The 288,358-nt window shown below is 39.1% G+C and overlaps 5 protein-coding genes across 5 annotated transcripts; 1 reads left to right on the plus strand and 4 right to left on the minus strand.

Annotated features, from left to right (window-relative positions):
* Positions 1–1,713: 1,713 nt before the first annotated feature.
* Positions 1,714–12,372, minus strand: PPIL6 (peptidylprolyl isomerase like 6). The gene is made up of 8 exons (XM_081314292.1): positions 12,218–12,372; positions 10,089–10,184; positions 9,311–9,499; positions 7,014–7,076; positions 5,479–5,626; positions 4,494–4,550; positions 3,155–3,290; positions 1,714–1,942 (listed from the first exon to the last, which is right to left on the minus strand). The coding sequence occupies exons 1-8, from the start codon at positions 12,320–12,322 to the stop codon at positions 1,831–1,833; spliced, it is 906 nt and encodes a 301-aa protein (XP_081170418.1). The 5' UTR covers positions 12,323–12,372; the 3' UTR covers positions 1,714–1,830.
* A 4,530-nt stretch (positions 12,373–16,902) lies between these two features.
* Positions 16,903–26,375, minus strand: LOC308660571 (uncharacterized protein). The gene is made up of 6 exons (XM_081314991.1): positions 26,297–26,375; positions 23,641–23,808; positions 22,172–22,255; positions 21,200–21,283; positions 20,294–20,375; positions 16,903–19,278 (listed from the first exon to the last, which is right to left on the minus strand). The coding sequence occupies exons 2-6, from the start codon at positions 23,732–23,734 to the stop codon at positions 18,465–18,467; spliced, it is 1,158 nt and encodes a 385-aa protein (XP_081171117.1). The 5' UTR covers positions 23,735–23,808; positions 26,297–26,375; the 3' UTR covers positions 16,903–18,464.
* A 436-nt stretch (positions 26,376–26,811) lies between these two features.
* Positions 26,812–31,161, minus strand: LOC308660572 (zinc finger and BTB domain-containing protein 24-like; the record flags this gene model as incomplete). Its single annotated transcript, XM_081314992.1, has 2 exons — positions 31,098–31,161; positions 26,812–27,788 (listed from the first exon to the last, which is right to left on the minus strand). Exon 2 carries the CDS (start codon positions 27,781–27,783, stop codon positions 26,812–26,814), a length of 972 nt encoding a protein of 323 aa, XP_081171118.1. The 5' UTR covers positions 27,784–27,788; positions 31,098–31,161.
* A 4,794-nt stretch (positions 31,162–35,955) lies between these two features.
* Positions 35,956–109,622, minus strand: AK9 (adenylate kinase 9; the record flags this gene model as incomplete). Its single annotated transcript, XM_081346618.1, has 38 exons — positions 35,956–36,177; positions 37,557–37,671; positions 38,922–39,024; positions 39,107–39,205; positions 40,640–40,809; positions 42,414–42,610; positions 44,333–44,553; positions 46,002–46,148; positions 46,677–46,878; positions 47,757–47,970; positions 48,743–48,961; positions 52,091–52,294; positions 53,778–53,840; positions 54,260–54,479; positions 55,776–55,897; positions 57,196–57,471; positions 62,047–62,259; positions 63,332–63,468; positions 65,926–66,132; positions 66,617–66,694; positions 67,175–67,249; positions 68,034–68,129; positions 68,724–68,775; positions 70,119–70,237; positions 71,060–71,216; positions 81,013–81,167; positions 85,824–85,968; positions 88,454–88,634; positions 88,714–88,853; positions 90,153–90,251; positions 90,624–90,698; positions 93,378–93,497; positions 94,484–94,675; positions 94,982–95,094; positions 97,123–97,219; positions 97,671–97,723; positions 103,194–103,257; positions 109,503–109,622. 38 exons carry the CDS (start codon positions 109,620–109,622, stop codon positions 35,975–35,977), a joined length of 5,463 nt encoding a protein of 1,820 aa, XP_081202744.1. The 3' UTR covers positions 35,956–35,974.
* A 2,335-nt stretch (positions 109,623–111,957) lies between these two features.
* Positions 111,958–216,751, plus strand: FIG4 (FIG4 phosphoinositide 5-phosphatase). Its single transcript, XM_081343590.1, has 23 exons — positions 111,958–112,345; positions 125,982–126,080; positions 128,384–128,507; positions 140,304–140,460; positions 143,034–143,084; positions 144,492–144,640; positions 150,281–150,409; positions 155,106–155,206; positions 156,464–156,626; positions 159,319–159,416; positions 172,026–172,159; positions 173,847–173,963; positions 179,339–179,384; positions 180,068–180,216; positions 181,234–181,400; positions 188,063–188,201; positions 191,361–191,419; positions 193,649–193,796; positions 194,542–194,625; positions 199,243–199,441; positions 209,201–209,283; positions 210,467–210,553; positions 212,704–216,751. Exons 1-23 carry the CDS (start codon positions 112,283–112,285, stop codon positions 212,879–212,881), a joined length of 2,724 nt encoding a protein of 907 aa, XP_081199716.1. The 5' UTR covers positions 111,958–112,282; the 3' UTR covers positions 212,882–216,751.
* The last annotated feature ends 71,607 nt before the right edge of the window (positions 216,752–288,358 follow it).

Here is a 288,358-nt window from a genome sequence, read left to right on the forward strand (position 1 = left end):
TTGCTTTTAACACATTACTATAAAAATCACGTGCCTGAGCCACAGTAACCAATCGATGTCTTTTACCTTCGTACGTCGCCACCAACCCAACTGGAATCTCCCATCTGAACTTAATATCATGTTTCTTAAGTTCCTGTACTAGAAATGCAAAATCTTTCCTTCTCCTTAGGATCTTCGGAGGGATCTCTTTTAAAACCAAAACTTCTTGCTCAGCCACTACCAAATTAGTATCATAAGCAGCTTGAATGACTTCATCTCTAATTACTCTCTTTGTAAAATAGACCACCACATCTCTGGGTAACTTCCTCTGTCTTGCAATCCATGAATTTACACGAAAAACTTTGTCCATATTTCCCTCAATTTCAGATGCTGACTGGCCCAGTACCCCTTCCAGAGCCTCAGAAATCAGCTGCTTTAAATCTTCTTTACCATTCTCCTTTAAACCCCTAATTCTAATAGCATACTGCATCTGATTATACTGAACAAAGCTCAATTCTTCGTCCACTTTATCCCTTATATTTTCATTTTCTAATACCTTTGCTTCTAATATAGAGTTCTTTTGACTGAGATCCTCCACTTTTATATCCAGCTGTAGCACACATTCAGCTACGGATTCAACCGTAGACAAGATGTCCACCCTCATTGCTCTCAGCTTCTCTTCCATCTTCTTCTCCAATTTCTCCATTTTCTCCTCCAATTTCTCCTCCAGTTTTTTCAACTTTTCATCCATCATATCAGACATCAGTTGTGCATGCTTTCCAAGAGCGTCTTGTAAATCCTTAAGCGTCAATACCGGGGGAGATGCAGGAGGAAGCAAAGCTTGCAGTGAGGTCTCTTGCACCAGGGAAGACCCCGCATTCCGAAGAGTTTTAGCCGCCATCTTCCCCCACTTTCACTTATTACGCAGTTTCACTTTAAAGCTATAAAATCCATTGAGCTAGAGAGTAAAAATAAAGAGTCCACTTCACCTTGACCTCCTGTACCGCTCTGCCTGCATCTTGATAATCAAAAGTATTTCCTTTTGGCAGGGGTGGTTGCTAACGCCTGGCTCTGCTCCAAGAATCCCAGAGCAGAGGCGCTGCGCAGCTCGGAGCAACCCAGGCTTCGGGGGGGCTCATCCTTCAGCCGCCCAAGCTCTCAGCTCAGGCAGCCCCGGAGAGCTCAACCCCTACCTGGGGCCTCACCCCCTCCTCTTCTCCCGAGGAGGGGGCTTCAAATCCATCTAAACAGCTGATCGGCGCTGTTTACGATGGAAAAACACAGATGCGGAGTGGGCAGCCCGAAAACGGCTGTCTTTCGACGTCGCGTCGCCACCCCAGGCACTCACTCTGTTACGCGGCACTCGGGATTCGACCTGCCAAACTGCCGACCATCTGATCGACAAGCTATCAGTCCTTGCTTAGTGGCCCTAATTGCAGTTCCATCATTAATTACACCAGTCATTAAGCAAAACATCACATGATTGTCCCACACATGGCTTCTCCATTTTGGCTTTCTTTTTGTAAAATAAAGGATGACGTGGTGTAATACGTCATGTGCTGTTGTTCATCTGAGGCTGTATTTATCTACTTTGAAGAACTGCTAAGGACCCGATGATTTTTACTCTGTCCTGATGCATAAAACCATAGAATTCAAATAGGGTGTCCTTTCATTTTCACATGACCGTATTTTGCTTTGGAAAGGAAAAGAACAATAAGTGCTTTTATTCTTTTGTTAAAAATTAAAAAATAATTTTTATTTGTCAACTTTTTTTAGCTGCCACACGTCATGCGATCAGAAAAAAGCTACGCTCTACAATAAAACTAAATTAACATCTACAGTGTACAGTAATCATGGCTGAAAAATATTACAGTTATTAATTCTACATTGTAGCACTGGCCTCTCATTGGATGTCTCCGTTAGTTCCAGTTCCCGTAGAACCTCCGAGCCCTCGATCACCTGTCTAAAGTAATAATTGAAAAAGAAACCCAAGTAAATCCTTGGAGTTTATGTCAGTTGCATTTTTTTTCCAATTGGTATTAAGCCATTGTTTAGAGTACTCTTTGTTTATTATTTATTTATTTATTTATTTGATATCTAAATAAATAAATAATAAATAAATAAACCTTTATTGTCAAAGTACAACATGTGTACATTGAGATTAGCTGAGCCTCCCCCCGTGCTCTCTCCCCCCAACACACAGTGACAACAAACCCTCCATCCTACCACACCATGTGAACCAACTACACCACACACCGGCCTCCCAAGTCAATTCTGCATAAGATGATGTCCCATTTAAAAGCCTAACAGCCCACGGATAAAAGCTATTTTTCAGCCTGTTGGTACGGCTGGCTATATTCCTATATCTCCTACCGGATGGTAGGAGAGTAAAGAGATACCGTCCAGGGTGTGAGTCATCCCTGAGAATCTTCCTCACTCTTCCAAGGCAACGAGCCCTGGCGATGTCATCCAGTGGTGTCAGGGAACAGCCCACAATGTCTTGTGCTGTGCTCACTACCCTCTGTAATACTTTCCTATCCACGGCTGTCAGACTGGCATACCAAACCACAATACCATACGAGAGGACGCTCTCTATGGTAGACCGGTAAAAGAGGGTCATTAGCTGTTGTTCTACCCTGTTCTTCCGCAAGATCCTAAGAAAGTGAAGCCTCTGTTGGGCCTTTCTAGCCACCTGGGTTGTGTTAACTTTCCAGGTCAGATCTTCACAGAGGTAGACTCCCAGAAATTTAAAGGAGGATGGCTATCCATCTTAAAATAGAACTTTGGGTTGTTCTTAGCAGGAATAAAACTATAAATCATATAATCAGGAAAGCAAAATTAAAATGAATTTAAAAACCTGGCACCTCAGCCATCTTCTAGGATTCCCCAACAGTCACCCACCAGCTCTTATTGATCTATCCCGGTGCCTGAGAAAACAGCCAGGTCTTGAAGCCCTTCCAGGAGGCTAAAAAAATGGTTGCCTGCTGGATTGTTGGGAGGGTGGTGCTCTCTACAACACAGGATAATGCACTTCAGTGAATCTTCCCACTAATATGGCTTCAAGTTCCATCATAGAAGAAAGGCAGGACAGAAACATCAAAATAGAAAATATTGTTCCCATGTTTCGGTTACAACGTTTATACTTGGGATACCCAGAGTGACTTCTTACACATACCCAAAAGCCACATATTTGGTATTCAGATATGGGGCAGGCTGTAATGTGATGTAGAACTGGGATCCGTTGGTGTGACGTCCTTTGTTGACCATTCCAAGAACTCCTCTTTTATCATGGGGAACTGCAAAACTTTCATCTAAAATAGTACAGTAAGCAGTATATAGATGTGCATGTGTGGATATACTTACATATATTTATACAAATATCGAGGCTGATTGAACCGTCTTTATCCCCAGTGAATTAATTTGCCTCTGTGGGTTATTGCACCAATTAAGAAGTCTTGGTTAGTCAATCCAAAGGTCATTTTCTAAATCTTTCCAGCTCTTGCAAAACAGGCGGGGAGGGAGGCTGTTGCTTCCCTTTTAATCACCTTCTTTCCCTGGTCCATGATACAGTCAGCACCATACTACATAGTCCCACTTGTTTCTGCCTATTGTTTTATTTATTTATTTATTTATTTTATTGGATTTATATACCGCCCTTTCCCGAAGGACTCAGGGCAGTTTTACTCCCCCATTGGAGTTGGAGTGCATGTAAAGATAACTTGTTTTTGCAGATCATCTCTGGGATTTCTTGATTATGGACAGCAGAAGGAGCAGTTTACCTCTCAGGTGACATGGATTGAATCATCTGATTTATGGGGAGTTGGTTTGGCCCTAAACAGACCTGCTTGGGGCTGAACCCAGTTTCTCTTTATTCTCTCCCTGTCTCCTTGCAAATAAGGCTATAGTGTAAGCACAGTTCTCTATGGCCCGCTAATTTACTTTTTCCAGTGTTATATTGGCTTGTCTACTTGCTTTAGTTCATTGTAATATCTATCATGCAACCAGAAACAATATTGATCATTCCCAGTTTTAGACAGAAAGCTGAGGAATACCTATTAGGTACAATTCACAAATCCACCTCAAAATGGAGCTGCCCACTATTCCATACCATGACAATGTGTTGCTCTGCAGTTCCTAGGAATAGTCTATTGGTCTCCATGCTTATCAATCTCTTTTATAGCTTCACTTCTCCTGCTGATGATGGCCCAAAATCAAACACTTTGTGAACAATCGAGAATTTAGAATGTATGACTTCTACACTGTTTTTGGATCGCTTCAGCTCCAGTCTGACCCTTTTTATAAGGAAGTGAAAGTGGAAGGTGGTACTTGTCATATAAATGGTTGGCATTTGCACTACACTGATTAAAGTAAGAGCTTCAATGTCTCCTTCACATTATTTTTACACTATTTCTTTCAATTCTGTTTCTCTTAGAAGATTATTTTTTACATTTGTGATATAATCATTGCCTATAATATTTCTGAAGCCTGCTATTTATGTAAGAAAATACTTTCACCTTCAAAGACGGGTCCATATATTGATTCACCTCCATTTCCTCTTCCACCATTTATATCTATGTACATTATGAAAAAAAATGATACATTATCTTTTTGTATCAGATAACAGCATAGAATTTTAAATGACATATATAATTTTATGATTTATAATTTTTATCTCTAAGCAAAAGAAGGAAAATTGTTAGAAAAAGACAAAGGAGAAAGCAAAACCACAAAATTATATATAAATGAATATTTTACAGATTATCTATGGGTGATTATAATGGTTCTTTTTTTAACTAAAACTGTTCTCTAGAACTTTTCATACATATTTATGCTTGAGAAACCCTTATATATTTCATGACATTGTGAAGAGTGCTATATTAGTTTAATGGTTATTATTATTAATAGATCTTGGAAACTAATAATATTACAGTTATTGCTGAAATACGGTACATCTCTCAACATCCAGGATTGGTCATGTTTGCTTTGGTTCCTGGGAAACATAATTCAGCAGCAGTCAGAGGACCACAGGTTCCCATATTTTGTTGTAACAGAAAGCGTAATTCTTTATGTCAAATACAAAATGACTATTCTAGGTTTAGGCTTGGTTCCATCTGAATAAAAGGCTTCCATCCAACTAAATTTATATAAATTTTAAATTTTGTGTAAAAATTCCTCCATGTTCTATTTTTCCTCCATGCTTTTTTATTTACAGACATATGATCAGTGGTGGGATTCAGCCGGTTTGCACCAGGTCGGCAGAACTGGTAGCTAATTTTTTGTTGCCCAGGCCCAGAATGGACTTCCGGAAGCGGCATCCATACAGACAACCGGTTGTTCACAAATTTGAATCCCACCACTGCCTATGATTATCTAAAAGTATCATTCTTATCTAAAGGTTTGGTTTTATTCTGGTGATGGGGAGGAAGAACAGTCTCACATGCTGGGGAGTATACCAATCATGAGCCATCCTTCACTCTATGAGCAGATTTCAGTACATACCTCCTCCTTGTATCCAGCCATTTTTTACAATTCGATGAAAAATTGAATCCTTGTAAGTGAGTGCCAATCCAGACTCAGAGTCTCCTTTCTCTCCTGTACATAAACACTTGAAATTATGGCATGTTTTGGGGCAGATATCAGAATAGAGCTGGACAATAGAAGAAGAATATGGAACATTTCAGAAGCTCAGTTCCTGAGGTCAGTGGGAAAAGAAACGTTACATTAATTTATGAGATGAAGGAATCACAATTAATTTCTGTATATTCCAGGGATTTTATCAATCTAAAGATTATGTCATCTTTTAAAAATAGGCATTTTATTCTCACAAAAAAAGACAATGCATTTTAAAATGGGAACAAAGAATCATGACTCATAGATTGAGGTCCTGAGCATGCCCTCCTACTGCTCTATTATTTTATGGTGACTTGGAAATTACTGTTCTGTCTCAATCCAACTGCTCACTATCATTTCACCCATCTCAGCTGATCAATAAAGCAACAAAACTAACAGCCCTTGTCAATGGTGTTGCCTCTCTTTTGGAACATCTGTCCCTCGCCAAGGGGTTCTCCTGGCAATGTTTCAGCTATGTTTCAGGAGGCAATTAAACTTTTCTGCTAAAGAGCTTTTAGTTTAGGTTTTAAGAGAGGGAATGGACAGATTTATTTTCCATGGTGTTATATGATAACATACTAATTTTAATGTTTGCATGTTGTATAATAGCATATCACTTGGGATATTCACAAGGACACCATGCAGAAATAGACATACACACACACACACACACACACAGAGAGAGAGAGAGAGAGAGAGAGAGAGAGAGAGAGAGAGAGAGAGAGAGAGAGAGAGAGGAGAACTGCTTGATTGGAAAACACTTGGTACAATGTTAAAACATGTTTAGAGAGAAGCAAAAAACGTTTGAGGAGAGTTGGCAGCAAGGGTCTATTGGCTTGCAGCTTTAATAAATCCTTTAAGTTTTAAACATTTAATTCATCAAACAAGCAGAAGCTTGCATTTGAAAAAAATCTAAATCAAAATATATTTGATTTTGTGTTCTGAGGAGGCATTGCATCAACTTTAAAAGTCATTCCTTTCTCCTTGTTACACATATGCCTATGCATACATATATATATACAAGGGACTTTACCTTCTAAGGTGACACTTTCCATATGAATTTTTTAAGTACTTATATAAAAATTGACTTCATAAAATTTACGTTACTTTACAGCCATTAATGGTCGTACGAAAATATTTTAAAATAAAACTGACTGATCAAACCACTATTCGAAAAGGTGAACCCTTATATTTAGGCTCAAGAGAGCCTAAAACAAAAGAGTCCAAACTATTGCATTGTCACTCAAATAATTCTGAGGAGCAGTCATTCTCCAACTTCCATCCATGTTCCAATGCGTAGTTAATCTCACATCAGGAATTGGACCTTAACTGTTTTAAGTAACAGTTTTAAACATAAGTGTATTTGCTTCCATGTACATGATAAAAAACAAGGATTGGTTGTCTTTTCCTCTTGGGCAACTTACCTCAAAGAGCAATTTTCCAATCGAAACATTCTGAATTGATATTTCCATGAAAACAAACATATGCTGCCAAGATAAAGAAACCAAACCCTATGGTTAAAGTAAACCCAAGTGAGTGAATCACTGGATACAGATTGCTCCCTTCTGACTCTGAGTCACACTTCAGAAGGTAAAGGGTCAAATTCCAGTAAGTAGTAAATTTAATCAGCATTTCCCTGAAGCTATGGCTTGTCAATATTTTACTGTTAGGAGACTTGATCAGTAATCATCAACTAGTCTTTCAAAGAACTCAGACATCATGTGGATGAATCTGGAAGTGTTCCAGGGTACGTGTTAATAGCAGAGGCTCAGGGTCTTAAATCAAATGTGAACTGAGAATATACAGAACGGTCCAATGTATCTGTGAAATTTAAGCAAGGAGTAGACATTTACATTGGGTAGGCAAACTCTGTTTTAAGGGTTGAATTAATTCCTGATCGTCCCCACGTTTTCCACTTCTTCACTGTTACTGAACCTCTGCTGGGAAGGGTGTGTCAAAGCTTCATAAGGGTTTTATGAAGGTCTACATGGAACTCAGTGAAGTAAATGGATAGCTTTGGATAGTTAGGTAGGTGACGTATAAATTTCGTAATAAATAAATAAACATAAAAATGAATGGAATGAAAGTCACCACATAAACCAGGATATTGAAAGCACATCTGTGAAGGGACAACTTAGTCTGCAGTTGCCACAGTTGAAACTATCTGAAGGCAAAAGCAGTGGTGTTTTTTTAAAGTATGTATTAATGGAAATTAGGGAAATATGGGTGTGTGTTTTTTTTTAAAAAAACACCTCTCCTCCTTTTTGAATGATTAGAATGAAATTATTTCCAGCTTCATTATACCACTTCTATTTTAGCAGGCATCAAGCCCGAGATCAAAACATTTTTACAAGACAATCTGTGATCTTTCACAGTGAGTGATCTCCTGTGTTCTGCAATGCATTCTTGACATGGTAGGAGCACAGGTTTTTTGTGAGCTTTCTGTCTGAGCTTTTGGGATCATTTGGTCCCCAAAATGGACTGAGAATGTAGTCCATTCAACAAGCCTCTTATTGTAAAAGGACCAAGCATTTATTTTCCATCCCAGAGCTGAGCTGCACCAAAACTACCATAGCATATACATATTGTCAGTTTTTGCATCAGACTCAGCAGAAACTCACAGCATTCCAGACATTTCACCTTACTAAGCACTTGGCTTGAGTTGGCAGAAAACTCTCAGATGTGACATGGCTATATTAGAAGCTTTATGGCAGTTAAGAGTGAAGCTCTAAACTAAATTGTTTGTTAACTCATAGCCATGCAAAGAATTCACAGCCTTCAGATACAGCTATGCTACAACTTGTAGGCTTTTTCTTCCTGCTCTTCTGAACTCATGATATTGACCAGACTTATGATGGCCTTGAGAGACAGCTGAAAGATGTTCATGGGAAGGTTGATATTTGCCTTGGAATTGCTGGTTCCTGCCAAGCTCAGCCCTTACAAGCATTCAGACCATGCTCTGGACATCGGCTGCCTGCTTTTAATCACTTACTCTCTCACTGACAATCCCCACTTTTTTCAGCTGGCATGTTGCATATTTTCTAAAAAATATAATGGAAAACTAAGTAACAAGTAAGTGATATTGCCTTGAGCAGGACTTTTCAAATTCCTGAGCCAGGCACACTGGCTGAGGAATTCAGGGAGTTGAAGTCCACAAGTCATAAAAGGGCCAAGTTTGAAAACCCACGGCCTTGAGTCATGCAGCCAGTGATGGCCCTGGAGTTACAAGCTGGCTTATCATGGCTCCAGCATCACTGACAATGATATATAGTACGACCTCCCACATAGAAGAGTTCAATATTTCAATTTAAAAAGGATGCTGCTATGTCCTTGCTTGGTTTGGAAATGTCAGTAGCAATCTATTTTAGTCTATTAGTGAGGATTGTTTGCACTTTCCTGGAGGGTGGGATTTTGGACAGTCATAAATCTGTCAGAAACTGTTATTGGTGTTTACCTATAAAGCATGATACAAAGAAGAGGATTTAAACCTATGATTTTAAGGTTAGTGTTTAGCAAGGTTTATGTGACTTAAATACCACAGAAATGATGACTACAGCCACCCCAAAAAATGGGAGAAAATTTACGTGTTGGTCATTCTTAATTTTCTAAAGCCTTTTCTGAGCCAACTTTATAAAATTAAACAAATGAATTACATCGGATTTTATGTAAACTCCAAATATCGTATACTCATCAGTGAGACTTCTAAAAACCCAAATATCACCTTTTTGGCTTTTAAGTATTTTGTGAGGAAATCTGATGTAATTGCTTCATAAAGTGCTGTGGGCTTAAAGTCTTTATAATCCCAGACATCATAAGCCCACTTCAGCAGCATTTTTTCATCTCCAAGAAGCTGGTCATCAACAAAACACATCACATTGGATGGATATTCCCATGTTTCACCCCTCAGTTCCTGTGATCAGAAAACAAAATAGCAGTGTTAAAGATTAAAACACATATTATAGAAGATCACTAAACATTTTACATTGGTGATAAAATTAAGAATAGATCTGAAAAGGTAATGAGTTTTTGCTAAAAGACTCAAGTTTGGAAGCATTACATAAGTTGATCAGGATTTCCTATTTATTACTGATTTCTAACCTGTCTTTCTGCTTCTTCAATTGTAGATTCACTGGTTGTATTGCATCATATTATTAGGCCCATTGTGGCTCATTTTATTGTGGAATTCCAGCTTACAACTAAGCACAGAATAAGGCCTTTGTCAATCGTGGTTTATTCAACAAACCATAATTTAGTATAATATACTATACAGTCAGACCTCAAACAAACCATTTCTCCTTAATTTAGACTAATTTGTCCTGAAAGTCACACAATCAGAAATTAGCCACCTACGCTTAAGTCTACCAGGTTGTACAAACTAACCAGTATAATTATTTTGCAGTTCAGTGTGCTGTGCAAACTTGGAAAATTGGAATATTAAAACTATTTAGTTAACTATAGATAAGCATACTGTATAAATATAGCCAGAAATTAAAATATACCTTCTTTTTTTCTTGTAGATATTCATCCCATGCAAACTGCAATAAAGGAAGTACTTTAGGCTCAGCTATCTTGGTAGGGAAATTTCTCCTAAGGGTCTAAATATGCAAGACAAAAGTTTTAAACAGTGAGCCATGCTTAATATTTTATAATGTTGCTCCTAAAGCATTCATAACCATTATAACCAGTGGTGGGATTCAAATATGTGAACAACTGGTTCTCTATGTGGATGCTGCTTCCGAAAGTCTGTTCTGGGCCTGGGCAACAAAAAATTAGCTACCAGTTCTGCCAAAGTGGTACGAACCGGCTGAATCCCACCACTGATTATAACCATATAGCAGATCATATAGGTTACTTAACTAAAATGTTTTTGGATCACTTATAAGAGAGAAATTTATACAATTCTATTTCCTGGCATATCTCATGCAAGAGTTTTATTATGATAATGGTAAGATGTCAATTTTGTCCGCATTTATTATACAAGAATAAAATGGCTAAAACAGCTTAATCAATGGAGAGGTAGCAGTGAGATTTGCAAGTCAAGAAATTTATCTTTATCCATCAAATATCAGTTCAACCGAATGGTCCTAGCATTCCTTAATTAGCTTCCACCCCTCCCTACAATATATTTCATTGTACCTCATAATCTCATAATCTAGGAGGTATGTGCAATGGACTGACAGATTGTGATGTAGCATCAGAACTATGTATCCAAATGAAGGTCAATATCCTTTTACAAAAAAATCTACTCTTGAGAGATATTGATAAATGTCAAATTTTATTTACTTCCCTTTGGATTAGCCATTTTGTTTAGAGTAGCTCTTCCCCTCCCTACTTCCTTTTCTTTGTAGCCCTCCCAACTCTTTAAAGCAGATGAGAGGCTACAGGATGGATGCCTCCTCCACATTCATGAACAAGGGATTACTTCATTGGGCTTAATTGGTTAACACCCTTTTAGTCTACCCATCTGATTAATTCATAGTTGATCATAATAATGTGTGAGTTGACATGAAGTGGCCTTGGAGAAGCAGCCTTCATGTAGATAGCTGCTTGATCTCAGTAGATATTCTTAGTAGAGTACTTTTTTGCAGACATAATTCCCTCCTAGAGTGACATTCTCCATATTTATTTTATTTTTTATTTTAATCCCATTTATATCCCTCCCTTCTCCGAAGACTCAGGGCAGCGTACAATTTAAGCACAAACCAATGTGCTTAGCAATAGCTACCGGTACATGGCTACATCTGCAGAGATTTTCAGCAACTGAACTAAACATTTGAAAAAACTCAAACGGGGGGCAGTTTTTTCTCCAGCGTGAAGGAAATGACAGTTTTATTTCTACCTAACAGAAGGAAATTTATTTTATTTTATTTTATAAGTTCATTAGCTGCTACAGAAGGCAAGAGGAACATAGGAATAGACAATTTGCCATGGGAATTATTTTTTTAAGGTTACAGAAGCCTACCTTATAACTGCATACTGAGAGCATAGAACACAGAATTGTAGGGCTGGAAGGGACCTCAGAGATCTTCTAGTCCAACCTCCTGTTCAAGGCAGGAGACCTTACTTATACCATCCCGGTCAAAGAGGTTGTCCAGTCTATTTTGGAACATCTCTAGTGATGGAGCACCCACAACTCTGGGAGTCAAGCTATTCCATTGATTCCTGACAGTGAGGACAATTAACCAGTGGAACAGCTTGCCTCCAGAAATCGTGGGCGCTCCATCACTGGAGATTTTTAAGAAGAGGGTAGACAGACATTTGTCTGAGATGGTATAGGTCCTCCTGCTTGAGCAGGGAGCTGGACTAGAAGACCTCCAAGGTTCCTTCCAGCTTCTATTCTATTCATTAATTGTTCTCACTGTCAGAAAATTTCTCCTTACTTCTAAGTTGGATCCCTCTTTAACAAGCTTCCACTCATTACTTCTTATAACACGTTTAAATCTTGAGCTCAACCGACAATTCTGTTCTGGAAGAATCTACCGTTCATTGAGCCTTTGCAATACCATGTTTGCAGTTTGAAGAGCTCAGGGGCAGCATTATCAACATAAAGAGCAACAAGGAAAAGAGAGGCAGTTCACAAAGAAGTGAGCAGTGAATCTGCAACAAGGACCTGGGTCCTGGGAATTACCTCCACTGCGTGCACCGCCATGTGAAAGGAAGGCTCTGTGAGCAGGCCCACCACCTCCACTTCTTGGAGCTTTATGGACTGAATACATGGGTTCTTCGGCCACATTGCCCACAAAGTTTTCTCTCTTCTCTTTGCTTTTCAGCTGCCCTACTTCCTCTCAGGCAACAGCAGGAGAAAAATCAACAAGTTCCCTCACCATAGCAACTCCAATCAGATGCTACCGTTCTCTCCAGCTGGGAGTTCTGCCAGCCAGTGATTGATTCTCAGCAGACTTTCCCTTTGTTGAATGCAACAGGAAACCCAACCGGTCAATTTGGAGGTACGTTTAAATCTGATTACTAGCTGATATAATCAACCCAGAATGTTGATTTTTTTCCAATGAAATATTGTAATGAGGCAGTGGTGTGTTTGCTCACTGAACATGCTGAGCTGTGATACCCACTGAGAAGAAACCAGGATACTTCTTATACTTTTCTTGGGTATAGATTCATGTTTTTGAGGCAATTATTTAGATAGTACATATTGATTAGCGGTGCCCTGTAGAATTAATTTTCACAGATGATAATGACATCTGATTAAAATCTCGATAATAACATAAAGTGCTTTTGGCTTGGTGGTGGGCTTTGCCACCAATTTCTTTGTTCTCCATTTAGTACAGTTAAAACAGATTGATTCTTGCCATATTTAAGCTCCACTGATAGAAACAGCACATAAGGTAATGTCACACGCATAAGAACAGAGCTTAACGTTAATAATTGAGAAAACATGATAACTGTAATATAAGTAATGACGTTGCATGTCCTAATTTGATCAGTCATTGACTGCATGTGATAACAAAATGACGCATTTCTTTATGAGTTTATTTTGACCTGACAAACAGTCTGGGATCATGAAATACTAGAATACAGGCACTTTTTCATAGCTCCAGCAGCGACTGTTACATTTAAGTAAGGAACTAGTATTAGGAAAGACTCAGGGGCCTCACTTTGCCCACCTCTCCAGTGTAGCATAAACAAGAAGAAACAAAATACCATATATACTCACAGATAAGATGAATCACATTTTTCATGATGTTTTTGGAGGTCTGTTTATCTGCAGATGTTTATCGGTGGGTGTATATGGGGAATATGGGTTAATTTTTAATTTTAAATACTTGTTGCTGGAATTGGGTATGTGTAGTTTAACGAAGAGAAGGGTGAGGGGTGACATGATAGCAGTGTTCCAATATCTCAGGGGCTGCCACAAAGAAGAGGAAGTCAAGCTATTCTCCAAAGCACCTGAAAGCAGGACAAGAAGCAACGGATGGAAACTAGTCAAGGAGAGAAGCAACCTAGAACTTCCTGACAGAACAATTAACCAGTGGAACAACCTGCCTCCAGAAGTGTTGAATGCTCCAAAACTGGAAGTTTTTAAGAGGAGACTGGACAGCCATTTGCCTGAAATGGTATAGGGTTTCCTGCCTGAGCAGGGGGTTGGACTAGATGACCTCCAAGGTCCCTTCCAACTTATTATTATTACTTGCAGGTGAGCCAAACCCGATTTTTAAGGTGCATTTTGGCACAAGTTCTCAGTTTATCTGCAAGTACATACAGGTAATTCTCAACTTACAACAACTGAGCCCAAAATTTCTGTTGCTGTGTGATACATTTGTTAAGTGAGTTTTGCCCCATTTTACAACCTTTCTTGCCACAGTTGTTCAGTGAATCACTGCAGTTGTTAAATTAATAACATGGTTGATAAGTGAAACCGGCTTCCCTATTGATCTCGCTTGTCAGTTCGCAGTGATCACATGACCCCAGGATGCCGCAACCATGAAGTCAGTTGCCAAGTGTCTGAATTTTGATCACATGACCATGGGGAAGCTGCAACAGTTGTGTGAAAAACAGTCACTTTTTTCACTGCCATTGTAACTTTAGTCACTAAATGAATTGTGGTAAACCAAGGACTACCTGCACAGTAATGAAATTGGAAGATTTTCCAGTGTGGACTGACAACTGTTTGCCATTTATACTCACTTCTATTGCAGCTTCTCAGATACTATCACCCTGCGATCTTGAAATATGGTTGGCCCACAGACAGTTATTCTGCAATCTGTTTCAAGATTTGCCCTCTTTTTTTCTTGTTGTTATTCTCATTCACTTTATTATTTATTTATTTATTTAATAATATTTCTATACCACCCTTCTCCCGAAGGACTCAGGGCGGTGAACAGGGCAAGAATAAAAATACAGGATTACAAAAGTTAAAAAATAATTAAATATATGCCCATATACTAAAAATACATCTTAAAACCCCAATAAAATAACAATAACAACCCCCCCCAGTCCCCCATCAGGCCAGGCCAGCTTGTTCAAAAAAGTATGTTTTTAGCTCGCGGCGAAAGGAGCGAAGATCGGGCGCCGTCCGGAGCTCAACTGGTAGCTGATTCCATAGCTCCGGGGCGCCCACAGAGAAGGATCTCCCCCTGGGGGCCACTAATCGACATTCTCTGACCTCTGTGGGAACGCACAGGGCGGAGGGAAGTTGATGCCGGCAGCAGGTGTTCCCTAAGGTACTCCGGACCCCTGCCATGTAGGGCTTTAAACACCATTACTAGTACCTTGAATCTCACCCGGAAGACAACTGGTAACCAATGCAGCTCACGGAGCAGAGGTGTAACATGGGAGTATCGGGAGACTCCCAACACAACTCTCGCGGCTGCATTCTGTACCAGTTGGAGCCTCCGGGTGGTCCTCAAGGGCAGCCCCATGTAGAGCGTTGCAGTAGTCTAGTCGAGAGGTCACGAGCGCGTGAGTGACCGTGCATAGATCATCCCGGCTTAGATAGGGCCGCAACTGGCACACCAGGCGAACCTGGGCGAAAGCCCCCCTAGTCACAGCCCCTATGTGATCTTCCAAGGTGAGCCATGAATCTAGGAGGACTCCCAAGTTGCGAGCCCTATCTACGGGGGGTAATAGTTCACCCCCCATAGAGAGAGGTGGAATATCCGAATAAACCCGGGATGAAGGTATGCAAAGCCACTCAGTCTTGTCGGGGTTGAGTTTAAGTCTGTTCCTCCCCATCCAGACCCGAACCGCCTCCAGGCAACGGGACATCACGTTGAGGGCATCACTGGGGTGGTTTGGGGTCGAAAGGAAAAGCTGGGTATCATCAGCGTACCGATGATACCCAACTCCAAAACCACGAATGATCTCACCCAGCGGTTTCATATAGATGTTGAACAGGAGAGGCGAGAGGACCGACCCCTGAGGAACTCCACAAACGAGAGACCTCGCGGTCGACCTCTGCCCTCCTGTCAACACCGACTGCGAACGTCCCTGGAGATAGGAGGAGAACCACTGTAAGACCGTGCCTCCCACTCCCAATCCCCTGAGACGCTGCAGCAAGATACCATGGTCGATGGTATCGAAAGCCGCTGAGAGGTCTAATAGGACTAGAACAGAGGAATGTCCCCTGTCCCGAGCCCTCCAGAGATCATTCACCAGCGCGACCAATGCCGTCTCCGTGCTGTACCCGGGCCTGAAACCCGATTGGTATGGGTCTAGATAATCCGCTGTATATATATATACTGTATATAAAATCTTATCACCAGTTAAGGAATATCTATCATGTGCGTCTTAATGAAATTGTGTAGAAGCTTTTCTATTTTGTCATGTTGTTTTTACCTAATAATTTTCAATTCCTTAAGGATCCTAATGAGAGCCTTTTCATTCCTATGAAATTTGCAGACACCTTGGTGTTGACAGCCGGACAAATTCTAAGGGAGAAATTGGTAACATGGGACCCAGAGGTAAACACTTGAGCAGTTGTGCTACACTGAAAAGATACACCAAAGTACTGTATTCCCAAGTAAAACAGGATATTCTGCATACAATGTTTACAATTCAAGACATCGATTTTGCTTTTATTTAGAGCCGTAGGTAACTCCAAAAAAGCCAACCTGGTTCCTGCTGTAAGGAATGGGAAGGCAAACTCCTACCGGTAGTTTATATTTACTGACAGGTGCTTAGCTATTGCTCAGTTGTGGTTGGCGTTCAGGTTAATGGAGGCATGGCTTCGGAACACATAGGCACGGTAATTATTCAAGCTCTCTTTTTCTGCTAGTTAATGTTATCCTTTAAAAAATAAACAAAGATAGAAGCTGGAAACTGAGCTGAGAATAGAAATATGGTTCATTCTCTCCAGCAGCCTCAATAATTGACTGAAATGCAAAGGGATCTGAAAATGAAATGCAGGAATAATTGAGATAGAATCATGTCTCAGGAAGTCATCTTGTGGTATGGTGAGAGCCTGAGATTTAAATGTGCCTCCCTTTCCGGAACAGAAGAAAAATAAGGGTGCTGGGAATTATTTGGGAAGGCTGCAGGAGGTCCTAGAAGGCATCCTGAAAAAATTGTCTTTGTTAATAGGGTATTTGTGACTGGCTGCCATTTTGTGAGAGCATCTAAACAGAATCTCAAATTATCATTTGGGCATATGGGGAAATAGTTGAAATATATTTTTATATTTGCACACATGATTACTGCAATTATATTGTAACTTTATAAATTTTTCTTAAAACAATTTCTTAGAATATGTTCATATTTATACTGCAGAAGCCTAAGTTTGACCTGTAAAGAACACATTTCTGGAAAAAAAAAATGTAACACAGATAAATCATGGAGGAAAAATATTTTCCAGAAGAATTAATATATGCATTGTGTTTATTTTAAAAGCACTTTAGCTTTATCTTACACAAAGAAGCATTATAGTTTAGATGTTTAACCGAGGCCACAATTTTATCATTTAGAGCAGAATTATTTCCCCGTTATGCATCTTTTGCCATTTCCCCCTCCTGATATTTTTTTTCTTATACAAACCTTTGTAATTATCTTCACAAGATCATTCAGTTGGTCTTAAGACACTCAACTCTTTAAAATAACAGATTTGTAAAAATCTCAATCAGCTTAACTGAGGGAAGAATGGGTACTGTCTCTCCCATGTACAAACTCCTAGCACCTTCATTTCATCTTGTTCTGCATTACCCCAAAGGTTACCACTAGGATGCTGAAGTAATCTGTAAGTTTTCATTGCCAACCAATGTTCAACCAGTGACGCTTTCCTATATTCAGCAGAATCCATATTGTACAGTTTAGGCAGTACAAGAAAGAATGGAATGCAATTCCTTAAAGAGGAAGTATGCTCAGAGGGTACATTCCTTCCTATTTCTAGACTACTTCAGGCCTAATAATTTTGGTCAATGGTTTATCGGCCCAAACATAGAGCATTTATACTCTGTCCTCCAGTTTGATTCTAGCTTAAAAACTAGAGCTACTGTCAACATATAAAGCAAATGTTCTTGTAGTTATAATGGGAAACAATCATTTTATTTTAGTACAGCAACATGTATACTGCTTATTCACCAGAATATAAAAAGTACAAGAGAAAGGAGAAATCACAATGCCTGTGTTTGCTCTGATAAGCCAATACCAGGACTGATTTGTGCCAGTTAAGTCTAGGGAAGTCGAGCATTGAACTGACGTGTATATATTAAAACAAGCTAATGAAAACATAACCAAAACAAGGCAATGGTTTGGTAAGCCTGTTATCATTACTTAGGAGAGCCTATACCCATCTGTTGGGAAATGCAGCTTTATTTTTTTCTGTCTTTTGAAATTATACATTTAGTTTCGCAAAAGGTTGCAAAAATTCCTCTTATTTTACACATGCATGTTAAAATCTTCTCATAAAACTGATTCTCACAGTCTTAATTGACACAAACAGACTGATCCATTTTTTATAAAAATCCAAACATGGGTTTGCTTTAGCCCAAACTAATGAGCACATAGGAGGAAAAAATACTATATATATGATAGGCTTGTTAAATATATACAATATAAGTCTATTCAAAGGCAATTTTACATCCCATCATTGTCAGTGGAAAAATTAAGCATGCATTGTTCTTTCTCACTGAAATAACTGAGATGACAAAATGCATAAGTAGGCTTGTACCATGTTCTTTTAATATTTTATTGCAGTTCAGGCAAAATGCATAGAACACTGGTTAAAAAGCCATTCTTTCAGCATGTATCTAAATTGATAAATCTGCAAAATAAAAATGCATAAACCCATTGCTGTTAAGTCAACAGCCAACATTACCAGCATGTGAAATTAAATAGAGAATACTGTATATATAATGCATTTCACATGAAGGATCTTATTTCATCTTGATAAATAAATATATCTAAGAAGGAAATCAGCTTGTATTTTAAAAAGTCTGCCCTTCAGTGTGACGATCTCCAGATGGCTGGTTTACAGTTAGAGGTTGCTGAGGTGAATTGGAGATATGTACAGTTTGAGTCTGTCCCTTGCTAATCTGAGGAGGTAGAATTGTATCTTGGCTAATGCGAAACTGTTGGCTGGGTTCTTGGACCATCTGCAGATGCGGGGTTGGATGCGGGGTTCCTGTAGCTATTTGAAGCACGTCTGCTTGACTCCGATTGGCATGGAGATGTTCCAGAGCTTCTTTGGACAATGTGATGACATGCATTTGTTCAGTCTGGGGAGAATCCATTGGGTCATTCACAATGCTGATATTCTGAATCTGGTCTGTGGGTTCTGTTTGGCCTGAAAGAAGCAGATTCTGCAGTTGCTGTGAGGGCTGAGTGAGAAGAGTAAGGCTGCCTGTGTGCTCTGCCATCACATTTTGGGAATCATCTGAAGTGACAACGCTAATGCCTTGATTATGGCTGGGCACAAAGTTTATGTTGTGCACTGAATCTGTCACCAACAGCTGGATCTCTTCCGGTCCAGAGGTAGAAAGTTGATACTGCTGCAGCTGAAGAATGTTCCTGACGTCCTCTGTACTGCTACTGTTGGATGCAGTGTTGGCTTCCTGTAACTGTTTCTCTTTGACATGAATTTTCAAATGAGATTTCAAGTTGTCTAAACGGGCAAACTGCACACAACACTCTGAACAAGAGAAAGGTTTTTTGCCAGTGTGCAAGATACAGTGTCTCCTTTTGGCGCTGGAATCAGAAAAGGATTTTCCACAAATACTACACGAATAGGGCTTCTCTCCTCTGAAAGAGAAGACATTTGGTTTGATCACATAGGCTAATATTTTCGAAGCATGGATGTTTTATTAAAACCCCTAAAACATTACTCAAATATCACTGCATTAAAACTGAATGCCAGATGGATTCTCTTTCTCCTTTCCTATGAAGTCCATCAACTTCTCAAGTAAGTGATATGTAAGTCAATGGAAGCCACCTCTTATCAGACAGCACAAATCATCATTGTATGACAGAATGAAACTCTCTGAAATCCTGTTGCTGCTCATGATGCCTCAGCATGGTTGGTGTCTAGTTTACCAATCTCAAAAACTATTGGGCAGGAGCGCAGATATATGGCGAGTCATTTTATCCATCTGGGCATATCTAAACCCATTGCACCCTTGCCATTTATACTGTAGTAGCTATGTTTGTTTCTAATCATGTTCCAATAGGTTATTCCAAAGAATAACAGTAAACATTAGAAGGATCCTCAACCATATGTTGAGGCAGTAGGTGAATACGCCTGTCATTAAGATGACATAGCAATACTATTCTTTTGTATCCATTTTGGGGTATGTAGTTGATTTACATTGGTGCAGCTAAGGTAGTAAGTGAAAAGATAGAGAAAAATTCCACAAAGTCATAATATTTCTCCAACTCTCTCTTTACTATTGAGCTTTTGAAAACTTACAGCAGGGGTCTTCAAACTTGGCCCTTTTATGACTTGTGGACTTCAGCTCCCAGAATTCCTCAGCCAGGCAAGGTGGCTGAGGAATTCTGGGAGTTGAAGTCCACAAGTCATAAAAGGGCCATGTTTGAAGACCCCTGATTTACAGGATTGTCAGCTTTCTCTACTTTTAAAACAGTTGATGATCTGTAGGTGCCCCATAAAAAACAATTTGCCAGCATACAACGTAACGTGAACTGAATTTACAAACCATGATCTGTAATTGCAGCAGATAATAAACTTGTATTAATAGTCTCACTCAAAATATTTCCTACAAACTGATTTCCAAATGATTTCCAAAGAAAAAGGAGATACCTGTGAATTCTGATGTGCGTCTGAAGAGAGCTTTTTGCTGTAAATGACTTGCCACAGATTTCACAAGTGAACGGCTTTTCACCTATAAAAACCTGCTTGGTTAGTATGTATGTAATTATCTCTTGAAGAACAATTAAGAGAGTTTGACTTATAAATACACTCTAAGGAATGTAACACCCAAATCTCATGCTCGTTCATAGCTATTAGGATAAATAAATAAATAATAGAGAGATGAGCATATAGGAAAATACTGAGAAAAGTTTGGAGAAAAATGCTTTTCTCTTCAGTCTTCTTTAAATGCCCCCACCGTAAAAAAAAAAGTAGGGGGAAAAGATTATAAAATATTTTCTCATATTATTTGTAAAAGTAGACACAGAATGGATAACACGGATTTTATTTCCTTTTAATAATCTGCTCATGGTTTTCAGCCACAATCATTTGCCCTCTGTCATAAAAAGCAAGAGTTCTAGTTCCTACGGAAAAAATTACATAGCCAAAAATTCTCTAACAGTAGTAGCAGTTTGACAGTTGAAACCAATTATTCAAATGTGATGAGTTGGCCTTCTCTGATGGTGCTGAATCATCTATTAGGGAAGCTTCAGTTTAGATTCCTGCGCTGAATGGTGGACTGAAATCAGCATTAGGACTCCTATACTGGGCTACGAAACTCCAGAGGACTGCCTGATATAGCAGCTACAGTCAATGACCTTAATAGCTCCGTACCAATTTTGTTACTGTAAACTTAGCATAGTCTAGATTCAGCACCACACAGATTCACTGTTAAAGACTAAAATCCATTATAAGCTCATTTATTCTCTATGGATGCATGCTACTTACTTGAATGTTCCTACCTAAACTATATATGCTGACAGCTTTTTTTCAGAAAAGAATAGAAAGCAGCGTTACCTGTATGTGTTCTTAAATGTTTCTTTAACTGAGCTGTATCCATGAATTTACGGTGACAGAGGACGCATTCTGGCAATGAATGGCCTGATTATGGTAAAATGAAAAATAAATTATTATATTTCCCAAGTGTGCCTATTTCATTCATAATTGCTATCCTAACATATAAGTAGTTAATAATAATAATAAAAGCATGACGTTTACAATTCTAATACAACTGAAACCAGTAATGCCACAAGTGAGAGATGCATTTTAAAGAACATTTAGAAAATTAAAACATGGATAATGACTCCATCAAATGTTAGGTGAACTGACTTCTGCTTACATGGTGGATTTCTCTACTTTACTTCCACATGTGCTCCAATTACTCCCAGATTTGGGAGGTGTGTGAGGGATGGAGGGTGAGGGATGGAGGAATCTCATATGGTAACAGATAGTGTTTTATCAGCAGATGATACTATGTGTCCCTATGTTCTTCTAGTTGTTGCTCATCAGTATATTTGCAGTTATAGTTACTTTTTCCAATATAATCTTAGTAGCTAAACTATTACATTATTGAAACAAGCTTGTACACAGTAATGCCAAAGTTAAGACAACTGGTGGTCCAATTCACCACAACTGTTCTACAAGCAACTCTATTTCTCTTGCTTCTTTATATACAGGAATTATCCCATTACTATCTCTATCTTCAATCACAGTATCTTCATAACTTTTAGCTTGTTATGAGTCACTTCCTTTCAACTGTGCATTTTCAGCAGAAGATATCCCCAAATCCTTAAGCACAGAATATTTTAATTTTCTGTATTATCACGTTACTCATATTTCTGCAAAATGATCAAATGGGACTAACAATGCGCAGAAACATTTATGGAATGCACAGTAAATATACATACACCTATTGGTTATGAATCAATAAAGGCGCAAGGAAACCTCAACACTTCCCAACAACTTGTAGTATTCTTTGATTCGTTATACCTGTGTGAACTCTATAGTGACTTTTCAGTTGCCTTCTCTGGCTGAAGTATTTTCCACACTGGTCACAGGTAAAAGCCTTCTGACCTGAAAAGAAAGAGGGGGAAAGAGAGAAACTATAGTTATTTATTTGTATGTATGGTAATCTGAGCAGCCATCTGTGAATTCACACCTAGTTATTCTGCTCTTGCACAGCAACTCATCTGAAGTGTTCCGGAGTGCAGGGAATTCTGACAACCACCATCATCCAAAAATCCTGTTCTCAGAACTGGCACAGAAAGTTGAATCCAAGGTGATTATTCTCAGTCCCAGGCCAGATGAACGGATGGGTTGTATAAATTCTCAGATGCCACTCAAAGAACCATAGTAGCAAGTAGCAGCATCAGCATCCCAGGGTTGTCATTTGCAACCTTCTTCACCTGCTTCCTACAAAGTTAAATGGGAAAGCTGGCAGGAAGTTGCAAATTGCCTTCGTTTAACCGCCCAAGATGGTTCATTTAATGATGGCAGTTGGGAAGTGCTAGAACTGCTGTTGTTAAATGATGCGGTCACATAACATTGCGCTTCATGACCATGTTGCTTAGCGATGGAAATTCCAGTCCCAATTGCCATCGTTAACCTGTAGAATAGCTGAGACTAGTGGTCTGCCTGGCAAATGTCTGCAAAAGAAATTCCTCAGAAATGCCACTGATGAAGCCATGCAGTGACTTCATACGTTTATGAGATGAAGTATTTTAGTCAAGTCATATTAACAAAACAAGAGGATACCAAAGTTATAGGGTATGAAGCAGGCAGAGAAGTTATATATGTAAATCAGAGGGACCCTGAAGAACATAGGATTTCATAAATCATTTTACTGAATCATAGCAGATATTGGAAAATGAAACATTTTCTCAGTACTACTTGACAGTAGTTCACATTTTGTACCTGGACTTTCATTAACAGAACATTACATAAGCAGATTTCTATTTAGCTCATCTCTGCAGTCACTATCACATTCTCAAAATTAACTTGCCTCTGATAATAGATTTTGAGAGCATGTAGTAGTCAGGAGGAGGAATTTCTCATCTCATCCTCGGAATAGAAACAGCAGTAAGCCCTTGAATACCAGTAGAATATGGGTGCTATATCCAATGTACCTTATTCAAAGGAAAAGACACCGGGGACTTCTACCATAAAAGTGAAATTGATTATTCCACAGGGAGAAAATCATGAGCTATAAAAAGCTTTCTATAACTGAATGGAAAGACCTAGTAGCCCCTATGAACTACAGAAGTTACCTTATATTAAAAAAAACCCAGACACTAAGGGCAAAATATTGGGGTCAGCTAGAATTTTCAATTCTTAAAGTAAGTTCTCAGAAGTGTCAAACATTTGGTTACTGAAGTAATGCAGGTAGAATCATTCTAACCCAGCCAGGGATTATTTTTTCCCTTTAAAATTTTAGCCAAGCGGACAGCTTTTCATCTTACCTGTGTGAAGACTCATGTGTTCCAGGAGAGAATGTTTTGTGGTTAAAGCCTTATTGCAAACTGTGCAAGTATATGGCCGTTCCCCAGTGTGCATCCGCTCATGAACTTGAAGGGAGTGCTTCTGGGAAAAGCCTTTGCCACATTCCCCGCATTTGAACGGGCGCTCTCCTGAAAACAAAAGGCATGTCACTGTGAATGGGAAACAGACACTCCAAGCAGAGGGAGCAGTGCTTGAAATTTATTTATTATTTATTTATTATTGGGACTTATATGCCGCCCTGAAGTGATTTTTCAATACTACTGCCGTTTGAAAATGCTACCAAGCCAGCAGTGTTGATGGTAAAATAAATGTTTTATACAAAAGTGCAATTTTAATCATTTTAATTCTGATAACACCAAGTTTATTTATATCCTGCTGTAATTATTTATATAAATAACTCGAGTCCATGAAGATACCTAATCTTCTTTCCTTCTCCCATTTTTGCCACAACAATCCTATAAGCTGGGTTGGTCTGGGAGAGATTCATTTGCCCAAGTCACCCACTAGAACTCCTGGTCTCCTGGTTTCTATGCTATCTCCTGGTTTCTATGCTATGTCCCAAAGGGAGATAGACAAACCAAGAAAACGAAAGTGTTCCTTTTTTGAGGCTGTATCGAAATACAGAACTACAGACATTCCTAATTTACAGAGCAGAACGACTTAAGCTAATTATTCATGTGAATCTGTAAGTAGATGCACAGAGATAAAGTCTCCCATTAATGAAGCATAACACCTGAGGACTTTAGGAGAAATCCACCTTATTTTATATAACAAAAACTTTCCTGTCTGGTCTATGGTCCAGGAATTTCCTAGTGATCTCACATTTAAATAGTAAGCAGGACCGGCATCATTTTTTCAGGCTTATACAAGGTTCACAAAGTGCAACCAATTACTATGACTCAACATGTAGGCAAGCTCTTAAATTTTGTAACACTATGAAAATATACCAGTTTATCATAAAGCAGGGGATGGGAATAGCTAAAGATAGGGGTGGTAGGTGGATAGGTAGGGTAGTTTTTCAACCTTAAAAGACCTTTTTTAGTCAAGCACAACAGGAGAGAACAGGCATTGTGGCCCAGTGGATCTGCATCCATCTGTTGCTTTTGATGCAAGAAAAAAGATAAGAAAATCCCAGAGAAACTACTCTCCTCAGAATTTTTCACCACAGACTGAAAATCCAGCATTTTATATATACAAACACCTAAAAATCTAATGATTTCACATCATGTGTTTTATGAGACTTGGTATAATTTCCACTGCATATGTGTACAAAGCTCCTGAATCTGATAAATGGATTATTAAAAACAATATTTTAAGAGAGCCAGTTTGGTCTAGGCCAGGGGTAGGCAACCTCGGCTCTTTTATGACTCATGGACTTCAACTCCCAGAATTCCTGAGTCAGCATGCTGACTCAGGAATTCTGGGAGTTGAAGTCCATGAGTCATAAAAGAGCCGAGGTTGCCTACCCCTGGCCTAGAAATTAAGGCACCAGGCAAGAAAGTGGGAGTCCTGCCTTAGTCCTGAGTCAGCTTGGCAACCTTGGAACAGTCACTCACTCTCAACTCCCAATTCACCTCATGGGGCTTTTGTGGGGAAAATAGGAGTAGGAGGAAGATGTGTTGGATATGTTTGCCGCCTTGAGTTATTTATTTATTTATTTATTTTTATTTTAATTCCATTTATATCCTGCCCTTCTCCGAAGACTCAGGGCGGCTTACAAGCTTAGCAGTAAAATAATATAATTTGTAAAAATTATAAAAGGCAGTGTACAAATAAATAAATATTACGAGAAATTAAGCTACATTATTGTGACTATTTGCTCCATTTTGTATGGTAACTTAAACAAATATAGCCACTGAAGATTAGGCAGCTAAAAAGGTAGTAAATGCATTTTCTTCCAAGAGTTCAGCTGTTTGGAAGGTGAGAAATGTATGCTGATCATTGTGAGAAGGATTTTCAACAATCGTATTGTAGATTGCTAAGGAGATTCCAATATCTATCGCTGCAATTTTAATTTTTAATTATAAATGTAAAAGCCATTATTGTTTAAACTAATAAATATTTATATATGAGTTTTTAAAAACATAATTGTATTATCAGCAAACCATGAGGCACGAAGTTTTGGGAGGCTCATATTTTTTTTTTAAAAAATCCCATTTATATCCCGCCCTTCTCCGACGACTCAGGGCGGCTTACAATCTAAAGCACAAATCAATGTGCTTAGCAATTTACCTGTGTTACACCACTGCTGCACAAGCTGTACTGATTTCCAGTTTCCCTTGGGGTACAATTCAAGGTGCTGCTTATCACCTTTAAAGCCCTGTATGACACAGGGCCAGGTTACACAGGTGACCTCTTTCCCTTAGAGCAGGGCTCTTCAAAGTTGGCCCTTTTATGACTTGTGGACTTCAACTCCCAGAATCCCTCAGCCAGCTTGCCTTGCTGAGGAACTCTGGGAGTTGACGCCCACAAGTCATAAAAGGGCCAACTTTGAAGACCACTGCCTTAACAGGACATCTACTTGTCCCATTAGATTGGACAGGGTGGGCTTACTCCAATTCTCTTCTAGCCATCTGCCGGGATCTAGGAACAAGCCTTTTTCATAGCTGTATTTACCCTATGAAGGGCCGTTCTTCTCTTTGCCTTCTGGAAGGCTGTTAAGATCAAACCTTCAGATGTTGCACCAGGATGGGAAGTGAGCTCAGAATCTGTGATGTTGAGAAGATAATGTTATGGTATTTGGTGGTGTGTAATATTTTTAACCTGATATATTTTATTACTTATATATCTAACAGTAAGCCACCTGGGTTATTTTATATAATACGAGTGGCTGCATACTTTTTAAAATTAATAATAAATAAGTTTGGATTAATTCATTTCCCCATATATAGTCGATCATTTATACCAGGGGTCTTCCAACTTGGCCCTTTTATGACTTGTGGACTTCCAACTCTCAGAATTCCTCCACTAGGCATGCTGGCTGAGGAATTCTGGGAATTGAAGTCCACAAGTCATAAAAGGGTCAAGTTTGAAGACCCCTGATTCATACATTATATTAATCTTTCCATCAAAGTTTAATAACAGAATGTAGATTGCTTGTAATATTTTGCCCTAAGATTGAAAAAAGAGAACTAACCTGTATGACTTCTTCGGTGTATAGCTAAAAAATGATTGTATTTAAAGACTTTCCCACAGTCTTTGCACTCAACTTCAGAACCAGAACGTTTCCTTCTGCCATTGGCCCTTTTTGTCAGTCCATTGTCCTCTTCGTCACCAATAAGTTTATAATCTTTTAACTTGATTGACCGCCGTATCCTACGTTTGCTGTAACGACTCTGAGAGATCTGTGTATTTTGGCACTTAGGATCATAGTTCTCATCTTTTCCTGTTGAGACACTGACCACCGCTTCTGTCCTACATATTTCTCTTCCCTCTCCACTTACAGGAATTAGTTCATTGGTATTTCTATCTTCTACCACCACAGCCTCCCGCTTTAGGAAATTTTGTTTATTATGAACTGAGTTGTTCTCTTTTAATTGAACATCTTCAGTAGAAAGGGAGTCCAGTTTTTCTTCCTGAATGTTCTTCACTTTTCTTGGTCTTCCACGCTTCCGCTTTGGTGGGTCTTCACTTTTCTTGTTCTTGGCTAAGACAGCTATTGGGGATTCACCATTAGAAATTCCAGATAATGTGTTAGTTAAGCTGCAGTTTTTCTGTTGCTCTGTATAAGCTCTGACTAGATCATTCACTTTAAGGAGATGAGCAGTCGCTAAAATCTGTTCTATACTTTTTTCACTAGCTTGTAGGCAGCCTGTGTAAATAAATTCTAATAGCACACCAAAAGCATCAGCCACCATCCCTTCCAGCATATAGATCGACTGGCCAATCTCGCCTTCTTCAACGAACATCATGGAAAAATATTCACTGCTGGCAGCAAGTAATGCTTTATGTGCTCTAAAGTGAACATTTTCTACAATTAAAGTGATATCACACAAAAAATCTTTTTTTCTCTGTTCCTCAAATTTAATCAGGATAGTATCTCTGTGAACCTTGGAGTGGATTGCTATAAGTTTCTCTGAAGAATTAGATACGACTTCATCCATTATTGCTAAAGACAAGGGAAAAAAAGAAAGTAAGATTCAAAGTGCTCCAGGACAAATGGAAAAATATTTAAGTACAAGCCACATTTATTTGCTGGCCTATTCGAATGGCAATACCTAATGCCCTGAAATGCCCAACTTTCAGAGTTACAGGCTAGGGCTAGGCAATATAATTTTGAATGAAGCATCCTAAATATGGGCCTCATTTAGTTAATAATTAAATAGCTTTAAAAATAGAATAATTGTTGATACCAAAGTAGCAAAAAGTAGAACTCTTATGACAAGATCCCCCAAAGTTTGAAAGGGGAAGGCAATTGTCGTGAATTTGCCACCTACTTTTTGTAATGCCTTACCTCTGTTTTGGAAAGGTGGGGGGACTCTCCAGAGAAACATGGAAACTGGCAGTGGGGGAAAGCAGCAACAGTGGACTCAGCTATAGAATAAATCCTTTTGTTTAGGGATGAGTATTAATTAATTAAACTTATTGGTCACCCATCTTACCATAAGATAACTCTGGGTGGCTTAGGGCAGACATGTCAAACACAAGGCCCGGGGGCCAGATCCGGCCTGCGAAGTGGTTTCATGCGGCCCGCGAAGCCATCCTGGAAACAGTGAGGGAATGCCCCCCACTGCCTTGGCCCTGGCCCAGAGACCCTCCTCCTGCCAGAGACCCTCAGATCTGTCCCATTCCTGCCCAGGCCCCCATAGGCACCCTTGATGCGAATGATGTAGAGCTGGCCATGCCCACCCAGTAGGACATACACACTTTAGCCACGCCCACCCAGTAGGCCACACCCACCCAGGCCACACCCACCCAGCCCCCTGAGGGCAACTGCAATGCTGATGTGGCCCTCAATGAAATTGAGTTTGACACCCCTGGCTTAGGGTCACAAAACTGTATCTACATTAAAACATAAATAAATTAAAACTCAAGATTAAAATCTATGGACACATGGGGTGGGCAGGGGCAGAATCTGGGGAGGTGGGATCTGTTGTTACTCCATCAATCACCTCCACTGTGCTCTTTCCCCATTGGGGCCCCAGGCCAACTAACATTACCAGGTCTTTAGGCCCTTATGAAAGGAGGGTTGTGGCCAGCCTCACATGGGGGAGGGACAAGATGTTGTAGAGGGCAGGAGCAACAAAAGAGAAGGTCCTCGTCCTGGACCCCTGAGTAAACTGGGATGCAAATCCTTTGGCTGAAACTTTAGCTCCATACATTCAAACAAGTATTTCTACATGGGCACACAAGAGGGTTTGCACTGGAGCTACTGAGGACAGAATACCATTCAAATTAGACAGCTCGAATGTAATACAGTACATACTACACAGTTTGACTTTTGATCAAGTGTCAATTATAAGTAGACTTCAGAACTTATTCCTAAGTATATATCTGTGAATACCAAGAAAGGTTCTTTCAAATCAATAAAGGCAGAATTCAGATAGGAATCTTAAGTTTTCTAAGGATTATTGGAGATAAGGTAAATAAAAATCTGATCTAGTGAGAAACTATACACATTCAATCTCAACATTTTTTTAAAAAATATAGAAATCTCAAATTTAGCAGTGATGCAAATGACACATGAAGACAAATATTGTCCAGATCTATTTTTGTTCTTTTTAACACATGGGAATGATAATACTAAAGTTCTGGTCAATAGGAAACTAGCCAGTGTTGTCACAATGTACAAGGAGCATCTCTCTCTGATTCAGTATTGCAGCTGTACCTTTTCCCATGCTCACATGATTTCTCTTTATGCTGCTGTTGGCTTTTTCCACATTATATGGGAAAAGGTGTGGCTGCTTTATTGTTTTGAAGAAAAGTACTTTATTCAGATTCCTGTCTGAATATTGCACAATGGCTTATTGCACAATGACTCTTTCAAAGGATTTGCATAGCCTGACAGAAGCAGCACTTATGATAATCTAGTGTCAATTGAGCCTCAGACAGAAATCTATAATTTTTTTCAAATAAATGCTGATATAGCCACTTTTTCTAAAACCACTTAAGAAATCCTTTACTGGGCCGGTCACGGAAGTAAGTTTGTTTTCCAATATTTTTGAAAGTTTAAACTAAACAGGATATTTATAGGCTATTCGTTCCATTAAGAAAGGGCTTTTCTCTTAAATAATGTTACATATAGTTTTGTGCCACATCCAACTTTGCCATAGAATCATATTTCTAACTGAGCAGTAATTTTCAATACTGATTTAATGCATTATTGTTTATACTTCTGTGATTTGCACTACTTTAGCTTAACATGTTCAGTTGGGATACTTTTTTTCTTGTAAGTTTTTACATTTTTTTTATTTACATTTTTATATAATTTTTTTAAAGAATGACTTTTCTTTCCTCCCATGTTAAAACCCCTAAGAACATTAAAACCATTTATCATGCTGTATTCAATCATCGACTCTGTACCATTCTTTCCCTTTCCGGTTAGATTCCATATTATGTGACTTCCCTGATAAGTGAATAATACAAATAAAATTTCTTTTCTATAATGTGATATTTCTCGTGATTTTTACAAAACTTTTGCAGAAGCAAAAAGACGACCAATTAGAGAAATAAGGGCAAAAAGTGGCTGGTCTTTAAAAGCCATCCGCCTGTTTATACACACTTCCCGTTGCTCTCATCTTTAAAACAAAAGAGGAGTCAGGACTGTAAAACAAGACAAAGCAGAGAGATAATGAAATAAAGGGCAAAAGATGAAAAGACAGAAAACCGCGATGCCTATTTTTTTTTGCCCCCCTCCTGCCAGAACTTTGCTGCCTCCACCAGCTGCAAGCGAAATTCAACAGGTGACGCTTTTTTTTTTCATCTCATCCAACTGGAAAATAGGAGGTTTCGGGTAGTGAATTTCCCCCTCTCGAACACCCCTTGGAAAGTTCTCTCCTTCCAATGATTATTTACCAAACATATTTTCCAAACCAACCTATTTAACAAAAATAAGCGTGCGTAGCGGGCTGAATGCAGCCGCAATCGCGGCCATCCCGTACTTCCAACAAAGATCAGACAAGAACCAGAGGAAGAGTTGGGACTCCCCAATCCCTCTTATCAGGCCATTCGTCTAATACAGGGGTAGGCAACCTCGGCTCTTTTATGACTCATGGACTTCAACTCCCAGAATTCCTGAGTCAGCTATGCTGACTCAGGAATTCTGGGAGTTGAAGTCCATGAGTCATAAAAGAGCCGAGGTTGCCTATCCCTGGTCTAACAGCTGCCAACGGAAGAGCAGAACCTTTCCCTTAGATAATCTATTAGCCGTTGGGGGTGGGTGGGTGGGGGAGAGAGGCAGCGAGGAAGCCGGACTCACCCAAGGCTGGGAAAGCTGCAAATACGGAGCCCCGCGACAGGCGGTTGAAGCCACAGCAAAGGCACGCGCCGGAAGCGGCAGGCGCGTATCCCGGAAGTGAAGTCACAAGACGAGGGAGTGGATTACTTGGGGAGAGGACGACAGCGGGTGGGGGTGAGGTCGGGCGTAGGAGAAAGGTAGGACGGCTCCGTTTCCCTTAAGCGACAGGCGGGGATGCTTGCCGTCCAAGCGTTCTAGGATTGGAGGATCCAGTGTGCGATTCAGTTTCCCAGCGGGTGAAGATAGCGCTAGCAAGATAGCACTTCGACTTATAGACCGCTTCGCAGCCCTCTCTAAGCGGTTTACAGATTCAGCGTATTTCCCCCTCCCCCCCCCAAAAAAAAAACAAAAAACCAGTCTGGGTCCTCATTTTACCGGCCTCGGAAGACTGGAAGGCTGTCAAACTTGAGCTGGTCAGGATTGAACCCCCGGCAGTCAGCAGAGTTAGTCTGCAATACTGCAATGGTCTTCCCAGTTGCAGTGTATGACAGTGAAAGCTGGACCATAAAAAAGGCTGAGCGCCAAAGAATTGAAGCTTTTGAACTCTGGTGCTGGAGAAGACTCCTGCGAGTTCCTTGGACTGAAAGGCGATCAAACCGGTCAGTCCTAGAGGAGATCAACCCTGACTGCTCTTTAGAAGGCCAGATCCTGAAGCGGAAACTCAAATACTTTGGCCACCTAATGAGAAGGAAGGACTCACTGGAGAAGAGCCTAATGCTGGGAAAGATTGAGGGCAACAGAAGAAAGGGACGACGGAGAATGAGGTGGATGGATGGAGTCACTGAAGCAGTAGGCTTGAGCTTAAATGGACTCCAGAAGATGGTAGAGGACAGGAAGGCCTAGAGGAACGTTGTCCATAGGGTCGCGATGGGTCGGACACAACTTCGCAACTAACAACAACAACTGCATTCTAACAATATCTACAGAGATTCTCAGTCATCCAGATCGTGGTTGTCCCAAAGGTGCTTTTTGTGAAGATGCTCCTTAGCTAAGAAGCAAAAAACGTATTCAAGAGAAAAAACACAAAAAGTTCAGTTGCCTTTTGAAAAAGCACCTTTGGGACATGAGATGGAAATCTCTTGGGACTCTTCAAGCTGCCACCTTTACTTACAGCAGTGCCCCCCCAAATCTTTTGGGTACAAGGTATTGGTTCTGTGGAGTTGGTTTTTTTCCCCCGGACTGGAGGGTACATGGTTTCGTGTGCTGCATGCATCCTGTGGATGGGGCTTTGCTTGTTTGCACGGCCCACTTTCTGGCATGCTGCAGCTCAGTACTGGTCCATGGACGGGGGATTGAGGAGCCCTGACTTAGGGTGTCCAATAAAATTCCAACAACAGGCTGCTGGGTGGGTATTGGGATGTCAGGTGTGGAAGTACAAAGATATTCTTGCCACTAGGAATGGCAGACACGAGTCAGGTGATGCGCCCTGCAGCATTTGTAGCTGAAATGATAGCAGTTAAGGACACTTCAAATTTTCCTGTTTTAGGGGGAGGGTTTCATCCCCTTAAAGGGTTCCCAGACTTTCATGGTGGTGAGACCATGCCCATTCAGGGCATTTTAGTGTTTTACTAAGGAAAACAAATACAAAGAATAAATGTACAACATGATTGAAAAGTACCTCCTGACTGTTGACATGGAAAAATTCTTAGTCTGGTATCTTGGTGGGGGCTCCCCAATTGTTATGCCCCTGTCATGGACCGATCATCATCTCCTGCGGCTGGTCTTCCGTTTTGCTACCCCCCGCCGTGGGTGTGTGGAACCAATTAGATGGTACCGCCCCAGACACCTAATGGATCCCGAGAGGTTCCAGGCAGCGCTGGGGTCCCCACCTGCCTCCTTTGCTCACAGCTCGGCAGATGCCTTAGTGGAAGCCTGGGAAAGGGCAGCCACTGAGGCTCTTGACCGAGTTGTACCCTTGCGGCCCCTGACCCGGTGCAGATCCCGTCGAGCTCCATGGTTTTCCGCAGAGCTCCGGGAGATGAAGCGTCGGAGACGGGGCCTAGAGAGCGGTTGGAGATCCAGCCGATCCGAATCCGACCGATTGCGACTAAGAACCCATAATATTAGGTCTTATCTCGCTGCGATAAGGGTGGCGAGGTCTAATCACTTCGCTACCCTTATCGCGTCCGCAGATAATTGCCCGGCCGCCTTGTTTAGGGTGACTCGCTCCCTCCTTAATCAGGAGGTGAGGGAGGAACCCTTGCAGGGTCGTGTTGAGGAGTTTAACCAACATCTGTCGGACAAAATCGCTCGGATTCGGACCGGTTTGGACTCTGACTGGGCAGAGTCTGACGATCAGGCCACGGGTGGTCTTGTCGATATTACCTGGGAGGAGTTTGATTCTGTGACTCCGGAGGAAGTGGACAGGATTATGGGGAGGTTGAGCTCCACCACATGTTTATTGGACCCTTCCTGGCTGGTTTATGCAGCCCGGGAGAGGACACGCAGCTGGTTCCAGGCAGTTATATACGCTTCTTTGAGTGAGGGTAGCTTCCCTGCAGTCTTGAAAGAGGCGGTGGTGAGGCCTCTCCTCAAGAAGCCTGCCCTGGACCTAGCTGTATTGAACAACTTTCGTCCGGTCTCCAACCTTCGCTTTCTTGCGAAGGTTGTTGAGAGTGTGGTGGCGCATCAGCTCCCTCTGGTCCTGGATGAAGCGGATTATCTAGACCCGTACCAATCGGGTTTCAGGCCCGGGCACAGCACGGAGACGGCATTGGTCGCGCTGGTGAATGATCTCTGGAGGGCTCGGGACAGGGGACATTCCTCTGTTCTAGTCCTATTAGACCTCTCAGCGGCTTTCGATACCATCGACCATGGTATCCTGCTGCGGCGTCTCGGGATTGGGAGTGGGAGGCACGGTCTTACAGTGGTTCTCCTCCTATCTCCAGGGACGTTCGCAGTCGGTGTTGACAGGAGGGCAGAGGTCGACCGCGAGGTCTCTCGTTTGCGGAGTTCCTCAGGGGTCGGTCCTCTCGCCTCTCCTGTTCAACATCTACATGAAACCGCTGGGTGAGATCATTCGTGGCTTTGGAGTTGGGTATCATCAGTACGCTGATGATACCCAGCTTTTCCTTTCGACCCCAAACCACCCCAGTGATGCCCTCAACGTGATGTCCCGTTGCCTGGAGGCGGTTCGGGTCTGGATGGGGAGGAACAGACTTCAACTCAACCCCGACAAGACTGAGTGGCTTTGCATACCTTCATCCCGGGTTTATTCGGATATTCCATCTCTTTCTATGGGGGGTGAATTATTGCCCCCCGTAGATAGGGCTCGCAACTTGGGAGTCCTCCTAGATTCACGGCTCACTTTGGAAGATCACATGGTGGCTGTGACTAGGGGGGCTTTCACCCAGGTTCGCCTGGTGCGCCAGTTGCAGCGCTATCTAAGCCGGGATGATTTATGCACGGTCACTCACGCACTCGTGACCTCTCGTCTAGACTACTGCAACGCTCTCTACATGGGGCTTCCCTTGAGGACCACCCGGAGGCTCCAACTGGTACAGAATGCAGCCGCGAGAGTTGTGTTGGGAGTTTCCCGATACTCTCATGTCACACCTCTGCTCCGTGAGCTGCATTGGTTACCAGTTGTCTTCCGGGTGAGATTCAAGGTACTAGTAATGGTGTTTAAAGCCCTACATGGCAGGGGTCCGGAGTACCTTAGGGAACACCTGCTGCCGGCGTCAACTTCCCTCCGCCCTGTGCGTTCCCACAGAGAGGGACTCCTCAGGGTGCCACCGGTCAGAGAATGTAGATTGGTGGCCCCCAGGGGGAGATCTTTCTCTGTGGGCGCCCCGGAGCTATGGAACCAGTTACCGGTTGAGCTCCGGACAGCGCCCGATCTTCGCTTCTTTCGCCGCGATCTGAAAACATACCTGTTCGAACAAGCCGGCCTGGCCTGAGGGGGGATTGGTGGGGTTTTTACTATCATTTTATTGGGGTTTTTATTAATGTATCAACTGTTTTTATGGGCATGTATTTAATTACCTTTTAATTTTTGTAACTGTGTTTTATTCTTGCCCTGTACACCGCCCTGAGTCCTTCGGGAGAAGGGCGGTATAGAAATATTAATAAATTAAATTAAATTAAAAATTAAATTAAAAATATGCAATGGACTGTATTGTTCCATTGTGCTCAGTACTATAAAGTTGCTTAAAGGATACATACAGTAGAATGAGATTATTCTCAAACTTCAGTAGTGTAAAATGAAGCAATTACACATAGTTGTTTAGAACTGGACTGGGGAAGAAACAATAGCAATAATTTGAATGTGGATTCTTTCAAATAACTACATATAGAAGTTAATATTTCACTAGTTAACAAAAGTAACAAATTAAAACCACTACAGTAACAACTGAAAGCCAAGATGTCTTAAATTTATGAAATATAGTATCTCAAATTATCTCAGATCTTTATATTTAAATACACACTAAATATTTAAGAGTACAGTAATGGCAAACAATAATGATTTAACAAATAGCTTACAGCAGTTAAAGTTCTATATTTAATCAGTGAAGAATATTAATATAACCACAATTGATAAACATATTTTCTTAGAAGTGGACTTAATTAAAAACAATCTTTACTAAGTTCCTAGCAAAATTATGACTGTAGGGCAATTTACAAATATGTTTGTATACTATCAGTTTTACAAACTGCATTTTGAAAGGCATCCTATAGGAAACTACAGTATTATTTTATTTAGGCTTGTAACAAGCCAATGACATGAGCTTATCTTGACCTGTTGTCTAGTTAGGCAGGATCTAAAAGTAACCATATAAACAACCATATTCATATAATTTAACAAACATGAATACTGTATATAACTTTGCAGTATTTCACTAGTAGGAAATTGGGTTCACATCTTTGAGAGATAAGAAAGTCTGTAACTTGTGATCAAAATCAATAGGCCGATTTTGAGGCTCCTTGTACTTCTTTGTCATTTTGATGCCTAGGTATGGGATAAGTTCACAATGGTCTATGAACCGTTCCAACTTCATTTTATATTTCTTTCGTATATGGTCAGGGCTGTTAGGGTTATATGCTGCAAGAAATTAAATACCATTAATACCACTATATTTCAGAATTCACATTACTGTTATTCCGATATCCAAAGTCACATAGAATGCATGCACGTACTATATTTCAGTGATTCCCAATATCCCCCTAGTTATTTACTTAACTACTTTTTAAACTTGCATCCATGTACTTCTAGGAAACCAGCTCCTGGCAATTTACAACATTAGCTAAAATCCATGTTTAAAGGCATGAGACTGCTGGTCTTATTTTTAATTTTTAGTTGCAGACTATAATAAAAAAAATACAATTACAAACCAAAACCATAAAACAAAAAGCAATTGTTATGCATGTACAATAAATCCAATCAAATTATACTGGGTTTAATTCTTGGAATGGAAGAAAAAACTACTGAAAAATCAAGAAGAAATCTTTTTCTTTTTAATTTTCTGTTCAGTATTGAAACAATCATTTTTTTTACAAATTCAGATAAAGTACCTAAAAGTTTTACTTTTTATCAGTTTCATGTGCAACCATATTTTTTTTATTGAAGTCACATGTGAAAGCACTAGACCACCTTCTGCATTATTTTTTTCCCCCTTAATGATCTGCTTCCTAGCATTCATACTACGGAGTCAGTATTGGCTAAATGTTCCTTTGCTTCCATTACTCCTGTATGAATATGATGCTTTCATTATGCGTCAACTCTATCTAGAAGTCAGTATTTATACTGACGTAACTAATTTATTTATTATTTATTAATTTAATTTGTATACCGCCCTTCTCCCGAAGGACTCAGGGCAGTGAACAGGGCAATAAATACTAAAATACAAAGTACAAAAATTAAGAAGAGATTAAACCATAATGCCCAATAAAACAGATAAATACATAAAAACATAATAAAATCCCAAAACCCATCAGACCAGGTCGGCTTGTTCAAATAAATAGGTCTTTAGATCACGTCGGAAGGAGCGAAGGTCGGGGGCCATCCGGAGCTCTACCGGTAAACGGTTCCACAGATCAGGCGCACCCACAGAGAATGCCCTCCCCCTGGGGGCCACCAATTTGTTTCCCATATATAAGTTCATTAATTCTTTCCTGCTCCCCTCCCTTCATATATATAGTAAAATACACTAAAATTAAAATAACTTCTGGAAAAGGAACATAAGTAACCTGCTCCCCTCCCTTCATATAGTAAAATATACTAAAATTAAAAATAACTTCTGGAAAAGGAACTTAAGCACATGAAAAGTATGTTCTTTTTTTTAACCTATCAGCAAAATTATTAATAGTTTTTTCCTTTAGTTAACTCTTGATGTCAGTGCTGAGTCCGAATGTTTTTACGATTAATTATATAGAAATACCCATTATTATTTTTTTTACTAATGCTCTTTTTCTTTCTTTTACCTTTTAAATGATAGGCTATGAATAGCAATGCAGTCCTTTTCACACTCAGGAATGGAAATTTTGGCTTTAAGCAGCCAACTGCATTCATTGCTTTTATTAATGCTGTAGCCACACCCTTTGGGATAAAATATTGTTAACGTTAATTGTTTAGTATCATGATGTCATTTCATAGTTATGCTTTATAATGTACATGGCTTGGTATTGAGCTTCACTGAGGGGTTGAATACAGTTTCTGAAGCACCTTGAAATTGGATTTTTTTTTAAAAAAAATAATTTTAGATGTATGTTAAATATACAGTATATTTACTTTGGCCACGTCATGTGGGGGAATTCACTGCGGAAAGCAACTACATTTGGAAGAGTTAGTGGTAAAAGGAAATCAGGCCATCGAAGAATACAATGGTGGGCATCATTAAAGCTGACACCAGCCAGAGCATAGAAAAACTCAAAGAAGTAGTCTAAGATCAGAAGATGTGGAGAGACCTGGCTTACAGAGTAACCAAGAGTTGGGACACGACTGAGTGGATAACATCATCATCATCATCATCATCATCATCATTATATGTTAAAGAGCTGAATGTGTATTCACTGAGAGCACAGAAATTTGGATACAGATTTCACAGGCTTGACTAATTTGAGTGGAAGTTCAAATAGGATTGCCAACCAGGGGTAACCCTAGTATATGCCAATTTAGGTCCTAGGTGAGTTAGGAGATAATTGTGTATAATTAACTTATTTGGCATTATAAATATGCAGATTTGATTTGATCAAATCTTCTGAGACATACGTGGTACATTTCCGTGCATCACAAATCAAATCTAGTCTCAAAATCAAAATGATAAAAAAGAAAGATTTATCAATAAACAGGAAGCATTTTTAATGAAAATGATCCACTGTGTTTTCTAGAGTATTGCAATGTGTATAAGTATAAGGTAAAGGTAAAGGTTCCCCCGCACATGCGTGCTAGTCGTTTCCAACTCTAGGGGCCGGTGCTCATCTCCGTTTCAAAGCCGAAGAGCCAGCGCTTGTCCGAGGACGTCTCCGTGGTCATGTGGCCGGCATGACTAGACGCCAAAGGCGCACAGAACGCTGTTACCTTCCCACCATAGTGGTCCCTATTTTTCTACTTGCATTTTTACGTGCTTTTGAACTGCTAGGTTGGCAGAAGCTGGGACGAGTAACAGGCGCTCACTCTGTTACGCGGCACTCGGGATTCGGCCCGCCAAACTGCCGACCTTCTGATCGACAAGCTCAGCATCCTAACCCACTGAGCCACCACGTCCTTCAGTGTATAAGTATAGCTAACACTAATTAAAATCCAAATATTTTTTTAAAATTGACTATATATAACAAGAAGAAAAAAACCTGCTCAAGGTATCCAGTCAGAGGAAGAGCTGTCAACAGTATAGGTTCCTTTAAGGGGGGAAGCTTATGTGGAAGTGTCAGTTTCCAATATTTTTCTGGTTTTCTAAGAATACAGAAATGAGAGGTCATCAGAATGTAAATCTAGCTCAATATATAGATATGAAGATACTTAATGCATTCCATACCTCATAAACTTCTGACGTTTTTCTTCATTTTCAAAAATATATAGCTTTTTGCGATAAAGTACAGCATATTCAATGTTCCCAGGTACCAGAGCTTCATACCTCAAAAGAAGAGCAATACACACACAAACATATATATATTAATTTGCACACTGCCTTTCTGTTTCAAATTATGTCAGGGAAATTATCCTTAAAATATGAAGCCCTTAAAATTATTTTAGGGCTTTAAAGATAATGATTAGCCTTTGAATTGAGTATAGAAATGCACTGGAAACCAGTGAGCTAAGATAAAAGAAAGCTCACGTGTTTCAAGTAATTGGTTCTGATCAAAACTACACCCAGCAAAGGGTTTAATCTTTTCAACCAGCACTGTTTTTCAAACCCCTTTCAAAAGTTGTCCCAATTAAGTGTACTGCAATTATTCAACTTTTCTGTACAAGATTTTGCTGTCCTATATCTGTCAGCTCTGAAATCAGTCCTTGGCTATATGTAATTTCATCTTTTTGGGGAACAAAGAACCAGCACGAACAGAATAAAAGCATTCTTCAAGGCAGCAGCCATATGGGAATCCAGAAGCATGTTAAAATCTCACATCCTTAACCCTAAAACTATCCAGGAAAAATTATATTGAGTGTATTACCATACTGTACATAACAGATATCATACAATGTAATGTACAGTATGGTATATATTCTAGATACCAGGCATTAGTTTGATCATATTTGGGTTATGTGTTTGGCCAAAATGTTTATAATATTTAGTGAAATATAAAAACAAAGTTAATGGAAGATACTTTGAAGTATACAGAAACAGTTTAGAACGCAACAGTTTAAAAGGCATCTCAAAGCAAACACGGAATTTTGGATCTTTTATGAAGCAAGCAGATACACCTGCATAATATATTTTGTGAGATATACTAATACTTAACATTTCTTTAAAAACAAATCCTTCAGTGCAAGATTAAGAAAATGTCTCATATAAATTGCAAAAAAATAAAGGCTTCAGTTGCTTCATAAAGCGCTTTTTATTTATTTATTTATTTATTTTATTTTAATTCCATTTATATCCCGCCCTTCTCCGAAGACTCAGGGCGGCTTACAAGCTTAGCAGTAGCCTTCATTCTATGTATATGCCTGCTTATTAGGGCTTTCACACACACCCCCAAGCGGCATTATTACAAAGTCAGCTTAATTGCCCCCAACAATCTGGGTCCTCATTTTACCTACCTCGGAAGGATGGAAGGCTGAGTCAACCTTGAGCCTGGTGGGACGCGAACCTGCACTAATTGCAGGCAGCTGGTGTTACTTAAGGAGGCATTAGCCCACTGCTCCACCATCGTTTAACTTTTTAAGATATTTACAATGTTATAGTTTTGGATGTTTTAGTTCTGGTTATTTTTGCTTCAGTTGATTCTCTTCACTATTGTAAAATACTGACAGTCCGGTTAATGGCATTGGGCATAAATTTGATAAAAAAATAATTTAAAGCATTGTTTTTTGACATTACATTTAATGGAAATGAACATGTGAGTATTACCTTCGCTTTCCATCAAGATAAGTGACTGGGCAGAAGCCCTGCAGTTCAGCTTGCAAGGGAAATAAAGCTTTCACATCTGCTATAGTCAGCCTTTTGGGTAAATTACTTAGTAAAGGAAGAGGATAAGGTGCTAATGGGGGAACATATAATTCTGGAGTTTTCAGGAATTTCTGCATTGAAAGAAATAATAATTCACAAGAAGAAACATACTTTAAGATAAAGAGACACATGAAAAAAATGGATGTTTCTTTTTTTAACTACTGCCTATGTAGTTCTACTGGATATTTATCACCAGTCCTTTGACAAGTGCTCTATAGAACAACAATGTAATGCAGTAATAATTTAAGAGGATAAGATCAAATTATTAAGAGGGAGGGAAGGATCCAGGGATTACTAAAATATACAATAAGGATAGTATAATAATTCTGAAAGTAAGCTTTGAGGACAGGGAGATGGCGTTGATTGAAGGCTACAGGTAGTCCTTGACTTACGACCGCAATTGGGCCCATAAATTATGTTGCTAAGTGAGACAATTGTTAAGTGAGTTTTGGCCCATTTTATGATCTTTCTTGCCACAGTAGTTAGGTAAATCGCTGCAAGTATTAAGTTAGTAACATGATAGTTAATTGAATCTGGCTTCCTCATGGACTTTGCTTGTGAAAAGGTCGCAAAGGGTGATCACATGACTCCAGGATACTGTAACCATCATAAATATGAGTCAGTTGTCAAGCATCCGAATTTTGATCACGTGACCATGGGGAGGCTGCCAAGGTCATAGGTGTGAAAAACAGTCAAAAGACACTTTTTCAGTGCCATTGTAATTTTGGTCACTAAACAGAAGGTTGTAAGTCAAGGACTGCCTGTATTTGATGCAAAGGGAAGTACTTCATTATCACCGTCCCAGAAATTATTTCATTTACTGTGAAAATGCATCTTGAAGTGCAACTGCTACTACATTTCAGTTAATGGCATTTTGTTCTTAAAGCTCAGGAAAACAAAAAAGAACATCACGGTACAATTCAGTGAATAAGCATTATGTATATAGCCACTGTGTGTATTACTCCTAAGCATTCAAACAATATTTCAATATATTAATTGTAATATCTCAGGAAGAATTGAATGCTGGGATTAAGACTGTAATTTGCCTACGATAACCCAGAACACTGGGCGGGTGCTGGGATCTCATGGGGCTTCCCCGCTATTTTATTGTGTATGCCATGCATGGTGAGAAAAACACCAGTTTTGATATAAGCCACAGCAGCAAACTCTGCTATTGTGGCTTATACAAAAAGAGTCTTGTTTTTGCTTCCAAACCGCTCCCTAAATAGTCAAGAAGTTGGGAAGAATAATCTTTAGAAGATTCTCGACATCTCCGAAGAGTCCAATGGTTGCTCTTACTTGCTAGTCAGCTCCCCACCTCTACAAGGGTCTCTGCCATACCATAATGCAAGCAATTTTCAATTTGTATATGCCTATCAAGCACTGCAATAGCAATAGCAATAGCACTTACTTATATACCACTTCACAGTGCTTTACAGCTCTCTCTAAGTGCTTAACAAAGTCAGCCTATTGCCCCCCCCAAAAAAATCTGGGTCCTCATTTTACCGACCTTGGAAGGATGAAAGGCTGAGAATCGAACTGCTGGCAGTTGCAGTCAGCAGAATTAGCCAGCAATACTGCAGTACTGCATTCGAACCACTACGCCACCATGACACAAACTCTCACAATTCCTTGCACCAGCATCTGTTTTTCTGATTAATAATAAAATACTTACGTCTAACTCCTTCTGTCCAGCCATCTTGTAGTAATGTCCTCGAAATTCTGCAGCAAACTTCAGAGAAGGAGAATCAGAACAATCAATAAGTTCTTCTCTTTCTGCTAGGCTCACTGGACAATATTGCCCAAAATCTCCCAGCCGAGAGAGCAATTCACTTGGCGTGATGCACATATCAGCAATACTGGCGGCTTTTCCTATTAACCACAGAAACACAGTACAATCTTATTTTATTTATTAAATTTATAAGATACCCATCTCACCATCAAGTGACTTTTACAGCATTATAAATAATAATTGTGACCATTAAAAAGTTAGAAACAGTAAATCATTAAACATTACAATTAAAACATCAACATTAATACAACAAATTAATTTAAATGTCCAATGCCTAAACAGGGTGGAGATGGAATGTAACCTACAAGCCACCTCCAGTAGGGACACCCCCTAGAAGGTCCCCAAGCCAGTTGACAAGAGGCAGGTTTTCAGGCTCTTTCAGAAGACAAGAGGGTGGAGGCGGATCTCATCTCAAGGGGCACATTGCTCCAGAGGGCAGGAGCCATGGCAGAAAAGGTTCTTCTCCTGACCTCACAGTCAGAATTCCTTGACTGATGGGGTAAATAAATAGGCCAATCCCATAGGGGCGAGATGGTTCTTCAGGTAGCCTGGACCTGTGCCATAAAGGCTTTAATGTTGAATTGCATCCAGAAGCAGATGGGGTCCCAAAACTGTTTGCACTGCTGCCTTTTGTACCAGCTTTAGTTTCCAAACGCTCAAGGGTAGCCTCATGTAGAGTAGACTGCATTGCAGTAGTCCAAGGACGAGATGACTAAGGCATGAGTGACTTGAGTGCAGGGCCTCAGGATCCAGGAAAGTTTAGTTGGCCAACATTTGCTTTTAACAAAGATTCCCCACTAACTTATTGTGCTGTGACCCTGTGACATTGCTTCCATCTCATCCTCTGGACATGAATGAAACAAACTTAAGCTGTCCTTACAGTGATAAAGTACTTTCCCACTCCCATACCACCCACCAGCAATCTCAAGGTATGCAAAACCTGTTAGGCTTACAAATCCATTACCTTGCAAAGAAGATGGTGACTTGCAGCGAGTAGGAACAGAGAAGAAAGAGGTGGAATAGGGATTGGCAATGGGTACAGCAAGTCACATGCTGTTTAATTTTGGGTCAATTTAAGAGTGGGTGGAGACTACTTCAACTGTGCAGTAGGCAAAGAACTAGTATGTTTTTTAAACATTCTGTATCGTTTTTTTAGAAATGTTTAAATGTCTGTTATGTATATGTACACTTTGACAGCAAGCAACTAAATTTCATTTTTAATGTGTGCCATTGTGCCCACAGTAAAAAATGACAATAAAGATTCTCTCTCTCTCTCTCTCTTCAAATTAACATAGCATTAATAACCATTAGTAATTAATCAGATTTAATTCAAATAATAAGAAGCTTGAGCTTTTAATTACATGTTCCTGCCTACAGGGTAGAAAATAAAGACCCGTTTAATGTTAATAGTATTTGACCTCCTATTGCTACATGAATTGCATACATCATATAGGGCTGAAGGAAGAACATCTAAATACCTATATGTTAGATAGATGATAGATAGATATAGATACAGATAGACAGATTCTTATACCATAAATGTACCACCTATAAATCCATCTAATATTCATAATTGCTTTTGTAGTTCTAAAACCAATTATGAATACTAGATGGATTTGGATTTTTTGGGGCAAATAGCATCCAGATAGATTATGAGTTTCCTCAAAATAATTCTCTTTTTAAAATTCAGATATTTTGATTTTTATTTCAAGGTGAATTCAATTTCAAGTATAACATTGTAGATTTAAATACTAATTTGCTTGACAAAGAAGTATTCATTTAAAACAAGACTTTCAGCTTACCTTGCCGTATTCTTTCCAGGTATAACTGGATTTGTTTAGTAACTGCTTGAGTTTCCTGTAGGATTTTGTTCCAGATCCACCATTTGCTGTGAGAGCCATCAAGTACATACCAGTTCTGGTGCTGTTCCTCATAGAATGGCCTGATTTCCTCAGTTTGTGCCCGATAACAGGAGTTCTTGAGGGAAATGATATGAGAGCTGTCATGCAGTGGGTAGGAAGGTCTGAGAAAACAATTTGAAGACATATTAATGCAACATTTTAATGTTTTGCCTCATAAAAATTGTTCTATTTTAGGTTATATTGATAAGGATTGTCGACTGTGGCAGTAACATGACATGATTTCCTCTTTTACTTAGTGTTCTCATCACTATGCTTCCTCCCTGCAACTCCTCCTCCCATTTTTTCTGGAAAGCTCTCCAGAGGTCCAGGATTATTTTGGGGTGGTGGTGGTGGTGGTTAATAACAGAATCTCTTCCATCATGGCAGACATGATGCAAGGACTATACAGTATGTAGCTCCCAAGCCTAATAACTCCTTGAGATTCTGCTGCCAGAATTCAGTAACCAATTTCAATGGCTCAATTTCTAACTGATTTTTGAAGGCAAAAAACATACAACAACATCATAGTTTGTTATTTTTTAAGAAATGCTTTCAGTTAAAAAAAAAGTAATTACCATGCCCCCCTCGCCCCCGATAAAAATAATAAACCTTGGATGAAAAACCCCATAAATCCCATATCAAAATCCTTTGGTTATGTCACTGTTTCACATCTCAGCTCATAGTTTTAGTGTGATTACCAAAAAGTTGCCCAATGTGTTATTAGCAATTGAATTAGTTTTAAATAGGTAAAAAGGTAAAGGTTCCCCCACACATGTGTGCTAGTTGTTTCCGACTCTAGGGGCCGGTGCTCATCTCCGTTTCAAAGCCGAAGAGCCAGCGCTTGTCCGAGGACGTCTCCGTGGTCATGTGGCCGGCATGACTAGACGCCAAAGGCGGACGGAACGCTGTTACCTTCCCATCATAGTGGTCCCTATTTTTCTACTTGCATTTTTACGTACTTTCGAACTGCTAGGTTGGCAGAAGCTGGGACGAGTAACAGGCGCTCACTCTGTTACGCGGCACTCAGGATTCGACCCACCAAACTGCCGTCCTTCTGATCGACAAGCTCAGCGTCCTAACCCACTGAGCCACCGCATCCCTTAGTTTTAAATACCATTCATTATATAAAAAAATCTTTACCCTATGACCTGTTTATAATCCTCTTTCATGGAACATAAATACTTTTAAATCAGGGTATTAAAGATTTCTAGCTATAAAAGTTTATACCACAATACATTTGTCCTGAAAGGACTTTTTGTTCTTTTGGTTGTTATATATATTATTGTACAGACAAATACTAAAGATATGCATGTATCCTGTAATATATCATGAGGCACAAAGAAAGACAATTGAAATAACATTTAAGGAGCACATTTAATTAGTTATTGACCATTCTATGTTCTGTACACAATAATGGAACTGAAAATGACAGCTTTGATATGGCTTCTTTACGTGTTATTTTATTATTTTTACAAAAAACCTGTAATGTGAAATCTAAAAAAACCTTTTACTTTTACTAATAGAATCAGTCTGTACGGGTTATTCCTTCCCATGTTCCTGGCACTGCTACCTGTTAGGACTTTGTTTATCCAGAAGCGCTCTTCTTAAAACCTCCTTTATATCAATGTCTAACTCAAAGATTTTTATTGGAATGATTTTCATTTCTTCCAAGAGGTCTACCTGTTTTCTTGTAACTGGGTATCCATCAATAACAACTCTATGGGAGAGAAAATGAATAGAATTCAGAACTGAGTTCAGATTTATTTCACAACAGTAACAGTTCCTGTAATTCCTGAATACTGCTAACACAGTAGAGAACACAAACCAGAAGGAAACCACAAAAATATATATTTACACACACACACACACACACACACATGTTCAGAGAGAGGGAGTGAGAGACTTAAAAGAATTCTGAAATTTATAATCAGACTGTGTGTGTGTGTGTGTGTGTGTGTGTGTGTGTACGTTTTAGAATCCATGAACAAATAAATCCACTTAATCGGATAAAATGAAAATAAAAAAGTATTATGGTTATAGCAAAGAAGCTATATCACTCTTTTTGTTTTGGTTTATTTTTTTAAAATACAGAGATGTGACTTCCCAGTAGTTAAATGCTATGGGAATTATCAGAATTATGTGGCAGACAACCCACAATAGTCTGTGGCATAGACTGGAAATAGCTTCTTATTGGTTTGTTAAACCCTACAGTAATAATGCAGTACCTGAAATAGAAATTGCTCACCCTGAAGTGTTACAGACCGTCTCCATCAAGGCAATATCTAAGGCCCTTAGGGCAAGCTCATCAGGTGCAGTCAGTCCTTTGTGAAGATGCCACTTTAGCACAAGGGCCAATTCCGTTTCTGGCTGATAGTTTAATATTGAACGGATGGCATCTCCCATGGAAAGGCGCATTAATCCATATGTTTCTGCAAATTTTTTGGCAACTGCAAAACATGTTGGCAATTATTAATACCTTTTTCACTGTATCAATGAAATGTACAGTACTGATAGTTTCTAAAGAATAAGTAATTAAGATCAATAGAGACAGTTAAAATAAAAACTAGTATGGTGACTAACATTGATGGGAAGAAATATATATATATAGTCCAAGATATTTTTAAGGTTTAATTACCATCACTTGACTAAACAAGAATAGCAGTTATTAATAGAAAAACAGCTTTGCCCTTGGTTCCCTGAGGGACCAATTACCAGGAAACATTCACATTGGGAACCTATGTGTGCATCTCTCCCTTGGTCATATTACAGTTATTTTGCATTATGTCTTACAGCCAGTAGAAGAGATATAAACTTTAAAATATATTATGCCTTCATTACTTAAATGAACTATACCTCAGATGAAAAAAATATTTTTAATTTAAATTGAAATGAATTTATTAATTTAGTTTAATTTAAATTTAAATTTTTAAAAAATTTAAAATTTAAAAAGTACAACACCCCACCTCCCCAATTCCATAGCTTATATAATGGGGCTGTGTAACTTTTCAGGGTTGCGGGTTTGAAACTGCAGCTAAATAAAAGGCTGCAGATGACAATATTAATATTACTGGGAAGAGACAGGCCTGATCCTGGTTTTTTTAAGAGTGGGCAGGGGAAAAATCTTTCTCACTTCCACCCTTAAAAATCCTCCAACCTTCAAAAAATGGCTTGCAGTTCTACCACCAAAATTTAATGATACAATGGCTGAATTTTACTTGCATGGTTCTGAACCATGGGGAGGTGGATTGTATTTTGTTTTGCTTCCCCACAATAAAAAACAAGCAAACACAAATACCAATATTCTCACAGGGAGGTAGAAACCGACCTGTTGTCTTTCCAGATTCCGGAGGCCCAACAATTGCAATTTTAACTGGTACAGTTGGTTTAGGTTTAGGCTGGCGGAGATATTTGAGGGGATTTTTCATAAATTTTTCTCTATTTTCTTTACTTGTAAAAAAATAAATACAGTTTCGATGAATAACTGGAAAACTTGGCGTGTCATCATTTCGAAAGGGCTTGATTGCATCTCCTTCACTTAGCTGCAATAAACACAGAATTGTTCATATCCAAACTTGTATAAATTATAGAGTATTGTATTAGAGTTCTTCAATCAGTTGCAAGATGTGACATGAGTGTCTCCTCTGCGTGTTTTATTAGGCATTCTGTGGTGGCAAGTGGAACACAGAACCGGCTTCCTAGACATCTTACTATAGTAAAGAAGGTAACTAAAGGTCAGTAGCAGGAGGCACTTTTTTTTAAAAAAAAATCCCATTTATATCCCGCCCTTCTCCAAAGACTCAGGGCGGCTTACAATCTAAGCACAAATCAAATGTGCTTAGCAATAGCCTTCATTCTATGTATATGCCTGCTTATTAGGGCTTTCGCCCTCCCCCAAGCGGCATTATTACAAAGTCAGCTAAATTGCCCCCAACAATCTGGGTCCTCATTTTACCTACCTCGGAAGGATGGAAGGCTGAGTCAACCTTAAGCCTGGTGGGATGTGAACCTGCACTAATTGCAGGCAGCTGGTGTTACTTAAGGAGGCATTAGCCCACTGCTCCACCAAGGCTCTTATATCTGTTAATAAGTAGATGGAAAAGCAAGGAAAAAGGGATGATGCATTTCTATACATCCAAAATGGACTTGAAGCCCCATTTGTTGACTTATTATTATAATAAACTTTTGTCTTAGTAATTAACATTTTATGAATCTAGCCCATCATATTTATTTATAATTATAAATAGTCAAAAGTATATTGAATTGAGCTTGAGTAATAGTTTTAGAAAAAAAGCAGCCTGGCAGTTTGATTACCTTGATAGGATCCCATTGGCCAAAATTGCTTGGATGTTTATAAGAGAGAACAATCATTTTCCGTGCAAGTGAAAAACTTAGCGGATAACATTTCTCAAATATGCTCTCACGATTTTCTACAACGTCTTTTATCTTTTTAAATAATTGGTAGCGCACAATGCGAGGCTTTCGTTTGCAAGTGAGAGTTATTAGGGGTATGACTAATTTTTCAAATTCTTCCTGGGAACAAAAATGAAAAAGAAAGAAATAAAATGGTTAAGAGGTATTTTAAACAAATATCTTTTATAGAGCCTCAACAACTAAATCACCCCTGCAGGCGTATCACAGGTTAATTAGAGTTATGGAATAGGAAACTACTTATCAAAAGAGTAGCAGATGGTAAAGCTAATAAAAGGATACCACTGCAAAATCTATCAGCACCTGATAGATAGAATTAATAAGTTATTGACAACCCACATTTTCAATTGGTTTAATATTGTCATTCATCTTAAGTATGAACAGTTATATTGTTTTTCAAATTCATTAAAATGTTTATGCAAGAGCTGGACATTAAAGAATAGGAATAAATTGCACCTTCTGATGGTTTCTGTAATAACTACATGATTGAAAATCAATTTGCAAGACAAGATAGAAAAAAGTACATGTATGGTGCACTTGGATATTTGGTTTACACACTATACTAATCCATTGTTTGCTTAACTATGATTTACTGAATTATCCATAATTGGCTGGGAGTATACCACTAATCATGGTTTATAAAGCACAAACCACAATGGTTGGTTAAACAGTGTGCAAAGACAAAATCATGCAAAGGAAATTATGATTTTAATCTATTTTTAATAGGAATCAAACCACAATTTAACAACTAGGCAAAAATTTGGTGTTTTGCAAGAAGAAAATGTGGAAAATTGCAACCAAAATCAATGTCAATCAAATCAAATGCCCATATCCAACCATAGATGTACATTAAGGTATGGAGTGGATGGTGGGTGATGACATGTACATCATGCTATCATTATATAATCCAACTTGTATACTTGTGTCAGGATGTCATGTTACAAAGATAATGTACACACCATCATTTTGACCAGGGTTCTCTGCTTGGTATTACTAGAATCTTTCAAATGAAGGGAATTCAAATAAGAGATCAGGATTACAGACTGAGGGCGTTTGCAGATGATCTGGTTGTTACGGTGACCCAGCCAGAAAATTCCGTTGTAGAATTGATGGAGATAATAATGCAATATGGGAAAGTTTCGGGATTCAAGGTTAACATACAAAAAACCAAAATGCTGTCTAAGAATCTGACAGTAACACAAAAGGCTGCTTTAGAAGGGATAACGGGATTTGAAATAGTCAAAAGGGTTAAATATTTGGGGGTATATTTGTCACCCTCAAATGCAAAGTTATATAAAAATAATTATGAAAAGCTATGGGGAAAAGTTCAAAAAGAATTGGATAGTTGGAAAAAACTACAATTGTCTTTATTGGGAAGAATTGCAGCAGTGAAAATGAATGTTTTGCCGAAATTTCTATTTTTATTTCAAATGATATCTATTCTTAAACAGGATTCAAACTTGGAGGAATGGCAAAAGGGTATTAATAAATTTGTTTGGGCAGGGAAAAAGCCATGAGTTAAATTTAAGATTATGCAGGACACGCGTGAGAGAGGTGGTCTTAAAATGCCTAATTTTAAACTATATTATGAAGCTGCTGCTTTGTCAGTGATAAGTGATTGGATTAATCTAACACAAGCGAGATTATTAAATCTTGAAGGTCATGACCTGCTATACGGTTGGCATGCATACATACTGTATGACAAGAAGATGGATAATGTGTTCAAGGTGCATATTTTAAGACATGCTCTGTTGCGAGTTTGGAAAAAGTATAGACACAAGCTAAATTATAAGATACCTTTATGGGCAATACCGAAACATGCAATAGAAAATATAAGTGTTGGGTTTAAACATGATGTGACTACATATAAGGAAATTTTAAGTTTGGAAAGGAATGTATGGCATTTGAAGCCGTATAATTTTTTAGGAGAAGAAAAGATTGTTCAAACTTGGTTTCAGTATGGGCAATTACAGGCCAGGTGGAAAGAAGATCAGAAAATTGGTTTTTCAATGACTGATGAAAATTTGGTAAAGCAAATTAGAAATCAAGGTCAAGCACATATCAAACGGATATATCTTGCACTGATAGAAATTGATTCAGAGACAGAACTTGTCAAAGATTGTATGATAAAGTGGGCTCAGAATTTTCAGGAAGTCATTACAATGGATACTTGGGAAAAGATTTGGGTGAGAAATGTAAAATTTACGCAAGCTCAAAATTTAAGAGAGAACTTTTATAAAATGTTTTATAGGTGGCATTTAGAGCCTAAAAAACTAGCAAGTATGTATCCGAACTGCCAGCCTAAATGTTGGGAGGTGTGGTGGTGAAGATGCAACGTATTTTCATATATGGTGGACCTGTAAAAAGGTTAAAGCATTTTGGATTAAAATTTGGTGGAATATGCAGAAGATATTTAAGAAAAGGATAAAGTTTTGTCCGCAATTGTTTCTACTGGGTATTATTACTGATACTACTGTTGTGGACACTAAGTTGATGTTGAATTTAATTACGGCAGCAAGACTTTTAGTAGGGCAAGTCCCACCCCTTTTCTATGCAAATTGCCAGGAATGAAAATGCCAGCTAAAGCAATAATAAAAATTATGTGAATACTTGGACTTGGGTACTTAGATGTTACATTAATTAACAAAGAAATTCCTGGAATTCTGGTGCGATAATATTCATTTGGCAGAGAGGTAGAAAAAGTAACAGTGATTCCACCAGGACAGCCATGACTATGGCTGTGGTTTATTACTACTGCAAGATATATTGCAATTTCAGTAATTGGAACTGCACTAGCTACAATTCGTATGAGATAAAAAATAGGAGCGACTCATCATAGATACAATGTTAGGAGAAGATTCCAAGGGAATGTCACATAGTGGAAACAGCAGCTTGCCCACTTCAGAGAAATAGTAGTGGATTGTAGACAACACAGAGAGCAGAGCTGATAATTATGGTGGAAAGAGTAGCTGATGAGTGGACTGACTCCCTGGATTCCTCTCTGGATCAAGGAGAGGCGTAAGATTGTTCATAAGTGCTCCTAAGAGAAGCTCCTTGTGAGAAAACCCAAATTTTAATTAATTTCCTTTACTCTGCTGGACAACCATATTGATGTTACAAAGGAACGTACTGCTGACCAATTCTTCTGAGGCATCTGAGTTACTCAAATTGCTAAACTGTTTAGGCAAATGTTAAAATAGAATAGAGATAAGTTAGATATGCTGAAAATACCTGCACAGTTTGCACATTTGCAGTATCTGCTTCATATCTCTCTGCAATCTCAGTCTTTATGCGCTCAGTAGCTTCACTCTCCTGCTCTTCCTCCTCTTCTTCCTCTTCTTCTTTTGGAAACTCATCTTCCAGAATAGCTTCAATATCTTCTTCTTCATCCTCATCCTCATCGTCACCTTCAGCTTCAAGCTTCCTCGCCTCATTCTAAAATTAAGCGTGTTACTATGGAATGATTATTGAAGACTTCCATGAAATAAGTGTTATCAAATCAATAGCAGCAACCAATAGCTTGCTGAAATGCTGCAATATTGATAGACATGGAAGCCAAGAGCAAGTGAAATTTAATTCCCATATGATTGAACTCATTTTGAGTTTATGTACAGATGTTGATGCCACACTATGTGTTTAGGAACAGCATAGGACAGGGATACTCAACTTTTTTATGGACAGAATCCACATTTGCCCTTTTGGGCACGATAGGCACTATAGTACAATATAGTACAATAAGTAGTGTATGTGACCAGGGCAAAAATGTATATTTCTTTTCATTTCCTATTATTTTTAATTAAAATTAAATATAGCATTGTTAATATAGTTATCCTATAGTTCAATATTTAACAATCCCCCTTCTGTATTATTAAATATTATAGTTTAATAATAGTTTTGGGAGTCCACTGGAGCTGCTCCCAAGATTTTCAAGAAACTGAAGTCTCAGGTGAGACTTCTCTATTATAATATGGTGGTGGGTTGAACTAGAAAGGATAATCCCTAAAAAGCATGAGAAATTACTTCTAAACAGTATATAATTTGGGGAGGGAGAGGGAATCAAAGGTACTCTGTAGCAATAGATTGCCTGGAGAAGGAAGAAGAGAATTGTGCTTCAATGCAAATTTTTGAAATTTGGGACTAGACCAACCAACTGATCATCTGATTTTTCTCCTCTGGACAAAAATAATTTTGGAACAATGTCATACTCATTCTTGCTTGCTTATTATTGCTACACGGAGCCAGAGTAAGTTGATTCTTTTCCACATACAGTTTATTTTATTTTATTTTATTTATTACTTTAACAAACTTGTACAGGAAAAGGAACTAGGGCTCTCAGTTTTCACATAAAAGCTATGTTCATTCACACATTTTTTTTCAGTTGTTTCAAAGTAAAATCTGAGAGGAGATCTGCTAGCATTTCCTCTTCATTTAGGGTTGGAATCCACCCCAAATCCATAAAATTCCTTTCTTAAATCTTGTGATTAACTTTAAGATATGTGGAAAATGCTAGTGGTGAGGAGAAGAGAGTTTAAGAACATTCCTTTTTAAACTACAACAATATTGCATTTGAAGCATATTGATATTAAGATAGTGGTGATGCTAGATGGCATCTTCAATGTATTTAATGAAAAAATGTCAATGGATGGAGGACAGGGATCAAGAGACAGCTGATGCCCAATGAACACAAAGGCTTCTTAGTGATTACTGTATTTCCTCAAAGCAAAACATTTAAGGGCTTTATTCCATTCCAGCCAATTTAGAGAAAAATATCTGTTTTCATTTAGCAATTTCTTTTCTGTTCAATTCCAGCACAGTGTCCAAATACTAGTCATTTTATAAATTCCTATAAAATTAATTCAAAGCAGTGTTTTAAAAAAGGATTTATGAAATTTAATTTTGCCTTAGGTGTCTTTCTTACCTCTGATTTCCTTCTTGCTTGTTCAGTTAGAAGCTCTGCTCGTCTTCTAACAATTTGATCTTCCTGTTAATAAAAGATTTTAATATACATATTTACAATATTACTAACCAACCTACCAATATTAAATCTCATTTTTTTCAATTAACCCCTGATGAAATAAAGCTAACCACAATTTATTAAGACTTCCTCAATTCATAAAAAACACTGAGCCAAAAATAATGTAGTAAATCCAGCATGATATATAAAGACATGATAGGTTAATCTTAAATCATAGATTGGAAAGTGAACTCCGAATCACTTAGCTCAACCAAATCAATCCTCAGTGCTAGATCTGCTAAAATCTAAAATCATTCTAATTTTAGTCCACTCGGCTCTAAACAGCCAGATTCCTGTAACTCTTGGCTAGTTTTAAAAAAAATAGTCTCTATCATTGAAAAAGTTACCTGTCCTTGAATTATATAATTAACACTAGTAATACTTACTCTCACTTTTGCTTTCATTTCTTTAATCTGCTGCTTCTTTTCTGTCTTCTTAGTTTGTTTCTCTTTCCATTTCATTATTTGTTTCGTAAAAAGTCTGTCAGAAATGTCATCTTCCTCAGCTTCAAGACAAACTACAATATCTGGAAAAAGTGAACGCTCTGCTAAATACTGGACTTCGTCTCCTGTTCTTGGAAAACCATCAAGTATAAACCCAGTAGATCTAAATGGAAACAGTATTTGGAGGGGGAAAAAAGTTGTCACTATGCCTTGGGAGTTCAGTTTGCTTGTTTTTATTTAAATCAAAAATCAGAAAAAAAATACCATACTGTTTTGTGGGTAAAGCTAATTAGAGAACACATTTAGGATGTGGGGGATAGATTTATTGAATTTGATGAATTTGTGTCCCATTTGGAAAAGCGAAAATTCAACTAAAAATTCTGTTAGTAATAAAGCCAGAAATTAATATGTTTAGTGCTTTGGAATAGGTTAGAAAGTTTAAGAGACCTGCCAAACAATGGCAACTTATAATGCATGAGAGAACATGCATTATCATAGCCTGGTTTAGAGTCTCAGAACTGGTAACAATTTTAGTTGCATAAATAAAGTTTTGTTTCCAAATCACTTCATAAACTCTGTCCAGTTTGGGGCATTACACTGTACAAAAGATTCTGAGGCTCAGAGAAAGACAAGGATGATAGGGGGTGAAAGGCGTCTGAGGGAAATGGATATGATTAGCTTTGGAAAGAACCACTTAGGGGTGGTATAATAGCTCTCCTCAAATGTGTTAAAGGTTTTTCTCAAAAGAGGAGGCTGTGACTGATTTTTCTTTTTCTCTAGAATTTTTCTATTGTCAAGTATCAGAGGGCTGAGAAATGCCATACCACTGGATAGAAATGAAAGTGCTTGGGCAAAAATCATCTTCAGTATACTGCAATCAATATAAAAGTAATTTATTTTTGTTTTAAGATGATATCTGTAACCTGAACCTAGCACAAGAAAAACACAATGGGTTATTTTTTAGCAATAAAGCAGAAATGTTGACGTTAATTTATGTATTCCTTCTTATTTCATTCATAGCTTGTGCAATCTCTTAGACAGAATCAAGGCTTAGTGGGTTTTAAAAAAAATACTTCTTTAAAAATTACTGCATTGGAAGACGAAAGCAAGGTATAAGCCATGAATTGGCTACACAAGCTCTGATGACCTTGCTGATCTTCAGGACACCTCAGGGTTGTTTAAAAAAAAAGTCAGAGTTAAAACAAATCTGGGTTTTTGCCCTGGTCTTACAGGGCTTATTAACTTTTATTTAATTGTGAAAGTAGCTAGTTGCTTCCTTATAAAAATAAGACTTGTAGGATTAAATATGAAGAAGTACTCCATGTGAAATATTGGACAAATAATATGATTGATTATCTACTATTTAGAAGTAATTATCATGTGAGACTTATTTTCAGCTGGAATTTACATGCTATATAGAGGAAAACAGTGAGATTACTTTAAAAAAAACAATGGTTACCGAAATGGCTCCTTCATCCACCAGTCACGAACAATATTATCAAGCACTTCCATGGGAATTGGGTCATTTTCTAATATATTGGCCTTGATTGCCTCTTCCTCATCTGTTAATTGCATTTCTTTCTGTTAAAATGATCAAAATACATGAAAAAAATTATCTAATAGGTGGCAATGTAATTAAGAAGTTAGATTAATAATTTTGCATAATTGAAGGTTTCACTTAAGTTCTTTTCATAATTACATAGTTACAGTATATAGTCATAGAGCATAATATTTTACATACTATAAAAGTATGGAAAATATTAATTTCATTTCCTGGAAATTGCATTCATTAATGATATAACTATCTATAAAAAATAGATAGTCCTCGACTGATGACCACAATTGAGCTCAAAATTTCTATTGCTAGGCAAGACAGTTGTAAATTAGTTGTGCCCCATTTTACAACTTTTCTTCCACAGTTGTTAAGTGAATCACTGTAGTTGTTAAGTTAGTAGCATGGTTGTTAAATGAATCTGGCTTCCTCATTGACTTTGCTTGTCAGAAGGTCATGAAAGATGATCACATGACCCCAGGACGCTGCAACTGTCAGAAATATGAGTCAGTTGCCAAGGATCTGAATTTTGATCACGTCATCATGGGGATGCTGCAATGGTCATAAGTGTAAACTACATTTGGGGTACTCAGCAACTGGCCTGCATTTATGGCTATTTGTAGCATTCCATCGTCATGTGGCCATGGTTTACAACATTTTTGCCGGAAACCAGAATTTGCTTCCAATTTCTGCCAAAAAATGCCCCATAGTGGACAGTGGGTTCACTTAATGACCACTATTTTTGCTTTTAAAATGCCATGCTCACTTAATGATTTCTGTGTTTGCTTAATAACCCAAGCAAAAAAGGTCATAAAATCAGATGCAATTACATGATCACCCAATTAATCATTGTAGTTACAGACTCAATTATGTATAAGTTGAGGACTATCAGTACTGTACAGTGGACATTATATCAGCATAATTCCTACGCTGTTGTGGACATTCAACCAAAATAGCATGCACTTCATACATTGGGTTTGGTGGACTGTTAGGCTAATGAGACTTAATTCTTTTAGACTGATGTTATTGCATCATCTCTATTCCAAACCTGCTTAGCCTGCTGTAATATGGAGTCAATTTATATATAAAGTTGAGTGAATAGATGCTAATTTAACATTTTTTAAATAAGAATCAGAGACGAGTAATGTCTTCCTGTAACTGAATTGGCACAATAGGGTGAAGATCAGCTAAAAAGAAGGAATTACAATTATAGCTTGTCTTCTTTCCAATAATAATACTGGCATCTCCCATCATAGCTTTCTTTGATGGAAATTCATCTTCCACTTCGGAAGAAACTAACAAGGAATATATACAGTAGTTCGATTACCTCATGAACTTCCTTTCTTTCCTCTTCACTCTCAAATTCAAATTCTGGTGTATTTTCAGGAATAGTGGATTCTCCCAATTCTTGTGTTCCCTCACCTTCTTCTTCCTCCTCTTCTTCTTCAATACCAACTCTTTTTCCTGTTTTGAGCATGATCAATTCTTGCAAGCGTTCTTCGAATTGAATATGAAAAATATTTAGCTTATCTGCTAACCACCGGGCACAGCCTGTTTTTCCCACGCCATGTGGCCCCAACAGACATATTCTTATAGGAGGAGCCTAAAAACGAAATGTGTGAATATAATTATATAGCTTTTTAAAAGAGAAGGTTTTGATCAATAAGGTTATTGAATAAATATTTCTAGGGAAATCCTTTATGACAAATTTGAGAAACGTCAGGTAGAAGATCCATATTTTCAAAGATATTATTTACTAATAGTAAATACCTCAGCATGAATAACTGAATTATATATAGAAAGTATGTTGTATGACAGCTGTTCTACACAGATGCTGCTTTCATACTTCTGCACATTCCAAAGCATCTCTTTAGAATCAAAGTTGTAGAATTGCATAGCCTTAGCAGTTAAAGAAACAACAAATAAGTAAGCAACACAGCTATATTATGTGGAAATACCTAGCTAACTTTGGATGATCTCAAAAAGCTAAGCAGGGGCTGATGAAGTTAGTCATTAGATGAGAGACCATCCGAAATTTGCAGAGCTGGAGTCAAAACTGTGAAATTGAAAACAGATCCCAGAAGATGGTAATGGTAAACAATTTTGTAAGAAAACTACATGGCTGTGTCCCAAAGAAGACTTTTCCTAACTTACAAAATGAAAATATGATCTGTATTAAAAAGGAAGGATGGAACCAGTAATCTATCAAATATTGTGAGATTATAATCCCTGGCATTACCAATCATGCTAGCAAGGAGTGCTTGGAATTGGAATTCAACACTGATTTTATTGATATACTGAATTGTTATTCATTTAAGTCAGGGGTGTCAAACTGCCGGCCCACGGGCCAGACGCGTCATGCGGAAGCCACGCCCACCCAATTGCCAGCAATGGCAAAACAGCCCCGATATGTTGTGTGATGTCATGTGACATCATGTCTGATTTAAGTAATATAGAAGTGGAAATATAGTATAGTGAGCCTCAGAGCCATCTTCAAAGAAAGAAGACAATGAAGCCTCCATTTAACTAAGCTTGATTTGCAACTTATCTCTAGAAGTTGTGAATGCTCCAACGCTGGAAGTTTTTAAGAAGAGATTGGACAACCATTTGTCTGAAATAGTATAGGGTTTCCTGCCTGAACAGAGGGTTGGACTAAAAGACCTCCAAGGTCACTTCCAACTATTATTCTGATATTAGTACATGGACTGACATCTTTTCCTTCTCTAGTCATCAGAGCCAACAGTGTCGTAACTGTTGCACTTCAGTATTGAGTTCTCAACCTTCTGTTGCTCAGAAATAACCTCTAATTCAACACATACTTATTTATTTCTAATGAGATTTATATGCCGCCCTATCTCCCGAAGGACTCAGGGCGGCTAACAACAATAAAATACAAATAAATACAAATATTAAAAAAGAATTAAATTGTGTCAAAGTCCCACTAAAACCAATAAAAACATTTAAAATCATAGTTAAAAACCCCATTATCATCAGTCCAGGTTGGCCTGTTGGAAAAGATATGTCTTAAGGTCACGGCGAAAGGACCGAAGGTCTGGGGCCATCCGGAGCTCCTGGGGGAGTTGATTCCACCAAGCAGGTGCCCCATCAGAGAAGGCCCTCCCCCTAGGGGTCACCAGCCAACATTGTCTGGCCGACGGCACCCTGACGGGGCCCTCCCTGTGTGAGCGCACAGGGCGATGGGAAAACGTTCCTGGCAGCAGACGGTCCTGCAAATATCCCGGGCCTAAGCCATGTAGGGCTTTATAGGTAAGAACCAGCACCTTGAATCTCACCCAGAGGGCAACCGGTAGCCAATGCAGCTCACGCAGAAGGGGTGTAATATGGGAGTATCGGGATGCTCCCATCACAACCCGCGCGGCCGCATTCTGCACTAGCTGAAGCCTCTGGGTGGTCTTCAAGGGCAGCCCCATGTAGAGAGCATTGCAGTAATTTACCCGGGAGGTGACGAGCGCATGAGTGACCGTACGTAAAGCATCTTGGTCCAGATAGGGTAGCAACTGATGCACCAGGCGAACCTGTGCAAATGTCCCCCTGGCCACGACTCCAACATGATCTTCTAAACTGAGTTGTGCATCCAGGAGGACACCTAAGTTGCGCGCCCTATCAACGGGAGGCAACACCTCTCCCCCCATAACCAAAGATGGAAGATCTTGGACTACACAAGATGCCGATATGTAAAGCCACTCGGTCTTGGCCGGGTTGAGCTGGAGCCTGTTCTTCCCCATCCAGATTCGTACCGCTTCCAGGCACCGGGACATCACGTCGAGGGCATCACTGGATGATCTCGCCCAGTGGCTTCATATAGATGTTGAACAGGAGGGGAGAGAGGACCGACCCCTGAGGCACCCCACAATCAAGGGGCCTCGAGGTTGACCTCTGTCCTCCTGCCAACACCATCTGTGAACGGCCCGAGAGGTAGGAGAACCACCGTAAAACAGTGCCTCCCACTCCCAAACCCCCAGAGACGTCGCAGCAGGATACCATGGTCGATGGTATCAAAAGCCGCTGAGAGATCTAATAGGACTAGGACAGAGGAATAACCCCTATCCCGAGCCTGCCAGAGATCATCCACCAGCGAGACCAATGCTGTCTCCGTGCTGTACCCGGGCCTGAAACCCGATTGGTATGGATCCAGATACTCAGTTTCCTCCAGGACCAATGGGAGTTGCTGTGCCACCACACTCTCAACAACCTTCGCAAGAAAGCAAAGGTTGGAGACAGGATGAAAGTTATTCAAAATGGCCGGGTCCAGGGCAGGTTTCTTGAGGACGGGCCTCACCACCGCCTCCTTCAAGGCGGCAGGGAAGCACCCCTCACTCAGAGAAGCATTAATCACTACCTGGAGCCAGCCTGGTGTGACCTCCTGAGCCGCATAAACCAGTCAGGAGGGACACGGGTCCAACAAACACGTGGCGGCACTCAATCTACCCATGATCCTGTCCACTTCATCCGGAGTCACAGGGTCAAACTCCTCCCAAATAATATCGGCCAGACCCATCGTTTCCCCCTCGTCAGATACTGCCCAGTCAGAGTCCAGACCGGTCTGAATCTGAGCGACTTTGTCCAGCAGATGCTGACTAAACTCCTTGGCCCATCCCCACAAGGGATCTTCCCCTGTCCCCTGATTTAAAAGGGAACGGGTCACCCTAAACAGGGCGGCCGGGCGATTATCTGCGGATGCAATGAGGGTGGCAAAGTAAGCATGCTTCGCCACCTCCATTGCCACAAGGTAAGATCTGGTAAAAGATCTTAACTGTGTTCGGTCAGATTCGGACCGACTGGATCTCCAAATGCTCTCTAGGCCCCTCCTCCGGCGCTTCATCTCCCGTAGGTCCACGGAAAACCGAGGGGCTAACTGCGACCTGCACCGGGTAAGAGGCTGCAAAGGCACAACGCGGTCAAGAGCCTCAAAAGCAGCCCATTGCCAGGCGTCAACCAAGGTCTCGACCAGGCTGTGGGAAAGGGAGGCAGGAATCAGTCCAAACGCCGTCTGAAACCCTTCCGGGTCCATCAGGCGTCTGGGGCGGAACCACGTGGTCGGTTCTGCCTCCCAGCAGCGGGAGGTGGCATGACGGAGGCCCAGCCGCAGGAGATAATGATCTGTCCATGAGAGGGGTTGAGTAGATGGAGAAACCCCACCCAGACCATTAAGCCACTGCCCAGAGATAAAAATAAGGTCGGGCATGTTTCCCCCTCGTGGGTCGGACCCTGAATAATCTGGGTCAGGTCCATGGCCATCATGGAAGCCATGAACTTTCGGGCCACTCCCGACGTCTCCCCCAAGGAAGGCAAGTTGAAATCCCCCAGAACCATAAGTCTGGGAAACTCAACCGCCAACCCCGAGAGAGCGTCGAGCAGCCCGGGCAGGGCTGTTGCCATGCAGCTGGGAGAAAGGTACGCAGGCAACAGGCTCAACTGACCTCCAGGGCCCCACCTCAGGAGGAGGGACTCACATCCGCCTATCTGTGGGGCTGTGGCCTCCCGCGGACAAAGGGCCTCCTTGATGACAACTGCCACCCCTCCGCCCCTACCTTGAGCCCAAGGCTGATGCAGCACACGGAAACCTGGTGGGCATAATTCAATCAGAGGGACTCCTCCCTCCAGGCCCAACCAAGTTTCCGTAATGCATACATACATACTGTACATTAATATTCAGACCCAAGTGCAACTTATCAGTTGGGCTACTGAAGAGGAAAGGAGCATAGGTCTCAGAATGTTTTGCCGGAAAGACTATGAATAGTTTCTAGAGGACAGTAAGTCTGATATATCCTCTTCGCTCCAAGATTTTGCTTTGCACTAGAGCAGCTGTCCTTTATTAAGACAAATTTAATTCAGCAGCAATTCATAAATGATATTGCAATATTTCCAAGATGCTCTGAATGGAAGCGGCTTTTGCACATAACAAATCAGTCCAGAAAAATCTTGTGCTGAACCAATTTTTGCTATATGCCAACTTTGGATTCATAGTGGAGGAATCCAATATTTCATGCGGAGACCTGAATATCATTACCTATTGTCATCACCATTGCCATTCTATTAAAATATCACACGTAAGCATAGGTAAACACAGATGCCCACATAGAGGTACATATTTGAAAAATATTGGAACCTCAATCAGTGTTAATTTATATAGCTCATACATGTAAGATCTGCATACTTTTAATGGCTCATTGTGAGAAACAAACTCCTCAGGATTTTCTAGAAATTTATCTCTGTTTTCTGGAGTTGAAAAATAATAGTATTTTTCTCGATATTTAGCTGCATTTTCAGAAATCCCTGGGTAAAGGATAAAGTTTTCCTTCAGAATCACTGGACAGAAATGCTTTGTATCTCCCATGTGTCTCTTCCTCTCAGCAATTTTTTCTTCATCCTTAAAACAGCAAAATATTTCTGATAAGATTATTCACATTAACACTTTAAAGAATCTGGATTTACTGTAACACATTGGCACAGATCTTGGTCAGAGGGTAGGAAGCAGCTGCAGATCCATTCTTTACTCAGTAAAGGTGTTGAACAAGAATCCAGCTTCAATTCTACCCACAGCCATGACAACCATCACTCTGTTGTTCAGCCCCACCTCTCTCATAGGGTGTTTGTTGGGGGATAAAATAAAGGGAAATTCACATATAAGCTGCCTGGATCTAAGGTTAGATTTAAATCTAATGAACAAATAATTTTAAGAAAACCTCCGTTGCTTAGGACATAACCAGTCTGATCGTGTAGATAGGGGATGAGGTGGGGGAAAGAGGTCACCAGCAGGAGCCATGTGTTCAGAAAGACTCCCATGTGTCTAGAATGGGGGTCCCCAACTCTGGGTCCATGGACCAGCACTGGGTTGCGGCATGCCAGAAACCAGTCCCCGTGAACAAGGGAAGCTCCATCCACGGGATGCAGGCAGCACACCAAACCACGTCCCCTCCGGTCCGCAGGAAAACCTCTCTCCACGGAACTGTTCCTTGGTGCCCAAAAGGTTGGGAGTCCCTGGTATAGAAAGATTCCAAAAGGTTTGTTTGTGGCAGTTCCACCCCATGCAGCTAAGTTCCCAGAAGTCCCCAAACCCAAGCCTGCTCAGTCTTGCTAGGTTGAGCTGAAGCTGTTGTTCCCCATCCAAACTCCCACAGCTTCCAGATACCAAGACAAGACATCAGCAGCCTTAGGGGGAAGATATCCATTGCCATGTTTAACATCTGTGTTAAACAGGAACAGAGTACTGTGCTGAGCCATGCAGGACTCCAAAAAGTAGGGGTTGTGGATAGACTTCTTTAGCCACCATGTTTGCATATATGCAAAAATATAACTGTTTTTTGTTCATATGCAAACATTGCAGCTTCTTTTATACTCTTTCTATAAAGATGAAGTTATATAAATTGTTCTCTTGCATATCATGTCATTCAGTAAATTACAATTTAAAATAATCTATGGAGTTGAGAGCTAGGGATTACTTCTTCCTCTTCTTCCTCTTCTTCTTCATCACCCTCTTCTTCTTCTTCTGCCTGAGCCTCTGCTTCAGCCTGCAAATCTTCTTGTTCTTCATCTTCATCTTCAGGAGACAATTCCCAACCATGATATTTAAAAGGTTCTGTCAGAGATAGCCAATTTTTAGATTTTATTTTTTTTCCCAAAAAATACTGTACATGCAGGATCAGAGATAAAATATGAATATGCATGGAATTCTATATGATACCGAAATTCTTCAAGCCACAGATTCAGTAGATGATATTCTGGTATTCCAGAAATTAATTAGGATTCTAATTCACAAATTCCTAACCGTCATGAAAAGTTGGTGGAGCATGCTAAAAACTAGAGTTCTAACATATAAGATTAGTGTGTTAAGTGTACAAATACAGGATTGCTGAAATCAGTGAGTCATAAGGAATATCTTTATGCACATAGCTATGTGCTCCTAACCACAGTGATGCTATAATGAAAAAAATATATTGTGATATCATGACATGTTCCACCCTTTTACAGGTATGTAACAGACAATCTTCTATCAATTGCCAGCACCACCCATTGTAGTTCCATATTCTTGTACATTAGGTGTCAGCCTTTATAGGAAATGAATCCTTAGAATTAAAATAAAAAGCTCACAGAAATATATATTCAGGAAATGAAGGTTCATGATACTATTCATCTAATACAGGGGTCTTCAAACTTGGCCTTTTTATGACTTGTGGACTTCAACTCCCAGAATTCCTCAGCCAGGCACACAGTTTATTATGAATCCATATTGTGCAGAATAAAAGCAGTGCTGATAGTTTATATTTATCATCACTATAAATCATGAAATATCTAAACCAGAACCTCCTGTTAAAAAACTACCACCCCCAATTCAATGTGTTTAGCTATGAACTGATTCACTCTGCCCTTCTAATATATCCCACATTTCCTGTATACACCAACTTCTTTATGTCAAAATATGTAAGCCATTGCCATAAAGTATAGCAATATTATAACTACTAATTCTGATAATTTTAAACATTCAGAAGAATGGATCTATCGATAACTATGATCTCTGACATTTAAACAGATAATAATTATTATTAATGGTTGGTTGCACAGTCAGCCAGATGTTTAGATTGGATTTGGCATTTTTATCAACCTATCGAGTCCTTCCTAAAGACCTGGGATAGGCAGATGTTGTTTGATGATGTTATTACTATTAAAGTTGTATGCAGCCTAAATCTCATGAGTCTGGGTGGCTCAAAACATTCAAAGAAAGAAATTACAATAATATCAATAAAACATAAAAATAAAGATAAGCTAGGGCAAATGTGATGAAGTGAGGAGTCTCACTCTCCCTTACCAGCGTCCTGTGTAATGAGTTAAGGTCTTCAGAGTTTTTCTAAATAACAACAGAGTGGGATCAATTGGATATTGGGGGTAACCTCATTCCAGAGGCCACCACTGCTATAAAGAAGGTGCACTTCCAGAGCCCTTAGAGAGGACATTGTTTAATCAGAGCACATCAACCCAGCGAGATCAAATTGACTGGACCAATGTTATGTGAGACAGGTTAACCAGGCTCTATGCCGTGTAGGACCTTATAGGTAACAAACAGGATCCTGAATTACACCTGGAACTAAATCAGCAATCAATACAACTTGTGAAGCAGGGTTCTTACATGGGCATAATGAGGCATGCCCATCGCTGCTCTCTCCATCACATTCTGGACCAGTTGAAGCTTCTGAGTTGTCTTTAAGGCAGCTCCATGTAGAGAGCATTGCAACTATCAAGCCAAGAAATAACTAACTGTCTGAAGGCCCCTTGATTCAGGAAGAATGCATCTGGTGCATCAGATGGAGTTGTGCAAAGTTCTAGCTATAGTGGACACCTACACTTTAAGCAGAAGCTGTGAGCCCCTATTCATATTCACAAGTAGTACCTGATCCTAAGAGACAATTCAGCAGGAAAAGCCATCATATTTGAAAAGTCGATCCCCTTCCCTTCATTTGTTCTCTTCAGATAGACTATTAATGGAATCCTCTGATTTTCCAGAAGAAAAATTAAGTCCTGTTTTGTTCATTTAGCTCTAGATGAAGCCACCCAACTTGTGATGTCAACACTGCCTTCAATTTCAGAATAAAATGGCAAGAGCGTTTCCTTCTATTGTCCTGCTGGCAGTCCATTTTTTTTAAAAAAAAAAGTTTTAAAAATGTTCCATTTTAATATATGAATGCTTTTCCAAATATGAGTAAAAGAAGTCATTTTGATTATTCAGGATACTGCATTCATATTAAAACAGCCTTTATATTAAACCAATTAAATGTTTATAGAATTTTAAATATTAACTTTCTCTTGCCGTTATTGTTTATTTTCCAAGTAGCAGCACATGGACATACAGTACAATACTAAGTTGGCCACAATTATAAGGTGTTATTTGCCTGTTCAGAAGTAGCTCATAATTTGTACAAGCTTGCTTTAGCCAACTTTATTTATAATTTGAAGAAATTGTTAATAAAACAAAGCCAAAAACCAGCCCAAATCTCCCGAGGAAGAAATCGTTTTGAAACAACAGTGAATGTGAATTACTTACGTTGCATAGCTTGTATACTCTTATTAAGCAGCATTTCTGGAGTCTGGCCATCAATCTCCAATTCAGTAATCTGGACCAAAGGTGTTTCTGCAACATGTGACTCTAATTTTTGCCAGTTATTCTGGAACTGGCTGACCTTGTTTCTAAATGGCTCAATTTCTATTACATCTGGAAAACCATCTTCAGGATACTCAGGCATTGTGACCCCTAAACAAATCAAGTTGCATTTTAGGAAACAATTATGTATTAACAACTAGTTGGTCTCCTATGTTGTCTGGCAGGAATTTCTTCTTGATACTTGCTCCAGTACTTATGGAGCTCCAACGGAAGACTTCACAAGAAAGAGAACCAACAAACTAAACAGACCCGGAGGACTTCTGCAGAAGTTCAGAAATCTGAAAGCGGGAGGGAGAAATACTTAACGAGGGAAATTCCTCTAACAGCTCAATGAAGAATAGGTGTGCTCATGAAACTGCTGAGGGAAAAAAATGAAAAATTGGATGGAGGGGGAATGAAGTATTCTAAGGAGGACATAACAGCAACGTTAAATTGCGACAGAGCACACAACAAAAGCTTGTTTCAACTGTAAATTTTTGAGAAAGAACTGGAATGATTATACAAAGCCAATCATTGTGGGTTATTCAATGCAGACCACCCCTTGGCAGGATGAGCGACCCGGACAACCTCTAACCTAGTTCAGATGCAATACTTTTCAGGTGTTCATATTGTGATACAGATTTTTCTTCACTTTCAAGGGGTTCTGTTGATTCTGTGAAGATTAAGAGATTAAGAGAGAATCACTAATATTTAATTTCGTATAGTTCATTTTAAACATTAAGAACTTTCAAAATATTTAGGAAAGTAGTAGTTTTGAACTGCTAATGAAAAATTAGCATAATTTTCACTTTGTACCCTTTGCTTCTGAAAGTTTATCAGATTAAGCTACCGTAGTAACAAGGTTTTCTATAAAGAAAAACTAACAAATATATTAATTAGATGGGGACAAAAAAATGAAATGTAAATGATAATATTTAATAAAGGATACATTAATGATGATGATGTTGATAGATTTATAAGGCCATCAAATCACAGGTGTTCATTCTATTTTTATATTAAAAATACAGTGAAACAATAAAAACTGTAACAGTGACATAGGATTAAAGGAGTAAAAGTAGTTGTCTCATATAATGAACTACTACTGATATATATATTTACACACACACACACACACACATATAAAAAATCTAACCTGTCTTAGATTCATGTTCTTTGGAGTCTGTAGAAACCTGTGCTTCATCACTCTTATCTACAAACTGCACTGTTTCTGTACACAGATATATAAAAACATTGAGGTTTCTTATTGATTTCATGTAACCCATATAATCACAGTAAAGCTAAAAAAGATGCTAAGAAACCATAAAGTTATAGAGAACTGAAGATTATTAAAATAAACTTATTCAATAAAAGTTAATGTAAACTGTACAAATAAGGGAGATGGGCTAATTATGTAATTATTTATGATGTATAATTTCTGTGATGCAAATTCGATTTGAACTTCAATAGCTGGTTATAGAAGGGGTAAACCAATTTTCAAGGTCTGTCTTTCCATTAAGTAATAAAAATATTTATACATCATTATAGGAAAATCTTTAATACATCATCGGAGAGTAGTTATGTCAATATTATAATATTTGTAATATATCATTTCTGTGAAATTTTAATTTCTTTGTCATCATTCTACCCAATACATACTTAAGTTATGTCCTTGGGATGTTTACAGGCCAGATATGGCTTTCAGCAGGAATAACTTGCATATTTGTGTTTTAGATGTTAGTCTGCTCATATGATTCAAATCCTATCTTAGTTCAGTCAGTGCAGAAATGGGTGTTTCCACATGAGAATTATACTGAAAAAGATCTCTTAGCAGACAGAATGATACTATTTGTAGCAAAAACATTCTCAAAGAAAGTGGAAAAAGAAGACATGGTAAGAAAAATACTTTGCTGCCCTCAGCTTTTCTATAGCAACATTACAGACACAGTAATGTAATAAAACAATGATGTTTGTCAGAAGAAAAAAGATAATTAAAATATCACAGATATCCTAACCTCCAGATGTTTCTTTCTGTTTAGATTCAGAAGAATAAGCTTGTCCTGGTTGACCTCTTTCAACTCCAAAGCTATCTTCCAGAAACTCTGTAGATCCTATAAACACAAGAAAAACATTTCTTTGGAAACATTTATAAAGCAATTTTGGAACTCTAGGTGGGAGTTTACTGTACTATAAACAATACAAACAGTTTAGAAAGTCATCAGACAACCCAAAATTGGATTCCAATTTAAGCTTTCAAATAGCATATAATACAATCAGACAAGAATACTAAAATTACAAATAAAGCTAGCATGCTAGATTCCATGGTTTAGAGTTATAAGGAGTACTTGAATATCAACCAAAAGTCATCCATTTTCAGAACTTGGAATAATTGCTTGGGATAACCACTAGAAATCAATGGCTTCATATCTATGAAATTTATTTCCTGATATTGCCCAAGCCATTCATTTGCTTAATTTCTCCTAATACCCTTATGATATGCAACAGCTGCCTTCCAGTTCCGTTTTTATGTTTTGGTACATCCTATTTATATACTGTATAAATATGATGAATGGTAGGAACAGAGTCATGCCCCAGATTTAAATTCTTCCTTGTAAATAGTACTTTTGAGTTTAACAATATGATTAACATGGACAAAATTAACTTCATTGCTATAATAATTCTAAAAACACAACTGTATTTCTTACCTCTTTCTTCAGCAGATTCCTGAGCTTGCAGTTTTAACATTTCTTGCAGTTCTCTTCTGCAATTAGAAGTTCAAGCAATTTATTTATTTAGTATGAGAACATGAAAGAAGAGAAACACACACACACACACACACACACACACACACACACACACTTATAAGTAAATCTTCTATGGGGATATGGCAGTGGCTTCATAACTGGATGCCCATCCAGGCAATTGCCTCTGATGTTGCTTCATTTGGATCTTCTAGGGAACAGAGAACACACATAGTGGACAATCTTGAACAATATGTTCAATAGTTTGCATATCAGGACCACAATCGCAACAAGGAGACTCTAACCATTCCCCACTGATCCAGGGCAGAGGCAATTCTTCCAATACTACACCCAATTCTGTTCAATTTTGACCAGACAAAGCAAGTCAAGTCAAAAGCAGGTGGTTTGGTAGAAGGATCACTATTGGTAAGGCCACAAGAAGGTACCTTGGTCCATTCCTCTCCAGATGTTAATTGAATAGCTGTTTTCCAAGCTGATCTATGGGATTTCAATCTTGTGACAAGCTATGAATAGCCCTGGTGAATAGGGAGGGACTTGTAGTTCAGCATCCTTGACCATAGCTGAATGAAAGCTTAATGTCTTCTAATGTGGGGTGGTATAATATTGCTAAGTATTGATAACCAGTGCAAAGGAGTGGGAGGCAATGTGCCAGAGATGAAATACATTGTCTGAGTTGACATTGACTATTTAGGTGTGGGCGCTCTTAAGCCACACTCTGGTACAACATTCAGCTGTGGAATAAACCAATGCCAAGGCTATTATTCATAGGGTATTAGCACCAGCATCCAGGATGTACCAGCCAGTCTGTTCAGTACATTGTTGTGGCTTTTCAATTTTGCAGCTGTTTTTTCCAGGTGTTGCTGGAAGGTCAATGATCTGCCCAGTGTCCCCTCCAGGTATTTTGGAAAGTTATTACATTGTAAAATATAGTTCTGGAACTTCACTGAAGGCTGGTATTTTGCTTACTTATTGCTGAGGTGGAATGTGGCTATTTCTATTTTTGTTAGGCTTGGCTGGAGACACCATTTTTTTGAGTAGAATTCAGACAATTCAAATGATAATATAACATGAATGAAAATGAACTGCAATCTTACTGAATATCAATTATTCTAAAAAATTCCATATTGGTCTGCCCATAGTCAGTCTAACAGGTTATACACATTTCAGTAAAAAAAAAAAGCTAAATCTTTACTGGGCTACTTAGCAATCAGTTTATTCTCTGTAAAGGAAAGCCATGGCACAAAAGAATACCAGGGTTTGGAGTTTTCTTTTTACATAGACTAACCTTCTTTGCAGTCCATTTTAATTAAATCTTTCTCTCCCTCCTCCCTTAAATACTTGCTTTGCTTCTTCTTCCTCTTGTTTCTTCTTCAAAGCTTCATCTACTAGCCTTTGTATAATATTAGCATCAATTTCTTCTTTATGTGCATGGTACAGTTTATGCAGTACCAACTGTCCTGCAATATAATAGAAAACAATACAACAGAAAAGGGCTGTGTACCACATCTCAGAAAATATATAATTTTTAAAAAGAGCTATTGTTGATTCCAGTAATAATGCTTAATTGCATAATGCTCCCAATAATAACAATTAACTGTATTAGACAGCATTCTTTAGGCAATTGCTTTAAATATCTTGAGACAGGGGTTCCCAACCAGGGGCGCGAGATGATATTCCAGGGGGTGCGAAAACTTGGGTTTTCAAAATTATAGCGCATATGCATAATTCGTTGCCATTATTTTGAACTTTTGTAAGGGGTGCAAGAATATATCAGAAGCGTTCTAGGGGTGCGGGGTATAGAAAAGGTTGGGAACCATTGTCTTAAGAAATCAAATGTCTTTCAATAGCTAAATAAATTTAGTTGAGCAGTTGAAGGAAATAAATAGTATATACTGTAACTATTTATGCCGCATTTTAATGAATGTATGCATTAATCAAGGAATTAAACTTGTGGTAAAGTAGGATACAATAATGGTAAGATTAATGTGTCAATTCTCTGTGTGCAGTTCTTTTCTATGTTATTTCCAAGCTAAAATTGAAAAATCTCTAAAGCAGGGATTGAATCTCCAGCTATGGTTAGGCTTCAGGTTTCCTAACTTTTGATTGATGATACTGGATGAGGCTGATGGGAATTGGAATCCAGCAACAGCATTCACATTTTTAGAGTTCGAATTCTACAGCTGGGAAAAAGAACATGTTGAAAACTTACTACTTTAGTTATGATGATTATTCCTTAAGTGATATTCATTTTATATATTCATGTCTAAATATTCACTAACCATTTTGTTCAACATTCTTCAAACAAATTACAATATCAGGTAGGACTCCTTTTTCTACCAAAGCACTCCAGTGTTCTGTCAATGGAGGAAAATTATCCACTATCCATCCTCCTTTATGTGCAGCTCCTGGATATCTGCTTGCATTTGTCTTCTGTAGCTGAAATAAGAGTGCAATTAGCATATTAAATGGTTGAACATACAGAATGACAAGTGCATTGTTTAGAATAAAGACACATTTTTGAGTTCAGTTAACTGGCTTGCATGAATTTTTCCTCAGCAATAGAATTTTCATCAAATATTCCAACAAGCTAATTCATTAAAAAGTATATTGCATATCAGAGAGAGACAGATACAAAGTTATGACAATCTGCACTTGCTAGATCAAATCTTTTTCTTGAAAGACTTGTTTTCTGTTCAGTTGTTACATATATTTCAGATAACAGAATAATGGAATTGGAAGAGATCTTATAGGTTTGCTAGTCCAACCCCCTGCTCAGGCAGGAAACTCTATATCATTTCAGACAAATGGTTAAAAACTTTCAGACAAATGGTTAAAAAGTGTTGGATCAGAAGCTGCGAATGCTCCAACACTGCAAGTTTTTTTAAAAAAAGATTGGACAACCATTTGTCTGAACTGGTATAGGATTTCCTGCCTGAGCAGGGGATTGGACTAGAACAGCAGTCCCTAACCTTTGTCGCTTTGTTCAATCTTGTCTGATTCTTGGAGACTGCCTGGGGAAGTCTCCACAGTTTCCTTGGCAAGGTTTTTCAAAAAATGGTTTGCCACTGCCTCTTTCCTGGGACCAAGAGAAATTAATTGGACTAAGGTTATCCAGCTGTCTTTATTCCTATGGCATGATTATACAACACAGTTTCCAGGTTCTAGCCTAATGGTTTAGCTACTATACTAAACTAGTTCTCTTTAGCAGTCCTTGTTGTTGTTAGCTGCGAAGTCGTGTCCGACCCATCGCGATCCTATGGACAACGTTCCTCCAGGCCTTCCTATCCTCTACCATCTTCTGGAGTCCATTTAAGCTCACGCCTACTGCTTCAGTGACTCCCTCCAGCCACCTCATTCTCTGTCGTCCCCTTCTTCTATTGCCCTCAATCTTTCCCAGCATAAGTGTAGTGTATGCAGCATAGCATACACGTGTGACAGCTACTGAAGGAGGCACGGAGCTGGACAGCTCCAGGCAGGAACAGTGTTCGGCGGGAAAGCAGGATTTAAAGGGACAGCGTTCGGCGGGAGAGCTGGATTTAAAGGGATTGGCTGACCCGCCGGCGGGAAGCAGGGGTTTAACTCTATTGGCCAGGTATTCACCTGGCCAGGTATAAAGGTGGACTGGTACCCTTTGTTCCCCCATTCTGGACCACGTTTTCCTCCTAATAAAGTCATGGCACGCTTGAAGTCTGAGTCTCTTTGATCCTTGAACCTGACACAACAATTGGCGACAAAGGTGGGATGCTGTTCCGAAGGGCGGTAGGACACCCCGTCTGGCAGGGAATCATCACCTGAAGTGGAACAGGATTGATCGGATCGCTCGAGATGTCTCAGGACGGTCAGGCTCCCATGGCTCAGGTCGGTCAAGCTCCCTTGGCACCGGTCGTTTAGCTCCCTTTTCAATAGCGCCCAGCCCGAAGAATGGGAAGTGTTCGTGGGGTAGCTAGAGTTTTATTTCATAGTAAACCGCATCACTGAGGACAGGATAAAGGTGGCCGCCCTACTCAGCACATGTGGAAAGGACATTTATAAACTGGCAGTGGGTCTGTGTTCACCCACAGCCATTGGGGAGGTGAAGTACGACGACCTCATGGACAAACTGAATCAGTATTTTAACCCGCATATGTTGGAAATGGCATGGACGTTCGAGTTTGTAAAGAGGAACCAGCTGCCGGGTGAATCAGGGTCAGCATTCATGGCTGCAGTCTGACAGGCGGCTCGCCTTTGCAACTTTGACAATTTAGAAAGGAGGTTGCGGGACAGAATTGTCTTTGGCCTCAGGGACCGAAAACTGAGGCAGAAGCTGTTGGCCAGACCAGGTCTGACTCTCAAGCAAGTACAGGAGGAAGTACTGGCCCGGGAGTTAGCTGAGAAGCCAGAGCCGACTGAGACCATCTGAGGCAATCAGAGTATCACCATCCATCAGACGCACAGGGCCAGAGGGAGCAGCACGGATGATCTGGAGACGGAGGTGAATGTGCTACAGCTCAGAGCCCCCCACCCGACGGGACAGCGCGATAGCTCGAGGGGTCAACGGTCCACAGCTGCGGCCAACAGCCAGGACAGGAAATGCTCCAGTTGTAAGTGTGGCTCGACCAAGCAGAAATGTGCTGGCTGTGAGGGGAACCATCATTGTTCCACCTGCAAGTTCAGAACGGCCAAATGCCGAGCGTGTGGCAAGACGGGACACATTGCGTCTGTTTGCTGGAGCAGGAACCGTGACACACTGCACGAGGTGGATGCTGAAGCTCACCTGGCGTCAGGTACTGGGGCTCCGAAACACATCGTGTCCATCAGCCACAGGGGCAGTGTGTAAAATGGGGGCTCGACAACTACTCACCCCCAAAATAAGCTAGTGGTGCATCTCCAAGGGGTTCCCTGTAAAATGGAGCTGGACTCCGGATCCGCTGTCTCAGTCATTTTGTATGAGACCTATAAGTTAATTTGCCGCCGGAGTGGCCAGCGGGTTCCCTTGAGACCATCTAGCATCACCCTCACCGATTTTCAGAATTCCCCAATACAAGTCCGGGGGGAGGCTACCTTTCCTGTGAGGTACAGGGAGTTCCAGGGGCCTTTGGACATCCTAATGGTCAAGGGGCAAAGGACTAACTTGCTGGGGCTGAGCTGGTTCAAAGCGCTGGGAATTCGCATTATTGGAATTCACCAGACACAGTCCCAAGTGCAAAGCATCGAATCCGTGTGTAAGGCTTTTGCAGACGTGTTCGATGGAACGCTGGGAAAATACACAGGTCCACCAATCACATTATACAGTCAGTAAAAACAAGACCAGGAGCTGACTGTGGCTCAGACCATGAGCTTCTTGTTGCAAAGTTTAGGCTTAAATTAAAGAAAGTAGGGAAAAGCACTAGGCCAGTCAGGTATAAATTAAATCATATCCCTGTTGAATATACAGTAGAGGTGACAAATAGATTTAAGGAATTAGATCTGATAGACAGGGTGCCTGAAGAACTATGGACAGAGGTTCGCAACATTGTACAAGAGGTAGCAACCAAAACCATCCCAAAGAAAAAGAAATGCAAGAAAGCAAAATGGTTGTCTGAGGAAGCTTTGCAAATAGCTGAGGAAAGGAGGGAAGCAAAAGGCAAGGGAGAAAAAGAAAGATATGCCCAATTGAATGCAGAATTCCAGAGAATAGCTAGAAGAGATAAGAATGCCTTCTTAAATGAACAGTGCAAAGAAATAGAAGAAAACAATAGAATAGGGAGGACCAGAGATCTTTTCAAGAAAATTGGAGAGATGAAGGGAACGTTCAATGCAAAAATGGGCATGATAAAGGACCAAAATGGCAGGGACCTAACAGAAGCAGAAGAGATTAAGAAGAGATGGCAAAATTACACAGAAGAACTATACAAGAATGAGCTTAACGTCCCTGATAATCACAATGAGGTGGTCACTGACCTCGAGCCAGACATCCTAGAATGTGAAGTGGGCCTTAGAAAAGCTGAGCAACAACAAAGCTAGTGGAGGTGACAGTATTCCAGCTGAGCTATTCAAAATCTTAAAAGACGATGCAGTAAAAGTGCTACACTCAATTTGCCAGCAAATTTGGAAAACTCAACAGTGGCCACAGGATTGGAAAAGATCAGTTTACATTCCAATTCCAAAGAAAGGCAGTGCCAAAGAATGTTCAAACTATCGCACCATTGCACTCATGCTAGTAAAGTTATGCTTAAAATCCTACAAGCTAGACTTCAGCAGTATGTGGATCGAGAACTACCAGAAGTACAGGCAGGATTTCGAAGAGGCAGAGGAACTAGAGATCAAATTGCCAACATACGCTGGATCATGGAGAAAGCTAGAGAGTTCCAGAAAAAACATCTACTTCTGCTTCATTGACTATGCTAAAGCCTTTGATTGTGTGGATCATAACAAACTGTGGCAAGTTCTTAAAGAGATGGGTGTACCAGACCATCTTATTTGTCTCTTGAGAAACCTATATGTGGGCCAAGAAGCAACAGTGAGAACTGGACACGGAACCACTGATTGGTTCAAAATTGGGAAAGGAGTCCGGCAAGGCTGTATACTGTCACCTTGCCTATTTAACTTATATGCAGAGCACATCATGAGAAAGGCAGGGCTAGATCAAAAGTTGGAATTAAGATTTCTGGAAGAAATATCAACAACCTAAGATATGCAGATGATACCACTCTAATGGCAGAAAGTGAAGAGGAACTGAAGAGTCTCTTGTTGCGAGTGAAGAAGGAGAGTGCAAAAGTTGGGTTGAAACTAAACATTAAGAAAACCAAGATCATGGCATCCGGCCCTCTCAATTCCTGGCAAATACATGGGGAAGAAATGGAGGTAGTGACAGATTTTATTTTCCTGGGCTCCAAGATCACTGCAGATGGGGACTGTAGCCAAGAAATTAAAAGACGCTTGCTCCTGGGGAGGAAAGCCATGGCAAATCTAGACAGCACACTAAAAAGCAGAGACATCACCCTGTCAACAAAAGTGCGTATAGTCAAGGCTATGGTCTTCCCAGTTGCAATGTATGGCAGTGAAAGTTGGACCATAAAAAAGGCTGAGCGCCAAAGAATTGAGGCCTTTGAACTAAGGTGCTAGAGAAGACTCCTGCGAGTCCCTTGGACTGCAAGGCGATCAAACCGGTCAGTCCTAGAGGAGATCAACCCTGACTGCTCTTTAGAAGGCCAGATCCTGAAGCTAAAACTCAAATACTTTGGCCACCTAATGAGAAGGACTCACTGGAGAAGAGCCTAATGCTGGGAAAGATTGAGGGCAATAGAAGAAGGGGACGAGAGAGAATGAGGTGGCTGGATGGAGTTACTAAAGCAGTAGGTGTGAGCTTAAATGAACTCCAGAAGATGGTAGAGGACAGGAAAGCCTGGAGGAACATTGTCCATAGGGTCGTGATGGGTCGGACACGACTTCGCAAATAACAACAACAACAACCAATCACATTCAAATTGAACCCCAACATACAACCCATTAAAATAAAGCCACGGAGGGTACTGTTCACATTAAAACACAAAATTGAGCGGGAACTCGACAAGCTCGTGGCGCAAGGGGTGCTGCATCCAGTCGAAGGAGCAGAGTGGGAAACCCCCATTGTCATGCCTCTCAAGGCAAACGGTGACGTCAGAATTTGCGCTGATTATAAATGCTCAATCAATAAAGCATTAAACCCACATGCATACCCTGTGCCCATGGTCAGCAGCATCCTTGCATCACTCCAGGGAGAAGCGATCTTTGCCAAGCTGGATCTTGCTCAGGCTTACTTACAGCTCCCGGTCAGCTCAGAGACCCCTGCTGCACAAACAATAGTCACCCACAAGGGGGCGTTTCGGGTAGACCGGTTGCAGTTCGGAGTTAGCGTAGCTCCAGGCATCTTTCAAGAGGTGAGGGAATACCGGGAGTCTGCCCATACTTTGACGATGTCCTTATAGCTGGGGACTCAGAGGAGGTTCTGGCAGAACGTCTGCGGGCAGTTTTGGAAAGATTCCGTGCTGCTGGCCTTAAGCTCAAGAGGGATAAGTGCAGCATTGGGGTGCCAGAGACAGAATTTTGGGGGTTCAGAATTGATGCTCAGGGAGTTCACCTCGCAGTATCTAAGGTGAAAGCAATCAAAGAGGCACCCACGCCAAAAAATAAGGCGGAGCTGCAAGCTTTCCTGGGGTTACTTAACTTTTATCATTTTTTTTACCCCACAAGGCATCTATTGCTGAACCTTTGCACAGGTTATTGGACAAACACTCCACATGGAACTGGACCAAAACACATGATTCCAGCTTCCTGGCACTAAAAAACCTCCTGGCAAGCAATGCCACCGTTACCCACTTTATAGAAACCAAACCAATTTGCATTGCTTGTGATGCATCCCCCTATGGAGTGGGGGCTGTATTGAGCCACCTGGAAGAGGATGGCAGACAAGTCCCTATTGCTTATTACTCTAGGACATTGTCAGTGGCTGAGAAGAATTATGCACAAATAGATAAGGAAGCCTGGCAATAGTTGCTGGAGTAAAGAAATTCCACGACTATTTGTATGGTAGGGATTTCACTATTTTTACAGATCATAAACTGTAACTTGGTCTGTTCATCACAGACAAGCAAACCCCACAGATCATATCACCCAGAATGCTCCGGTGGTCCATTTTCCTTTCCGCTTACTCCTGTAAATTAGTACACAAGCCAGGCAAGGAAATGGGCCATGCTGACGGCCTAAGCAGACTGCCCTTAAACAATATGGAACCAGACCCAGCTCCTGCAGCTCAAATACTGAACATTCAGGATCTGCCAGAGTGTCCTTTCAGTGCCACTGACATCGCAGCTGAAACGGAGACAGATAAAATATTAAGTAGGGTCCAAACGTGGGTGAGCACGGGGTGGCAAGACAAATATCCTGGGTCAGAATTCACAGCATATTTCACCAGGCGGCACAAGTTGTCGTCACACAGGGACTGCCTATTGTGGGGTTGCCAGGTCATCATACCTCACACATTGAGAGACAAGGTGTTACACTCATTACACGAGGGTCACCCTAGGGTAGTGCGGACGAAGGCGTTGGGAAGAAGTTATCTGTGGTGGCCGGGCCTGGACAAGGATATTGAGAACCAGGTAGCAGGCTGCTACACCTGCCAAAGATCGCGGCCACCACATCCCCACGCCCCAGTCCACAAATGGGAAGAAACACACACCCTGGTCCAGGATTCACATTGACTATGCTGGGCCTTTGCACAATCAATCATTCTTGGTAGTGGTTGACAGTCACTCCAAATGGTTGGAGGTGGTACCTGTCAGTAGCATGACCACAACAGGGACAGTCCAGGTGCTCTTGGGGCTCTTTGCCACTCATGGCCTTCCTGATGTATTGGTCTCTGATAACGGTCCACAATTTACCTCCTCGGAATTCCAGGCCTTTCTGAAGACCTATGGGATTAGACACATCACCTCTGCTCCCTTTCACCCTTCGACTAATGGCTTGGCTGAACGCATAGTGCGCACCACAAAAGACGTATTGAAGCGCATCATCCAAGGGAACTGGAAACAATGCTTGGCCAAATTTTTACTACATCAACACACCACTCCCTGCACTGCTACCGGGAAGAGCCCAGCAGAACTCCATTGGGGACTGCGCCTCACAACCGCCTTGAACAGACTACACCCTGACAGAGTAGCAGCAGTCACATACCACCCAAAAGTCACCAGGGAATTTTCAAAGGGGGACTCTGTGTGGGCAAGGAACTACAGCTCTTGGAATGCATGGGTGCAGGGGGAATTTGTGGAGCGAACGGGGCCACTGTCTTATATCGTGGGGGTGGAGGGGGGCCCCCAGTGGAGGAGACACATTGATCAACTCAGGCATCAAGCACCTGAAAAAGGACCTGACAGCAACATTCAGGGGGGCCTACCTGACCCTGAGTCCACTCAGAGGGTCCAGAGGGACACAATAATCAGGGAAGTACTTCCCAATCCTGGGGGGTTGGAACAATCCCGACCCCACCAACATCTGGACCTGAGTGATGGAACTACCTCAGCTGGTGGAAGCCCTGGGAGTCCACAGAACTACAGGACCCAGGTGGACCGGCAGTTCCCCTCACCGGGAACATCACCACCTGAATTGGGGAAAATCCCCAGCCCCAGGCCAGAGGCCTTCAAAAACATCACCGGGCCTCAGGGGAAAGAACCCCTGAGGCGTTCTGGCAGGACCCACAAGACTCCTGCCTACCTCTCAGAATATGTACTAACGTAAGGGGGCAGGGGAAGATTGTAGGAAATCAATGTGTATATAGAATGTTTAGGGGGGGGAAGAAGTTGGAAATGGAAATAGGGTATTGTTCTGGCTTATGGGGGAAGGGGTGTAGTGTATGCAGCATAGCATACACCTGTGACAGCTACTGAAGGAGGTGCAGAGCTGGACAGCTACGGGCAGGAATAGCGTTCGGCGGGAAAGCAGGATTTAAACGGACAGCGTTCGGTGGGAGAGCCGGATTTAAAGGGATTGTCTGACCCGCCAGCGGGAAGCAGGGGTTTAACTCTATTGGCCAGGTATTCACCTGGCCAGGTATAAAGGTGGACTGGTACCCTTTGTTCCCCCATTCTGGACCATGTTTTCCTCCTAATAAAGTCATGGCATGCTTGAAGTCTGAGTCTCTTTGATCCTCGAACCTGACACAACAATTAGGCTCTTCTCCAGTGAGTCCTTCCTTCTCATTAGGTGGCCAAAGTATTTGAGTTTTAGCTTCAGGATCTGGCCTTCTAAAGAGCAGTCAGGGCTGATTGCCTCTAGGACTGACCAGTTTGATCGCCTTGCAGTCCAAGGGATTTGCAGGAGTCTTCTCCAACACCATAGTTCAAAGGCCTCAATTCTTTGGCGCTCAGCCTTTCTTATGGTCCAACTTTCACTGCCATACATTGTAACTGGGAAGACCATAGCCTTGACTATACGCACTTTTGTTGGCAGGGTGATGTCTCTGCTTTTTAGTGTGCTGTCTAGATTTGCCATGGCTTTCCTCCCGAGGAGCAAACGTCTTTTAATTTCTTGGCTACAGTCTCCATCTGCAGTGATCTTGGAGCCCAGGAAAATAAAATCTGTCACTACCTCCATTTCTTCCCCATGTATTTGCCAGGAATTGAGAGGGCCGGATGCCATGATCTTGGTTTTTTTTAATGTTAAGTTTCAAGCCAAGTTTTGCACTCTCCTTCTTCACCCGCAACAAGAGGCTCTTTAGTTCTTCTTCAGTTTCTCCCATTAGAGTGGTATCATCTGCATATCTTAGGTGGTGGATATTTCTCCCGGCAATCTTAATTCCAACTTTTGATTCATCTAGCCCTGCCTTTCTCATAATGTGCTCTGCTTATAAGTTAAATAGGCAGGATGACAGTATACAGCCTTGCCGGACTCCTTTCCCAATTTTGAACCAATCAGTGGTTCCGTGTCCAGTTCTCACTGTTGCTTCTTGGCCCACATATAGGTTTCTCAAGAGACAAATAAGATGGTCTGGTACGCCCATCTCTTTAAGAACTTGCCACAGTTTGTTATGATCCACACAATCAAAGGCTTTAGCATAGTCAATGAAGCAGAAGTAGATGTTTTTCTGGAACTCTCTAGCTTTCTCCATGATCCAGCGTATGTTGGCAATTGATCAAATTGATCTCTAGTTCCTCTGCCTCTTCTAAATCCTGCCTGTACTTCTGGTAGTTCTCGATCCACATACTGCTGGAGTCTAGCTTGTAGGATTTTAAGCATAACTTTACTAGCATGAGAAATGAGTGCAATGGTGTGATAGTTTGAACATTCTTCTGTATTAGCCAAAAAAAAAAAAAACCACCAACCCAACAGCCCCTCCCTTGTAAGAAAAGAACATTACAAAATGTCTTTGGGAGATAAAATATATAATACATAAAATGAAAGGAGCATTCTAAAAACGACTAATGGGGAACAAATAAATAAAGAATTTTTAAAGGATATTCTCACACTCTGAGAAAGCATTAGCTCGGGGCATGTTAACAGCTCTATTTTTTTTAATGGCATATCCCAGATTGATAGTTTTTATGCCCTAGTGAAAATTATTCTCTGTATGCAAACACTAGTAATTAGGTTTAAACTAATCTGTAATCCTCCTTATGACGTTCCAAATTGTAATATTCTAATTGGTAATGGTTTACATAATTTCAAATACATTAAATAACATCTCAGTTATAGAAAAATCTTTCTGTTGTCGATGCCTTTCATTTGATACTGGCTCTTTTACCTCTTCAATAGTTTCTTCTAATACTTCCACATATGTTTCTGGCAACAGAGTTATTGGAGACAGCATTGCAGCTTCTATAGCGGTCTGGACCGCTTCTTGGATATCTGGATGGTCAAGAGGGATCTCCGACTCTGTTTGTGCTGTTGAGATGTCGGCTTATTATATAGGAAAAAAAAATCCATGCATAAGTATCCCAAAATGTAGTGAACTCTATAAAAAATCCGGTTAATATTACTCTGCGGAATGGAAGCTTCCATTAGTGCAGGGGTAGGCAACCTCGGCTCTTTTATGACTCATGGACTTCAAGAATTCCTGAGTCAGCTGACTGAGGAATTCTGGGAGTTGAAGTCCATGAGTCATAAAAGAGCCGAGGTTGCCTACCACTGCATTAGTGGAATAGAAGGTCCCTCCTTTCCAAGTCTGAACCGAAGGATTGTATGAACTTCTGAATAAATTTGGTGGGAGCAAGGAGAAGAGAACAAGGGAAAACACCATTGCTTGAGAAAAATTCTACTCATACAATGTCGGACGCTATCCTATGTGTTCTTTTGGACTGGTTTTTTTTTTAAAATACAGCACTGGGTATTTTATGGGTTGAAAAAAACGTATCACACAATATAGATTTCACATTTAAGAAAGCATAGAAACCTAGCTTGTTAGTGAAAAAGAGCCTGGTCCAAAACAAGAACATTTCTGCCTTCTCTTATTACTCATGATACCAAAAGTTGAAGAGAAATATTTAGGAAAGAAAGCATGGGGGGGAAAATTCATAGTGGATTGCATACTAGTAGCAAATGGAGCTGGTATTACTTGCCATCCTATTTTTCCAGCCTGGGAGGATAATAAAAATTCTGATCCAGAAAGAAACAAAGAGTCTCCTTATGTTGAGGGAAGGAGAAAGTTTGACTCTTCCATTAATTATACAATGAAAAAGCAGAAAATGCTGGGCTAGTGGTATTTCCTGGGCAAGCACTACATCAAATCAGGCCCAAATCACATAATTAGGTAACTGATAGTGAAAGATGCCCATCTCCATTGCTCTCAACATCACATAAATATTTGGATTAAGTGAGCAAACACCCTGTAAACCATTAATAATTAATATTCTTTAATTACAGCAAATAGTACTTTTTACTACAAATATTTATTATTAATGCTGCTTACTTTGGCCTTTGAAGGTAGGCCAAGTCAGAAAATAGACTCCACAAACCTGAACTCTATTTTGTTATAGGAGACCGAGGGAGAGGGAGAGAGAAAGCCAGGAGCTTGAAAGTCCAATTGAATTGTTCCCTCCTGCCCTCTTATATTCTAGTGAATTAGGGCAGAGTCAATCTGAGCTTATTTCTTACATTTTACATTGCTTTGTGGCTTAATGTATGCTTTTGTTCACATAGCCATCATTATCTCTGCCTAATTTCCACATGCTATCTGTAATACCTATTTGTTCTGTTGATTGGGATGAAGACATTTCTTCAGTCTCATCTTCTTCTTTTATTGTACTACTTTGCTTTATGATACTGTCCTCTAGATCATATGAAGAGAAATAAAATACACTGAGTTATGCAGACAATGTCTTTCTGTGTAATCACATGGCTGGTTCACATAGTATTCTAAATCAGAACATGGTTCCTTTGATTTTGCTTAGACTGTTGAGCACATCCTGCCATTGGAAAGAATTTATTTGGATTGATACCAACACAATACGGAATGCTTATGCCAAGAATCTGCATGGTGTAAAAACAGGCTACAGCTCTATTCAATTATTCTGTTGTAATTAAAAACCACACTGATGGATCTTTAAAATTTGGTCCGCAGGAGCAAAGCTTAATAATTGTTATTGCAGGACATAGAAAGTAGAACTTCAAGTTTTCCCTTTCTGATTATGATATCACCATCTTTTTTAGCTTTTTTTAGTTTAAGGAATGTTGACTTACAGTACACCACAATCCAATATGTAATTACCCAGAAGTCAGTATCATTGAGTTCAGTGGAATTTAATCCTAGAGAATTGGAATAGGATTGCAGACTTAAACTTATGTCTGGTTGCTTGAACCAGTTGGGCATAATCACGAATCATAAAATACACTATAGCATATATAATTGTGTCCTCAAAATGGACTTGCATGAATATCAGATCTGCTTTCAAATTCCAGATAAAATAAAAATAATTTGTTATCTATTGTGTTCTATTTACTGTTACTTCATAATTTTTCATAATTATGACTATCCTCCTTTGATATAAGCTAAAATATTTTAAGATTAAGAAATAAAGCATAGCACATATTTTCCCCTTCTTCCTTCATATACTAGAGCAGACATGTCAAACTCGCAACGTCACGTGACGTCGCATGACGTATCGGAACTTTTTCCCCACTGCTGACAATGGGGTGGGTGTGGTTTCCTCATGATGTGTTCGGCCCATGGGCTGGCAGTTTGACACCTCTGTACTAGAGGAAAAGACTGAACAAGTGAAAAAACACTTTATCTGTAGTTTATTTAAATTTCAATTAAATGAGTCCAAACCAACAATAAATCATAGTTTCAGGACTTGGATGATCTTAATAAATAACTCCCTATCCTCTAGCATCACAGAGAATTGTGGCAGGAGTAAAAGTGGAAACAAAAGCTTCCATTCTTCACATTATTTTCAAAAAGGAAGGATGATTTTGAAAAGTCTGAACTTTGTTGCTGTTACTTCATATAGCTGTAAATTATGGTCTCCTATTATTTTTTAATTAGATAATGAATTATTCAGTACAAGACTGTAAAATCTCAACTTCAAGATTGGGACCATATGGATTTACAAAATTCCATTTACAAAAACAAAATGCACAAATAATTGCTTCTGTATCAGAAAAAAAGATTCTGTCCTGTTTGTTTGATCAGTTCATTTTGAATATGCAGGCAGATTGTTCTACAAATGAAAATGTTCACACGCACCCATCCACCCCCCAATCCATCACGTTATAGCAATGGAGAAATAATGCCAAGTTTATATCCATATCAAAACAAAATGTATCACAAGTTTTCTGACAATCTAAATAACTGGATTCCAAGGATGGGGTTTACTTTACTATGTAGCGAGCGCTCTGGTGGTATATCCTATTCTCCTATAGAATGTATAAAAACCCGAATCCTTAGATTACCTTTTGGGCTACTAACTGGTGACACACTAGGCAGCACTGAACTTTTTTCCTCTGTGGGAATGCCCTCTTCATTTTCCAGTTCCTTTTCACCAAACTCTTGGGCAAACAGTTCAGCTATTAAAAAATAACAGAATTAACACAAAGTACTTCTATTAAGAAAAGATTTCAGACAATTTCAAAAGGTCTTAATAAACATGATGGGCACTTAACAAATTACATTTGTTAATTGATATGGTATTGGTACTGCATCTGCATCTGCATAAGAAACTTGCCTTCCACGCCTCCATTTCACCCAATTTAAATCTAGCCGCTCTATGAATCTGATGACTTGAACTGCAGCTTGTGAAATCTTATACCTTTTAATAACATTTGTCAGCTGGAAAATGTGCTGACACTTTTAATTTTTTTGCTAGTTGAGATTGCAGTTGTTTTAGTTGCTGAACACAAACAATGGAAAGGAAATATCCATGATTTGGAAATGATACAAACCCTATGTGGAAATGTTCCTAGTTTAATCAATTTATGAAGTTTATGAACCTGCCATCCTAGCCTTACAAGATCGCTGCTCAATCACTCCTCTAAAGGAAGATTAGTGAAGATTATTTTTGGTTCCAACAGAAGAGAATATATGTAGAGCAGGGGTCCCCAACTGTCAGGCTGTGGCCCACTACCGGACTTTGGCCAGTTCACAACCGGGCCGCAGAAGCAGTGGGTGAGCGTGCATGTGCATGCAGCTCCATTTGCATGTGCACTGGGTATGTGTGTGCAGCTCCATCTTTGCAAGTGGCAGGTATACAAGCCGGCCATTTGCACAATGGAACTGTGTGTGCGCTCACCCTCTGCTTCTGCGAAACCATCTTCTCTTCCCCTTCCCCTTCCCCCCCCCCCCGTCGGTTTGCAAAGCTGGAAAGGTTGGAGGTCATTGATGTAGAGAAGAATATATATACAGTGGGATTGTTTGGGGAGTTTAGTTAGCATTCATCTGTCCCTGGGTTCAATCATGTTCCAGCAGAGTAAAAACTGTTGGCAGAAAAACTAAGCTAAAAATTATTTGGCAATAAAAAACATGTTGATGGATGGATAGATTTTTATACAGCCAAGCTCCAGAGAAACTCCTGGTGATCTGTATATAAAAACAGTAAACAAGATTAAAACATAAAACCATAATAACCAGCTCGAATATATATTTTTCTCAAAAATATATAAATATTTTGTATTGAAACAACATACTGTATTAATACTGAGAAGATAGAGGAACAGATGGTCTCTGTGGCTGGTAATAATAATATATTGAAGGACTTAGCTAGTTTTATATTAGTATTTTATGGATATATTTCTTTCTTCAAATAACAATAAGTACAGTATTTTGCATATTTGCTTTGATAATTTTAGAAAATGTTATAGTTTGGATTGTGCTTCATATCTCCTCATTGTTTTACTTTACCAAGAAAGTATTTAAATGCTAAAAAAACAATATCCCAATGGAAAAGAGAAAAAATGACCCCCTTCTTCTCATAGAGTTTTAAATAGCAGTTCACTGCTTGCAGTCAACCACTGCAATGCTCATTCAGCAAGTCCTTGCAGAAGCATTCTACATAATGTCTGAATCAAAACCAGTATATCTAAACAATTAAGCCTCTTAGCTTTGACATGGAACCATCTCACCTTGTTCCTTCAGTTGCTGCTCTATTTCCATTTTCTCTTTCACTCTGGCAATGCCTACCAGGATTGCTTCAGCTCGGGTCTGCTCAATGAGTTCTAGTCTTGCTTGTTCATAATGCATTTTCAGAAGAACTTCCATGTCAAGAACCTACAGAAAACCATTGAACATGGTGTCCTAGGGGTAGAGGGGCAGATACCTTCCAGTTTGTCCAGTTTCTTTCCCCAAAAACAAAGTAGGAGCATCAACAGTGACTCCTGAAGAAGTGGACAAGATCATGGGGAAGCTGAGCTCCACCACATGTTTGTTGGACCCGTGTCCCTCCTGGCTGATTTATGCGGCTCGGGATGGGACACGAGGCTGGTTCCAGGCAGTGATTACTATTTCTTTGAGCGAGGGTAGCTTTCCCGCCGCCTTGAAGGAGGCGGTGGTGAGACCCCTCCTCAAGAAGCCTGCCTTGGACCCAGCAATATTAAACAACTTTCATCCAGTCTCCAACCTTCGCTTCCTGGCGAAGGTTGTTGAGAGCGTGGTGGCGCAACAGCTCCCTTTGTTCTTGGATGAAGCTGATTATCTAGACCCGTACCAATTGGGTTTCAGGCCCGGGCACAGCACGGAGACGGCATTGGTCGCGCTGGTGAATGATCTCTGGCGGGCTCGGGACAGGGGCTGCTCCTCTGTCCTAGTCCTTTTAGACCTCTCAGCGGCTTTTGATACCATCGACCATGGTATCCTGCTGCGACGTCTCAGGGGGTTAGGAGTGGGAGGCACAGTTCTCCAGTGGTTCTCCTCCTACCTCCTGGGACGCTCGCAGTCGGTGTTGGCAGGGGGGCAGAGATCGACCTTGAGACCTGTCACTTGTGGAGTTCCTCAGGGATCGGTTCTCTCGCCTCTCCTGTTCAACATCTACATGAAGCCGCTGGGTGAGATCATTCGTGGTTTTGGAGTTGGGTATCATCAATATGCTGATGATACCCAGCTTTTTATTTCGACCCCAAACCACCCCAGTGATGCCCTCGACGTGATGTCCCGTTGCCTGGAGGCGGTCCGGGTCTGGATGGGGAGGAACAGGCTTCGACTCAACCCTGACAAGACTGAGTGGCTGTTCGTGCCGGCATCCCGGGAAATTCCCATTATTCTATCTCTGGCCATGGGGGGTGAGCTATTACCCCCCGTAGATAGGGCTCGCAACTTGGGGGTCCTTCTAGATTCACAGCTCTCTTTGGAAGAGCATATTGGAGCTGTGACTAGGGGGGCCTTTGCCCAGGTTCGCCTGGTGCGCCAGTTGCGACCCTATCTAGACCGGGATGCCTTGCGTACAGTCACTCATGCGCTCGTGACCTCTCGTCTAGACTACTGTAATGCTCTCTACATGGGGCTGCCCTTGAGGTCCACCCGGAGACTTCAACTGGTGCAGAATGCAGCCGCGAGTGTTGTCTTGGGGGTTTCCCGATACTCCCATGTTACACCTTTGCTCCGCGAGCTGCATTGGTTACCGGTTGCTCTACAGGTGAAGTTCAAGGTGTTAGTGATGACTTACAAAGCCCTTCATGGCATGGGTCCGGATTACCTACGGCAACACCTGCGGCCGGCGTCAACTTCCCTCCGTCCAGTGCGCTCCCACAGAGAGGGCCTCCTTAGGGTGCCGCCGATCAAAGAATGCCGATTGGTGGCCCCCAGGGGGAGAGCGTTCTGTGGGCACGCCAGACCTTTGGAACCGCTTACCGGTTGAGCTCCGGATGGCCCCCGACCTTCGCTCCTTCCGGCGCGATCTCAAAACCTTCTTTTTCGAACAAGCTGGCCTGGTCTGACGGGATGGGGTTGGGTTTTTATAAATAGTTTTAATTTTAATATGTATTAATTTTATGGGCATAATGGTTTAATGGCTTTTTAATTTTTGTATTCTGTTTTTTATTATGTATTGCCCTGTTCACTGCCCTGAGTCCTTCGGAAGAAGGGCGGTATACAAATTAAATTATTAAATTAAATTAAAACAGCCCTAGCCCTAATACTGTCACACACACACACCCTTATGTTTCATTTACCAAATTTTATAGTGAAAATGAGTATTTCATTTTTTAAAAAATAACCTTGTTATATTTGAATATAAAAAAATTATAGAATGTCATTTTTCCTCTATGCCTAATTTTGTGTGCGCACATGTCCAGAGTCCCCTTGTAGGGGTGATGGGTGGCATAAAAAATTAATAAATAAATAGTACGAAAGCAGATTCCCATGTAAACTTCGTTGACCGCTAGAGAAAAGTTGATACAGAAACCTAATGAATAGATAAATAAATGAAAGGTTTTCTAAAAAAATTTCCAACGAAGGGCTAACTATTGCTTTTGTCTGGTGCCACCTTTTAAGCAAGAAACTTTGAACTGCCATTTATAGGGCTCAACAGAATCAGGTGACAAAGAAATCCAAGCAAAATTTACCTGACCTTTAATAATTGGTCTCCCAGAATAAGTGATTAGGAATACAACTCCTGATTTCAGTGATATACATATTCTTTGTTGTTCTGTACCAAGCTCTTGGTTGTCAAAGTCACTGTGCTTAAGAGTCTTCTATTTAAATAAGATAGTCTATAAGCAGGCACTTTGAGATTTTGATACTAAAATGAATTTATACTCACCTTTCCCTGATAATGGTTTGCAAGCAACGCACACAGAGTTGTTTTCCCAGATAATGGAGGGCCCATTATCAGTACTTTACAAGGTGGAAGTGGCATAGGAGGCAGCAGGTACGAACGGGGATTCAGCATGAATTGTTTCAATGCTTCTTCCGTAGAAAGCAGGTACATCTTACCTAAGAAGCTACAAAGAAAGCAAAAATACAGAACTGCAGCCTTAGAAAAGTGTATTTTGTATAAAGGGGTAACAAAGTTCTATTTACCTAACAGCATTGTCTGCAGTTCCCATGATAATGTCACCATCTTTTAAAGCCACAGGACACGCTCGGCCCCATTTGCTGCGATGCCATCGATGTCTAGGGCCTACAAGTTTATAGGATGCAAGCACCCGAAAAAGTTCACCCTGAGTGCCAAAATAAGGAAAACAACTGAAGCCCTTGAAAAACATATTGTACTGAAAAGTGACAGGTTATTTTACCATCACATATTTTTCAAACATTATGTCACTAATTTTAACCACACTGCTGAAGGTTAAAATAATTATTTGATATATGAGTGCCACTGAGGGATGATACGAAAGGTTTAAACATAAACTTTTTATCAGAAGCTATCGTTACATTTTTAAGATTTTTCTTAGAAATGAAATGTAGGAATATTTTATTTATACAGCCAGTTTTGGTCTAAGTGGTTAAGGCTGTTGTGATTCCGTGTCAGCCTGTGATCCTGGCAGCTGAGTCCCGGGAATCAGAGGAGGAGGAGGAGGGGCCTGGGGAGTCATCAGAGTTGGAGGAAGGCTCTGATGAGTTACAAGACTTACAAAGTGAGGAAGAACCTGGCCTCTACACTCATGATCAAGCTGAAAGCCAGCTGTGCTGGGAGGCTGAGTCAGACTCAGAGGAAGCACAGCTGGAAGACCTCAGAGACACACGTAAACGTAGACAGGTCATATGAGTAAATCAGAGGGAGGCAATGGGGCGACTCCAGGGGAGAAGGAGAAAGCAATGAGAAGCCACGCCTTGGGGGCTGTGTAACAAAAAGGGAATGTGTGGGCAGAGCTGGTTGCTGGAGGCAACCATTTGCAAAGAACTTCTGTGTCAAGAGATGATGGTCTGTTTATTTTACCAGTGAGTTATTTCCTGTTTTGGCTCGTGCTACGTTTTGTTTGTGGACAAGGTCTATAACTCAAATAAAAAACGGTTTATTTTTCCAGTCTACTGTTACAAGAGGGGTTGCCTTGTGAAGTAACAAGGACGTATGTAGGTTGGGACACAACAGAGGCACTGGGCTAGAAATCAGGAGACCATGAGTTCTAGTCCTGCCTTAGAAATAAAAGCCAGCTGGGTAACTGGGCCAGTCCCTCTCTCTCAGCCCGACCTATCTCATAGGATTACTCTTGTGGGAAAAATATGAGGAGAGAGTATTAGATATGTTCACTGCCTTATTTTAAAAAATAATAAAAGCAGGATAAAATAATATAAAAACAAATAGCACACAATAAACAATAACAATGGAGGAATGAGAAATCACAATAAACTGCTTGTCATCTGTATCTAGGACATTCTTTGAAGTTGTGTCACTTGCTTTAAACTGCTACGAGTAAGAAAAATCTATTAACAGCATTTAACAGCAACTCTATTTTTAATATGAGAGTGCGCTATTTCTACTGGCAACCAATAAGCGTACATACAAATATCACACTTACATTTTCCAGGCCATCTAACATTTCTTCATCTGCACTCTGAAGCTTGGTTATAAGAGCTCCATAGCGTTGGCCCATGGATTCAAGGCGGGTTATTACTGACTGAACAAAACCACATAACAGTTTGTGCATGAATTGCCAACAAATATCTTTAATTTTGGATATTTGGTTTTGAAATATAAAGCCAGTTTGAAAGAGTACTTCAGTGCTGTTTTTTTTTTACAAACAACTTGATCAATAAAAGATAGCAGGTGGGAATTGTACTTCTCTGCAATTTCTAAAAGATTATTAATATTATAATAATACTAGTATTATCAATATATTGAATTCTCTTGTAGATATGGGATAGAGACAAAGAGCTCATTGCCAAGTTGTAGAAACTCTGTTGCCTTAAAGGAGGCAGGATTGAAACTGGAATAGGGTTGTAGAATTGGCATTGAAAATAAGTGTTCATTCCTTGAAAAACACACTTACTTTAAAAAGTTCATCTGCATTCTTGTTTCCATCCAGTTCAAAAAGATACTGAGAGTCCTGTTCAGCCATTAATTCCTGAAATTTTAAAACAGAAATATGACTGAATACATAGATTGGATTGGATTTGGATCCCATGGCCTCAAATGATTGCACTGACATGTCTGGGGAAAAATCTATGGTTCTATTTTTTTGCCATACCTTTCTGATACTTTTTTATTAGTATTTAATATTATTGTAACTGTAATATTTATTTGGCAAAGAATGTGAGGACAAACACTTCACTCATTAGTGCAATTGAACTGTTGTTCCAGGAAGCTTTTTTTAGAAAGGAAATGGTGGTGAAGCCAGACTGGTGGACTTCTGGTCAAATAATATATTTTAACTTTGGTAATCCTATTCTTAAATCTAAGGAGGAGTTAGAATCAGAAGGATGTGTCTGCCTTTGGTTTGCATGTTTACAATTGAAAGAAAGATTTAAAGCAATCAAAAAGAGTTATGGGTTTGATTTTGTGAAAAACATATTGGAAATCCTACTGTGTGATAGTCATGAGCATATTATTGCTAAAGTTTACAAATTGTTATTGAATTTGAATTTGGAGAATGAATATTAAAGCCCAGCATGATACAGTGGGCAAGGAATTTTGAATATAATGTCATGCTTGAACAATGGGAGAATATGTGGGCAAAAGGTTTAAAATTTACATTAAATTATAACTGAAAATAATTTTTTATAAGATAATGTGTCATTGGTATTTAACACCAGATAAGTTGTCAAGAATGTGTAAAGGTATTTTAAATGAATGTTGGAAATGTAAAAGTAAAGAAGGGACCTTTTATCACTTTTGGTGGACATACGACAAAGCAAAGAAATATTGGAGTAGGATTAATACCTTATTACAGAAGATTCTCAAAGTGAATCTAAAGATAAAACCAGAAACATTTCTTTTGGATTTAATGGAAGAAGACTTGGAAATTTTTTCTGGAACTTTGGTGCTATATATGTTGACAGCAGAAAGCAGAAATAAATACGTATAAAAATAGAAGGACACTTTGATTCCCAGAATGGATGAATGGCTGCAGAGGTTGATGGAGTTAGCAGAGATGCTAAACTGACTGCTTTGACTACAGACAAAATACAACTACTTTTGTTTCTGCTTGGAAGCAGCTTCTGGACTCTGTGCTTGAAGTGGGGAAAAATGAAACTTTGATTTGGGGTTTTACCGATTAGTTAGGTTTGTTGTTATAGAAATGGCTAGTTTATACTATTATGTAAAAGTAAAAAGTTGAGGTTTGATGTTATGTTATTCTATGGCACCAAAGGAAGTTGGAAGTCTGCATCTTTTCTTTCTTTCCCCACTTTCCCCCCTCCCCCCGCACTTTCCTTTCCCTTTTCTCTCCCCTATCTTTCCTACTATTTTCTTTTGTATTGAGAATAAGTACAATTGAACTTACGCAATTCACAGGCCAGAATTGTGTAAGTTCAAATGTACTGATGAGTAAACACAGTTTAGAATTTGACAAAGGAGAGATGTCGGGCTGGCAGAGTAGCCATATTCTACCGTATCCACCTTATCCATATTATATTCCTTGACTGAGGTCAATACTGAATTTACATATCCATGCAACAACCAGTCCATGTGACAAGCAAGACCCCTCTAGAATCAAATGCAATGGCTACAGTATGTCTCCAAACACAAGCCTCCAATACAGAACCTGCCTCCCTATTTTTTGATAAATGCACATGGACATATGAAGAGAAAAGGATTTATAAAAGAGGTAAAAGGCATTTTAGAATATAATTAATTTTTTCAGTATTTGATATTTTGGTTTGCATAGTACTAATTCTGCAGATTAGATGAAACAATGATTACTTTTGTTCCCCTTTTTGTTTCTAAAGCAGATGCCTAAATAAGGAGTTCTGTCCCTTACATAGCAGTACCAGAGGAAAAAAAGCTCTTTTTTAAATACAGTAGTAATATTATTGAAAATTGAGATTACAAAGTTAAAAACCTAATACAAAATAAAAAAATATATAAAAGAATAAGAAAAAGTGGCAAGCGTAGAGGAGAAAATACAATATTTGGACCAAGCTAGTTCAGCTGTATGTCACATTTTATGGTTTAGTATAGTCCTCTACCCATGCCCAACTTTGCAATTTCAAACCCTTCTCTAATCTAGATTGGAGGGGAAACTGTAGTGTTTTCTGCTACTTTGAGGAAACCATTCTTTAATCTTCCTAAAAGAGTTAATATTGTTTTAATTTTTTTTTAAAAAAATGGCATTCTTTCCCAAATCCACATACATAATACAGTCCTATCCACTCTGCAGTACTATCTCACTCAGTTTGCTCTTAACTTTTCCAAAAATATTAAGTTTGGCCACAATCACCAAGAGTCACTTTGGAGAGTGAGGTGGCTAGTATATAAATTTAATAAATAAATAAACACCATGCTTAAAGTACCTTATAAATCCAGCCAACTGTGATTTATTCAACACACTATTATTAATCAAACCATGCCTTGCTATATCTAAATTAGGTCTTAAAAGTTCATGGATCATAATACGTTTAGTACAATGTGCTAAAGATGAGCATTTGTGCTATCAGTATAATATACCAGCTTCCGGATTCATGAGATATCTAAGCTTACCAACAATAATAGTTACAACATTGATATCTGGTATTTTTTCTTTCCTTCTTTTCTTACTTCTAGGCGTTATGGCTAAGAAGTGCAAAAGGTTTTATCCTGATCTTACCTCTACAGGACGCAGCATAATATCTTTATAAAGATCAATTCTCTTTTGTGCATTTTCCATAAAATCTTCCGGCCTTTGCACTAAAGTTGGCAAAATTTCTGTCAACATAATTTGATCAGCCTACGGGGAAGGGAAAAAAACATTTTTTAAATAAAGTGAATATATACAGAAAGCTTTCTACCTCCCTATCTGAAAGTATAAAATCAACAATGATAAACATTAATTTGTGTGCTCAGCTGAACAAAATTAATTAGCTGAAAACCATTTTTAACTGTCTAAAATGAAATTGTGGCTGGCTTAGTTATGGACTGAAATTAACCTTTAATAAAACTTTATTCCTGAACAAATATGCAATTCCACTTACTAAAATTGAAATGATTTTGTTTTTTAAAAAATATTTTTTTCTGCTGGTGTCCTGTTATGGAATTCTGAGACATATGGATGGATGGATGGATGGATAGAAAGACAGACAGATAGATAGATAAGACAGAGATGTGTCATAAAACCTGCCCTGCATCACCAAAACACGGTTGCTATTTCTGAAGGATGCTGTTCCCAATGCTAAAATTGCATTCTGCTAATCCAGCCAATTTTAACTTGGAATGGGAGGAGACACCAGGCAGTTCTTTGCTTTAGCAGGCCAGCCTTAGGTCAACACTGGTCTGGGCCTTCAAAGAAAGGATTACAAATTGTTTTACTAAATTAATAGATATAAAGGATTAGTAGTACTGTTAGTTAATTATATAGCTTTAATATGGTTACAAATGACAATGGATTTTTTCCTAAAAATTCAACATGTAGAATTAGGGTATTACATATAACCAGGGGTTTTGTTGTCATAAAATGCTCAGATCGGAGTTCCGGCACCTTTTTTTGGATGGAACCTTGTAGGGTAGGCAAGGCGGGTTGTATGACATGTGTGAGTTCCGGCACCTTTTTCTTTTACAAAAAAAGCACTGCATGTAACTGTTATATAACCTAATTTGATTCACTTTATTAAAGAAGAACGTTGCATTGTTTAAAAATATTAAACAATGTGTTTCTGAATGATCCAAGCTTTTATTTGGAACAAATAATTGCCTTTTTAGAAAATATGGGAAAGCTACCTCATTTGACTCTTCTTCCTCTTCTTCTTCTTCTGCTTCCTCATCCTCTTCTTCACTTTTGCGTAATTCTTTCTTCTTTTTCCTACGCTTTTCAATAATATCAGGATCCCAATCTTGTCTTTTAAATATATGTCCTGTGTCAGGCTGCTGTCTTTGACCAGTGATTCTTTGGCACAAGTCATTGTTAGGACACTAGTTAAAACAGATCATTATGAGATGGAAGTTGTTTCAAATCCAATAAGATAACTTTGTAACTCTTCTTTCTAAGAGTTTAGAACAAGAGCTTTTATTGCTAATGTCCTGGTAGAGTTTCTTTTAAAACTAATAAAAGGCAGTTGGCAACTTCTACCATTATGACAATGGGTTTAAAGGAGACAAGGATAGCATTATGAAGTATAATTTGTAAGGATATGAAGTGCAGTTATAAAATAAATGCAAGATTTACTAAGAACATTCAAAATATTAATAAAATAAAATAAATAAATAAATGCTGATTACCTTAATATTAATCAGGAAATCTGGTTTTAATTTTAAATTTTTAATTACTTCTATTTGTTCTGGTGTAGACATGAAATCCTCAGAAAGAGAAGGGAAATCACAGAGAACATAACCTGTAAGAGGGGAAATGCAAATATTTTTATACTTGAAAAAATCACACTTATCAATTTTGCGGTAAATATGGGATGACTATGGGTCTTTCCTTGTTTGTATCTAACCATAGTACAACCAATCCTTGGAAACATTTTATACTGCTGTGTCATCATCTTTTCTTCAACCCACAAACAGTTTTAAGTTGTCTTTACCAGTATGAAAATGATATTTTCCTCTTAGATCAGGATAAGACAGTTGGAAGGGCTTCTAGTCCAACCAGTAGCAGTTTCAAAGTGTGTCAAATCTGATGTATTTCAATGCCTAAGCTATTGGGAGTCCATCTGGCAAGCTGGGGCAGTAGAATCAGCCTGCACCTACCAGCCCCTTGAAATAGGAATAGAAATAGAATAACAGACTTGGAAGGGACCGCTCTTTGATTAGTTTCCATCCACTACTTCTTGTCCTGCCTTCAGGTGCTTTGGAAAATAGCTTGATTCCCTCTTCTTTGTGGCAGCTCCTGAGATGTTAGGTAAAGGTAAAGGTTCCCCCGCACATGCGTGCTAGTCGTTTCCAACTCTAGGGGCCGGTGCTCATCTCCATTTCAAAGCTGAAGAGCCAGCGCTTGTCCGAGGATGTCTCCGTAGTCATGTGGCTGGCATGACTAGACGCCAAAGGCGCACGGAACACTGTTACCTTCCCACCATAGTGGTCCCTATTTTTCTACTTGCATTTTTTACGTGCTTTTGAACTGCTAGGTTGGCAGAAGTTGGGACAAGTAACAGGCGCTCACTCTGTTACGCGGCACTCAGGATTCTACCCGCTAAACTGCCGACCTTCTGATTGACAAGCTCAGCGTCCTAACCCACCTGAGATGTTAGAACACTGCTAGTCCTTCTTTTCATTAAACTAGACATACCCAATTCCAGCAACCCAATTCCTAATCATCTTTGCTGCTCTTCTCTGCTCTCTTACTAGAGTCTCAACATCTTTTTTTACATCGTGGTGACCAAAACTGGATGCAGTATTCCCAGTGTGGTCTTACCAAGGCACTATAAAGTGGTATTAACATTTCATGTGATCTTGATTCTATCCCTCTGTTAATGCAGCCTAGAACTGTGTTGGTTTTTTTGGCAGCTGCAGCACACTGGAATGAATGCACACTCTCTCCTCTGGTCTCCATATATGCTTTACTACTACTACAGGAGAGGTCTGGAGGGGTGCCCAATTTTGAAAGAGAAAGAATCTCCAGTAAACCAGAGATCCTACACTTTTCCTCTACAACTGTAAAAACTTCCACTTTCTCCTCTAATCTCCTGGCACTCATTTTTATCAGGGTGTTTTTTTGGGGGTAATACTTAGGCTCAAAGTTCGCAAATAGCTAACACAGAAATACAACCCCACTGCCTTACAGAGCCTCCAAGAATTGCCTAGGAATTGGGCAGCCTCTAAATTCCCCCCCTCCCCCGCTCCCCCCCCACCCGGTTCAATCATTTGGCATTCTCGGAGACTGCCTAGACAAGTTCCTGCTATTTACTTGGAAAAGTTTTTCAGAAATGGTTTGCAGTTTCCTCCTTGCTAGAGTTGAGAGAAAGTGACTGGCCCAAAGTCACCCAGCAGGCTTTATGCCTAAGGCGGCACTAGAACTTAAGGTCTCCTGGATTCTAGCCTGATGCCTTAACTATTACACGATACTGGTTCTTTTTATTTCTTCTGTTAAAATGTGTCTAATTCTGGGAGACTGCCTGGATAAATCCCTGAAGTTGTCTTGGCAAGTTTTTTCAAGAAATAGCTAGCAATTAATTGCCTCCTTCCTAGGGCTGATAGAAAGTAACTGGCCCAAGGTCATCCAGATGACTTTGTGTCCAAGCCAGGGTCAGAACTCACAGTCTGCTGGTTTCTAGCCTAGCCTCTACACTAAACTGGCTTTCTAAATCCCATACAATCCACAAAACAGACAGACAAATAAATAAATCACAGGTATATATTTCTAGGATTATGATGAGCTTACTTAATAGATAGTGGGGGGAAAAAGATGCAGTAATCCATACCAAAGTGATTAATCTCTGGAGAGTCCATCTTAATCATAAGCATCTTTATCACCAACTCTTCAGGAACATTTTGACCTTGGTAAAGCAGGTCCTTACACTAAGGGAGAACAATGTAAAATATTGAATTGTACTGAGAATAAATAATAGGGGATAGATAAATAATAGGCAAACCTGCTTTATACTATATCAAAAAAAGTTATCCAGATGTTCTCAGTATTGCTTCTTTTATATTTTGGACTACAACTCCTACAAATCTTTGCTTCTCTCTCTCTCTCTCCCACTTTCTATTTTCTTTTATAGCACCTCCTCAAGGACACCAGATAAATTCTTTTACAGTCTTTACTGAATATTATCTGCTGCATTATTTTTTTACACTGGAGATGCCAAAAATGAACTTGTGTACAAAACATGTGGTCTGCCACTGAGCTTGGTACATTGCCCATAGTTCAAATCCAGACAAATTGCAATAATTCAAAGTTGTGAGCTGAACTGGTTTACTTTAACTAATAGTGCCAATTGAAAGAATTATAAATAAGTCCAGGCTTTACCTTCAGTCCATATTCTGTTTCAGCTGTTATGTTTTCATTTATAAGTTCAAAAGCTAAAAGGATATATCACATAGAAAAAAAATAAAACATTGGTTTGATGGTGCTATGTCCATGTATATATTCAGTACTGTATAATGCAAAACAGATTTTTTTAAATATTGAAGGACATGCATTCCTTTTCCATAATCACCCATCTGCAGTGATGTATTTCTCTCCCTACAAAGAGGTAATGGATTCTGCAAATATATAATGATCAAGAGGTGAGGAGAGTAATGTTACTCTCCTTTCATACACTGATAATACATGATATCCAATGGAGGGAAGTTAAAAGGGAAAGGACAGGCAATGTTACTCGGGGCCTTTCATTTGGTTTCTTCTTTTACATGCTAACCTTTCTGATTCCTATTAAGTAAATTTTGGAGATATGCTTTAAATGCACATTAATTGGCCAAGAATCAAAATGGGTTCCCAAATGATTAAAAGACTTACCATTGTTGTTTATAATGACCGCATGTATAGTACGGGTAGTCCCGGACGTATGACCACAACTGAGCCCAAAATTTCTCTCACTTAGCAAGACATTTTGCCCCATTTTATGACCTTTCTTGCCACAGTTAAGTGAATCATGACAGTTGTTAAGTTAGTAACACGGCTGTTAAGCAAATCTTGCCTCCCCATTGACTTTGCTTCTAAAGAAGTTTGTCAAAGGGGATCACATGACCTTGGGACATTGCAACTGTCATAAATATGAGTCAGTTGCCAAACATCTGAATTTTTATCAGGTCAGCAGAGGGATGCTGCAACAGTCTTAAGTGTGAAAAAAAGTCGTAAGTCACTTTTTTCAGTGCCATTGTAACTTCAAAGGGTCATTAAATGAACTGTTGTAACTCGAGAACTACCTGTACAATAGCTGTATTGTATCTTCCTATTATAATTTGACCAGAGTCCAACTATTACTGAAGTATTCTAAAACAATATTAAATATTTTCATTTCTTTATTCTTCAATTATTACAGCTTTGGAGAAGAAGGAATCAATATCTTTTTCTCTAAAGGCAATTCTAGATCTCCAGAGAACCCATCATGGACTGAAAATTATCACTGTCGTTAAAACTCCCATTTAAATAGAAAAGTCTAATTATGGTTCTGTGTGCTTCATAATCTAATAGTTGACTATGATTTCCACAAAATAAAAGACACTTTTAGCCACCAGAGGGCTCCCACGTTGTTCTAATTGTTGCCTACTCTAATTTTAAAGTAGGAGTTAACGAGCAGGCTCATATAAATTTCAGAACTTCAATAAAATTATATTGCAATTTTAAAAATTTGGAAATTTTAGCCTTGCTGCAGGGTTCTTGGGAAATCATTGTTATTATGTATTAATGATAGTACTTCAAAGAAATGAGGCTTCTAGGAACAAACTGGTAAATCAGGTACAACATACTGCTTCATAGTTTTAGGTTTTTACTCAGAAACCTGCTGATGCCAAATTAGTCCTAAAGAAATGAGCCAGAATCCAAACACTAGCCTGCTGTGCTATATTCTTTATACACTCTTGCAAATTTAATGTAAGAACTACTGCTCCCAAAGGTAGTCTCTCTGTGGGCCAGAATAACCCTGAGGGAGAACTTAATTTAAAAACCAAAAATACATTTCTAAAAGTTGTACTTGATGGAGAATATATATTTCCCTCTAATCACTTTAGTTATTCCATACTCCCTATGTGAATTTGTAGGACAACAACCTCACCCCCCCCAGAGAAAGAAATATTTTGGGGAATATTAAAAAAAGCAGAATATATTTCCCTAAGAAATAATAGGAAATCTTAGGCAGAAACTGGAGACTTCCAGGTCAGATGTTGTGGCGTAATGGGCGCAGGAAAATGGGGCTCCATTTTCCACATCCGATTTTGCTCTGCTGGGGACCTTAAAAGGGGTCTAAAGTCGCCCTGGAGAGGCAAAAAAGAAGAAGAGGACCTTTGTCAATTGCGGAGGGGCAGTGGCCCCTCCATTTGATCTGAGAAGCCCTTCAAACTGGCAGAAGAAAAACTGGCCACATTTATGTGGCCAGCCAGAAGCCACCGATAACCCAAGAAAAGCACTAACTAGCAACTTCTGAACAACGCGGATGAAACTGGGTGAGAACATAACTTCTCTTTATAATTTTAAAACTTCTTCCTGGAAAAAAAATTCTCTACCATCCCCCAGATGATAGAGACAAGGAAATAAGTTCACATGGTGTAATAAGATGGTGGGTTTGTTGTCACTGTGAGTTGTGGGGGGTGCACGAAGAGAGGCTCAGCCAATTTCATTGTACACATGTTGTACTTTGACAATAAAGGTTGATTTGATTTGATTTGATTTGAATTTCCGCCCCGTTCTCTCTGGAAAAGGGAAGCGGCAAATAACGTTATGTGGGGGAAAATTAGAGAAAACTACAAGATTAATTTGGATTTAATATAGAGACATAGCTTTGACAAATTTGGGGACTAAAAGTATTTTTAAGAGTTTCTTTTTGAAAAAATATTTGGAAAGTTGGTGAAATAAGTTTGGACTTAAAGGCTGGAAGATGTATGTTAGCGACATCTAGTGGTGAACCTTGGCATTACAATTTATTATGATTAAAGAAAATTTGGCACGAAGCCCGGACATAGTTAAGGCACTTTGTTGTTCCTGGAAACTTTCACTTTTGCAGACTGCAGCTGGGAAAAGGGGGGAAAAAATCCTTGGGCTGTTTTATCTGTATGAAAGAGACAATAAACCATTCTGAATTGGCCGGCTTGGATTACAAATATTGACTGACTTTTAGTTTCAAGAATTATTAAGAAATATTAAGAAATAGTGGAAAAGTTGCTTTTGGACTATTTCTCTTTGGAAGAAACATGGATAATCAACAAGGAAATGTAAATGGACTTCAGAAAGAAATTTTTTCCGTGTTGAAATCAATTCAAGAGACAATTGTTTTAAATCATGAGGAGACCAAAAATAATTTAAATAACATAAATTAGCAACTCTCTAACTTAAACCTACAAGCAAAAAATGCTCAGAAAATGACCATAAAGAATGAACTAGCAACTCAGAAACCAAAAGAAAAAATAGAGGAAACTGATATAAAGATAGAGGATTCAAAAGAAGAAACTAACAGACAGGCACAGATAAATAAAAGTTTGGAAGACCAGTATAACACCGGAAATTACTTTCAAGTTACTTTTCAAGATTGCAGAACATACTTGAGGACAAGGAAGAATTATTGATAGAATGGATGACATAGCTGTTAGGAGAAATGCTGAAAACTGGGGAACAAGAAACTTAAAGAGAAACTGAAGGAGAAAGAAAAAGGAGACTGTTTAACGAATGTAAATGGATTAAGCATTTTTACAAAAACACTGTGATTAAATTGTCTTTTGTATTCCAAATAATATATACAGAAACAGAGGAAGAAAAACTTGGTGACCTAAATGCACTGACTTGCAAAGTTAGTTGGCAAAGGAAAAAAGTTAGAGTAAGACTGAAAAAAATAGAGGTCCTGACTAATTAGATGAAATATTATACCATCTAATGGATGCTTGAATATGATTAAAAGAATAAACAACTGTTAGAAATAAAAGGATGGGAAATTAAAATTGAAAGACCCCTAAAATCTTTATACCCCACCCAAACTCTAAAAGACATGATCTTTGGGAGATAATAGGATTAACCCACCACCATCAGAATACCAAAAGAACATGCTCAGAACCTCAGGTCAAAATTCATGACACAGCAACAGGAAACAACCTCAAAAGCCCAAGAAGGTATAAAAACCCACCACTCCCAGCTACATGTGGTCAGCTTTCCCAGAGCCATCTTTCTGTCTGGCTCTCCTCTTCAATTAACTACAACCTTCTTTCTAAAGTAGTCTCCATTTTGTTTATCCCCGGCTTGGACTGGACCCTGATGAAGATTTTTCATTCAACAAATTAATCATGGCAAGAGCAGTTTAAGTGGAATGGGAAAGGCTGGACTCAAGAATGTTTTAGTCATAAATTGTTGGTAAAATATCTTGAAGAAAATCTGCAGATTATTGTTCTGTACCAGCCTGCTACCGGCCCTGCAGAAAAGGCAACCCCTTTACAAACGGCAAGAGGCTGGAATAACGTCTGCCAAATTTATTACTACAAAAACAAACAAGACACGAACCAAGATACAGGAGCTTTGAAACACTATCTGAACGGTTGCTTTCAGCAAACCAGCCCTCCCCACACATTCCCTTTATAAAGAGTTCAGGGCGTGGCTTCTCTCTGCCTCCTTACGAGAAGCCCCATTGCCTTCCTCTGTTTACTCCTACTTGACTGCCTCCTGCGTCGGGCGTCCTTGAACAGGGCCAGCTGTGGGTCATCTTCATCCACACTGTCAGGCTCACACAGCTGGGTCTCCATGGTGACCAAGTGGGAGGGGCCTGCCTGAGGGCTATCATCAGCAAGATCTTCAACCCCCTCAGCAAGGTCTTCAACACCCCCCTCCTCCTCGTCCGACCCAACTGCCGAACCCACAGGCTGACCCTGAATCACAACAATTATTACTGAAATTGATGCAGCTAAAGAGAAATTTTCTATAAGATTTAAGGGGGTATCTTCCATAAGACTAAAGGAATCCTTACATTGGACAAATATACAGAGGGGTGAGGCTTCAATAGCATGGCCATGCCCGCCATATGGATTTATTTTTTAACCTCTGAGCAGACTCTTTCATTCTTCATACAATGAAGATTTATGACTAGTCCAGGGATTAGCAGAAGCAATATATTAACCCCTTAATAAAAAAACCCATTGCCATTATAATATTTTTTCCTTTCCTATTCTCATCAAAGTCACTATTACTGACTTTGTTAGGGTTCATTTAAAAAATGTATATTGCAACTGGTGGTGTTATATTTTTATCTTATATTTGTTATATTTGTATGACCATAATGAAATGGGAGACAACGTTGGAATATGAAAAGTAGGATACAAGTTAAATCACACAGAAATCATAGAATATTATGATTTTTTTAATTTTGAGATTGATGGTACAAATATTAACTTAATAGAGTGGGCTACTTTTTTCTTGTTTTAAGTAATTCTCTAACTATATTACACTATTACACTTTGTGTGTAATATGGATATTGTCTGTGTTGCCATTGATAATACCTATAAATGAGCAGAAAAGAGTTAGCTTTACTATCAATATCTTTAAAACAGGTTTTTTTGAAGAGGGGTGGGCAGAGAATATCTTATTTCACAATCAGAAATCAAGTTCCAAAACATTAGATTTCCTATTTTTCTACACCTCATTTTTGTAGAAATATGGTAATACTCCCAGTGGTATCTGTTAAAAATTTAAAATCTCTTCAACAGAAGAATGTGCATTGTCAAACCCTTCTGAATTTATATGTTAAGTTCATGAAAATATTGCAGCCTTTTTTATGAAATGGGCCTCTGGAATGTTAGAAATTATATAAACATGCATAGAACGAAATACAGTAAAATGAATATAGTTTTTATATTTACCATCTACAAGAGTGCATTTCCAAAACTGGGCTAATTTTTTAGCTAACGTTTTCTTCCCAACACCCTTAAAATGAGAAAAAGAAAAAGATTATTAAAACTAGAATAAATTGAAGTACTTCAAATGTAACAAATTAGAATAGAACAATGAAAACTGAAATATTTATTACAATAAGGAGTGACTAGAAATTCCATCCACATTATTAAATCTCAGAAATCCTGTATATGGCTCTAATTATGCATGCAATATATTCTGTTTTTCCAATTTTCTATTGAAAAATGGTGTCCTTCTTGTTCTTGCTACTTTTCAAAGCAAAGATATATTTGACACTTCTAACTCATTAGCTCTGGTAGTTAAATCAATGTGATTCTATGTTATGTGCTACGTATCTGCTTGAAAAGTTTTGTGTTAGGGATAAAAAGAAACAAAGAAAACTAGGGCTATAATAATTGTTTCTAGTAAATATATAATATGCTTAGCAAACAATTTCATTTTACAAAGCAAAATTGATAGAGCTACATTAGGGAGCCTGGCCTTATTGCTGATTAATCAATGATATTCATAAAATGCTAAATTCTGAGGATTCAGAGCAGCTTATTACATAACATACACAAGGAACAACATACAATAAACAATAAGTAGAAAAGAAAGTTCCACAAACCAATGAAAATATGAAATAAAATTAAATAAATGGTAATTAAAACAAGGTGGAATCAAGGCCTAAATACCTTCCAGAAGAGCTCTGTTTAAAAGAAAGGTGCTTTTCCAAAAGGCAACTGGCCTTATTTGGTTTTCTTTCCCTTGAAAATGTTTTGCTTCTCATCCAAGAATCTTCTTCAGTTCTGAGATCCAAAACATTTTCAAGGAAAAAACCAAGTCCAGTTGCCTTTTGGAAAAGCACCTTTGGGACAACCATGACCCGTAAGATTGAGACTCTCCATAGACATCTATTTAGAACAGCTTCCAGAAGGCAGGCAGCATGGGAACCAACCAGAAGTCTATTAAGAGGCTGCATTTAAGGACCAATCCTGCCAATGAAAAGCAGCATGTCCAACCTTTGCCCTCCTCACCCCTGAAGTTTTTCCTGGGTAGACTGCACTGGCTAGGCTGTCAATTCCAAATGAAGAATGCAGTTATGCAATTAACCATGTGCCAAGCCATGTAGGACTTTTAGATTAGCACCAGCATTTTAAATTGCACCTAGAAGCCTGCACTTTCCAAGTGATCTTCAAGGGCAACCCCATATAGAATCTGTTGCAATGGTCTAAACATCATGCTGATGATGACGTGAGTTGCTGCAGGAAGATCTTCCCAGTCCAACTTGTACAACAGCCAAAGCTAGGAACATCCATGGCTGTAACATCCCCCTTTCTCTTCTAGTAGATCTGAGAGCCTAGAACAGACATGTCAAACACAAGGCCCGGGGGCTGGATCCGGCCCGTGAAGTGGTTTCATGTGGCCCGCGAAGCCATCCTGGAAACAGTGAGGGAACGGCCCCCACTGCCTTGGCCCTGGCCCAGAGACCCTCCTCCTGCCAGAGACCCTCAGATCTGTCCCACTCCTGCCCGGGCCCCCATAGGCACCCTTGATGCCAATGATGTAGAGCTGGCCATGCCCACCCAGTAGGCCATACGCACTCTAGCCACGCCCACCCAGTAGGCCACACCCACCCAGGCCACACCCACCCGGCCCCCTGAGGGCAACCGCAATGCTGATGCGGCCCTCAATGAAATTGAGTTTGACACCCCTGGCCTAGAAGAACCCCCAGGTCATGGACACGCTCTTTCAGGGATAGTACTATCCTATTAATACAGAACACTAAAACCTACAGCAAAACCAATGGTAAAACAGTAATTCCTTCTTTCTAGGACAGTTTAAGCCTTTTCTGCTCCTTCTAGACTCTTAAGGCACCTCGGTGATGAACTCTCCCAGCAGCAAATAAATGTTAGAGGAAAGTTAAATGCAAATATTAAATAGCAATAGCAATAACACCTAGACTCATATACCCCTTCATAGTAGTTTACAGGCCTCTCTAAGCAGTTTACAGAGTCAGCATCTTGCTCCCAACAATCATTTTACCGACCTTGGAAGGAGGGAAGGCTGAGTCAACCTTGAGCAGGTCAGGAGGGAGGATAAATAGGATTTAAAATTGGAGAGAGATAAAACTTATTCCGGCATCACTCCCTAATTATTTTCTTAATTCGGTATTTAAGGAACAGTTTAATGTTTACTTAACAGTGAGACATGTTGAAACATGACTTTCATCATCCCCAGCCACCATAGAAATACTGATCATAGCTGAAAGAATTCCAATACATCTGGAAGATTAAATTAATGCTTCAGATGCTAAACTAATGTAAGTATATGAAAGATATGAACTGTTTTATCCTGGGAATGGCCCCTCAGTTTTATTGGGACCAGTATAAAGTAGAACAGATTTGTACAGATGCAACTGCTGCTTAAATTCTCCTTCCATCGTGGCAAGCTACTTTTAAACATTCAAATGAGAATTTCAAGAAAAGTCTAATCAAATACTGTAAATTCAGAAACATTAGCGGTGTATATAAATTTTGGCTTGCTGAATTAAGATCCATACAATTATCAGCCAGAGAAACAAAAAGTCCCACAATGACATCACTATAATTTCTTTCAGTAACATTAATTAAGTCACTGCTAAAGACACCCAGAGTATTGGAATACTCCATGCAGCATCATCTCAAATGCATGACAGAAATAAATCCCACAGAAATCAATGTAATTTTTTTTCTAGTGCAAAGTCCAAGAGGGTGCATGGTCAGGCACATGAGTATAGTTAGACAGAAGCCAACCCATAAGATATATTGCAAAATAAGATTGTGACACTCAGCATTGTGGAATCAAAAGGACAGATTTTATGAACCTCTATATAATGACTCCCTATAGCCACCATACTTTGTGATATAGCACAACAGTCATTTATCTGCTTGCCTGCAACAGACAGTAATAAAATAGAATAAATACGATACAATACAGTACAATGCAACTGAGGCTCTGAGCAAAATTCTCCCATGATGCATCATGAAGAATACCTACTGGTCTTGGCTAACACTGTAGCCTCAGTGTCTGAGGGAAATGGTTTTCAGAGCCTTTTAAGAGACTTTCAAATTCAGGGCCATCTGAATGTTAGGGGAAGAGGAAGGCCAGGCACTCTGACAGAAAAGGTATGCTTTCCTGGTCCAACTAATTGACAATGCTTAACAAGAAACTCAGAGCAGGCCCATTTTGTCTGAATTGTTGAGAAGAAACAATGAGAAACAACCAGTCCCATAATAACCTGACCTTATGCCATACATGGGTGATAACCAGCCCTCGGAAGCAATTGAAAACAATGTAGCTCATCAAACACTGATACCTTAATATGCCATGTGATATGCCCAAAGCTACATATTCTGCTGCATTCTGGATTAGTTGCAACCTCTGACTGCTTTTCAAAGGAAGCTCCAAGAATAACAAATTGCAATAATCCAAATGGAAGCTGATTAAAATATGAGTAAGTATGGAAGAGTTTCCTGATCCAGGAATGAACACAACAGATGCAACTCTGATTTTTACAACTCAGCAGCACTCTGCTTCACTGAAACCTGACTAAATGAGTCAATTGATGATAGCAGCTTGCATATCCCAGGGCTTCAGATACACACAGCAGACAGAATTGCAGAAAAATCTGGTAAAAAGAAGGGAGGAGTGGTCTCTGCTTTTATATCAACAACCAATGGTGCGAAAATGTAATTACACTAAAGAAATTCTGTGAGGTGGACTTAGAGACATTAATTATCAATTGCAAACTGTTTTATTCTCCATGAGAGTTTTCCTCATTCCTTCTATCTGTAGCATACTTTCCTCCACAAGTTTGCATAAACAATGCATTAACCTCTAGCTGACCAGATTAAAGAAGAAAAATACCCAGATTGTCTCCTCATTGTGTTAGGAGATTTCAACAGTGCTAACTTAAGCCAAGATCTACCAAAATAATTTCAGCATGTCATATGTCTTACTAGAGACAAGAAAACTTTTAGACTACTGCTACACAATATTTAAAAAATGCTTATTGGTCTTTACCACGAGCAGCTGTGGGACACTCTGATCATTGTATGATTCGCCTTGTACCTGTTTATAGACAAAGGCTTAAAATCATAGAACCAACAATTAAACCAGGGAAGTCTTTGACTGAGGAGGCAAAGCTAAAACTACAGCCTTGCCTTGACTGCACATATTAGAATGTTTTCGAAGATACCTCTGCAGACTTGGATGAATTCACAGATACTGTAACATCATATATTAGTTTTTGTGAAGACCTGTGTGTGCCAATCAGAAACCTGTGAATATACAGTAACAACAAGCCTTGGTTCACAGCTAAACTCAAGCAGCTACGTCGTGCGAAAGAGGAAGCCTACAGGAAAGGAGATAGAATGCTGTGCAATCAGGCCAGAAATGTATTAACAAGGGAGATCAGAGCAGCAAAAAGAAACTACTCTGAAAAGCTAAGGAATCAGCTCTGAAAAAATGAACCAGCAAATATGTGGAAAACTCTTAAAAAATATCACTGGTTACAGCAAACCTTTCAACAACCGGCAGATGACATGAATGTGTTTTACTGTAGGTATGAGAGGAATCCACTGTCACCTATCACCACCATCTCCATCTCAGATACACCAACAACAGCCAAGCCTCCTACAACTGACCCCATCCCTTTGGGCCCCCACCTCTGGTGATCACAGCAAATGATGTGCAAGGTCTATTTCACAGACAAAAGCCTGGAAAAGCACCAGGGCCAGACAACCCCTTCATGCTTGAAAGCTTGTGCTGACCAACTGGCCCCCATCTCCACCCGCATCTTTAATAAATTACTAGAGACGTATTATGTTCTTTCTTGCTTCAAATGCTCTACTATCATCCCAGTGCCGAAGGAACCCTCCATCAACATGGATCCACTGTTAGACTCCTTGCAATTTGCCTATCAAGCAAACAGATCGGCAGATGATGCTGTTAATATGGCTCTGCACTACATCCTACAATATCTTGAATCTCCAAAGACCTTTGCAAAGGTCCTTTTTGTAGACTTCAGTTTGGCATTCCAGAATTCTTCTAACTAAACTAATTCAGCTAGTTGTGCCTGACCATAAATGGATCATAAGATTTCTAACAGACAGGAAGCAACAGGTGAAGCTAGGCAAAATCACACCCGATATCTGTACAATTAGCACAGCCCACCCCAAGGGCTGTGTGCTCTCTTTCCACTTCTCTTGTCTCTCTACACCAACAACTGCGTCTCAAAGGATCCCTCTGTTAAAGTACTGAAGTTTGCAGATGATACAACAATGATTGGTCTGAGACAACGACAAATTTGCATACATACAGGAGGTTGAACAACTAGTCTTGTGGTGCTGCCGGAACAATCTTGAACTGAACACACTCAAAACTGTAGAAATGATAGTAGATTTTAGGAGAAACCCTCCTATTCTACCACCTCTTACAATGCTAGACAACACAGTATCAACAGTTGAGATCTTCAGGTTTCTAGGTTCTATAATATCTCAAGACTTAAAATGGACACCTAACATCAAAAACGTCATCAAAAAAGCATAACAAAGAATGTTCTTCCTGTGCCAACTCAGAAAATTATTTGTCTCATCTTTCTTATCTATCTCCTTATTTTTTGACTATAACTTTGTTGTTTGTATCTTACAATTTATATTGTTTAATTTAGTATCCTAGTATGATTTATGTTGTTTGCTTATTTAGTATTCTATGACTATCATTAAGTGTTATCTCTTATGATTTATGATGAATGTATTTTTATGATTGTGATCATGATTTATCATTTGCTGCTTGTATGTACACTGAGAGCTTATGCACCAGAGACAAATTCCTTTTGTGTTTAATCCCACTTAGCCAATAAAGAATTCTATTCTTATGCATTAACTCTGGCTGGGGGAGTGTTACCCCATCCAGAGTAAGAGTCAGAGACAGAACATCTACAGATTGGGGATGCATTCTAGTAGCGATCTAGAAAAGTTGTCTTGGCAAGGAAAAGTTTGCTATATTGACAGCACCATTCTATGAATTTTATTCAGGAATTCATGTGTTCAATAAATTTTATTACTTTATTACTTACAAGTAATAAAACTTCTAGTAATAAAACTTATGGAATTTCATTGGATACACACACACATATATGTATGTATGTATGTATGTACGTGTATGTATATGTATATATTTATGAATCAAGTCTATTTAAAATGTCAATTTAATCATGTTGGACTTTCTCTTACTGGTTTTCCAAGGATGATGAAGCAAGTAGGCTTGGACAAAAGGAAGGCTCTGTCAGCTTCATCTTCATCATATATATCTACAAAAGGGTAAGGTTGTTCATCTTCTGGAGATGCCATCATTCAATCTATATTTAAAAGATAAGATTATTTATTAGGATCACCACTACTTTTTACACCTGCAGCTAAGAGCAAGTAGCTAATCTTGGCTGATCCAGAAAAAGAGGGTTGTACCTAGACTTTGAATGGGAGACAATTAGAAAATCCTATGGCTATATAGACTATACTAGGGAAAGGTAAAGGTTCCCCTGCACACGCGTGCTAGTCGTTTCCGACTCTAGGGACTGGTGCTCATCTCCGTTTCAAAGCCAGCGCTTGTCCGAGGACGTCTCCGTGGTCACGTGGCTGGTATGACTAGACGCCAAAGGCGCACGGAACGCTGTTACCTTCCCACCGTAGTGGTCCCTATTTTTCTACTTGCATTTTTTTTTACGTGCTTTCGAACTGCTAGGTTGGCAGAAGCTGGGACGAGTAACGCGCTCACTGTTACGCGGCACTCGGGATTCGACCCGCCAAACTGCCAATCTTCTGATCGACAAGCTCAGCGTCCTAACCCACTGAGCCACCACGTCCCTTTATAGACTATACTAAGAACCCCCAAATAATAGTAAAACAAAAATAATAATCCCGAAAGAAGGTAACAGCACACTACTTCTGCAATAAAAGCTCCCTTTTCCCAACCCTGTAGTTTGTACAGTGCTGACAAGAAAACCTATGGATGTGTCCAAGCAGACAACAGGCATCAGTTCAACTGACAGGCGCCTACCTATAATCTGTGAGCCTCATAAATTTATTGCTGCCATATGAATTGCAGCAAAAAAACACTTTGGTAAAGTTTTCCTGTGCAGCCAGATTTCCCAACAGCCTCTTCCTAGAATTATTTATCAGTCCCATGGAGTATGATGACTAATAGTAAATTTGGGCTGTTTTTCCCCCCCCAAGTAAAAGCCCTTCTTGAGTGCACTGACCAAAAAGCCAGGTAAAAATATGGTAAATGAATGACACCTCCTCCCCCAACAATCATCACAGCGTGGTACTTCATCCCCTCTTGACAATCTTGACTAAGACGCGAGGGGCGGCACAAATGAGCTTGATGAAATCATTTTCACGGGTATTGCCAGCGCAGAAGACGGACAGAGGGCCGCCCAGGGAAGAAGACTTACTGCAGGATGAGGCCAAGCGGGGTTTCGCCGCTTCACTTTGGCAACGGGACGAGATGCAAGCTCGGCTGTGATTTGTGTTCCCCCGTAACCGTGGAGATAATGCCCCGCCTCTTCTCTCCCAGGGAATCACCCCCCGCTCGCTTCAACCAATCAACGGTCCCTGCGAGACCCCACCCACAAAAGAGCCGGTTAACAGCCGAGCGCCAGGGATCCTCCCACCCATAGAATGCTTAGGCTGCTGAGTTAACGGTTTTAAGCGTTTTACGTTTAACCGACTTTTAGGGGAATTCTCAGCTTCTTTAAGGAGCTGGTCCTTGGCGGCAGTTACGTGTGGGTTAAACGGGCGCAGCTGGCTTGAGGCTTGTAATGTTGCAAACGACGGAATCCCTCATTTGCTCAGTGCAGGGGTAGGCAACCTCGGCTCTTTTATGACTCATGGACTTCAACTCCCAGAATTCCTGAGTCAGCATAGCTGACTCAGGAATTCTGGGAGTTGAAGTCCATGAGTCATAAAAGAGCCGAGGTTGCCTACCCCTGGCTCAGTGGCTTCAGTAATGATCGAAGGGCAACGTCATGCATACCACGCGGAGGAGTCTCGCGGATTTCACGGAGTCCGATTTCTTGGTGCGAATATTTAAAACTCCTTTCCTAAAGAAAGAAAAAAAAAGAAAGGGGTGGTGGTGGTGGAAGCTGAAACGTCAGTAGTGCTTGCTACATAGCTTCAGTGCCTGTGATTTGAATTCTGCCTCAAACAGAGTATTAGTCTCAGTGGGGCAGGAATCTTATTCACCCGCGTCGGGTGCTCCTAGGAACAGAGGGATGAAACTTCATGCAAACGATGACGTGGATTTTCATCCACGAAAGCTGAAGTCCTTTAGGACAGGGAAATTCAAACTTGGCCCTTTTATGACTTGCGGACTTCAACTCCCAGAATTCCTCAGCCAGTATGCCTGGATAAGGAATTCTGGGAGTTGAAGTCCACAAATCATAAAAGGGCCAAGTTTGAAGACCGCTGCTTTAGGAAAAGAAATTAAAAGAGTAAAACTTCTGTCCTACAAGTTACCACCACCAAGGTAGATGTCCTAGATTCCACTCGCCCATAGCGCGAGTAGAGGATGGGGGAAAAAAAAACACGGGGCGTTTTGCTCTTTGGCTTATAATCCCCGCTTCAAAATTTCCCCTGTTCGGTCCGGGAAAGAAGCGGTATCATTCCCAAATCCAAAATGGCCGCGGCGCCGACAAATTCAATCACGTGGGTTTTGCGCTTTCCTTAGTTAGTCTGTCACTCTCGCGATCTTGCTCGGTGTTGGCGGAACAGCCGCCTACTCTCGATGGGGAGATGGGGGGAAAATCATCTGTTTCTTCGGATCCCAATCTACCCTTCCTCGTAGGGTCCCTCGCCGATCGAGTAAAACAGAGAAGAAAAGGAGTTCACGCAGCCCGCATTTATCTCGAGCTGTAGCTTAGCCAAGGCCAAGCCTGTCCTCAAAAGGAGGGGCGTTATAAGACAGGTGTGAGCTTTCGCGGGTGGCTGAGCGTAATCCCCTCGGCTGTATTACCATGCCTGTGGCGGCTCCGATCATCAGCTCTGTGCAAAAACTGGTGCTGTACGAAACTAGAGCTGTAAGTAACCCCTCACAGCGCCCTCTGCTACCCTACTGTTTTGCCATTGATTGGGGGTCCCTATAGGTTTTGGACTGAGGAAAGTGGAAGAATCCTGGTTATTCCCATTAAACAGAAGTCCCCTAAGTGCAGGTTTTAGTCTGACTGGTGGATTTCTACAGTGTCCAGTCTAGAAGTGTTGTTTTCTGCCTTACAAGGAGCGCAGCCCATTTACACCATGGCTGCAGTAATAGGAACGGTTATGTGCTCATCTCTCGTTTTCCAATGAACACCTATTAATTACCATACCATACTATGGAAAGCTACGTGGAGCCACTTTTGCAACTGTAGAAGAGTAACTAGGAAAGAATACTGGGATGAGTTGCATTGGCTTGAAGTTGTATTGGATTTTGAGGCCTAGTAAACTGGACAGATAGCTAACTGCAACCTATATATTTAGAGCTAGCAGGTACTAGTGGAAGGACCTTGGCTGTTGTCATACCTAGGTGCGGCTTTGTCAGACGCACAACTTTTTGCAGTTGTGTTTCCACATGTTAAGCCAACATGCTTGGTTAATGAGCATAGGAGATCAAGCAGCTTTCCTCTTCCTAGAGCTTGTTTACTATATTTTAACCAAGATAAATCTATCATCAGAAAATGGGAGCCATTTCAAGTTTAGATAATATGCTAAGTCTTAAACCTTTGTTGAAATGCAATCTCAGTGAAGGCAGGGAATAAGATGCTGATGCATGCCATTCACTGGAACATTTTTTTAGCGAGTCATGCAAAGAGAACCTCAGAAATCCCTGACTAAATTAAATCCTTGGTCTGATGTAGATAGGCTTTTGTTTAAACCTTCTTTTTTTCTCACTGTAGAAGAAATGATGGAAGTCTGCACCAGCTGTTTTTCTCCAGAACAGCTGGCTAGTATGCAACACATTCCAGGTGGAGATATTGATCAGTACTATACATTGGGACATCAGTTGTAAGAAAAGTGAACTTTAGAGTGAATGTTTCAGTATTCATTGAGAATATATCTGCAAACTGTGAAGTCTCCTATCTATTCCATCCTCTTAGATAGCACCTTTCTTGAATGCAGAACTGTTCTGGTATCTGAGCATTCATGACCCACTGCCCAGAATTGGCTGAGCTACTGTACTTGTATTTAGGGAATTAATGCATAAATGGGGCAAGAAAATGAAGGTATTTTATTATGCTTAAGGTTGATGTTAGTAATATTGATATTAGTAGTGATACTTTGTAATCATCTTTGTTTATGTGCAAGCAGCTGTGTAGATGCTTTATATTGGGAAATTAGTTATATAAAAGCAAATGTTTCATGATTTAGGTACAGGGGATTGCTTACATGAAAAGAACATGGTAAGGGGAGGGGGAAAAGGAGTTATAGTGGAACCTGGGTTGTTGTGTATGAGTGAGTCATCATCTAGGAATTATTTTTCTGTACCTTTTGGTTCCTAGTACCAAGACCAGATCTCTTTGTTCTGGAAAGGTATAAAAGGTGGAAGACATCTTTCCTGGTTATTGCCTTCATCTCTCTACCAGCCATGAAGAGAGATGTGGCCACCCGACTCTATTTTGATCAAAATAAAAGTTGTTTGCTTGCTGAAACCTCGGCTCAGGAGTTTCTTTTGGCTCTTTTAAATTCCTGAGTAATGCTGGAGCAATTGTGAGGCTAAGTGTGAAACCTTACAAAAAGATTTTATGGGAACAAAGAAAAAGTGTGATATTAAATTAACAAATATATATTGGGTAACTTGAGTTAATATTTCTAATCCTATGCAGTATTTTGAATAATGGAAGCACACAGTTCCTGAAATCTGCTTGGATTTATGTTTTGGTAATGATTGGTGTAATTTTAATTTTATTTAATTTATTAATATTTCTATACCGCCCTTCTCCCGAAGGACTCAGGGCGGTGAACAGGGCAAGAATAAAAAACACAGAATTACAAAAGTTAAAAAATGATTAAATACATGCCCACTAAAAAACAATTAATACATAGTAAAACCCCAATAAAATACAATAAAAACCCCACCAATCCCCCATCAGGCCAGGCCGGCTTGTTCAAACAAGTATGTTTTTAGATCGTGGCGAAAGGAGCGAAGATCGGGCGCCGTCCGGAGCTTAACCGGTAACTGATTCCATAGTTCCGGGGCGCCCACAGAGAAGGATCTCCCCCTGGGGGCCACCAATCTACATTCTCTGACCGGTGGCACCTTGAGGAGGCCCTCTCTGTGGGAACGCACAGGGCGGAGGGAAGTTGATGCCGGCAGCAGGTGTTCCCTAAGGTACTCCGGACCCCTGCCATGTAGGGCTTTAAACACCATTACTAGTACCTTGAATCTCACCCGGAAGACAACTGGCAACCAATGCAGCTCACGGAGCAGAGGTGTAACATGGGAGTATCGGGAGACTCCCAACACAACTCTCGCGGCTGCATTCTGTACCAGTTGGAGCCTCCGGGTGGTCCTCAAGGGAAGCCCCATGTAGAGAGCATTGCAGTAGTCTAGACGAGAGGTCACGAGCGCGTGAGTGACCGTGCATAAATCATCCCGGCTTAGGAACTTCCGGTGGCGCTGCGGCGCCGAAGACAGCCGTCTCCGGGCTGTCCGCTCCGCAGCTGTGTTTATCCATCTAAAACAGCGCCGATCAGCTTTTTAGGTGGATTTGAAGCCCCCTCCTCGGGAGAAGAGGAGGGGGTGAGGCCCCAGGTAGGGGTTGAGCTCTCCGGGGCCGCCTGAGCTGAAAGTTTGGGCGGCTGAAGGATTGAGCCCCCCCGAAGCCTGGGTTAGCTCCGAGCTGCGCAGCGTCTCTGCTCCGTGATTTTTGTAGCAGAGCCAGGCGTTAGCAACCACCCCTGCCAGAAGGAAAGACTCTCGAGTATTAAGGTGCAGGCAGAGCGGTACAGGAGGTCAAGGTGAAGTGGACTTTTATCTTTACTCCCTAGCTCAATGGATTTTATAGCTTTAAAGTGAAAGTACGCAACAAGTGAAAGTGGGGAAAGATGGCGGCTAAATCTTCTAAAGTTCTTCGGAGTGCGGGAACTTCCCCGGTGCAACAGACTTCGTTGCAAGCTTTGCTTCCTCCTGCACCTCCTCTGGCATTGACGCTTAAGGACTTACAAGATGCCTTTGCAAAGCAATCGCAAGTAATGTCAGATATGATGGATGATAAGATGGCAAAGCTGGAGGAGAAATTGGAGAAATTGGAGGAGAAGATGGAAGAGAAGTTTAGTGCAATGAGGGTAGACATTTTGTCTACAATTGAAAGTGTGGCTGAATGTGTGCAACGTTTGGATGAAAAAGTGGAGGATCTTAGTCAAAAGAACTCTATATTAGAAGTAAAGGTGCTAGAGAATGAAAATATAAGGGACAAAATGGACGGAGAATTGAGCCTTGTCCAGTACCATCAGATGCAGTATGCTATTAGAATCAGGGGCTTAAAAGAGAATCCTAAAGAAGACTTAAAGCAGCTGATCTCTGAGGCTTTGGAAGCAGTACTGGGCCAGCCAGCATCTGAAATAGAGGGAAGTATGGATAAAATCTTTCGTGTAAATTCATGGATTGCAAGGCAGAGGAAGTTACCTAGAGATGTGGTGGTCTATTTTACAAAGAGAGCAACTAGAGATGAAGTTATTCAAGCTGCTTATGATACTAAATTTGTGGTTGCTGAGCAAGAAGTCCTGGTTCTAAAAGAGATTCCTCCAAAGATTTTAAGGAGAAGGAAAGATTTTGCATTCCTTGCACAGGAACTTAAGAAATGTGATATCAAGTTTAGATGGGAGATTCCAGTCGGAATGGTGGTGATGCATGAAGGTAAAAGACATCGTCTGGTTACCGTGACTCAGGCACGTGATTTTTACAGCAATGTGTTAAAAGCAACCCCTCTATCACTTCTGGAAGCTGCAAAGGGATTCGGAGAGGGAAAGCCTCAAGATGCTGAAGGTAGACAGATAGAGGAGAATGGTGCTGGAGGGGATCAAGTTACAGTTTCATCAGCTGCTGCTGGAGAGCAGAGGATGACGCGTGCCGCCTTAAGACGAGCGAGACAAGAAGAGCAAGACCAGCAGAAAGTTATGGAACTTCCAAAGCGTACTTACAGTGAAGCTGTGGGAGGGGCGCGGCCCAAGGAAACTACAGGGGCCATTGCAGACGTGCTCCAAAAGCTTCGGGACTCCAAGCATGGCGACTAAATTTCTAACTTGGAATGTTAATGGATTAAACTCACCACAGAAGAGAAAGAAAGTTTTTCAATATTTAAAACAATTTAAGACTGATGTTACCTGTTTGCAAGAAACGCATATTAGGGTTATGGACCAAAAGTACTTATCGAACTCAAGGTTGGGTACGCAATTTGTTGCTTCTGCGATCAACAAGAAAAATGGAGTGGTTGTCTACGTTAAAAGTACTCTAACAGCGGAACTAATTGAAGTAGATAAGCAAGGAAGATATGTCATGATAGATTTGCTGTTAGAAGGTAAAAAGACGCTTCTAGTTGGACTGTATGCTCCTAATCAACAACAAGCTGACTTTAACTTACTTCACACAAAGGTTACCCAATTGGATTATAAATCTTTTATTTTTATGGGAGACTGGAATGGTGTCTTAGACGTACAGATGGACAAAGCTGGTTCTTTTAAGCGTGTTCCGAGCCATGCTAGATTGCCTAAATCTTTTTTTGAAATGAAGGACGATTTGGAACTGCGAGATACTTTTTTTCTAGGATTAAGAAGGTAAAGATTTGTGCAAGAACTATTTCTGACCATAGCCCAGTTTGGTTAGAGATCAATAGGGACAATAGGGATAGGCGCTCGTGGCGCGTAAATGAGAATTTGTTTAGAAATCAGAGAAATGTGGAAGAATGTAAACAGCGGATGAAGGATTTTTTTGAAATTAATATGAATAAGGGTACCTCTATGGACATGGTTTGGGATGCTAGCAAGGCCTACATGAGAGGGGTGTTGATATATATGAATAATAAATACAGACGTACCTTGGAAGTTAGAAGGAAAGAACTGGAGAATGAAATTAGGGAAAAAGAAAAGGCCCTAATTTTGAACCCATTGGATGTGAAGATTAAGGAGGTTATTAACCTATTAAGAGGACAATTTGATAAGTTGATGGCTGATCAAGTGGCAACCAATTTACGGTTTGCTAGGCATAATACTTTTTGCAATGCTAATAAGCCAGGTAGATGGCTAGCTTACAGGTTAAGGAAAAAGCAAAGGGCTTCTAATATAGATAAAATTGAATATAAGGGAAAGGTTGTGTTTCAACAGGATCTTATTAAGGAAGCTTTTGTGGATTTTTATTCTAAATTATATGCTAAGGAGAAGATTAATGAAAAAGATATTGATGTATATTTGAAGAGTGCTAGCATCCCGGTTCTTACGCAAGCACAAAAGGAGGAGATTAATCAATTAATAACAGAAGAAGAAATTCTTATAGCAATTAAGGAACTGAAGGTGGATAAAGCGCCAGGCATGGATGGCTTGACTGCGGCTTACTACAAAAATTTACAATTGGAGCTGATAAAGCCGTTAAAGGAACTGTTCCAGACAATTCAGAGAGGGGGAAAGGTGCCTCCGTCTTGGAGAACTGCTTTTATTTCTTTGATTCCGAAGGAAGATCAAGATGCTACTCAAGTAAAAAACTATAGACCGATATCACTTTTAAATACAGATTACAAGATATTTGCCAAGGTGTTAGCTAACAGATTGATGAGGGTTCTGCAACAGGTGATTCATGGGGATCAAACTGGGTTTATAAGTGGTAGACAAATGAAAAATAATGTGAGGCATATAGTTGATGTGGTGGAGTTTTTGGAAAGGAACAACCAGATCCCTGCGGCGCTAATCTTTCTAGATGCTGAAAAAGCTTTTGATCAATTGAATTGGCAATTTTTCATGAAAGTTTTAGATAAAATGAATTTCGGGGATAAATTTTTGCAACCAATTAGGGCATTATATCAAAAACAAACTGCTACTTCCGGTGGCTCCGCGGCGACGAAGGGAGCCTTCCCGGGCTGCCCGCGGCTCAGCTGTTGTTTTTTCGCCCGAAACAGCGCCGATCAGCTGTTCGGGCGAATCCGAAGCCCCCTCCTCGGGAGAAGAGGAGGGGGCGAGCTCCCAGGTAGGGGTAGAGTTCTCCAGGGCCGCCTGAGCTTATGGCTTGGGCGGCTGAAGGATTGAACTCCCCCGTAGCCTGGGCTGCTCCCAGCTGGCCGTCGCCTCTGCTCCTGACTTCTTGGAGCAGAGCCAGCCGTCTGCGACCACCCCTGCCTGAAGGAATGACTATGATTTAAAGGAGCAGGCAGAGCGATACAAGAGGAAATGGTAAAGAGGATTACTATGTTTTACTCTCCAGCTTGATGGACTTTTTTGGATTACAAATCTGAAGTGAAAGTGCGTCATATTTGGTAAAAGATGGCGGCTAAACCACCCCCTAAAACTCTTCGGAGTGCTGGAACTTCTCCCGTGCAACAATCATTATTGCAGGCGCTGCATCCTCCTGATGTATTGACATCAAAGGACTTACAAGATGCTCTTGAAAAACATACCCAGGTAATTTTGGAATCAATTAATATTAGATTTGCACAGATGGAGGAGAAATTGGAGAAATTGGAGGAGAGAATGGAGGAGAGGATGGAACAGAAGCTCAAAGCAATGAGGGTAGACATCTTGACTTCAGTGTGTAAAGTGGCTCGGTGTGTGGAAGAATTGGAGGAAAAGCTAGAAGACTTGACTCAAAAGAATGCTATATTAGAAGCAAAAGTATTGGAGAATGAAAATAAAATGGAAAAGGAACTGTGTCTTGCTCAATATTTCCAGATGCAGTTTGCCATTAGAATTAGAGGCTTAAAGGAGAATACTAAGGAAGATCTAAAGCAGCTGGTTTCTGAGGCTTTTGAAATAGTGTTGAAACAGCCAGCATCTGAAATAAAAGGAGGCATGGACAAAGTGTTTCGTGTGAATTCATGGATTGCCAGACAGAGGAAGTTGCCTAGAGATGTGGTGGTATATTTTGCAAAAAGGGAAACTAGAGATGAAGTTATACAAGCTGCTTATGATACTAAAGTTATGATTGCTAATCAAGAAGTTTTGGTCTTAAAAGAAATTCCTCCAAAGATTCTAAGGAGAAGGAAGGATTTTACATTTCTTGTGCAAGAGCTCAAGCAGCGAGATATAAGGTTCAGATGGGAGATCCCAGTGGGGTTGATGGTGACGCACGAAGGTAAAAAGTACCGTTTGGTTACTGTGATGCAAGCGCGTGATTTCTACAATAATGTTTTAAATGCAACGCCATTAACACTTTTGGAAGCTGGAAAGGGATCTGGAGAAGGAGTGCATCAAGAGGCCGAAGATGGTCAGATAGAAGACAACGGTGTTGGAGGAGATCAAGATATAACCTCGTCGGATGAATCTATAAAACAGAGGGTGACGCGTGCTGCTGCAAAACGATCTAAGAAGAGAAAGTAGCAGGAATCGCAGAAGTCTTTGGAACTTTTACGATATAGTCAAGTAGTCAAGTAGGGGAGGGGGGAAAAGATTTGGGTGTAGACGCAATATATTTTTATATTTGGTGGTTTTGTGGAAAGGCTGAGCTTTTTTGGATTAAAGTTCAAGTTTTGTTTGCAATCTTTTTTTTTTTTCTTTTTTCTTTTTGTTGTGTTTGGAATAATTATAGATGTGGTACTGGAAGAGGAACGGTCGATTACAGAAGAGTTGACTTTAAAGTTTTTTGATTTGGGATCCTTGGTTAATTTGGAAAATTATTTGTAAGAATGTTATATCATGGAATGGATAAAATGGATGGAGTTTATTTAGGATAAGTATAGGGTTGAGAAGGGTTTTTTTTTTCTTTTTCCTTTTTTTTTGTCTTTAATATATGTTTAATACTATTAAGGTTTGTTCCATTCTATATAAGCTAGAGAGTGTCCTTTTCTTATTCTAGTTTTTTTTTATATATATATTTAATATTGTTAAGGTTTGTTTTATCCTATATAAGCTAGAGAGTGATGGATTTTAGAATTTATAGTTGTTAGTATATGGTTGCTTAGGTTTGCTTTTTTTTATATATATATACCTTGTATTCAGCTCTGGGAAGTAGGGGGGGGGAGGGGGGGAGGTAGGGGGGGGAGGAGGGAGGGGGGAGGAAGGGAGGTAGGGGGGGAGGAGGGAGGGGGAAGGGGGGTTTTTTAAAGGAAAATTGTATTTTAAAACTTTTCAATAAAAAAAAAAAAAAGAAAAAAATGAAAAAATAAAATAAAAAAAAAAGAAATAAAAAAGAAAAAAAAACAACAAACTGCCCGAATAATAGTTAACAATAGCTTGACTGAAGTATGTAATATTGAGAAGGGCACAAGACAAGGGTGTCCGTTATCACCTTTATTATTTGTTTTAACATTGGAGATATTATTGGTAAAAATACGGAATTCGGAAAGAATTAAGGGTATACAAATTAGAGATCAGGATTATAGACTGAGAGCGTTCGCAGATGATCTGGTTGTTACGGTGACCCAGCCAGAAAACTCTGTTGTGGACCTGATGGAGATAATAATGCAATATGGGAAGGTTTCTGGATTTAAAGTTAATGCACAAAAAACTAAAATTTTGGCCAAAAATATGACAGTATCGCAAAAGGCCCTTTTAGAAGGATTAACTGGATTTGAGATTGTTAAAAGGGTCAAATATTTGGGGGTGTTTTTGTCACCCTCTAATACAAAGTTATATAAAAATAACTGTGAAAAGTTATGGGGAAAAATTCAAAAAGAATTGGAGAGTTGGGAAAAATTGCAATTGTCTTTGCTGGGAAGAATTGCAGCAGTGAAAATGAATGTCCTGCCTAAATTTTTATTTTTATTTCAAATGATTCCGGTCCTTAAAAAAGATTCTAATTTGGAAGAATGGCAACGGGGTATCAACAAATTTGTTTGGGCAGGGAAAAGGCCACGAGTTAAACTTAAGATTATGCAGGATACTCGTGAAAGAGGTGGTCTTAAAATGCCTAATCTTAAATTATATTATGAAGCTGCTGCGTTATCAGGAATAAGTGATTGGATTAATTTGACACAAGAGAGATTATTAAATCTTGAGGGCCATGACTTGTTATTTGGCTGGCATGCATATTTGTTGTATGATAAGAAGGTAGATAATGTGTTTAAAGTGCATATTTTAAGACAGGCATTGTTGAGAGTTTGGAAGAAGTACAGACATAAGCTAGATTATAAGATGCCGTTGTGGGCAATTCCAAAACACGCAATAGAAAACATAAATGTTGGCTTCAAACATGATGTGACTACGTATAAGGAGATTTTAAGCTTGGAAAGAAATGTCTGGTGTTTAAAGCCGTACAACCTCTTGCGAGATGAGAAGATTGTTCAAACTTGGTTTCAATATACTCAGTTACGGGCCAGGTGGAAAGAAGATCAGAAAATTGGTTTTGCAATGACTGACGAAAATTTGATAAAGCAAATTAGAAATCAGGGTCCAGCACATATTAAACAGATATATCTTGCATTGATAGAAATTGACTCAGAAACAGAACTTGTTAAAGATTGTATGATAAAATGGGCCCAGAATATCCAAGAAGTTATTACAATGGACACGTGGGAAAAGATATGGGTGAGGAACGTAAAATTCACACAAGCCCAAAACCTAAGAGAGAACTTTTATAAAATGTTTTATAGATGGCATTTAGATCCTAAAAAGCTTGCAAGTATGTATCCGAACTATCAGCCAAAATGTTGGAGGTGTGGTGGCGAAGATGCAACATATTTTCATATATGGTGGACCTGCAAAAAGGTTAAGGCTTTTTGGATAAAAATTTGGTGGAATATGCAGAAGATCTTCAAGCAAAGGATAAAGTTTTGTCCGCAATTGTTTTTGTTGGGCATAATTACAGATGCTACTGTTGTGGACACTAAGTTGATGTTGAATTTAATTACAGCAGCAACACTTTTAATAGGTCAATATTGGAAGAAGGAGGAAGTGCCGACTATAGAAGAATGGACTCTAAAGGTTTCTGACCTGGCGGAAATGGCAAAGATCTCGGCTTACTTGAAAGATCATTCGCAAGAACGTTATATTATGGAGTGGAAAAAATGGATTGATTATATCCAGAACAAATATGGGACTAAAAAGTTTCATTTAGCATTTGAATAAGTCTTCCTTTCTTTTTTCTTTTCTTTTTCTTTTTATATGTAATATTAATATTGCTTGTAGTTATCTTATATGAGCTAGAGAGCGATAGATTTAATAGTTTATTGTTGTTAGCATATGGATGTTTATGATTGTTTTTTGTTTTTATACCTTGTACTTAGCTCTGGGAAGTCGGGGGGGAGGGGGAAATGGGGGGGAGGGACAGGGTGGGTTAGGTAGGGGTGGGGGGAGGGGGGGATTGTTAAAGATAAAATGTACTGTAAAACTTTTCAATTAAAAAAAAAATCATCCCGGCTTAGATAGGGCCACAACTGGCGCACCAGGCGAACCTGGGCGAAAGCCCCCCTAGTCACAGCCACAGTATGGATACAGTAATCCGCTTTTTCAGTATCAGGAAATTATTTAAATGTCTTGAAGTCTGCTAGCAGATTATATGTTGGATACTACCTGAGTAACAAACTCCAAATCCATTATTTGGCAAAGTTAATGTATGGTAGTTAAAAATATTTGTAGGTTTTATACTGAATATCATATTTCTGGTTTGCCCTTTGAAATAACATCCCCCGCACTTTGCAAAATTCTAACCCGGCAAAGGTTCCGCAAGTCTTTAAAATACACCTTTGCTCCCAGGTGATTTTGGTGAAGTATTTTAGGTAATATATATATATATATATATATATATATATATATATATATATATATATATATATATATATATATATATATATATATATATATATATATATATATATATATATATATATATATATATATATATATATATATATATATATATATATATATATATATATATATATATATTGCTAATTCTGTAACCAAAAACATCTGAAGAAAATACAGCAGTAATAAGCATCTATATACAATTTTGTACTTTGTTGATTTTTCGTACATTTTTTAAAGTTCCCTGTTTAGCAAAGGCTAGCCTGATAATATTGGAACCCACTTTAAAATGTTTTCTGTTATCCTTTTTAAAAAAGGTTAAGATGATCTTGCGTTACACATCTGTTCAATTAGTATAAAATGTTTTCATTTAGAAATTATTATAAGCAATGGTCAGTTGTTTGGCTTTAGCTTTATTTTCTAAATTATTGCTAAATTAGTGCTGATTGAAGGATGTAATAAATATATTTAGAAATGGATCATACTAGAAACAGCGGAAAAGGGAGCCACAGTTTATTTGGGATTATTGTATCATCTGTTGATTTGATACAAATGATTGTATTGTTAAAGTTAAAAATTATACTTAACCCAGGGATTCTCGTACTGTGGGTCATGACTGCAATAAGTAAGCGGGGGAGAGGACTAGGCAAAATTGGATGCTGTCAAAACTCATTTGTACTTTGCCTGGTAAGCCTGCAGAAAGGTTCTGCACAATAAATGGGGAGCAAAAGCCAAAGAGTTTTGAGAGAGGATTGTTAACATACTGCTAATGTGCACTTTCCATGCGGAGAGTCAAACAATTGTTTATTTAAGGAATGGCAATATTGCAATGTTGATAACCTCTAGTTTAAACTATAAAGATTCGTACCAAAGGTGCTTTTTTGAAGGTAACTGGACTTTCTTTTTTCCTTGAAGATGTTTTGCTTGTCATCCAAGAAGCAAAATTCTTCACTTCTGACTAAATGGTGGAGACTGGTTTATATACCTTGCAAAGAAAAAGCACCTTAGGGGCAACCAAGACCTGGATGACTGAGAATCATATTATCTAGTCAGTATGGCATAAAATGCTGTTTTACAATGTGGGGATTGGTCCTTCTGCATTCACAATACTGCAAGATTCTTACCAGTCAAGATAGTTAGATAATATTTAACTTCTCTTCAGACATGGGCTTTAGTATAGTATGCTCAGCTCCTGTCAAATCTTCCTGTCCTAGGATATTTTATTTATTTATTTTTAAAAAAAGTTTTAATAAATAAATGGAAATACTGTATTTCAGACATGTCAAGCTGGTGCCGGCAATGGGGTGGGCGCGGTTTCCTTGCAACGCGTCTGGCCTGCGGGCTGGCAGTTTGACACCCCTGTTGTATCTCAAGAAGTTAAATAAGTCCAAGGACAAAGAAGCAGAAGATTTTGCTTTTAAATTTGGGGAGTGTGGCTTACAGGAGTAATGTAATATAATTACTTCAGTTAGCCATTGCATTACAGATAGTCCTTAGTTTAGTGGCCATTTTAAATTACAACGGCACTGAAAAAAGTGATTTATGACAGATTTTCAAACTTAAAATTGTTGCAGCATCCCCATAGTCACATGATCAAAATCCAGGTGCTTGGCAACTGGCATGAACTTATGCACTGTCCTGGGGTAATGTGATCACCATTTGTAATCTTCCTAGCCAGTTTCTGATAAGCAGAGTAAATGGAGGAAGCAATTCCATCCAGTGGCCTTCCAAGTTTTATTTTGTTGTATCTCCTGTGATATTGAGTTATCTAAAAAAAATATTCTTCTCATTATGCCTTTTTGCTACAAGCAATAGCACTAGACTTATATACAGCTTCACAGTGCTTTACAACCCTCTCTAAGCCATTTACAGAGTCAGCATATTTCCTCCAACAATCTGGGTCCTCATTTTACCAACTTCGGAGGGATGGAAGGCTGAGTCAACCCTGAGCCGGTGAGAATCAAACTGCCAAACTGCTGCAGTACTGCATTCTAACCATGGGTTCTTCAGCGCCACCATGGCTCTTCAAGGCAACTAAGTTGCATCATAGAAATTATTTCTTTTCTTTTTTATCTTTCATTTGCCAGAAGGAAATTAATCTATTGCATAGACAGGGATTAGGGAGAGAAGACCAAATGACTCACCCCTTGGAAGATAGGTGAATGTTGTAGTAATTTTAAGCAGCTACATTGGGATATTATCCCCAAATTGGGATATTTAATAGTTACATGCTTTGAGGCTTTACAGGTTTTTTTCCTGAAAGCTAATGGTCCACTCCTAAATATTTTGCGGATAAGATCCATGAAATTCAATGGGATTCATTTTTGAAGCAAGTTAATATATGCTTCATTAGTATGATGAAAACACTTTGTTAAGACAATCATTCCTGATTCTTTAGTGTTCCTTGTATAAACACAATTTACTTTCTTCCAATATTTTTGTCAAATCATACGTCTAGTTACAATTGGTAGGATGTCATTTTTTACCTCAAAATTTTTAGAATTATTAGAATCACAAGTGGTGTTAACTGATTGCTATTAATGTAAGAAGGTTGAAGTCAGTAATTAAAATAGAATGTGGTAGGACAGTTTATTAAAAACGTAAAATGTATATTTTTTAAAAATCAGGATGATAAATTATATTTGAAGAGTATTGTTAATAGAAGAATTGATTGAACTACTGTAAATGGGATGAACTTCATTCTTGTAAATGAAAGATCATGTCAATATAATCGCATGACTTGCAGTAATTTAACTATTGTTTTACTGTTAATTCTTTTCTTTTTTATATCCCTAGCGATATTTTCTTGTTGGAAGCAACCATGCAGAAACCAAATATCGTGTTTTAAAAATCGATCGTACAGAACCCAAGGATTTAGTTGTTATTGATGACAGGGTAAGTACTTCAACATTTGAGATGTTACTATTCAAAAGAAAATATAAGAATTCAATATGATATTGCATTGGATTTAAGCTGCATTTAAGTGCTCTACCTTTTTCCTCTTTATTACTTATTTTCATAACATTAATTTATCTTGTTTTACATGGGTTCCTAATAAATGAATTAAGCAACAGTAAATAAATTGTGTGGAGAGAAAGCTTGGTTGTAAGGAGGAACAATTTCTGAATAAAAAGAATTATGGCATTGCCTTCCCTGATAGTTTTCATTCCTTTGAAAGAGTTCCTTCAGGTGAAGAAAGGTCATCTTTGGGTAAAGCTCAATTGGAAACCATGTCTTAGGTTCAATTTTTTTGCTCTAAAAGGGAAATTAATGAATTTCATCTCCCGTGCAATAGTAATAAGCCAGGAGGGATTCTTATTTTTCCTAGATTGTGTTTCTGAGTTAATTTTACCTGAGTCATATTATTCAAAATAAATTGCCAGTTTTTCTTAATAATCTCCCACAAAAAATATTACAAAGATGTTTGGAGGGGGGTATTTGGAACTTTGGGAGAAAATATAAAACATTTTGAATTTTAGGCAGCATTTTTCTTTTACCTTAGTGTAAAGATAAAATTCTGGATTTCCTTTCCAATATTTACAGGACATATGTGCTAAAAAGGAATGCTTCTTCCTTTTGCTAATTTTCACCCCTCCCCCCTTTATTCCATCTATTTGTATGTGGGAATATATATATATATATATATATATATATATATATATATATATATATATATATATATATATATATATATATATATATATATATATATATATATATATATATATATATATATATATATATATATATATATATATATATATATATATATATATATATATATATATATATATATATATATATATATATATATATATATATATATATATATATATATATATATATATATATATATATATATATATATATATATATATATATATATATATATATATATATATATATATATATATATATATATATATATATCTTTGGTCATTCGGGTTTTTCCCCACATAGAAGTGGAGAGGTATCAGGGCAACGTTTCGATGAAATCTCATCCGTCATCCTCAGGCTGGTGACTTCAGCTTCGTTCTTCTGGGAGAAGTGTGTGGTAGTGGCTGTTTCTTCTTCTTTTTAAACACACACACACACACACACACACACACACGTTTTGAGTGTTTTGAGCACCCTGTCGACCCAAATATGGGCGAAATCAGAAGGGTGTGGCTGACTGATGAGAACAAATAAGTTTGAAATAGCTATATCAGTCTCCCTTTAATTCTTTGTTAGCAATCCCAAAAAAAATATTCCCTGCCGCTTGCACTAACTAGCCTACTTCTCAGGATGTTGTATGGCATCACTGCATCCCATTATCTCTCCTCTGGCAAATCACCCTTAAAATGTCCCTTGCATTTTTATTTCTTTAACAATGCTTATCAGTCTCCCTTGGGGTCAGAGGGATTCTTTGAAAAAAAAAAGATAATGATATAAATTAGTACATTTGATTTGAGTATAGTAGCATCCCAATAAAAATACTACTTTAAAAAATAATAAATATGTAAAAATGATGTGAGGCAAGAATCATTGAATATCTACAACACTGATGGAAACTTGACTCACAGTTGACTCAGCCTTCCATCATTCCGAGGTCGGTAGAATGAGAGTCCAGATTGTTGGAGGGCTGACTCTAAAGCACTTAGGGCAATAAAAGCACTGTGAAGCGGTATATAAGTCTAAGTGCTATTTGTAGTTATCAACCTGTCTACATATAATACAGGTAGTCCTCAACTTACAACCACAATTGAGCCCAAAATTTCTGTTAAGGGAGAGATTTGTTAAGTGAGTTTTGCCCCATTTTTCGACCTTTTCTTGCCACAGTTGTTAAGTGAATCACTGCAGTTGATAAATTAGTAGCCCAGTTGTTAAGTGAATCTGGCTTCCCTATTGACTTTACTTGTGAGGGGGTCACAAAAGGTGATCACATGACATGTCACACTTTTCAGTGCCATTGTAACTTTGAATGGTCACTAAATGAACTGTTGTAATTTGAGGACTACCTATACTAGAAAGATTCTTAGTATTGTTATGCCTTTATTGGCAAATCATGTCAAACCAAGGTAACTGCTGTCCCTGAGCACATGCAAAATAGGTTCTTCTGCCCTAGGAAGGTGACTGAAACAGCTGTGTAGACGTTAGCAGTGAAGTTTTTAATTCATTCAGAAATATTTAGATGACTATACATTTTCATTTTCAAGCATGTATATACCCAGCAAGAGGTGAGAGAGCTACTAGGCCGTTTAGATCTGGGCAATCGGACAAAAATTGGACAAAAGGGCTCATCTGGATTATTGCGTGCTGTCTCTGCTTTTGGGATAGTAGGTAAGTTACTTTATTTTTTATTAGCTTGTTTTGATAACAGCCAAGGGACTGCAATTATGATTTTGAACATAAGCACAAAATACGTATGAAGCAAAATTCAAACAAAAGCTCTGCAAATCAGGATAGGTGAATAATTTGGAACAGTTAGGTGGATTCGAAATTTTTGTGGATCAGTGGCATCTTAGAAATCTCTCTTAATTTACCCTTGAAATACAATTCATAACATATAAAATACGTGATTTTATAAAATTTTAGTTTGCTTTTTAGCGCAACGAATTGTATGATCTATAATGTTAATGGCAAAAAATGTAGATTTTTTAAAAGAGTTTAAAGACAGAACAGCATCAAAGCAGATGCAAAATATTTTACACTCTCAGTAAAATATAGCAGACTTTATTGTACTTAAAGGCTACTGGTGATACATAATAGTGTGATGAGAAAGCAAGTGTGCAAAACAGATTTTTACTTTTCATCTTGGACCCTGGTGAATTAATTGATATTGAATTATTACTTAATACATCTATACCACAATAAAAATATATTTCACATTTTAATAAAAATACTTCCTAATATCCTTTTCATTCATGAAGAAAACATAAAGCTAAACATAAACCTTCATTTATAACAGAATCAAAAGCTAAAACGTTGACTAGAGAGTTTAAGCTGTGACATTTATTTATGAGAAACAATGAAAAAAGGATAACTATAGTCTAGTTAAAAACAAACAGAAGGATTGCTTTTTTAAAAGCCTGTGCTCAGCTCTTCAGAATTAAAAATCTCAATTCTCAAAAAAGAATGCAAACAACATTCGAAAAAATACTTTTTCCAAAGACATGATGATAAGCTCAGAACCAGTATAGACAGGGTTTTTTCCTCATAGAACGCTCATTTTGCAAAAAAAGAGGTCCCTCTATTGGCTTTAGGAGTAGCCAGTCTTAGCTCTTTTTTTATAACTTGTGCACTTCAACTCCCAAAAATCCTGAGCCAGCCACGCTGAGGGGAAAAAGAGAGGTTTCCATGCTGACCCATGCTGGCTCAGGAATTCTGGGAGTTGAAATCTTTGAGTCATAAAAGAGCCAAGCTTTCCTACCCTGCACTAGAGGAGGACATTAAAATTATTTACAAGGTTACTTCTTTAGGAACTAAACTTTTAGAATCTAAAACGGCTAATTCACAGAATCACAGAAAAATAGAGTTGGAAGGAACCTTTGAGGTCTTCTAGTCCAACCCCCTGTACAAGCAGGACCCTATACCATTCTAGACAAATGGCCATCCAATCTCTTTTTGAAAACCTCCAGTGATGGAGCACCCACAACTACTGGAAGTAATTCAAAAAAGCCAACAGGAAAGAACCTCACATTTTTCATCTGCTTCTGTCTTTTGGAAGGTAAAATTAGATATAATAAACCTTTATTGTCAAAGTACAACATGTGTACGTTGAGATTAGCTGAGCCTCCCCCCGTGCTGTCTCCCCCCAACACACAGTGACAACAAACCCTCCATCCTACCACACCATGTGAACCAACTACACCACACACCGGCCTCCCAAGTCAATTCTACATAAGTTCACAGAGATGATGTCCCATTTAAAAGCCTAACAGCCCACGGATAAAAGCTATTTTTCAGCCTGTTGGTACGGCTGGCTATATTCCTATATCTATATTCCTATATCCTATATAACAAAGTAATCTATTTCCTATGTTAACATCTCTGCAATGAAATCAATAAAGGTAACAGGAAAGAAATGAGAAACATTTTTTTCAATGTATAATTTAGCTGATGCTAGAAAAAAATAGTATCTTTTGTACATACTCTATTACAACTAAACCACTTTAAATTAAACAATTCTTAAGAATGAAATATTCTTAATTTGGACTTTACGTTTACTGTTTGGACCATTGTGTGTTTTGAAAAATAGATTATTTAGAATCTAGTTATGTTGCACTTCAGTCTTTAAATAATTAACCTAGTATATACATAACAATATATGAGGTTTTCCACGGTGAGCTTAACATCAATAACAACATTTATTAAAAAGGCTAAAATAATTTCTGGTGGTATTATCTGTACATTAAAATTTTGTTTAGTCACAATCTTTCACTTTTCACATTCTGGACAAGCAGTGGTCATATATCCTAGCAAAAGATGTTACATATGTGCATAAGTGTAGTCAGTAGCATATGCCTTTTTAAAAATATCAAACATGCAAAGAAACAAAAATAAGTCCAAAATATCTGTATTACATCCAGAAATGCCAACTTGCAACCAATATTTCTCATCCATAACTATGGCACCCTAAGGATACCTGCATACATGCAAATGCTTCTCTAGGATCAGTAATGCAGCAGGGATTGCTTTTTCCTTCCAGTAACAGATTGCTGGGAAATGCCAAACATGGCCTTGAGAATTCCAATGTTTGTTACAAATTTTTCTGGATGTGGTTGGAAAGAGGCTGTTTGGCACCAGAGACCACTGCCACGAGGAACACAGCTCTGGGTTGGGGTTTAGAGCAGCTCCGGATGGGGGCTCAGCACGGGCCGCGCCGTGGCAACTGCGGTGAGGGGAATCCCCATGGCGGCTGTGGGGAGGGGAATCCCCGTGGCATGTGGCTCCGAGCCGCAGAGGTGGGGGCGCAAAGGATGGGCGGCAACACCGTAGCAAGACACCGGCATCACTCCCAGTGACAGCACCTCTTGAGTTCCGGCACCTTTTTTTTTTTTTTAGAAAAAAAGCACTGTATAGATATTAACATTTGAAATATAAACCACAGTAGTTGATAATCAACTTATAGCTTCTTTTTCAGTCTGTCAAAACTCGTCCTGCAGCAAGCAGGGCAGAGTGCCGAACACAGGAACGAGAGACTTCCGCTGCGGTCTGGAAGCACTTTATTTTCCAAGGCAACAGCCGCAACAAGAAACAAAGCCAGCGTTGGCTGCTACCTGCAGCCAACGCTACTATATACACACCCGAAACACCCACCCATACTCCACCCAAACACGCCCACGCCCTCCCCATTCCCTATAACTTCCCCACCCCTCCCCTACAAGCCCCTCTGCCCGACGCCCAGTCAGGTAGGCCCTCTCCCGTGCTTTGCTGCCACCATGCTTCTCCCCCTCACCCCCTCCCTGCCGCGCCCAACTCCGAACCCCCCTGTCGTCGTCCACGCTCGGGGCTCCCAGCCACCTGGGCACCGGGGTGGGGAGGGACCCGTCCCCTAACGGGCCCGCCAGCTCCCGAACAACACAGTCTTGCGCACGACTGTCCAATGCCTCGGCCTGCTCCGCTGAACGCAGCTCCGGCAGCCGAAGCCGGGGAAAGGCCGGTGTCATGCTGCGGGCTCCTGAAGCGGCGGTCCCGCTCTCAGCTGGCCTGGAGCGTCCGTTGGGCTTGCCACCGGCTGGGGAGCCCCGTGCAGGCATGGCGTCGGCCGGAGGAGACAGCCGCAGCGGCGGGGTCTCCGAAGCTTTCCGTCGCGCGGCCGAAGCTCCCGAAGCCTCCCAGGCCGCCGAGACGGAGGGTGGGTCCGGGCCTCCACCGGTCACGCCGTGGGCCGGGGAGCCTTGCGCAGACGCGCCGCCGGGCGAAGACGGCAGCCGCGGCGCGTCTGGAGGCAGCTGAAGCGGCGGCGCGGCTCCCAGAGCTTTTCGGGCCGGGGAGCCCTGCGCAGACGCGCCGCCGGGCGGGGACAGCAGCCGCGGCGCGTCTGGAGGCAGCTGAAGCGGCGGCGCGGTCCCCGGAGCTTTTCGGGCCGCCATGGAGCCGGTCAAAACCCCCGCGGCCTCCGGAGCCTCTCGGACCGCTGAGGAGCCAGGTAAGTGCGGCGGGTGGCAGGCGGGGGGTGCCGGGGAGGTGGAGGGGCCCCCCCTCGAGTGTCGGGCTCCCGAGGCCCGACACAGACTAGACATACTCTTATGAAAGAGTTTATTGCTCAGTCCAATACTGTTTTTGAGAAGTTGGATAGTGAAAGGTTTTTTCATACAGTCATGGCCGAAATTGTTGGTACCCCAGAACTTTTTCCAGAAAATCAAGTATTTCTCACAGAAAAGTATTGCAGGAACACATGTTTTGCTATACACAGGTTTATTCCCTTTGTGTGTATTGGAACACAACAAAAAAAGGGAGGAAAAAAAGCAAAGTTCACTTAGTCTTTGCATTGTGTGTCTGTGTGTGCCACACTAAGCATGGACAACAGAAAGAGGAGAAGAAAGCTGTCTGAGGTCTTGAGAACCAAAATTGTGGACAAATATCAACAATCTCAAGGTTACAAGTCCATCTCCAGAGATCTAGATTTGCCTTTGACCACAGTGCACAACATTATCAAGAGGTTTGCAACCCATGGCACTGTAGCTAATCTCCCTGGTCGTGGACGGAAGAGAAAAATTGATGAAAGGTTGCAACGCAGGATAGTCCGGATGGTGGATAAGCAGCCCCATGGAAGAGCCTTGGTGGAGCAGTGGGCTAATGCCTCCTTAAGTAACACCAGCTGCCTGCAATTAGTGCAGGTTCACATCCCACCAGGCTCAAGGTTGACTCAGCCTTCCATCCTTCCGAGGTAGGTAAAATGAGGACCCAGATTGTTGGGGGCAATAAGCTGACTTTTTAAAAATGCCGCTTGGGGCCCCCCGAAAGCCCTAATAAGCAGGTATATACATAGAATGAAGACTATTGCTAAGCACATTGTGCTTTAGATTGTAAGCCGCCCTGAGTCTTCGGAGAAGGGCGGGATATAAATGGGATTAAAAAAAAGTTCCAAAGGAATGCAAGCTGTCCTGCAGGCTCAGGGAGCATCAGTGTCAGTGCGAACTATCCGTCAACATTTAAATGAAATGAAACGCTATGGCAGGAGACCCAGGAGGACCCCAGTGCTGACACAGAGACATAAAAAAGCAAGATTACAGTTTTCCAAAATGTACTTGAGTAAGCCAAAATCCTTCTGGGAAAACGTCTTGTGGACAGATGAGACCAAGATAGAGCTTTTTGGTAAAGCACATCATTCTACTGTTTACCGAAAACGAAATGAGGCCTACAAAGAAAAGAACACAGTACCTACAGTGAAATATGGTGGAGGTTCAATGATGTTTTGGGGTTGTTTTGCTGCCTCTGGCACTGGGTGCCTTGAATGTGTGCAAGGCATCATGAAATCTGAGGATTACCAAAGGATTTTGGGTCGCACTGTAGAGCCCAGTGTCAGAAAGCTGGGTTTGCGTCCGAGATCTTGGGTCTTCCAGCAGGACAATGACCCCAAACATACGTCAAAAAGCACCCAGAAATGGATGGCAAGAAAGCGCTGGAGAGTTCTGAAGTGGCCAGCAATGAGTCCAGATCTGAATCCCATTGAACACCTGTGGAGAGATCTTAAAATTGCTGTTGGGAAAAGGCGCCCTTCCAATAAGAGAGACCTGGAGCAGTTTGCAAAGGAAGAGTGGTCCAAAATTCCGAGTGAGAGGTGTAAGAAGCTTATTAATGGTTATAGGAAGCAACTGATTTCAGTTATTATTTTTCAAAGGGTATGCAACCAAATATTAAGTTAAGGGTGCCAATAATTTTGTCCAGCCCATTTTTGGAGTTTTGTTTGACATTATGTCCAATTTGCTTTTTTTCCTCCCTTTTTTTGTTGTGTTCCAATACACACAAAGGGAATAAACCTGTGTATAGCAAAACATGTGTTCCTGCAATACTTTTCTGTGAGAAATACTTGATTTTCTGGAAAAAGTTCTGGGGTACCAACAATTTCGGCCATGACTGTACCTACATTTATACAATGACTAATTTCTTGGGACTGATGCATGAAGTATTTATTTGTGATAAAGTTAACAGTCTAACTTTCTTCAAGAGCTACAAAGTTCTCACTAATTGTCAAGAACACCTAAAAACATTTTTTCCATATGTTCATGCCAATGTATATCCCTGTTTACTGTCACAAGTAGCATGACCTGAAAATAGCTGCTATTCTAAATTAATGGCACTTTCTTCTATAGTCTGGAATGGAAGGGTAAAAGCCATGAGTACCACTGATTTGTGAATTCTCACAAGAACTGCTGTCGACAAGAATGCAGATTTGCTATGAAAATTTCAGTGGCGACTGGAAAAGCAGCTGTTATGCAATTACATGTTGTTGCTCAAGAATCCCATAAGATACTCAATGAAATGTTTATTGTTCAACTGGGACTGTGAAACAAAGTAATAATTGGGCATCTGACAGACCGTGATGGAAGACGACTAAACTGTATTGTGCTTGATGCATCATTATCTAGGCAGGGATAATTTGTATTGAAAGATCAGTCTGTACCCAATTCTGCATGTATATCTTGTTTTTCTCTGTGCAATTTACCATGACTTAGAGTGGGAATAGGCACAAAGATGAACCCTAATGTCTGTCATAACTGAAAGAAGCTGTGCTTGTCACAGTAGCATGGAGAGCCTTGCTTATAAAGTCACCAAGAGTCAAACACAAATGAATGGTTAAAACAATAACAATGTCTGTCAGCTTTATTGTGGGCAAATATGGGAGCTCTCCAAAGTATACAGTTACAGATTGCCCATTTTTTACTTAAAGGCTCCAATATCTCCTGTTCCTTTAAAAACCCCATTATTTTTGCATGGTTTTGTATATAACACTTAAGACTGACTCAAGATGGCTTCTAAAAATATTTAAATATGAAGACAGCATCATTACATTTTCAGCAGCAGAAAAGTATAACAATAGTAGTGCAGTTTTCTAGAAGTAAATAATGGTACTATGACACCCATACTACAAGGTTATTTTCTTCCATAATTCTTAGGAAAACAATGCCAGGTACACTTTTAAAAAGCAGGCACAGAGACACAATGTCAGAAATAATGAAGAAAGAAATGAACTACATTTTTGCCTACTCAACTGTGCGTAAAAACACATAATTTTTTTCCTAATAATTTTGCAATAACAGTATTTTCTAAATATGAAACTAAAAATATCAATTATTGATTTTATTTTTTAAATCTGCGGATCAGTTTTTGCTTTTCCAGGTGGGGTTTACTCATGCTTCATTTCGAATAATGACAACTGTGTTTCCCTGAAAATAAGACCTGGTGCCTCTTATTTTTTTGCCTCCAAAAGAGGTACCAGGTCTTATTTTTGGGGGGAGGGGTGTCTTTTGCACTCTGGCACTGACAGCCCCGCCCAGCCGGCCCGTGTCTTCTGTTGCCAAAGGAGCAGCTTCATTCTGCAGCTGAGAATGGAGCTCCAGCCTACATTTCGCAATCAAAGGCCTTTCTGGAAGGCCACTGCGGCCGAGAACCGAGCTATGGATTCAATCCATAGCTTGGTTCTCCACTGCAGTGGCCTTCCGGAAAAGCCTCTGACTGCGAAATGCAGGCCTGGGGATGCCGCAGAAGAAGTGGGCTGGCAAGGAGAGGCCTGGCTGCAAGGTAAGTGGGTGCAGGGCGCGTGGGGCAGCTCCACCTCCCCCTGCCCTAGCTTGCTTTTTAGGCATGCACCTCACCCGGCTTATATTAGGCCAACCCCCCCCCCCAAGTCAAGCTAGGGCTTATTTTCGGGGTAGGTCTTACTTTTGGAGAAACACGGAATTATTAACTACTAACACTTGGACATACATAGAAGATCTTCACTACTGCACTTCAGTTGCTAGCATACCTGTGCGTACTATAATTCTGGCAGCTCTTAATTACTGTATGAATCATGATCATTTTTATGTTTACAACATACAACCAATTTAGGTAAATTAAGGAACTGACTATTTTCAAAGATTAATATGTATTCCTCCCCTTAAACTGCTTTTATTTTTTTACTTTTTAGTTGAAAGACAAGATTTAAGAGCTAGTTACTCTATGGTTAAAGTCCTATGTGTGTGTTTTTTGCTCCCAGAACAAAATTGACAGGTTTATAAATAATATCAAAGCCTTTATACCTTGAACCACCGTGAGAATTGTAGCCAGTATAACAGAAGCACTTTCAGCTTTCTGGGGAAAAAAAGCCTGTTTCCTCCCTGAGAAGTTTAGAAAAATATGCTGATGTTGCAATGAAATCAGAACATGAATTTCCAATCAGACAATTCTCAGATTAATATTATTTTACATAACTGACTCTTTTGTCATTGTAGGAATTTATTTTATAAGACTTTTATTTTTCTTAAAGCTAGTTTTCCTAATCATTTGTTTTTTAAAACTTATTTTATAATATTAAATCTTCTATGATGATGATAAAACTGTACTGATATCCATCTTCTAGTTAACGTCTAACAATAAGCAAATATTGCTTATTACTAGGAATGAGTGTGCAATTTCAGTGAGGCCAGCATGAAGCCCAATGGCTGCTGTGCATAGAAACAACTTTACATGTGAACCACCCTAATCCAATACAGATGTCAATACTGTAAACATTGGATGTTTCCGCTCTGACAACTGATGAAAATTGCAGCCATTTTCTCTTTGCTTTTAACATGCTTTTTCTTCTATTTAGAAATCAGGTGCAGAAAGGGGGTTGGGGTGAATGCTTGAGCTCAGCTAGCCATAATAATAATGCTGCTCTGTGGGAACCCAAGGACTAACCGATAACGTTTTGGCAGGCTGAGGAGCTGGGGAGAAAGCCTGCCTTTCAGGCTAATTGGAGAATGTGATTTATGACTGCTTCTTGGGGGGGGGGGGTGGGAATTGCAATTTGTTACTTTGTGTCTGGGGGAAGGGAATCTAGTTTTGGGTTCAACTATGTAGTGCTGATACTTTGTTTCCTGAATACAATGTTCTTTGAGGAAGAATTTGTGCCTTGAAGTTCATTTGATGGGTCTCATCTATCGGAGCCATGACAACAGATTTGTTCTGTCTTGTAAAGTATTGATTACTTTGTAAGCTCACTTCCAGAGGAGCAACATTTGCCCATTCAAAATCAGAACCTCCTTCTTGAGCAGAATCCAGTGTTGTGCAAATGGAAATTCCATCTTCAAAGTGACTTATGCAATTTCACCTGCAGCTGAAAAGGCTGCCTCCAAAATTATTCAGTTCTTTTTCTGTTCAGACAGAATCACTCTGACCTCCATTGCTTTCTATGCATCCCAAATCTCTAAAGTAACTTTAGAAGGTACACTGTGAAATGGAGGAGAGAAAAAATATCACTAGATATCACTAGAGAAATGATGATGTTGGATGCCTCCCAAGGTGATTACGTTTCTTATGACAAATGCTGTTATCTTCACGTAAAAGGCCATAGGCAGTTTTTACAGCGTTCCATATGGTAGCAGAAATACCAGTACACCGCGGGAATGCATAGCTATTAAAAATATCATACTATGCAAGTATATTCAACTTATTTTGCACGTTTGTACATAATTTCTACTAAACACAGTAGTATTTCTCTTTGAGTTTGATATGAGATTCACCTGAGCAAGGCAGAACTGCTCAATTTTGAATAATCAGGTGTGCCACAGCTAGTCATTCCTACATAAAAACATTTGGTGGAACAAATATTTTGTGGAATTAATGGGACCTATTGGCATGGCCAAGACATTGGAAGAATGAACTGATACGGTAATATCAACTAGTCAGAACTTTTGTTTATTGCAGCATCTTCCTCAGATGAACTCTGGTCTCAACCTTGAGTATTTTTCCTTTGAAATTCTTCCCTTTTTCAGTTTTTTTAAAAACAGAGCTTTCAAAGTCTCTGTCTTCAAATTAGTCTTTAGATCAGTGTTTCTCACCCTTAGCCAGAATCTGAAAATGGACAGAACCTGTTTTAAACAATCTTCAGATTGGGCCAGGTCACCATCCAGCCACTGAGTAGGCCTGCATGTCGTATGATTTGCATTTTGCATAACATTTAGCAAGCTTTGATGACACTCCTCACATTTGAAATCTATTGTCCTGCAACCAGGAGAAAACAGTTTGTGGAAGTACTCCTGAAGTAGGAGTAATGATGTTGTAGAGAGATGACAGGAAAAAATCTGTTGCACCTGTTTGCTTTCTCTATATCAGACATGTCAAACACAAGGCCCGGGGGCCAGATCCGGCCCGCGAAGTGGTTTCATGCGGCCCGCAAAGCCATCCTGGAAACAGTGAGGGAACGGCCCCCACTGCCTTGGCCCTGGCCCAGAGACCCTCCTTCTGCCAGAGACCCTCAGATCTGTCCCACTCCTGCCCAGGCTCCCATAGGCACCCTTGATGCGAACGATGTAGAGTTGGCCACGCCCACCCAGTAGGCCATACGCACTCTAGCCACGCCCACCCAGTAGGCCACGCCTACCCAGGCCATACCCACCCGGCCCCCTGAGGGCAACCGCAATGCTGATGCGGCCCTCAATGAAATTGAGTTTGACACCCCTGCTCTATATGCAGCATTGTGAAGTACATTCCAGTTGAGTATATAAGAAAGGTGTTCCACTGAAAATAGTGCCACTATTGAAAAAGTTCAGTTGTCTGGTGCTTTTTTATTAGAAGCATTTGAAACAGGCTGATGGGGGGGAAAAAACCAACCTCTTTTAGAATGCACACAGTTTCACATTGAAGTACTTGGCTGCAACACTTGCGGTGAAATTGAGCATCATACCGTTTTCAATTATTACAATATACAGAATGACTGTCTAAATAGACAGGTAACTATAAATCCTTCTTTGTAGAATCACAATAAAAGGTCATTTGGCAGAATTCTTGATAACTGTGATGATTGAAGGAGTGAAAAGTTAATTTGATGTGTCATGTCAAATATTGTAGATTGAAAAATTTTCATTATGGGAAAGGCTAATAGTCTGGATTTGCTAGGAAATATACCATACATTGCAGTGCTGAACAGTTGTTTCAGATGGAGGCTAAAAACAACAACATATATCTGTCTTTGTAGTGTCAGGTATTAATGGAAGCATGTGAAATTAGATTTATCTATTTCGGAGTGGTATACTTCTGCGTTTATTTGGTGGGTGGGTATGGGTATGGATGGGTAAAATATAATTTAAAATGACAAATCAAGTGCTCTCCTCTTGTATCAACTCTTCCTAATAGTTTAATTATGTTTTCTCATTTACTTAGCTGGACAATTAAAAATGTATTTAATACATTATATGTATTATACATATAATATTACACACACATGTATGTAACATAGGTTTAAAGAAGTAGAGCACTGTGCTTATTTCCAGAATGATACTTTGCCACAGAGATCAGTGTCTCTCCTTTTGTATATGCAATTTTTTTCCTTTCCTTTCCTTTCCTTTCCTTTCCTTTCCTTTCCTTTCCTTTCCTTTCCTTTCCTTTCCTTTCCTTTCCTTTCCTTTCCTTTCCTTTCCTTTCCTTTCCTTTCCTTCCCTTCCCTTCCCTTCCCTTCCCTTCCCTTCCCTTTCCTTTCCTTTCTGTTGTTTCCAGCTCTTTTATCCTTCTCCCCTGTGTTCTTTATACAGAAATGCTCAGTTAACTGTTTACTTAGATTTTATCTCAGTGGGATATTTCATTTTCCTCAGTTTACCCCTGCATTGATTTGATGAAATATGCTTTGAGAATGCAGTACATAATTTTTCAAGAGATGAAGTGAACAGTGTTGAAAAATACTTTTCAGTTTATATTCATTACTTATTTCATGTATAATTTAATAGAAAAAGGAGGTTAATTTAGCAAAAATTCTGTAGATTAAATATTTATTCAGGAATGACAGGTTTCCCCCCCCCCCCACACACACCAATCTCTAGTGTTATAAGTTGCCAGAAATACAAATAATTATTGCAACCTTGACAGAATTTGTGCTTGTTTTTTAGCCTTCTGGTAGTGTAGTGAATCAAGTGACAGATACAAATGATACGTAATTTATTCTGTTTCTTGCAGGTTTTGTCAGATTCTTAGAAGGTTATTACATTGTGCTAATTACAAAGAGGAGAAAGATGGCAGATATTGGAGGACATGCAGTATATAAAATAGAAGATACAAATATGATCTACATTCCAAATGACTCTGTGCGAGTGAGTCATCCTGATGAAGCAAGGTAATTTTTAGTCTCCATTTAGCTTTTATGATAACAGGGACCAAGATGCGATAACCATATACTGTTTACCTTAGCTGATCTTAAAAAGCCATTGGCTAAACTAGAAAAAGAAAGTAATGTAAACCACTTCCATATTATTGCCAAGAAAACAACTTAAATAAGGCTTGGATCAAGAGAGTCTTTATACCTGTAGGATTAGAAACTTGGGCACCATATTATGATAGCTCATTAAAAAAATAGATGAAGAGCATAGCACTTAATTTTCATACTGAGTTGATCAGGCTGAGATAATAGCATGTGGTAGGCACTTAATGTCAGTAGTTAATGACAGCAAAAAACCAGCAAACCTGAGCAAGAGCTTTGGGGGAAAAGAGAGGGGAAAACCTTTTGAAAAAACTGTGCCCAGCAAGTAGCTTTGGTGTAGGTTGTATGATTTATTGCTTCTCTTCCTTACCAGTGACACACTTAGTATTAGAAATAAATGTTTCTGCAATATGATTTTCAGAGGATGTACATAACCAATACAGCCATTAGAAACTCTAGATTTTCTCCCTTTAGCTTGAATTAATGAGCAAAATTAAAACTTTAGACTTGCTTCTAGATTCTTGCTGCTGGACCATGCTGGCATGTTTAATTTTGAAAAGAGAGGTGAGATATGATAGCATTCTTCAAATACTTGAAACAATGTCACTTGGAAGATATAACCTGTTAGAAGGCTGCCCTTCACTATGTGTACTTAAATGGAAGGATACAGAAATCTGTTTGGGAGACTTTAATTTGGATTTCTGCACTGGGCAGAAGTTTGACTTCAGGGACCTATATGGCCCCATCCAAGTCCATAACTTTGGGTAATTCATTGGTATTTGGTGTGCATTAATATGACAGGAAGGACAGGAAGGCCTGGAGGAACGTTGTCCATAGGGTCGCGATGGGTCGGACACGACTTCGCAACTAACAACAACAACAACAACAATATGAGACTCTTATGTTAATTACTAGCAGTTCTGTTATGGAAGTATCTATGGATTAAGAACTTGGTTCTTGTAACAAAAGGTATTTGTTTTATGGATACTGGAGTGACCCTCTCATCTTATATAATCACATTTTATATAATCTCCAAATTATATAAAAGAAACAGGTTAGGATTTAGCAACAGAACTATAGTAGAATGTCTACTTGGCAAGGTGTAATGCTAAATATAGGTTTTGTGAAAGATCATATACTTTATAAGAGATAAAGATCTATTTTAATTCAACTGCTATTCTTAGATAATATTTTTTGCTAAAGAAAGTTATTATTATGGCATCTTCATTTTTATAGAAGAGGAAACACTTTGAATTCAGAAAGCAGAAATGTAAATTAAGTCAATGACAAGTTAATGAATAAAAACTAAAGTTTTAGTTAATACATGCCAACAACCCTATATCCCAGTGTACATGCCCTTACATTGCCAGGGAGATTGAAACAATCCAATATGTCCTTGTTTACTGTAACTTCTGTATAATTATATCTCCCATTTTACTATGAGTGCTGAGGGGAATGGACAAGTTCTATATCCATTACCTCTTTCAGTCTCAAATCATGATATCACATAGTTGCTGAATTTATATCTGCAACAGTTGAAACTAGGCAAAAATTACCTTCAGACTTAACCTGATAACTTTGTGTCCTTGGACTGCTGTATTTTTCTTTTTTTTCTCTTTCAATTTCTTTTCATCCTATATAACCCAAAATTGTGATAATGATAAACAATTAAGTAGCTATTAAGTAAAAATCATCAATTATGCTTAATGTATTCCAGATAGAATTTTATTATTTTAGTGTATGCTTCTACATTTTGTCACCACATTTTGTTTATCTAAATTTTAATATATTACTATTTAATACCCTATAGACCATCATATAGGGACGCGGTGGCTCAGTGGGTTAGGACGCTGAGCTTGTCGATCAGAAGGTCGGCAGTTTGGCGAGTTGAATCCCGAGTACAGAGTGAGTGCCTGTTACTCGTCCCAGCTTCTGCCAACCTAGCAGTTCGAAAGCACGTAAAAATGCAAGTAGAAAAATAGGGACCACTACGGTGGGAAGGTAACAGTGTTCTGTGCGCCTTTGGCGTCTAGTCATGCCGGCCACATGACCACGGAGACGTCCTCGGACAAGCGCTGGCTCTTCGGCTTTGAAACGGAGATGAGCACCGGCCCCTAGAGTCAGAAACGACTAGCACGCATGTGCGGGGGAACCTTTACCTTTTTTTTTTAGACCATCATATACAAATATAGCTTGTACTTAATAGTGAAGTATTATTTTTGCTGCCTTACATTAAGTATAGTCTGCTACTCTTGTTCCTATATTTTTACTTTTCCTCTCCTTTTTTTGTGTGTAATTTACTTACCTATATCTCATTCCCTGTGCCCTCTGTAATATTGTTACTGAACTGTATTTACATCTCATCATTGACCATAATAAAGGATGTTATTTGATATAGTAGTACAAAAGGTTTTGATTGAGAGTGCCAAAAACAGCATATTATTTCTGCATAAAATATCTTTTATTATCTTTTGGATTTTTTTCTATAGATACCTCCGAATTTTTCAGAATGTGGACCTCTCCAGTAATTTTTATTTCAGGTATATTTCTAATTTGAAATATTCATTGGAATTATTAACAATAACACTAGCAATAGCACTTAGACACACACACACACACACACACACACACTCACACACGAGCAGTTTATAATGTCAGCATATTGCCCCCAACAATCTGGATCCTCATTTACTGATTTCAGAAAGATGAAAGGCTGAGTCATCCTTGAGTTGATCAGGATCGAACTCCAGACTGGGCAGAGTTAGCCTGCAATACTGCATTCTAACCACTGCCCAACCAGGGCTCCTTGATTTATTATTAATTGATGTTGACCTAGATTTTTCATATTTCCTTCTCTTATTGTCTTAGAATAGAATACTTAAAATATTCATAAATTGTGCCAAGGGCTGAAATACAACATCCCCATGAGCAAGTTACACAGCTCTCTCTCTCTCTCTCTTGCTTACCTTTTCCCCAATATATATATAAGTAAAGTCTATGGGAAAGCCAGCAGGATGTTGAAAATCGCAGTCACGTGAGGCTCTTGCTTAACAACCTGTACAGTCATCACTTAACTATGGCAACTGGGACTGCCAGAGGTGCCATTGCTAAGCAACGTGATCACATAACATCACACTTTATAATCTATCACTTAACAATGGTAGTTCCAGTCCCAATTGCTATTGTAACTCAAGAACTATTTTTAAGTTGGAATACAGTGAGATTGGAGATACTTAGTAAGTGTGCAATTAGAATTAGGTTAGGAATGAAGAAGTCCTAAATGAACGTGAATTGAATACAATGAACAATCATTTGGATGGAATTAATAAAATCCTCCAAAATGGAGAGATGAGAAGTTTAAAGAGCAAAGGATGATGTATGAATTAGTATATGGTAGAAAACAATTATGTTTTGTAAGTAGAGAAAGGTATGTAAAGAAATTAGTGTAAACTATATTCAGCTACTGCATATTCTTTTTCTTTTTTTCATTTTCAATATCTTACATTTAATATCTTTGGTTTACTTTCTGTCCTTTTGTTCAGTTGCTTACCCCCAAAAAGAATAATGTGATGGATTGGAATGCATGTATGGATGGATTCAATCTTGTCCTTATAATAAAAAAAACTCCCTTTTTATAACCTTGTAATATACTATAAGATTATATTTTGTGAATAGATATCATTTTGATTTCTTGGACTGGACAATCTAGAATTGTGACTCATAATTCACTTAATTTGTTATACATTTGCACACATTTGAAATTCAGTCCATAAAGCATACTGATGGGTCATTATCATTGGATGAATTGGGATTTTATTACTATGGAACTGTACAATTAGATGATACAGAACTGTAAATTAGAGCATCTTGTTTTGGATAACTGAAAACTTTACAGAATGATGGCCAGTAATATTTTCAGATTTTTTTTATTTTTCTCCAAACTTTAGTTATAGCTACGATCTGTCCCACTCCCTTCAATATAACCTTACTGTTTTGAGAATGCCTCTAGATGTACTTAAAACAGAAACTACACGAACTCGTCAAGAGTGTTTTGATATTTTTGAAGATGAGGGACTTGCTACTCAAGATGGAAATTGTAAGTATCCCTTGCATACAAATAAGTCCAATTTTGTAATGCTTTTAATTGCAGAGACCTCTTTTAAGTTAATTAGTATCACACAAAGTGTTCAGAGTTAATAAAGGATTACATAAAATATTGATTACACCTAGTTTGATTTTTAAAGTAAAACAATTTCTATAAATTATTGATCCCTTATTTTGGTTAAGTTAGCATATAAGTTAAGATAATCATTTAGACAAGTGACTGTTGCTACCGTATTTTCCGGCGTATAAGATGACTTTTTAACCCATGAAAATCATCTCAAAAGTTGGGGGGTCGTCTTATACGCCCAGTCGTCTTATACGCCGGAAAATAGTACATAAATCAATCAAGCACCCCCGTTCTTGCAAAGCAACTTCAAGCCTCCTTAGTCCAGTCCCCCCTCCAACGTGACTCTCCCTTCCCACCCCCAAGAGCCTCTCAGCCCCTTCCCCTCCCCCTTGCAAACGCCAGACCCTGGGAGCTCTTGCATCTATTCCAAAGGGTGGGTGGAAGGAAAAGCCCCTTTCGGCTCTGGCTTGGCTGCAAGTCAGCGAGCCCGGGAAGGCACACCCTCCCCTCTCACTATGGAGGAAGCAGGGCAGGCTGGCGTCTGGCGGGAGCCGGCAGGGCAGTCCTGCGCACGCGCACGCTCCCCGGCTCCTAAGGAGTCCTCGGGGAGCCATGGCAGGCGCCTCACACTCTTCCCTCTTGAAGCAGCATCGGCAGAGCCGTCCGGCGTCGGGCGGGAGCCGGCAGGGCAGTCCTGCGCACACAGCCGGGGAGTGCGCGCGTGTGGAGGACTGCCCTGCCAGCTCCCGCCCGACGCCGGACGGCTCCGCTGATGCTGCTTCAAGAGGGAAGAGTGTAAGGCGCCTGCCATGGCTCCCCGAACACTCCTTAGGAGCCGGGGAGCGCGCGCGTGCGCAGGACTGCCCTGCCGGCTCCCGCCAGACGCCAGCCTGCCCTGCTTCCTCCACAGTGAGAGGGGAGAGCGTGCCTTCCCGGGCTCGCTGATTTTCCGGCGTATAAGACGAAAAATCTTGAAAATCATCTCAAAAGTTGGGGGGGTCGTCTTATACACCCAGTCGTCTTATACGCAGGAAAATACGGTATTTTACAAAAATTCATTTATATAAAAATATCAGTGGTTATGGATTTATTTATAAGAAATTTATAAACTAATTTATAATCTATTAGTGATATATAACTACTACCAATAGATACTATGTCCATATTAAATGGGAAAAATATTGTGGTTCTCTGATACCTTTGGGTTATAAACAATGATAATTGATTAAAAGCCTTCAGTTTTTAGTTCACTGGTGTGAAGTAATTAAAATTAAATCATGCTTAATTATTTATACTGGTTATTTCTTCCCACAAGTTACGACTGTAAATGTGTGAAAAATTCTCCTCAACCTTAGAATTTTCTGTTGTTGTTAGTTGCAAAGTCGTGTCCGACCCATCGCGACCCTATGGACAATGTTCCTCCAGGCCTTCCTGTCCTCTACCATCTTCTGGAGTCCATTTAAGCTCACACCTACTGCTTCAGTGACTCCATCCAGCCACCTCATTCTCTGTCGTCCCTTTCTTCTATTGCCCTCAATCTTTACCAGCATTAGGCTCTTCTCCAGTGAATCCTTCCTTCTCATTAGGTGGCCAAAGTATTTGAGTTTTAGCTTCAGGATCTGGCCTTCTAAAGAGCAGTCAGGGTTGATCTCCTCTAGGACTGACCGGTTTGATCGCCTTGCAGTCCAAGGGACTCGCAGGAGTCTTCTCCAGCACCATAGTTCAAAGGCTTCAATTCTTTGGCGCTCAGCCTTTCTTATGGTCCAGCTTTCACTGCCATACATTGCAACTGGGAAGACCATAGCCTTGACTATACGCACTTTTGTTGACAGGGTGATATCTCTGCTTTTTAGTGTGCTGTCTAGATTTGCCATGGCTTTCCTCCCAAGGAGCAAGCGTCTTTTAATTTCTTGGCTACAGTCCCCATCTGCAGTGATCTTGGAGCCCAGGAAAATAAAATCTGTCACTACCTCCATTTCTTCCCCATCTATTTGCCAGGAATTGAGAAGGCCGGATGCCATGATCTTGGTTTTCTTAATGTTTAGTTTCAACCCAAGTTTTGCACTCTCCTTCTTCACTCGCAACAAGAGGCTCTTTAGTTCCTCTTCACTTTCTGCCATTAGAGTGGTATCATCTGCATATCTTAGGCTGTTGATGTTTCTTCTGGCAATCTTAATTCCAACTTTTGATTCATCTAGCCCTGCCTTTCTCATGATGTGCTCTGCATATAAGTTAAATAGGCAAGGCGACAGTATACAGCCTTGCCGGACTCCTTTCCCAATTTTGAACCAATCAGTGGTTCCGTGTCCAGTTCTCACTGTTGCTTCTTGGCCCGCATATAGGTTTCTCAAGAGACAAATAAGATGGTCTGGTATGCCCATCTCTTTAAGGACTTGCCACAGTTTGTTATGATCCACACAATCAAAGGCTTTAGCATAGTCAATGAAGCAGAAGTAGATGTTTTTCTGGAACTCTCTAGCTTTCTCCATGATCCAGCGTATGTTAGCAATTTGATCTCTTGTTCCTCTGCCTCTTTGAAATCCTGCCTGTACTTCTGGTAGTTCTCGATCCACATACTGCTGGAGTCTAGCTTGTAGAATTTTAAGCATAACTTTACTAGCATGAGAAATGAGTGCAATGGTGCGATAGTTTGAACATTCTTTGGCACTGCCTTTCTTTGGAATTGGAATGTAAACTGATCTTTTCCAGTCCTGTGGCCACTGTTGAGTTTTCCAAATTTGCTGGCGAATTGAGTGTAGCACTTTTACTGCATCGTCTTTTAAGATTTTGAATAGCTCAGCTGGAATACTGTCACCTCCACTAGCTTTGTTGTTGCTCAGCTTTTCTAAGGCCCACTTCACTTCACATTCTAGGATGTCTGGCTCGAGGTCAGTGACCACCTCATTGTGATTATCAGGGACGTTAAGCTCATTCTTGTATAGTTCTTCTGTGTAATTTTGCCACCTCTTCTTAATCTCTTCTGCCTCTGTTAGGTCCCTGCCATTTTGGTCCTTTATCATGCCCATTTTTGCATGAAACGTTCCTTTCATCTCTCCAATTTTCTTGAAAAGATCTCTGGTCCACCCTATTCTATTGTTTTCTTCTATTTCTTTGCATTGTTCATTTAAGAAGACATTCTTGTCTCTTCTAGCTATTCTTTGCAATTCTGCATTTAATTGGGCGTATCTTTCTTTTTCTCCCTTGCCTTTCGCTTCCCTCCTTTCCTCAGCTATTTGCAAAGCTTCCTCAGACAGCCATTTTGCTTTCTTGCATTTCTTTTTCTTTGGGATGGTTTTGGTTGCTACCTGTTGTACAATGTTGCGAACCTCTGTCCATAGTTCTTCAGGCACTCTGTCTATCAGATCTAATTCCTTAAATCTATTTGTCACCTCTACTGTATATTCAACAGGGATATGATTTAATTCATACCTGACTGGCCTAGCGCTTTTCCCTACTTTCTTTAATTTAAGCCTAAACTTTGCAACAAGAAGCTCATGGTCTGAGCCACAGTCAGCTCCTGGTCTTGTTTTTACTGACTGTATAGAGCTTCTCCATCTTTGGCTGCAGAGCATATAGTCAATCTGATTTCTGTGTTGACTGTCTGGTGATGTCCATGTGTAAAGCCGTCTCTTGGGTTGTTGGAAAAGAGTGTTTGCTATGACCATCGTATTCTCTTGACAAAATTCTATCAGCCTGTGCCCTGCTTCATTTTGTACTCCAAGGCCAAACTTGCCTGTTATTCCAGTTATCTTTTGGCTTCCTACTTTAGCATTCCAATCCCCCATGATGATAAGGACATCATTTTTGGGTGTTAGTTCTATAAGGTGCTGTAGAGCTTCATAGAACCGGTCAATTTCATCCTCTTCAGCACCGGTGGTTGGGGCATAGACTTGGACTACTGTGATATTGAATGGTTTGCCTTGGATTCGAACTGAGATCATTCTGTCATTTTGAGGATTGTATCCTAGTATTGCTTTTCCTACTTTTTTATTGAGTATGAAGGCTACTCCATTTCTTCTAAGGGATTCTTGCCCGCAGTAGTATACCTGATGGTCATCTGAATTAAATTCACCCATTCCTGTCCATTTTAGTTCGCTGATTCCTAAGATGTCGATGTTTAGTCTTGTCATCTCTTGTTTGACCACGTCCAGCTTTCCTTGATTCAGGGATCTTACATTCCAGGTTCCTATGGAGAAAAAATCTTTACAGCATCGGACTTTCCTTTCACCACCAGACATATCCACAGCTGAGCGTCCTTTCGGCTTTGGCCCAGTCGCTTCATTCTTTCTGGCGCTACTAGTACTAGCCCTCTGCTCTTCCCCAGTAGCATATTGGACGCCTTCCGACCTGAGGGGCTCATCTTCCAGCATCATATCGTTTTGCCTTTTGGTACTGTCCATAGGGTTTTCATGGCAAAGATACTGGAGTGGTTTGCCATTTCCTTCTCCAGTGGATCATGTTTTGTCAGAACTCTCTGCTATGACCTTTCCGTCTTGGGTGGCCCTGCACGGCATAGCTCATAGCTTCATTGAATTACGCAAGCCCCTTCGCCACGACAAGGCAGTAATCCATGAAGGGGTCAGAATTTTCTACCAAGTTACAATTCTTTATATCTGGAGGTCATAAGCCTGGAAACATTATATAGGTCTATAGTCTCATCCAGGCAGTATGTAAATACTACATAATTGTGAGGAAGATTGCATATGGATTTCATTCTATAAAGAAAGCAAATGGAAGCAAAGTAGTGCCCTTTTACTAGTGATAGCTTCCCTAAATGTAGTAAAAAGGGGCGCATTTAGTGTCTTCCAATTCTGTCAAATGGTAGATTGTAAGATCTCATAAAGCAGGGGTGTCAAACTGGCGGCCCATGGGCCGGATGCATCACACACAGGCCACATCCACCCCAGCTCCACAAAGACAAAAAAAGAAAAGAAAGACATTGCAGTACGTAATGATACATCACATGATGCGATCAAGTTTGACACCCATGTCATAAAGCAGTTGGATTGGTATATAGAATTAGGAACAGTAGTCACTTTTCCTATGCTGTTGCTGAAAGCCTTCTGTCAATAGAGCAACAGACTTTTGAATTCTACCAGTTTCTTAAAGAAGTGGAGAAGAGTGGGAACTTTACTGCGTGTCTTTTTGTGTCAAGGAATATGCTCTTGAACAGTGGCTTATATACTTTCTCCCCTTTTTTCCCTTTAAAAACATACAGGCCTTGCTTGCTGTTGTAGTGTAAAGGGAAGAACTCTACCATATCAGATCAAAAAGTAATATAGATAAATATTTTGTTTCCAGTAGCAGTGAACGAAATGTTTCTGGTATTCTGATCTGTCTAATCTTACGCAATGATTCAGATATTATATGGCTCTTTTTGTTTGTGTTCCATAACATCCTTAGCATGGCCAGAATCTCTGGCCTTTGTTTATTCACCAGTTATATTGCAAGTTAATAAACAAAGATACTTATCGAAATAGCTACTGCATGTGTGTGGTATAAACTGACAATGATCAATCTAACTTAAGGTTCAAAATAATGTTCTGTTTTTCCATAATTTTTCAGGTGTATTTGGAATTTGCAGTGAACCTTACAGAAAATATGTATGGAATGGGAAATTGCTTGATGTTGTCAAAACTGCAGTTCATCGAGACTGGCTTTTGTATGTTATTCATGGATTTTGTGGGCAGTCGAGTATCCTTCTTCTGTTAGTTATTAATGTTTGTTTCAGTAACAGCAAATTGCTATTCTAGAAAGAAAACTGAATCATGGTAACATACAATAAAGTCCTTCCTTAGGTTCTTTGTATGTAGCTATTAAACTCACCCACCAATTAATTATCTGTTTTAAAAAGAACCTCTTAGATCTTAAGAGCTGGAAAACAAATTTTCAGTGTTCATCTACATGCAGATAATGAAGCACAATGAAGGAAAATTCTTATTCTAAGCATGCCTATTACGAGAAATCATGAATGGGGTTAGTGTTGCCAGTGAAGAAATAAAGACCAAATAAAGACTTCATTTCCTACCACAATGACTGTGTCGGACTTCACTGTGAAATTAGCTTGCAGTGGAATAATTGAGCCTACTCCTTTTGGAGCAGATAGTAGAATAGCTAACAAAACTTAATTACTATTAAATGCATTTTTAATATAATAGAAAAATAGACACGGATATACCAAAGTAAATGAGACCTTATTTATTATTTTAGAGTACATACATAACTGTTCTAGGTTACATTCAACATTTGATTTAAGGTTACATTCAACATTTGATTTAAGATCAGTTTTAGATCAGTTGAAGGAGCAATGTGATTTTTGTGCATTTCCTTTTCTTTTTTTGAAATAGTTTTTATTAAAAGATTTTATATAGGTAATAAGTATATTCAAAGAAAAACATAAATGTGAAAGAGAGAAAAAAGAAAGAAAATAAAAAAGACAAAAGAGGTAGAAAAAAAGAACAGAACAGCAGACATGAACAGAAATATAAGAAATGGCTTCTGATCTTCTTGGCATTTATACATACAATTCAGCCTTCCATCCTTCCGAGGTAGGTAAAATGAGGACCCAGATTGTTGGGGGCAATAAGCTGACTTTGTAATAATGCCGCTTGGGGTGTGTGTGAAAACCCTAATAAGCAGGCATATACATAGAATGAAGGCTACTGCTAAGCTTGTAAGCCGCCCTGAGTCTTCGGAGAAGGGCGGGATATAAATGGAATTAAAATAAAAAAATAAAAATAAAAAAATCCCTCTCTCTAGGATTACATCATATTTCTCTTCTTTCTATAGACTATTTTTTCTAATCAACAAAACCCAAAGTCAGAAAATCATTTTTATATAAAAGTCCATAAAGAGTTTGCAGTCATTAATGACCTTTCTCTAATCAAAGAATTCAGTTTAGTTATCTCAGTCCATTTTACCAATTATTCATGGTTGGTAGTGCCGAATGTTTCCATCTTTGTGCATATAATAGTTTTTGCCCAGTGATCATAAATTGAAACAGTCTTCTAAGACTCTTTTCTAATTGTGTATCCATCAATTCTAAGGGGAAAAGGTCTAGCTTTAATTGAATATTACTCTTTACAATCCTTCGTTTGAATGTGTTTATTTGAATCCATTTTTTTTTTAAAAAAAATTTACATGTCTACCAAGCATGATACAATGTCCCTTCATGTTGCTCGTATTTAAAACAGACATTTAGAATACCTGGATATATTCTAGATCAGGGGTGTCAAACTTAATTTCATTGAGGGCCGTATCAGCATTGCGGTTGCCCTCAGGGTAGGCATGGCCTACTGGGTGGGCGTGGCCAGCTCTACATCGTTCGCATCAAGGGTGCCTATGGGGGCCTGGGCAGGAGTGGGACAGATCTGAGGTTCTCTGGCAGAAGGAGGGTCTCTGGGCCAGGGCCAAGGCAGTGGGGCCCATTCCCTCACTGTTTCCAGGATGGCCATGAAACCACTTCACGGGGCGGATCTGGCCCCCGGGCCTTGTGTTTGACATGTCTGTTCTAGATAATATCTCTGACATTACCTACCAATCATACATCAGTTTATACTTTTGTAGCCTTTCAATCGTGGCTTTTGGCATTTCCCCCACTCTTCCTTACAGAAATTGTCTAGCTCAAAAATATTCTTTAAGGAAAACTGGGAAAATGCCATCATGTTAATATTTAATTGAATCTGTTCTTTTTGTCTATGGAGATTCTCAGTCATCCAGGTCATGGTTGTCCCGAAGGTGCTTTTTCAGAAGGTAACTGGACTTTGTTTTTCCTTGAAGACATTTCGCTCCTCATCCAAGAAGGTTCTTCAGTTCTTTGTTTTTCTCCTTGAAACATCTTCAAGGAAAAACAAAGTCCAGTTGCCTTTTGAAAAAGCACCTTTGGGACAATCTGTTCTTTTTGGCCACATAATATTTACTGTATTAGTGGCTGTTGCACAATCTCAGAGAGTAATAAGGCCACTCCATGATTAATAATTGGCAAGATGATATTCTAGTAGAGATTGGTTTACTATCTTGTCCTGAATTCAACAGCTTAAAAATTTGGTCTTTTTAAGCAGTGTTTCTCATAGTTGAAATTGCCAACTGAAAGTAGTTAGAATTTTTTTTAATAAACCTTACCCTGATTTGTAAGAGTGAATTGCCTTCATTTTCAAATCCTTGGATAGTTGCTTAAAGGAACCCATGGTTATTAAAATAGAACAATGATCACAACCAGAGATTTACAATTGCAAGAAAAAGTATGTGAACCCTTTGGGTTTACGTGGAGTTTTGCATGAATTGGCCATAAAATGCTCTCTAAACGTCATGTAAGTCACAACAATAGAAAAAAACAGTCTGCTTAAAATAATACTACACAAACATTAGCTGTTGTCATGTTTTAATTGAACATAAGATGGAAACATTCAGTGCAGGGTGGAAAAAGTATGTGAACCTTTGGACTTAATAACTGGTTGACCCTCCTTTGGCAGCAATAACCTCAACCAAACGTTTCTTGTAGTTGCAGATCAGACCTGCACAACGATCTGGAGTAATTTTGGACCACTCCTCTTCACAAAACTCTTTCAGTGTAGCAATATTCTTGGGATGTCTGGTGTGAATCGCTCTCTTAAGGTCATGCCACAGCATTTCAATCGGGTTGAGGTCAGGACTCTGACTGGGCCACTCCAGAAGGCGTATTCTGTTCTGTTGAAGCCATTGTTTTGTTGAATTACTTGTATGCTTTGGGTCATTGTCCTGTTGCATCTCCCATCCTCTGCGGAGCTTCAGTTGGCAGACAGATGGTCATACGTTTTCCTGCAAAATGTCCTGATAAACTCTGGAATTCATTTTCCCATCACTGACAACAATCTGCCCAGGCCCTGAGGCAGCAAAGCAGCCCCAAACCATGATGCTCCCTCCGCCATGTTTTACAGTGGGGATGAGGTTTTGATGTTGGTGTGTTGTGCCTTTTTTTCTCCACACATAGTGTTGTGTGTTTTTCCCAAACAACTCAATTTTGGTTTCATCTCTCTACAGTATATTTTGCCAGTAGTGCTGTGGAACATCCAGGTGCTCTTTTGCAAACTTCAAACGTGCTGCAATATTTTTTTGGGACAGCAATGGCTTCCTCCGTGGTGTCCTCCCATGTACTCCATTCTTGTTTAATGTTTTCCTTATTGTAGATGTGTCAACAAAAATGTTAGCATGTGCCAGAGATTTCTGTAGGTCTTTAGCTGACACTCTAGGATTCTTCTTTACCTCACTAAGCATTATGCGCTGTGCTCTTACAGTCATTTGTACAGGACGACCACGCCTAGGGAGAGTAGCAACAGTGCTAAACTTTCTCCATTTGTAGACAATCTGTCTTACCATGGACACATGAACATCAAGGCTTTTGGAGATACTTTTGTAACCCTTTCCAGCTTCATGCAAGTCAACAATTCTTGATCGTAGATCTTCTGAGAGCTCTTTTCTGCGAGGCATGGTTCACATCAGACAGTGCTTCTTGAGACCAGTAAACCCAAAACAGGTGTGTGTTTTTAAAGGGCAGGATGGCTGTCAGCAACACATCCAATATCATCACACTGATTGGAGTCAAGGTTGGCTCACTCCTGGCTCCAATTAGCTCTTGGAGAAGTCATTAGGCTAGGGGTTCACATACTTTTTCCACCCTGCACTGTGAATGTTTACATGTTATGTTCAATTAAAACATGACAACAGCTAATGTTTGTGTAGTATTATTTTAAGCAGACTGTGTTTTTCTATTGTTGTGACTTACATGACGTTTAGAGCGCATTTTATGGCCAATTCATGCAAAACTCCACGTAATCCCAAAGGGTTCACATACTTTTTCTTGCAACTGTAGAAGAGTCAGAGTATTTATTTACCTCTGAAAGTCTGGCTAATTGTGCCATAAGCATAATGAGTAACAGATTTGGAGGCCTGATAGCTTTACTATATATAGTGTAGTTTGTTCGTTTTTCAAAAAGCAATACTGAATCAATTGGAATGGCATCCAAGCTTGTGCAACTGCAGTATTCACTGTTTTCTTATTTTGAATCTTTAAATGGTTGAATGTACTTCAGATTTCCCAAAAGATACAATGTTTAATTTTTTATCATGCAGCAGTTATGTTAACTTGTGTTCACCAAGGAATGCACAAAACACAGTTTGACCAGCAGGGCCTGATATTTTTGCATTCAGCTCTTAAATAGAATTTCTGCCTTTCTTGTTTTTTGTTAGGGTAGTTTGAAAGATTAAAATGTCATATTGCTAGACTTAAAAGAATATCCTTTTAAAAAAAAAGAACTGTACACCTGCTTTGTGTTTATATGCCAGGACTAAAAGGGAATTAAAAGAAGAATGTGGGGTAGTGAATATATTTATAAACCTTATCTTGGATTCCAAGAACTGCTTATTTATGGTCGTCCAGTGTATGTCACTTTGATAGCTAGAAGATCAAGTAAATTTGCTGGAACACGGTTTCTAAAGAGAGGAGCAAACTGTGAGGTAATACATATAATAGAGGTTTTTTCATTGTTGTATGAAAATGTTGCATGAGATGTACTCCCCCCTCCCCCCTTCCAGGCTTGTACTTGGTGGTAAGTGTTTTTTTGCTATTTAGGGAAATCTAAAATTCTAAATCATATTTTTTCTTGGTTTTGGAAAGTGTATATAATGAGGTCCAAGACAAGGTAGTTTATACTTCATTTGTTTTATTAATATGATCAATCATCTTAAATAAAATTACAAAACCTCTGCGTAATTTTGTGATTGCAGTGTATGTGTGCCCAGAGGAATGTTCATTTATGCATGTCAGATTTAAGATTTCTTTGGCAAAACATTGCAAGTTAGTAGAATTTAGATTTTTATCATAAATCCACAGGAGCTTCAAGGTCAAACTTTTTGATCGAGTTGCAAACTTAGGGACTTACTCAAAACTGCTTGATCTTCTTTTTCTTAATGTCTGGGAAAATATTGATACTCATTTACGCAAGCAAATTTCTTAAATATGCATTAAGGTGGAAGGGCTTTTTCCGCCTGAGTTTTGGAGATCAGTTATTGTGGTATGATATTTTTTAACCCCTGTGGGCTTTCTCTGTTCTGCTGTTGGTATCCTCCTTCACTCTTTTCCTCTCTCTTCTAATTGCCCCATGGACACTTCAGATAACCAAGCTCCAAGCAAATATGAATAATATCTAAGAATTGTAGATATTAAGAATGTATGTTATTTAGTGGTAGTGTATCCATCAATACAGTGCCACTTCTGAATCAATCATATTAATACAGAATTTAAATAGAGATATGTTTAATGTCATGATCATCTGGCTCCATCAATATCAGTCTACTGTATATCAAAGTGACTTTCTGTTTCTAGTTGCACAGCAGAATTCTTTTCAGGGGACCACATACCATGATGGAGGATGCATAGTTAGATACTTCCATAGCACAGCGTTCTCCTGTTGTCACGATATCTGGTTTGGAGTAACGGTAGATTTAGGAACAGAAGGAAAAACCACAATTTCAGTGTAGATGAGACCAAAATGAAATTAGTGAGACATTTTTCCAAATAAACTTAATTAGATCTAGAGTTACAGAAATTATTGTTGAATGAGTAAGACAACGCCATGAATCATAATCAATCCCGTGAATCAATCAATTTTTCCTGTGCTAAAATGAAAACTCGGGTGACAATTGAGTGATGATACTTTTGAAGAGGATGTTGATAATTTGAAGTATCATAAAGTTCCTGCTTTTTTCATGCAGGGAGATGTAGCAAATGAAGTGGAAACTGAGCAAATACTTTATGATGCTTCAGTAATGTCATTTTCTGCTGGAAGCTATTCATCTTACGTCCAAGTGCGAGGTTCAGTCCCTCTGTATTGGTCTCAGGACATATCGACTATGATGCCTAAGCCACCAATTACGCGTACGTACAAAATATTGATTTGTCGCTTGTTTGCAGATTATGTGTTGGTAAATTACTGATTCTTGTGCTTCCAGCTGTAGTTTCAAGATGGAAAAAATAATATTTTGACCAGTCAGAGCTAATTGCAAATTGTACTGGTAAAAGTTTTCTAAGCATTAATATATACTCTGGTTATGCAATCTATACTATCATGGGAAAGTGGCCATGAATCCTTTTATTATTTTATAGACAAGCCATTTCAAGACATAGACAAATATATTTTCTTCCTCATACCCACACCTTAACACACCTCTTTTGTCTTTTCTAAGGGCAGCCAGCTAGTTTTGCAGATAACCTCCCAATTGAAATTTAAACAGAATCATGTTGTTACATTAGGAACAGAGCTTTTGTAGGTAGGTAGTGAGGGAAAGGCTATTCTTTCAAAATAAATATGTTAATTAGACACAATGCGAGGTTCAGTTTTCTTAAAGAGGCTGCTGGCCTCATAGCATCCTTGTGCTATTCTCCTAGCAAGTAGTATCTCTCGCAAGACTGTAGCGGGCTCTGATTTTTAAGGAAGTTCTGTTTGTTTGTGGAGTGTGTGGAGCCTCCTTAAAAATGCTGCCCACTACAGTCTTGTGAGAAGTACTACTTACGGTACTAGGAGAATAGCATGACGTTGCCCTGAGGCTGTAATCTACAAGAAAGTTGAGCATCACACTGCATTGCATCTCATGGGAGCAGGCCGAACCCTGGAGAGCCCCTAGGGACAAGAAGCAGGGCACCAGGTGCCTCATGTGCGGGAGGCCTCGGCAGGCAAACCTGGTCCTGTGCTAGGCTTCTAAAGGCCTCTCCCACCAGATGCTCCATTTAAAAACCCACATGCTCATTTAACAATTGAATTGGAGGGGTCATTAGATAAGATACTTCACTTAACTGTGACGACATAATGGGCTGACTCCATTACAGTCCTAAATTGAGGACTACCTGTAATAAGTATTATCCATGCAGGGATGGGTGTAGTGTTGGACCAACAGAGCTATGACAGTTTTTTAGAAATTCAATAATATATTAATCATTTAGTTAACTGGCTACCAAAAGCATTTACTTATCTTTATTACCTATCACGTACATAGAAAAAATAGTATTCCTTGCTTCTTCTGGTAGGCTGCTTAGGTTAACAGAACAGAACTTAAAAGACAGAGACTAAATCAGGCATAAAACCATTGCTGCTTTGTTGTCTTCTTTTGCTCTCAAATAGAAAATATGAAATATTGTGTTATTGAATTATGGATTTGTTTTATCTATCACAAGTAGTTATATAAGATGGCGCCAGGGGATTAAAAAAATATGTTGTACTGTGTGTTTTAAAACTCATCAAAAAGGAAAGTAAAAAGGCAATTGTATCACTTCACTGATCCAGTAAAACTTCAGATACTGAAATTAAGAAAGATTTCCCTCTTTTCCCTTTATCCCATCTATGCTTCCCAGTTGGTTAAGCTTTTTGAACAACATCATTAGTGGGATAGGAAGCTGCAGAAAGAAGTAAAAATCATTGGAAATTGTATCTTTGCTGGTTGCACTTTGATAAGATAGTGGATCAAACCATTCTATCATCCAAGTGATAATAACTGACTGCAATCCATTATTTGTTCAGTTTTTTTCTTGATGAGATCATTAAGTTAGTAGGTAAAATTGAAAGGGTCAGTACCTCATACTTACCATTCTGAACTCCAGGAGAAACAGTGGAATTTAAATGCAACAGATAAAACCATAGTGAAGTGGGAACTGTGACAAGGTCATGCTCATTCATCTAATTACAGCTAATTCCGAACCTATGTCTTATTCATACTTCTGTGTGGCCAAAGTAGATCTGAAACCAGAGTCCCCTTCTGCATTGAATTCTTTCAAATATTGTATTCCAACACTGTCAGCCAAGTGAGTTGTTGGGAAATATTTGCTTAGCATGCATCTCAATACTTTTTTCTGGTACAGGTTTGTTAAAAACAGATCATGCAAAAGCAATCTTATTTCATTCTTTGACAAAGTGACTAAATTAGTAGACTACTGAAATGCTGTGGACATAGTACAGTATACTTAGACTTCAGCAAGGCATTTGACAAAGTAGACCATAACCTATTTCTTGGTAAGCTAGAAGAATGTGGGATCACCACCAGATGGATTTGTAACTGGCTAACAATCTATACTCAACAAGTAGCCTTTAATACGACATCTACATGGAGGGAACTAACTAGTGGGATACCACAAGGTTCCATCTTAAGCCCAGTACTCTTCAATATTTTCATAAATGACTTAGATGAGGGAATGGAAGATGAGATAAGATAAGATAACCTTTATTGTTATTTTTTTTTACTGTGGGCACAACGGTACACATGAAAAATGAAATTTAGCTGCCCGCTCTCAAAGTGGAACACATACATGACACACACGTAACCATACTATATACACATATGTACAGACCCACAAATAAATATTAAATAGTGTGTGTGTAGGGAAATCACTTTTCAGATTTAGAAAAAAATATTAAAAAATAGTCGAGAGGAAAAGAGTATTATCTGTCCTGAAAATAAGCTCAATTGGTTTCCATCTACTTTGTAGTTTCCATGAAGATTGCTAATGAAATGTGTAGCATATGAAGACCTAATAAGATCCTAGGACTCTGTTCATGTAATATGAATTACTCTTTTTCTAGTGGATCAGGCAGATCCATTTGCTCATGTAGCTGCTCTTCACTTTGATCAAATGCTCCAGAGATTTGGCTCTCCGATCATCATTTTGAATCTTGTGAAGGTAAACATTTTTGCTTGTGTTAATTCCTAAATGTTGTCAGCTCTTGGAGATAGAGAGAGAGAGAGAGACCATAAAGAGCAAGATCTTGGCATTCAGAAAAATCAAGATAAATTATATATCTTATTAAACCATTCAAAAATATTACAAAAAAGTGTTAATGTACATGGGATCATTTTCCTGATTTATTTTCAGGTAAGTCTTTATGATTTTGTGAAATATTTTTGCTTTAATATTTTCAGTACATTCTAATTATTTATTTTATTAATTTTTAACATTGACTATAAGCTGCATTTATGGAAGGTATTATTGCTACTACCTTGTGTAGGGAGGCTTGTATTTACTTCTATTTTCCAATCCATGTAGCATTCCCATGGAAAGCTGCTACAAAAATTCTTTGACCTTTCAGAGACAAGTTCTCGGACCTATGCTTCCCTTTTGCAGTTTTTTAATTGTAACTTGTCAGTGAGTAAAATAAATTATTGCTTTTGGTAAAGAGTTTTAAATAAATATGGCTAGTGACTTAATGCAGTGTTTTGTTCGATCAAGAATTTCTGTCGTCTTAAGGATTTCAGCTATGTCTTTGCATATATGGAAACTGAGCACATTAGTACATTCTGAAATATAATTCCTAAATGTTCCTAAATGTGCCAAACAGAGGATAAAAGTCAGTTCTTATAATAAACTTTCTGCTTCTTCTAAATATTTTGCAAAAAATTCATTTCTTAAGAATCCACAGTTAGCTTGTGTATACAGTATATCCTACATACCAGTTTCAGATCTCAAGATTTTAGCAAATGATGCATGGATGTACAGTATATTCAGAAAGTATTCAGATTCCCTTTACTTTTGTCAATGTAGAATCAGGCTGCAGCATAAAAAAACTGGCAAAAGTGAAGGGGGTCTGAATACTTTCTGAACACACTGAATATCTTTCTAGGCACGGCTGTAAGGAAAGGAGTGTCTCTGAAGAAGCATGCAGTTTGACTGAAACAACCAATGCCAACATCAGTTTGGAGATTACCATTATTAGCCCACTCTTTGGAGGTACAGATTAAGGGAAAGACATTTTTAGTTCTTCAGTATGAATTAGATGGAGGAAAAAGATGTTTATACGAAGCAAAGTTTTTAAAAGTTGCCATGAACTTGCCAAAATTGAATTTGATAATAAGCAATCATATAGAGGTTCTCTATACAATTCTATTAGAGGTTCTCAAGTTGGAATGCTTCTTTTATTCCTTCTGTGTTAGAAGAGAAAATTGAAAGTTTTCAGCAGCGATCAAAAGAAGATAATTGCATTATAAAATCATAGTCTTCATAGTTGATTTACTTGCTCAATTCCAAATCTTAGTTTGTAAAGCCTGATCTTAGTTTATGATTTTAACATGAGGTTAAATTGCTCTTCTATACTGAGGAATGGGGGAAGATTAATAGTGTTCAGGTACATTGTGGCATCTGAATTCTGATATCAATGAATAATCAATCAAGTTCAACATTTTCTATGCTGATTGGCTACATTTCAGCTAGCAGTTTTTCTGAGCCCTACCAGGAGATGCTAGGGTTTGAAGGTGAAATTCTACTACAAAGGGTTTGCTCTAGTCCAAACCTATAGTCCCTCCGTCTTTAGAGAGATCTTTTGTAGGTTTCCATTATAAGAATGTTGCATCATTTCTGGTAGCCAACTGGCAAGCCTTAAGCTTGCATTCTAATAGAATTAGCCTACATTATTAATGTAACTTGTTTATTTTAAACCACTGTTTAAAATACTGTATGGCAGTATTTTACATTTGTGATATTGTAAACTTGTACTAGAATTAAATTCACATAATTTTAATATCAAAAATAATGTTAAAGAGCAAGAATTCCAGTCTTTATAATTGTGTCAACACTTGAAGCAAAACTGTACCTAAAATTGTTTCATTAGTAAGTAATTCTCCTAACTGTTCTTTTTGTCAGCAGCCACTGAAGAGAAAACTTAGACACACAATATTTTTTAAATTTTCTTTTTCAGCCACATTAATTAACAGGCTGGCCCTTTGATCACTTTAGAACAAATTGCAGGCCCGTGGGCTGGATGCATCACGCCAAAACCGCACCCACCCCATTGCCGGCAATGAGGAAAAAGTCATGATACGTCACGACAAGTCACATGATGTTTGAAACCCCTGCTTTAGAACATAAATTACTCACTGAGAATGACACAGTGGGGAAAAAATGAAGCAAATAATTTATTTTCACTTGCTTTGTTGTAAGTTTCTTACAGAACAGCTGCTCAAGATCCAATCTGACATTCCAAAAAGCCATTTATCTGACAGAATATACTGATCCCTAGGAGTATTTGAATGCTATTCTTGCTTACACCCTCTCAGCTTTATTAGTGGCTGAGCCAAGGAGAAAGATTAGTGTTGTTATGTTAAAAACACTATATAACCAAGTTATACAGGTACATATACAGAGCCAAAATGCTTATAATCTGAATGGGGGAAGTATTTTTAGCTGCCATTGTTCATAGAGTTTAAAAGTTCAAACCCAGTGATAGAAAAAGAATGATACAGAAAAGAGGCTAACTTAGTAAAAATATGACCCTAGTAACAAATCATGATGTTAAATAACCTGCATTTTTTGATTATCCCCGATTTTCCAAATGATTATTCCTTTGTACATTTGCGGGATTGGGGGAGAGAGAGAAGAAAATGTAGAAGAAAATATCTTAAGAGTGAAGAGTTCTGATGCATTTCAAGAAAGTCTGAAAAACCTCAAACAGATATGCAAGCTTCCTATAGAAGCTTGGGATGTTGAAGGTAGTGTGTCAGTTATTTGTTATGAAGGCTCAAGGTTGACTCAGCCTTCCATCCTTCCGAGGTAGGTAAAATGAGGACCCAGATTGTTGGGGGCAATTAAGCTGACTTTGTAATAATGCCGCTTGGGGTGTGTGTGAAAGCCCTAATAAGCAGGCATATACATAGAATGAAGGCTATTGCTAAGCTTGTAAGCCGCCCTGAGTCTTCGGAGAAGGGCGGGATATAAATGTAATAAAAATAAATAAAATAAAAAAATAAATAAAAGTTCCTCCTCTGAGAGGACAGAAGTGGAAAAGATGTGAAGTGATTTTATGATCTCTGTCAATTGTTGCTTCCTTGGTACCCTAGAATCCCTCATGGGATTGTTGATATTACAGATAAAATTACTGAGTGCATAGCATATGTGCAGCATTACTCAGTATATCATTATTTATATTAATAGCTAACTGGATAAACATGTTTTCTAGGTGATATAGTCATGGGTAGGGAAAGCATGCTTAAAACGAAAAATGAAGGTAAGATATGTTAGCTGTCTGTGAGGGTTCTTTGCTCTCCAAGGATTGAGCACAACACAGCATATCAAATACTTGATTGCAGCACACAGCTTCCCTAATAATAGGCCATTGCTCTGAATCTACTCCATCCTTCTCAGACTTTGCAAAGTGAGGCTGCCACGTAACTATCTCTTCAATACGCAGGTTCTTTGTATTTGGCCTGTGAATACTCAGTGCAAAGAACAGTCCCAGAGTCTTTAAAGTAACATCAACCTTTGCCATATTCCAGAAGTTCTTATATTACATAAAATGGGGTGCTGTTTCAGTGTGCTTGCGCCTTTTCTAGTGGCTGCCAAGCTCCAGACAAAGCTCCAAGCAGGACTCCCACCAGGATATCCAGCTCACCCGTAGTTTGTGATCCTGGCAGTGGACTGGTAGTCTTCTTGCCTGCTTATAACAGCTGCCAATCTTCAGGTGTTTCCTCCGCTTCCCTGTCTCTACATTGGCTTATCACCTTTTTTCCCCTACACTCCTCCTCACTTTGTATTAGTGTGTGCTTTTCTTAGCTAAGAACCTGGGTGAGGAGAAGTTGCCTCTGGACATCAGTAGTTCCTTTCAAAAAAGCAGATGGCATCCCAACGTCACTCCCCCTCACAATATCTGAGTAGTAATTCACATATGACTTCAAATGTCTCTATTATTGGTAGAGGAAAGCTTGGATTTAGCCCAAAGTGCTTTGTGTTGTAGCTTTTTAGAAACTGGAAAAGAAAGGAAGGAAGTGTCAAATTAAGAGTAAAAGACTACTTAAAATAATCAAAACTCCTTCTGAAGTTGCTGGAAAATCAAAAAGTAGCAAATGAAACAAGATTTCCGGCTACCATAAAAATGTTAGTTAAGAGTCTGCTGCCTGTGGTAAAAAAAAAAAAAAAGCTAGTGATGATCGTCTCTGTAAATCTCAGCATACGGTAACAACATGGCTAGTTTTGTTCACAGAGGCTAAGCAGAAAGAGGTCTGCTTAAATCTGGCTTCCCCGTTGACTTTGTTTGTTGGTAGTTTGGAAACGGTGATCACGTGACCCCAGGACACTGCAAAATGTCATTAATAGGAGTCAGTTGCCAAGCGTCTGAATTTTGATCACGTGACCATGAGGAGGATTGTACAATGGTTGTCAATGTGAAAAACAGTCTTTAAGTCATTTTTTCCAGTGCTGTTGTAACTCTTCACGGTCACTAAATGAACTGTTGTAAGTTTATTTATTTTATTTATTTATTTTAATCCCATTTATATCCCGCCCTTCTCCGAAGACTCAGGGCGGCTTACAATTTAAGCACAAACCAATGTGCTTAGCAATAGCCTTCATTCTATGTATATGCCTGCTTATTAGGGCTTTCACACACACCCCAAGCGGCATTATTACAAAGTCAGCTTAATTGCCCCCAACAATCTGGGTCCTCATTTTACCTACCTCGGAAGGATGGAAGGCTGAGTCAACCTTGAGCCTGGTGGGACTCGAACCTGCACCAATTGCAGGTTGAGGACTATCTGTAAGATACCATCCTGCATACACATGTGAGCTGCATTCAGTACCAAATCCATGAGCTCCCTTCTCCCTAATTCATGTGAACTGCTTCTCCCTAATTCATGTGAACTGCTTCAAGTGCTCTTGGAAGGAAACATTCACAGCAAGCCAAATTGACCCCGAGCTAGGCAACAGAGGGAGGAATCAGTGAGGAACAAGTGGTTCAATAAACCAGATGGTTGATATTCACTGACCACATCTCAAAAGGTAGTATAGCTAGTATGCTAACCCAGAGAGGGATAAATAGTGACACTCAGGTGGGTTTGTTAAAACCATTCCACTGTCATGCAGTATAATTTGCACAGTATCTGCCTTTTTAAAAAAAATCTTGTGTTTGAAATGTAGTGGGTCAAAGGTGTGTAAGCCATGTTTCTGCTTTCGCTCAGGTCTGCTCAGCAAGCTGCCAGGGTTTTGCTGGGAGCCTGGTGTACATTGCAGTTGTTTGCAAACCTAATAGATTTACATTGTATCTTTAAGGTGATATGGTTATTTTAAGTGAACCGCTATTGTGGAGACTATTTCTAACACAGTCAGAAAAAAACAACCCCAGCCTGAAACTGAAAGAGTCTCTTACTGAATCAAGAGGCAGGTGGAAAAACTATCTCTTATCTAAGAAAGAAAAACTTTAAGCTCATTGAACCACATTCTGCCCCAAATCTATGTAAATTATCAGCAAGATGATTGGCCTGACATATTGCATATTTTTAAAGTTCACAAATGACAACATGCTGACGTGTAGCCATTCAGACCTTGTTTAGTTACCAACCATACATATTGCCATCTTGTGCCTTATCCTGCTTTGTATCTGACGCCTTACATTTTCTATGGGAATTTCAGGCAACCAGATGGATTTTTCTTTTCAAAACTTCAAAGAAATGTACCGCTGACCACCACAATCTAGAACAGTTCTCATTGCTATTAGGTCTTTCTACTTAATTCTTACCTTACAGACGCTTTCCCCAAAAGCTCAATTCCAAATTTATTGGCCTGTTCGCTTTATTAGCACAAATCAACCCAGTTGTTGTTCACCCTTTCGTTGCTTCCTGATCTCTGAATATATTGCTGTCTAACCTTCCCAGTCTCAGTTATAGGAAGGATGAATTTGTGGTGAAAACTCTTGGATCCTTGAGATTGGAAGGCCAGACTGGAATATCTGGTTCATTGGAAGATATAAACAGAGGCACAGACTCTGGGAAGTAGCAAAGGTTATCCAGGCATGGCACCTTCTTCAGCAGTTCCATTTGCTATATCCACAGAAATTAAAATCTAACTGAGCTTGCAATGTTGCTTAATCACTTACTTAGTCTTGTTCTGTCAATGGACGTAACTACGGTCATTCAGGGATACAAGAGCTACTTTACTGTAGAAAAATTAATAAAAGTCACTACAAAAGAATCCAAACTACTGCAACTGTATCTCAGATATAGGTGCTATTGTTGTGAAATCAAGCTTCATATTCTTATGCCTTTATTTCCTGCCATGCAGTGCAGTTACCTTCAAACCTGTCTCTTTTGGGAGCAGGGGATAATTTCCATCTGACTTGCTTTGTTAACACACTAAGACACAGCAGTTGATCCACTCATAGTAATAATCCTTTTGATGTCAGCCAAATAGGACAAAACCAAACCATGTGAAGTATTGTTCCAATTCCTGAATTGTATTTCCAATGACAAGATGATTGAAACCAACCCCTATTCTCTGAGGTGTCCAATGTTCATAAAGCCATTTTTTGTTGTTGTGTTAGCCTCATTTTAAGTTCACAGAAATTTTATATTGTTTAAATTGATCTCCCTCAGTTTACTAGGACAGAAACATTCAAGATCGTTATTCCATAGTTTTTCTTTTATTGCGGGTAGACTGCATATGCAGACTGAGAAGCACAACGTGATCTGCATGTCCTTCTCTCTGGATCCCATTGCCAGAAAAGAAGGAGGCTTAGAATCGGGGAGGTAGCAGCATTCTGAGCAGCTACCCAACTATTTCTCCCACCTGTTGCATTGGGGGCAATCTTTCCTTTTCCTGTCATGTTTTACTTTGCAGCCTTGTCCTGATTTGGTCCATTCTTAACTCACCTTTCCAATTTCTTTCCTCAGTTCAAAGTTAGTCCTATTTGGGCTCAGCTGCAAAATCATCTGTAATAGCTGTTTGAATTAACTTTTGAGCATTAACATGTGAATGGATGAATAGACAAAGTTCTGAATTCCATTACAAAGTTTCCTTTTGTATAGCTGTGAACGTTTTAGTAGAGACAGACTACTGTGTGAGAATTGGAGGACGAATATAGAAAAATGAAACGGGGGAGGAGAAAGAATGAAATCGATTTGAATCTAAAGCATTCTCATCATTTTTGAACTCCCTTGTTTAATCATAAAAGTGTTGGGTTGTAAAGAAAGCCAGTACAAAATTTCAAAGAAACGTTTGCTTTGATTCAGTTGATTCAAGCGCTCCTTGAATGAAACTCCACTAAATGTGGAATGAACTGCCTCCGGAGCTGCGGACAGCCCCTGACCTTCGGTCAATCCGCCGTGACCTGAAGACTTGGTTATTCCAACAAGCGGGTCTGGACTGACTATGTTTTTTAAATTTGGCTTTTATTGAGTTAAATTGTCATGTATCTATTACATTTATTGTTTAATTCTTTTTTAAATTTTGTATTCCATGTTTCTTAAATTTTTTGTTGTGAGCCGCCCTGAGTCCTTAGGGAGAAGGGCAGCATATAAATTCAATAAATCTAATCTAATCTAATAAGCAGGCATATACATAGAATGAAGGCTACTGCTAAGCTTGTAAGCCGCCCTGAGTCTTCGGAGAAGGGTGGGATATAAATGGAATTAAATAAATAAATAATCTAATCTAATCTAAATGTTACTGCAGCAGTGATTCTGCACTATGTTAACATAGCCATTTTGTTGGCATCCAGTAAATGTCTGTACACACGTGTGTGAATAGAACAGTGGTTCCCAACCTTTTCTATATCCCGCACCCCTAGAACGCTTCTGATATATTCTCAGACCCTTCACAAAAGTTCGAAATAGCAGCAACAAATTATGCATATGCACTATAATTTTGAAAACCCAAGTTTTTGCACCCCCTGGAATATCGTCTCGTACCCCCAGGGGGGTTCATCACCCCTGGTTGGGAACCCCTGGCATAGAAGTTATGTCTATTAAAGCAAAGAGGAACGGACTGCCTCCATTAATTGGAAGCGCTGAGGAAGAGATCCTGGTTCACTATGTTGGGGATGGGGGCACTTGGAAGGGCAGAACTGAGCAGATCAAAGAGGTACCACTTCATAGAACTCTTAACCTATCTCATAGCGTTTCTGTTGTTAAAGTGTACAAAACAGATAACAATGTATTTTTCTTTATCATCTGTGTAATAAATTGCAGATTAACTGAGGGTAAGAAGGAAAGTTGGCAGTTTGAGACCCAAGCACCACATGATGGGGTGAGCTCCCATTCTTGCCTCAGCTTCGGTCAACCTAGCAGTTCAAAAGCATGCAAATGCAAGTAGATAAATAGGTACCACTTCAGTGGGAAGGTAACTGCACTCCATGCATCTCAATGTACAGTCATGCCGGCCACAGGACCACAGAAGCATCTTCAGACAACTCTAGCTTCCTTGGTAGGAAAGGGAGATGAGCAGTACATCCTAGAGTTGGACATGACTGGACAGGAGAAACCTTTTTTTTTTAAAGAAGGTTTAGCTTCTTGAATCAGGCTTTCTTAGCGACAACAAAATGATGCTACAGTTATTAAAGCTAAGGGAGGATGCTGTTCCTTTGAGACAGCAAAGAATTAATCATTCAGTTAAACAGAACTACAGTAGCATTTGTTCAAGTATAGTGCCAGTGTGCCTGTTTTGTAAGTTAGACTTTTTAAACAAATTAAAAGCTAAATGAACAATTGAAGTAGGTAAAAAAATAAAGGAAAACATGCTTCATGTAGCCTGTGGGCAATAACTAGCCTAGTATCCTCTGGCACATTAAAGGTGGAACGGAAGTGCTGGCAGAAGAGGTTGGGAAAAGATAGTGGCTAGAACTCCATGCTCTTTCTAGCCATCATTGGATCAACTGGAAGAAAAGAAGCTATTGATTTGCTGAGGAAGTAGCAGCCCAGGATGAAATACTGGGCAATAACTAGCCAGAAGAAGAGTCATGGTACCAGGCACTATAGCAAAACAGAGCTGGGAATATCTAGCAAGTGAATCTCCTGGAAGGATTTTAGACAGCTTAGGACAGAAAATGGCTTTATATATAGGGCAGTGGTGGCGAACCTATGGCACAGGTGCCAGAGGCGGCACTCAGAGCTCTCTCTGTGGGCACCCGTGCCATGCCCCGGAGGTGGAAACTGTCCCTCTTCAACCAGCCACCTGCTAATTTGCCGAGATCCCATGTGGCTGAATGCATCCTGGCGTGGCTGGTTTCTCTCCCCCCCCATCCTGTCCCTCCTGGCCTTCCATGCTCTCCTTTTCCCAGGCACGACCCACTGCATCACCTCCTCAGCTGTTGGCTGACCATCCATCTCGGAGGTGGCTTCTTTGAGCTGCTGACGATGGGCTGCGGAACCCCAGAGTGTGCCTGTCGAGGGGCTGGCAGGCTGTGGCTACTGACAGACACCGTTGGCCCCAATGCGCTCGCTGGCCTCTGTGTGCGGGGGCCAATGGTGTCAGGCAGCAGCTGCCCCAGCCCTTGCCTTGCCCCATGGCAATGGCACCCACAGGATGAGTCTCCTGCCTACCGCCCCACCTGCCAGAGACCTGGAGCTCCCCAACCCTGCCCACCCCCCACAGGTGCCCCTCCGTAAGAGCAACATTGAGGTGACCACATCAGCCTTGGCCACACCCACCCAATCTTCGATGAGCACCACACCCACCCAGTGGGCCATGCCCACCTGGCACCCAGCGATAAATAAGTGGGTTTTGGGTTGCAGTTTGTGCACTCGGTCTCTAAAAGGTTCGCCACCACTGATACAGGGATTAATTTATAGTGGAGTAGGAGTGGGTGGAGATTTATCCATTTCATCACTCAAAATATGGTAGATGGCCCATACCAGTGATGAGGAAAGTGCTGGTATAGAGCACAGATCTGGCCTTAGTTCTTTTTAGTATTTTTTTATTGAAAAGTTGTTCAATACATTTTATCAAAACAACCCCTCCCCACCCCCCACCCACCCCTTCCCAACCCAACCCAACCCTACCCCCTCCCATTCCCCCCCTCCCCGACTTTCCAGAGCTAAATACAAGATATAAAAGTAAAAACCAATCATAAACTACCATATGCTAACAACAAAGTTCTTTTTAGTATTTTGAAGGCACTTTATTCCTGTTCAATATTGTCAGCCTATGAATGTACCTCTTGTGTTTCTGAAAATGTGCAAACTGAGACTTTGTGAATCAATCAGCCAAAATGTAAACAGATTCCTCTTCCCCCCCTTCACACACGCCCCCGGCCAATTTGGAGATAACAGTTTCCAGAAGCTGAGCTGGAGGCTGTTGTAAACAAATATTAGACACAGTTAGTAACAAAATGGTGTTGGCTGTTAAATTTTTAGATTTAATTACAGCTTTCATGTGTATCTAAGCTCACGTGACTCTGCCAGGTGAATCATTGTATGCTGTTATTCACAGGGCTTCTGGAGTATGGCTGAAAATGCGCTTCTCTGGAGATGCTCAGTACTAGAAAACCCCATTAACAATTTCTTGTCATTTATGTGTGGGAGAAGAGGATATTATCCTAGACATCTGAGCCAATCTTGAATCACTTGCCTAATCAGATGTAGAGCCTATGTATTTTTACTTAGAGACATAATTTCAGAAAAATGTTTTTTAAACAATGATTTGCTATTTAGTATGATGTGAAAATAGGAAATAGTAAAGCGCTTTTTCTGTTATTTGCATACTTATCATTTTCATAGGAAAGAGTTTTAACACTGTTATGAAGCTTCATGATTAGAGCAACATGAGCTTCAGGAGTTGGCATCTAAAACATTTTTATGGGACAAATAATATGAATTTGATTTTTTAAAAATCTGATAAAAATAAAGTATTCTTGGCAAAAAAAATCCATGTGTTATGATTCATGATAACTAAAGTTTATAATATAATTCAGTTGTATTCTTTTATATTAATTGATTATCATCAATGTTTTTGAGTTCGCGTTTAGGGTGTAGAACTAAAGGATAGTTTGTTACAAATGTTGTTAAAAAGAGAAAAGTGGATATTGGTCAGTTTATATGGGGATGCTTTTTCTATTCAGCACCATTGCCACATGGAAATGTATTTCAAAGAATCATAGAACTGGAAGGTTCATTTAAACTTTTGAGTTCAACATCCAAGTGCAATGCAGGAATCCAAATTAAAGCATCCTGGACAAATGGCTGTTTAACTTTGTTCAAACAGACCCAATGAAAGCTAGACTGTTAGATCGCTTTTATTGTTAAGTATTTTGCAACTTTCAACTGAACATATCTTAGTGTAGCTTCAATCTATTATTCCATGCCTTGCAATCCTGGAACAAGAAGTAATGAGTCTTAATTTTATTCCTTGGGAATCTTTTCAGATATTTGAAGGGTGAGTTCATAATTGTCAGTCTCTGTTCTTTTCTCAAGGCTTAGCATACTGTATTCAACTCAAAATGACTTGAGGGAGCACCTGTCCAATCTATATCCCTCTAAAACTCTTGTGTTTGTAACCTTTAACCGGATGAAACAATGCATGATAGGACATCATTTTTTTTGAACCAAGTTACTGCAAATGGGCTAACTTATAGAATGCATCCAAAATCTGAGACCTAGGGCTCCCATGGGATTGTAATTGTGCAAATTTGTGATTACTTCAGTGGTAGTTACACTTCCATGCTTCCACCCAGAGGTTCAGTAGACCAGTCTTTCTCTAGACTGCTGGAGGCTAGGTCCACTATCACAGCGGTCCCCAACCTTTCTGGCTTGGTTGTGTGAGTGGAGCTGTGTGTGCATGCACCGGCCCACCTCTCATTCCACCTGGTTTCCAAAAGGCCACAGCCCGCTAGTGGATCACAGCCTGGGGGGTGGTCAGAGTGTGGTCAGTTGTAACCAAACCAGCAGAAAGTCAGAGGTTGCTACTGCTCCCATTGCTTTTTTTTTTTTTGCCCTTGGTCAAGGGTAGGCAACCTTGGCTCTTTTATGACTCGTGGATTTCAACTCCCAGAATTCCTGAGCCAGCCACGCTGAGGAGAAAGGGAGAGTTTCCAAGCTGAGCCATGCTGGCTCAGGAATTCTGGGAGTTGAAGTCCACAAGTCATAAAAGAGCCAAGGTTGCCTACCCCTGTCCTTGGTCATTCTGTGTTTCCAGTTAGGTAAGGAAACACAGTACAATGCAAAAAAACGGAAACCAAAGGAAAATTACTAGGGACAAAAATAACCCATAGCATAATAGAACTTCTATGCTCCCAACTGAGTATGCTGTTATGTGGTGTACCATATGGTGTGCCCTGTTTGGGTGGATATATCTGAGGTGCACTTTTTAAAGTTGTTGTTAGTTCTGTGTCACTATAGATTTCTGAAAGAGTGCCCTGACTAACGATTGGCCACATTTTGAAAATGCAAAAATTGTTTGTATTCTTCAGTGCTTTGTTTTGTTTACTAATATATATAGTTTGCTCTAGCAGAGATTTTTTTTTCCTCCCTAAGAGCCTAAATCATTTAACACACACACACACATATATATATATGCCATTTCACCTAATGCTTTCTTTTTAAGGAACGTGAAAAAAGAAAACATGAAAGGATACTAAGCGAGGAGCTTGTTGCTGCTGTAACTTACCTCAATCAGTTTTTACCTCCTGAACATGCTATTGTATACATTCCTTGGGATATGGCCAAATACACAAAGAGGTACGCATGGTTGTGAGTATGTTTATAGAGCATATGAACAAGTAAAGCTTACCCACATGTGCAGCCCTTGCCTTTGGTAAAAATTTGGTAGGTGCTTATGCTAATTGTGGTACAATATGTAAATTTTAAAAAAAGTTGTCTAACTTGATATAATGGTACAAGGCAGGGGTAGGCAACCTTGGCTCTTTTATGACTCGTGGACTTCAACTCCCAGAATTCCTGAGCCAGCATGGCTCAGCTTGGAAACTCTCCCTTTCTCCTCAGCGTGGCTGGCTCAAGAATTCTGGGAGTTGAAGTCCACGAGTCATAAAAGAGCCAAGGTTGCCTACCCCTGGTATAAGGAAAGGTCTTAGTAGACAAGGGGAAGAGCCACAGCCAAGGGAACAGTCGAACAAGAGGTAGCTTAGCCAAAAAAAGGAATGTGGATGTGGTAAACCTCTCAGAAGGGACCTTCCCTAGTTTCTTGGACTGTAAAGGCAATAGGCAGAAATATGCTTTCAGACTTGCAAGATTCTATTATTAACCTTATAGTAAAATAGAATTAGCCCATTTGATCATGTTTCCTGTCTGGATCACCTCATTAACCTGATTCCTTAATACTGCCATAATTTAACAGATGTTGGGGAGTGCAACTGAAAAAAAAAAGTTCTTCCAGCTTTGGAACATACAAAAGAACACCAGCAGTGAACTGCTGATCTAACCCTGGCCTCTCTAGTCCAGCAGTTCTTCTTACAGTGGCCAATCAACTGGACAAGGAAATCTCCTAGTGTCCCAGCAGATGTCCTTCAAATGCAATCCCACTGCCATCAATAGCCCTTGATCCCCAGAACTTGCTTCAGTTGAGCCAAGCTGTTTTTGAAACAGCCAAACTGTTAGCCCATATCACACCTAGTGGTAGCAAATTCCAAAGCTGTATTATGCATTATGTGAAAAACTATTTCGTTCGTCTGTCCTTTTTCAGGATTCAATTTCATTGGATGAACTCTGATTTCAGTATTTTGGGAAGGAAAAAAAGCAGTGCGCCTTTGTCCATGTTGTCCATGCCATGCACAATTTTGTACTCCTCAATTGTGTCCCCTCTTGTTTGTCTCACCAAAGCACCAAATGGAAGCTGCTCCAGCCCTGTGATCATCTTAGTTGCCACCCTCTGTATCTTCTCTAGCTCCACTGTGTCCAGGATTGCACAGATTGTTCCAAATGCAGTCACATCATTGATTTATATAAGGGCATTACGATATTGGCACCTCTATTTTCAGTACTGTTTCTTATTATTGGCAATGTGCTATTGATCTTTTTTATGCGGATGCACACTATGTTGAATGGTTTACCCGTTCAGTGCTTTATAAAAGGTCTGAAAAAAGAAGCATTTTAAAGGCCTTTAAAAACTTATGAGATTAGGATCTGAACATAGAAACCTATAAAACCACATCAGTTTTATTTAGAGGGATCCGGATGGTTTTTAACCTCTTACGACTCTTTCCAGACCAGTTTATGACATTTATTTTTACCATCTTTCATTTTGTGTATGATAGGTGGACTTCTGCATTTACACTATCAGTGCTTGTAAATCAGACAATAAAACAAAAGTTATTCTTGTATTTTAAAAAAATGCTTTACATTTGATTCAATAAAAATATTTTCAACAAAAGGAAAAAAAAATACAGTTTTTACTTTTATTCTCACCTAGCAAACTGTGCAATGTCCTTGATCGACTGAATGTGATTGCCGAAAACGTAGTGAAGAAAACTGGTTTCTTTGTAAATCGATCTGATTCCTTCTGCAATGTTTTGCGACCAGATGAAAAGTAAGTATTAGAATGGCCAGAGTGCTAGATATCATTTGTAATTGCTCTTTAAATACCCTTGTAAAAATCTCTGTTGTCTAGTACATTAATATCCAGACATGCCTCGAATACAAAATTATGGTCCATGTGTTTTCATACCAATTAGAGATGACTTGTAACTTTATTCAACACACATCAGTGTTGTATGCAATGGTGAGTAAATGTACTATGAGTTTTAATTCTCAAAATAGCGTACAATCTGACATAAAAAATAAGACATATCAATATATTGAAGCATAGTCAAAATTATTATAGTTGGTTGCACAATCAGCCAGAAGTTTAACTGCATTTTTATCCACCTATCAAATCTTTCCCAAAAACCTGAGATAGGCAGGTATTGTTGTTTAATGGTGTTAAAGGTATTATCACAAAGTGTAAGCTGTTGCAATTAAAACTGCTGTTGGCAATTGACTGATGGTGATTTTTGTCAACGCTAATGGTGTTTAAACAACGTTTTGGAATTGCATCTGCCTACCGTTACTTGTATAATCTTTGCTTTTCTTTGCCTTAGTCATTCTACTTCTATTTGCAGATCTTTGTAGTTTTTCTCCAGTTCTTTCCCTTCTATTCTGCTGACACCAGGTATTGCAACATCCACTATCCAAACTGATTTGTTTTTCTTATCAACAATTGTTAGGTCTGGGGTATTATGTGGTAGGTGCTTTATCTATTTGAAGAGTACTTTAGCTTCTTCGTTTTTTGTATTACTTTCTTTATTGTATGGTCCCACCAATTCTTGCTTGCAGGCAAAAGGTACTTCTTGCAGATGTTACAGTGCAACATTGTTGCTACTTTGTCACTTTGTAGCTTGTAGTCAGTCTGTGTAATCTTGCAGCAGCTAACTAGGTGGTGCACTGTTTTCTTTGACTTCTTGCAAAGGTGGCATTTATTGTCTGTTGCTGTCTTCTCAATTCTGGCTTTGTATGTATTTGTTCTTATGCAGCCAGAATTAGCCCCTTCAATTTTCTAGCCCTTAGCCATTGCCAGTTTTGTTGTTATCTGCTTCGTCTTCTATTTTTGTAATGTAGTGACAATGTAATACTTTGACTTGCCATGTCTTTTTCCGATTTTCTTTATTGTTCCTCAGGTATAGACAGATATCTTGCTAACCTAAGGCAGACCATTGGCATCATTAAACATGCACTCTGAGAATAATAATAATAATAATAATAATAATAATAATAATAATAATAATAATAATAATAATAATAATAATAATAATAATAATAATAATAATAATAATAATAATAATTATTATTATTTAATTTCTATACCGCCCTTCTCCCGAAGGACTCAGGGCGGTGTACAGGGCAAATACAGTAAAAATACAATGTACAAAAGTTAAAAAAGAATTAAATAATACAGCCCAATTCCAATAAAATTAATACAGTTAATATTAAAAAAACCCGAAACCCATCAGACCAGGCCGGCTTGTTCAAATAAGTATGTTTTTAGGTCACATCGGAAGGAGCGAAGGTCGGGAGCCGTCCGGAGCTCCACCGGTAAACAGTTCCAAAGGTCTGGCACGCCTAGGGAAGAGCCGTGTTAACTCTCTTTCTCCCACATAAACTTATTTTTGCTCCTCTAGAATATACTCCCTCCCTCCTGACAATCTGCATTACATTTCACCACACTCCAGTACTTAGTAAGCCTTTATGGTGTATTAGCTTCAGTGCATCTTCAGATATTTTTCTAATGGCCTTTTTTCTTCTTCAGTTGTCTGGTGTACTTGCAACATTCCTCACCCACTGATTTTCCTTAGTAAGTGGAATCTGCCAACTTCACTGCATGGATGAAGGGCATGATTCATAGTCATTATTTTTCTCGTCTTCCTATCCAGGGCTTTTAGTTCTGCTTGAGTCCAGTCCACTATTCCAGCTGTGTATCTAATGACTGGGGTTGCCTAGTTGTTAATTGCCTTAATGGTATTTCCTCCAGAGAATTTGGACCTTTGAAATCTTGTTCACTCTCATGATATATTCACTTCTAACCTTAGTTTTGACTTCAGTGTGCTTGATGTTTTCAGCCTGAACAATGCCTAGATATATATAGTGATCTTCATCCAGACTCTTGATGTTATTTTTATAGGGCATCTTGATTCCTTCAGTTTACACTGTTTTTCCTCTGTCGATAGTGAGGGTGGCACATTTGTCCAGTTCAAACTCCATTGCAATATCTTGGCTGTTTACATGGACAATGTTGAGTGATGATTCTATTTCAGATGGTGTTTTTCCATACAGCTTCAGATAGTCCATGTAAGGGAGGTGGAATAGTCTGGCAGATGTTTTTGATATTTGAAAGCCATGGCCCGAATTCTTTGGTATTGTTGACAGAGGAATCAGTGCAATGACAAACAATATGATGGTATTATTATTTAAATTTAAATTTATTTAAATTATGCTGCCTAACTCCAGTGACTCTGGGTGATTACAAATGAAATGTTAAAAACAAGAAAAATGCAGTGATAGAGAAAAAGGCTTAAAGATGTCAAGGATGACAGAAAACCCCCCAGACACGAACAAAAAACCCCTCAAATCCATACAGTCCAAAGGGAATTTTACTCACCCTCATCAAAGGGTAAAGAAGCCAGTTTTCAAGGCTCTTTGAAACACTAGCAGGATGGAGGACAGCCAGATCTGCACAGCAATCTCATTCCAGAATCAATCTTAGAGCCAAATTTTAATTCAGAGTTTTATATGAGATGTTTACTCGCCCCACTCCTAATTGATAGAAACCTATTCGTTTAATTGAACATATGTGTCTCTGAACTGGTCTACTTTAGAAAAAAAATGTGGTGAAGGCAGACAAAAATAGTAAGAGAGTACATGACTTTTTTCATAGTGGAATAGCAATTAAAAGAGTTGAAATCCAAATACATCTAGACGACACCAGACTGGAGAAGGTACAGTATGTCTTACCCATAGAATACAGTGTTGTGGACCTGAACACTAGTATGTTTTTGGTCATTCTTTTTTTTTAATTGGTTCAGAGTATTATATATTGTTCATTATAAATGCAGCAGACATTTAGGAAGCAAAATAAAAATCTTTAAAATGTATATATGTCAAAAGGACTATAGATTCTTCATTACAATTCATGAATTAATTTGGGTATGTTACACAGTTATTGATCAATTGCCTAGAATTCCTTAATACTGCTAATGTATCTTCATGCATTATTCAACAGCAAGTAAGCCATTAATATTAAAGAATAATATTTAATATTAACAGTCACTTCACTTATTAAGGGCTGTATTATGAGACAATCTTGGGAACAATTTATCTTAAGGTTTGAGCTTTCTATTCCCTGCCAAACTTACAGCTAGCTTCATCTACATGTTAATGCCATTTCCCAGTAACTACGCAAAAAGTGTTTTCTCTAGCTGGAAGCATGATAAGAAGTCTCAGCTTTTAGAGTTGGCAAAAAAACAACCAACCCCCCCCCTTTTAATAATAGAATCAGTATTTCAGAATTCCCATCCTTTAGATTATTTATGAGAGGACATGTCTGTGATTCCTTTTTCAAGAGCTCAAGGGTAGGACCAGGTCATGGAAAGGGTTTTCTGTGTGAGGTTGCCCCAACCTTATGGATACTGTTCTCTTCAAATTAGTACCCCTTCAATATCATTTCAGAGAGTTGAAGACTATCCTCTTGTGCTGGGCTTATGGATTATGTGTGGTTATAAAGAATGATTCTACACTCTGTGCCCAATCATTGTTTGTACTGAATCTGTATTTGTTTTTTATAGTTTTTACGTGTTCTTCATTGCACAATGTATTAGCTAATAGCTGTTGGTTTTCCAACAGCTCAGTATTTAAATAGAATCGTAGTACCGTATATTCATGAACCTTTGTATGTTTTGAAAATTAGCATCTACTAGAGCCAGAGAAGAATGCCTGCAATTTAAGGAAAGGAATGCTAAATAAAGAAATCATAACAGTGTGGCTGGATTGAATGAGGAAGTAAAGCTTAAAGATTTTAAGTATTTTTTTAAATTACAAAATATAAGAAGAGCACTAAGATGAACAGCAATAATAAAATTAAAGCAAAACGTGCAAAAATGAAAAATAAATTTTAACAAAATAAAAAACAGGCAAAATTATAGTTAGTTATTGGTTCACAAAAATATAATACAGTATTATAATCAGATAAAAATAGTATTGTAAAATATCATAAAATCTATGCCAACAAAGAATGTATTATTTCAGCCTCTGGTTCAGGACTGAAAAGTTCTTTATTTCCAAAGGCCACTCGTTAATGTTTGAAATAATGTCACATTTCCAATTTCTCAAAATTATTCTTTTTGGCAACTCCTCACCCCCTCCCCATCATACCCCCCCCACCTTATTCAGTACTACCATAATTCCAGAATTCCTCCTAGTTAGATATCAGAGGTCTGATGTATAATTGACATTAATTTCTTTAGCATTTAAATATTTCCCCAGAAATCTACTTGCATACATTAAAATACCATTCCCAAAAATGTCAACAATTCACAAGACCACATCATGTGAGCAGTGGCTCACATGGTTAGGATCTACGCTGGAGATTAGCAAGCCCACGTTTGAGACCAGAGTGCTGCTGTATGGTGGTGAGCTCTATTACTCTCTCCAACTCCTTGATGGGGACATAAAATGACCCCTTCCATGGGGGTCCCTGGGCAACTGTGATGGCTAATTGTTTCAACCTGGAAACACCATAAATGTGCCTTGACACAAATGCAACGGGATCATGTGAGTGAGTGAATTCTCAATTTTTTTACAGAGAAAATCTGATGCTCATGATATGATAGACATGGGAGCTTGCAGAGTCCCCTGAAGTGGGTAGGGCAAATCTTTTGTCCTGTTTTGTATGAGGGATTAAAGAACAAAATATGTGTCTTAAGTCTTGCAAAAGTGCATATTATCTTTTAACACACAAACTTAGTCCAGTTTTTTCTGATTCTGAATCTATTCAGGGATAGCTTGGCTCCTCAAATATCCCCATTGCCAAAGAATTTGCCCAAATTTTGTCTCTTCCTATCTGTTGACATAGTACCATTAGTTACTCTGCTGTACAAGGAGTAATACTTCCTTCATAAGAATGCCTTCTTAAAATTCAGGCAATTTTATTATAGGCGTTATACAGCTTTTTTTTGGAATTTTGTTTATTTTCTTAAAGTCTGAACAAGATTTTTACATATAGAAAACTGTAGGTATGCTTTTGTTTTGTTTCATTTTGTTTGTTTTTCTGATTTTTACTTTTCATGATAAAACAATAAATAATATTTGAAAAAAAGATGTTTAGAAAAAATAGAAAACTGTATGTTATAAAGCACTTATATTTCTACACTACAGATGGAGTGAACTAGGAGGATTTGTAGTTCCCAGTGGCCGTTTACAGGTAAATGAAACGAACTTTTTCAAATTGTTGTCACAGTATTGTCGATCAGTATTCTCAGATAGCTAAGCTTTATTTATCACTAGAGAAAGCGGTCTTTTGAAGAATTATTGTGAATTTACATAAAAGTGATGCTTCTAATTTAGAGTCATAAAAGCATTTTAAAAATGCTACACTATGAGTAGAAATACAGCACATCTCATAACAAGGAAGCTCATAATAAAAATATTTGATCATCTCAGTGTTAAGGAATTTGGACACCTGAGAAAAAAGTATGAAAAAAATGTTACTTGATTACAGCCAATACAGTTGATCTTGAATCAGAAAAAGGAAGTCCAGTATATCCATACGCACAACTTTCCTCCCATGAACAAGATGCTCATTCTTTTCATACAGAATTGCATTGGCTGCAATACGTTTCAATAAACAAAATTGTGAAAACTACAAGTTTACTATGTATCCAAATTGTTTATTTCATTCATTTAATTTATATGTTGCATTTATTTTTTTATTATTATTTTTGCATTTGGGAAAATCTGCACAATAGACAAATGTGCAGCCTTGTAGATTATGTTCTCTGGTTTGAGAGCAAAAAACCAAAAACCCTATCCTGGAGGAGACTTTGGCATTTCCTGATGTGTTTTGAGCTAATTACAGACACTGCATTTATGAAAATGATTTTTCAGACAGGAGTTCTTCGAACCAATTGTGTGGACTGCTTAGATCGCACGAATACGGCCCAATTTATGGTTGGAAAGTGTGCTTTAGCCTACCAACTCTATTCCTTGGGATTGATTGACAAACCCAATCTTTTATTTGACACAGATGCTGTTAGGTAAGATTTTCCTTCTGAAACATTAGTAAATATAGCCATTTGTTTTATACTAGTAATTCTTTTCTAAATCTCTTGTTTCTGCACACCATTTCACGTTAACGTGAATATTTTCACATATTTAAATGGAAATTTGTTTATCTGACAGCTGAAAAATCTTTTACTGTTCCCGAAAGCACAGATGGATAGATGGATTTATTTATTTATTGTGGAAACAGCTTTGCTGCTCCAATTTAATTAAAGCAGCTTTTGTACAGTACCAGTTGACTTTAAATTGACATTTCATCTTTCTCAAATCTTTTTGGTAAAAATTAAAGTAAGCTTTGTGAAATTGGACAGGTTCTTCAGTTCCTATGAGGTTGAATGACAGATGATAATAGATATTGGTTATGAGAAAAATTAAAGTGCCAGTTGATAATTACTCTTTTTAGTGCAGAAAAAAATAATAAAAAATAAAATAAATCTGTTTGCAACAAGCTTCCCTAATTTAATACCTAAGAAGAATATTTTTATGTTTGGCTTTTAATGCTTTCCTCTATGCTCTGTTTTTGGGAAATGCTTACAGATTCAAAGCTCAGTTGCCCATATGGATCAGGGGAAATTGAGATAGTAAAGTGTGTTTTTACAAAGCTTGTGTTATAGTGATGTCCATGAAGAACTCTGTGTCCATTTTAGCTAGGATTTCAGTCAAGCTAGATACATCTTATCAACGTTTTGTTTTAGCTGATAATTGCTGAGCAGGAACGACAGACAAAGCAAATGTCTTGTGTGGGAGCTTTGCTATTGGCCACATGAGGTCAATATCAATTATTCTTGCTTTGCTTTGAGTCATGGTTTTAAATCCATACTGTCTGGATATAATGGAAGTTTTTAGCTTGCATTGTATCTAAGATAGTAATACAATCCTAAAGTTACTGCATGTCAATATATTTCTGCCTGCTCAAGAAATAGCTAAAGGTTTCTCATTTGTATCTGTTCCACTAGATGCAATTCTAAACTATGTTGTTCCTCCTGTTTTAGATTATTTGAAGAATTATATGAAGATCATGGGGATACATTGTCACTCCAGTATGGTGGCTCTCAACTGGTTCACAGAGTAAAAACGTACAGAAAAATAGCACCCTGGACCCAGCATTCTAAAGATATTATGCAAACTCTTTCAAGATACTATAGCAATGCTTTTTCAGGTATTGAATTGAATTCTGGTTTTGAAGATTTCATATCACTTAAGAGGCACTTTAGAGGTATTTTTTCTAATTAATAATAATTAATAGCGACTTCCGGTGGCGGCGCGGCGCCGGAGACAGCCCTTTCGGGCTGCCCGCGGCTCAGCTGTGTTATTTCCACCCGAAACAGCGCCGATCAGCTGTTCGGGTGGATTTGAAGCCCCCTCCTCGGGAGAAGAGGAGGGGGTGAGCCCCCAGGTAGGGGTTGAGTTCTCCGGGGCCGCCTGAGCTTAAAGCTTGGGCGGCTGAAGGATCGAACTCCCTCGTAGCCTGGGTTGCTCCCAGCTGGTCAGCGCCTCTGCTCCGTGATTTCTGGAGCGGAGCCAGGCGTTTGCGACCACCCCTGCCAGAAGGAAAGACTATGGAATAAAAGGAGCAGGCAGAGCGGTACAGGAGGAAAAGGTGAAGAGGACTTTTATTGCTGCTTTCTAGCTTAATGGATTTTATAAATTTAAAAGTGAAAGTGCGTAGTAAGTGAAAGTAAAGATGGCGGCTAAACCTCCTCCAAAAGCTCTTTGGAGTACTGGAACTTCTCCGGTGCAACAGTCATCATTGCAAGCGTTGCTTCTTCCTGATGTATTGACACCGAAGGATTTACAAGATGCTCTTGGAAAATATGCCCAGGTAATTCTGGAAGCAATGGGTGATAAATTTGCAAAGATGGAGGAGAAGTTGGAGAAACTGGAGGAGAGAATAGAAGAGAGGATGGAAGAGAAGTTCAGAGTGATGAAGGTAGACATTTTGTCTTCAGTGTATAGAGTGGCTGAATGTGTGGAAGATTTGGATGAAAAAGTGGAAGATTTGACTCAAAAAAATGCCATATTAGAAGCAAAAGTACTGGAAAATGAAGATTTAAGAGACAAAACGGACAAAGAATTGAGTCTTGCTCAATATTACCAGATGCAGTATGCTGTTAGAATCAGAGGTTTAAAAGAGAATATTAAGGAAGATCTAAAGCAGCTGATTTCTGAGGCTCTGGAAGTAGTATTGAGTCAGCCAGCATCTGAAATAAAGGGAGGCATGGATAAAGTGTTTCGTGTGAATTCATGGATTGCCAGACAGAGAAAGTTACCTAGAGATGTGGTGGTTTATTTTGTAAAGAGGGAAATTAGAGACGAAGTTATTCAAGCTGCTTATGGTACTAAAGTCGTGATTGCTGATCAAGACGTTTTGGTTCTAAAAGAAATTCCTCCAAAGATTTTAAGGAGAAGGAAGGATTTTACATTTTTAGTGCAAGAGCTCAAGCAACGAGATATAAGGTTCAGATGGGAGATTCCAGTTGGGTTGATGGTGATGTATGAAGGTAAAAGGTACCGTTTGACCACTGTGATGCAGGCGCGTGATTTTTACAATAACGTTTTAAAAGCAACCCCACTATCACTTCTGGAAGCTGCAAAGGGATCTGGAGAAGGAGAACACCAAGAGGCTGAAGATGGACAGACAGAGGAGAATGGTGCTGGAGGAGATCAAACTACAACTTCTTTGGATGATTCTAGAGAGCAGAGGGTGACGTGTGCTGCTTTAAAACGATCAAAATAAAAATAAAAATAAAAGAACAAGATCAGCAGAAGTCTATGGAATTTCCAAAATGTACTTACAGCCAAGTAGTGGGAGGAGCACGGCCTAAAAAAGATAGTCCTGTTTAAGCAGTGCTCCAAGAGCTTTGGGATGATATGCATGGCAACTAAATTTTTAACTTGGAACGTTAATGGACTAAATTCACCACAGAAGAGGAAGATAGTTTTTTAATATTTAAAACAATTCAAGATAGATGTTATATGGTTGCAAGAAACGCATATTAGGGTTGTGGACCAAAAGTATTTATCGAACTCAAGGTTGGGCACGCAATTTGTTGCTTCTGCAATGAATAAGAAAAATGGAGTGGTTGTTTATCTTAAAAGTGCTTTAACAGCGGACTTAATTGAAGCAGATAAGCATGGAAGATATGTTATGATAGAGTTGCTGCTAGTAGGTAAAAAGATGCTTTTAGTTGGATTATATGCTCCTAATTAACAACAAGTTGACTTTTTTAGTTTATTTCATACAAAGCTTACCCAGTTGGATTATAAAATTTTTATTTTTATGGGGGGTTGGAATGGTGTTTTGGATGTTCAGATGGACAAGGCTGGAGCTTTTAAGCGCGTCCCAAGTCATGCTAGACTGCCTAAATCCTTTTTTGAAATGAAGGATGACTTGGAACTGCGAGATATTTGGTGTGAAAGACATTCGTATGAAAAGGATTATATCTTTTTTTTTTTCTGACAGACATCAATCTTTTTTTCAGGATCGATTTCATTTTGTGGACCAATGACTTTTTTTTAAGGATTAAGAAGGTGAAGATATGTGCAAGAACTATTTCTGATCATAGCCCAGTTTGGCTAGAGATTTATAAGGAGAATAAGGAGAAATTTTTTTTTGTTTTTTTTATATATTCTATATTAATAGTGTTTGTAGTTATCCTATGTGAGCTAGAGAGTGATAGATTTTAGAGTCTATGGTTGTTAGCATATGGTTGTTTATGATTCTTTTTTTCTTTTTTATACCTTGTACTTAGCTCTGGGAAGTCGGGGGGGGGGGGTGGGGAGGGGGGGAGGGGTAAGGAGGGAGGGATAGGGGAGGGGGAGGGGGGACTGTCAAAGATAAAATGTATGATAAAACTTTTCAATAAAAAAAAATAAAAAAAATAAAAAAATAAAAAAATAAAATAAAAATAATTAATAGCAGTCCCTTGTAGGACGATGGGCCGCCTAATAAATAACATGCTTTCAGCAAGGACCTTTCAAGTCATCATGGGCGATAAAATTAGTAAGCAAAGACATCTGAATAATGGACTCCCTCAGGGCTCTGTATTGGCCCCATCCCTATTCAACTTATATATTTCCGATATACCACCCATGCTATCAACAAAGTTCTCTTACGCTGATGACTTGGCATTAGTATAAAGCAACAAGGGCATCGAAGTTACAGAAGGTGTACTTACAGCCGACCTTACAACTCTGAGCACATACTTCCACCAATGGAGGTTAATCCCAAGAGTAAGTAAGACAGTCACATCATGTTTCCACCTTAATAATAAACTGGCAAAAAGAGAACTCAATGTGTACCTAAATAACAAATTGCTCCCATATGAGGCAACTCCAAAGTATCTGGGGGTCACCTTAGACAGGACCCTGTCTTTTAAAAAACATATTCAGAATATGGCTGCCAAGGTTAACAGCAGAAACAACATTCTGCAAAAACTATGCGGAACAACTTGGGGAGCTTCAGCTCCAACTCTTCGATGCGCAGCCCTTGGGCTTTGCTACTCTGTAGCGGAATACTGCGCACCTGTATGGATAAACAGCTCACATACAAGACTTGTTGATGTTCAACTCAACCATACGATGAGATTAATTACTGGGTGCATAAAATCTCCACCTATTCACTGGCTACCAGTTCTTAGCCACATACTTCCCCCGCACTTACGACGACAAGAAGCTCTCATTCGGAAGTATAGTAAGATCCTGCTAAACTCCTGTCTACCCATTCATGCCTATACCTCTGATCTCTTAAGATGTCGATTAAAGTCAAGAAATCCACCACTCCTCACAGCGCTTAAGCTGCTGGCCGAACATCAGAGCACTATACAAAAGTGGATGGAAGCATGGAGTAGCTATACCTCCCAAGATATTTCTGAGCATATTAATCCTAATAGTATACCTCCAGGATTTAATCTACCCCGACACATATGGGTGACATACAATAGAATTAGAACAACTCATGGGGTGTGTGCCGATTCTCTGTATAAATGGGGAAAGACACCTTCAGCACAATGTGATTGCGGGGCTCCCCGACAGACTATCCAACATATAGTGAGGGAATGCACTAATAGAAGATACCCAGGAGATTTTAAGGACTTCCTCTGCGTAACAACGGCAGCTACTGACTGGATCTCCAAACTCGACATTAACCTCTGAAATGTTATTTCTGTTGTCCTCTTAGGTTTTATAATTGCTTCTTTTTAAAAAAAATTGTTTTAACTGTTCTAACTTGTAAATATGAAGTGCTTTTAATTCTGTGTGTGACCAGCCATACGCTAAATAAATAAATAGCAGTCAGGTTTGACAGAGAATATTGTTTTGATTAAAAAGAGCCTTATCAAATAAAAGCAGTATGGATATGTCTAGGTAGTCAACAATAAATTTTGTTTTATGAAAATAAACGTATTCTCAAGTAGAGATAAGTTATTGTACATATGTACAATTGTATAATAAGTTCAGGGTGTATCCAAATGTAATGTTCCACGTATTACTGTACTGGAAATTAATTTACACAGAATAGCCAGGATTATAATACTCTTGCTGCACATAAACTGTGAGCTGTTGAATAGACTCTGCATGATTCCTGTTTTGCTAAAGGAAAGTATATTAGTTAATGAAGGGATCATTTTTAAAGTATAATAGGGAAGCATTGAAGGAATAACCCAGCTTCCAAGTTTAATGTAAAGGAAATACATTGGAGAATAAGTTCTCTAGTCTAGAAGATAAATCTATAATAAAACTGAAATAAAATAAAATTGATTTTAAGGGGAAGGGAAATGGAACTTGTGTTAGGCAACATGGAACAGCATATTAGAAAAAATATGGAAAGGCTGTAGGAAACACACAGATATATATTCCATATGCATGGAAATTGCTACTGTATTGTGTTCTCTTGTAAGGAGAATACTGGGCTACAGTTGCAAGAAAAAGTATGTGAACCCTTTGGGATTACGTGGAGTTTTGCATGAATTGGCCATAAAATGCGCTCTAAACATCATGTAAGTCACAACAATAGAAAAACACAGTCTGCTTAAAATAATACTACACCAACATTAGCTGTTGTCATGTTTTAATTGAACATAACATGTAAACATTCACAGTGCAGGGTGGAAAAAGTATGTGAACCCCTAGCCTAATGACTTCTCCAAGAGCTAATTGGAGCCAGGAGTGATCCAACCTTGATTCCAATCAGTGTGATGATATTGGATGTGTTGCTGACAGCCATCCTGCCCTTTAAAAACACACACCTGTTTTGGGTTTACTGGTCTCAAGAAGCACTGTCTGATGTGAACCATGCCTCGCAGAAAAGAGCTCTCAGAAGACCTACGATCAAGAATTGTTGACTTGCATGAAGCTGGAAAGGGTTACAAAAGTATCTCCAAAAGCCTTGATGTTCATGTGTCCACGGTAAGACAGACTGTCTACAAATGGAGAAAGTTTAGCACTGTTGCTACTCTCCCTAGGCGTGCTCGTCCTGTACAAATGACTGTAAGAGCACAGCGCATAATGCTTAGTGAGGTAAAGAAGAATCCTAGAGTGTCAGCTAAAGACCTACAGAAATCTCTGGCACATGCTAACATTTTTGTTGACACATCTACAATAAGGAAAACATTAAACAAGAATGGAGTACATGGGAGGACACCACGGAGAAAGCCATTGCTGTCCCAAAAAAAAATATTGCAGCATGTTTGAAGTTTGCAAAAGAGCACCTGGATGTTCCACAGCACTACTGGCAAAATATACTGTGGACAGATGAAACCAAAATTGAGTTGTTTGGGAAAAACACACAACACTCTGTGTGGAGAAAAAAAGGCACAACACACCAACATCAAAACCTCATCCCCACTGTAAAACATGGCGGAGGGAGCATCATGGTTTGGGGCTGCTTTGCTGCCTCAGGGCCTGGACGGATTGTTGTCAGTGATGGGAAAATGAATTCCAGAGTTTATCAGGACATTTTGCAGGAAAACGTATGACCATCTGTCCGCCAACTGAAGCTCCACAGAGGATGGGAGATGCAACAGGACAATGACCCAAAGCATACAAGTAATTCAACAAAACAATGGCTTCAACAGAACAGAATACTTCTGGAGTGGCCCAGTCAGAGTCCTGACCTCAACCCGATTGAAATGCTTTGGCATGACCTTAAGAGAGCGATTCACACCAGACATCCCAAGAATATTGCTACACTGAAACAGTTTTGTGAAGAGGAGTTGTCCAAAATTACTCCAAATCGTTGTGCAGGTCTGATCTGCAACTACAGGAAACGTTTGGTTGAGGTTATTGCTGCCAAAGGAGGGTCAACCAGTTATTAAGTCCAAAGGTTCACATACTTTTTCCACCCTGCACAATGTTTCCATCTTATGTTCAATTAAAACATGACAACAGCTAATGTTTGTGTAGTATTATTTTAAGCAGACTGTGTTTTTCTATTGTTGTGACTTACATGACGTTTAGAGCGCATTTTATGGCCAATTCATGCAAAACCACGTAATCCCAAAGGGTTCACATACTTTTTCTTGCAATTGTATGTGTGAACTTATCCAAAGTGATTGCCTGCTGCAGGCAGGAAGAAATGCCCAAAATATAATGATGGCTTTTCAGTGTGCTTTTGCAAATACGTTAAGAAATAATTTGAAACAAAAAATCTGTTTGCAGTTATAGACCTGGGTTTCTATAATGTTAATCTTCTGTCATTCTAACTCTACTTCCGTCTTTCCCCATTCTGATTTTAAGCTTTCTGGCAGTAGAACTAATGATAAATTTTGAGAGAATATGTATTTTTTTAAAAAGAAATTAAATCCCTTTCCTTGTATCTTTTAGATGCTGACCGGCAAGATTCTATTAACTTGTTTCTAGGAGTATTTCAGCCTGAAGAAGGGAAGTCTCATCTCTGGGAACTTCCTACTGATTTTTATTTGCATCAAAAGGATACAATGAATCTTCTTCAGACAAGGCGAAGGTATTTTATTTCAATATTCCCTAAGCACAGAAAATCAGTTCCATTCCATTTCCTTCTACCTCCATCCTATGATTTAGTGGGTTATAGGGAGTTTCAAGAGACATAGCATAGGGTTTTTCTGCCATTTTTACTGACAGAAACCTGTGCAAGAATTTTTATTGCAAGCAGAAACTTCCATTAATACATTTTACTTTTTTGAAAATCTTTCCATTCATAGTTATCTATCTATCTATCTATCTATCTATCTATCTATCTATCTATCTATCTATCTATCTATCTATCTATCTATCTATCAAATTTATGCAGTTCTGCCCTGTTCTATCTCAAACAAATGTATTAGGCATGATTTTCCCTACTGTTATTAGCAATCTCTTTCTGCTCTATCTATATAATTGAAATAAGTAATGTTTAAATATATCACAATGAAAGGAATTGGCAAGGGATCCCTCAAAGAACTTTTTCAGGACTAAAGTATTCCAACTTCTTTATAAGTAAACTGGACTTAGCGGCATGGAGGCATATTGGCTGGTGACAGTTAATTCAGGGTGCTAAAAACAAAAGATTTCCAAAATTGTGTCTCCAAACTAAATAAAGATTGAAATGAAAAACTGTGTTTCAGTAGAATTTATTGTCATACACTGGGACAAAAATATTAGTTTAGAATTGGAAAACATGCTAATACTTACTGTATAGCAAAATCATTAAGAGTATTGAGCAGCTGTACTATGAGGAAAAGTTTCAACTTTTGTAGAGAGAGAGAGAGAATGACGTGAAATTCAGAATACAGAAGAGAAAAGTATGATAAATTACAAAGTCATCATAGGCAGTATGAAAGATAATTTTAAAAGAACCAGATAAATTTATGGATGATATGACAGTGAATGGCTACCACTCATAAATGCTCAATACTTATTGAGCATTTATGAGCTTACTGCATTATTATATGCTCAATACTTATTGAGTATATAATAATATATATAATAATATAATAAGTATTAATGCTCAATACTTATTGAGCATTATTGAGCTTACTGCACTTGAATATTACTTATTGTGGAACAACATGAGTAAGGTTATTTCATTTATGTTCTGCTTGTAAGGTTCCCAAAAATATCCCATTGGACACTATCAGAAGCAATATTAGTTGCATAAGTTGTATTATCATGATACAGTTACAATATGAAGATAGTTTATACTGGAAACTATAGATCTAGTATTTTAGTGTCAGTTTAGTTGATTGCCTTGAGATATGATTCAGAATTACAGACTTGATCTCAATTTGTACAGTCAGAGTGACCATGATGGAGAAAGCAGCTAGAACTTATTCGTTGATTATATTGGTTTGTAAAATGTACTATCTTTGTAGAGAATGGCTTTTTGATGACTAAGGATAAGATTATTATCCAGATCAATATGAGGAGACATATGTTTAGTCATCTTCAGAGATTTCATCATGCCACAGAGAACAAAAAGCAAGAACATGGCTGATAGCCAAAATGACACACATACAGAAATTGAACAGTGTAAGGATTTGTCAAGAGTAGAAGACAAAGAAGCTTTTGCATTGGTGGGAAATACCTACTATTTTTAATGATAGCAGATACATTAATTTGCTTCTAATATATTACTTTACAAGGGTTCAAAAGGTTTTTCACAATAGTTATATATGCCAGATATAGTACTCTACAACTACTTGTATATGATCATTTCCATTTGCCAGCAGAAAAATGAAACTTTTTGCAGGATTTGGGGGAGTAAAATTAATCCTAGGTCACCGGTCTGAACAACCCAAACACTCAATTAACACTAAAACAGCAAGAGAAAATGTCTGATTAATTTTATTACATTTTCACAATACACAGTTGATTGCCTTGGAATATTTCCCAGCAAAGTTATTTGTAGGCCCTCTATTAAAGACACCCTTCCAGTTTAATATATCTTCAAATAGTCCCAAATGTGCTTTTTTTTCAAAGGATAACTGGACTTTCTTGGGGGGTTTTTTCCTTTGAAAACCTTCCACTTCTCATCCAAGAAGCTTCTTCAGTTTTCACAATCTCTTCAAATAACTTTTCAGTCTAAGGTTTTCTATTATGAGACCTGTGGAGTGAGAAAGCATACTGTAACAGTTGGCTAAGTTATTATGAATTTTTAAATCATGAGATTCCATGTGCATGGTAACAGCATAAAGTTGGCAGTCGGAAAGGACAACAGTACCCTATCCAGAGCTGTGGTTTTACTTTGTTGACATATTAATAAATAAAAGATACTGATGCAAAAGAAGATATTTGAAAGCGAATGAAATAACCTCAAGTTCTAAACAGAGAGGTTATGAATTATTAGCAGTGTTTTAATGTCAGATATAGCAAACTAGACTAGCATAGTAGTGTCTTCAACAATTGGTTCTATTTCACAAATGGCAGAAACTGAAAGAGATGGAGGTTGGGACAGGTTCATCAATGCTAAGATAACACATTTGAAAGGAACTGTGCAGGCACTACAGCTCTACAGCAGCCAAAAGCTAAACGTATGTTATTCTGTTATTCAGAATTAAGATAGTTTACACTTTTAGAAATGCTTTGAAAATCATTTAATAATCAGTGCAAATATATAGTTTTTAATATAAATGAGCAATGTTGTAATTGTTTTATGTCACAAGTTATAATGGAAGGGGAAGATGCATATTTCTGCTACTTTAACACTAATTGCCTATAATTGAAAGTTGGATTATACATAGATGGTTTCTTAAGGATGTTACGTTGTTCTACTTTAGTAGGCTGTTTTGTTAAGAAGGATATACATTCTTGACAAGTAAGGAATGTATTATATGTAAAAGATGGGTGTTAAGATAGATAATTATTTAACCTCAACCTCACAGCTAATTTCTCATTTATCTTTATAATAATATTAATTTGCTGCATAATATAATAAAGTATTTATAATCTAAAATTTGGATAATATAGAATGTGTAATTTCATCTACATATATTTGGGCTTAGCAGCTGTAGAGCATGAGGAATAGAGTGAGGGTTTGGGTAGAGGGCTCCAAGATCAGCAAGATGAGAAGCATCATGGGCCAAGAGGCAATTGCAAATATAATATATGTGAAGGATGTATGTATGGTTTTTTTCATTTTATGTTTTTGGTTTTTTTTTGCTTAAAGCTACACTTTTTGGTGGACTCCTGGTGTTTTAAAATATTTGCCACTGCCTTATGATGAAGGTAAATTATATTTGTATAATAACGAACACTATATAACTTGTATAATATGCATCATAAAGTGGGCATGATAAAAATGTTCCTGAACATAATGGTGAATTAAGCTTGAGTATTGTTAATGAGGCATCTCTTTATGTAGATATATGAAATATGGATTTAGCAGTATATAATTCTCGGATTATCTCTCTCATCCATCTTAATATATTAAGTTTCCCCCATTTTTCAGTTTCGTGCATTAATATAACTGTCAAAAAGCATAAGTACCAAAAAATTGAAAGAGGGGCAGATAATTAAAACAAGATACCAGCAAATAGCCTGAATCTGCCAGGACAGAGTCAGGAAGGCCAGGGCTCAGAATGAACTAAGACTTAAAACAAACACCAAAAATAACAAAAAAAAAGTTTCTTTCAATATGGAGCAAAAATATATATCAAGGAAATTAATGGAAGAAGATGATGATAATAAGATGATGGGCATCAGGGAGAAAGCACAACTGATTCATTCCTTCTTTGTGTCTGTCTTCACGCAAAACGGAAAATAGTCCAACCTATCAAAAACAGCACTGTGGGGGACAGAAGAGGAATGCAGGTCAAAATAGGGAAGGATCTGCCTAAAGATCACAGAATGTGATAGTACCACTCTATATTGCACTTGCAAGGCCACATTTGGAACACTGCATCTAGTTCTGGTCACCATGATGCAAAAAAGTCCCTGGAAAGAGTGTAGAGAAGAGCAGCAAAGATGATAAGGGGTCTAGAGGCCAAATCATATGATAAATAACTAAGGGAACTAAGTACATTTGGCCTAACAAAGAAAAGACTTAGGTGAGATCTGATAGCAGTCTTCCAATACTTGAAGCTGTCACAGGGAAGAGGGGTTTATACATCTGAGGGTAGAACAAGAAGCAATGGGTGGAAGATCATCAAAGGGAAATAACGAGGAATTTCCTGACAATAAGAATAATCAATGGAACAGTTCCCTCCTGGGGTTTTGGGTGCTCTGTCACTGGAGGTTTTCAAGAAGTTTGGACAACCATTTGTCCAGAATGGTATAAAGATGCCTGCTTTGTTCAGGGGGTTGGATTAGAAGACCTCAAAGGTCCCTTCTAGCCCTATGATTCTAGATGGACCTAGTTGGCTATAGAGCAGGGCTTTTCAACCTTTTCACCCATTGTACCACTTTTAGGATATGGCAACATCCGAGTACCACCAGTTGCCTAGCAAGGTGTCAAAACCCTGACCAAAAAAAGGGGAAAAAAGTGATGAAGTACAGGTAGTCCTCAACTTACAACAGTTCACTTAGTGACTGTTCGAAGTTACAGTGGCCCTGAAAAAAGTGCCCCCCAAGCCATAGTCGAGCAAGACGCCTGCCTGCCCGGCGGCGCTCTTTCTCCTGTCCGAGGTTTTCATTGTGAGCATTTTTGTTGAGGATTGGCAGTGGGGGTGGGGTGGGGTGGGTGTTTGGTTTTTATTCCCCCCCCCCTTCTGCTGGGTGGTTGCAGCAGGTTTTGGTCACTTCACATGACCCCGGGACACTGTGACCATCATAAATATGAATCAGTTGCCAAGCATCTGAATGTAAATCACAAGACCCTGGGGATGCTGCAATATTCCAGCTGATCGGTGCTTCTTCTGGGCTCAGCAGAAGCGCCAGGATCAGCACTGAGCTCCAGCTGGAGCCTGGCATTGATTCTGGCGCATCCACTGAGCCCTGACAGCCCTGCAGGTCCAGCCATCTCTCGCTCAGGCTTCTGCGGTGCTGCCACCGGTCTAGCTCATTCCCCTCCCCCATTACCACTTCTAGGATGGTTGCGTACCACCTGCTAGGTGCCAGTATACCACAGGTGGTACCCGTACCACTGGTTGAAATGCCCTGTTATAGAGGACTGTTCTGTGTAGGAATGGTCCTTCAGGCCAAAAACCCAATTTGTTTTTGTAATATATGTACTGTCACTTACCTAAAGTCACTAACAGAACTTGGTACCAGAAATTGGCTGGAAAAAATGGAGAGGGAGTTATTTGCTACTATTTTTAAAAAGAGAAGGGGGAGAGAGATTACACATTTTAACCTGGAAAATGTACAATTCTCAATATGCCAATAATAAAAATATTCATAAAATGATAAAATGCAACATTTAAGTGTTTGGATTTAATGCATCCAGAAATCTACAAATTAATGCAAGCTGTATTTTTCCTTTTCACTTCGAACTATATATGCATCTACTTGTTTTAGTGACATGTGCTGAAAACCAGAGGAAGCTAATAGTGAAGAGATTTCGTAGGTTTGATGAAGAGATTGACATTCATAACGATTTTTTTCGACCGTATGAACTCAGCAGTTTTGATGAAATCTTTTGCTTGGCAATGACAAATTCAATGCGGTATGTTTGTTTCTTTTTTAATGATGTTGCATTTTGAACTTGCTTTTTTATTCCAAACTCTTATTCAATTTTCCTTAAAAAGTATATAGTAGAAAATATACCTTAAGATAGTAACAGCAATGGATGTTAGAAATTACGTACTATTTCTCTTTTAATTCAATAAATGATGTGCTAAAATTCCATAGAATTCTGTACTGTCAGCTTCCAGTTTCAAAAAAAAAACTTAGTTCTGTCCAGTTTCCATCACACTGCATTTATAAACCAACCTAGTTTTGCAGGAATCCACTAATATAAGACGTTCTGAAATATTTGCATTTTGCTGGTAAGTGTGTGGAATAGGTTGGCTGTGTGAATCAGTTATCAAAAAGTGAATTTGAAATGATTTTGGTTATTTAACAAGAGAAATATAATTTAATACATGTAGAAAACAGTGCTGTTGGAAATGCCCAATCCAGCCAGTAATACAAATAAGTCACATCATAACTTGAATGTAAAAAAGAACTTCTCTATATATTACATATACATGCTTTGTTTTCATTTGAATTTGTTTTATAGATTTTACTGACGGGACTTAACTATGACAAAGATATTTGGGAGGCTCTAAATAGTTCAGGAAAAAACATACATTTTTATGGCAATTATGTCTGAAGTTCTCTATTTATTCTATAGAAAAATATAACTTCAGAAAAGTAACATAGCTTTTTATTTAATTATTGATTTTTCTTTCTCCTACACATTTCTTCAGAGATTTTATGCCCAAGAATGTTCCCATTGATCCCAGCCCATTTACTGTACGTAAACCAGATGAAACTGGAAAATCTGTTTTGGGGTAAGGAAAGAATCACTGTAAAAAGCATAATATAGCTTTATTTATTTAGCTATATTTACATTATCTGCTATTGTTTTGATGTTGGATAGAATGCAGTGTGAATTGGACCAATGACTATTTTTTGTGTTAAAAAGATATAAGCAGATTAGGCACAGGGGTGAAATGGATGCACAAGGCTGGAGTTTGAATTTCAGCTTCTAAATCTTGAATAGAATAGAATAGAATAGAATAGAATAGAATAGAATAGAATAGAATAGAATAGAATAGAATAGAATAGAATAGAATAGAATAGAATAGAATAGAATAGAATAGAATAGAATAGAATAGAATCTGGAAGGGATTTTGGAGGTCTTCTAGTCCAGCCCCCTGCTCGAGCAGGATAACCTATAGTAGTTTAATAGATTTACAGTAAACCATCTTTCTGCCTGCAAAACCCACAAAAGATTGGCATCTGTCTTTGCTTCTGTCAGAGAGATTTATGCTGGACTTCTACATAGACCAAACTAAGATAATACCAAGTAGTGGAAGTATAACTAGCTGCCAGAGTGCTAGACACCAATGCATTCAATGCTTTTTCTCCAAATGTAAATGCTCTTTTATAATAGGGGGAGTAAAAAACAAGAATAATCTGACAATTGCAGAACTAGTCCAATGTCTTATTATCATTTGATGCATGAAATTTCATTTTAGTATTTCTACTGTTAAGTCCTTTATAATAAAGGTAATAAGTGTTTTTGCTGATTTACCTAGAGTCTACCTTTATACCTAACAAAAGTTGCTGGTTAGCAACATTTCCATTATTGGGGTAGAATTCAAATCAAATTTGAGATAAGCATCCTTCTTCTGTTTTCTTCTTCGTTTTTTGCATTAGTACTTCACCAGCCAGATCTTGTCTTAGGAAAAATTCATTCTTGTTTCTTCAATTAGGCTTATCTCTAAATCTTACCATACTTCAAGATAGACAGTTACTGACTAAAGAGCTTGGCATTGTAGCAGCTGGTAAAGTAAGAATTATACAGAAGTATGTAACATTGCAAGAATTTTTAATATGGGATAGATAATGTCCTCGGGGTTCAGAGTATAATTTAGCCTTCTGACTCGCTTGTAAGCTGCAGAAGGCCTTCTGGTTGCTTGTGATCCACAGACTGCTCATTTCAAAGCAATAGATCTTTTTTTTCTCCAGGAAAAAAAATAAAGTGTATTTCTACACATACAAATAAATAAAATATGTTTATAAAAATATGTTTAGTTTCTAAAAATAAAAAGCAGAATCTTATTCAGATAATTATAAATTGACAGTATTGATCACATTTACTGTACCTTTCTGAATATTTTCCAGGCTTCTGCATTTCTAATGATATACTCCTGTTCGCTGATCTATTCAGCATACAATATGTCTCTCTTTATTTCTGTGTATTTAAAATCTTATTTTGCTACCAATGTTACTATGAGGTACAGGTCCTGTTATGTTTTAGAAAAGTAACTCAGTTACTACTATCAGATCCAGCTGAAACAAGATGAGTCAGAACATCGTGTCCATTTCAATTTATTTTTTATCTATTCCACAGTCTGAATTGAATTGGACTTTTGGTACTTACAATTCAACACATATGAAGGTCTGTAGGTTGAGATAAGTTTATATAGTCTGCATACTTATTGGTTCTATGCTGGATTGCAAGAAAAGACTAGTTCCAAGTGTCTTGCCTTTTGCATAATAAATCTTTTGAGCTATCTTCACCTGTGGTGTTGAGAAGCATGACTTCTACAGATATGTTTCCCTACTAAAATTTACTGTTGCAACACTGTACTAACATAAGTCCGCCCATTCCCACAGTGCATTAAGCAGTCTTAAGAATTCATAATAGATCTAGAACTCTACCTAAAAAAATTGCAGAGATAATATTTAGTTAATGGTCTTGTGACAACTGAAGTTACAGAGTTTTCTGCGTTGAGAGATCTTCGAACTCTGATGATTATCCTAGTTTTGCTCAAATATTTTGTAACGTGCCTGGTGAAAGAGTTTACTTTTAATATTATAACTATTGAATCAGGACTAACTACGGCTTCATTTGAGTACATCCAGGAATTTTTTCTTAAATTTTTACATTCTGTTCTTATTTTTGTCCCTTTTTTAAAAAAAAGAACATAAGGGTAGTTTCATTTCTTCATCTCGCTCCTCAGTCTCTAAAAATCCATTTGCTGAAAGCAGCATTCTTATATGTCCTTAAGGAGGTAATTGCTATAATTGCATGCAAGGGATCAATAAGATTATCTGTTCTGAAAATCTAAAGTCATATTTTGTTCTTAATAACAAAATAATCCTCATAGAGAATAGATCAATTGCATTTTTTTCCTCTTGAAATAGGTCAGAGACTTTAAATCATTACTCTTTCAAAGATATCAGTGTCAAAATGTTCTGATCTTGATCTGGAGCCATTTAACCACTAGTTTGCAAGTTATTGTTTTCTAGGCTGGACTTTTAAGTGATGGCAAATGACTCAGTTCAGCTAACAAAGCCTTTGAAAGTCATCCTTTGCTCTCACCTTTGTTTGTAGAGCTTTACCTGATAACCTGAACATTAAAAGCCATTTTAATTGGGTACTTGTTTCCTAATGTTTTTGCACCTTAGATTAAAACGTGTAGTCAAAATTATAGATGACATTAAGGGGCCAAGTGGTCCAGAGGCAGAACAAACTGTAGTTATAGCTGGAACAGAAAGTCTAACAGAATTTAGCCTCAGAGGATCAAGGACTCTAGCAAGTGAAAAGAATCAAAGCATAGCATGATATTTTATGGAGAAATCCATGAAGCTTCTCTTAAAGAGGCATTATGTGCCATGTCTTACTGCAGCTATAGTGTTCCAGATCTGTTAATCAAGAGGCATATCAGGGATAGTGGTGTCTCTCCCTCCTCCCCATTGTTCAAGTTTCAATGGTTTATTTATTTATTCTAGAATATTACTACCATCAGTATTTTAGTAGTTTACTAGAAAACCATTAAAATTCAAGACATTAAAAAAGCTCAAATACAAATGTTATATGTCAGCTCTTTGAGGTAGATCAGGTCAGGAAACAGAACTACTATGCTATTTGTAAAGTGTATTAACATAAACTTAAAGACTTGCAAGAATCTTCCCTTTCCACCTCTTAAACCAGAGTCAAAGCAGGATGATTTTGATCTTTCCTCTCCTCTTCTAATACTTATCTTATTTTACTCCTTATCTTATTCTTCCACACCCACAAGCTCTGCAGAAAATGCTGTTCAAAGAAAGAAGGCTCAAATCTTTTCCAAACAAGCTTGTGACAATTTTAGGTGAAATGAAAGCTACATTAAGGATGGTTTTTTTCTGTTTGACAAAATTGTATACTGCACAATTCCCAATAAAATCAGCTTCTAGTAGTTAATAGTTGGAAACACAACAATGCATAATGTATCTATCTTACATTTTGGGAGGGAAAAAAACATACCATCCACCCTTGTGTTCAGCTACAGTTATTTCAAGATATATTATTATTGTACACAATGTTTTCTCCCTTGATCTTATGAGCTTTTCTCTTCCTAGTAGCCATAACTATAAGCTGGATATTATTCATTCATTCATTCATTCATTCATTCATTCATTCCATTTCTATAGCTCCCCATCTCAACCAATACCTCTGAATAGCTTCCAGTTCCAAAGATATAAAAAAGCATTAAAATATTTAGAACAATAAAAACATCTAAAATAAATATATGCATATATAATTAACCAGTAAATAATAGAATAGTAGAAATAATAGTAAAGCCAAGAAATGGATCCCTTAACACATTCAGAGCCCTAGGCTTGGGTACAGAGCCAAGTTTATAAAGCTTTACAAAAGGCCAGCAGGGTTGGGGCCATTCTAATCTCTGAGGGGAGACTATTCCACAGAACAGGGCCTTCTCAGGAAAGGCCCATCTTCAGAGCCCCACCAGCCGACACTGCTAGATGAAATTGGATATTTTATTACCCTTTGGATCAGTGTTATTAAGAATATTGGTGAGAGATTGAGAGCAGTCCCAGGGGTTCTCATGTTCCTTTACCAGAACCTCCGTTTTAAATGAATGTTTTCCCACAACCACCATTTATAGTTAATTGGTTTAACAATTAACATAAGCCATACTTCTTTCCTACTTATGTTTAGTTTAGGGAAATAGGACTTCCTGAAGAGAAAAGAAACTGAACATTTTTACTCCTATCCCCAAAGTGTCAAATGTGTACAGAATCAGGATGACAGTCAGGCGCCCCCCCACACACAAAAAAGCTGTGGGTGAACTGATGAACATGTTTCCAAAGTTTATTAAATATTAATTGTTAAATCACAACAAAAGACAAGCTAAGAAACAAGCTACTGTTAATTTCAGTTCATTAACTATTGAATTTTAATGAGGTTTAAATGAAATTCAATCAGATTTTGGTATGGATCTTGTCCATCTATTATTTTTAAGTGGGTGACTTCTGGCACGTTAGTCAACAGTTAAGTGCAGCTTTGACTCTGATGAAATATCAAGAGGGACCGTTAACATAAGGAAAAGAAGAAGAATTCTTTCCTTCTGGTTCTGGTTTTTTTTTTAATTCACAATTCTGTTTTTCCTCAGAAACAAAAGCAACCGAGGAGAAGAAACCGTACTGCAACGTAAAACAGCTGCTAGTGCTCCTCCACCCCCCAGCGAGGAGGCCGTGTCTAGCAGCTCTGAGGATGATTCTGGAACTGATAAAGAAGACGAGGGTGCCACCTCTCAGCGTTCAACACCTGTGAAAATATCAGATACTGGAGACAATACCAAAATAACAGAAGTAAGGAATTGGGGTGCCACAAAAACAGGCATCGTTTTGTATGTGCTCTTCTGCTTTGTATTCAATATGTACCGAAGGCTTACACATCTGATTTTCTCTCTCCATTATGGACATTTTTTTTTTGCTAAGATATAAAGGCAATCACAAGAAGATAAAACCAAAATAAAAACACTGGGGAGGGGCCTAGGAAAGCAGATGGAGTACTTAAAAAGCAATTTTAGAAGGGATTGTGCAACTGATTAGATTTCATGCAGAAAATATACCGTGAAGTACTTGATATTTATCAGTGTTTTAAATTAAACTAGGTAATTTAGCCAGGATGAAAAACGGGTTAATAGAATATTGCCTTAATATAGAAATATAGCTTACTACTACATTTTCAAATGGGAATACTAATTTAGCCAGATGATACCCTTGTGCAGACTGATTCACTACCATTATAATGCTTCAATATCTGGTGATGTTAATGAAGACATGTAAACACAATAAGATGAGGCATCTTGGCAATTTTGTTTCAGCACAATGCAGACATTTAAGATTGTACAAGGAAAAGTTCAGAGCACAACTGTATGGACAATCAAAGATCACAAAGTGTGTTGTCTTTCAAAACATGATATGCAAGAAGAATTTTATATTTCTGGCCAGATTGGGACTATGAGCCATAGTTGAGACTGTGGGTGGGTGGGTGGGTGGGTGTCGGTGTATCTTGGGATTTACTATCTCTGGTCTTGGATGGGGTTGCTCTGCCCTAGATGGACCTAATGTGTAACCTGAGAATCCTCCTGTACTCATGATTCCTGCTTGAGGAGCAGGTAGCAGACAGAGCTAGGAGGGCCTTTGCAGAACTTTGAACTATGTGACAGCTCCTTAATTAGGAGCCCTTCCCTCAATCACTCATCCCCTGGTCATCTCCCACATGGACTACTACAATGTGCTGTACATGGGACTATCCTTAAAGAGTTTCCGGTAGGAGATACAGGAATATAGCCAGCCGTACCAACAGACTGAAAAATAGCTTTTATCCGTGGGCTGTTAGGCTTTTAAATGGGACATAATCTTATGCAGAATTGACTTGGGAGACCGGTGTGTGGTGTAGTTGGTTCACATGGTGTGGTGGGATGGAGGGTTTGTTGTCACTGTGTGTTGGGGGGAGAGAGCACGGGGGGGGGGGGCTCAGTTAATCTCAATGTACACATGTTGTACTTTGACAATAAAGGTTTGTTTGTTTATTTATTTATTTATTTATTTATTTATTTATTTATTTATTTATTTATTTATTTATTTTATTTCCAGAAGCTGCAGCTGGTGCATGTAACCTCTGCTGCATGAGCTGCACTGGATGCTTGTTTGCTTCCAAGTCCAAACATTTTTGCTTTTAGTTTTACATTAATCAGGACTTACTGTGATTCCCAAATTTGGAGAACTGTAATATGTTCAAATTGTAGTTAGTGAGAACAAGTGAGCGCCAAACCATGTTCTTATATTGAAACAGATGCTGTCAAGTATGGGTTTCATCTAATACCTAAATATTAAATATTTAAATTTACTGTATTTATTGTTTTATTTACTTTATTTACTTATAAATTAGTTTGAATACATTTATATTTGAAAGTTTATTTTCCCTTTCAGATGCCAAAGAGGAGGTTTTGGTGGGGTATATAGCATAATATTCTGAAATCCATGGAATATTAATTTTTTTAGTCTCTTCATCTGGGAAAAAAACATATGGCCTCTTTGGAGGTGTGCATTTGAATATGCACACATAGACTCTTTCTCACTGCTGATCTTTTACCTGCTTTGATTTTGCATGGGTAGATTGCATAGGTTGAGGATTAATGGGAAAAATCTTCATTATTGCAGATTATTTGTGGGATCCTTCTTGTACACATCATCAAACATTATCTGAAATGGCCCATTTTTTTAGTTCTTTGCCCTAAATGCTTTCAAAGAGGAAGTCTAATAGCCTCCCCAAAGCTGAGTTGCTGTGCCTTACTGAAGTTGGGGGAATTAGATGGAAACATGTGTGTCATTGAGCTGTGGCTCTTAATTCCTTTTACGCCAACCTTTGCCCCGAAATCACTACTCTGCTTCTAGGTAGATGCCTAGATAAACTAGAGGAGGATTTTATTCTTTTACTATGAGACCAGTACTCTGAGACCATAAAGGAGATGGCAAGGTTCTTTTCTGTCACTACTCTGATACATTGCTAATTACTGGAAATGCCCTAAATTGAGTAATAGTAAACACTTTGTGTTGAGCACAAGTTTTGTGATAATTTTTTTCTTTTTTCTGGAATCCTGACCATTGATAGAAATATATCATGTCACACTTAAGGGGCCCTAATGCTCTTAGTACCACTCTTTCCCCACCCCAAGCAGCAGGGCTAGCAAATTAACTGACCATGGTTTGTTTAAAATTGCATGTATTATTGAGAAGCAAAATGAAGATGATTTTGGCTGGAGCTATCTGGAGAACACAGCCGTCATTTGGTAATCCATCTTTTATCCAGTTTTATGATTACACATTCTATTGAAAAAAAACCCATGAAGAATTAAAATTAAGCTGGTCAAAAGAATAGATAGCACATAGATATATTTTTATAAGAAGAAAGATATGGTTTATAATTAAAATAGCACTCTCTTTTGATATGGGAATTACAAAGGCACTAGGATGGCTTGCATAAATGAAATATCTGGCTACATAAATGTAACTAATTTTGAGAAAATCATAACTGACAGATATTTTGAATACTGATGGAAAATTAAACTTAAATAAGAGCTCAAAAACAGGACATTGATTTAATAAGGAGACTTTAATTGCAAATACAATTTAAATATAAAGTGGTCAGAGAAGAGGTTATAAATTGGTACTATTGTTATTTGTATAAGACTAGAAAAATATGAAGAGGATGTGTATATCTAATTTTGTATGTATTAATAGTAGTAAGAACTGTATTTAATGTTGAGAAAATGAAAACACTATGGGAAGAAGAGAGGATCAGGGGGGAAAAACCACTGGATTGTGTAGCATTGAACAGATTTATATTGAAGTTAAGATGCAATATTGAGTAACAAATATACCCGGACATCACATTTGTTTACTAAATATTTATGATTTATAATTGTAGCGGGGCTGGCTGAAAGGCTTTGTGGGAGCCTGGCCGGAGAAAGGGAAGTAGGAAGCTCGGACAGGTGCTGCCGGTTTGGGCGCAGCGGGCGTGGATCGGGCGGAAGGAAAGAAAAGGGGAAGGAGAAAGAGGGGTGGGTGTGTGGTTGTTGTTGTCAGGGAGAGACCAGGTGAAGCTGAAGAGGAGTTTGGGGTTTTATGTGATTCTTTTCCTCTGAAATAGAGGGAAGAAGAGAGAGAGAGAGAAAGCAGAGTTTTATTAATTTCTTTCGCAGGGGGATATCTCGAGCGAAGGGAAGAGTGAGAGTGAGAAGAGGGAGAGCTTGGTGGGGTTTTAAATTCAGGTTTTAACTAGAAAGGAAGGAGGGGGGGATTTGGCATAAGAGACCTAGGACTACGAGTGCCGACAGAAGAGAAGGAGAGGCTGGTTGCTACTGCTTCGGAGACCAGCAGCCATCTGAACTTTGATCATTATCACCTGTGCAAGCTGTAGACATTGTGGGGAGCTGCCCTCGCGGGGCAAGCTGTTGCTGCAGAGCGCTGACTACCTTTGCTCGTGCTTTCCGTTGCCTGGAGCCGGAGGGCCTCCCCCCCTGTTTTCCCAAGAGGCTGCTATAAGCCATTGACTATTATTGTCATGACTGCTAGAGGGTTGATAAACACTGTCACACACTGCCGTGGCTGGGGGTTGGTCATCTTTGTTCCTGTAAAACCCCTTTGAGGCCGAGTACCTGCCACCCCTTCACTCTGCGTGAGTTCCCGATAAAAAAAACATTCTGTCAACGCCTTCAGAGCGTGGCTGCTGAGCGTAACTGAAGGGGGGGGCTAGGAGCGCCTGGGTTTTGGTGGCCTCTGAGGGGGTTACGTTACATAATAATAGAAAATGAATAAAATACTTATTTAAAAAAATGTTGTGATTCAGGGTCAGCCTGTGGGTTCGGCAGTTGGGCCGGATGACTCAGAGGAGGAGGAGGGGGGTGTTGAAGACCTTGCTGAGGGGGTTGAAGACCTTGCTGAGGGGGTTGAAGATCTTGCTGATGAGAGCCCTCAGCCAGGCCCCTCCCACTTGGTCACCACGGAGACCCAGCTGTGTGAGCCTGACAGCGTGGATGAAGATGACCCACAGCTGGCCCTGTTCAAGGACGCCCGACGCAGGAGGCAGTCAATTAGGAGTAGACAGAGGAAGGCAATGGGGCTTCTCGGAAGGAGGCAGAGAGAAGCCACGCCCTGAACTCTATATAAGGGGAATGTGTGGGGAGGGCTGGTTTGCTGAAGGCAACCGCTCGGATGGTTCATGTTTCTTAAAGCTCCGGTTTCTTGGTTCGTGTCTTGTTTGTTTTTGTAGCTATAAATTTGGCAGGCATAGTTTCAGCCTCTTGCCGTTTGTGGAGGGGTTGTCCCTGCCTTTTCTGCAGGGCCGGTAGCAGGCTGGTACAGAACAAAAAACAAGAATTAATCTAATTGTTCAGTTAGGAACCAGCAGCCACAGACATGTGTGCTAACTAGCACTTACGATTAAGTATGTCCTACAGATACTTCCAATAAGAACAAAATTGACTATAGATATCTAATGAATAGTACTACTGTAGATCAAAAAAGAAAAAAGAACAAAAGGATCAGCATTAATATGTTATTTATTACCAGAGTCTTTTGTGGATTGAACAATTGTTTACAGATATAAATGAAGAAAAGGTTTTTTTTATAAATTTATACATTACATGTTCTGTTTCTTTTCATCCACTATAACATTATACCTCTGAAATACGTTTTTGGATATTACTTACTCTTCTCTGCTGTTCTTTGTATTCTTATATTTACTCTTTTTTTTCTTCTAGTTATTTCTTATTTCATTTCTGTTTCCTTTTCTCCTTTTCGTGAAGGTTGCTTTACCTTTCACCACAGGTGTTATGTCCTGAAGGCACTATTTTACATAAGATACACTTATTCCACTACAGTTTTTCCCCATGTATCCTGAAACGTTACATCCTGAACTCAGATCATTGCTCTCCTGCCTGCTTGTCTGTTGGCTTGCCATGAACTTTGGCCATTTCTTTCTCACTTAAGCACCTATTTGTTCCTGACAGCATGGCACAAAATTAACCTTGCTCCATTACCTGGCTGGCTCATCTTCTCTGCCCTTCACACTTGTAACTGGAGAAAAAAAATGAGTCACAGGAGCTTATGGGAACATACAAGAGACAAAGAAAAGTAATTCAAATAATTGTTCCAGTAATTTAAAAATGCAAAAATGTCCCACAAAATAATTTGGGTAAAGTTAACACTTGTAGCGTTGACACATGCACTGTAGTGTAACATTGCAACCAATTTATACTTATTTTTTAAAAAATTCTTTTGAAATTCAATAAAATTATTTGAAATCTCAGAAGTAGCATCTAGTTTTCCTGTATAATAAAAGCAGGTATCTACAACATTTTAACTCCAGCTCATTTATCTGTGTTCAGAGATCCTAAAATTCCCAAGTAGCCTAACCTATTTTTTTACTAGCATATGAAAAAAAAACCTTTTTAAAAAAAGAAAAACCTGCATCAGAATGTTGAAATGCAGTGCACCCCTGTGAAAGGTTTTAGATAGCTAATCTTGTGAGATTTCCCCCATACCTGAGATTCTATTCATTTTCTTCTCTTCCAATGCATTTCAGAATTACCCTTCTTAATTGGACATGTTCTGTCCTCATTTGCTTGTTTGTGATGGCCTCAGACCTCTTAGGGTTTTTCAGAAGTATTGGGGGAATTCTTTTGATTCTATTGATACCTGTTCTCCATGTAAAAGCTATTTTTAAGTGTGTTGGAAGATGTTGCCCTGTTGCAAAGATAGAAATATGACTTTGTGTGTGAAATGGAGTAAAGAAGCTCTTGTTTTTGTTCTCTGGCATGAAAATGTTCAAATATTGTCTCTCCATAGGCTGTAAGATACAGCATAGCATTAATGTCTAGCTAACATGTCTCATGCAAGCAATATATTCTAATTAGTAGCTTCTTTTACAGTAAAGAAAGAACAGTAACTATGAGAGGGATCTAGGACTCCTAGTGGACAACCATTTAAGTATTAGCTAGCAGTGTGCCGCAGCTGCCAGAAAAGCCAATGCAGTCTAGTCTGCATCAACATAGGAATAGTAGGAAGATCATATGAAGTACTACCACTATATAGTGCTTTGGTAAGACCACACTTGGAATATTGTATCCATTTTTAGTCATTGTGATACAAAAAACATATTGAGTCTCTAGAAAGAGTGTAGAGAAGAGCAACAAAGATGATTAAAGGGTTAGAGGCTAAAACATGAAGAATGGTTGCAGGAATTTGGTATGCCTAGCCCAGGGGTAGGCAACCTCGGCTCTTTTATGATTCGTGGACTTTAACTCCTAGAATTCCTGAGCCAGCTATGCTGGGAGTTGAAGTCCACGAGTCATAAAAGAGCCGAGGTTGCCTACCCCTGGCCTAGCCTAATGAAGAGAAGGACTGGGGTGACATGATAGCAGTCTTCCAATATTTGAAGGATTGTCACAGAGAAGAGGAGGACAACCTATTCACCAAAGCACCTGAAGGCAAGATAAAAAGTAATAGATGGAAACTTAGAGAGAGATCCAACCTAGCTAAGGAGAGATTTCTTGACAATAAGAACAACTAATCAATGGAACAGCTTTCCTTCTTAAGTTGTGGGTACTCCATCACTGGAGATTTTAAAGAAGAAGAGATTGGAAGCCATTTGTCTGAAATGATTTAGGATTTCATGCTTGAGCAGGGGATTGGATTAGAACACCTCCAAAGTCTTTTCCAACGGTTATTCTACATTCTGTAAATCAAACCCAATAGCCTAATTCTTTTTCACTCCCCTTATGCAGGGTAGTAAATATCACTAGTATGTGAGAATCAGATTTATGCTTTTGCCCTGATGACATTGCCTAGCTCTGAAATCATTTTAAAATGGCAGATGTGCCTATAAATGGCACTCTCTTATCACAGCCATGTTTGCAGCTTTTCTCAGTCTTCATTGAACCTTGTTTTCTTTTGTGAGGAAGCTGGAGATACAGATACTATAGCTGTACATCAAGCATTCCAGCTTGTGGTAGTTGGTGAGATCAGGTCTACAGTCTGAGTCACACTACGACTACTTTGGAGAAACATAGGATAGCCAAGGCAGCCATGCTTGTAAGTTCTTTAGTTGGAGCAAATATATCTGTTGTTGAATATAATAAATGAAGTGGGGATGGAGAGTTGAGAAGCGATGGAGAGGTCTTGAGATCGGGAGCCAAATGGATGGGTTTTGTAGGATGGAGGCTCATTACAAGGGGAAAAAAGCTGTTAGAGAGTGAATGAAGCAGAAAAACAGCATAAGAATATAAAAAGAGCCTGCTCTGTGAGGCCAATCTGACCAAAACGCAGAAATATCAAACATGTCAACATTCATCTTACACATGAAATAGCTGTGTAATTGCTACCCTGACTGTGAAGAAAGTTCTAATGAGGAATTTGCTTTATAAAGGAAGCCAAATTTTTACCAGGACTCTGGACTGTTAACTGCAAACCCAAATATACCCAGTATATAACTTTGTCTCAAAAGGAATACTCCTGATGAAAGATACTTTCCCTGAAGTGTGGGTGGGAGCATGTATGCAGGGAGATCTCCCTTCCTTTCTCTGGAGAGAAAAATGGTTGGTGTTTTTGACTATAGATTAGAAATGGCTGGACAAGAGGCTGGGAACCAGTAAGATTTATTATTTCCGTTCAGCCTCAGCTTGAAATGAAAATTGGCAGGAAACAGGATTTCTGACACAGCATAATTGACACTGTGGTAACATATGCTCTAAGGTTAATGTAGGAAAATATTAGCTAAGAATTTCTTTCTCTGTATACTATCTGAAGAAATTAAGCTCTGGATTCATGGTCAATAAATTATGTGCTTTTATGCAATGTGGAACCTTTATACATCAGAGTTCAGACTAACAATATCTTGTGATTACCCAGAACCTTAATAGACTTTTATGGGGTTGTGAGAAATTCTTTTCTGAGGTTCTGTCTGTTCTGAATGGTTCCATATTTGCTATTGAATGTTGTACCTATGTCTTAAATGTTTGTATTTACTTCCCCCACTCCTTTTTTAAAAAAGCTAAAGAAATAAAGTAATTTATTGCTTGTGAGATTGCTCTGTCTCCAAAGAAGGTGGGGGACTGATTATCCCTAGTCACACTCCTCTTGATACGAAAGTAGGCGGTGGCATTAGAAATTGTATTTCTTTTTTTATCCTCTTATTGTTTTTATTATTTGTCAATAAAGCATCCTGGCTGTGAGAAAGGTTAAGTGAGAAGAATTCTACGTAAAGGCAGTCATCCTCTGTGGAAGATAGGTGATGTAAGTAATAACTACCTTCAGTTATACTACAGCAAGAAGGTAGCCAGAACGTGTAAACCCAGAGTCCTTCTGGGAGAAGAAGGTTGAGCCTCCCTTTAAGCCTATCAACCATGTTTATTTATTTTATTTTATTTTATTGGATTTTTATACCGCCCTATTCCTTGTTGCTACAAGGGATCAATATGAAGAGCGAAGGATAAAACAGGATATATTTTGTAGCAACTTTCTCACAAGTTTTACAGAGATAAGTGAAAGCTGATAATTCTTTTGCTTGGTCAAGTAAGATATTCTGTTCAGATGCCCGAAAAGCAAAAATCAGGAGAGAACTAGCATCTGAACCCAATAACTCCAGAATTGAATGATAAAGTTGGTAACTAATGATAACAGCTTAATGTACTGTACTGGGTAAAAAGTGATTGTGCTGGATATACATTGTGCTGGATCTATAGTATTAGGAGGAAAAGTATTGTAGTACCATTTACAAGTCATAGTGATGCCCTTTTGAGCCACATATACTGTACAAGGGTTTGTCATAAAAATTTATTTTATGGCCTTGGTTTTCCTTGTATGTAGCTTCAGTGGAGTCTGGATTCTGATAATGCTGATATTGTGGCTAAGAATATTGTATTACATCATGTACGAATAACATGCTCCGTAATATATGCTCACAGACTCACATATACATATACATAAACACACATGTCTATCTATAACCAGATGCCCCTTTTTTAAAAGCTAAAAATGGTTTAAGTTGTCATATTTCTTCTTAGGGGATATGTTCTAGGCTTCTAAAATTATTTCCATAATAACATGGTCATTTTTTGGCATATCCCCTAGCTCCACGGTATCATTGTTGAGACAGTAGCCCCAATTATATACTGTAATCAGTAGAGTTACACCCAAAAGTTATATTAGGAAATTGTTGTATTGGTAGTTTTATACCCAGTCCTTCTATGATATGCATTACATTTAATAATTATTGAATTCTGTATTTATGTTTGATTCTCAGGTGTATTATACAATAATAGTTGGCTAATTTGAACACAATACAAAACCTATCCTTTCAAATTCCCTGTTTAAAGATTATTTCTTTGGGAAGCACTTGTGTCTCTGCTTTGCTGGTGGGTTTATTGCATTTCATTGTCTTCTTGGAGAAGGGGGTTAGCTATTGCTGCTTTTTAAATTGTATTTCTTAAAATATTTGAACAAACGTATATCCGTCCTAAGGCATGTTGCCCTTAAGATTTTTATCTTGCTTTGTTTCAGAATGTAGTGCAACCTGCCAAAGATGTCTATGGGATTAATTTTTCAGAATCTCCTTCAGAAGATGATCTCAGCATATATACAAGGTGGGTTTTCCTATTATCTTGCTAATCCTGATAGAAAGCAAACCTAAATATTTGAAAATGAAAAGAAAATGGACATGTTTCAATCAGAAGTATGCACATTTACATTTTACTCACCTCAGTGAGAGAATCCACAGATTGTTTATTTTGCTTAGGTTAGTAAGTATAGATCATTAAAGATTGTTTAATCTTGATTGTATCTAAAATAAACACCTATATCTTTTTTTAAGAAAATGTCTATCTCTAAGAAAATCTGGAAGTAAAAAGTATGGATGATAGTTCTCATCATCATGCTTAACCATTTTTTTTATTTAAAACAGCAGTATAAAAAAAATAGATCACACCATTGGCTGCGTTGCTAAATATGATTTTAAATCTAGATTTCCACAGTCTTAAATCCAAGATGCTAGCCACTCTAGCTTTGACTTAAAAAGCCTGCCAAGTGATACTAAGCTCTGCTATCTATTGCATGGCAAATCACTCACCTTGTCCACGATTTCTTGTTATTAAGAGAAAATCTCTATTGTCTATGGATTTCACAATAATGTATGGAAAAGAGTAAGGAAGACTCCAATAGATATTGCACCTTTCTGCTAATGCTTGTATTTTTAAGCCTGGAGCTAGAGTATGGTATTTAACCTGCTGGGTAATAGGCCTCATTGGAGCCAATTACTGAGCAATATCTAAGCTTTTGAGTATTAAGTCTAGTTCAACAAGTGAATTGACTAGCTGGTGTTCACACGAAGACTTCTTCAACTCTCTCATTCTCACTAGATGAAATCTATGGAAAGAACACATATATATTTCTACATGAAAGATACATACTACATGTATAGGTTATACATTAATAAATAAAGTCTTACCTTTGTACATTAACATGTTACTAGAAAAAGGTTGTCTTTATTTACTCTGTGATCCTTTGAATAAAATGTATTTGGCTTTTAGTGAAAGGAAAACTATGAAGAACCTCAAATGTAAATTACACTAGCCTAAAACTATTTCAACACTTGTATTACTCACTCACAAATTAACGTCAATGAAAGGATATTGTATTTTCAAGCTGCCTTTAATGGAACTTGATGTCCCTTACTGATGTATGACTCTTACAAAGTCTGCAAGAAACATATTATTTTCATTATTTCAGACAGTACTTTCCACAGTGTGCTTATTCTGTCTCTGTTCATAGGTTTGTTCAGTTGGGACAGAGTCAACAGAAGCAAGAAAAAAGTTCCCAAACTTTCTGTCCTAAAAACTTAGATGGAGTTATACATTTGTAAGTATGAGGTGCTCAGTCTGTCTACTTAATCTGCTTCAAAAGTTCTTTTCCAATCTTTTTCTGATTAATAATTAAGGATGAGATGATGTTGTTGTTGTTGTTGTTGTTGTTGTTGTTGTTGTTATTATTATTATTATTATTATTATTATTATTATTATTATTATTATGGTCTTTTTTGTCACGAAGGAAGATGAATATATGTGTCCTAGGATAATGTTACAGGATCTAAAGAGGTTTTGTCTTCTGAGTTTTCAGATACATACTGGAGCCCATCTTCAGGGAACTTCTCTTTCCATTTACCCTGAAGATAGGCTCCATCGTGAGTCCAAAAGTTCAGAAGACAAAATCTCTGGTCCCGGTAACCAACCCAGATTGGATCCTTGTCTTTTTTGTATTTAACAAAATAACTAGTAAACATTAAAACAATACTTTTTTTAAAAAGTAACATGTATTTCTTGGAGGAACAGAATTATAATTTATGCTTTTACTTTAGTAAGATAATATATAGAGACTCTACAGAAACTTAAGTTATTATCTTCTAGTTTATTTTCAATATTAAGGGTTCGCAGTGTTTTCATGAAGTTGACTTAGGAATAGTAAAGTCATAGGTGGTGTCATTAGGCAGTTCCTAATATACAGAATGACAAAGACAAAAAGCAGAATATTTTGAAGACTTTTGAATGGTGGGATGGGAAGAGCAAAATTAGTAACATGAAGTGCACTTAAATGTAAGAATAGAAATCTAATAGGAAACCATACTATTAAGAGAGTTTGGCCTGCATGTGGGATCACAGAAAAGCCATTATAGAGCCAGGGTAGGACATCACATATTCACAGTAATGAAACAGATAAAATATGGTCATAGTAGAATGCTGCATAGCCATGAAAGCCCCAGAATAGATTGAAAAGTAGAAAGAGATGTCTGCTATGTTAACACTGATAATCAGTCATGATTATCTTCATGAACATAGGGTTTTAGAAAAAAAGATGAGAAATATCTTTGCTGAACTTGCGCAAGACAAGTTTCTCTTCCTACGTGTATTCCTTTCACCAAAATTGGTGTTACTAGTCCCTAAGCCTTCAGAATCAATTTTAGTAATGACAGGGGCAGCAAAGGAGGAAGATTTAACTGTCCCTCTTCTGTTGACTAAAATAGTTGCATAAGCAGAGCAATAGGTGCCCAATTAGATTTTATACCATTACTATTATGACATTGTTTGTCTTTTATATGTCCCATCTTTCTTCTACAGCCCACTACTGTGCATAGAAGTTTCTATTTATTTTAACTACATAATAACACTTAAGTTGATTGGGGTGAGAATTAATTGCTGCTCCAAAGTTGCCTCATGAATTCCATGGTGAAGGGATATGAACTAGTCTGTACAGTGTCATTCCAACACCTAAACTACTATTGAACAACAAAATGAAATTTCGTTGATATTTGTCAGACTTCAATAACATCAAGTGACATGGGAATAAGGTAGAATTAAAAATAAAATTAAGGTAAATAAAATAATCCCAAAGGAGCTTTTTCACAAGGCAACTGGACTTTCTTGTTTTTCTTTGAAGACACTTCGCTTCTCATCCAAGAAGCTTCAAAGAAAAACAAGAAAGTCCAGTTGCCTCGTTAAGAAGCTCCTTTGGGATAACTATGACCTGACTGATTGAGAATCTCCACAGACATAAATAAAATAAAATAAAATAAACATAGCCAGCACGGATATAAGTTCCTTAAGAGACAGACCATCATAAATTGTAGCAAAAAATAGGGAAGCAGGAAAGTTAGCAGCTAGTATAACTGCTAAATTTTGAGAACAGGCAAATTCTTCCAGGTTATCTGACTACATCATTTCCTTCTTTTGTGCATGCTGACGTTTTGTGAGCTACAGTTCAGTAGCAGATATTTTGGACACAGGAAGCTTTTAAAAATCTTTAACAATGTCACAAGATAAAAACCACAGAGGACAGTAAAACATGTAAGGCATATGTCACTCACTTTTTTTAATATTACCATGTGAATAATTAAGAAAGAGAAGCCTTTGAATGGTATCGTTGATGTCTATAAAAGAAAATCTCAGATTAGAATTTCTATCTTGCCTATTGAAATTTCTCCTGAATTTAACATTTATTTTATTAACTTTTCACAGAACACCCATCTCTGCTTTCTCCCAGGACAACATTTATGAAGTTCAACCACCTAAAGTAGACAGGAAATCTATTGAGATTTTTCATGCTCACATCCAAGCAAGCAAGGGCATTATGCAGCCTTTGGGAAAAGATGATATCTTCCTGTACCGAGAATATATTAGAAACAGATACCTGTGAAAAAATGACAGTGCTTCATCTCTTCTGAATGTAACTGCAATGAATCTTAGATAGGTGTTGCAAGGAAAGTTAGGAGGAAAGTACCATGAATGCCTCTTATATGTATTTCTTCTTCCCACAACTCCCAAGGAGGACAGATGACTTATTCTTTAATGGCTTTGTGGTACTAATACAAATAATTTGAAGTGCAAATAATTAGTTAAAAAATGAACTGAATATACCTATTGAAAATGATTCAGATTATTAAAGATTTTGATCAGCAGTATTTTGTACAAATGAAAGTGCATACACATATTGTCTGTGTACACACATGTATAGATATCCGTAAGTAAATTTAGATGCACAATTTGACATAGTTAGAGAGCGAAAAGTTGCCATCTAATTAAATTGAACTTCAACCTTTATGCATGCCCAAAGTCCCGGCAACATGCCTAAAAAGATCTAAAAACATGTTCGCTATAAAGTAATTTCTAATAATTTTCTATTAGAGGTCAGGGTAAGGAAATTTTTATTTGATAAAGAAGAGAGGTGTTTTATAATTTAATAAATGTATTAGAGAAAATTGGATAATGAAATATCTGCAAACATACAGTCAGCTCAGAGAGCATCAAGGACTCCATAGTTTCTAATTTACTGTCCTCATCTTCATTAGGCCCAACTGATCAGAAAATAAAAGGAATGCTTAGCAATTTTTGTGCATTGCTAAGTGGATTGTGCATTGTGTTTCTGTGAGAGCACAACTTGCAGAGTCAATCCCAGTCTTCACTCAAGCAAGTACAGTAGGCATGGCAGGAGACAATTTTGTTGCCATCTACTGTGAAGTCCTTGGAATTGTTGTACAAGCTTCAGAGAGGGATGTCAGTTTCTATTGTATCTGAATCACAATCATATTTATTTATTTTATTAAATTTATTTATTTTATTAAATTTATATACCGCCCTTTCCCGAAGGACTCAGGGCAGTTTACAGGGCATTTAAAACAACCAATATAAAAGTTATAAACAAATTAAAAAAGATTAAATCATCCCTAGAATTAAAAACCCCAGTTAAAAATTCTCAGCCTGGGCCGGAGAGCTCAAAGAGCCAGGTTTTCAGGTCCCGGCGAAATGTGCGGAGGTCGGGGGCAGTCCTAAGCTCCACGGGCAGCTGGTTCCAGAGGGCAGGCGCACCCACAGAGAAGGCCCTTCCCCTGGGTGTTATCCGCCGACAATCTTTTATTGGCGGCACCCTGAGAAGACCCTCCCTGTGGGAGCGCACTGGACGAAGGGAGCTTGATGCCGGCAGCAGGTGTTCCCTCAGATATGACCATGGGACCACTGTAAGTCCCCTCATTCATTAAATTTTGAATGGTCGCTGAATGAGCGGTCATAATCTGAGGATTACTTGTATCAATATGAATCTTTATAGAGATTGTGCACCAGATATAATGGTTCACTCCACATTGTCTTCTGAAGTAGTGTGTGATGTATTTCTGATATAATCTATGAAACTTCTGTTCCCTATGAATAATACCAACTTACAGTAATAATGCCAAATAATAATTAACACCAAGATTAATATCTGACCAACAATCAAGAAGTAAACAATATCCCAATCAAGGAACTGTCAAACAAACAGTTAACAGCCCAACCCAAGAACCACCAGGACCACTCTCTACTAACACTGACAGGGCAAGCCACTGGAATATAAATTGAGAACAAACCTCACTTCTTACTAGCACTGATGATGTTACCTAGTTTGGGTAAACCCTAAGCTACAAATATTCTCCTTTATCAGACCTGTTGATACAGTTGAGCAACACTGTTTGACTATAGAAGAAATTAATGCAGCTTGGAAACAATATACTGAGAAGTTGCTTGCAAGATTGTTTGATATTAAAGCAGAAGATATAGAAAACAACAAATTTTATTGGATAAAACTGATAGATTTGATTTTTTTAAAAAATGCTGCATTACAAAAGCAATAAGGAAAACGATGCTCTAGATCTGCAAAATTGTTTTACAAATGAAACCAGTTGATGTTTTAATAATTAAAGGGGATTAAGTGTCAAGATCATCCAGAAAACAGCGCACTAAGCAGCAGGATGAATTTTTCCGCCAACAAGCAACAGATTTTGCTTTCAAAGCTGGCTCTTTGGGAGTGCGCTCCCCAGATTTCAACTGGAGCAACTATGAAAGACTCAAGACAACTCATATGACTGTGTACTAGCCTGAGAATAGGAAGCTAGACAATTGCACTTCTCCATAAGAGTGACCACAGGGTTGGGTCTCCATCTTTTCCTATCATCATTTGATGTTTTTAAGGTGTGCCTCAGTTTTAAGTATCATATCATTTTGAACATAATTTTTCTTTTGCTTTTGACCTATATTTTTAATTAATTGGTTGAATGCTGATTTATTTTATACCCCCTTGCTGGACTGTGAACATTTTATTTTTTTTATTGCTTTGCTTTGGAGTCAGGAAACATTTTATTTTTGCTGAATGGAAGGCGACAGCACAAAGACTTTCTCCTTGGTAGTGAAAGTGATCTGATTTGATTTACATCTGCACCAGTCTACTGCAAGGATTTTGTATTTTACTAGTTTTTAAAAGAACTTTGTTGCTTTATTTTGTTTTTTCTGTATCTTTTTGTCACTTTTTTTCCTCTGAAGAGATGGCAATTTTGTCTTTTTTTTTACTCTCACGGGAAATATCTTACCTTTTTCTGCAGACATTTTGTTATGGAACATCTGCTTCTTTTGTTTTTTAGAAGAATTACCTACATTTTGTTGTGAAAGTCTGGCAATAAGAGAAATTTGAAGTATATTAAAAATGAAAACAACAATAAATTGAGGATTAACAGTACATATTATATACTCTTTACAATCCCCACAAAAAGAGATACAAAAGAAAGGCAAGAGCCAGATCAATTTAATGTCAAAGTCTTCTTGGAAGTCTTCAAAAAAGATGCTTTTCAAATTACAAGCTCTGAATGAAAATTTAAATAAAAGATTTAATGTTTTAACAACAGGCATAAATCAAACTAAGCATGATATTCAGATATAGTTAATAGCAGCTACAGTACACTTGCAGTTGGGTGGATTGGTGCAGTTAGTTTGCTGACAGAATTAAAGGAGGAGCTTTGTTTAAGAATTGCAGGTTTGTTAGAGAAAGCTGAATGGTATGAATTTAAAAGGCTTAGAGATGGCAGTATGGATTAGCAATGAACTCGACTTTCTTAAGAAAACTGATGGAGATTGTGGAATAGATGTATTATATTCAGTCAGAAGATAACTGTTAAAGACGTGATTCAACTTGCATGAAAAACTACTGAACAACAAGTGTTGTGGAGATACAACAGAGAGCTATGACTTTGGGGAACGAGATGCAATTGTTGGAAAAGATGCCAATTATAATTTTAAGAAAAATGTTTATTATTAAGCATCAATTGAAAATACTTGATCCTGGACAAATCAATGATAATGATTGCAGCGGTTTATGGTAGATTAGAAGCCACTGTGGACTTTCTGCATGTGAAATACAATAACAGATTGTTAATAGAGGGCTTTGAAGTTTAGTTTTGTTGTCGGCTTTACCTGTTAACTCTTTTTTTCAGTAAATAGATGGTAGGTCAAATTAGCTTGGCAAATAGAGTTGTAGAAATTTATGAACTGTAGACCTGTTTTGCAAGGGAGAAAACAATTATTGTTGAAATGTATCTATCTGGGGTACAATATATGTATATGTTCTTTTTAATGCACTTTTTTGTCATTTGATTTTTGCTTTGTTTCCCTTTTTTCTGTTGAAGTTTGTATTTTAAATTTGAAAATAAAATTAAAAATAATTAAAAAGTCATGCAAATAATAAATCAAAATAAAGACTTGGAAGGTCCTCTCCTGTTGGGTTTACAAAAAGAAGTTGTTCAACTAATCAAACTGTTCCTAAGAGTAGACAAAGAGAAATTATTCAAGCTATTCCTAAAAAAAGACAAATAAAAAAAGGATAACTAATCTATTTCTGGGATATTATTTAATGGGATTGAAGATTATCCTTTTAAAAAGGAAAACAGAAGATATATAAAGTGAATTTATCTGATCAGAATTAAAATATATACACTGCAGTTTTTGGTAGGTATTAATTGGATTTCTTTTTGACCAGTATTGAATGATGAGGCTTTAAAGAATGGTTTATAAATAGAGACTTTTTTTGTTTAATTTAGGAAAAGTGATAAATTTGATTAAAAAAACATCTATTTGATTTAAGATTAAAATATATAGTTACTATTCCTGATAGCTCTTTAGCTGATTAGGACTGAAAGATTTTTGTTAATATAACTTGATATTGGTAAGTGATGAGATATGGGAAGGAGAACCTTTTTTATTATTATTGACCTACCAAAAAATATGTTAAGTTACTGAAATTGCTTATACTTATTTGGAGTGTGAAGAGAGTCATATCAGGCACGAGCAACCAAAAACATTTGTAAATAGCCTCAAGCCGAAATTTTATTATCACCTGTGTTACGAGAATCTTACCAAACTTTGCCTTCCCCTGAGAACAACCAGGTAAGGTTTCATGGATTCTGTGGGAGGCCATGCTTACGGCATTTATAGCAATGTAATAACTCCAAGCTCGGCCATCGTTTGACTTTCCAGTCTAGCTGAAAATTCCTTCGAATTTTTATCTCTTTTCCTTTCTCAATCCTTTTTTTTTTCAATTTTCATATCTTCAGTGGTTTTTATTAGTTTTTATATTTATAAACTTTAATTCTTATGTCAAAAAACAAAAATTTAGTGTTTGTTGTTTTTATTTATTGTATGCCACCCAGAGACACAGCTAAATAAATGTGTAAATCAATCAGGAAAAGAAACAGTCCAATTTCTTTTCCCGAATTATTTTTGTGTAAGTTCATGTCTTATTTTTTTAGACAATTACAATTTCCATTTTCTAAAAAAAGCTCCACATTTTTTTTAAAAAACCCTGGTTTTATCTATTTTTTTTAAAATGGCTTATTAATCGTACTGGTGGTGTTGTCAATTTAGTGATTCCTTTCTAAATCTTTCCTACATTGGAATTATTGGTAAAGGAATTTGTAATATGATAAAAATAAACTAAAAGTTCCTTTAAATCAAGGTCCATTCCTAATGAAGGCATCAACATTGTATTCCAGCTGGATTTGCTGTAATCACATCCAAATTCTGACCAGACCTAACAAGGCTTGGTTTTCAAGATTAGCTAAAATCAGCTATGTGCTGCCACTGAATCAGATGCTCTTTTAAGAATTTTTCATAATATGAAAGTGATAGAAATATGCAATAACATTTGAGATTCAAACATCTCTTTTGAAATACTGAGTTCATTGTACATCAGTCAAAATCCATGGGAACTTATGTTAGCCATCATTAACTGTCGACAATTATTTTCCCTTTGCCATATAAAGTTTAGGCACCTTGAACATTATTTTCTTTCCTTTCCCAGAAAAATTGAATACAACATTCTTGCTTTATTGACCATTGTCCCCCCTCTGCTTGCCTCTGTTTGAAATTACTCTGATTACAGTGATCTCTATTGCCGTTATATATTTCACTTGCTATTTTCACTCCTGCTCAAAGAATACTCATTTTTGTAGCATCAATCAATTCTTAGTTCAACATAACTTGAATTTTGTGAAGCAACTGCTAGTATCCTGCAGTCATAAAAGATTTCATTATGCACTACAGAAGTGATGGTTATTCCATAAATCCCCAGAGCTTGTTCTTTTTTTTATTGAAAAGTTTTACAATACATTTTTTAACAAAGCAAAACCCCTCCCCACCCCCTCCCCTCTCCCCAACCCTCCCCAACACCTCCCTCCCCTCCCCCTCCCCCTCCCCCCTCCCCGACTTCCCAGAGCTCAATACAGGGTATAAAAATACAATCATAGTCTACCTTTTATTTAAAAAGTTTTACAATACATTTTGACTTTAATCCCCCCCTCCCCCACCCCTATCCAACCCTCCCTATCCCTCTCCCCCATTCCCTCCTCCCCCCCCCGACTTCCCAGAGCTAAATACAGGGTATAAAATCAAAAAACAAACATAAACACCCCTATGTTATCAACAATAAACTATAAATTCTATCTCTCTCTAGCTCATATAAAATGAGTACAAACAATATTAATATTACAAATAAGGTAAAAAAGAAAAAGAGGAAAACAGAAAAAGAACTTTACTCAAAATAAATTTTCTTAATCCCAGTCCTTATTCATATTAATTTCAAAAAAAAAGAAAAGAAAAAAAAACTTTCACCTGCTATTTGCATTCTCCCACCTTTCTCTAATTTCCAAACAAATTCTCAGTTACGCGCCAAAAGCGCCTATCTCTGTTAATCTTAATGATCTCCGACCAGACTAAACTATGATCAAAAATAGTTCTTGCATGTATCACACCAAATATCTCGCAGTTCCAAATCATCCTTGAGTTCAAATAAAAGTTCAAATAAAAAGAGTATATAAAAAAAAGATTTAGGCAATCTCTAAGACAACTTATTGTTAATTAGGAGCTTACATACCCATCTTAGTTCAACACATACTTTAAGTCCATAACCCTAATATACTTTTCTAGCAAGCAAATAACATCAATCTTAAATTGTGTAAAATATTAAAAAAAAAAACTTTCTTTCTCCTCTATCTCCATTGACATTCTAATCTAAAAATTTAATCAGCAATCTTAACGCCCCAAAACTTTTGGAGCACATCTGTCATGACCCCCAAAACTTCTTTAGACCGCTCCCCTCCCACATCTTCACTATAAGCACACTTTGGAGATTCCGTAACTTTCTGCTGGTCTTGCTCTTGCTCTCGTCTCGCTCTTCTTAGGGCGGCACGCGTCATCTTCTGGCCTCCTGCAGCAACCGATGAGACTGTGACTTGATCCCCTCCAACACCATTGTCCTCTGTCTGTCTATCTGCAACATCTTGAAGCTTTCCCACACCGTATCCTTTTGCAGCTTCCAAAAATGATAGGGGGGTTGCTTTTAACACATTACTATAAAAATCACGTGCCTGAGCCACAGTAACCAAACAATGTCTTTTACCTTCGTGCGTCGCCACCAATCCAACTGGAATCTCCCATCTAAACTTAATATCACGTTTCTTAAGTTCCTGTACTAGAAATGCAAAATCTTTCCTTCTCCTTAGGATCTTCGGAGGGATCTCTTTTAAAACCAAAACTTCTTGCTCAGCCACTACCAGAGCTTGTTCTTATACACATTTTGCTATCAATCAATTTTTTTTGTCTTTGCCTACATTTAAATTTACTGTCCAAACACTATATTCTCCCATCACTATTAGTATCAACTCATCCATGTTAACATGTTCCACTGAATTTGCAAACCACTGAACATTATAGTGATAGCTTTCCTTTTTTCAGAAATAGTTTAAAATTTCTCTTATGATTCTCTTAAAGCTCACCAACTGCGTTGTTATTCATATCCTAATAATTTTGTACTGAATGATTCCTGTCTCCCCTCTCTTTTTGCCCCTTGACCCTAGGTCACATTAAATAGTTATGCCCAAAGATTGCCTAGAAAACGTTTTTGTGATATATACCTGAGCCTCTCTCAAAAATGCCACTTCAAACTAGAGGAATTGCCTTTTATTTTTAATTTTGATTACTACTTATTGTCAGCCAGATGTTCAGACTGGTTGTTATGGGGAAAATAGGAAGAGGAAGCTATGTGGGATATGTCTGCCACCTTGAGTTATTTGTAAAATTAAGAAAGGCAGGAAATAAATGAATTACGATTATTGTTTTCTACAAATAACCCAAGGTAGTGAATATATCTACCTTTCTTTTATTGTCTCCACAACAACAACTGTCTGAAGTGGGTTGGCCTGAGGGACAGTGATTCGCACAAATTCACCCAATAATTCAGTCCCCAAGGCAGGATTAAAACTCACACAGTCTTGATTTCTACCCTGGTGCTTTAACCACTAGACTAAACTGGCCCTCTCAGTTCATTTTTTGCATATTATTCAGGGCAAGATTGACAAACAGGTTTGGTAACTGCAGTGTGGCATCTTTGGATTGAATGAAAGAAGAAAAAATACTGTAAACTACAGGCTAATCATTTAATGAATGTTGATTATAGATATTTCATATTTAAGTTGCAGAAATAGTAGAGAAGATTTTTTTATTCTCTGACTGAGGAAGAGATTAAACCGATTAATCTGCCTCTTAGAATCAGCCAACTATTCAGAAAAGCTATGCAACCCAATGACATTTTGAATGGACTCTCATGAAGGAGCATATGATCATCATTGCCTTACCTGACCCAAAATTTAAAAATAACATTTAAATTTCATTTTCACAATTTGTCAGGGAAAGCTTGAAGATATAATATAATAAAGCCAGAACAAAAACTCCATGTACCAAGCTTTAGTAATCCAGTAACGGTTAGGGTTCAAAAGAATAATTTGTCTATATATGACAAATGTCCACACCTTCTTTTAGAGAACATTTTTCTGTTCCCTGGATGAAAAAAAAAATATGCAGTGTGTTTTCTGAGATTATATACTATACAACTAATTTGATTTTAATTAGGTCATCTGTTCATTATCATCTCTTGCTCTTATTATAAACTTTTCCACCATAGTCCTTTCATATTCTTAATTTTCTAAGCTCTTCCAGAGACCACATCTAAATGTGGCAAACCTTGTTGGAAATAGAGAACCATTCTTCTCTTGTCAGTTGATTTCTCAATGTATTTATTAGTGATGAAGTTTCAGTGTGACTCTGTTGACTCAGTGATAGAAGTGCCAATCAAAAGAAAGTGTCCATTAATATTGGGCTGCTCCTACCAAATGCATACAGAACATTCCAGCAAAACGACAGGACTAGGAGGAGGTATTCATGGAAGTATAGATCTGAGGGAAGCTCAGAGTCTAAGCCTAGAAAAGCTTTAATCTGTCAGGGAGTTTGTTTAAGAATGTTTTTAGGATTGGGCTAGGCTAATACTGATGAGATACAGATAACAGATAAGACACTACTTTTTAGGGCTAAGAGGGAATGAGTGACTAGTTGGCTTTGTGCCTAAGGTGTATCTAGAACTCACAATCACTATGTTTCTAGTCCAGGGTCTTAATAACTACACCAAACTGGTTCTGTCTCCCAAATTCAGCCATTTTTACTCCTTTTTTAAGCAACAGACCATGTAACTTTTAATTAGCATTTCTACATTTTAATAATTCTTCTTCCATTTCTCCACCTTTAATAAACATTCTGTCAATGTACAAAGATTTGTCTACTTCCTCTAGTTTTTCATAATTTATGTGCAACTTGAAATTGTTCATTCCATTTTCCCTGTCAAATCCTTGGTCTTTAATACATTAATATTCAGATCCATATTCCTCATTTAATTGTACAGTCTGCCTAACATTGCATGAATATGAAAGTAACAGAAAGGATATGGATTAAGTAGCCTGGTTATGATTTATTAAATCTGTACATTTCCCAACTCCGAACAACTCTAAACTGGTGGATTAATTCTGTAAAACAGAGTTGATACATACATGCAGGGAAATGAAGATGTAGCTTTTATTCAGATTGTTTTAAGGGGATAATAACGTGGAATTGAAATCAGTGTAATAAATGTTAAGTCATCATCATTTTAGCCATTGTCTATCCACTGCAGGATGAAGGCCTCTTCTGGATGCTTCCAACCAATCCTGAGCTTGCTTTTGCCAATTGGGCCTGCAATACTTGATGATATCATTGATTCATCTTGTTTTATGTCTCTTTCTGGATACTTTTTAACAAGTGGGATCCATTCTATGACTGCCTTGGTCCACCTGCCATCAGTTCTTGCTATGTGACCAACCCATCTCCATTTCAATTCTTTTACTCTCTTGATGATAATGTATATTTTCATTTGTTCTCTAATCCATATGCAGATCTTTCTATCTTCTCTTGTAATGCCAATCATGTTTTTCCATGGCTCTCTGTGCCACTTGTAGCTTTTGTATCTCTCCTAAAAAATGGATGAAAAGGAAATGATAAATGCTATGAAAACATTAAAAATGGTAAGGAAGTAACTGGTGTAAGAAGAAAAACAATAAAATAATGGAAGTGGTTTGCTCATGATGTGGCTATGTCACTTGTATAACGAGTGTATCAGTTGCATCTGATTTTGACAATCAGAAGAATGTTGTTATTGTTCCATTAAATAGAAAGATAACAAGAAAGAATACAAGTATACGGGGATTCCATCTTCTCATCCTAACAATTGCTTCCATTTATTTGTTTTCTCTTGGTATAGAGTTACTCTCAGTGAGAAGAATAAAGCCATGAGCCGCCTTCCGTTAGAATCAGAGGTCTCCAGAGGTTGGAACTGAAGACCTCTACAGAAACAGGATACTTAACAGATGCTCAAGCATTCCATGTCTATCTGCCAGAACATCTTGCATCCATTTGCTCTTCACGTATACTCCTAAGTGTTTAAAGGTTCTATATTTTTAACCTTTTTCAGCAGTTGTGTTTTCAATGAAAGTGTTGGTTTTTAATCTCACACTGGTTAATCACAAATCCAGTTAAAATATTCAGTAACACATTTGTGATCTTAAGGTGTGCTTTTTAAGTTGGCTATTGTTACAGATTGTTTCTTTCTCTTTCCTTCCTAAGATCTTAAGAGACAAAACTGGATGTTCAGTTAAGCAGAAATTATCCAAGTTTCAATTATCAAGAGAAGTTGCATTCTACTGTACTTTATGCTGCTTTGGATAACATAGCTGTAGCTTGTTCTTTGTAATTAAATTGTGCTTATGTTAGTTTATTCTAAAATAAATTATTCAACAAAATTTACTTTGGAATAGTATACCAGAGTATGGGGCCTTGATGTTCTTAGATTTGCTTGTTCAATTGCAGAAGTTTTCTTATCTGATTAATAACCTTGTCAGTGCTTTAGTACGTAGTTAAGCAATGAAGCGTATGCAAGCGAACAACCAAGCTCAGAGAACACCAAGGACTCTGCAGTTCAACCACAATGCTGCTTGTCATTCATACCCTGCTTGCACGTTTCTCAGGATAATCATAGTCAAAGACAAAATGCTGCCCTAATGTATCTTGGTATCATCAGAAAGATAATATTTAGAGAAAACACATCTCTCTCCCAAATTTATACACATTCTGAACTTGATATCAGTCATGCTGACAAATCAATTGCATAGAAGATAGACAGAAAATAGAGCCATCATCAGGAAGACGTTCATGCATAATCTGAAGAAATCTTTAGAAATAAGATATATATTATATAAAACAAAATTATTATTATTAATAATAATAATAATAATAATAATTAATAATAATAATAATAATAATAATAATAATAATAATAATAATAATAATAATAATAATAATAATAATAATAATAATAATAATAATAATAATAAATTGGAAGGGACCTTGGAGGTCATCTAGTTCAGCCCTCTGCTCAGGCAGGAAACCCTATACCATTTCAGACAAATGGCTGTCCAGCCTCTACTTAAAGGCTTCCAGTGTTGGAGTATTCACAGCTCCTGGAGGCAGTTTGTTAATTAATAGATAGCAAAGTATTTTGTTAGGTATTCATTTTTAAATCTAACTAAATTAGAAAATCAGTACTTTGGGACTTTTTTCATAGTCTAGATTGCATGATGTAATTCTGAATTAATAAAATATATTTAAAAGCATTAGTAATAGGGAAAGTAATAGCCAAAATATATAAATAAGCAAAGGGTATGTGAGAAAGCAAAAGTGAGCTTTCTCATTTTAAATAGGCAAAAAGATATTGTAATGTGCAGACAAAATATTATGTCATCATTGATTTTTCAGTTTTCTCCATTTTGCTGGTCATTTTTCAGATCTGGTGACATTACAAATGTGTCTAGTCTTTCAGTCCCAGATCCAGGCTTTTAATTCTTTTTCACTTTTATCCACTGAAATTCCTCACTGTTGGCATTCTATATATTGACATCTCACACTATATGAATCCTGCTGAATTTCTGAAACCATCTCAAAGGACATTCTGACACATACTGCCAGCTATGGTATAGTTGAAAAGGATTTTCATAGTTTGTGCTTGACAGAACATACCTCATTTGAAATTATGCCACAGAAGGCCAAACACTGATTGGACTTTCATTCTTTTATTTTTCTATTGAGAGTTAAAAAACACACAGCTTTAACATCAGAAGGCTACTGGAAAAATAAAGACAAATCACTCGGCTTGTAGCTTTTTCTTAGATTGCATCTAAAAAGAATGAGTTTGTTTCATATGAAGGAGATGTGGGCAATTTTTTCTGGTCATCAAACCACATTTTTTAATTTAATTTTTTATTTCCCTTTTAAGGGTCATGATGGTGATGGAGCTTTGTTAATGAGAAGGACTTGGCTTTGTATTCACCAGGCTGCATGTTCCAAATAGGCATTGTACGTCTATCAAAAGCTTAACATACCTATGTGACTTCTTAACTACTCCTCCTCCTCCCCCTCCTCCTCCTCCTCCTCCTCCTCCTCCTCCTCCTCCTCAGCAGCAGCAGCAGCAGCCTCATGATGTTCATCATATGTATATTCCCTATAGACTGAGGGTAGCATATGTGGCTTTTTCAGGGTTCATGTAGCATAGGGGTGGGCAACCTTTCATTGGTGTAAAATTGATCAGGATGATGGGGATATGATCTAGGGCAGGGCAGCATAGAATATGCAGAGATACTGTCTAGGTTGACTCTCAAGGTGCTTCTTTCTGCTTGCAACTTGACAAAGTAGCTAAGGGAGGGAGGATAGGTATGATTGGAATGTGTGGGAAGCTGGGAGGAAGAAAAGGAATTTATGTGAGCCGTTTGCAGCCTGGGAAAATCTTGCAACCCCAAGGTCAGACACTGAAGACTTTTGAAAGGTGCAGACTGTTTTCATAAAATAAAACCTTAACCTGGATTGGTGAACAGTGGACATTGGGCAGCCTGGGAAAGGAAATAGGGTGTTTTACTATGCTGCGCTTCACACCAAAACCTTAGAACTGGCTTTGCTTCTTATGTGCTTGTACAGATCTGTCAGTAAAATTTTACTCCTGATAACAAAAAAAATATCCCAGGAGTTTCTTTTCAATGTACATGCCAAAGGGACAGTTGACAGATACAAAGGGATGTCATTTTGCATCTCCTTACAGAGGACAGCCATGTGATCTCAAGAAAAGATGCAGCCACTTTAAAGAGTCATAGAAGCATCTGCTTACCTTTCAGTCCCCAGGACTGTATAATCCTTATGTGCTTTAGTGGATGGATTGTTGCTTTACTCATAAGTAAGACCAGGATTTCCTGCATTTTGCTGGTTTTATGACATCTCCTTGTATGAAAGACAGCCTAATGGCTCAAGAGCTGCAGAGCACTCTGCTTGGCATATGGAGCCCACATTCTGGAAATGGGTAGGACCAGGACCCTTTGGGAAGCTTTCCTGGGTTTTTAAATAAAGGAAGGGAGAGGAAGCAGATGTCGGCAAGGCCACATTGCTGTGCATTTTTCATTACCTGTGCTCCCCTGCTGGCAAGGCTATTGCATGAATAATTGTTTAACAGATCTTTTCAGAGCATAAAAAAAATCCCTGTCTTTTTTGCCGTCTTCTGGCAATAGAAACACTAATTCACACCCTGGAACAGGCAACCTGCTGCAAAGTCTGCCTTTCATTTATTTGTCCAATCGCTAGAAAAATACGGCAACCAAAATCAATTTCACTCAATTGTTCCTCTTCAGAGATTCAGCACCAATCCAATCTTGGCCTGTGTAATTCACAGAAATACGTACCAATATGAAATTTGGACTCCACTTAAAAAGAGGCAATAGCTCAGTGACAGAGCACTATTCAGACATGTAAACTTCACTCCCAGTCTAATCTATGGCATCTGGGACTGACCCACCCCACTTGTGCCTGCAGAAAAGCCATGCTGTGGGCTCCTTCAGCCAAGGAATTCTGGCTGGCAGGGTTCAGGACAAGAGCCTTTTCTGCTGTGGCACTTGCCCTTTGGAACATCTTACCCCCAAAGTGAGATCTACTCCTTCCCTTCTGCCCTTCCATAAAGACTTGAAGACCTGGCTCTGCCAGCTAGCTTGGGGCCCCAGTTGGAGAGTATTATGGTGGAGGTGGTTGATGGATATGTCAAGGTTCCAGCTAAGGATTCCAAAGAAGTAAATACACCAGAGCCATTTAGATCTCTAACGCAAGACTTTATTGGATACATCATACCGGCACTATTGAATTGAAAACCAGCTCTGACAATATGGTGGGGAAAAGATAATTAAAAGAGTAAAACTTTCCCTCTCCTCTCTGACAGGTCAGGTCACATTGTCCAATTAATCCTCGAGCAGTTGTTATGAGAAGAACATCTCTGTCCGCCACAACATTCCTCCGGGGGCCTTGGGTCCCATCCGGATAGAATCCACCTGTGCATTCCAAACCTTCCCCCCCCCCGCAACTGTAGGCAAGCTAGAAGCAGCATGGCAGCAATCTTCATAGCTTGACAGGATCCTGCCCCTTCCCTCCCCATCTTCCAATCTTTTCCTGATTGTAATGCCATATTATTATTTTTAGAAATATTTATATGTTATGGTTCTATAGCTTTTAATGTTGTAAGCTGCCCATAATCACCCCAAGGTGAGATGGGCAGCAAACAAATCAAGGCAGAGCTGGAAACATTTCTGTTTGAAATAGCAGAAAGCTATAGTGATCATCAGTATCTCCCAGGCTTCAGGCAGACTCATGGCTGGCTGACTGATTGCTGCTTGGACATTCACTGGGTGACTTTAGGTCACTTGCCCTGTTTCAAGCCAGCCTACCTCACAGGGTTGCTACTGGGATAAAATGAAAAGAGTTTCCTAGGGAGGTCATCTTCAACTATACTATTGTAATAGAAGACTAAACAAATATACAGCAAGTTGTAAAGTAAAAATAAATAAATAAATTTATCTTCACAGCCTCTGGAGCCCTCGGATACATAGCACCAATACCGGGGAGCAAAAGATGATCCATTCAATACTCTTACTGTACCATTTTTGCCTTTGAAAAAAAATAGCCAGCTAGTCAAATGTCAGCCCCCCACAGAAGAGCAAGACTGTTGTTGTCCTCCTGGGGCTGTTACTGACACAATCTCTTAGACCAGGGGTGTCAAACTGCTGGCCTGCAGGCCAGATGCGTCATGCCAAAACTGCGCCCACCCCATTGCCGGCAATAGGAAAAAAGTCACGATACATTGCGACACGTCACATGACATTGCGAGTTTGACACCCATGCCTTAGACCTTCCCAAACTAACAAAGTTAATCCAGCCACAAAATGGTTGTCTGTCCATGAGCTAAACGCCAGCAGTCTGTCCCATCTAAGACAAGTAACCTGGAATGTAACCCAGTTAAATCCTGGGTATTCTGGAGGACACCTTTTTCTTGACAGGTCCAAAATGTGAACTTTTTAAAAACCAAGAGCTCCGTGTTTCTCACTGATTCTGTCCAGCCCTAGCAAGAGGCTGTCCAGGAACCGGTCCAGAAAGCTTCACATGCAGATTAAAAAAGGCGAGCATGCTGAAGCAGCAGGCAGGCTCTCACAATTGTCCAAAGCTAATGCAAAAGTCAAGCGTGAGGGAATCAACAAGAAGAATAAATTGCCAGCCAGTAGCAAGATGTCATTTTTATAAAGCTCATAAAGCTAAAACCACTGAAATTTCATACCTGTTTCAGCAGTCCCATTAATCCCTCCAGAAGCAACATTTCAGAAATGAGCTTTATACTAGAATAAAATCTTACTTCCAAGAAGGCCAATTAATTGGTCTTTGGCTTTGGTCCTTGACTTTGCCCTAGGATTTGCAAATGAATGGGTAAACCTTGTTCCCTCCAGAATTTGCTGTATGCAAGCAAGGAAGCTGAGCAGCCTTGGCATCAGGGACCCACAGGGAGGTCAAAAGAGACATGTGATTGTAAATAATAATAATAATAATAATAATAATAATAATAATAATAATAATAATAATAATAATAATAATAATAATAATAATAATAATAATAATAATAAAAACCTTGGAGGTCATCTAGTCCAACCCCCTGCTCAGGCAGGAAACCCTATACCATTTCAGGCAAATGGCTGTCCAGTCTCTTCTTAAAAACTTCCAGTGTTGGAGCATTCACCACTTCTGGAGGCAGGTTGTTCCACTGGTTAATTGTTCTAACTGTCAGGAAGGTTCTCCTTAGTTCTAGGTTGCTTCTCTCCTTGACTAGTTTCCATCCGTTGCTTCTTGTCCTGCTTTCAGGCACTTTGGAGAATAGCTTGACTCCCTCTTCTTTATGGCAGCCCCTGAGATATTGGAACACTGCTATCATGTCACCCCTCACCCTTCTCTTCGTTAAACTACACATACCCAATTGCAGCAACCGATCCTTATATGTTTTAGCCTCCAGTCCCACAATCATCTTTGTTGCTCTTCTCTGTACCCTTTCTAGAGTGTCAACATCTTTTTTACATCGTGGTGACCAAAACTGGATGCAGTATTCTAGGTGTGGCGTTACCAAGGCATTGTAAAGTGGTATTATTACTTCACGTGATCTTGATTCTATCCCTCTGTTAATGCAGCCTAGCACTGTGTTGGCTTTTTTGGCAGCTGCAGCACTCTGCTGGCTCATATTGAAGTGATTGTCTACTAGGACTCCGAGATCCCTCTCACAGTTACTACTATTGAGCAAGGTACCATCTATGCTATACCTGTGCATTTGATTTTTCCTGCCTAAAAGTAGAACCTTAGTTTTTTAACCATTGAATTTCATTTTGTTAGATAGCGCCCAGTGTTCGAGTTTGTCCAGATCCTCCTGTATTTTAAGCCTATCTTCTGGAGTATTGGCTATTCCTGCCAGCTTGGTGTCGTCTGCAAATTTGATGAGTTTCCCATCTATCCCCTCATCCAAATCGTTGATGAAGATGTTGAAGAGCACTGGGCCCAGAACAGAGCCTGGGGCACCCCACTACACACTTCCTTCCATGTAGATGCAGTTCCATTGAGGACCACACATTGACTAAAGCCTGTCAGCCAGCTACGAATCCATCTGGTGGTGATGCTATCTAACCCACATTTTTCTATCTTATCAAGTAATAGGTTGCGATCTATTTTATCAAATGCCTTACTGAAGTCCAAGTAAATTATATCTACAGCATTCCTCTGGTCCACTAATTTTGTCACTTGGTCAAAGAATGCAATAAGATTTGTCTGGCATAATCTGTTTTTGACAAACCCATGTTGGCTTTTAGTGATGACTTTGTTTGCATCAAGGTGTTTGCTGATTTGTTGTTTGATTATCTTTTCCAGAATCTTCCCAGGTATTGAGGTCAGGCTGATAGGTCTGTAATTTCCTGGATCCATTTTTTCCCCTTTTTTGAAGATGGGAACTACATCAGCTCTCTTCCAGTCCTCTGGTAGTTCTCCAGTGCTCCAGGATCTTTGAAAAATATAGTTCAGTGGTTCTGAGATCACATCTGCCAGTTCCTTGAGAACCTTGTGGTGTAATCCATCTGGTCCTGGTGATTTGAACTCGTCTAGGCTGTACAGGTGCTCACTTACCATTTTCTTGCCTATCTTAACTTGTATTTCTGTTATGCTTTTTATGGCACTGTTTTTGGTAGGTTGGCCTGTTTTTTCCCTTTGTGTAAAGACAGATGCAAAAACCGAGTTAAATAGTTCTGCTTTCTTCCTGTTGCTTGTCACCTTCTTGCCACTTTCCCCCACTAATGGACCAATCATTTCCTTAACTTTTTTCTTGTTTTTTACGTGTTGAAAGAAGCTTTTTTTTTGGTTATTTTTGACTTTGGTCGCAAGCCTTAGTTCATTTTGAGCCTTAGCTTCCCTCACTTCATCTTTGCAGGCACAGGCTATTTGCTGATATTCTGCCTTAGTTATGTGCCCCTCTTTCCACTTCTTATACTTGTCCTTTTTATTTTTCAATTTATCAGAGAGTTCTTTATGCAGCCATGCTGGTTTCTTTTGAGAGCTGTTATTTTTCTTCTTTGTTGGTATTGTACTAGACTGGGCCTTTATTATCTCACTTTTCAAAATTTCCCAAGCTTCTTGAGTTGTTTTCCCCTTTAGGATTCTCATCCATGGAATTCTTCCCAAGGTCTCTCTAAGTTTATTGAAATTAGCTTTTTTAAAGTCCAAGACTCTAATACAGAATAGGTGATATCTGGCTCAATAGTAGTAATTGCAAGAGGGATTTGGAGTCCTAGTGGACAGTCACTTAATCATGACCCAGCAGTGTGCTGCAGGTGCTAAAAAGAGCTAATGCAGTCCTAGGCTGCATTAACAGAAAGATAGAATCAAGGTCACATGAAGTGTTAGTACCACATTGTACTGTTTTGGTAAGACCACACTTGGAATATTGCATCCAGTTTTGGTTGCCACAATATAGAAAAGATATTGAGAATCTAGAAAGAGTGCAGGGAAGAGCAATAAAGATGATTAGGGGACTGGAGGCTAAAAAGTTTCATGAATTGGGTATGTCTACTTTAATGAAAGACTAGGGGTGACATGATAGAAGTGTTCCAATATTTAAGGGGATCCCATAAAAAAGAGGGGGCCACCCTATTCTTCAAAGCATCTGAAAGCAGGACAAGAAGCAACGGATGGAAACCAATCAAGGAGAGAACCAATCTAGAACAAAGGAGAAATTTCCTGACAGAGCAATTAATCAGTGGAACAACTTGCTTCTAGAAGTTGAGGATGCTCCAACACTGGAGGTTTTTAAGAAGAGAAATGGTAAAGGGTCTGCTGGTTAAGGAGGAGGTTGGACTACAGTAGAAGACCTTTCAACTCTGTTTTTCCATTATTCTATTTTGGAACCCTAGCCTCAAGAAAAAGCGGAAAAAGCTCTTCCGGGTGGCAAGGCTCCGTTGACGGCAGCCATTTCGGCTGTCAGCCCCGCTGTCTCCATAGAGCCGCCAAAAACAGCGACGATCAGCTGTTTGGCGGTTCAGAAGCCCGCTCCTCAGGAGAAGAGGAGGGGGTGAGCGCCCAGGCAGGGGTAGAGCTTCCCCAGACCGCCAGAGTTGAAACTCTGATGGTTGAAGGGTTGAGCCCCCGCGCAGCCTGAGTTTGCTTCGGACTCCGGGACGCGTCTGCTCCAAGGCTTTGGAGCAGAGCAGGATGCTGCAACCATCCCTGCCAGCGAGAATGAACTTTAGATTACTTGGATGCAGGCAGAGCTGTGCAGGAGAATGCTGTCAGAGCAAGTATTTGAACTTTAACTCAATAAACTTTCTGGAGACTTTTAAAAGTGAAAGTGCGCAATAGAATTAAGTGGGTGAAAATGGCTGCCAAGTCAACTAAAGTTCCTAGAAGCGCGGGGGCTTCGCCAGTTCAGCAATCTTCATTACAGGCTTTAATGCCCCCCCTCCGGCACCCGCACCCACACCAGCCTTGACAATAAAAGATCTGCAGGATGTTTTGCAAGAGGCTTTGAAAAAGCAATCTCAGCAATTAGCTGAGCTTATTGAGGAGAAGAATACAGAAATAAGGGCAGACATCTTACTTGCATTTCAAGGCATGGCTGTTTGTATTGAACGTCTAGATGAGAAAGTGGAAGAACCTAGCCAAAATAATATGAGATTAGATGCCAAAATGATGGATGCTGAAACAGTGATGGAAAAGATTGACGACGATTTATTATTGGTCCAGCATAGAGAGATGGAGTTTGCTGTGAGAATTAGAGGGTTGAAGGAAGACCCTAAGGAAAATTTGAAAAAAGTAGTTTCAGAAGCTCTTGAACAGGTTCTGGGGTGCTCAGCAGAAGATATTATGGTGGATATAGATAAAATATTCCGTGTTAATTCCTGTATTGCAAGACAAAGGAAGCTACCTAGAGATGTGGTGGTTTATTTTACAAAGAGAGCAATTAGAAATGAGGTTATTCAAGCCTTTTATAATAACAAATTTACAGTTGCAGAGCAAGAAGTTCTAATTTTAAAAGAGATCCCTCCAAGAATTTTAAGGAGAAGGAAAGAATTTGCTTTTCTGGCAGAAGAATTAAGAAGACGGGATATCCAGTTCAGATGGGAGATCCCAGTAGGTATGGTGGTGATGCACGCAGGCACGAGATACCGTCTTCTCACAGTTTTACAGGCACGTGATTTTTATGCCAATATTTTGAAGGCAGGCCTCATACCACTTCTGAAATCTAAAAGGAAGAATGGCGAAGGAGAGCGTCAACCACAAAGTGAGAGTATACAAGGTGCTGAAGGAGTTACGCAGTTGAAAGATGGAGAATTCCAGAAAGCTACAGGAGTGGATCAGATTTCAGTACCAACGGAGGAGGTCAGAGACCAAAGAATGACACGCGCTGCAGCTAGACGAATGAGACAAGAGCAAGAACAGCAGAGAGCTATGATTGCATCTCAAAAACTTACTTACAGTGAAGCAGTGGGAGGAGCGAAGCCAAAGAGAGTGCAGGTGATGTTGGAAGAGGCGCTCCAAAAGCTTCAGGTCGCAAAAGATGGCGACAAAGCTTCTAACTTGGAATGTTAATGGTCTAAATTCACCACATAAGAGAAAGAAAGTATTTCAATATCTAAAGCAATTTAAAAACGATGTTATTTGCTTACAGGAAACACATATTCGAGTGGCTGATCAAAAGCACTTGGTAAACTTTAGGTTGGGCACACAGTTTATCGCTTCTGCGCCTGATAAGAAAAATGGAGTTGTTATTTATGTCAAGAATACTTTAACAGCGAGTTTAATTGAAGCAGACAAACAAGGAAGATATGTTATAATTGAATTATTAATAGAAGGCAAGAAAACGCTTTTGGTTGGATTATATGCTCCTAATCAACAGCAAGGAGATTTTTACAATTTATTACACAGCAAGATTATTCAGTGGGATTATAAATCTTGTATTTTTATGGGAGATTGGAATGGCGTCTTGGATGTACAAATGGACAAGGGAGGTCTTTTTAAAAGCACGCCAAGTCATGCTAAACTGCCTAAATCTTTTTTCGAGATGAAGGATGACTTGGAATTGAGAGATGTTTGGAGAGAAAGGAACTTGCAAGAAAAAGACTTTACTTTTTTCTCTGACAGGCATCAATCTTTCTCCAGGATCGACTTTGTATTAATTACTAATGATTTTTTTCTAGGATTAAGAAGATCAAGATTTGTCCAAGAACTATATCTGATCATAGTCCAGTATGGTTGGAGATAGAAAAAGATAATGGTGACAGACGGTCTTGGCGTTTAAATGAAAATTTGTTTAGATATCAGGAAAAGCTTGTAAGCCGCCCTGAGTCTTCGGAGAAGGGCGGGATATAAATGGAATTAAAATAAAATAAAATAAATAAATAAATAAAATGTGGAAGAGTGTAAAAAACAGATGAAAGAATTTTTTAAAATTAATATGCATAAAGGTGCTTCTATTGAGATGGTTTGAGATGCAAGTAAAGCCTATATGAGAGGTGTATTAATATATTTGAACAATAAACATAGACGTAAATTGGAATTTAAGAGGAAAGAATTAGAGGATGAAATTAAGGAAAAAGAAAAGGCTTTAATTCTGAATCCATCTGATGGGAAGATCAAAGAGATAATTACCTTACTAAGGGGTCAGTTTGATATGTTAATGGCAGATCAAGTGGCAACTAACCTACAGTATGCTAGACATAACACTTTTTGTAATGCTAATAAACCGGGTAGATGGTTAGCTTACTTGTTAAGGAAGAAGCAAAGAGCTTGCAATATAGATAGAATAGAACATATGGGTAAAGTAGTGTATCAGCAGAATCTTATTAAAAAGACTTTTGTTGATTTTTATTCTAAGTTGTATGCTAGAGATAAGATTAGAGATGTAGATATAGATGGATACTTGATGAATGCTAATATTCCTGTTCTTACGCAAGAACAAAAGGAAGGGATGAACCAACTGATAACTGATGAAGAAATTTTTCTAGCAATTAAACAATTAAAAGTGGGTAAAGCACCGGGAACTGACGGTTTGACTGCCGTTTATTATAAAAATTTACAGTTAGAAATGGTGGAACCCTTAAGAGAATTGTTTAAGACAATTCAATTGGGAGGAGGAGTGCCTCCATCATGGAAAACTGCCTTTATTTTGTTGATCCCGAAGGAAGATCAGGATGCTACCCAAGCCAAAAACTACAGACCAATATCGCTTTTAAATACTGACTATAAGATATTTGCAAAAGGACTTCCGGTGGCGGCGCGGTGCCGGAGACAGCCCTTTCGGGCTGCCCGCGGCTCAGCTGTGTTATTTCCACCCGAAACAGCGCCGATCAGCTGTTCGGGTGGATTTGAAGCCCCCTCCTCGGGAGAAGAGGAGGGGGTGAGCCCCCAGGTAGGGGTTGAGTTCTCCGGGGCCGCCTGAGCTTAAAGCTTGGGCGGCTGAAGGATCGAACTCCCCCGTAGCCTGGGCTGCTCCCAGCTGGTCAGCGTCTCTGCTCCGTGATTTCTGGAGCGGAGCCAGGCGTTTGCGACCACCCCTGCCAGAAGGAAAGACCATGGAATAAAAGGAGCAGGCAGAGCGGTACAGGAGGAAAAGGTGAAGAGGATTTTTATTGCTGCTTTCTAGCTTAATGGATTTTATAAATTTAAAAGTGAAAGTGCGTAGTAAGTGAAAGTAAAGATGGCGGCTAAATCTCTCCCAAAAGCTCTTTGGAGTGCTGGAACTTCTCCGGTGCAGCAGTCATCATTGCAAGCGTTGCTTCTTCCTGATGTATTGACACCGAAGGATTTACAAGATGCTCTTGGAAAATTTGCCCAGGTAATTCTGGAAGCAATGGGTGATAAATTTGCAAAGATGGAGGAGAAGTTGGAGAAATTGGAGGAGAGAATAGAAGAGAGGATGGAAGAGAAGTTCAGAGTGATGAAGGTAGACATTTTGTCTTCAGTGTATAGAGTGGCTGAATGTGTGGAAGATTTGGATGAAAAAGTGGAAGACTTGACTCAAAAAAATGCCATATTAGAAGCAAAAGTACTGGAAAATGAAGATTTAAGAGACAAAATGGACAAAGAATTGAGTCTTGCTCAATATTACCAGATGCAGTACGCTGTTAGAATCAGAGGTTTAAAAGAGAATATTAAGGAAGATCTAAAGCAGCTGATTTCTGAGGCTTTGGAAGTAGTATTGAGGCAGCCAGCATCTGAAATAAAGGGAGGCATGGATAAAGTGTTTCGTGTGAATTCATGGATTGCCAGACAGAGAAAGCTACCTAGAGATGTGGTGGTTTATTTTGCAAAGAGGGAAATTAGAGAGGAAGTTATTCAAGCTGCTTATGGTACTAAAGTCGTGATTGCTGATCAAGAAGTTTTGGTTCTAAAAGAAATTCCTCCAAAGATTTTAAGGAGAAGGAAGGATTTTACATTTGTAGTGCAAGAGCTCAAGCAACGAGATATAAGGTTCAGATGGGAGATTCCAGTTGGGTTGATGGTGATGCATGAAGGTAAAAGGTACCGTTTGGCTACTGTGATGCAGGCGCGTGATTTTTACAATAACGTTTTAAAAGCAACCCCACTATCACTTTTGGAAGCTGCAAAGGGATCTGGAGAAGGAGAATACCAAGAGGCTGAAGATGGACAGACAGAGGAGAATGGTGCTGGAGGAGATCAAGCTACAACTTCTTTGGATGATTCTAGAGAGCAGAGGGAGACGCGTGCTGCTTTAAAACGATCAAAAAATAAAAATAAAAGAATAAGATCAGCAGAAGTCTATGGAATTTCTAAAATGTATTTACAGCCAAGTAGTGGGAGGAGCACGGCCTAAAACAGATAGTCCTATTTAAGCAAAAGATGCTTTTAGTTGGATTATATGCTCCTACTCAACAACAAGTTGACTTTTTTTAGTTTATTTCATACAAAGTTTACCTAGTTGGATTATAAAAATTTTATTTTTATGGGGGATTGGAATGGTGTTTTGGATGTACAGATGGACAAGGCTGGAGCTTTTAAGCGCGGCCCAAGTCATGCTAGACTGTCTAAATCCTATTTTGAAATGAAGGATGACTTGGAACTGCGAGATATTTGGCGTGAAAGACATTCGCATGAAAAGGATTATACTTTTTTTTTCTGACAGACATCAATCTTTTTTCAGGATCGATTTTATTTTGTTGACTAATGACTTTTTTTTTAAGGATTAAGAAGGTGAAGATATGTGCAAGAACTATTTCTGATCATAGCCCAGTTTGGCTAGAGATTTATAAGGAGAATAGAGATAGGCGCTCGTGGCGCGTAAATGAGAATTTGTTTAGAAACCAGAGAAATGTGGAAGAATGTAAACAGCGGATGAAGGGTTTTTTTTTTTGAAATTTATATGAATAAGGGCACCTCTATGGATATGGTTTGGGATGCTAGCAAGGCCTATTTGAGAGGGGTGTTGATATATATGAACAATAAACATAGATGTGCTGTGGAAGCTAGGAGGGAAGAATTGGAGAATGAAATAAAGGAAAAGAAAAGGCTTTGATTTTGAATTTAGAGGTTGTGAAGTCTAAGGAGGCTATTAAACTGTTAAGAGGAATGGATTGAGTATATCCAGAACAAATATGGGACTAAGAAGTTTCATGTAGTATTTGAATAAGTCTTCCTTTCTTTTTTTTCTGTTTTTTTTATATTCTATATTAATAGTGTTTGTAGTTATCCTATGTGAGCTAGAGAGTGATAGATTTTAGAGTCTATGGTTGTTAGCATATGGTTGTTTATGATTCTTTCTTTGTTTTTTTATACCTTGTACTTAGCTCTGGGAAGTCGGGGGTGGGGGTGGGGAGGGGGGGAGGGGTAAGGAGGGAGGGACAGGGGAGGGGTAGGGGGGACTGTCAAAGATAAAATGTATGATAAAACTTTTCAATAAAAAAAAAGATATTTGCAAAAATGTTAGCCAATAGATTAATGAAGGTAATGCAACAAGTGATTCATAGTGATCAAACTGGATTTATAAGTGGTAGACAAATGAAGAATAATGTGAGACATATTGTAGATCTATTAGAATTCTTGGAAAGAAATAATCAGATTCCCGCAGCGCTGATCTTTTTGGATGCGGAAAAAGCTTTTGATCAATTGGACTGGCAATTTTTGATGAAAGTATTAGAGAAAATGGAATTTGGGGAAAATTTTTTACAACCTATTAGGGCAATATATCGGAAGCAAACAGCTCGTATAATAGTAAATAACAGTTTGACAGAATCATGCAATATTGAAACGGGTACAAGACAGGGGTGTCCGCTGTCACCTTTATTGTTTGTTTTAACATTGGAAATATTACTGATTAAAATACAAGATTCAAATAAAATTAGGGGAGTTCAAATAAGAGATCAGGATTACAGATTGAGGGCGTTTGCGGATGACCTGGTTATTACAGTAACTCAGCCGGATTACTCAGTTGTAGAATTGATGGAGATAATGTTATATGGGAAAGTTTCTGGATTTAAGATAAACACACAAAAAACTAAAATATTGTCTAATATGACTGTACCACAAAAGGCTGCTTTAGAAGAGCTAACGGGATTTGAAATAGTTAAAAAGATTAAATATTTGGGGATATATCTGTCAGCCTCAAATGTGAAGTTATATAAAAATAATTATGAAATGTTATGGGGGAAAATACAAAAAGAATTAGATAGTTGAAAAAAATTACAATTGTCTTTATTGGGAAGAATTGCAGCAGTGAAGATGAATGTTTTGCCAAAATTTTTGTTTTTGTTTCAAATGATACCTATACTTAAAAAGGATTTAAATCTGGAGGAATGGCAAAAAGGAATTAATAAATTTGTTTGGGCAGGGAAAAAGCCACGAGTTAAATTTAAGATAATGCAAGATACGCGTGAAAGAGGTGGTCTTAAAATGCCTAATTTTAAATTATATTATGAGGCTGCTGCTTTGTCATCGATAAGTGACTGGTTTAACACAAGGGAGATTATTAAATCTTGAGGGTCATGATTTGTTATTTGGTTGGCATGCATATTTATTGTATGATAAGAAGGTGGATAATGTGTTTAAGATACATATTTTAAGGTATGCTCTGTTGCGAGTTTGGAAAAAGTATAGACATAAGTTAAATTATAAGATACCAATTTGGGCAATACCTAAACATGCAATAGAAAATATAAATGTGGGATTCAAACAGGATGAGACTACATATAAGGAAATTTTAAGTCTAGAAAGGAATGTATGGCAATTAAAGCCATATAATATTTTAAAAGAAGAAAAGATTGTACAAACTTGGTTTCAGTATGGGCAATTACAGATGGAAAGAGGACCAGAAAGCTGGCTTTTTGATGACTGATGAAAATTTGGTAAAACAAATTAGAGATCAAGGTCAAGCACATATTAAAAGGATATATAATGCATTGATAGAAATTGACTCAGAAACGGAACTTGTTAAAGATTGTATGATAAAGTGGGCCCAGAATTTTCAAGAAGTTATAACAATGGACACTTGGGAAAAGATCTGGGTTAGAAATGTAAAATTTACACAGGCCCAAAACTTAAGAGAGAATTTTTATAAAATGCTTTATAGGTGGCACTTAGACCCTAAAAAATTAGCAAGTATGTATCCGAACTGCCAGCCCAAATGTTGGAGGTGTGGTTGTGAGGATGCAACATATTTTCATATATGGTGGACTTGTAAAAAGGTTAAAGCTTTTTGGATTAAAATTTGGTGGAATATGCAAAAGATATTTAAGAAAAGGATAAAGTTTTCCCCGCAATTGTTTTTATTGGGTATTATTACAGATACTACCGTAATAGACACTAAGTTAATGTTGAATCTAATTACGGCGGCAAGACTTTTAGTTGCGCAATACTGGAAGAAGGAGGAATTGCCGACTAAAGAAGAGTGGACTTTGAAAGTTTCCAATTTGGCGGAAATGGCAAAGATTTCGGCATATTTGAAAGATCAATCGCAACAGAGATATATTGTGAAATGGAGAAGATGGATTGAATATATTCAGAATAAATATGGGACTAAAAAGTTTCATTTAGCATTTGAATAAGTAGTGCATTTTTATGATGTATGATTAGTCATTTGTTACTTTATTAATATTATGACTATGGAGAGTTAAAGTCCGATAGAACGTAATGTGTTATTTTTGTTGTTAGCATATTTTAGTTTATGTTTGTATTATTATACCCTGTATTCAGCTCTGGGAAGTCGGGGAAGGGGGAGGGGAGGGGAGGGTTGGGGAGAGGGGAGGGGGAGGAGGGAGTTTTTTGTATTTAAAAATGTATTGTAAAACTTTTCAATTAAAAAAAAAAGAAAGAGCGGAAAAGGAGGAAAGATGTGCCTGACCAAAGCCAAAAGCAAATTTCCTGAACCTATCTTTTTTGTTTATAAATATGTATCTTTAAGTCAGGGGTAGAATTGAGAAAGAGATTGTCGGAAGGCAGAAGATCACTATGAAGGTTGAATAAAAACCTATGGTGCACTGACCTTGTGGGGATAAGGCAATGCTTGGAAAGGAGATTGCAGGACACAAATCAACAAGAGAGTAAGCTGCCTGGATCTGTAATAAAGAGCTGTGCTGCTTTCTCTGAAAGATGGAAATAAAGGTGCTGAATTGGGATCCAGAAGGAAAAGAGCAAAAGGAGAAAAGATAAATTGCTTCTAAGCCTCCAGATGAAAAGTAGAAATAGAAAATATTACTTTACAGCAGGGGTGTCAAACTCAATTTCATTCAGGGCCGCATCAGCAGTGTGGTTGCCCTCGGGGCCAGGTGGGTGTGGCCTACTGGGTGGGTGTGGCCTACTGGATGGGCGTGGCTAGAGTGTGTATGGCCTACTGGGTGAGCATGGCCAGCTATACATCATTCGCATCAAGGGTGCCTATGGGGACCTGGGCAGGAGTGGGACAGATCTGAGGGTCTCTGGCAGAAGGAGGGTCTCTGGGCCAGGGCCAAGGCAGTGGGGGCCATTCCCTCACTGTTTCCAGGATGGCTTCACGGGCCACAGGAAACCACTTCGTGGGCCAGATCCGGCCCCCGGGCCTTGTGTTTGACATGTCTGCTTTACAGAAAGGAGTAGTGGAAACCTGGAACCAACTTCCAGCAGCAGTAGTGGGTCAATCATCAATAACTAATTTTAAGCATCCTTGGATAAACATATGTCTAAGAAAAAATTAAAACATAAGTAATAATTAAAAATAATAAATAAACTAAAAAGAAAACATAAGAAAAAAAAGCTCAGAGGGCAGACTTGGTGGATCACTAAGTCCTTTTCTAGGAAATCTGCTACAAGAAGAATTTATCTAGTAATCCTTGAATCACAGAGTATCAGAAATCCATAACTGGAATGCAGTGTCATGTTTGATGCCTTATTTTTCAGGAGCTGTGTCTGTTTCATTGAGTCTGGTAATCGCCTCTCAACTTTTCCAATGAGGTTTGCTGAACTTATGAAAAGCAAACTCAGTTCTTGTATACTTTGGTCCATCGTAAACTTTGGGTCCTTCTGCACATGGTGGATCTGTGCCCAGGATCCGTGTAGCATGTTATGGAAGATTAATGATTAAGTCACTGGTGGTGATTTTTTGTGTGTCAGCAATCTAGTCCTTATTTCACCCACTTGTAATTGTTTGGGGCATTTGGCCACCAAAAATTAACAGGAACTTTTCCCTTTCCTATGCTTAATCCATCTGATTTTTAAAATATAGCACTGTTCTCATTTTGTTTCCATTCACCTTATAAAAAGAGGGCACTTGCTTTCTTGGGTCTCAGACCTTAAAATGGGTCAGCAGTGGAAACTACAATAGTCAGTTTCCATCGTCATCATCACCCCCAATTTACTGCCAAGTAAGTCTCAGGAATGTAAGTTCTTCATCTGTCTCAAAACCAGTGTTAAAGAGAGGATGCTGGGCCACAACATTCCTTTCCCTTGGAAATATGGAATTTATGGTAGAAATGCTACAGGAGGGAGGGAGGACCACATGGTGTGCTTACTCCCAGAAAACTCCTGGTTGGGCGGGGGGGGGGAGTAGCAACATCAAGATTCCTGCCTTTATGTTCCATCCTATGAACTTCCAGCCCTTTGCCTCAACATAAGGGTTCAAGCTGCTGAGGATGAATATGGGTGTTCTGTGACTGGTGAAAGCCTGGCCTCCATATTTTTCACCCCAGTGATCTTCGCAGCTGTAATTGTAGTGACCAAGTTAGCTCTGGAACTTTTAGATCAAGGGCAATGGCAGCTTATTATTGGGCAATGTTTTAGTCACAGAGGAAATTATTTTTGATCAGGACAGCCAATTTATACATTTAGCCCAGTATTGCCAATAAAAGAAATGAGCAATTTCTGACACTCAATACGTTGCAGGCATTCAACTTCCAAAAAAAAAATTGGGGATAGGGAGGGGTGAGAGAAGAGGCAATGTTTTTAGCCTCATCTATTCTGGGCAGGCTCTAGAGCCCAAACAATTTGTATCTTGAGCTCTACTGATTGCCCCTTCTGAAGCAGAAACCTTTGATAACATCTGATAGTGAAGAAAAGGATAATGGAAGATGCTAAGAACTTCCTCTAAGCCCATCTGCCTGCAAAGTATTCCTGTGCTCCACAGGCGAGCTGCAATCCCTTCCCTAAACACCCATCAGGAACGGATCTTTTACAGCAGAGAAACTGAAAATCTGCTTTGCTGCACAGCACTTTCTCCCATTAGGATAAATAAGCATCACACAACCTTACTCTTATTTGGTGCATGCTTTTTTTAAGCAACTGAGTCAAGCTGCCTTCTCTTGCAAAATTCCACGAAACCAGAATACAGATTGTTGATTTTCTACTTTTTTGTATTGTTTGAAGACTATGGTTGGCTTTTGAGTGGCAGACTGGTGATGTCACAGCCCAATTTGTTTATAGTAAATTCAGAATTAATTGCTGTTGAATTAATTGGGTTGATATGTCTATTATTTTTTTTCATATTTACCCCTTCTAATTATAAATTACATTGGGAGGGACCCACATCTCTGGTGTTGGATACCCAGATTGTAAGACACCGACACAAATGAATGTTGAGTATGTATGGCTCATGATTAAAATATGCCATGTTTTGGTAAAAGTAATCTGCTTGTATCATGCAGTGAGCACTTTCAAATCAAATGCAAAAGAAGAGAAAAGAAATTAGTATACCATAAAGCAGCTTTCAGCATTAACCTTGTCAGGGGCAAGGGTATTAGTAATTTATAAGTATGTTCCATTATAGGCTGCAAGAGAGTGAAATGTTGATGTGTTTAGATTAATTAATAGTTAATTAATAATTAGAATAGATTAGTTTCTTGGCTAAGCTGGTATCCTACTGCAACAGAAGCTGATGGGAAGTTCAGTAACTATTTCCTAGAAATGCAGGCAGCCAAAATACTGACAGCAGGTGCTCATTTAGCCAGCAGCAAATACTGTAGAAGTCTCTGTTGAAAATACTTGTACAAATGCAGGTTGAAGACACAGGGCATAATGTGAATTTATTAAAGATTAATAGCCACAGTAAATTATTCACTTGAAAATGATCCAAAATCAACAGTTCAAAGACAGTTAGAATAGTAATGAGAAGATGCTTGGCTAAATCTGATTTTTTTTAAAAAAAAATGTATTTGCATTCTATTTCAATTCTATTGGAGCTTCTTGTTATTCTTGTTGCTGCTGCTAACATCTGTCTTTTAGGTCTGCAAAACTAAACAACATATAGTAGGCTCTTAATGTACATCCTAAAGGATCCACTTGTCCTCTGCAGATACACTTATCGGGTTGAGAGAGGCAAAAGTTTATTACTTTGAAAAAGGAAATGGTATCTGGTTTTCAGTTATTTTTTGGGGTTATATGTCTAAACTTCTAATGTATATGTTTCCATCTATGGATTCAATAGTATCTACAGTATTTCTATATCTATCTATCTATCTATCTATCTATCTATCTATCTATCTATCTGCGTAAATTTTTTGGATTGCTAACAAAGAATTAAAGGGAGACTGATATAGCTATTTCAAACTATTTATTTGTTCTCATCAGTCAGCCACACCCTTCTGAGATTCGAACCTGGGTTGACTGCACATTAGGCAGTTGTTTTAACCTCTAGGCCACAGGCTCTTTCTCACTTTGTAAGTTGCATCAGGGAGGGAAGAGACAGGGGAGATATGTCTTGAGTATTTTGAACACCTTGTTGGCCCAAATACGGGCCAAATCTTTTTGCCTGTATCAGCCCAAACCCGGGCCGTCCACAGACGGCAGTCACAACTGCGACAATTATTATTTGCTATCTATCTATCTATCTATCTATCTATCTATCTATCTATCTATCTATCTATCATCTAATGGATTTATTGATAATAGAAAAAAATCTTTATATTTATAAAACTTACACAAGAAAACGCTTGATCAATCAATGTCTTCCCAATATTCTTGTTTCAAGTGATGGCCAGCCTTAAACAAACTGTGCAGTTGAATACCAGCACAATCACACTCTCCAATATCTGTTGTTACAGTAATATTTTCCTGTATGTGACATTACTCCACAGATACAGTATGTCCAAGAGAATGATAGGGATTGAGATAGAGCTGAAAAGCCCTAGATTAGAATCTGGCCTCAGCTATACATTCATTCCATTAAACATAACCCATTTTCTCTCCCTCAGCCTCAGTTTCCCCCTTTCCAGTAGAGAAGATAATGTCTTGCAGGATAACATTCAAACTGTCAGGCTGAGAGTGACTTTGGGTATTTTTAAGCCACTGAAGACTATTACACTTGGTGGAGCAGTGGGCTAATGCCTCCTTAACACCAGCTGCCTGCAATTAGTGCAGGTTCGCATCCCACCAGGCTCAAGGTTGACTCAGCCTTCCATCCTTCTGAGGTAGGTAAAATGAGGACCCAGATTGTTGGGGGCAATAAGCTGACTTTGTAATAATGCCGCTTGGGGGGGGGCAAAAGCCCTAATAAGCAGGCATATACATAGAATGAAGGCTATTGCTAAGCACATTGATTTGTGCTTAGATTGTAAGCCGCCCTGAGTCTTCGGAGAAGGGCGGGATATAAATGGGATTAAAATTTAAAAAAAAATCCAATTTGGGTCAGAGTAGATAGATTTAAAGCTGCTTTCAGTATGCTTAAGATTGAATGAAACCTGAAGAAATAGAATAGAATAGAATAGAATAGAATAGAATAGAATAGAATAGAATAGAATAGAATAGAATAGAATAATAACTTTATTGTCACTTTGAAAGTACACTAATTGGCATACATTAAAATGAAATTTTATTGCATACAGCTCTCAAAGGGTCACCAGCTCTGATATACACTACATAAATATGACATAAATAAATAAATTCAAAATCAGAGACAGCCTACAGTCTAGTTGGTAAGATTTCAGTTAACATATCTATTGTGATTGCCACAATGTAGTTCTTATTATGAATTTTAGGGAAATAAAGGGATTTAGGAATGGAACTTCCTCTTGGAACAGAAATGTCAGATTGTGTAAAACTGTCAATTCAATATTGGCAGTTTGTTTGTTTGGCATGGGACATACTCTGGAAAAACAACATAGTCTGGAAAAGCAGTGTAGTCCGATATCCATGGGGAATATCTTTATTACTAAGAAAGTCCATCAAAAAACTTTCCCATCCTCTTCTTTCTACCCTCAGTGTTCAGTACCCATGATTCCCAATGCCCCCATTCTGTGGGATAGGTTGGAGGAAAAAGATAGGAATTAATTTCTTCCATGGATTTCCTAATAATAATTTCTTCCCTTAATTTCTTTCAGTCACTTCAAATATAAAGTATTGGATTCTGAATGATGAAAAGACTTGAAATAACTATTATTTCCATGCAGAAAAAATATCATAGGAAAGAAAGTAAAAGCCAGCCTTAATGTAATGTTTGTTTTTGGCTTAGTGCAACCAAATGCTATGGTTTGTGAGCTAGTTTGTGGCGTAATATGTTGTGTTAACCCATCAATTGTGGCTTAATCAATAACCGTGATTATGATTGAGCACAATGTGGAAGTCCAGTGTGTTGTATCAGCTGATGTCCCTTCATATTCATTTTTGTTCACCCTCCTCTCTGTAAGGCATGAAACATATTGTAGAATCCATATTTCCCCATGGCTGAAACATCTCATTTGGGTTCATTAATTTCAATTTCCACTCAAGGTCATAGTCAGCCTGGCAGCGTTCACACTAATTTTCCATGGAAGAATGGGGCTGTTTACATGGCTGACTGAGATTATCTTACATGTTGCAAAAAGCACAACAAGAGAGGAAATAGACTCCCTTTGTTCTGAAGCCCTGCACAACCTGTGTTTACTCTCACCGTCTCTCTCCTCCTGTCCTTTTTCGAGTTTGTCACCTTGTTCTGAGAAGCAATAGTGCAACATTTCCCTCACACACTTGGAAAAGTGTCTAAATGACACCTCCTGCTACTTTTTAAATCTTTGTTCTTGCACTTTGCTTAATGTGTACAGAGCTGGCAGTGCTTTTGAAATTTTCCACCTTAGTATTGAACCAATCTTTGGGTTGTCAGCCAGTGTTTTCAAACATCTATGGAAGTGAATCAGTGCAGTATCCAAGCAACAAGAGAGACGGCCACATTGAAAGATCTTGTGATAGATATTTTTCCCCTGAACTCCAAAAGCTCAGGAGTATCATTAGAACCTAACCATGAAGGAGAGCTAATTCATTTTTAATGATTGTTGCCCATCCCAAGTGCTATACCATAGGACTCCAACTGTGGGAAAAACATGTTGCTTGGTAACAGTTTAGATAAAATAAGATAATTTTTTTCTGGAGGAATCCCTCACATGTGAAGTAGCACAGTGTCAGAAGTTTCCAAGTTCAAATCTGGTTTTTCTACTTCCTACTTTGACAGGACATCAAGAAAAGCCTTTTGAGAAAACCAAGCTAACTATTTCAAATGTTCTTTTTATGGGTTCTGGTACGTTCCAACAGAAACCTTTTTTTTTCCTGCATGGAAAATCATTAAACATCACAAGAAATTGTACATAACTTCAGCTCTGCGTGGGATGTGCCTTGCAGTTTTCCCATCCATAGAAAAATAATAATCACACACAATCAATTCAGCAAAATCACTACTGATTTTTTTTTTAAATGAGTGCAAGAAACATTCTAAGATAGAAGATTAAAGGTACAGGAGAAATGAGAAATTTAAAAGGTCACCTTTTTTGCAACCTAAAGCACTGGAATTGCATGGTTCATTTGTTGCTTTATGCTGAAGTCCCTGTAGGTGTCTGAAAATGCAAATGTATGTTAAAAAAAGCAATGACAGAATATCAAAAACTGCTTATTCATTGGAGCACAGTTTCCTTTTTTGTTCCTGCAGAGATAAAAATCATTCTGAAAAAATATTGAGAATTTTTCACTGTGTTCCTCTGGGTGAGTAATGGTAAATTAAGATGTTTCTGAATGAGTGGAGACAACCTCTGCAGCTAAGGCTGAAGGACAGTCCCACAGAATCTCTCTGGATAAGAAGAGAATGGGAGATTATCCACTTGTACTCTGGATGCTGCACCTAGTGAGATTATAGGACATCAGTTTTCCACAGATTTGAGTGCTGGGAGACAAAGGAAACCATCATGATCTTAACCGTAGTGGAGCCTTTTAAAGGACACTGAGCTTTCTCACTTCCTTTCTAATCACTTTCAGAAATTATCTATTTCTAAGGATATTAGAGATTTTTAAAATCTTTTGCTGACATTAGCATTTAAGGTTAATGATTTATGGATTTGCATGTGGGTAAGGAATGGGAAGGTCGGCAGTTTGGCGGGTCGAATCCCGAGTGCCGTGTAACAGAGTGAGCACCTGTTACTCGTCCCAGCTTCTGCCAACCTAGCAGTTCGAAAGCATGTAAAAATGCAAGTAGAAAAATAGGGACCACTACGGTGGGAAGGTAACAGCGCTCCGTGCGCCTTTGGCGTCTAGTCATGCCGGCCACATGACCACGGAGACGTCCTCGGACAAGCGCTGGCTCTTCGGCTTTGAAACGGAGATGAGCACCGGCCCCTAGAGTCAGAAACGACTAGCACGCATGTGCGGGGGAACCTTTACCTTTACCTTTTAAGGAATGGGTTATCAAGAGATTTGCATTTAATGTTATGGGGGGTGATAAATTATTAGGTTTCTACTTGTGTTGAAGATCAGAAAGTACTTCTTTGCATTCCTTTTTCTTTTCTTTTTTTTCTGTATACCTACTACTCTTTTTTCTTTACTTTAACCTTCTTTCGGAGTTTAATTGCATTTTCTTTTTACTACTGTTGTTAAAACTTTTGATAAACATTATTTTTTTTAAAAAATGAAAGATACTTAAAATATTTCCTAGGACAAGTTAGGAACTGAGATTTTGCTTCCTTTTGTAAAAATTAACACTTTGGTGGCTTCAATTATGCTGTCTGTGCTTAGATGAAAAAATAGTGGTGACATCTGCAGCTGTCTCTCTTCACAGAGGAACTACAGAAGCTGTGTGAAATGCCTTTGATGAAGAGAATAATGCTTTTTTCTTGTGCTACAGAGCCAATGCTGGTGGTTCCATCTTCTCTTCTCTCCCAATCACACAGTCTCAGGAGATCTCATTTCAGAAGGCAGGTGCCACAACAGAGAAGTTATGTTTCCTGGGACCCAATGAATGCCATTATTTAATCAAAGTAATTCTGAGTATGACAATGCTGCCAGCTCAAACATAGGAGATTGGGTATCCCCTCACATTACCTGGTCCCATGTCACGTAGAGCTTTATAGGTAATAATGAGCACCTTGAATTACACTTGGACGCATAATTGCACTAGGTGCAGCTTGCAAAGCAGAGATGCAACGTGGACATACTGAGGCATGCCCATTAATGCCTGTGTCCTTCTAGACCATTGAAGCTTCCAAGAGGTCTTCAAGGGCAACTCCATGTAGAGGGCATTGTAACTATTTAGCTTGGGGCATGAGTGACTGTCTGAAGGGCTTCTTATTCCCAGGAAAAAGTACAACTGGCACAGAAGATGAAGCTATGGAAATACCTTCTTGGACACATCTGCCACCTACTCTTTGAGCAGAAGCTGTGAAACTAAGAAGATACCCCACCCCAGATAGTGCATTACTCTTGAATAGGAAAGTGCTATCCTATTTAAGATTAAAGAAGAAAAATCACCAAATAATCCAGAACCGTTCAATCTTGATAGAATTGAGGGGTGGGGCTTAGAGTCAGTTTTTGACAGTTTCTAGCCTGATGATTTAACCACTGTACCTTAGGAAGCTTTTGGCTATATTAGCTCAAAATCAAAGTCAAAAAAGGTATTACAAATACGGATTTGTGTGTGTCTGTCTGTGTGTGTGTGTGTGTGTGTGTGTGTGTGACAGAGAGGGGGGGAGAGGGAGAGGGAGAGAAAGCAAGGGAGAGGGAGAAAGAGAGGGAGGGAAGGAGGGGATGAGAGAGACAGAGACATTTATATTCAAGAACTTGTGGTTACTCTTTGACATAAAGCCCATTTCTTGGCACGTTCCTGACAGGAACATTACTACAGATCACTTCATCCACTGAACAAACAGTTACAAGTGGCCTTGTAGTTATTTCTGGGATCTGTAGAAACAGAGAGTCCTTTGGCACCAATTGTGCTTTTTCTACTTCAAGAGATACTAATGAGAAAGGAGGGCTGAGAACTTCTCTAGTAAGTGATTGAGTCGAGAAGCTGTAAAAGTAAAAGCAAAGAGAGAGGTGCTGTTACAGGCTGAGCTTTTCTTGTTTTGGAGGAGATGAAAAAATAGCAGGAGGTAATGGCTACTATATTTGTGGAAACAGAAGGCTATCCTGATTTTTAACTTGACCCTGCCTATAAAAGCAAAAGAAGACCAAACACAAACAAAAATACTCCATTAGAAGAAATTCAGTGCATCTCTTGTTTTAAAGATAAATTATATAGAATAGAATAGAATAATAGAATAGAATAGAATAGAATAGAATAGAATAGAATAGAATAGAATAGAATAGAATAGAATAGAATAGAATAGAATAGAATAGAATAGAATAGAATAGAATAGAATAGAATAGAATAGAATAAGAACTTTATTGTCACTTTGAATGTACACTAATCGGCACACATTAAAGTGAAATTTCGTTGCATACAGCTCTCAAAGGATCACCACTTCCTATATACACTACATAAATATGACAAAAATAAATATATACAGAATTATGCATATACCCCCGTATATTATATGACACAGAGAAACAACAGTCTAGTTCGGGTTATGTATACCTGTGCATGGCGAGAAACACGAATCTTGTGACTTTACCACATGGATGGCATAGGGAACAAAGCTATCACAGAATCGGGTAGTTCTGCTACAAATATGTAAGTGGGTGTGTGGGGTCTTTGGGCTCTAAGCAGATAGCGCTTATAAAGCAGCATCCTGAATACCAGGCAGTGAACTTCCTATGATCTTCTCGGCTGTCCTTACGATTCTCTGTAGGGACTTTCTATCTGAGGCACTGCTGCCACCAAACCAGACAGTGATGCAGTTTGTTAAAATGCTTTCAGTCATGCCTCTGTAAAAAGTGGCTAGGATGGAAGGAGAAAGATGTGCTCTCCTCATCTGACACAGGAAGTGCAAATGCCGGTTTGCATGCTTTACTAAGGATGACGTGTGGAGAGACCAGTTCAGATTGTTAGTTATCTGCACTCCCAGATTCTTAAAATTGTTGACCACGTCTACAACTTCATCCTTGATACTGAGTCGAGTATGACTATGCTGGCTCTTTCTGAAATCTACAATGATCTCCTTTGTTTTACCAACATTTAGAAACAGGTTACTTTTATTGCACCAGTCCACCAGAGCCTTCACCTCTTCCCTATAAGCATCTTCACTGTCATCCTGGATAAAGACCCACCACTGCCACATCATCTGCATACTTCGCAATATGATTTGCAGCAGATTTGGCATAGCAGTCATGGGTCATCAAGGTGAACATTAGCGGATTCAGGACACAGCCCTATGGAGAACCTGTGCTCAAGGAGATGGAATTGGAAACTTTCTTTCCAACTCGCACAACCTGGGGCCTATTTGGTGAAAAGCCTAGAGATCTTTTCAGATAAACAGAATAGAAATCCTGCCTCTCATTCTGCTGCAAATATATACATCAATCAAAGCAGAAGTTTCTGAAATCCACTGAAAGTGGCCAGTTGCCCATCTTGGCATTTGTAGCCAGCTCCAAAGGTTTTACAGGCTGCCTACAGAACTCATGCTGCTCTCGGGACATTGCAATTCTGATCATAAATCCTGTCAGTCACAAGGCAAGAAACACATTTATGTGCATCTATCCTGTGCATTATACTATTGCCTGAATCCAGAAATGACTGAAATTTAGTTCATTCACACAGGTTTTTTGGCTCCTTCCACTCACTACAACTCCTCCTCCCCCACTCAACCCCAACTAATGTTACCTAAAGCCAGTTATCACAATGGCCCTGTAAGAAATATTTGATGCTATACCAGCCTGGGCAACTATTACTGATGAAATTACTTTCCATATGTGTGTGGGGAAAAGTCAGGCTTGCTTCTTCTGCACTTACAATTTTTGACATGTTTTGTTTTGGGGGGAAAATAGAAGCTACTGGGGAAGTTTGGCTGGCTACCACAATATCACAGACTCAGGGGATGCTTAGATATTTGTATTAACTGCACTCTGTTCCCAGATCTCTTAACAGAAGCAGGAAACATCATCATGAAATAAAATAAGTGCTATCAGTGTGCTTCTAAATTCAGCAACTAACAGCTAAGGTCCTTTGTCCCACTCCTATACCAACATGGCTTATCTCAACTATTCTATTCATCTCCAATATTTAAAAATTGCCCATCTGCATTCATTTCAAATGCAGTGAAAGAAACCTCAGAAGATAGCTATTACTCTGTTTATTTTCAATTCGTTTCTCCAAAGAGATGTTCCAAGGCATATTAGTGAATAAAAGGCAGTCAAAACCGGGCTGCATGCAATGACATTTGGAATCATAAATGCATTGTTCAGAGAAAACAGATTGCCAAACAATATTACTTCATTTTTACCTAGCTTAATAATGATAACTCAATTTAAAAATTATGAAGACTCTAGAAAGGGTACAGAGAAGAGCAACAAAGATGATTAGAGGTCTGGAGGCTAAAACATACTGTATAAGGATCGGCTGCTGGAATTGGGTATGTGTAGTTTAATGAAGAGAAGGACTAGGGGTGACATGATAGCAGTGTTCCAATATCTCAGGGGCTGCCACAAAGAAGAGGGAGTCAAGCTATTCTCCAAAGCACCTGAAAGCAGGACAAGAAGCAACGGATGGAAACTAGTCAAGGAGAGAAGCAACCTGGAACTAAGGAGAAACTTCCTGACAGTTAGAACAACTAACCAGTGGAACAACCTGCCTCCAGAAGTGTTGAATGCTCCAACACTGGAAGTTTTTAAGAAGAGACTGGACAGCCATTTGCCTGAAATGGTATAGGGTTTCCTGCCTGAGCAGGGAGTTGGACTAGATGACCTCCAAGGTCCCTTCCAACTTCTTCTTCTTCTTCTTCTTCTTCTTCTTCTTCTTCTTCTTCTTCTTCTTCTTCTTCTTCTTCTTCTTCTTCTTCTTCTTCTTCTTCTTCTTCTTCTTCTTCTTCTTCTTATTATTATTATTATTATTATTATTATTATTATTATTATTATTATTATTATTATTATTATTAATATTATTACATCCCTAGTCGTTCAAATCATCCCTCAGTCTGCTTCAAGCTTCACTTTTGGGCAATATTGTTTCAATCAACTGATGCCTTGCATTTTTAGACATAGATTCAATTTACTGGATCTTGTCAGTTCAGTATTTTTATACTGATTTTTATTATAAAAATCAAATAACAAGCATAATGTTATCATCATCTTCAACTTCATAAGTATCCTTGCTACTAGATTAGATTGGTATTAATATTAGGAAGGGTTGCGGAATTGGCAGTCAGTCAGTCAGATAAAGCTTAGCTCGTCCTAATGGGATGTATCTGCACCAGAAAGATCAGAATAGTGCAAGCAATGGCATTCCCTTTGAAAATTGGATTTTGAAGAAGCAGGATGGGAAGAATATTGAACTTTGGTATTGGAAAAGACTTTTAAGACTAGCTATGAAAACAAACAAATGGACCACAAACTAATTAACATAAAGTTCTCACTTGAGACACAGATAATAATGACTCAGATAATTCAAGTCTTATGCAAAGGCTTAGTTCTCTGGAGGAGTAATACCTCCCTAAAAAACCTTGGTCCAGCTGGCCTGGCTGGTAGCACCTCGTAAGGGCCCCTCTCCAGGGTTACAGTAGAAGACGGTCAATGGTTTTGAAGGTGGAAGAGGGCTCTATGCCCTAACGGTGGATAAAATGACAGAACCATCTTCTAGGAGAAGGGAAACTCTGATTTCAAACCTCCACTGCCTTGTGGCTATATCTACTACTGGAAAAGGCTTCAGGAGTCAACCTCGAGGTAAAATCTGGAGCCGGAGTCCTGGAAGCAGTTCGTGACTGTGTACAATCACGTTCTGGTAACTCCTGCAACGCAGCTGGAACTAATCGTATCAGCCTCACCGTTCCATTGGACTATTTCAGCGATGTGGAGAGGGGGGATCTGCTGCTTGGGTAACAGTCTATCCTCCATATTAATCTACCCAGGCCTCGTGCTCTGGAGAGGATACTCCAGCTTTACATACAGCATTGAAACAACATGGGAAGTGTCAGTTACCAGTTAAAAGTCTTTGCTTGATTGGCATAGAGCATGATGCCAGGGGCCACTTTCAATGGTGGGAGAGGTCATTGTACCTCATTGGGCAGCTACCACCTGCCTTAAGCTGGGCAGCCCCCGGCCAGCAAGGTGCTGCCCTGCCACGGTCTGTTAACCTCACAGGGTGCGTGGGGTTTAGGGTCAAAGCTGACAAGCAGAGCGATAACTGCACTGTGCAACAAACATAAGAAAATTTTAGCCCTAAAGTTGGGCACTTGGAATGTTCAGACAATGACCCCCGGCCTTTCTGACAATTTGCAAGAAATAGATGATGTACATAAGACAGCTGTCATTGACATGGAGCTGAGCAGACTGCAGATGGACATGGTTGCCCTTCAAGAGACAAGGCTGTCAGACTCGGGATCTGTTAAGGAGAGAAATTTCTCATTCTTTTGGCAGGGAAAACCATTGAATGAGACTAGGGAATACGGGGTTGGCTTTGCAGTCAGAAACACCCTGCCAGGAGTCATTACTCCACCTGCTACAGGAAGTGAAAGAATTTTGTCCCTGCAGCTCCACTCATCAACAGGGCTGGTTACTCTTATTAGTGTATATGCACCGACATTATCATCTTCAGTAGAATCCAAAGACAAATTCGACGACTATCTGGCTGCTACTATCAAGAAAATCCCTGAGAAAGAACCACTGTTTATCCTTGGTGATTTTAATGCCAGAGTTGGAGCTGATTATAATTCTTGGTCCACTTGTTTAGGTCAGTTCAGCATCGGGAAGATGAACGAAAATAGCCAACGCCTGCTGGAGTTTTGCTGCTACTACAGTTTTTGTGTTAGCAATACATTCTTTAAAACAAAGCCTCAACACAGAGTCTCTTGGAGACATCCAAGATCGAACCATTGGCACCAGCTTGACTTGATTCTTACCAGGCACTCCAACCTTCCAGTATTACAATCACACACAGCTACCAGGGTGCTGATTGCGATACAGACCACTCCTTGGTGTGCAGTAAAACTGAAAACAAAGAGATTGCATCACTTGAAGAATGAAGGAAGACCACGAATCGACATCAGCAAGACCCGCAATCAGGGCAAAGTGGAGGAATTTGCACAACCACTCAAGGAAACTCTCCCAGGCTTGGCTGAAGCAAATGCACCTGAACAATGGGAATATTTCAAAAATGCTGTTTATAACACTGCCTTGTCAGTATTTGGTAAAGAGATCAGAAAGACAGCAGATTGGTTTGAAGCCCATTCAGAGGAGCTGACGCCAGCCATCGAGAAAAAAAGGAGAGCTCTAATTGCATATAAAGCCTGTTCCAGTGAGCACAATCTACAGGTTCTGTGGGCTGCTCGTAGCAAAGTCAAACAGACCGCCAGGAGACCAGGTGGTTCCGTCCCAGGCGCCTAATGGACCCAGAACGGTTCCAGATGGTGCTTGGGTCTTTACCTAGCTCCCTCACTCACAGCCCGGTCGATGCCTTGGTGGATGCCTGGGAAAGGGCGGCCACCGAGGCACTCGACCGTGTTGTACCCTTGCGACCCCAGACCCGGCACAGATCCCGTTGGGCCCCATGGTTTTCTGTGGAGCTCCGGGAGATGAAGCGTCGGAGATGGGGTCTAGAGAGCGGTTGGAGATCCACCCGATCTGAATCTGACCGATTGCGACTAAGAGCCTTTACAAGGTCTTATCTCGCTGCGATGAGGACGGCGAAGTCTAATTACTTCGCTGCCCTCATCGTGTCCGCAGATAATCGCCCAGCCGCCCTGTTTAGGGTGACTCGCTCTCTCCTTAATCGGGAGATGAGGGAGGATCCCTTACAGGGATGGGCTGAAGAGTTTAGTCATCATCTGGTGGACAAAATCTCTCAGATCCGGACCGGTTTGGACTCTGACTGGGCAGAGTCAGGCATGGAGGAATCAAGCGGTCTTGAGCATGTTATCTGGACTGAGTTCGATCCTGTTTCCCCTGATGACATGGACAGGATCATGAGAAGGCTGAGCTCCACCACTTGTTTACTGGACCCGTGCCCCTCCTGGCTGGTCTATGCGGCTCGGGAGGAGACACGAGGCTGGTTCCAGGCAGTAATATCTGCTTCCTTGAAGGAGGGTATCTTCCCTGCCGCCTTGAAGGAGGCGGTGGTGAGACCCCTCCTCAAGAAGCCTGCCCTGGACCCGGCTGTTTTAAATAACTACCGTCCGGTCTCCAACCTCCGCTTTTTGGTGAAGGTTGTTGAGAGTGTGGTGGCGCATCAGCTTCCTCTGTTCCTGGAGGAAACTGAGTATCTTGACCTGTACCAATCAGGTTTCAGGCCCGGGTACAGCACGGAGACGGCATTGGTCGCACTGGTGAATGATCTCTGGCGGGCTCGGGACAGGGGATGTTCCTCTGTCCTAGTCCTTTTAGATCTCTCAGCGGCTTTCGATACCATCGACCATGGTATCCTACTGCGGCGTCTCATGGGGTTGGGAGTGGGAGGCACTGTCTTGCGGTGGTTCTCCTCCTACCTCCTGGGCCGCTCGCAGTCGGTGTTGACGGGAGGGCAGAGGTCCGCCCCGAGATCTCTCGTTTGCGGAGTCCCTCAGGGGTCGGTCCTCTCTCCCCTCCTGTTCAACATCTATATGAAACCGCTGGGCGAGCTCATTCGTGGTTTCGGGGTGGGGTATCATCAGTACACTGATGATACCCAACTTTTTCTTTCCACCCCGAACCAACCCAGTGATGCACTCGACGTGATGTCCCGTTGCCTGGAGGCGGTCCGGGTTTGGATGGGGAGAAACAGGCTTCGTCTCAATCCTGCCAAGACTGAGTGGCTGTGCATACCGGCATCTCGGGTTAACCAGGTTGTTCCACCACTAATGATGGGGGGTGAGGTGTTACCCCCCATCGATAGGGCTCGCAACTTGGGCGTCCTCTTGGATTCACGGCTCAATTTTGAAGACCATATAGGAGCCATGACCAGGGGGGCTTTTGCCCAGCTTCGTCTGGTGTGCCAGTTGCAGCCCTATCTGGACCGAGATGCCCTACGCACAGTCACCCATGCGCTCGTGACCTCCCGGCTAGACTACTGCAATGCTCTCTACATGGGGCTGCCCTTGAGGACCACACGGAGGCTTCAACTGGTGCAGAATGCAGCTGCGTGAGTTGTTATGGGAGTTTCCCGATACTCCCGTGTAACACCTCTTCTCCGTGAGCTGCATTGGCTTCCGGTTGCCCTCCGGGTGAGATTCAAGGTGCTGGTAATGACCTATAAAGCTCTGAATGGCTTGGGTCCGGATTATCTAAGGGAACACCTGCTGCCGGCATCAACTTCCCATCGTCCTGTGCGCTCCCACAGGGAGGGCCTTCTCAGGGTGCCGACGGTTAAGGAGTGCCGGCGGGTGATCCCCAGGGGGAGGGCATTCTCTGTGGGCGCGCCTGCCCTTTGGAATGATTTACCGGTGGAACTTCAGACCGCCCCCGATCTGCGTACATTTCGCCGGGATCTGAAAACTTGGTTTTTTGATCTATCAGGCCTGGACTGAAGGGGTTTTAGCTTTTAATATTGTTTTAATTGTTGGGCTTATGTAATTTAATCTATTTTTAATTTATACTATTTTTATATCATATTTTATGTTGCCCTGTAAACCGCCCTGAGTCCTTCGGGAATAGGGCGGTATAAAAATTTAATTACCGTAAATAAATAAATAAATAAATGTGCTAATGACTATTGGCTGCAGCTTTGCTCTCAGATCCAGATAGCAGCTGACACAGGCAACAACAATGGGATATATGGTGGCATCAAGCAGGTCTTAGGTCCAACACAGAAGAAATTTGCCCCTCTGAAATCTGCTAAAGGTGAGGTTATCCACGACCGAGCACAGCAGATGGCATGCTGGGTGCAGCATTACTCTGAGTTATATTCCAGAGAAAATGGGGTAACTGAAGAAGCATTAAATAATATTGAGTGCCTGACTGTCTTGGAGGAGCTTGACAGTGAACCAACTTTAGAAGAACTGAATGCAGCCCTGGATTCACTTGCCTCCGGCAAGGCACCCAGGAAAGATAACATCCCTGCTGAAATTCTGAAGTGCTGCAAAGAGAACATCCCCACCGAACTGCATGAAATATTCTGTCTTTGTTAGAGGGAAGGTGGAGTACCACAGGACATGAAGGATGCAAATATTGTCACACTGTATAAGAACAAAGGCAACAGGGATGACTGTAACAACTACCGTGGCATCTCTCTTCTCAGTGTTGTAGGGAAGCTGCTTGCCCATGTCGTACTGAAGAGGCTCCAGCCACTTGCAGAGAGAGTCTACCCAGAATCACAGTGTGGATTCCGAGCCAACAGGTCCACTACTGACATGGTATTTTGCCTTTGACAGTTGCAGGAGAAATGCAGGGAACAAAGACAGCCACTTTTTGTAGCTGTAGATCTTACAAAGGCTTTTGACTTGATTAGTAGGGATGGCCTTTATAAAATTCTCCCCAAGATTGGATGTCCACCTCAGCTCCTCAACATCATCAGGTCCTTTCATGAGGAAATGAAGGGCACTGTAGTTTTTAATGGCTTAACATCAGATTCTTTTGACATTCGAAGTGGAGTGAAGCAGGGCTGCGTCCTCGCACCAACTTTATTTGGGATCTTTTTTGCTGTCATGCTGAAAAACGCTTTTAGAACTGCAACAGAGGATATTTATCTCTGGACCAGATCAGACGGAAAACTCTTTAATCTCTCTAGATTGAGAACAAAGTCTAAAGTCCAGCTGAAATGCCTACGGGATTTCCTCTTCGCTGACGATGCTGCCATTACTGCTCACTCTGCCAAAGACCTTCAACAACTGATGGACTGTTTTAGCAAGGCCTGCCAAGACTTTGGACTAACAATCAGCCTGAAAAAAACACAAGTCATGGGTCAGGACGTGGATTCACCTCCCTGTATTACAATCTCTGCACAAGAACTGGAGGTCATCCATGACTTCGTGTACCTTGGCTCAACCATCTCCGACACTCTCTCTTTAGATACTGAGCTGAATAAATGTATTGGTAAAGCGGCCACCATATTTTCCAGACTTACAAAGAGAGTATGGCTTAATAAGAAGCTGGCAGAACATACAAAGATCCAGGTCTATAGAGCCTGTGTCCTGAGCATACTCTTCTACTGCAGTGAGTCTTGGCTTTACGCACGGCAGGAGAGAAAGTTAAACACCTTTCATATGCGCTGCTCTCCGACATATTCTTGGCATCATCTGGCATGACAAAGTTCCAAATAGCGCAGTCCTGGAATGTGCTGGAATTTCTAGAATGTTTACACTATTGAAACAGCGACATCTACGCTGGCTTGGGCATGTCGTGAGAATGTCTGATGGTCGGATTCCGAAAGATCTCCTGTATGGAGAACTAGTGCAGAGAAAGCACCCCAGAGGGAGACCAGAGTTGCGATATAAGGATATCTGCAAGAGGGATCTAAAGGCCTTGGGAATGGACATTAACAGCTGGGAAACCTTGACCTCTGATCGCTCAGTTTGGAGGCTAAAGACGCAGCATGGCCTTCTCCAATTCGAAGAGACACTTGTGCGGCAGGCTGAGGCAAAGAGGAAGTCCCGGAACCAGCGAAATCTGGGGGCTGGACAGAGGACAGATTGCATCTGCCCTCAGTGTGGAAGGGGCTGCCACTCTCGAATTGGCCTTTTTAGCCACACCAGATGCTGCTTTAGGACCTCTTTCCAGAGCACGATACCATAGTCTCTCGAGACTGAAGGATGCCAATGACAAGCTCTCTGGAAAAGACTTTGATGCTGGGAAGTGTAGAAGGAAAGAGAACAGGATAGCCAGCTGCAAGTTTGGTGGACTCAATTACAGTAGCAATGAATTCACTGTCTTAGGGACAGATCATCATGGGAAAAAATATTTGGTCATTAAGAGTCAAAACCAATTTGATGGCACAGCAACAGCAACAGTCCTACTTTTCTGACAGTGGGGTTTGCCATGCTCCTCATACACACAAAAAACATCTATTAGACAGTTGTCAAGATAGATAATGTCCACCATTTCTGGTAGCTTGTGCCTTGGTGAATGTATCAAATTCTATCTAAGCAGAAATGAAGAATTGGTAGCAACTCTCCATTATCTCAAGATTCAGTAACATTGCTGTTGCATTCTGCCTCAGGTTGCTCTTCATGATTTTTGTGGAAGCTCAGCTGTTGCCAAACTCGATAGATCAGGTTTTTATGAGTTATAAACTGCATGAGTGCTTCAATATCTCTGCTAGTTCTCAACAGATACATTTTAGTGTGACAGAACTGATACGCAAAACGCTTAGCAGCTTGATTCTGTATCCCTAAACCTGCCTTTTCCTCTTTGTCCTGTTACAATCATTAATATAAATTATGAATTTCTTCTTGGAGATGCTTTCCATGCAGCCAACTTAGAAAAAGAGAAATTGTATGTTGGAGGTCTCATAATTAAATAATATTCCCTAACAGATTAATTAAAATTGGAATCTAAGTAATTTCCAGAACAACTACAAAACTTTCCTCTTTGGTTGTGTGATCAGTTGCAAAGATTAACCAGGAATCCAAATATATTACAATGTTTGTAAATGTATGTCTTTGAGGGTTTGTCCATTTTTTCCTGTAGATTTCCACAACTTTATCAATACCTCAAAACTGAATGCAGTTTTGTCACTGGAGAGCATATTCTATCCAATTTCCAGGTACTATCATGGCCTTCAACTTCTATTCTCTCACATATTTGCAGATTCTTTGAAACTTCCAATAAATAAGCAAGGATTTAAAATCATACATAGAAATATGTAGAGAATAATGATCTAATGCAGGGGTAAACATATATGAGGTTATACTTTAGCAGGTGAAAAAAATAATTTAGGCAATGTGATATAAGAAGTTTCTTGTCAGGAAGTGGTGGCCAGTATCAAAACTTGAATTCTTACATTTTATCATGCAAAAAATGCTGTCTGGGGTTGTCATTCTCAAGCAATCTGGGCTGAGGGCAAAGGTCTTTTGGCTTGTATTGCTATCATTAAACAACTGAGAATCAGAACATTCTGCTGATCTAAATAAAATTCACCAGGGCTCAACTAGTAAATCTTTTCTGATGTTTTCCTAACACCAGCCTGAACAGATGCAAGAGTAAAACTATGTTGGTATTGGGAATTTCTAGGCAACATATTTCTTTGTAATGGCAAAATGAAAGAAAAGATAAGAGTAAATAAATACATTTTGTTAAGCAGGCCATGCCTTTTGAAGGAAAATTAATGAAGAGAAGGGTGAGGGGTGACATGATAGCAGTGTTCCAATATCTAAGGGTTTGCCACAAAGAGGAGGGAGTCAAGCTATTCTCCAAAGTGCCCGAAGGCAGGACAAGAAGCAACGGATGGAAACTAATCAAGGAGAGAAGCAACCTAGAACTAAGGAGAACCTTCCTGACAGTTAGAACAACTAACCAGTGGAACAACCTGCCTCCAGAAGCTGTGACTGCTCCAACACTAGAAGTTTTTAAGAAGAGACTGGAGAGCCATTTGTCTGAAATGGTATATGACAAGGGTGTCAAACTGCCAACCCGCAGGCCAGTCGCGTCATCAGGAAACCACACCCACCCCATTGCCAGCAATGGAGAAAAAGCTCCGATACCTTGCGCGATGTCATGTGACGTCGCGAGTTTGACATGTCTGGTATAGGGTTTCCTGCCTGAGCAGGTGTTGTACTAGATGACCTCCCAGGTACCTTCCAACATCATCATCATCATCATCATCATCATCATCATCATCATCATCATCATTATTAGCCTGTCATTCTGGAGAGTTGCAATTAAAAGAATTGAAAATTGTTGAAAGAGCATTAAAAGAATTGAAAATGGATCAATTGATATGCTACTTTCTAACAGTTTTTAGATTTTATCTCCTTGTGTCTCATGTTAAACCAAGTTCAAAAATCTTTAAAACAATACAGAAGTTTCCATGTTTTATTGACTGAAATGAAAGTGTGATAAAAGCACATATTTAATTTCCCCCTTTCTCCTGGGAGAAAAAGAAAATGCAATTCCTTTGCCTGAAGTAACCTTCAGTCAACAACCAAGTGGCTCAGTGGCTGAGCTGTCCTTGGTGCTAAATTTCCAGCCATTGCATTCAGTAGAAGCATGCAACTCTTTTTAGTTTAGGAAACAAGAAGCAAATAGATGATGATGGAAGTGTACATAATGATTCATAGTGCAGAGAAAATTATGATCATAATCTAAGAATCTAAGAAACCCAGAATCTTCACTGTTACTGTGGAGGGAGACTTGAGACAGATAAAAAGTACTTGTTCTTTTAAACAATCACAACAAGCAAGCAAAAAGCAGCACCTGGTTACCGGTAAACTATAGAATTTGCTATTACAAGCTGTAGTAGAATTTGGCTTTCCAAAGAAGATTAGACACAATATAGAAAAGAAGGTTGTCAATGGCTACTGGTGGATTTTATCCAATTATTACCCTGATAACTTTGAAGGACTAAATGAATTGCACATAGGATATTGAAGGAACTTGCTGGTGGTCTGACCAAACCTTGCATTATATATGAGAAATACTGGAGAACTATTAAGGTGCCAAATGACTGGAGGAGGGCAAATGTTGACCGTATCTACAAAAAGGTGGAAAAAGAAGCAAACTACTGACCAGTCACTCTGATCTGTTTATGTTTATGTTTATGTTAAAGCAAAATCTTCAAGTATCCTGAAAACAATGTGTTACTGCAATTATCAGAAGTCAACATAGATTTGTGAAGCCCAAGCCTGAACAGACTAATCATAGCTCACTTTATTCAATTTAACGTTGATAGATAGCTTCTTTAATAGATGCTAGGGATGTTATAACAAAGTATATGGTATATGAATGTTTATCAGCATTTCAGAGCCAAAGATGAAGCCAGCAGCACTAGCCACAGTAACTCATACTGGTATGTCAGGATTGTTGGCGAGTCCCAATAACACAAATGAACTTCATATTAGTGCCCATTCATTTATACTACTATGATATATCCAAATCATAAGCATAATGTTTCCAAGTAACATGGAATTATGGAAAAAGAATAAGCCAATATTGGTTGATTCTTGGCTTGTTTGGAGAAGGTTTGTTACCCTTGATAACAGAGCAAAAGACTTGCAGGTGTAGGCAATATCTGATGAAGTCTAGTGTGTAAAGTCTAGCAAATAAACCATGTTTGACATTTAATGTACAATAAATTCCACTATTTTGCCATATTGAATTAGTAATAGTCTATATCAGATTATAAATATCAGAATTAGATGACTGTATATTGATATTACTCATACACTTTAAGGCAACAACATATTTTAAACTTTCTTCGTTTTCATTCCAGATTCCAAAACTGACATCAAAATTTAATTTTGGAAATTTGAAAGATTATTTTGTAAATATTTTGCAAAAATATTTCACCAGTAGTATATTCTGATAGAGACTTTGCTTTTATTTACTGAATGCATCCAGGAAATTAATATTCTGTTCTTTGCCCAACATGTAAACATGTTCTTTTGACAGAGTTATTTCAAAGTTGTGAGATCAATCTTTGAGCAGCAAGCAGAATTTGCCACAAAGTTACGAATATCATGCTTACAATTGTGAATCCTTGCCTGAAGTTTGCAACTTTCCTTGTTGCTCTAGAAACATATCCTTGCTGATTTTCTAATCACAATGCTCAAAGATGCTAATTTTATTTAGAACATCTCAAACAAAAATGTTTGCTTTTCAGTTTGTTCAGAGCACACTAAGGGCAAAAAGATTCTACGATTTATGCAGCAAGCAGTTTTAAAAGAGGCTTTGATGAATCTTGCTTTGTTCAGTTTGTAAACTAACTAGTATTCAGCTTCTAATATTAGAAACTCCCACAGAGCTTGCAAACTTGCACCTAAGGCTTGTTTCCTTGGTGACCAATGATTGGTTTACTGGGTGATAATATTGGCTCATTTTGAGGAATGTGTCCTTTGAATACATCTTGATAACAATGATTCATCAAAAATACCCAGTCGCCAACAATTCAGGGAATAAAAATTATTTTATGCTGGGTGACAAGGATCTCAGGGTTTATTTTTAGTGTGCTGTATACTGTCCTCCTGCTCATTTCATAGGGATGATCAATTTGCAGCTGATGATCCACCATCACTCAGGCAATTGCATTCTGTCAAAGAATGTCAGATGTGGTCCAGCTGACCTCCCGCATATTGTTTGATTTATTTTCTTGTCCAAGGGTCTTCACACTTGGCCCTTTCATGACTTGTGGACTTCAATTCCCAGAATTCCTCAACCAGCATGCCAGACTGAGGAATTCTGGGAGTTGAAGTCCACAAGTCATAAAAAGGCCAAGTTTGAAGACCCCTGATCTTGCCTTTCTGTTTGCCTACACAGGAAATGTAGGTTGCAAATGGTATCCATTAGCTTCTTCCATTGCAATGATTATTGGCTGTGGGGAAAAAAGCTTTCTGTCATTTAAACGAATGGCAGCCATGTTCATAAGTAGGTTTCATCTGTGCAGCATTAAATCTTATATCTTACTTTATTGAACGAATAAATCAAAGAAGGGACAAAGAACTGTACAGTGTAAGTGTGGGTAGAGACAAATATGATGATGGTAGGATGGTAGGATGCACTCTGACCCTAGATATTCATGAACATCCTTGAACCCTGACCTCTCCAGTCAGAAGAAAATAGCAGAAGGAGGAAAAGTCCCGTGCCTGAAAGCAGGAGAGCCACCTCAAGTTACAATACAAAGCTTCTTGTTATTCCTCTGTTAATGAGGTGAACGCAAACTCTAACTTGTTGCCTTGAATGAAAGAAAAATACAGATAAACTTGAGAAATTGCACAAAATCTTTAAAATTCCTTAGGAAAATAAAACAACAGTGCTCACTAAGAACCAACCATGCTTAGTGGTTGAGCAGCACTGAGTGACAATGCCTTGATCAAAGAGAAAATGAAATACAACACCTTGGAGGATAACTGGCATACTATGGATTGTAATATTGATTGGATGCAAACATTGGATGGTGCAACATCTGGTTGTAGATCCCACCTACTTTTATAAGTGTGGTTTCATGGCATTAGAGTTAACGTATGTTGGAATGTTAGTGTTATATTTTCAGTTCTTAGGCATTAAGCAAGACTAGGTGTTGAAACAGCAAACAAGTTTATTAACACAGAACAGAAGCAAGCTAATAGCTGCTGAGCAGCTATTTATATGGTTGGCCTCTAGGCAGCAACCAATAGGTTTAAAGTAGCAGTTTCCCACCCCAAACCTAATTATCAGCCTGGAGACAGCAAGTCTGGCTCAGTAACAGCAAATGTTACATAACACAGAAAATGTAGGTCAGACATTAAGCAAGTCATTTTAAACAGAAATGGCCAATACATTACACCCCTTCCCCCTAGATGGCTCAAACTCTCAATTGTTTGACATAATCTTTCAGATAATTAGGTGGCCTTCTTGACTGTTCAGAACGTCTAGGGTTACAGGGACCTCCCGGTCTACCTGCTTGCCTGCCAGGCTGGGTAGACCAGGACTCTGAGGTTCAGTGGAGTCAGCTGATGACTCGAGTCCCTTTGGTTGGCCAGTCTCAGTCAGCCCAAACCAAAGTCCAATTGTGCAGCGAAGTCTGCAGGGCTGTCCCTCAGTGCAGTTTGCTTGTCCTGATAAGCAGATGCAGTCTGTGTGTCCGGAGGAGACTCTTCTACGGCCATTTCCCTGTCACCATGAGCAAGAGTTCTTTCAGAGCGTGCAAGCTGCTCTGTTGGACTGCTGTCATGCGGGCCCTGTGTTTGGCTCTCTTGGGAGTCCTGAGCCAGCAACTGATCTGCTAGCCACCAACGCAGCTGATCAATGTGCCGGCGAATGACTCGCCCATCTTCCAGGACCACTTCATAGGATAGTGGTGAAAGGGAGCCGACGTGGCATGCCTTATGAGATTTGCCCTGAGGAAGGCCTGGAATTCTGAAGCAGTGAATTGAGCCCCATTGTCAGAGACTAAGACGTCTGGAAGCCCATGTGTTGCAAATAATCTGCGCAGCACCTGGATGGTCCTAGCAGTAGTCATAGTGGAAATTGGTACAACCTCTAACCATTTAGAGTGGCTGTCAACCACTATTAAAAACAGCTGTCCCTGAAAGGGCCTGGCAAAGTCGATGTGGATTCTTGACCACAGTGTGTGAGTGTCCTCCCATCAGTGGATAGGGGCCTGTGGCATCTCCAGTCTGGATTGTTGGCATGTGTAGCAACCATGTACTTGGGCCTCGATAGCTTTATCTAGCCCTGGCCACCAAAGGTAGCTCCTCACCAGTGCCTTCATCCAGACTATTCCCAGATAGCCTTCATGCAGAGACTCCAGAACTCTGGGCCTTAACAAGCTGTGGACTATGACTCTACTTCCCCCAAAGAATACACCCTTTATGAGCTGAAAGTTCATCTTTCCTCATGAAAAAACTTTGATGTTCTGGCCCTGGACATTGTGTGAACCCAAATTAGCACATGGCTAAGTGTTTTGTCAGCTGCTGTCTCAGCAACTACGTCTCCAGCATGGAGAGGAGACTCTGGCAAGTCCTGTATAGCTAGGATGCATGCAGCTGGAGCAGGATCTGGCTCCATGTGTGGCAAGGGCAATCTGCTAAGGCCATCTGCATGGCCCATTTCTTTGCCTGGTTTGTGAATCAGCCTGTAGCTGTAGGCTGAAAGGAATATAGATCACCTCAGCATTCGAGGAGACAGAATCTGAGGTGTCTGCCTGTTCATAGTGAACAACCCTAGAAGTGGCTTGTGGTCCGTAAAGACCGTGAATTGGTGGCCATATAAATATTCATGGAACTTTTTAACCCTGGCCACAATGGCCAAGGCCTCCTTTTCAATCTGCACGTAATTGCATTCCGCATAAGACAGGGTCCTCGAATAATAAGCGATGGGAAACTGTTTCCCATCAGCTGACAAATGGCTCAACACAGCCCCAAACCCATATGGGGATGCATCACACGTGTTGCAGACTGGCAGCTTTTTGTTAAAATAAGTGAGCACCGAGTTCGAGGACAGCAGTGATTTGACTGCCTGGAAACTACTTTCGTGGACATTGGTCCACTGCCACTGAGCTTTTTTGTCTAAGAGCCAGTCTAACAGCTCTGCCACTGTGACCTTATGAGGAATGCGTGATAAAAATTAAGAAGGCCCAAGAAGGCTTGAAGCTCCCCTTTGGACCTAGGGCTTGGGGCCTGCTGAATCGCTTTCAGCTTTGAATCTGCAGGATGAATGGCGTTGGCATCAATGCGGAACCCAAGGAACTCAACTGACTGTACCGCAATCTTGCACTTTTCTTTTTTAAATTTAAGTCCCGCTGTGCAGAACCACTAAAGGATGGCTCTAAGCCGTTCAGCTAAAACTTCTGTAGACTCCCTGGCAATGAGTACATCATCGAAGTAGGGGCAGACCTCCAGAATGCCCTTGAGCTTGCGCTCCATTACTCCCTGGAAAATCCCTGGGGCTACACTCACTGTAGGCGCTTGACCTTGAAGGCCCCCTGATGGGTAACAATGGTGACTTCAGACTTGTGATGAAGCAGCACGTCCCACGCTTGTCACCAGTGTTATATTTTCGGTTCTTAGGCATTAAGTGAGACGAGGTGTTGAAACAGCAGACAGGTTTATTAACTCAGAACAGAAGCAAGCTAACAGCTGCTGTGCAGCTATTTATACGGTTGGCCTCTAGGCGACGACCAATAGGTTTAAAGTAGCAGTTTCCTGCCCCAAACCTAATTATCAGCCTGGAGACAGCAAGTCTGGCTCAGTAACAGCAAATGTTACATAACACAGAAAAAGTAGGTCAGACATTAAGCAAGTGATCAGACATTAAGCAAGTGATTTTAAAGAGAAATGGCCAATACATTACAGTAAGGTTACTGATCATCTAATACAGAGATCTTCAAACTTGGCCCTTTTATGACTTGTGGACTTCAACTCCCAGAATTCCTCAGCCAGGCAGGAAGAACCCTGATCTAGTGGGCCAAGTTTGAAGAACCCTGATCTAGTGGGCCAAGTTCCTAGCACTAAGCATACTTCCAAAATGATTCAGAAGAAATACTTTGATCCTTTTATAAGCCCTTCAAGCTCTTCCATGAACCTAGGAAAAAATATTTCATTGCTTTAGTGGCAATAACTTTAAGGACAAGATGGAGGGGGGCATTAAAATTCATTCATTCATTTATTTTATTATTTATTTTTTTGATGATAAGTTGATTATTATTGCTGTTATGTTTGTTGCACAGTCAAGCAGATGTTCAGACTGGATTTGGTATTTTTTGTTCACTGATCCAGTCTTTCCCAAGGACCTGGAATAGGCAGATGTGAATGTTTGATAGAGTTACAGATATCATCATGGGATGTAACCTGTTCAAGTAAAATTGCCTTTTGCAATTGACTGATTGAGAATTTGTCATTGCTGATGATATTCAAGTGGTGTTCCAGTTGTTCTGGGCCCCAAGGCACTTATTACTATTGGTACTACCTTTGCCTTCTTTTGCCACTGTAATTCTATTTGTAATTGCGGGTCTTTGTATCCTGCTACCTTCTCCAGTTGTTTATTTTCTGTTCTGCTGCCTCGAGGTACTGCCATGTCCACTATCCAGGCTTGTTTTTGACTTTCTTATCAACAAATTCTAACTGGGGTATTATGTGGCAGGTGCCTGTCTGTTTGAATTCTAAAGTCCAACAGCACTTTAGCTTCTTCTTTTTCTATGACTTTCTCTATTTTACGTCTCACCAGTTCTTGCTTTGCAGGCAAATGGTATTTCTTGCAGATCTTCTAATGATCCATTGTTATTGTTCATTGCACAGTCAGCCACATGTCCAGGCTGGATTTGGCATTTTTGTCCACCTATCGAGTCCTTTCCAAGGACCTGGAATGGGCAGATATGGATGTGTGATGGTGTTACAGATATTATCATAAGATGTAAGCTGTTGCAAGTAAAGCTAACTTTTGCAATTGACTGATGGTAAATTTGTCAATGCCAACGGTGTTCAAGTGGTGCTCCAATGTTTTGGGATTGTACCCAAGGCACCTATTACTATTGATACTACTTTTACTTTCTTTTGCCACAGTTGTTCTACTTCTATTTGCAGGTTCTTTGTATTTTGTTATCTTCTCCAGTTCTTTCTCTTCTATTTTGCTGTCTCCAGGTATTGCCACATCCACTATATAGACTTTGTCTTTCTTATTGACAGTTGTTAAGTTTGAGGAAGATGAGACCTGTGCCAGTTGTTCAACCATACTGGACAGATCTTATCAGAGGAGTCAGACAAAGAGTGTCTCTCTCATAAAAAATATGGTGAGACATAAATGACAGAAAACCATACTGGCTCAGCCATCTTCCTGGTCAACAAGGACCAGAACTACTGAGTCGAAAGTGCTGTTGGAGAGAAACTCATAAGTAGACCACAGCTCCGTCTCCCTTCTCAGCTATTTGCATAATGATGACCTTGGTCCATTTGTCTAAGTCAAACCCAGGACCTCAATGGTCTGTGACAAAAATAATTTAGTTGTAAGGATCTGCAGAACTGGATCAGTCACAATAAGAACACATTAGCATTGCTTCCAAGGAGAAAGACTTCCCTCCCACCACCAAATACAGGCTGTATCTACTTTATAGAAGCAAAGAGACTGAAATGACAAATAGATTATTGATTATAAGGCAGCTGTCAAGCAGCTCCCTATCTGGATGCAAGTGAAGCCATGGTAAGATAAGCATGTGTTTTACATTTTAGAAAAATATGCACTAAGTAATTTCTTATCTCTACTCTGCTATGTGCCGGACTATGCTGTGTGCTGCTCTGTTAAGCCCATTATGTTTTCTATTTTCCTACAGTGCTTAGTCTGAGAAATACTCCCTCTCTCTCTCTCTCCCTCCCTCTCTCTCTCTCTCTCTCTCTCTCTCTCTCCTGTACATATCACCATTCCTCTTTTCCTTTCTTTCTTTTATCCTATCCAATGATAAATTGCCCAGTTGGTAAATTCACCCCTCCAATTTCTCTTAGATATTTATCTGCCTTCTTGGTTGAATGCAAGCTATTTCTTATTTAATCTCTTAGGGGTTAAGCAGACATGTCAAACTCACGATGTCACGTGACATCGTGCAACATATTGGAGCCTTTTCACCATTGTCTGATGACGTGTCCGGCCCACAGGCCAGCAGTTTGACACCGCTGGGTTAAGGGCTTTTCATCTGGAAGTATAAGGAATGACTCAATCACATAAGGAATTCAATACTTGAGATCAGACCAACAGAAAAACTCTGCCATTTGCCAATCTTGAATAATTTAATCACTGTGGCAGTGCTATATTTAAAATACATTATAATAACATTTACTAACACTTCAATAACTATCAGAAGGGATTTCCTAGCATGGTCTTACTGACACTAACACGAAGTCTTGACTTTCATCGTTAACTGAGGCAGAAGATATTTCCAATCAAATCAGAAAATCTAATGTTACAGAAAATACAGATAACACGTCTGGGATGTATATGAATATTTGTATTAAACATTGGGCATTAACAAAGAAAAAGAACTATTCTTTTGTTTTCTAGGATCTCTCTCCCTTTCCCTATTCATCCATTCACTTACGTGTTCATCTACAAAAATACTTTCATGGAATAATCTTCAAAGAATTGTTACAGCTCTGCTGGTCAGGAGAAATCCAAATTGCCTTTACCATCTCTTTAATTTTTGTTTCTATTTTTAAATTAATTGGACTGATGTAAGAAATGGCTCCATCTCTCTTTCTCATTATAATCAAATGTTTTGGTTGACAGTAGCAATCAAATAGTACTGACAGAGCCGGATCCCAGGCTGTTTATCACTGTGACTCTGAACAGTAACCAGTTTTTCTAGGTCAGCACTCAAGCTGTTTTTGGTGGTTCTATAGCCCTTTTTCACATACTCTACTGTGGGATTTGCATATAGTGTGGTTTTGGAATATTTGTAAATATTCCCAAGGTATGAATAAATAAATACAATAAGCAGCACTAGGGGATTGTAGAAGAAAAGACCAAGAATTGGAGAAGATCTATATAATAATAGTCAAGAGCTTCTTTAGAACTGCATAAAGACACTGTTATACAGCCATTCAGTGTGTAACAAGAAAAAAAAAGAAATTAAAATAAATTAATTTTTGCTCATACAAATCAGTTAGTTTAGAGTTGTGCACAGAGGGTACTAGAATTTATTACAGTTAAGAAAGAGAATGATTGATTGAATTAAACAAAGAAATTGTCCTACAAATATATGTTATGCAATATTAGCAGTTTGGTTTGTTCATTTAACAAAAATATAAAGGAATTTAATATGTGCCTGCAAGCCGTATTTCTAAACAGTCCTCACAGCTTGATCACAATGGCGATCAAATACAATTTTTCCAGTATAATAACAGCGAGTTGTGTAACTGATGGAGAATGGGTGTTCTTTAGCATTGTAATATCAGTTGTTTTGTAACTATAAAGGCACACAGTATTCACTTCCGCTGTCCCCGTTAGCTTCCAAATTCTTGGGATTGAACTCAAAAGAACACAAGCTTCTGAAAAATAAAAATCAATGACCCTTCCAGAACAAAATTAATATGTACTGTACTTATTTTTCTTCAAAAGTCAGCAATCACAAGTCAAAACATGGAACAGGATTGTATTTTAAATATATCAGCAACAATTGACTGAAGAATCTGAAATTATTAGTCCCTTGGCTACAACAAATAAATCCTGATTAATCAGAATGATCCAATTTGATTAAATTAAATCAAATAATTTGGGGAATACATCTTTTGGCATGCCATCCAAAGGTCAAAGCTATGCTCCTCTGGTTCAGATTTAAAAATGCAGAGCAAAACCAATTCTATTAGTTAGGATATTTTGCAGTCAGTTAGCAAGAATGCTAGATACATTTTAACAACTACATTTCTAAGTGGAATATACCTATAATTTGCAAAAAGTTAATGATCATTATCTGATTTAGGAATTAGAGAGATAATTTGCACAAAGTTAATGATCTTTATCTGATTTAGGAATTAGAGAGATATAAATTGCCTGCTGGCAAAGAACTAGATCAAATATATAATTTTGATTTGCCTATGAGTTATTAAAAGAAATACACTCTTCCATTCCTTTCCTTGTTCTCACTTCTGCTTTTGAATCAGTGGAAATAATATTCTAAACTCAGGATTAATTCCAGAGGCATATGAGCCACAGATCTTCTAACCATCAAATGAAACTCTTAAAATGTTTTTTAAAGCCACTGGACAAAATGAAGATGTAGCATTTCATCGATGAAGAAATGGAGATATGGAGAAATCTCTATATGCTGAATTTCTGCCTGAAAGTCTCAGGAGTTGCTTAAAGAGAAAAATGAAAGAAAGTGGAAACTCTACTAGACTGAGTCAGCTTTGTGGAGGCTGATATACAGGCAGACCAACTTATCAAGAATTGCTCTTCTTTATAACATCGTCTTTAGAAGCAGACAATCGTAGCAGTTTGTATACAATTTCTGGTGTTAGCACTCCCCTTTCATCAAGATCAACTTATGGAGGAAAACTTGGTTTGATAGATATTCAAATGCCCATAATGGGGCAACTCTTAACCAAAAAGCACGTTAGTAGCATAATGATACAATTGTCATGGGAGCCATGTATTTTAATTCATTTTCTCTAATTAACACAACAGTCCCTTAAGCTATTATGACTCGATAATACCCATGCTAAAGGTCTGCTCAGCATTCTGTTTGGCCAAGTTTCTGTCCATGAATTACTGAAGTCACTGTCTCCTGTGCCCCTTAGAGAATCACAGAGAATAATTACTGTTGTTACTGCTGGCGCTGCTTGGCACTTAAAAGGCAGTGCTGGAACACTGAGCTCAGAAAAACCAGGATGAGAGAGAGGCATTGTCTGGGATACAAAAAATTACTTACTTGCTTGTCCCAAAGGTGCTTTTTCATGAGGCAACTGGACTTTCTTTTTTCTCTTAGAGAATGTTTTGCTTCTCATCCAAGAAGCTTCTTCAGCTCTGACTGGATGGTGGGGAATGGAAGGCTTTATATTCCTTGCAGACAGCTGGTCATTTGCATTCTTTTAGAGAGTCATTGATGCCATTTGGAGGCTTATCTGTGTCTTCAGGGCCATCTGAGTAGTGCAAATGGGTGTGGAGCCTTCTTGGAACTATTGAAAGGACTGTGTTGCAGACTGAAGGTAGATGATGTGCAGAAATATGAAATACCTAATGACTGTGCATTCTGAGTAGCCATAAAAATGATGGATAACTGAGGAAGGAGGAAATGAAATGAAATGGAGTTGAGTGGTTGATAGCTGAGTAGAGACCACTCTATGCTGCAACAGTTTGCTTTAGGCAAGAGCATTCAGGGAGGCTCAAGATGGCAGCCAAGACATGTCTTTAAGAGCCTTTCCTTGAAGGAGGAGGCAATGGGGGACCAATGGGGTTTAAATCACATCGTTGCAATCAACCCCCTGACCTTTTGAGCCTTTGTAGATATTTCTGTTTGCAGGTCCCCTTTCATTTATTTCTATTTAATTGAAGCACATCTGATGGTTAAGATGTTGGATGAAGATGGAGGAGACCAGGTTCAGGACCAACTGAGGGTGTCATTCTTTCTCAGACCAACCTTTATAATACTAATACCTGAATCTGAGCTGGAATCACTTGCACAAAGAGGAGCAAAAAGATAGCAAGCCTATTAGTATTTTAGATAGCTAATTGCAGTAATTCAAAACACTGCCGATCAAACTTTGAAAGAAATAAAGTTGTGACACCTTTTCTCCCAGGTGGGAGAGGAGCTTTGGTTCAGATAACGAAGTCCATCAAATTATCTCTCCAGTGTAGGATTGTTCAGCCAGCACCCTCAACTCCACCACATTCTTCCCACAAAGCAAATCCTTTACAGTAATTCACAAAGCAAAAACAGGAGCAGGTAAAACAAGTCACTCAGCAAGTAAGAAAAATTAATTTCTGAATTTGGAAGTAGGAGCAAATGTGGGGGAGGGAAGCAAGATTGCTAATACAACTGATCAAGAGGCAGACAGAACTTTTCTATCCCACTGGTTACAATCATTTGAATCCTAAGAGTGAAGCAAAACTCATTATTCCAGCTCCCTTGCCAGAACATATGAGATCAAACAAACGACTTACTTTAACTAATGAAATCTCTGATGTGCCCAGAAAAGGCAGGGAAAAAAGAACCCCAGATAGAAGGCAAATGAAAATACATTCTAAAGCCAAGAGATCATTCTTGCTCTTACATTTTCATGTAACTTATGTCCCAGGACTTTTATCTTCATTCCAGTTTAATTTAAAAAAGTACTACTCTACAAGATGAATCCTACTCTGTGCTTTATCGTAGCAGAAGAAAGAGTTGTCACGGAAATGTTGCCTACTTGCAAGGGCAATGTGGTGGCCCTTGTTTCAGATGCTCGGTGAAAAAAGGCTGGGCCCAGCTGCTGAGCCACACAAGGTAAGGAGGGCAGGTTTGTTCAACAAATTCATTTTAGATTTAGCTGCAACAGTTTGCTCAATTAAACTACCCCCAAATCAAGTCTTTTTGCTATAGCTGCTGGAGTGTAAATGTCATCTGTAGCATCATTTCACCATTAGAGAAGTTGCTGGATGGGCTGGTTTCAGTAGCTAGCTAAGATAGCCTTCATCTTTGTTTAGAACTGCCACCATCACCAGACAGCATAAGCTACAACAGGGGTCCCCAACCTATAGTCCGCAGCCCAGGATCGGGCTGCGGGCTCTTGGCCAGCAGGCTGCGAAAACAGCTGTCTGATGTGTGCGTGTGTGAGCGCGCATTTCCCCCCCACTTGCGCTAGCACCCACGGTTCCATTTATGCGTGCGTGTGGGCACGAACAGGGATGCTACCTCTGGGTGGGTGCCCGCAACCCATTTGCACATATACTGCTAGCCTGGGTGGTGTGCATGGCCTGTTTGTGCGTGTGCAAATGAGCCGCTTGCCACCGTGGGTGGTGCACGACTTTTCAGCGTGCGCACGGCGCCAGTGCATGCTGCATGCGCAAACGGGACTGCTAGTGCCATGCCAGTGTATGTGGCCCCATGTGCACACGTGCGAGCACGCACACCAATTTTGAAGATGCTCTCCTTCCCTCCGGTTCTCGAACAAATTCGGAGTGCTTGGGTATGGTTAGGAGGCCATATACTTTTCTAGGCTGCCTTATCTATGTTTCCTGGTAAAATGCATGGGAAAATCCCATTGGAGGAAAATTCAACTTAGGTTTAGGGTTAGGTCACCATGAACTCATGCAGCAAAATGGACATTGCTAACAAATTTGCACTGCTTGGGTAAGGTTAGGAAGGCACTGACTTTTCTAGTCTGCCCTATCTATCTTCATGGTAAAATACATGGGAAAATCCCATTGGAGGGAAATTCCACTTAGGGTTAGGGTTAGGTCACCATGAACTCATAGAGCAAAATGGACATCGCCAATGAATTTGGAGTGCTTGGGTATGATTAGGGGGGCACTTACTTTTCTAGCATGTCCTATCTATGTTTCCTGCTAAAAACATGGGAAAATCCCATAGGAGAAAAATTCCACTTAGGGTTAGGGTTAAGTCACCGTGAACACATAATTTAAAAAGGACATCGCCAATGAATTTGGAGTGCTTGGGTATGGTTAGGAGGGCACTAACTGTTCTAGTCTGCCCTATCTATATTACCTGGTAAAATACATGGGAAAATCCCATTGGAGGAAAATTTCACTTAAGGTTAGGGTTAGGTCACCATGAGCACAGAGAATAAAATGGACATCACCAACAAACTCAGAGTGCTTGGCTATGGTTAAGAGGGCACTAATTTTCTAGGCTGACCTATCTATATTTCCTGGTAAAATACATGGAAAATCCCATAGGTGGAAAATTCCACTTAGGGTTAGGGTTAGATCACCATGAACTCATAGAGAAAAATGGACTTCGCCAATGAATTCGGAGTTCTTGTGTATGATTAGCAGGCACTTATTTTTCTAGCCTGCCCTATCTACTTTTCCTGGTACAATACATGGGAAAATCCCATAGGAGGAAAATTCCACTTAGGGTTAGAGTTAGGTCACCATGAACTCATAGAGAAAAATGGACATTGCCAATGAATTCAGAGTGCTTGGGTATGGTTAGGAGGGCACTAACTTTTCTAGGCTGCCCTATTTATTGTTGTTGTTAGTTGCTAAGTCGTGTCCGACCCATTGTGACCCCATGGACAACGTTCCTCCAGGCCTTCCTGTCCTCTATCATCTTCTGGAGTCCATTTATACTCACACCTACTGCTTCAGTTACTCCATCCAGCCACCTCATTCTCTGTCCTGTCTATATTTCCTGGTAAAATACATGGGAAAATTCTATTGGAGGAAAATTCCACTTAGGGTTAGGTCACCATGAACTCATAGAACAAAATGTACATCGCCAATGAATTCAGAGTTCTTGGGTATGGTTAGGAGGGCACTAACTTTTCTAGGCTGCCCTATCTATATTTCCTGGTAAAATACATGGGAAAATCTCATTGGAGGAAAATTCCACTTAGGGTTAAGGTTAGGTCACCATGAACTCAGAGAGCAAAATGGACATCACCAACAAACTCAGAGTGCTTGGGTATGGTTAGGAGGACACTTACTTTTCTACGCTGCCCTATGTATGTTTCCTGGTAAAATACATGGGAAAATCTCATTGGAGGAAAATTCCACTTAAGGTTAGGGTTAGGTCACCATGAAATTAGAGAGCAAAATGGACATCACCAACAAACTCAGAGTGCTTGGGTATGGTTAGGAGGGTACTAACTTTCCTAGGCTGCCCTATGTATGTTTCCTGGTAAAATACATGGGAAAATCTCATTGGAGTAAAATTCCACTTAGGGTTAAGGTTAGGTCACCATGAACTCAGAGAGCAAAATGGACATCACCAACAAACTCAGAGTGCTTGGGTATGGTTAGGAGGACACTTACTTTTCTACGCTGCCCTATGTATGTTTCCTGGTAAAATACATGGGAAAATCTCATTGGAGGAAAATTCCACTTAAGGTTAGGGTTAGGTCACCATGAAATTAGAGAGCAAAATGGACATCACCAACAAACTCAGAGTGCTTGGGTATGGTTAGGAGGGTACTAACTTTCCTAGGCTGCCCTATGTATGTTTCCTGGTAAAATACATGGGAAAATCTCATTGGAGGAAAATTCCACTTAAGGTTAGGGTTAGGTCACCATGAAATTAGAGAGCAAAATGGACATCACCAACAAACTCAGAGTGCTTGGGTATGGTTAGGAGGGTACTAACTTTCCTAGGCTGCCCTATGTATGTTTCCTGGTAAAATACATGGGAAAATCTCATTGGAGGAAAATTCCACTTAGGGTTAGGGTTAGGTCACCATGAACACATTGAGCAAAAGCGGCCTAAAGCGAAAAGGTTTTATAAAACCCAACTGAAGGCCTAGGACTGGGGCGAAGGCGTGCATGGCAACAGAGAGGGCTCTGCATGCCATAGTTTCTCCACCACAGGCTTAGGACATAGGTGATAGCTTGTCTCTCCTCTTGAAAGCACATGGCAGGATAGCCACCTGAATGGAAGAAATGCACCAAACTGATTGAAAGTCAGCTATCTTGTTTGCAGTCAGAGGACAGTAAAGCAGCGCAGCTACTTTACTTCATTTTTGGAAGTAGGCAAAATTCATTAGTTCATGAAGCAACGTCAAAGTGAAGGGGTGCTTTGCTTGAACCTCCACTGAAGGAAGCATTTCTTCAAAAATCAACCTGGCCTTATGATTTATGCTGTAACTGAGTTTGTAGAAGGTATCCCACTGTAGTTGGCTGTTTCTCATAGCACACTGAGCAGAAAAGGTATGTGTTTGGGAAAAGGTTACTTCTCTGTTTCTGTTAGCATATTGATACCAGTGTTAGCATATCAATTTTTACTAAGTAATTATATCATATACTGATTTTTCAGCTGATTGGTTTCAAGGTACATATCCTATACCCGTGGTGGCAAAGCTATGGCATGCATGCCAGAGGTGGCACGCAGAGCCCTTTCTGTGGGCACGCGCACCGTCGCCCCAGTCTTAGGCCTTCAGCTGGGTTTTATAAAACCTTTTCGCTTTAGGCCTCCACCGCCCTGTGCAAAAAAAAGAAAAGATTCAATCAATCAATCAATTTCAACTTCTCAGGAAAAAAAAGATCTTGCGAAGTTGGAATTGATTGATTGAACTTTTTAGTCCCACCCAGTCTGCCATTACCACTGCAGCCACACCCACCCAATGGGCCATGCCCACCCGGCTCCCGACGATACATAAGTGGGTTTTGGGTTGTAGTTTGGCCACTCAGTCTCTAAAAGGTTCGTCATCACTGTCCTATGCCATCTATTCACCTAGAAGTATGAAAGACGTGGAAAAAGTGTGAAAGATAAAAGTACGAAGCAGGTCACAGAAACAGAAACGTCTTCCAAAATTTTCACCTTCACCACTGTGTAGATATAGCAGAATGAATATTCCCAAGACTCAATAAAAGATGGTTCTGAAAATATGAACTGGTTCTTAAAGTGTTGGGTCTATGGGGACAAGTGGTGGCTTCCATACAAACTGGATCAGGTCCTGTCATTCAAGCATCAGGGGTTTTGAAACTGACACAAAGCTGGAACTAGCACAACCTGTTTAAACCCGACAAAGAGGGATAGGAACTGTTGTGTGTTACACAGCATGAAATACTGGGCTCAATGGGTATTGAGTTTGAGTCTTCTGAAACTCAATCTGGCCCAGCCAACTAGACTTTGAGTTGGGTAAGTAGGCAAGGGTGTTTATAAGAGGGAATGAAATGTTTACTTCAGAAAGCAGACAATAAAGTTGCATTTTATTTATTTGTTATGTTTTTGTTTCTATGTATCCCAGGTTTTCTGAATAAGAACAAGAATAACAAGTATTCCTGGAAGTGTTTTATAAAGACCCCCTTTATGAATCTTCATATGACAACACCTTGCCCAATATCTTTTTCATGTTGTTTACCGTAGTCAATCGTTGCCAAGCTAAATATCATAAAAGCATGGAGTAATATTCTTCACACTTTTTATAATGTACATGGCTACTATTTTAGCACAGAAACTGTCCTGAGTTGGAGAAATTGGCTCCTGCTTCATTTTAAGGAAGCTGGTGCAGAAGGGGGCTTGTGTGGGGAGGGGGGCGGTTTCCTTACTCCCTCAGTCAAAAAGTCCCTACGTTATGAATAAACAACAACAGTTTATTTGCATGAAAAAAGCAACAACTATACAAATATAAACAGGACCACTCAGATACAATAACAACTATAAACCATATTAAGCTGTTAAGCTCAGCAGGAGTCCTTCTGAGAGGGCTTGCTGAGAAATTGTCAGTCCTGCCATTTTCCCTCACACTTATGCATGCCTTAGAGTTGCAGTGCTTTTCATATATTAAATCAGCTAATTCTTTCCTCTCTCTTGCAAAATGCTCAGGAGAACAGATGGGTCACATAGCAATTTTCCCTCTCCACGCTTGATCCCTTTTTGAGTGCTAAATCTTCTCCATTCTGGCCTATCTAATACAATCCACTCTTTCCCTTGCCTCTTTAAGTCTTTTTTTTAACTTTGCGTTTCATTTTTATTTATTTTTTCCTCTACAACTGGAAACAAATCCCCTGCCTTGTCCAGAAGCCCAATTCTAATTTCTTTCTCTGGCCTCGAGCAATTTAACCTTTTTATTTGCAACAACTGCTCATCTCTAACTTCTATTAGTTCTTTCTACAAGTTGATCCGATCTCCACTTGATCCTAATTTTCATCATTTATTGATTTTTACAGCCAGATTTTAGTGCCTATCCAAACATATTACATGTGGGGGTTTTTTTCCATGTGTCTGATTTTTTTTTCTTGAAGAAGCTCTTAAGAATTATGTTAGCAATAGCCTGTTGGATTGGATCCAAATCAGAACAAGTAATTGGGGAGAAAAAATGTCTTACTCATCTTCTTCGTTACATTAAAAGCTCATCCATGATTATCATCGAAAAAACTATTTCAGGATCTAAGTTTTCTACTCAGTAATTTAAATGTGATAAATTATAAACCACCACATGCAGATTCTATTGAAAACCATTGTATATATGTTTTATTGATGGCATTTTTTATTGATGCTATTATTTTGCACATATATCTTGTTATATCATGAGTTCTTAGGAAGCATGACGAGAGGGTGAAAGCAGGAACATTGCTTTATTAGGCAAACAGTAACAAAACTGAGAACTGAGGCTTCTATGCAGCTACTTATATGGTTGGCCACTAGGCAGCGGCCAATAGGTTTAAAGGAACCTATTCCCGCCCCAGAGCCAACCAATGATTGTACTGGAGACTGCATGTCTGGTCAGCCAGCAACCATTACACAAGACACCCTGATTAAGCAATCTCAAGCAGCATTCAAAGACACGTGAAAACAGTTCAGGTAAAAGGCCCAATACATTATATATCTTGTTGGTGATATTACTCCATCTCTAATCATTGCATGAACACAGTTGGGTAACAGACAGACTTTCTAAATCAGGAGTTCTTAACCTAAGGTCTGTTGACCTTTTGAGGTCCATGGCTAGATTTCAGGGGATCTTCAAGAATGAAAGTGAGAAAAAATATCACTCTTAATCAAGATTATTTTCAACCACCGTAACAAAAAATTAAATTGATTATATGTTGAACATATTCAAAAAACTTTGCCATCTTTTAAATTCATTTATTATCTTGTTGCTGATATAACAAATTAATAAAGAAGCATATATTACTACATTACATATTTGTTATTTTTAATGTGTTTATAATTTTGTTTGGGCAAAATTGGTTTCCTTTGTAATACAATCTATATCAATGTATTTATTTTATGCATTTAAATATATTTTTCTGTAAAATGTCCACAGGTTTCACCAGACTATCAAAGGGCTCCATGGCAACAGAAGATTAAATACCTCTATTCTAGAGGGTGGTGCCAGTATACATAGTTCTATTCTACTTTGCTTAAGACTTCTTTGACTTAGGTAATTGGTTTATTTCACTGCTGAAATAAAATAAAAAACTTGATAATGATTTTTTGTCCTACTTAGATCACCAATTGTGGGCAATGAGGAAATGAAGCATTATAATCTTGTAAGGGAGAGAAACATCAATTAAATAGTATGAAAATAAATTTAATACACAGACTTGAAATATTTTTACCGGTAAGTGGATTTTAATTGAAACTAACTTTTTTATGCAATGGTTTTTAAAATGAGCTTCTGCAGGGTAAACTAAACATAGAAGACCACTAAACACAAATATATTTTAACATTAATTTGCAATCCCAGAGTTTGAGGGTGACTTTTTCCAGTGCTGGGAAAGCCTCCTGGTGGAATTTGGGCAGGGAATAGCATAGAAAGCAAAGAGGACAGGAGGACTTCTAGGAACCACTCAGATTTTACATCATGGTCTATCCCTAATCTGATCTTTCAAGTCTCCCAACAGTGCACTCATGGCCACTGTAGCTGAGTCCATCCATCTTGTTGCTGGTTGTCTTCTCTTTCATTTCACCTTTCCGAACATTTTCTAAGGCAGGGGTTTTCAAACTTGGTCCTTTTATGACTTGTGGACTTCGGCTCCCAAAATTCCTCAGCCAGCAGTCATAAAAGGACCAAGTTTGAAGACCTCTATTCTAAGGCCTTCACGGCTGCTCTACCAAGTGCTTGTCTGCAGCATATTTCTTGATTGCTTGTTCCTTTACGTTCATGGTTGATTCTGAAAAGAAGAAGCTGTCCACCATTTTGATTTCTTCATTGACTGTTGTAAGGCTGGTTGTTCTCCCTGTTGTCACTAGTTTGATCTTCTTTGTATCTAATCTTAGTCCAATTTTTTTCACTGAGCTCTTTGACTTTTAGTACTAGGGGTATACCCTCCCCTTATTGCCATCGTAGGAAGAAAGTGTCAGGTCTATTTGTGCATCGGGTCCCAAGAGATACATTTATTTCCCCTCAGATATTGGAACCAGTTGCAAGGAATTGTGTTTGTGTGTGTAATCTGTCTGCTGTTGAGTTGACCCCATGAGATTTAAGCCTATGTGGATGGTGTCACACTGAGATGCTAGAACTGGTTCACACATGCCAATGAGGTGAATGATGCCATGACATATATAAGGCTTCATACTTGTGTTGCCTTTCTGATGATAAAAAAGTCAAAATACAAAAATAGAAACAATTTGATAGTGCTACCTCTTGATTACATAGAGCAGAAGTGTGATGGCTAAGGGATTCAGTCCTTTGATAAATTAATCTCTCAGAAGAAAGACAAAGTTAACCTTTAAAAGGCATAAAGTATAACCCACCTTTTCAATTTTAAGTATTGAAGTGCAAACATTCAGTATAGAAGAAGTCAAATTACAGGTTACAGTCAAATAGGCTAAAGTGGTTAAAAAAAGAAAACCAAAAAGAAACAACAGTACTTTGCACAAAGATGGTGCATGTCTACTATAAACTGCCCCCAAATATAACATCCTAATGAGACACTTCAGAAATATTATAGATCCCAAGGTGATTCTAAAGAAAATATATACTTCATGAATATAGCCTGAGATACTCGTGAAAGGTTAGATCAAACAGAAAAAAAATGGAACTCAAAATCCTAGCTCAAAATCCTGCCTATGTACTTAATTTATCTATTTGTACAGGAATAGAAAACCTAAAGCACGTGGCTCTTTCCTTTAACTTTCAGAGCTATGAAAGCTTTTTAGTAATTTCTAACTTTAATTAGAGAACTGCTCAGTTCTTCATCTGCCCTCTGTTAATGGACTTTTGCTCTCTCTTTTGAGAAAAAAGACTGAGAGGCTGTGGTGACCTGACTCTGTATATGAAGCAGTTATGATGTATTTGCAGGTTCGGAGACGTATAAACTTTGGTCCTTAATAAATTTATTTCTTTGTAGAACTTAGATGGCTGCTCAACTTGCTTACGTAAGAGTAGATGAGACACCATAACAAATTCTGGTAATGACCTATAAAGCTCTAAATGGCTTGGGTCCGGATTATCTAAGGGAACACCTGCTGCCGGCATCAACTTCCCATCGTCCTGTGCGCTCCCACAGGGAGGGCCTTCTCAGGGTGCCGGCGGTTAAGGAGTGCTGGCGGGTGATCCCCAGGGGGAAGGCATTCTCTGTGGGCGCACCTGCCCTTTGGAATGATTTACCAGTGGAACTTCGGACCGCCCCCAATCTGCGTTCATTTCGCCGGGACCTGAAAACTTGGTTTTTTGATCTATCAGGCCTGGACTGAAGGGGTTTTAGCTTTTAATATTGTTTTAATTGTTGGGCCTCAATTAATTTAATCTATTTTAATTTTATACTATTTTTATATTGTATTTTATGCTGCCCTGTAAACCGCCCCGAGTCCTTCGGGAATAGGGCGGTATAAAAATTTAATTAAATAAATAAATAAAATAAAATAAATTCATAACACAGGTACATTTTATGGGGCTCAACTAACATCCCAGCCCAGCCCTTGCACAAAGACCAGGAGGGAGAATGTTCTATAGGGCAGGAGCCATAACAGAGAAGGCAAGGAGCCATGCGATGAACTTTTTCAAAACTAAAAAAAACAAGCTAATAATATAAAGGTGATTCAGAGAAAACGTGATTAAAACAATAAGTTATTAGTCCAAAAACAACTCAAGAAAATTGAAAAAAAAGAACTGTGTATACTATGGGAACAAGATGCTTTTGTGAGTGCATCTATCACACCTATAAAATGTTATTATGAAAGGAAGATGGGCTTTTCTATTATCACAACTGGAAATAGCAGAACAAACAGTTTCAGAGTGGATCTGTTGGTTTCAGATGATACAAGGATTTCACAGAAAATTCAAGCTGAATTCTTCCTTGTGTCATGATAGCATCACAGTATGTGTTTCTATCTCTTATAGAATGCTGACAACAATTAAAAGAGAAAGATGCATCACATCCCCAAGTTATGTATACATATATTTCTGTATCTTGTGGGGAAAGAAGAAATTCAAGTTATAGATGGTATGAAGTCCTCCCCTGAAAGATTCTGCAGTGGAAATTTGAACAATAAGATTTATATCAGATGAAACCATTCCAAGATTTCTTTCTCTCTTTCTCTCTTTCTTTCTCTCTTTCTTTCTTTCTCTCTTTCTTTCTTTCTTTCTTTCTTTCTTTCTTTCTTTCTTTCTTTCTTTCTTTCTTTCTTTCTTTCTTTCTTTCTTTCTTTCTTTCTTTCTTTCTTTCTTTCTTTCCTGAAACCCAGAAGACTTGCATTTGTTTTGGCATGAACTTTGAGTACAGATATTTATTAATGTAAATAAAATAAGTACAGCATGGCCATTTGGAAACTGAGGAAGGAATAATATATTAAAATGTCAAGTGGCATAAGAGTGTGTCTTTTAGGCTGGTTCTTTCTATCTCAAAAGTCTGCAGCATGCTATCATTGCCATTAGATGCTTACCAAATCGAGAAAAAAATTGTATAAGAATGGAACAGAACATTTTTATTACAGTCACTGACCAGTTATGTCATAGTATTTACAGAGATTGAATGGAAATACATAAAAATGTCTAAATAAATTGGAAATAATATTAAAATAAAAAATTTAGAGTAATAAAGTACAAGTCATAAAGTGGTGTGATGTTAAATACTTAAGACTAGTAACACTTACTACATCAAAAGAAATTAGTTTTAAAAGTATAAATGAAAAAAATGTATTCACATGACAGAGTAATGTAAAATGTCATGAAAGTCTAGAAGTTGCCTAATTATTTCTTTTGAATAATAATTACTACACTATCTGTTCTTAACTGTATGAAGTCTGAAGCAGAATTTGGCAACTGTAAAAGAAGCATCATCATATGATCTGTGAGCAGATATGCAATATAAACTTTGTCCAGTGTGTCAGGAAATTTACTCAAAAGTGGATACAGGTGGTGAATTTTATCATTACATCCACAGTACAACAATACATGAACTCAGTTTTAACTGCTTCTTCCTGAATAACAAAGCCTCTCTGTAAAGTAGTACAGTGGTACCCTAGCACTCATTGTTAATTGGTTCTGGGAGGCATAATGAATATCAACAATGATGGGTACCAAACAAATTTTCCCATAAGGAATAATGTAGTGAGTCACAAGGCAGTTGACAAGTTCTAGCTTGTGCATTGAGTACCAAACAAATGATGAGTACCGGCCATCAAAATGCATTGAGTACCAAATTCGATGAGTTTCAAAGCAGTTGAGTACCAAGATGCCACTGAAGATATGTAGGTATTTTTCCACTCTGAAGGTTGAAGGCAGTGCATTAAATGTGCCAAGCTAAAAATCATAAGTTATTTTGCAGGAGCAAGTTTATAAAGCTATTTCGCTGGGACAAAAAGTTTTAAGTTCTCTTCTCAAAGTAAGGAAAGAGCTACTGAAAGAGCTAGTATTAACTCTTCACAAATCAAATCCATTATTTGCAGTTGGACTTCTTTAGCTTTAGTGAAGACCCAAATAATGCAAGACTGGTATAGCTAGGACAGTATTTTGTAATTTTGCCTTGCAAGTCTTATTCCAAGCTGAGTAAATGCTATCCAATAGTGGGATAATCTTCAGGAAAATATATTAATTTAATCAGTAAACGATATTTTTCATCCAAAATCCTGCTTCTACCATACCTGCCTCCAATTCCATGAGAAATATATTATGGGACCTCAAATATAGCTCTGAAAATCCTCTGCATTATCTCCAGATGATCTAAATCAATCTGTTCACACTGCAGAGATGCATATGACAATTTTTATTATCTGACCTAGGACTTGATTTGACCATGGCAAAATGCTAAATGTTAAGTCCTTCACACACATGCCATAAAAGGTAAAGGTTCCCCCACACATGCGTGCTCGTCGTTTCCAACTCTAGGGGCCAGTGCTCATCTCCGTTTCAAAGCCAAAGAGCCAGCACTTGTCCGAGGACATCTCCGTGGTCATGTGGCCGGCATGACTAGATGCCAAAGGCGCACAGAATGCTGTTACCTTCCCACCATAGTGGTCCCTATTTTTCTACTTGCATTTTTATGTGCTTTCAAACTGCTAGGTTGGCAGAAGCTGGGACGAGTAACAGGTGCTCACTCTGCTACGCAGCACTTGGGATTCGACCCGCCAAACTGCCGATCTTCTGATCGACAAGCTCAGCGTCCTAACCCACTGAGCCACAGCGTCCCTTTCACATGCCATACCCATATCCATATCAGTTGTGTATTATTCTGAGTCAAAAGCCAGATCCAACATATGACTTCCAGCATGTGTTGGTCCTGATAATGCTTGGGGATTAATAGCATTGTGTCAAGGTTCTGATGAGCGAACCCAACCAAACACCTCTGAGACTTTTCAGGCTCTTAATGCAAAACTTTATTGAGTACACCATATTGGCACATATGAAAGTAAAACCAGCTCTGATCATACTCCACCCAAATCACTATAGTAAAAGCATGGACTTCTTCCTCCTCCCTCTTGGTCATGTCATGTCACCCAATCAAGTTGAAAGATATTGTTGTGAGAAAGCATTCTAGACCCAGCCAGACACCTGACAATTGTCCTTGGTTCCCATGGTCTGCTTCCTTCATCTTTGAAGTCTGCATTCCAAACCTTTCCCCTCCCCCCAAGCTTGTTGGCAAGTTAAGAAGCAATGTCCGTGGCACCAGCAAGACTGGGCTTCAAGACTTAACTCATTGTTGGTATTCTTTCCTCTGAAAGGGACTGTTGGTATACTCCACTCATATTCCCCTCAGCCAATAATAACTCTAGTCAAAAAACATGTGCAATACATAACTGAAACAAATCCTGGGAAAATCTCCCTCCAATAAATGAATCTATGGATCTGCACCAACATGTCAAGTGTTTATGTAAGCTGGGGCTAGAAGACACACTCTCAAAAAGGGTAAAGTTTGAGGAAAATTTAGTTGTTCATTAATATTAATTGCCTATAAAATAAGGTACCCCAATTATAAAATTCATTTCCTTATACGTGCAGACCATTTTTTTCCACATACAACACAAAAGAATGCACACGCATATACACCTTACCCCATCCTCCAGCCCTGCATTCTTAAAGCAAAAAACAGAATTAGTTTTTTGTAAGGACTAAATAGGGATAAATTATTCTGTATATGTATATGTGTATTTATGTATATAACAGAATAACAGAGCTGGAAGGGTCCTTGAAGATCTTCTAGTCTGACCCTTTGCTCAAGGAGGAGACTCTATACCATTTCAGACAAATGGTTGTCCTCTCTCTTCTTAAAAACCTCCAGTGTTGGAGCACCCACTATATATGTGCATGCATATATACAGTATATGTAGAATATCTGCAGTGGAACAGCAGATGGGGCAGTAATTGTCCATCACTTTATCCTTTCCATCCATGGATTCCACTACCATTTTTTGAAGCTATCCAATACAGTGATGTAAAAGAGTGATGTAATATAAACCAAAGATGGGTTTTAATTCAGCTTTTTATCCATTCAAGAAAATTGGCTTTCATTTATGCCCTCAGCCAAGAAACAGAGATGAGCACCATGCCCTAGAGTAAGACCTGACTGGACAGGGAACCCTTTACCTTTTTGCAGGCATTCTGCTTTTTAACTGAGTAATAGGGGGTTTTTTGGGGCTGGGGGGAGGATTGGCTGGAAAAACAAATGCAGCCAGACAACACTGAAGGTGGAGCTGACTAGAGACCAAGTTTTGAAGTTCCTCATTATTTGACTGGAAGGACCACTGGCCTTCTTCTGAAGAGTGGCAAGTGTTGTGAGTGATCAGTGTCTAACAAACTGTTTTCAGAATGTTTCCAAAGATTTAGGGAATGGAAAATCTCACCAGATTGCTACCAACAAAACTCATTAGGGCTGTGCAGTGTTTGGATGCAAGAAGTGATGTGAGAAGACAATTTAATTGTCACCCTTGTTTTAACTAACCTTAAACTTTCTTCAGGAAAAGAATATCTATATCTATATCTATGTCTATGTCTATGTCTATGTCTATGTCTATGTCTATGTCTATGTCTATGTCTATGTCTATGTCTATGTCTATATCTATATCTATATCTATCTATGTCTATGTCTACTGTATGTCTATAACTCTATATCTCTATATCTATCTATCTATCTATCTATCTATCTATCTATCTATCTATCTCTGTCTCTGTCTCTGTCTCTGTCTCTGTCTCTGTCTCTGTCTCTATCTCTATATCTATATCTATATCTATATCTATCTATATCTATATTATTTATTTTGTCATTTGTAAAGTTTTTTTTAAAGTCAGCTCTGTGAAAAACTGTTGACGTTTACACAGGGCATAGCAGTGGGTTGCCTGAAAGCAGTTTTATGCTCATTCCCTCATTTAAATATTTATAAAGTATTTCTTCTTTGACCAAAGGGCAATGAACAAAATGCAGACCTAAAAATGCAGCAGCATATTAATGAAGCTCTAAAATTAAGAAAACAATACTAAATGAATACATAAACTATAAAGCAGTCCTTCCAGAACTTCAGCAATAAAATACTAATAAACAACAGCATGACTCTTCATTAAAATGTACACTTTCAGCTGCTTAAAATTCTGCTACTGAAGGAATTGTTGTGAAAGAAAATGCCCACTTAAGTAAAGAAACAAAGCGTTTAGGGACAGATGCAACGAAATATCTTTTATTTGTATCC

Source organism: Vipera berus, assembly GCF_964194415.1.
Source record: "Vipera berus genome assembly, chromosome: 1".
Taxonomy (NCBI): Eukaryota; Metazoa; Chordata; class Lepidosauria; order Squamata; family Viperidae; genus Vipera; species Vipera berus.

Excerpts from the sequence above, each read along its gene's own strand:
- FIG4 (XM_081343590.1), top strand. The coding sequence starts at position 112,283 with ATGCCTGTGGCGGCTCCGATCATCAGCTCTGTGCAAAAACTGGTGCTG. Across the intron at positions 144,641-150,280 it reads TGCTACTCAAGATGGAAATT|GTGTATTTGGAATTTGCAGT; the intron begins GTAAGTATCCCT and ends ATAATTTTTCAG. Across the intron at positions 199,442-209,200 it reads ACAATACCAAAATAACAGAA|AATGTAGTGCAACCTGCCAA; the intron begins GTAAGGAATTGG and ends GCTTTGTTTCAG.
- PPIL6 (XM_081314292.1), bottom strand. The coding sequence starts at position 12,322 with ATGTGGCCGAAGAACCCATGTATTCAGTCCATAAAGCTCCAAGAAGTG. Across the intron at positions 10,185-12,217 it reads TGGCGGTGCACGCAGTGGAG|ACCCTTAGGAGAAATTTCCC; the intron begins GTAATTCCCAGG and ends TTGCATATTTAG. Across the intron at positions 5,627-7,013 it reads TTGGAAAATTGCTCTTTGAG|CTCTATTCTGATATCTGCCC; the intron begins GTAAGTTGCCCA and ends TCTATTGTCCAG.
- LOC308660571 (XM_081314991.1), bottom strand. The coding sequence starts at position 23,734 with ATGCACACTGGGGAACGGCCATATACTTGCACAGTTTGCAATAAGGCT. Across the intron at positions 20,376-21,199 it reads ACATTTAAGAACACATACAG|GTGAAAAGCCGTTCACTTGT; the intron begins GTAACGCTGCTT and ends AGGTTTTTATAG. Across the intron at positions 19,279-20,293 it reads ACGCACATCAGAATTCACAG|AGGAGAGAAGCCCTATTCGT; the intron begins GTATCTCCTTTT and ends CTTCTCTTTCAG.